Source organism: Carassius auratus, unplaced genomic scaffold, assembly GCF_003368295.1.
Source record: "Carassius auratus strain Wakin unplaced genomic scaffold, ASM336829v1 scaf_tig00038657, whole genome shotgun sequence".
Classification (NCBI taxonomy): domain Eukaryota; kingdom Metazoa; phylum Chordata; class Actinopteri; order Cypriniformes; family Cyprinidae; genus Carassius; species Carassius auratus.
Window position 1 is genome coordinate 1 of NW_020526456.1, and position 234,474 is coordinate 234,474.

At 35.1% G+C, this 234,474-nt stretch overlaps 4 protein-coding genes across 7 annotated transcripts; 3 read left to right on the plus strand and 1 right to left on the minus strand.

Moving 5' to 3' along the window:
- Nucleotides 1–4,937: 4,937 nt before the first annotated feature.
- On the minus strand, nucleotides 4,938–184,350 carry LOC113083532 (dedicator of cytokinesis protein 1). Of its 2 annotated transcripts, none has more exons than XM_026254573.1 (46): nucleotides 184,144–184,350; nucleotides 162,595–162,678; nucleotides 161,108–161,148; nucleotides 160,939–160,994; nucleotides 159,555–159,651; nucleotides 158,045–158,193; nucleotides 153,264–153,399; nucleotides 151,303–151,460; nucleotides 150,869–150,950; nucleotides 149,332–149,467; nucleotides 147,036–147,108; nucleotides 145,171–145,250; nucleotides 143,354–143,479; nucleotides 142,779–142,903; nucleotides 141,261–141,359; nucleotides 140,398–140,470; nucleotides 135,987–136,090; nucleotides 135,356–135,536; nucleotides 125,264–125,361; nucleotides 120,738–120,827; nucleotides 118,911–119,011; nucleotides 118,699–118,827; nucleotides 116,310–116,418; nucleotides 114,754–114,824; nucleotides 110,576–110,682; nucleotides 106,080–106,207; nucleotides 103,464–103,559; nucleotides 55,264–55,365; nucleotides 54,400–54,494; nucleotides 34,582–34,660; nucleotides 33,458–33,558; nucleotides 30,567–30,625; nucleotides 29,068–29,216; nucleotides 26,685–26,770; nucleotides 25,425–25,581; nucleotides 24,783–24,823; nucleotides 23,714–23,804; nucleotides 19,146–19,265; nucleotides 15,184–15,273; nucleotides 14,141–14,245; nucleotides 9,912–10,053; nucleotides 9,716–9,797; nucleotides 7,443–7,527; nucleotides 6,928–7,014; nucleotides 5,697–5,873; nucleotides 4,938–5,048 (listed from the first exon to the last, which is right to left on the minus strand). In XM_026254573.1, the coding sequence occupies exons 1-46, from the start codon at nucleotides 184,184–184,186 to the stop codon at nucleotides 4,953–4,955; spliced, it is 4,716 nt and encodes a 1,571-aa protein (XP_026110358.1). In that variant the 5' UTR covers nucleotides 184,187–184,350; the 3' UTR covers nucleotides 4,938–4,952. The 2 variants fall into 2 exon arrangements, with proteins under 2 accessions (XP_026110358.1, XP_026110357.1); XM_026254572.1 differs by having other exon boundaries at nucleotides 145,171–145,310.
- On the plus strand, nucleotides 64,107–97,559 carry LOC113083533 (protein FAM196A-like). 3 transcript variants are annotated; one of them, XM_026254574.1, is made up of 4 exons: nucleotides 64,112–64,702; nucleotides 75,877–77,098; nucleotides 85,564–85,635; nucleotides 96,455–97,559. In XM_026254574.1, the coding sequence occupies exons 2-4, from the start codon at nucleotides 75,882–75,884 to the stop codon at nucleotides 96,636–96,638; spliced, it is 1,473 nt and encodes a 490-aa protein (XP_026110359.1). In that variant the 5' UTR covers nucleotides 64,112–64,702; nucleotides 75,877–75,881; the 3' UTR covers nucleotides 96,639–97,559. The 3 variants fall into 3 exon arrangements, with proteins under 3 accessions (XP_026110361.1, XP_026110360.1, XP_026110359.1); XM_026254576.1 differs by lacking the exons at nucleotides 85,564–85,635; nucleotides 96,455–97,559 and adding an exon at nucleotides 82,919–83,194 and having other exon boundaries at nucleotides 64,107–64,702; XM_026254575.1 differs by lacking the exons at nucleotides 85,564–85,635; nucleotides 96,455–97,559 and adding an exon at nucleotides 77,192–79,525 and having other exon boundaries at nucleotides 64,107–64,702.
- A 7,840-nt stretch (nucleotides 184,351–192,190) lies between the features above and the next one.
- LOC113083531 (uncharacterized) lies at nucleotides 192,191–203,832 on the plus strand. The gene is made up of 5 exons (XM_026254570.1): nucleotides 192,191–192,372; nucleotides 193,743–194,308; nucleotides 197,275–197,344; nucleotides 200,807–200,886; nucleotides 203,731–203,832. Exons 2-5 carry the CDS (start codon nucleotides 193,751–193,753, stop codon nucleotides 203,830–203,832), a joined length of 810 nt encoding a protein of 269 aa, XP_026110355.1. The 5' UTR covers nucleotides 192,191–192,372; nucleotides 193,743–193,750.
- A 571-nt stretch (nucleotides 203,833–204,403) lies between these two features.
- LOC113083534 (uncharacterized) lies at nucleotides 204,404–214,199 on the plus strand. Its single transcript, XM_026254577.1, has 7 exons — nucleotides 204,404–204,605; nucleotides 206,024–206,140; nucleotides 206,321–206,490; nucleotides 207,111–207,234; nucleotides 208,193–208,256; nucleotides 208,773–208,893; nucleotides 212,442–214,199. The coding sequence occupies exons 1-7, from the start codon at nucleotides 204,404–204,406 to the stop codon at nucleotides 212,481–212,483; spliced, it is 840 nt and encodes a 279-aa protein (XP_026110362.1). The 3' UTR covers nucleotides 212,484–214,199.
- The last annotated feature ends 20,275 nt before the right edge of the window (nucleotides 214,200–234,474 follow it).

Sequence of the window (234,474 nt, forward strand, 5' to 3'; positions counted from 1 at the left end):
TAGCTCACTTATTAAATACGCAATGTACTGTAGCACAATTTTCCCGAATCGAGCACTGAATTCTATATAATACAGAAGCGATGCAGAGTTTGTTCAGATCCTTCAGCCCTTCAGTTCAACAGTCGTGAGAGGATTCCCGCTTTAATAAGGATTGTTAGCACCGCGGGGAATTTGTGAAGGAGACAGAGATACAGACGGATAGAGCAGCGCTGCTCGTGTCTCCAGGCAAACCCAGGCCTTTATAACATGAAAAACCGCTATAAAAAGCAGGCTGCCAAATCACACAACACAACTACACATCCGTCTCCTCAGCGAACTCTGACTGAAAATATAACTGATGAGCACATGTGGACACGGAATGAAGAATTCAGTGCTCAAACGCAGAGATAATCAATGCTTTCCTTCAGTTTGAATATCTTCTTGTTATTAATAATAGAAGATGTGGTGCAGACACCCACGATCATGAGTATGATGAAGTTTCTAGTAATCCTGCAGAGCTTGATTAGGATTGGAGCTCAACTCAACAACACACTGGTCCTCCACAAACGTACATGAATCTTATTCTAAACCTGAGGCTCTTCTCTGCTAATGCATTGCTAAGTGTCATCCAAAAATTTACTTTAAAGCATCATTTACTCAAACTTATGTGTCTTCAAAATGGTATGACTTTCTTTGTTCTTCATACTCTAAGTATGCATAAGATATTTGAGAAATATCTATGTATTGTTGTGTTCACACTAGGGTTGTCCAACTGATGCTTTTCTGATGTCATTTGTCACGGCAGCATATAACGGCGGAGGGAGGCGAGACACAAGCGAGAAATTAAAAATGCTCCAAATACTTTGACACATTCAAGAAGCATGTTTTCTTTGAGCAGGTAAAATTAAAGGTTCAGTTCATATATCTGGCTGCTTGTGTTTATTGACTCACTGTAGGTATATACATGTGAAGTACAACAGATAAATGAGGACGCAGTACATCGAGATATCGGATTGAACTGAATCATGACATGATAATCATAATCGAATTGAACCGTGAGACCAGTTTAGGTTCACACCCCAGTACACACTATGGAAGTCAACTCCAATGATGTTTGCAGTGTTATTTCAATATTATGGATACATTTTTATAGTTTCAATCATTTGAATAATAATAATAATAATAATAATAATAATAATAATAATAATAATAATAATAATAATAATATACTACTATTATTTTAAATAATTAACTTTTTTTTTTTTGAATCAGTTATTTTTATATTTTGTGTTTTATTTTAATTTTAGTTACGTTTAGTAATTTAGTTTTTTCTGTAATTTTCATTTATTTTAATTTCTGATTTTTGTGCAAGTTAAACTCAATTAAATTGAAAAATGTGGCAATAATAACTTTTTATTTTAAGTCACAAAAATGTACAATTTCATGTACAAGTCGAAATTCTTGTGATCTGCTCTAAAACTAATCTAGTATCACATAGAGGCTCTGAAAGTGAGTGTGCCGTCACGTTTTTGTGTCATTTTATGAAAATGCAAGCTGGCAGAGAGACATGCATTATTTTTTATTTTCTCACAGTCCATGAACAACAGCGCTGGATGAATTTCTTCTCGTTAACACACAATAAACTCCCAGATCCTCATGCACATTACCAGCTGAAGCTCCTGCTCTTTCCTGAGTGAAAGTGCTTTTCTCAGTGTGAAAGATGAAGCTAACATGAATGAAGCGGTGCCAACAAAAGCACCTGAGAGAGCAGCACATTCACACAGATCACCGAGACCGGCTGCGCTCTGAGACCAAACAGGGAAAGCAAACTTAATCCAAAAGCTGAATCTGCAGGGGGATTGTCCTGCCTTTCCACCGCTGTTTGAGCCCTTCTGACAGAGCTTCGATAGCAGGTCATTAATGTTCATCATCTGCTCGTATAAATGAGCTGAACACTGTCAAATCTATAACAATTGAAGTTAAAAGTGTAAATAATGTGGTGAGATGGCAACAACGCATGCATGTTTGAGGAAATGTCTAGCCTACATATAAAGACGGAGCTTTTCTGATGCGCGTTTCATGCATTCTCCACAATTGATGTGTGCGACTGAGCTCGTCTTCGTTGCTGAGGAACACGTCTTTAAAACACATCCGAGGTAAGACAAAGCATGAGACGTATTTCATTCTGTGACAGGATGACAGCTGCTGTAACTCATCTCATGCTAATGTCCTGACCTGATATCAAACCTGAGGAAAAATAAAAAGCTCCAGTCAAAACAAGATGACTGATTCATTCAACAAATGGCAAATCAAACAGCCTTTATCACGTCAGAAATACATTCAGGTTGTTTTACAAAACGCTCTCTCTTTAATGTGTAAATATAAATGACTTTTACTTTGTCATCGCAAGCATTTTTCTAAACAGACATATCAAAAATGCTTTTTGCTTTTAAACAGATTTCTCCAAATGAAATTTAAAAATGAAAATTAGTATCACTGAAATAGTACTGTAGTTTATTATTCATATTTTCAATCAGTTTTAATTTGTTTGTTTTTTTTCTCATTATAATTTGAGTTACAATCTTAGGAATTTTCCTGTGCATGCATATTTATTTTCTATTTCAGTTTTAATTAAAGTACATCAAGTTTAAACTAAATTAAAAATAAGAAATGTTGCAACCAGCTGAAATACATTTCAGTTAATGCTTGTTTTATTTCAAGGAACAAAAAATGTTTTTTTATTTGGTTTTCATTTTAGTTTCAGTTATTTTATTTTTTTATAAATAGATATCGAAAACAGGAATTATCTATATTTGAGAAAGACTAAATCCAGAAGAAATTTGTGGCAATGCTGAGAATGCTGTCAAAAATAATGTCATTAGTAGATTTTCTTTAACAAACTGCTCCTAATATATTACCTAATCTTTATTAATTTAGCTTGACATGGCAAACTCAATGTGCCTGGCCTCATACAATATTTCAAATGCTTCAGGTTGATCTTTTTGAATGTGAAACGGTCCATTTGTAATTCGAAGATGACAACTAATCGAAAGCATCTTAACTTGTTGCCTCAAGATGATACAACCATGAATCTCCACACATTCCTGACATGTTTATCCAGCAAACACACACCAGCAGATGTGTTGAATCTACAGCAGCTTTTCTGTAGCGGAGAGAGTTGGACAGGCTTGTTTTCCATCCTTTGTACAAATTATGAAGAGTAACATCAAAACCTCACATCTGTTCTGCTCATGGAAAAGCTCATCAGCGGCCTTCTATCCTTGCCTGAAAACACATCGACACACCAGCCTCTCTCCGTCATTACATTTCTGTCCACGTCCCTGAAGAGAACGAGTCCTTCAATAACCATTACGCAACAGAAGCGTTTATGTGCCGAGAGTAACTATATACGACGTGTGGCTGGATCAGACAAACAGGCTGAACACTCGGACAGCTGCTCAGACTCATGACTATTCATCACACACACACACACACACACACACACACACACACACACACACACACACACACACACACACACACACAACTACAGAGAACAAGTCAAAGTCAAACAGGAGACGCATAAAACTATGGTGAAATCTGTTCCAACATGTTTTAACCAATGAATTTCCATGACTGCCTTATGTGATTACTAGAAATGTTCATAGCCATTTTAGGCTTTTCCAGCCTTTTGGAGCACGCACAAAAAGGTCAAAACATGATACAATTCATTAGATTTTTTTTTTTTGGATAATTGTTGTTTTTAGGATTTTGGACCTTGTTAGGGGTGGTTAAGGAAGGGTTGTTGTTTTTTAAGCACAAAACTGAACACAAGGGTTTTGAGACGCGCTGTGATGATAATATCAAATAAAACAGTTGCTACTTGATGCTGCCAATGGTCATTAGCGATCTAGTGCATTTACACAAAAAACTACAGAAAAGTATCATGCTGGAATGGAAAAACGTGTCCTGTGTGAACGACACTTTACACTTGTAGTGTCCGGGTCAAATATGACCCAATTACAAAAAACATTGCTTGCAAATCTCTGATTATATTTCAAAATATTGGGTTCATTTTTTTTTTTTTTCAACTTGACTTCTTTCAGTTAGCACACGTTTTGTATTTATTTTGAAAAAAGCTGATTGTAGGCCTCACTGATCTCAGTTAATTGCTTAAAAGTGAGGTTCATAATCTCAAATCAATGAGAACTACAACCAATCACTGAGCTGGATGATGACATCACTAAATTCAATAATGAACTGCCTTCTTGAATCTGTATTGTTAAAAGAGCTATAAATAAAGGTGGTTTTAAGATTATGTGATAATACAGTATATTGAGAGATTTACAAGCAAGTAAAAAAAAAGAATTTACAACATAGCACAAGAAGAAAAAAGAAAAAAACATCAAAAAGAGCCATCAGCTAGCGACGTGTTATTGTGTACAGCAACAGAGAGGGAAGATGTTCTTTTCAGAGAGATAAAAACTTATTCGTCTTTGGCATGGGATACATTTCCCACTAACAGCTATAAATTAAGCTTCATCAGTGCTAAGTAGATCTCTATCTTTAGTAGATCTCTATCTCACACACATACACAGCAGGAGCATCTGATGTGTTGCTCTGCCCTGTAACCATCATCAGTTTTTGACTGAGCGATAAAAGCCTTTAGATTTGATGATAAAGTCAGTTTACAGCACCAAACACGTGCTGCTTCAACCAACATCTACAACCCGGGAGACCTTCCTTTACATAAAACCTCACGCTGGATATTTATACTGCGTGACAGATGCTTTAAGATCTTCTGAAGAACTGTGATCTCACATTGTGCATGAGAGAAATTATGCACAGAGTTTTATTTTTGAATCAATTGTTTGAAAAAGGACTGATTAATGTAATATAACCTGCAAAATCATGGCGAACACCACAGGAATATTCAGCATATGACCCAGTACTGCTGTTAAGACATGCATTGATTATATCATTACCTGCCAAGCAATCAGATCCTTTAGTTTTTCAATCTTCTCCTGGTCATTTGGATGTTCCTGGGTGTATTTCTCAGTGAAAAATGCCTATAGATGACAAATCAACAAATGTAAGTTATAAACACCTACAACCCTCTAAATATACACTATCATTCAAAGATTTGGGGGCTGTACAATTTAAAAGAAAATAAATAAAATTACTTTTATTAAGCAATGATGCATTAACTTCTAATGTTAGAAAAGCTTTTTATTTTGTTCTGTGTTGTTCTTTTGAATTTTTTGGTTAAATGATGTTGAGGTCTTCATTGGTTATGATGGACGAACAGTAAATTACAGAATCCCGAAAGAAATGTTTCCACTAAATATGAAGCAGCAAAACTATTTCCAGAATTGATGATGATGATAACACGTTTTTGAGCAGCATCTCAATACATTAAAATGATTTATGAAGAATCATGTGATAGTGAAGACTGGAGTAATGATGCTGAAAATTCAGTGTTGATCACAAGAATAAATTACATTTTAAAATATATTCACATAGAAAACAGTTGTTTTGAGTTGCAAAAATATTTCACAATTTTGCTGTATTTAATCGCATAAATGCAGCCTTGATGAGAAGACTTTCATGATATAAAATGGCTAAAATTGTTTATGCCTTCAACTTCTCTTGGTTCACTGTGTTTAATCTTTATGCCGTGACACAATTTGGAACTAATTACCAGAATAATCTCATACCTTTTCATAATTAGTGAAGCCGCCCATGACAGCTGGGTCCACGATGCCGTTGAGGAGCATAGAGAGGGGGTTGATGGGAAGGCTGGAGTCGTTTAAGTGGCTCTGGACCATGTTGCTGATTTTCTCATTGGTTAGCTGCATTGTCTCCATAGCATTTTCCAGTGGACTGATTTCCTCCTGCATAAAGAAGCAAAAAAATAATTTATGAATAAAATAAACAAGCAGGAAATATTTACAATGCAAAGCAGCTGTCTAACACGTTACTGTTAAGAAACAACCAAAGTTGCAATCCAACAAATAAACTCCTCTAATGAGCAGCGAAACAACAAGAGCAGGTTTTCAAGTCAAACTATGTGTTATATTCAAGACCATATTACTGATCTGACTGCACTGCCCTTTAACTTATCTTAAAGGTAAATGTTTTATAAATGTTTTGGTTTGTTTTAAATATTAAGAATTAAAGTATACAACTACATATTACTAGGAATGCAGACCAACGCCATAACAATGATCACCATCAAGGTGACTTAGCAGAATCAGAAAATCAGTAACAACTCCACATTTTAATTGTATAATTACGTATTTCATGTGAACCCTGCAGTAAGTTGTGTTCACTCTAAAGGGAGCGCAAAAAGACTAACATATCACTCTATATTGAGACAAGCTCTTTAAAAATATCTGTAGAAAGTAGAAAATGCATTAAAATGCAACTGAGTACTAAACTCCTGTGGCGTCAAAAATAGTGCACACTTAATATTCATGCAGTCCAAAAGAATGGCTTTTTTATGTACTGCCATATCATTACAGATACAATCTAATAAAAACAAACATTTTATTAAATTTTATCTTGGATGAAAAGACAAGCTATTTTGTACAAACAATTCTGTTAAAGATTGTTAAAGATGTTTTTTGAGGTCCATCTTACAAATTCGTCCTTGCATAAAAAATTGGGCAGACCATTTTTATTAATGGACAAGTTAGTGCTACAGTGCAGAGATTTTGGAGCTTTTTCATCCTTCAATAAATGCCCCTGGGTCATCAGAATATGGTGCGAGTAAGACGGGTTAAATATACAGTATATATTGCAGACGAGGGTGAGATGGCTCAAATCAGCTGTATCAGAGCTCATTGGAGGTCAAGTGAAATAGGTGAAGGCTGCTCGTTTTCCTTCAAAACATTGAGAATATGAAATATAATGAACCACAGAGGATGCTAAAGCTGTCATACTCACCGCTGAAGCAGAGACGACTTCAAACCAGCGCAGGATGCCGGGTAGTTTATAGGCGGTTACGTAAGTTGTCCTTTCAATCCACATGTTCTTTTGGAAGAATGGGAAAATATTTAGCAAAACATTTTAAGTGAACAGTTAGCAGAATTAAAGCTTTTAGCAAAGGGCCACATTTCAAGTAAAGAGTGGCCACAATTTATTCCTGCATGCTTTTTTTCTTCAATTTAAGCCTCCATTTACTGGCTTTTAATGGATGTTTACCAATAGCAGATGTAAGTGGAGGCCGTGGAGGTGGGACAGACTTTATATTTTAGTATAATGGTGCCGTGTTCTCAGGTTTGACATCCCACTGTAATAACTCAACGTGAAGCCATCTTAAAAGGTTTTTACAAACGGGCATTAAAAAACAGTTCTGAGTACTTCTAAAAATGAGGAGCTGTAGAGCACTTTACACAAGCACTGAGTGAAATAACAAAAAGAGGAATGCTATAGTCATTGAAAAGCAAAAGGAAACTCACAGCGAACTCATTGTCTGGATCTTTCTCTCCTTTCCGGACCGGCCGTGAATACTGGAATTTTTGGACTTCATTCACGGTGTAAAAGCTGAAACATAAAGTGCGAATGATTCATTCTCAGAGCGTTTAGTGGTTTTAAGAGGGTTGCATTGGGTCAAGAGGCAGGAGATGCATGTGCTTCTAAAAGCTGTCTGGACGATGATTAAAAACAATGAAACTGCAGAAAAGAAACAACAATCCCACTTTATCAAAGATGTTCTTTGAAAAGAGGAAATATAAACACTGGACAAGTTCTCTTGAATGAAGTTAACTACCATGACTCTTCAGCATCTTGATAATTCACAGTTTACTGATATTTTGGGCTAATTAGATTTTTCTTTTAAATGCAGATTTTACCCAAAAACTTAAAATGAGACAATGCAAAGTCTTTATAATTTGTTTGTGTCTGTAAGTCTACTCTTTGTAAAGCATCTGACAGCTTTGCAGATTTTTGGGCATTCAAAAACTGACTGTAGGCTGACTACACAGCTTTTTAGTGCTGGCTGTGAACGAGCCTATCATTGAGTGGACAAACTTCCTGAACAAATCCGCCTGTCACTAAATGAGAGTCTGAACAAGATGCTGAGTGAGGGATGAACGAGTGTGTATGACTGATGGCTACACATAGATAACATGACACCAATTGTGAGTAGCCTGTTTGCTTTTGTGCAAGTTGAACAAAACAGATAAGTAATCCTTCCAGCAGTGAAAGTGAAAAGTCAATTAATTTATTTTTGCCAATTGCTGAGGTCAAAAAAAAAAAGCATGTTCCACAGCCCTTCTAGAATTTTTGGTGTCAAGCATTTTAGATAAACCCGCTCTTATATGTGACCTTGAACCACAAAACCATATAGGGTCCTAAGGGTCCATTTTTTGAAATTGAGATTTATACATCTTCTGAAAGCAGAATAAATAAGCTTTACATTGATTTATGGTTTGTTAAGATAGAACAATTAAAAAAAATCTGGAATCTGATGGTGCAAAAAATAAATACATAAACAAAAAAAATTATATTAAGAAAATCACCTTTAAAGTTATACAAATGTTCGTGCACTTTTTTATCCAAAGTTCTTAACACTATTACTAATCAGAAATTAAATTTTGATATATTTATGGTAGGAAATTTACTAAATATCTTCATGGAACATGAACTTTACTTAATATCCTAATGATATTTGGCATAAAATAAAAATCAATAATTTTCACCCATACAATGTATTGTGGGAAATTGATACAAATATACCGGTGCAACATATGTTTTTGTGCTCCAGGGTCACATATGGAACGTAAACTCTATTTGGCCGCTTTTCATATCAATCAATTTAGTCTCTTGGTAAGAACATGCTAAAAAACCCATTCAGAACTAGAGCGAAGATGCCATTATGCCTGAACGAGAAAATAACTGTTTGCTATTAAAAACAAAAGAAAGAGATTGGATTAAGGTGAACATTTACACCAGTTGATCTTCCCAGTTCACAAATCCACTAAAATCCAAATCTGAATAGTCCAGTTGCAGTCAGGTTTGTCACCTAAATTAGCATGATGGCACTAACATGCCTAGAGTCGTGCCTCTGGACTGGGCTCTGAATGGATTCAAATCGGATTGAAAAAGACACAGATAACCAATTACAATATTTACAAATGTATTAGCTGCAGGGGAGAGAGATGCAGCCCGGGGCATGAGAGGAGAGACGCACAAATAAACCTCAACTGTGACATGAAGGATCAGGCCAGCGTTCAGTCACTGAAGTTATCCACCCTTTAAGCTTTTTTACACGTTCACGCTCAAGTAAGCTCATAGAAATCACATCTTGTCATGTGACCTTAGGCTCTGATGCTTATTTACTCAGAATTGTGGGTAAATAGTGAGTTTTAATTGCTTTTTATGCTCACTGGTGGCTCTGATTGGCTGCGGTAAGCCGCCTCTAATGCTTTATCAAGATCGGTGATAATGGTGCGGTTTACCCTGTGGCACAGAATTTAGCCTGAAACTGAATTATGCTTCCTCTTCAGGTGTGTGTGTGTGATTTATTAAAGCACAGAGGAGTGTAGTAAGGTCAAACACTGTTTGCTCACTGCACTTTTCTATTTTAATCAGGCGGGTGAGTCGCTTGGAAACACACAAACCCCTGAGATCTGCCCTCTGGTTTACGGACCCATCACACACACACACACACACACACACACACACGATCGACAGACGGATAATTAGAAAGATAGATCGATGAGTGTCTCACCTGACGATCTGCTCTGACACAGGTTTGTTCTGGAACTTTGGTGGCAGCTCTAGGATGGGCTTCACTGTGAAACACTGAATGTCTGGTGGAACCAAACTAAGAAACAATAACAGAAACAATCTGGAGATCTGAAGTAGCCTAAACACTGAACTAAACACAGTTTTATGCATGTGCTGTGAGTGCGTCTGGAGGATACACTGTCCAGAGGAGCTCCTGATGTCCTCGCTGGGAGGCGTCGTGGTCTTCATCTTCTCAGCGTTGGGAAGCTGAGTCAGGAGTCTGGCCTCAAAGTCCTCCCGCCGCTCATACTCTTTCCCCCGAAAGATGAACATCTTATTCTGAAAAAACACGCAATAGACAATCTCATCTCCAGATCAACCTTTCCTTTCTGATTTGTTTTGACAACTTTTCTGTGCTCACCACCAAAAACGTTGAATAATATTTGCATTTTATGAATTTCAAAGCATCACTTTTTCTAAAAAAAGCACAATTTAATTAACACATCAGATTGAATGAACACACAGAAATATAACAAAGCAATAATCAAATGCACAAAGGCCAGAGAAGACTACTAACACATCCAGATATGATTTAAAACAGCAGCATCTACGTGGAAAAACAAGACAAAAATAAAAACATTTAAATAAGTTTTCATCAGTGAAGCATATCTAACAAGAGCTCAACAATCAAAAAACATTTGAATATTATTAAAACGCATTAAACAGCCAACAGAACTCTTATCAGTTAACTTAAAAAAAAAAAAAAAACTGATTAGTATTTAGACTCGTTTTTTTCTTGGCCAAAAAAATAAAATAAATAAAAATTGGATTACAATATATAAATCTCGTAATTCTGGGTTTTTAGCTTGCAATTCAAAGTTTTTTTTTTTTTTTTTTGCAAGATATAAATGCAAAACTGTGATTTTGAGAAGAAAAGTAAAAAAAAAAAAAATCCAGTTAAGTTTTTATATAAACTCACAATTCAGGGTTGCAAGATGGAAACTTGCACTTTTTTCTTAGAATTGCAAGTTTATATCTATGAAATGCATGTATATTAATATAATGATAAATATAAATGTTTTTATTAAAACAGTAAACCTGCAAAAAAGAAATAAGTAATTAAAGGAAGAAATACATAAGTGCAGCTGAAAACCTAAAATCTAGACCATTCAGTCATCATCATCTATGAATCCAAAGTTTTTTTTTTTTTTTGAGTTTGAACGTTGAATCTCAAGATAGCCACAGCAGCTGTAATTCCGAGGTGTTTGGCAGTGTGGAAATGCTCAATTATTGCACATTCCCATAAAGACAGCGTCAATCATCTGCGCCCACCTATAACACAGTCAATATGTTTCCATTCACAGCATCTGTGCGAACAACTACACACAGACTGCTGTGTGCACACAAACACCCACACACACGCTGAGAAATATGACAGTGACGGAACGAGATACTAAATTACCGATATGCATGGAATTGAAGTGTGAACAATGCATGATCGCATTTAATATTTTGAAATAGGACAAAGCAGCATGATAGGATTCAATATGAGAACGGAGATACACACACGTGCACACTCCCCGCATGCACGAACATATTTCAGCTGCTCAATTAGTGAAATGTGAACCGGAGGTGAAATATGCCCAGGGCTGGTATATTTTCAAATCTGCTTTGAGCGATAAGGTGACAAATTGCACTGTGCTCTCGATGGGTGTTTTCACAGCGCTGGTGATTCCAAGCACGGCGGAACAAACCGGCTGCGTTAGCGCGACTCCACACGCATACAAAAGTGCCACTTTAAGGAGAGAGGGGAGATAGTGAGACGTTTTGTGTTTTAACAGGCAAAGCTTCTCTCCATGGAGCAACATGTCAACACTAGTAGGAGGCGACTGGCCTTTAGATGCCCATTTCTTTTTTGTTTTCAAGACGTGTGACTGCATGCGGCTGAAGAGTATTAACAGAATTACAAATGTATCTGAGGCGGTTCAGAGCCACAACCACAGGCTTAAACACACACTGTGATCTGTGGAGGGTGAATGATTCTGTTTCATCAGGAATGACAGAGATTCAGGCAGGGGATATATAGAAATATACAGAGAATAAAACCATGCACTTGAGTCAACATTCTGACCTTCATACTGTATCAAAGTCTTATCATCTGTACTGTATGTAGCTTTGAAAGAATTTGATTTGCTGTATAATACCGTGTTTTGGTTTCACATATGAGACAGTTTAGATGAGTCTGTCAAGAGCACATTTAACCCTTAGGGGACTAAGCCCTTTTTGGTCCGTTTTCTCTATTTTTACATTTCGGCTTATAAATCATATGTAAAGGAGATGGAACACCCTGTGTTTGGTATCTATGGATTCAGAAGACCCTAAGCTACCATAAGCATGCATGCAATATGTTTATATAAAGGAAGTATGAGTGAAAAATTTTACAATAAACTAGAGAATTTCAAAAAGGAAAATTAGATTTTTGTCATTTATTACTGAAAAACACACAATATAGAACAGTTTTTGAACAAAGAAAATATATTTTTTTCAAACTCTTTGCTTGACAGAAATGTGTTATTGTTTAATCAAATGTGTAAAGAACAATTAAATAATTAACTTTTTTAAAAAACAGTCCTAGGCATGCCAGTGAGCAAAGCAAGGCCTCTCCAGGCCTTTCCAGTGATTGTTCCAGAGCTTGTTCTGCCGTAAATCTTTTACTGCTTGCCATTTTGATAAAACAATTCTGTAATAATGCTGTATCTCTCTCGAATTTATCTCTTTGTGCTCGCTAACACTCCGATAGCTTTCTGCTTTCTCCACGTGATGCTGATTCTCCGATCGCTCGAATTTAGCTCTTTGTGCTCGCTAATACTCCGATCGCGTTCTGCTTTCTCCACCCTGATGCTGATTCTCTGAACGCTTATTGATTACATGTCTTTTACTTTAGTCCAGCCAGCTTTTACAAGGCTACAGCAGAGCTACAGAGTCCTCTGAATCGCTAGAAGACATAACCTTCCTCTGATTGGGTTAGAAAAAGACTCCTCCCAGCGGCAATTTTTCCATTGGCTGTTGCGTGTTGAATCTGCCTAGCACAATCGTTTTCATTGGCCTGTTTACGCAGTGGTATTGCGCAATAAGGGAAGTGTTTAATATACAAACTGGACACCGCTGTTTTCAGCGGAGTCTGAGGAAGACGGCAAAAAAACCCGCATCTCTCTAGCATTAATAGTTGTTGAGATAACTACACATTTGTAAAAGTATGCCATTTTGGGCGGTACCGCCTAATCCGTCCCCAGAGGGTTAAAAAGTCACGTCATCAACTACAGAAACACGGGATTTGAGCTGCAAAGTGGAACTGAAACTGATTTGGTGATAAAAGAAAATAGAAACACAAAAACATTAGTTTGCAAACCAAATGTTATAATTACACTTGTTCATATAGCAGTACTTTTAAATGAAAAAAGTGAACAAATCACTACTTTTGAATGCATTTTTGGTTTTGTTCATTATGCGATTAATTGCGATTAAAAAATGTAAGCGTTGCCCAACACTAAATAATCCCAATAATAATAATTTAAACAAATAATTGTATCAATTTAATAAATATTTAATAAATAAATAAAAATGGGATTTCAGTGACAGAAAAATAATTGAGATAGATTTAGTAATAAACTAAGCTAAAAATAAAAATAACAACAATAATTGAATAATTTAACTGAATAATATAATTGAATGCCTTAAATAAAAAATAATAATTAAACAAATAATATTTACAAAAAAAAAATATTTTTTATTTTTTGTCATTTTATATTTTTTTTTGACAACTTAATAACAATGGATTTGAGCAGCAAAGTGGAAGTGAAATATTTGGGAAGAAGCTAATGAGGATGATAATGATAATAACAATACAAATTACTTTTTTTGATTAATAGAAATATTACATTTGAAGTAGAAACATGAACTTAATAATTTAATAAATATTGAGATGTTTTTATTTATTTTATAATGTTTTTATATTTAATGATAATAGTCATTATAATAGTTTAAGATAGATTAAAAATCAAATTTTATATTGTAAGATTAAATTTATATGTTTTCGACAAAGAGGAGAGAAAGAATCAATACAAAAAAAAAATGTGAACGGTAAAACGGAAAGGTATGGTAAAAATTGACCTTCATATATCCAAAGGAAAGGAAAATGATATCTGTCAGTTTTGATACAAATCAACCCCTGGAACATGAACTTGTCTGTGTCTGAATGAAGGTTCCTGCAGGAGTGAGTTTGACACAAAGACACCAGTAACTGATTTCCAGGCCTTTGGAAATATATCAGACGAATTCACTAAGGAATGCATTTACACAAAGAAGCAGAGATATCTATGGTGACGGTGACATATGAAAGATTCAGGATTATAAGAGAAATTCTCACCCGCATGAACGAGGGGAAGCCCAGTCCATAATACCCCACAGCGAAGTAGTCCGGCTTTGGTCTGATCACTTTCACGATGTTCTCATAAAACTGAGCCTGCTTCCTCTGAGACACAGAGACGATCAGATCATGAGCGAAAAACACTCTTTAATGAACACAAACACAATCCCTTTTCAACAGCTGCTGATATGGGCCTTGCTGGGTTGCATAATTAATATAATTATCTCAATTAATTTGACAATTTACTTATATTACTATATAAAATTAAAAAAATAATAAATAGGTTAAACAATAAAATAAGATAAAAATACAAACATAAAATATCATGTTTTATTTCATAGTAAATTACACACACACACACACACACACACACACACATTTAATGTAATATATATATATTACATTAAATAAAAATGATAACCTAATGAATAAGAATATAAATTAATTTCGTACCTGTTTTAAGATATATACATAATATATATATATATATATATATATATATATATATATATATATACATAATATATATATATATATATATATATATATATATATATATATATATATATATATATATATATATATATATATATATATATATAAAATATTTTATATATAAAACAATAAAATGACATACACATACTGGTTTTTACATAACTACATAAGACAGTTTAAACAATTTAAATAATAATAATAAAATAATAATAAAAGTTAAAAAGTAATAAAAAATGGTTGAGATCAACACGTGAAGGGTAACAATAAAGTTACTCACAAACTTTTGTTCAGGACCTTGCAAAATGTGGCAACAGTTAATTTGTAATGAAATCAGACCACAATCGTTGTTTGTGTCTGAATGGATCAATTTGTCATTTGTTTCCCAATCAGACAAAACCCCACTAATGAACAAAATGCAGAAACTCATTAAAGCCCTCTGATCATTTATATTTGACCAATTTAGCTACTTTGGTGCACTTTAACAGTCTGAATGACTCATCAATTGTTTGTTTCATTGTTAAACCTTGAGAGAGAAAGCTTGTACGTACCAGTAAAGCGCTCAGCTGCTCAAAGTCAAACATCTCGTTCTCGTACTGTTCGGCTAACTCCTTCCCCAGAATAATGGCCTCCTCCCACATCTGAACACAACACACATCACACGTCATCTTTGAAGCTCATTATGTCAAAACATGCTGCTGTGATATCCTTCTAACCATCTGTGAACAATGAGCTTTGAGTTGACTGTCAAACAAAAAGTGCTTTCTCAGATTTATGTTGAAGCGGAAGCAAAAATTACCCAGCTGCACCACCCGATCATATCAAATATTTAAGAGATCATTAGAGGAATGTTCTGGGATCACCAGGCATAGAATATTTTTCTGACCCGTTCTTCCGTAAAATCAAACAGAAAAATAGCACGCACAGTAATGCACGTCCAATGGGAGGCTGAAAACGAAGGCTGTAAAATGCATCGTTTTGTACAAAAAAAAGTGCATTATTATATCAGGCATGGTGCATGTTTCATGAAGGTGAATTGAAGACTTTAAGACATTAAAGATCAGAAATTAAAGTCAATACAATACATCTATGTTTTCTTAATGTAGAGGTCTAAGGAGAACACAATGAGTTGAATAAGCAACATGTATGGAAATACAACTTCCAACTGATCTCAATATCTTTTTAATTTATGTACAAATAAGTAGCTTAACTAGAGAGAGAGAAAAAAAAAACTTTTACTGTACATTTTTATACCTGACATATATATGTTCTAAGATTAAAAAAAAGTAAAAAAAATTTAACTTGCATCTGAATGTATCTTTTTTTTTTTTTTTCTCAGTGCATGCAATATTTAATACCATCACTTCATGACTTTTTAAGACTATTTAAGACACACACACACACATTCTATACATATTTTTTCTTTGGGTGGAGCAGGTGGCGTTAAATGAGTCAATATCCATGACCTGATCTAAACAGTAATACGGATATCCCTCAGCTCTGACATTCTCTCATATCAGACTTATAACTTCAAATGTCAAGTATAAATAAAACCTAGCATTACACTTCTGCTGCCCAGGATCTGATATATAACTGATTCTTAATTGAAACTTTGATAGCATCCTGGTGGCACAGAGAGGGAGAAACTGTGATTATAAATCAATATCTGTGGTGCATCATTTTTAAGAAAGCTGCCAGTAATAGCATCTGCAGTCTGCAGGAGATGATGTGGATTAGTTATTCAGACTGGAGGAAGAATAAAACAAGTACAGTTCATAAAGCCAAACTTGCACTGTAATATTAGAGCACATGTTCAACATAAAAATTACTTTCCTTTTACAATTACATGTTCCTGTTGAGACGGCAATGCACTAAAAGATTTTACCTCAGAATGAAACGTACACTGTTGTGGAAAACCAAAGGAGAATATTTTCAAGCATCTCTTTCCATAAAAAGGCTTTCAAAAACACCAAATGGGACTATAAAACTATAAACCTAGCACACATGACTTCATGTGCTTGAATTCCCAGTCTTCTGAAGCAATACCCTTTTTATTTTTTGTGAGAAACAGTCTTAAATTTTAAGATATGAACTGAGAATATTCCATGCTTGCAAAAATCAACAGCATCTAAGTTTGGTTATTACAATCATCACAACCAAAGTCATGTTTGTGCATCAAATATGGCACTGACTGTGCACAGGAATAGTCTGATATTATTATTTAAATTGCAGTCATACTATACAGGGAACAACATTAAATATTAAAAGAGATGCCATAGCCTACATTTACAGTTTAAAACCTAGTTTTGCAAACAATCAGTCTTTTACTACAACCCAGGGCAATGAAGGAGAAGTTTCAGCATCTTAAGCATTTTCCAGAGGAGTAGTAGTAATTTGCATGCATTATTAATAATTTCCTGAAAATGAATACTTACAGATATATACATACATAAACACACACGCACACACACAAACACACGGTTTTAATTAATGTTTTTATTTAATTAGTATTTATTAATTTACATCAAGTTAAACAGCTAGCTGAAATTAAAAGCCATTCATATTTTAAGTAACCAAAACATTTTGTTAATGAGATTTATTTTAATTTTAACCTCAATGTAGCATTTGTAGCAATGTAGCTACAAAACAAGCTTTGTTGGAACCGAAGATTATCAGAAATATTTCAATGCTTTAAGAGAAAATACAGGGAAAACCGGGAAGAAAAAGAGTAGGAGCAGTTTATGTGACTGTGTCTTCCTGTCTCGGCTCTCAGGAGACGTTCAGCTGTGACATGTGGGTCTGTCCCAGCAGTCTGAGCCATGTTTAAAATAGACTCTCTGAAAAGCTGGAATAATTCCCATAAAATGTGTCGAACAGAAGAACTACGGCCCAGAGCTGCTCGTCAGCTCGATTTCTAAGACTGACTGACTGCACACACTTTCCAGCTCAATTCTCTTGCGTGCTTTCTATTTGACACACTCAGTCAAGATTTTGAGCCGCTGAGCCCAGTAATGGGGTCCAGTCCAGGGCAGCAGATTTGATAAGAGTCCCCCACTGAGAGACCTCTACGCTGGGAGCAGATCTCCGCCTGGCCCCTGTAACCCTCGAATCCCCCCAGCTCCCCTCTCCAGCCTGTCAGACTAATAGAGATGTAGCCAGCCAATAATCTCCCTTCTGTGTGTCACCTGTCCTGATACACAGACTGCTGCAGGACACCTTTTAAGACATGCAGGCCATTTCTGACATGCAATCACATGCACAGAGACACAGAAAACCTGACAGTATATATTGGTTAATCTTGTCATGTTAATTCTTAAAGAAGTAAAAAAAAAAAAAAAAAAAAAAAAAAAAAAAAAATATATATATATATATATATATATATATATATATATATATATATATATATATATATATATATATATATATATATATATATATATATATATGTAAATATTTAAATTCGATGGTATCTAAATTGCGGTTTTACAACATGTACAAAATAATATGCAATGCATAATGCATTATATATTTTTGTTTCAATAAGTAATAATATAAAGATCCCACTAATTTTAAAATGTATACAAAATATTACATAATGTAAGTTTATATATAAATTTTTCTGTGTATTTATATTGTATTAGATATTTAAAAATATGTAAATCATACATAAATATTTACAAATATTTTGTAAATTTTTTTTAAATATATATTATTTAAATGTAATGCTGCCATGTTAATAATGATTCTCACAGTTTTTTTTTTTTTTTTTAAGAAACTGCTTATACATACAAAATGCATTGGAATATTTAATAAATTTGATGCTGCCATCCTTGCCATTGCTTTTTATATAAAATAATTATATAGTTTTTGTATATAAATTTGAACAAAATATATATTTCTATATTATGATTTGAAGCTGCCACCATAAAAGTGATTCTCACACACACACACACACACACACACACACACACTTATTTAATATGCTATACTACATTTAATAAATAATTAAATGGTGCTGATCACAATTAGGAGGTTGGCAGCATCAAATGTATATGCACATAAATTAAAAACAATAATAAGAAACATCCTATTTAATATGACTGCATCAGCAGCAATGATGCACTGCATTTAATTAGATTATTATTTACTGGCCAAAAAAAAAAAAAAAAACTTCGACACAATGACACACAGGGACTTCAGGGAACAAAAATGAGTGATGACTCAAATGAGCCTCTAAATTGTTTTTGTTTTTAATCAATTGATAGAAATGAACCATCAGATCATTTTAGCTTTCCAAAATGAAAAACTTCCCAAAGGAAGACAGTGTCGAGGGGACAATTAAGTAGAATAAGTTTTAATCACTGCAGCTCAGAAGGTCACTGTTAGGTGAAACATACAGTAAAACAGCTAAAAAGTAGCACTGTTTTGAACAGATGCATTACTTCTAGTAAGTCCCAGGTCAATGTGAGTAAAGCAGAGGTTGTGATAGTAACTTCTTGTTAGTGGTCTTTACCTTGCCCTTGTCGAAGTAATTGATGATCTCCTGGTACAGCTGGTCTTTGAGTTGACACTGAGTGCTCGCCTGGTAACCGTCTCTCTGCGTCAGGTGGGCGGCACAGGCCTCTTCAGACCACTGACAAAACAACAGCACAATTACACTCTTCAAATACACCACATTAACCCGCCAGTGACCCCACGAGAGTCCCGCTGAGTTCACCATTAGATCTAATCAATATCTAGACTCAGAAAAATACAAACAGAACAATAAAGTTCATTTTATGAAAACCTAATGTAACTTCCCACACAAGCGAGATGCAAAGCAGCGAAAACATCCATCGAAGTTACAATATGTTCATTCGTTAATACAACCGCCCACATTAATGACCCTGTTTTGCATTCAGAAACCTGGATTGCCCAGTCAAGGTGAGGTGATAAAGATATTATTACTTCAAAATGAGATCCCTGCTGATTTCAGTCTGATCGGAAGCATTTGAGCGACACGTTTCAGGCAATGCAGTATAAAAAGCCCATGTTCAAAGCAACAGAGAAAGTGGTCATGACAAAACTGACTATTTTAGTGGAAATAAAACTTTATTAGAAGCATTGTAAGTGAACCAAAAAAAAAAACTAGATCAACCCAACTGAAAAATAAAGGAAAATCTGCAATATACAGGTGCACAAACACACACACTCAGAACAGTGTGGTCGCTTTCAGATCGCAGCTGCTGGAGATATTAATTTTGCTGTGCTGAGAATCTGAAAGGTTTTGGCTGTATTTCTGTGCCGGCGTGGAGAGCCCATCTGATAACGCTGATTTATGTGGCCACACTGTAATATTCATTACAGATGCTGCCTGATGCTGTAAACAAGTGATTACAGGGAGAAACTGTGCAGATTGAGGACTCTTGGCTTTTTGCTGACCGCTCAGTTCAAAGCCTCTGTGGAATAAAACGAGCACACACAGGAAAACAAGCGATCTGATTGGCTGGAGTGGGTCAGCTGACTCCCCTGCGGGCTGCAGCTATTGGCTGTCACGTTGAGATATTGTATTGTGCTAAAGGCTCTGTCAGGAATGATTCACTGTAGTGTAAACTTAATTGACATTTCATGGAGCTTTGTGCAACAGCGGGGGTCAAACACCGCAGGAAAGAGCATCAGCGTTGTGAGGAGAAATGGAAAAAACATTCTACGGGTGCCATCTATATGCACATATAAATATAATAAAATCATTCTAATTGACGTTTTTCTGCTCAAGAAACATTTCCGTGTATTATCAATGTTGGAAATGTTGTGCTTTTTAATATTTTTGTTGAAGCGGTTCCAAAGAACATGAAAAAAAAGCATAAAAAATAAAAATGACTCAGAACCTTTGAACATACATGCTGATTCTTTTTAAATAAAATATATAATACATAACCTGTAAACTTATAATTCCGAAACAAAATGTGCAAAAATACTAGTGGCTCTATTATATAAAACTAATAAACTGTTGTAATATTCTTGTTTTATTACATTTATCATCTTTAAATGTCTACACTTTCACCATGATGTTTAACAGCTCTCTCTCTCTCTAATAAACACCTTGGAGTCTTACGGTCATTAGCGCAAGCCTTGTAATGCATAATTAAGCCAAACATATCAACCTTTTAACATATTTTACAGTTTATTAACTTAGCTCTTGATAGCACGAAGCAGTTTACCTACACAGACTCATTATTTGTCTGAATGCATGTTTGAAGACTGAGAACAGGGTTCATGTTTTGGTGTTATCCCTGAACAAGCGTGTGCTTTTGTATGCAGGAGCACAAAGAACGAAGGCAGTTATTTATGAAGAGAAGCTGCGTGGGTTCGAGAGAACGTGGTGTTCCCTCGCTCACTGTGACAGCCGATTCCCTCATCGAATTACTCCTGTAAAGCCCTAAACGAATCGGAGATTCACTACAGAACACACGTTGAGCCCAAACGCAGATGTGATTAAACAGCAAGCCAATCTACATATTAATCCATTTGCTCAACTAACAGTTAATGTCACTTATTAAGACTAACTCCCAAGATTCTCCAGAACAAATTAGCATTTCCTGAAGGACAGACTAGCACATAATATAATGCTAATGTTTTAGGTGAGATTAGGTTTTAGGTCAGGTAAATCTGCAAATTAAATGGTGCATCAGAGCTTTGCGTTTGTCATGAGATGTTTATTGTTTTCTATTTGCTGTGCATAAGAATCAATATAATGCAGCTTTGACAGCGCGTATTCTTAAAATAATAGTTGATCTAAAAATGAACATTTGATTAAAATCTACTCAACCTTACGCTATCCAAGAGTTTGTTTCCTCATCAGAAAAGATTTGGAGAAATATAGCTTTGCTCACCAAAGGATCCTCTGCAGTGAATGGGTGCCGTCAGAATGAGAATGTTTATAGTCCAAAAAATATGTTGGTGGATTTAGATGTGAGAGGAAAACAGGGGATGGACATCATCACTGGAGGATGTGTTAATATAGATTATGGATTCATATTTTACCTGGAAGCAATGGTTTAATGTTGTTTTGTTTCTTCAGCTTTTTACTTCTTGAGATGTTAACTGATGGACTGGAGTGATGTGTGGATTACCGTGATGTTTTTATCAGCTGTTTGGACCCTCATTCTGACGGCACCCATTCACTGCAGAGGATCGACCGATGAACAAGTGATGTAAGGCTATACATTCTTCCAAAACTTATGAAGAAACAAACTCATCTAGATCTTGGATGACCTGAGAGTGAATGCATTTTCAGCAGATTTTCATTTTTGGGGAACTTCTCTCTTAAACAGATATATATATAAAAAAAAAAAGATCAGCAACAAATCACTATGCAAATAAATGCGAGGAAATGAATCCAGTCGCAATTCAGTATGCAAATGTGACTGTCAGTTAAGTATACGAAAACCAAAAAGGGTCCATGTACGTTAAGTAATTCTGGATGAATTAAAGATGTCTTAATGCTTGGGTATTCAATTTAATACTTTAAGTTTGATCAGATTTATACTAAATGCTAATTAATTGTAATACTTAAATCCATGTAAGACCTGCAATCATGTCTTTGGCAAAGTTTAAGTGTCTTTATACAAGATATATTTGTTCTCAAATCTGCTCTTGAGGTGACTTTCTAAATGTCAGATGAGAATGGCAAATGCTCGTTCACGTTGCGCTCACTTGCTCTTAAAATACTCCTCGTTTTTATTCATACAGATAAAAGTAACATACCTTTCGAATCTGTAATGGATAGAGAGTCGTCTTGTAACCGAAGCTTGCATGTTTGAGTCTCAGTGAATAACCAGCGCTCTGTTCCACCCTCAATACCACGACTGAGGTGAGACCCTTGAGCAAGGGATTGAACCCCCAACTGATGCATTGGCTGCCCACTGCTCTGGGTGTGTGTGCACTTGGATGGGTTAAATGCAGAGCATACATTTTAAGTATGGAACACCATACTAGGCCAGATGTCACCTTAAAAACATTGCGCTTTTGTAAAATAATGAAAGCAAACAGGATGCGCTTTCTGCCTTTCTGTCTTTTAAACTCCTTGTATAGGCTATATTTGCCTTACTGACATAAAAAAACATATATATATATATATATCTACAGGGAGTGAAAAGTCTACTTTCAAATAAACAAATTCAAGCGGAAAATGAATAATCTCAAATTATGCAATCTGCATGAAACCTGCATACAGGTGCATCCACTACTGCGGAGATGTCGAGTCAGTGTCGCCGAGTTCATAGCTTAAAGCGCAAATAAAAATGCACTAGTTTATCAATGAATTATTCAAATGTTAATGCAGCCTCTATACCATTTTCCCTGAAACATTCATAATCATTACCTCTGCCGATGTGCCGTGGGTCGCAAGTTTTATGCATGCACTTGCGCAAAATTTAGGCAATTAAAGGTGCTGTAGGGAACTTTTGTAAAAAAAAATATTTTTTACATATTTATTAAACCTGTCATTATGTCCTGACAGTAGAATATGAGACAGATAATCTGTGAAAAAATCAAGCTCCTCTGGCTCCTCCCAGTGTCCTATTGCCATTTGCAGAAAGTCATCCGCTCCCGGTAAAAAACAACCAATCAGAGCTGCGGTCCGTAACTTTGTTTGTGTTCAAAATGTAGAAAAATTTATATAATAAGTGAGTACACCATGAATCCATTTTCCAAACCGTGTTTTTAGCTTGTCCTGAATCACTAGGGTGCACCTATAATAAGTGTTTATATTCGGACTATTTTAGATTGCTTCGGGGATACCGCTGCGGAGTAACCCAGTACCTTTGTGATTCTTCATAGACATAAACAGAGAGAAGTAGATCCGGCTACGATGTTCTTCCACAAGACACAAGCAGTTCTGTTTATTAACCGCTAGAGTGTCAAAAGTTCCCTACTGCAGCTTTAAATGTGCATTAATATGATTTAAATGATTTTTTAATAAACGTGTATTTAGTCGACTAAAACTTCAAATAAGTGACTACTAGTCAACCAGACAAATCTTTAGTCGAGGGCAGCCCTAGTAAAGAGCATATCTACTCAGAAAATCATGTGTGGAGTTACCTTGAGGAGTTTAGCGTGCAGCAGTAAGGTGTATCCAGCCTCGGTGTAGTTATCACACTCCTTATGCAGGTCACACAGCTTATACAGGTACCTACACACACACACACACACACACACACACGCAGGCACGCACACAAAATGACATCAAAACTTTGACATAAAAAAACTTTAACAACAAACTCACAAAGCCCACAACTTGACATTCACACATTGTACAAGTCCATACACAAGGAATGATAGAGAAACCTTTGTTTTCTATTCTTAAGATTCTTCAAGACAATGATTCCAAATAGAAAACAGATCATTATTGATTTCTATCTTGATTTGTCAAGACATCAGCTGTGTCCCAAATGATACACTATGCACTTATTCTATGCAGTAAATACTTAACTGTTACTGCAGTAATTAGATCAGTATATTGTGACATCCAACAAACTAATCACACTACTTATAATACATAAATAAAAACAGCATAGAATAATGCATGAGTGTTTCAGTGGCGGTAAAATACACACTATAGTAAATATGATGTGAAATACCTATTCACCTAGTTACTTAGTGGAACAATGCACTAAATGCATTTGCTGAATAGAATAATGTTTTTTTATCTAAATATAAAAAAAAAACTAAATATGAAACTAAAATAACAATATACAAAATTTAAAATATATATGCATCATATGTCTATACACCAGTGTAACTTCAGTATCTTTGTGATTCTAAGTAAAAAACAATACTCTTTTTTTGTTTGTATTTATATTTTCTGTTTATTTTAGTTGAAATAAATGAAGAAAATGCTAAAGAGCAGCACTTACTATATCTGACTTACTATATATATATATATTATATTATAAACATCTTTTCTGTTACTTTGGCTCAATGTATTTGTCCTTGCCAAACAAAAGCATAGTTTTATTTCAAAAAAATATTTTGAATAGTCGCGATAGTCTTTATCTTTCGTCCCTTCCATAAGCACAACTTGTCCTGCATCTGGAATTCTGATTGGTTAGTTTTTTCCCTCTCATATTTCCATGTTATTCCACACACACACACACACAAAGGCGCTCACCTGATGTACATCTCTTCCCTCTCTATCTCCTTATAGAAATTCTGCAAGGGAAACAGACATATACAAGGTCACTTATTCATACTAAACACATCCTGACCTCAGTTCACAAAGACCTACAAATCTGTGTTTCAGAGATAATGGGCTCTAGAAGAATCCATCATCATCCCGGTGACGTCTTCTGTCCTTCTGTTGATTTCTCCACCGACCAGTGAGACGATGTGAGAGTCATGTTTAACACAAGGACTCTAATGGCACATTCAGATTTAATGTGCATCTGTGTCTAAGTACAGTTCTGTTCACTTGTAAAACTGATTAAATGTGTGAGTGTGCAGTCCATCACACAAACCAAGCTTCCGGATGTGGAGTTAATAGCATTGTTTCAGTGAGAGATCATTCTTTATTTGTAGTACTGTCAGCTTCAAGTTCTTCATTGATGCTACGTTTGAAGAAAGCTGTAACATTAATGCTCGTGGGCATGTACATTGAGTTTAAGCCAATTATAAAGTTACAAAGGAGCCGACGCAATTACTCCACGCCATCAGGACGCCTACACACTCCAGTTACAGCGCACTCCGTCAGGAAATAGATGCATTTATATGAGTGAAGAAGCATTTCCGTTGAGAAATGACGTGTTCTCCTCACCAGCACGTTAACTGTGCAGCTCATGCGGTTCTCCTTGTTCTCGTCGTGCATGATGGTCCTGTAGTCCAGAAGTCTCTCCAACAGACGGACCACCAGAGTAACGAAGGTTTCGCCTGACTTAGCCAGATACTTGTGCTTCCTGCAGTGCTCCAACAGACTGTAACACACACACACACACACACACACATTAAATTGGAATACACACCAAAATGTCATGCTGTAACTGTAGACATGCAAAAGCATATGCAATGTATGTAGAGTCAAAATGAAAGCAATTTTGATGCTCAATTTATATGTCCCTAAACTCTCATGAATGTCAAAATTAATTATCATACAGTGATGAGTTAGGCATTATGATATTGATTCACAGTTGTGCATGTGCCATTGATACATACATAGATATTATATTTCACTGAAAAATCTACGTTCAATGAAATTAAACAAATTTTCTAAGGACCAAAAGTTGTAAGAACATTTTATATATATATATATATATATATATATATATATTTTTTTTTTTTTTTTTTTTTTAACACTATTGTGGTTTGCATATAAATGCCATTTTTATATTTTCTGTTTTCACTTTTCAAAACTAAGTTTTTGTAACTTGTTTTTATTAGTTTGTATGTATGTATGTTATATATATATATATATATATATATATATATATATATATATATATACCTTATATATAAATCAAAATTACATAAATTAGCTTGAATATAAATATTTAATATATAAATATCCTAATTACTTAGGGTTACCAGTAGTTTAGTTTTTTTGGCGCTCTACAGAGTAGACCCTTTACAGATTCGCTTGATGCATTTCTCTTATCTGTACGATCAAAACTGAAAGTGTAATTTAAGCTCTTTTGTGGGTTATTAGGAGAAAATGACTTGCTTATACATGTTAATCGACTCCAGAGGGTTAAAACACAAACCTGTTCTGCTCATGTGGCATCATGTAGAAATGATATCGGTAACACTTTATTTTAGGGTCTCTTAACTAAATGCGTATTAGAATGCATAATACTATAATATTAGCCATTTATTATTACTAATTAAGCACATATTAATGCCTTAATACCTTAACTTAACACCTACCTTGCTAACTATTAATAATCAGCAAATTAGGAATTTATTAGGGAAAAGTCATAGTTAATAGTGAATAAGTGTTCCCTATTCTAAAGTGTTACCATTATATCACTATCAGTGTGTGTGTGTGTGTGTGTGTGTGTGTGTGTGTGCGATCTTCACTCACATCTTCTGGAAGAGGATTTTGTACTGTTCATCTCCTCGGCCGCCTTCCACCTCGTGATCCAGCTTGGTGATGATCTCGTTCTCAAACTGCAATTAAACACAGCTGCCGTAAATAACGAGTGTGGCTAATTTTTCATTTCATTAGCGTCGTTCCTTCCAGCCCTCCTCTCTCTCCTCCTCCTGTGTTTTCTCGCTCTCTAGTGCTGTGTCAGAGAGCAATCAGCCGTTATCAGTCACAGCAACTGTGAGCTCAACTTTATCTGCTCATTACCATCACTGCGCTTCATCACACACACACACACACGCACACACACGCACACACACACACAGACAGACAGACACACACGCACACTCACACACACACACACACACGCACACTCACACACACTCACACACACACACACACGCACACTCACAAACAAAGACAGACAGACGTCTGAGGGACTTTCTTTCAGATTCTGCTCTTCCTGCTGTTATAGAATAAATCAAGATGACTATACAGTATAGATAAAAACACAACGCAAACATACATTATGATTTCTCAAACCATCCTCATATGTTAGACAACTCACAGACCTACGAATTAAAATTCCCTAACTTCATAAAGTTTGATGCAATTGTTGCCTGGTGGACAATAAAACTGCTATATACTGTACCCCACAAACTGTAGACATCATGAATAGTGCTTCACTTCCACGTTAAGACTGGATTGTATTTGTTACAATCTCAAAACAGTGGAATTAGCATTACAATTTATTTTATTTGTGATACACACACAAACATGAAAAGCAAATGTCTATAGTAAATGTGCAAAAAAAAAAAAAAAAAATATTATTATTATATAATTTTTTTTGCCATTTATTAGTACTAATTAAGCACATATTAATGCCTTATTGTACATCCCTAATCCCACCCAATACCTAAACTCAACAACTACCTTACTAACTATTAATAAGCAGAAAAATATGAATTTATTGAGGGAAAGGTCATAGATAATAGTGAATAAGTGTTCCCTATTCTAAAGTGTTAGCTTTTTATTGGTGCTAGACTAGACTAAATTTCATTGCATTGCACATAATATGAAATGTCTGATGTTTATCAAATATTTGCTCAAACTACAAGAATAGGTCAACACGCAATGAACAAAACCAAAGCACAAGAGAGAAATGGACTGTTTTATACACACGGGACGCCTGTCTGACAGTTTTCCCGCTTAACCAGTCAGAACATACAGACTCAAGGACTCTGATGACAGACTCAAGTCCACAACAAAATCTCTAAACACATGTGACTGATATTCTGTGTCATCACTTGTAATAATGTTCAATACACTCTCATATCAATAGTGCGTACCATGGGACACGCAGGGCGACAAATACTCGCTGAACCTGTGAGAGATTTCAGATCAAACTGAAGCTGCAGCATCATCAGTCCAAAGACACTCTCGCATATGTAGATTATCATAAAAGCAAAGCATATCAGAGGAGGCAGGGAATCCATAACCTTCCAGCAGTGAACTTTGAGGTAGATGCAGATCTCTGTGGGATGTGGAACGCGGGCTGCATCCTAATTTGAACACTAGATAGTATGCAACAACAGAACTAGCAGATCTTGAACTACAGTATGTTAGAAGAATGCAAATGAACTGTTTTTCGAATTAAAACATGTTTGAATGCTCACATGTGCATCTGCACATGCTCTATGAAGAGCACTGCGATTAAAAATTGTATATGCTTCTATTATTTAAAAAGAACATTTAATATGTTCTGTAGCATATTATTTTTGCTGTGCTAATAAAATCTTTTTTTTTTTTGACGAGCTTTTCTACTGAAATGACACTAAAAATGACTTTAAATGCACTACCAATAAACCCTGTATCAATTATTGTGGTCAGTAATTTTTTTTCTCTTTTTTTTCAATAAATGTATATTTTTACTCAGCAATGATGCATTAAACTTAAAACAAATAAATAAAAGTAAAGCCATTCATAATGGTCCAAAAGATTTCTACTTCAAATGTAATATTTCTATTCATCAAAAAAAAAAAAAAAAAAAAAAAAAAAAAAACACAAAAAAAATAACGAGCTAAACTGTGCTTAACTATAATTAAGTTTCTTAAACAGAAAATCAAAATGATTTCTAAAGAATTATGTGACACTGAAGACTGGAGTAATGATGCTAAAAATTCAGCTTTACATCACAAGAAATAAATTGCATTTTCATTTATGTTGACATAGAAACAAGGCATTTTAAATTAGAATAATATTTCACAGTTTTTACTGTATTTTTGATCAAATAAATGCGGATTTTGTTAGCACAAAATTGAAAAAAACAAACTTTTGAACGGCATTTATCACCGCAATCCCACCGTCTGTGAGAACTGACCGTCTGGAAGCAGCGTCTGAAGTGAAACTCGCACTGCATCATGTCAAAGAAGATGGGAATGGTGGCTTTACGCAGCTCGATCTCAGGAACCAGCGTCATCTCCAGAATCGGACCCACCATCTCTGGGATAAACTTGATTTTGTGTGGACCTGCAGGATGTTGAAAAAAGAAACCAGTTAGCATGCCTGAATCCTTCAGTTTATAAGTGTTAAAGATCTTTTCGGTGTGTGTTTTATTTCGTACACACAGGATCTGTTTCTGATACAGCAGCACAAGAATATCAACTCCCTGCTTCTTCCTCGCAGCGCCTATGTGTGTCTAACAACAACGTCTATGTATTTTGGTGAGCTGTGTACAACTTCTATTTCGGAGGCACGATTTCCAAAGCTTTCATCTGAGCTCTGTGTCTGTGACTAAACCCGCTCTCAAACACTGCCAGGTAATGAACAACCAAAGGCTCCTTAAGAGAGGAACGTGGGAGCTGAAAATACTTAAACAGAGGTACTTCCTCAACTGTCCTGCCCCTAATTAGCACCTTCTCTTTCAGAGCTTTTCCGTTTGCATGCCTCTAAATAACCGTGAGGTGTTTCTCGGTGGAAAAAAATAACCCGCCTGAATCAGTGCTAAAACTGGAAGCAATGCAAATGTGCCAGATGCAAGCCTTCCAAAAATAATCCATACAGAAGATGGTATGTCGAAGCTGGGAAACCTTTTAAAGACGCCCTGATTTTTCGGGACACATGGGGGTTGAGCCTTTCACCAAGCATCTCATAGAAAAAGTAATAAATTTTACGTGTTTTGATTTATTACTATTATTATTTTTTATTATTTATTCAAAATATATTGAAACTAAAGTATCACTGTATTATTGTTAATAAAAACATGAGAATAAATACTTCTTAAGCAGCCAATCAGAATATTAGAATGATTTCTGAAGATCATGTGACACTGAAGACTGGAGGAATGATGCTGAAAATACAGATTTGATCACAGGAATCAATTATATTTAACAATATATTCACCTAGAAATCTGTTGATTTAATTAGTAATATTATTTTATCATTTTACTGTTTTTACTGTATTTTTGACAAGATGATGTCTTGGTGAGCAGAAGAGATTTCAAAAATGTTCAAAAACCTTGAACAGTGATTTAATTGCACAAAAAGTTGACTTCTATATATAGATGAGCTGAAAGCTGTCAAACATGGTCTAAAAAAAGACAATCTTTTATTTTGGCTGCATCTTTAATTTGTACTAAAAAACAGCTCTTTGTTAAACACATGAAATTGTGATTTTGAGTTGAAAATCATGTGAGAATAATGAACGATATGCAAAAACTATACAAAAATAATACATTATAGAACATTACACAAAAACAAGCAGATTGTAAAGTATTTAAGAAATGCAATAATGAATGAACACTTATGCATAAATAACTTGCAGACAGACATAATCTTTTTTTGTCTGATTTAATAATGTTCCCTTAAAGGTGGGCTCACCCAGGTTGTACCACATGTCTCGGATCTCGAAGCCAATCTGTCGCCTCATGTCTTGATACCTGTAAAAGAGAAATATAAAGCTATAAGAAAAAGGCTTTAGCAAGATGTCTTCATAAAGTCAGCCAGAACATTTCAATTTATTCTCCTGGAATTGGAAACAATTACGGTTTGTTAACATCCCTCACGATACTTCCCTATCAGATTCAGAAAGAGGAGCAGAAGCTGTTCAGAATCAATGTCAAACCAGTTTAGGAAGTGGACAGAAGATGAGAGCGCAGACGCGTTCCGAAGCGGTGCTCTCGTTCAAAGAAAGTGTGAAGTAAACGACAGATCCCTTATGCTTTACCTCCGCAGGCCTGGCATCCATTCATTAGTGCTGTCATCACACGCTGACATTTTGGGACGCCTGTGGCCCTCGGCTGAATTCTGAGCCACCATTGATTGCTTTGTCAGTACGCTCTCTTCCAGTGGTAATTTATGAAGACAAGGACGAGACGTGTTAGAGCTCAGGTGAAGCACACAGTACATGTTTATAAACCTGTAATAACCCTGGTAATAGCATGCATCTCAGATGCAGACAGTGCATGTTTCTGCTCACACTCCTCTCGGACACTTCATTTTCTCTGTCTGATCTTTCCCTTCACATGCTGACTCCACTGACCCGCTCTCTTAATTACTTCACCTCCTCCTTCACCTCCCTGTCTCTCTCCATGGCTCTGTCTGTTTCCTGCTAAGCACTGCTTTATAATTTATGTCTCCAGTGTCCGCGGTGACAGAGCGAGCGAGGCAGACAGACAGCGTGTCCTTGCACTCGTACAGAAGAGGAAGCTGAGTCTGTTAACACTCACACCTGTCAGCACACGGGACGCTCGCTGAATGAGATGCGACAGATGAAGGAGTGCGAGGGATTCTAGAAGTGCTGTGTGAGAATGGTCTGGCAAACCCGCAGCATCAAGCATCTGCTGCCGAGTTTCATAAAGCCACCGCTCAAAGGCTCTCCAGTAAGAGATCAGTGTATTTCTGAGCGGGTGAAAGCTTTGGCCTGTGATGGGAGACAGATGAGAGACAGAATGAGGAGAAAAACAACAGCAGAAGCAGCATCTCTCAGGTCAGCACGACACCTCCAGCAGAACACAGAGAGAACGTACTGATGAAAGATGAGGCCCGACGGGGGGCAAACAGCACCGAGAACAAAGACGGAACAGAGACGAGGTGTCCTCAAGACATCAGCACTTTTTCCTGATGAAAGCACTCAAAATGCCAGCCATGTGCTGCTTTATTTGGGGTTTTTCTTGTAGAATTCCAGGACATGAAGTGTAATCAGGTTGAAATGCTGTCAGCAAGTAAACAAATTAAACTCCATTACAGCTGACAGTGTGTTGAGCTCTGCATGTTTGGTTTTAAAATTAAACCGTTCACCCAAAAACATCACCTGCTCATCCACAGAACATTTTTCCTTTCAGGAAGTGCAGAATATTAGAATATTCAGATTTGACATTTCCATGCCACAAAACATATTTTTCAGTGAACTATTTTTTAAGGAATGTGACATTAAAATCTAGTCGAATTATTTTCATGTTATGGACTATTATTGATAAATGACTTATAAATTATTACTTATTACGCCCAATTAAAATTACTGGCAGAATTAAGTAATTGTTTAAATTCTGATGCTGTTTTATTAAATATAAATACATAAATCTAATCCATCACTACGTTCTTAGCAAATCACAATTAAGGGGCAAGGATGTGTAAATTAACCCTCATTAAGGGTTAAATATTTCAATTTCCCTTCAAGTTTGTGCTAGATGATGGGGAAATAAGCAAATAATGATAATTCAACAATATTAAATATGCAATAATTAGATAAATGAAAAAGATTGCTGATATCATCCCATCTACTACTGCACAAGTCAAATCTATCTGAAAAATACTGTATATGTAATTATTATATTTTTCTACTGAGAAAAAGAAAGCCTGGTGCTGAGATCACTGGTTATTCAATTCCTGTGAATTCAACCAAAACCTGCAAGAACGCCTTCAAGAAAGAGGTTTTGTTACTGACACCAGCACTGCATGTCCTGAGAAACTGGGTGGTTTAGGAAACATGTGTTCATGTTCCTGAGAAGAAGGCTGAGGAGTCCTGACAGACAGTGAGAGCGAGCTCATGCCACGGGCGAACACCGACAGCAGACAGACAGAAGCTCCTGGAGCAGATAACAGGCTCTTCACTGCTCTCTCTCTTGAACAGCAATGCAGGTTTTCATGAAAACACACTTCCTTCACCTTTCTCTGCCCCTCCAGATGAAACTCACATGCATGCATTATTCCTTACAACTTTAAATTGCTGACTCTTCTCGTGTTAGTGCTTCCTTAAAGGTACAATTCACCCCAAAAATTTGTTTGCCGAAAATGTCCATTTAAGATGCACATGAGTTTGTTTCTTCATCTGAACAGATTTGGAGAAATGTAGCTTTGAGAATTGTGTTTAAATCTGTTTTGGCTTGTAAACAGTGCTCTGTGCAGATTTCTCTCCTGATTCAGATTAGACTGCATTTCCAATAGGAGGAAGCAATATTATGGATGGACGACGATATTTCATCCAGACACAATGGCTTAAAACATAATGTTTCGATTTGTTTCTTAAGATGGACTGGAGTGGTGTGGATTATCGTCATGTTTTTATCAGCTGTTTGGACTCTCGTTCTGACGGCACCCATCCACTGCAGAGGATCCGCTGCTGAGCAAATGATGGTATACTACATTTCTCCAAAATCTGATCTGATGACAAAAAAAAACTAATCCTCATCATGAATGGCCTGAGGCTGAATGAATGATCCGTATTATGCCGCAGTGCATTGTGGGTAGGTGTCTGTGATACAAAAGCTTACTTTTGGAAGATCTTGGCCCGTTTATCACTCGAAAAGTTCTCCAGCTGCAAAGACTCCTGGGTAAGGTATGCCACAGCGAGGTGGAAGTAGTTATTCCACAGCTGACAGAAAAGGGAGAGATCAGATATTAAAGTAATTGTCATCAAGGCAACAACAGATAATGATGAATGGGTTATGAAGAATAGTTTAACACTTAGTGTGAAAGATTTGATCAAGGTATGAGCAATAAGATCGAACAATAATTATGAGCAACAACAGTCTGTGGTCACGCTGCTATTTAAAGCACTGATGCCACACAACAATTATTTCAAAATAATAATTCATTTTTAAAAAATAAAAAGGGTACACACAAAGACAGGGATAAGAATAACCATCAAATAGCAACAACTAACATGAGCACAAAGCTCAGAGAAGAGCTGAAGTTATTCTGAAGAGAAATATAATAATCCATGCTGGAACTTCCTCTAACTCAACCATGCCAAAAGTGCTTTTCATAAATAAGACTAGATGCTGTTTGTTGTTGTTTTCGGGACAAACAGTTCACCTGTATTTTCTTAAAAACACAAACCTTGACTCGGTTTAGGTGGCATAACTCCCACATCTACAAATAATGTAATTAAATGACAATGCAGACATCACAGATGAAGTAAACACTCATTATTTACATTACATATTTTTAAAACATTATTGTTCACCCAAGATGAAAGTGTAAACAAAACAAACTTTGAAGGCGGATTTCTTCTTTAGATTAAAGGTTATATGCAATGCAAAACACAAAAGTAAATTATTAGAATATTATTAATATTAAGAAACTGAATTGTACAGCATAAGTACATTTAATAAATGTTGCAATGTACTACAATATAAAACCTTATATTAACAGATTATGTACATTACAGCCAATTAACATTATTGTCTAAAAGTATGTCTAAAGAAAAGTCTTTGTAAATGATAAATAAAACCAAATGGCAAATCAAATAAATGTAAAATAAATAAATATAAAAAATGAAAATAAATGAATAACATGTGTTTATAAAACAAATACATCTACATCAACATCTCCTCATTTGTCGTTTGTTTCAAGAAATATATTAAAAGAAGCTCTACTGAAGTTGAAGTCTCACCTGAAGCTCAAAGTTGGTTTGATCGAGGAACTTCTTGCTGAGTACAGCGGCGTACTGATTGATGGCTCGCAGGAAGACTCTGGAATCAGAGACAAAAAAATCAATTCAATGAGAACTAGCACAGCCATACTTCATCCACTTATTTTCACATTTAAATGAGCGCATTTGTTCTTAACAATGAACCATAAACACAGCCAGTTAAACACAGAATAATGTCATTCCTGACACAGAACTATAGAGAGAGAGCACATAAACTACAGATGATAAATTTAATCACGGGTCTTTAACTCCGCCACACTGAGACCACATTAGGAGGATATCACAGAGACTAAAAACATTATATCCACTTAGTTCAATAAAGCCTGTCTCTAATGAACTGAGAGAGAACAAGAAATCTTTATATACTTCTCTAACTGCGTCACCGTTGTAGAAAAGGAGAAAGAGACAATGGAGAGAAATCAAACCTGGGACGACCAGATCATTGCGAATCTGTAACGTGACATCATTTGAGTAGCAGTCGTGTAAATGAATATAATGTAGGCCTTTCCTATCATTTCCCAACAGAGAGCAAGAGTCTCAAGACACATAAGCTGGAAATACAGCAAGCGAAACATGTTAACTTAAAAAAAAAAAAAAAAAAACAAGGCTTGTTTCGTATTAAAATAAATAAAGACACTCCTTTAAAATATAACATAAAACCAAGAACACGATTTCACTAATAGACAAGCTACGTTATATATATATAAATGATGAAAAGCTGCATGTTAAATAAATAAATGCACTAATTAATCAGTTTTAATGAACACCCACATGACAATGAGCATGCATTAGGAAATTAAATAGTTACATTTTTATTTCATGTTCAGCTGTTCTTAGTCCAACTTGAGGACACTTGAGAAACAACAGCCGATGCTTCAATATCAAGTGTCAAAAGTCACCAGCTGAAGTAGATCAGACAAGTTTCTTATTATTAATTTCCACCATGAAAGTGTGAGCGCTGATGTTAACGTCTGACCCCTCGTGTGTGAGCGTCCGTCAGATGTTTGACATCTCATTAGCGCCACTGGATATCAGCGACTGAATGGTGACTTGTCTTAAAAGGCTCTGGCTGTGTAAACGCATCTGAAGCCTTATTAATCATCCTTTAATCTTGAGCAAGGCGGCGCGATACAAGCCAAATACATTTCTGATTGACTAAGATAAAGACGTTTGACTCCTGCATTGTAACGGAGAGACGGAGAGTTTCTCATCAGGGCCAACAGATACTATCTGTTTATAATGAGCTGCTGAAAAATGAGTGCTTAATGTGACTGCAGACATTAATAATGCAAGTGAGCTTTACTGAATCAACAGATGGACAGACAGACTGATGACAGACTACAGACTTTAGTCACAGCGGACCGAAGATTTAATCTGAAAATGAGGATGTGGATGAAAGCAGCAGTCGCTTCAATATGTTGCCTTAGGAAATTATACTCCATTGTTGATACTGTGATAAATGCATCAGTGCACAGCTATCAAAGAGTACGACTGCTTTTTATTATTTCAATGAGAGATTGAGCAGCATGAAGCGGGATGGATTGAACGACAAAAGGTGTTTTATTTAAGTAGTTAACTGGTATATATATATATATATATAAGTATGTGTGTGTGTGTGTGTGTGTGTGTGTGTGTGTGTATACATTAATACTTTTATTTAGAAATTATGCAAAACTGACATTTATAATGTTACCAAAGATGCATTTTTTTTTTTATAAATTCAGTTTATTTTTTACTTTCTATTCATCAAAGAATCTGAAAAAAACAACATATTCAAATAGAAACCAGTTATTTAAAACGGTAATAGTATTTCACAATACTAGTGTTTTTACTGTATTTTTTAACAAATAAATTCAGCCTTGAGCATTAAGCATCTTCAAAAACATAAAAAAACAATACCCAAATTTGGTGCAAATTTTGGTGCAATTAATGCATGTTTTATTTATACACAATAAGTTTTCTATACATATAACATATGTATATAACATAAACCACTAGTGTGATATAAATACATTTCTGTGTTGTTGTGTGGAAATGTGAGGCACAATAACTTCCATTAAAAACGGCTTCATTTGTGTGAACCCAGTCATGCCATCTGATCATGATACTGAAATAAAGTGACATTTTAAATCATTTTTAGCATCGGAAATGAGTGTTTTAGAGCTTCCAAACATGCAGTACCAAACTCTCTGTAAAGAACAGGAAAGAAAACCAAAATGCAGCAGAAGCTCATAACCTACACTGCATTTTATTGATTGAATATTCTATTCTTCAGTCAAAAATACATTTTGTGTAAAAATGATAGATTGCCGCGTCTGACATTATAACACAAATCACTGGTGAACATCATCTTCTGGAAGGCAGATAGGTTATAGTTTCCTGAGATGAACTGTGCGTTTTTTAAATATCATTCCCATCTCAGTTAAACATGCAGAAACTGCTGAAGGTTCAAAGGTTTGGGGTTGGTAAGGTTTGTTTTTAAAGAAGACTCTTCTTCTCACCAAGGATGCATTTACTTGATTAAAAATAAAGGAGAAACTGTAGAATTATGAAATATTATTACAATTTAAAATAATTGTTTTCAATGTGAATACATAGTAAAATGTATTTAATTCCTGTGATCAAAGCTGTATTTTCAGCATCATTCCTCCAGTCTTCAGTGTCACATGATCTTCAGAAATCATGAAGATATGATGATATGCTGCTACTGTCAATGTTGAAAACAGACGTTCTGTGGATATTTTTGTCTGTGATGAATAGAAAGTCCAAAAGAACAGCATTTGTTTGAAAAAGAAATATTTTGTCTTTATTGTCACTTTTGATGAATTCAAGGCATCCATGCTGAATAAAAGCATCGATTTCTTTCAAAACAAACTGCACGAAAATCTCCAGACGTCATGTTTTAAAGCTGCTGTTTCGCTTTCATGAAAATACAATTCTGCTATATCTTCACTAGAACAATCACTTTGGACAAAAAAAAGTAACTAAAGGGACAGAACTGAGAAGGAGTGGAGGACATGCCATTCACATCTGAGAAAAAAAAAACACCTGGAGAAATGTCATGAGGGTCACTAAATGATGACCCGGTTTAGTCTTGGCTGAACTATTCCTTTAACTCACAGGACTAATTTACATATATTTAAAGCAGTTCATGCATTTGCATGTTTTACCATTTTGGTTACTTCGCAGACACCTGGTGGTTTTTGAGCATGCAGAAATAATCATCCTAATGATAGACTGCAAAATGTTCTACATAAATTTATTAAAATATATCACTGAAATATTTTGTGGAAAACATTTTAAAACAAGTAACAAGCAAACAAACAAACATACATTACACATAAAAAAAAAAAAAAAAAAAAAAAAAATTATAATATCTTAAAATGACAAAATAAATATAAATTACTTAATTAAAACAAAACAAAATTAAATCCAATAATAAATAAAAACAAATAAACAAACCATCACAACAATCAAGTAAAAGAGATTAATACAATAATAAATAAACCGACAAAATAAATTGAAACTAAATAAAACAAAACATTATAAAACAGGATCAGATAAATTAATTGAAACTTTCATTATATTGTAGATGTCAGTGATTGATGAAGGAACACTTTCAATAAAACAAACAAACAAACAAACAAACATAAAACTTAAAGAAAATAACAAATATACAAAAGACAAAACAAAACAAACTAAAACAAAACAGAATGTAAAACATCACAATAAAACAAAATACAACAAATAGCATAAAATAAAAATAAAACAAAAACAAATTAAATTGAAGAAACTAAAATAAAATCATAAAATAAAAATATATTTAAAAAATCTAATAAATTCAGGCACCTCCATCACAGGTGTCTGTAAATGATACATGATTAAGAAACACTTTCTTGATGACAAATGTAGGCTATTTTTAAATCAAATTCACATGGGAATTTAAAGAGAGGTTTAAAAATGGCTTCAAACGTGGCTCATCCAATCAATTTCAGTCAAACTTGATCTGTTTCATCAATTCCTTTCGCCTCTATAAATAAACCAGATCAACAAGCCGAGAAAAACACATTCTGTGACTGATGCCCTGCTCTCAGAAACACAGTTTATCCGTTCATCAGAGCATCAGAAGATCAACAACCGTGTAAGACGGTTAAAGACGATTCCTCTAAAGCTGCAGCTGCTCAATATAAGGCTGCGAGGTCAAACAAATCCCACTTTAATGATTCCTCAGTACATCCCTCGAACTCTTCCCTTTAATGTCACTGACGAGAGCAAATCAATGGATGCAGACGCAGACGTGTGAGCCAAACGCAAACAGCAGCCGGGCTCGGATCTCCACAAAGCTGTCTGGGATGCAAACGGAGCAAGACAAGCCTCATTTTCACCAAGAGCCTGACATCCCCTCACAATTAAAACCAATCAGCCTGCACGCTGGAGCACGACAGGGCAAACACCAGACACGCCAACAGATTTCACCGCTGCTGATGGAGATTCAGTGACAGATGTGTGTGTTTGTGTTGCAGTCAGATCTAATGACTCGGACTGGTCTGCTGATCCATGAAACTCAAAAGCAATTCTGCTGCATTAGAGGATTGCAAAAACATCCATTTACAAGCTCTTTCTAGAAGAGAGTGCTAGCAAGCTGAGCTCATGATACAGCAACATTAACAGCAAACTGAACTTTCAAACATATAAACACAGATACATGTATGAATAATTCTAGACATAGACATCATATATATATAAGACACTGCATTTATATATACAGTACAGACCAAAAGTTTGGAAAGATGACTATTTTTAATGTTTTTGAAAGAAGTTTCTTCTGCTCATCAAGCCTGCATTTATTTGATCAAAAATACAGAAAAAACAGTAATATTGTGAAATATTATTACAACTTAAAATAATAGTTTTCTATTTTTGAATATACTTTAAAAATAATAATTTATTCCTGTGATGCGCAGCTGAATTTTCAGCATCATTCCTCCAGCCTTCAGTGTCACATGTAACATCAGTCGATCACATGATCCTTTAGAAATCATTCTAATATTCTGATTTATTATGAGTGTTGGAAACAGTTCTGCTGTCTAATAGATTTGATCAATAAAAGGCTAAAAAGAACTGCATTTATTTCAAATAAAATAAAAAAATAATAATAATATATTTTTATCAATTTAACACATCCTTGCTGAATAAAAGTATTGATTTTATTTAAAAAGAAGAAAGAAAAAAAATTACTGACCCCAAATTACTGACCAGTAGTGTATATTGTTATTACAAAACATTTATATTTTAAAAACATAGCTTCTTTTTTTTTTTTTTTATCAAAGTATCCTACAAGTATCACATGTTCTGAAAAAATATTAAGCAGCAGAACTGTTTCCAACTTTGATAATGAATCATCATATTAGAATGATTTCTAAAAGGATCATGTGATAATGATCCTAAAAATGCAGCTTTGCATCAGAGAAATAGATGATAATTTAAACTATAATACATTTAAAAACAATTATTTTAAATTGTAATAGAATTTCACAATATTACTATATATATATATATATATATATATATATATATATATATATATATATATATATATATATATATATATATATATATATATATATATATATATATATATATATATATATATGAGTGTGTGTGTGTCTGTGAATGGTTTATATAAATATAATAAATATAATACACTTATAGTGCTGGGAAGTAACTGATTACATGCAATTTGAATAATGTAATCAGCTTCCAAATATCAAGTACCAGTGTGTAGATTATTACAGTATGTCTAAATTATATTACACATACAAGAATGTTTTAAAATGTTTATAATATGACTAAAGTTGTTTTATAGGCTACATAATTATAAATAATTGTATATAATAATATAATTCATATTATATTGAGTTAGGTCAAAAGTAATCTGAAAGTAATCAAAAATTAGTCATTATATAAAATAGCTACAATTTCTATAATGAAATTTGTAACAAATCGGTAACAAAGTGCTTCGTCAGTAATCTATTCAGCACTGTTTATATATTATACATATGTATTATTATTATTATTATTATAAAAATAAACCTTTCAAACTTTATGAAAAATAGACCATCAAAGATATATGTCCATACGATGTTTTAAACTAACAAACAAATAAAATGATTAAAATATATAATAATAAAAAAATAGGTATTATACCATTATCTGTCTAATAAATTATTATGATACAGTACAGACATTTCTCTGCCTTCTGCAACTGAAAAAAAAGTTTGTACATAAAATAAGTTTGCATAAAGATAGAAAAATAATTATTCTTGGCCCCCGCAGGCCTCCGTATGTGCGATCATGAAGTGCAATCTCAGTTCTCTTCTAGGATACGGCCCTCATCTTGTGAATTAATCAGCGCTGCATATTTATGCACATGATTTCTCACAGCTTCAGTCCAAACTGGAAATCAGTGCACACGCAGCAGCCGAAACACCGTCCGTTCAATAAGAGGGATCTGATTAACTTTACAAAGCTCTACACTTGCTTCTGAACAATCAAAACTCACACTGCTTCACAAGTGAATATGGAGAAAGACTATGAAATGTAAATTATATAGGCAATGTGCACTTGAGAAACAGTTAAATAGTTGCAGTTGGCAGACAAAATAAATGAATAAATCCTGAACAGTCAAAGCAGTCGCTCCAAAACTGCTGCTTTGTGCAGTACAGATTCATACATTATTAATTCAATTCCATCTAAATGTATTTGTGTAGCACAAATCACTCCTAAACAACTCTACAGAGAATAAAGCTTTACAAACTCACCGAACAAGCCAAAGGTCATTTGACTGAGGAGAAATAGGGTGAAAATAAACGAACACACAAAGATACTATTAAATATATCAATACACTTTCCAGTTTTCACACTTTAAGTCTTTTGTGAATCAAGGCTACATTTAAAAGACAGTATGAATGAAGGAATCATCAGATGGATAAATGAATTAATCAATAGATAAATAAATTCATAAATCAAAGCATTCATTTTTCACTTTTGTTTGTTCCACAGGAATGGTTCCCTTTTGTGAATGGAGATAAAGAGAAAGATAAGAATAAAAATAAATAAAATTAATGATAACAATATATACAAATGAATCGATAAATACGTAAAAATGCAAAAATAAACAAACATACATAAATTAGTGGATAAATAAACATGAATGAATTCCAAAATTTTTGACCAATAATTATTTTTTCCACGTTTCCAGACTTTTGTGAACAGAAAATACATACTGTAAATAAATAAATAAACAAATCACTGTTTGTTAAAAATTTCTGTATTTTCCAGACTTTTTTCGTGAATCCAGGATAGATACATACATAAATCATTTTTAAGTGATCTAATAAATAAATTTATACATAAATAGATATGAATGAAAAATAAATAAGCATGTAAACAAAACCATAAACAAATAAATTAAACACATATAAAAGCATAAAAAAATTAATCATTAAAATGCATAAACATCTTTCTTTCTCTTTATTTTTTTTAATTTTTTTTAATTCACTGGGTAAGTGTGAAAAATAAATTGGTCAAAAAGTATATATATATACACTTTTTGACCAATTTATTTTTCACACTTACTCATTGAATTAAAAATAAAAAAAATAAAGAAAGAAAAAGAAAGATGTTTAGCTGTGTCTAATCCTGTCTCCTGCAAACGGTGTGTCATTGAACAGAACTGATGAGAGAACGAGAGAGACGGAGAAGATGAGGTAGTCCTGTCTGAACAGGAAATGAATATTAATAATTAAGAGCGGTGGGAGGCTTTTAGCGAGCAGCTTGATTGCCACTTACAGAGATTTGGCCTGCGCTGATGCTGCATTTGCAGACGACACAAAGGACAGAGAGTCACCGTCGTCTTCCCACAGTGACTCTCTACATCACTGCTTCACATTTCTGCTCGGATTTACATCACGTTTACAACATCCCTGAGTCAAGCTTTCCGTCAGAAGAGCCGCGTAAAGAAGCTCGCAGCACAGCTATGAATATGCAAACTGATTACTAATGTTAACGGCATTCAAACATCCGCAGGGAAAACACAACAGACAAAACATCACGGCCGCCAAAATGGAACCGACTCAAATATGTGGTAATGAGTAATAATGATGCTAAACTAGATTTTTGCATATTCTAGAAGGAGGCGCGAGTGTTGCTTGGCCATATAAAAAAAAAAAAAAAATGGTTTTGTTAAGGTGTTATGATTTCAGGGATTCCATGCTTTTAAAGCGCATTACAGATTTTGCCTGTAAAAAAGTACTAAAAATTTAATTACATTAAAAAAATAATCCTTTGTCTGGGTAATTAAATAAATAAATATGCATCCATTTATAAATAAATAAAAAATAATAAAAAAATGAATGCTGAATAAGCATACACTAAGTTACATGCTTAAGTTAAATAAATAAATAACTTAAAAAAAATAAATAAACAGAAAATAAAATATTCATATTTCTAAAGAAAACAATATAAAATAAAAAAATAAAATAAATATCCAGATAAACCAAAACAAAATAAAGCCTAATAAAAATAATAATAAATAAATAAAAAACATAGCAAATAAAATAAAATAAAATAAAATAAATAAAATAAAATAAAATAAAATAAAATAAAATAAAAACATTAGCAAACATCACTAACTGGAAATGGTGAATTCAGACAGAATGGGGAGTGTTTCTTTACGTTTAACATCAGCGTTTCACCTGCTGCTCCTCATCCCTCCCGGGAGAGCAAATTCTCAGTTTCTTAAATTCCCGGTTTTCACTCTCCTCATCTCAGGCAATTTTCTGCTGCAGTGCACACGTGTCACGATGATCCACTGAAGAGCTGCTGATGCTGAAGACTGTCCTCAGAGACACACCAGGTCTACCTGATGGCCTGCAGGAAACAGAGCACCGGCTTCTCTGGGCTTTTAGACCATTCGCTCGCTGCTGAGGAAAGACGTTCTCCAGAAGGAATATTACAGACAAATACAGTGTTTACTGTAACACTAACACTACACTATGTACTATGCAACTGCATCATTAATAAATAATATTCACTAGTGAAGACGGATAAGTTTAATACAGTGTCGCACTAGGTCCTACACTGCTGGTTTCTAGCCAGCTCTCTAAAGCTTAAAAAAAAAAGTGTAAAAAAAAAAAAAAAACACTTGCTAAATGGTCCCTAATCAGTGTTAATTGAGCGTGTGGTGTGGTGTCAGCGGTGGAGTGGGTGTGTGGGATGGATGGGTCAGAACGACACATGGGATAAAACCCGTCCTAAAGTGATTACAGTAAACCCATTATAGAGCCAGAGCACAGTGCTGTTCCCCGCACACATCCACACTAATCCACAGCACCTTGCACACTACATAGGGAGCCATTTTCTCTCGTTCTCAGTCCTGAAGTGAAATCAGCACACAAAGACTTTAAAATTTGAGCGATGGAAGAATGTCAATAATCCGAGCTGCCTGTGCGATTGAATCCTAAATAGCGCTAACAGATCGTTCTGAACTTCTGCTTAATTTAAGCTTTTGGAAACCTCATCACACCACAGTATTCTAAGTCAATCATGACGAATTTATCATCATCATACGAATAAGCTCGTTCTGTCTGATTAACGACTAAAATTATGCATTTCTCAGCCTTCATTTATGCGTAACATGACGCTATCTGGAAATCTTCACACTCATGCCGGATGATCTGCACGCTCATCTAGCTTTAATGCTAATGAGAGTTTATCACACTGCTAATTGAGTTCAGAAAGCAGTCCCGATAGCCATCAGCATTCATTAGCATGCTAGCAGAAATAGACTCCGGCTCATTTTTGTGTTTAAAGATAAAGCAAAGTCAAACATCCACTATGCATCAAATAATACCACTGCAATTGAGCTTTTGGGATACTTGCATGTAGTATAGTATATAGTGACTGAATTTCATTTTCATTTTCAAGGGTCTATTTCTTTAAGCTCAAAATAGAGAAAACTCAACTTTGATATAAATCCAAAAAAATAAAAAAATGTATAATAATAAATAAAAAAAATCAGAGAAAGTCACGCGCAGAAAGTCAAATGCCATCTAGAAATGCAGCCCTGGGAAATAATTAAACTGGAATCTGCACTACTTCAGAGAAGCGTTAAATAAGTAAGAGCAAACATGAAATAATCAGCATCCCACACTCATCTGATATAGTGCCAGCTCTTCATATCAAACCAGATGCTATAATTAAACTGACCGCTGAGAATCACACAGCAGCACAGAGTATTTCCAGCTTTCTTTAAGCTTGACTTCCTTCTTTAACCTTTAGTGACTCAGCTGAAAAAGCTCTCTAAATGAATTCCCAAAGTCTGGTTTCAAGGCCCGAGACCCGACGTGCTCCCTCTCACTCTCAAATACCACATAAAATAAAGCACTAAATGACAACAGAGACGGCACGGCGCAGATGGAAATAACTCGACCTTTACCTGAACGACAGAGCCATCATATGCATTTCTGAGGTCACCAAGCCCAGATAGAGGTCCAACACTCATAAAACTGCTACAAACTTGAACTTTGATAGCATCACTGGATGTATCTGAAAGCAGCTGAGCAAATACAGCAGAACAGAAGGGCAAAATGTGACTAGCGGTGAAAGTGAGTAAAACCACCAGACATTAACTATTAACTCAGTGTTAAACTATTATCATTCAGATCAGAAAACAATCAATGCACTGGATAATAAGCAAATAGTGTGTGATTTTTGACAATATTTATATGTATCTATTAAAATGTAATACTAATATTATGTATTATTATATGCATTGTAAATTATGCAAAATTACAGCATTTAAATGGTAGAGTTTGGTCTCTTTATTTTGTTATATAGTGACTTTTTCAGTGAATGGGACACAGATTTTACTAATACTAGTAAAATACATATTGAATATATGTCAAATAATGTATTTTCTTCCTACAGGCAAGAATCACAGCCAGAAACTACAATAGTTTACTATAAATGAAAGGGAAATTAAATTAAATACAATTAATTGTGTATCCAAAATACACATAATTATAAAAATAATAAAAGCAAAAAAATAAACACTGGTATTTTTTTTATTATTTTTTTTTTCTTATCAGAAGTAAGAAGAGCTTTGTGATTATTGGATAGGAAATGCACTACAAATGATGCTAGCTGGAGGGAAAACCAGAGATCTGGCAACCCTGGCTTGAACTATAGGTGGTTCTTAGGGTCAAAAATATAATCTGCTTAAAATGCGTAATTATAGCTTTTTTTTCTGCAAACATGACTGCATGTGTTTGATTCTGTGCTGAACTTCTCTGACTGAGACCTTACACAATGTCTCTGGAGAATTATGGGTAATTGGGCTCAAAGGAATGAGCACGGAGACTGCATCACACATCCCAACTTGTCATCAAGACAGCGTCGCCATGTAATTATTCTGAAAATTGAAGTACAGCTCATAATTAAATATGCAGCACCTTTTAATTTACCCAGGAGTTCCAGCTAAATCTGCACATACGTGGAGTCAAACCCAACAAACCCAACACATGACACCGTAAAAAAATATTTGCATGCGGCTAAGCAAACAAAGCAATATTCTAATAAGAATATTGACCAGCAAATCAGTTTTCTGAAGGATCATGTGACACTGAAGTATTTTTGATTAAATAAATGCAGCAGAAAAGACTTTGAAAACTATCTAGATTGAAAATGTAGAGAACACAGAAAAAAAAAACTGAGCTAATGTTTACTGTTGCATTTGAGCTTCAGGATAATATGAAATGCATTACTCTCAAGTGCTTGTATGCAGTCATTATGGGTGCATTATTGGAGGGGGGGGGGTTCTAACACAGTTCGAGTTGTTAAACTAGAGAGAAAAGCTTTTAAAATTAATTTCATATATTGCTCTTTAATGCATATGACATTTGATATTATATCCATGTTAATTAAAAATTATGGTGTTGTGTTCTGGTTGGGAAAATTAGAAAAGTACTCAAGCACATAATTGTGTGTTTGGAGTGAACTGCAGCTATTTGGAACAGTTTTCCCAGAACTAAAAAAATGAGAATAAGGGCAAATAAAATGAATGAATTATCTGCTTTTTCAATTCACGAGTGCATTATAGGATTACAGGCCGACTAATGTTAACATGCTCATTCATATACCCTACATAATTATCAGAGCTCAATAAATTCTAAATTGATCAATTAAACTGATCAGTTCCATGTGACTCCATGCGTTCATAAATGCAATTAATTACATCCATTCCAGTCATTACTAGGCATCTAAAGCTGAAGAAAATGTCATTTCTTCATTCTTCATTTAGCCTTTCCTTAAAAAAAAAAAACAAAAAAAAACACACCTGCTGAGAATATTTATGTATAAATGTAGCTTATTCATGCATATGTCTAGTGATCTCTTATAGCACTGCAAAGTAGATCAGCAATCCATTGGTTGAGAGAAAAGAGCATACTGTAAGTGATGTTGTAGCTCAGATGCTGCATTGCAGAGAGAGACTGAGCACTGCTGTGAGAGGAACTGATCTGTCCAGCTGTTGGTTTACTATCGCTGGCATACTACAGTCTACACACACTACTGTCCACAGATTCACAGACTCCACTTCAACATACTGAGCTGCCCTGATGTCAAATACCTACATAGGGAGCATGCTTACAGACTCAGAAGAGACATACAGCAACTGACTTCAACAGAGTTTGACGCTAGCGTGTGTGCGATGTTAACATTTTGAGACCCCAACAAGTGAACAGATTGAAAAAGTGCAGCGGAACACAACATAAGGCTTGAGGCCTGAAGCATATTTTTAAAACTACACACCCTAGCAACACTTTAGAAACTCTATAGCAACTGTAAAAACACTCAAAACCCTGTTAACTGCATAGCAACACTCTTAAAACACCTTAGCAAATGCACAGAAACTCGGAAACAAAACCCAATAACTGGATAGCATTCACAAAGACAATGTGTACTAGTAAGTGACATAATAAGCCGGTCGACAGCCATGTCTTCAACAATGTTAACAACAGGAGGATGGAGGACGCAAGACATTTTTACAGTACGTTACACTAATCTGATTCTCAAAAAAGGCAGTCCAGTGCTAAAACCGCACCTAATTCTGGATGTGCGAAAACACCCAAAAGTGAGTAGTTCCGCAAAAAGAGCTGATGGAGGTGTTTCAGGGAAAGATTAAGAATCACACAGAGGAGGAACAAAGATTGTGGCTGATAACCATCAGAGCTTTGAAAATAAAACACCGACCGCTGAGATTAGAGGGCCTTTTTGATACGCCAGTGTTAGGTTAAGTGAGCCTGGAGACAATCTGAGAGACCTGAAGGGTTAATGTGATCCACAGCTGGAGATGTCAAAGGTGTAAGCTGGTTTGGAGGTGTTTGGCCCGGCTGATGGAGAAGCACTTCACACTGCCAGAGCTCTCCGTCTCATAATAAGATGGTATCTCAAACATTGCACCTCAATCACTACAAGTGAATAACACCGGACCACACAGAAGATAAACGCCACAACAAAATAAAAGCAACACTTACTCAAGCATGAGAGAGAGCGCTGTAAACACATGCTGTGTATGTGAATGCAGACGCTTCTAGCTACACAAGATCGATTTCATGCATCAATGCACTCAGAAATGCATCAGCTTTGCCTGTTCATCTGACTCTGTTGTAATTGGGTGTGAAAATGAAATAATTCTACATTTGTCTGTTTGGGATTTGTGCAGGGTTTTCACCGCTCGTTCAGGGACAGAGAGAGAGAAAGAGCAAAACAATGACACTGGGATCATGCAGTTTCAGTGATGTGCCTGTAAACATTAATGGGACTGGAGAAACTGATTATCAGGATCACAAGGTCAAAGAAATACTCCTCTTATGCTTTTTAGCTCATTAATAAACACTTCTCATTTTAGAGCAACTACCACTGTGTGTACTGCATGCTTATATATATATATATATATATATAGTGTGTGCGTGTGTGTGTATGTGTATATATATATATATATATATATATATATATATATATATATATATATATATATACACACATACACATACATATACATACATTTATACATACATACATATATACATACATATATATATATAATAAAAATAAATAAATAAAGAGAAAATAAATAAAATATGTTATAAAAAAAATGCATTGTTTTTCTGTTTGTGATTCAGAGATGTTCTAGATTAAAAACGAAAAGAAAAGATCAAAAGCAATTATGAAAAAAAACAAAGTACCAGAGTCTGGAAAACATTGACCAAACAAACCTCTACTGTATTGCAAAAAAAAAACTGGGACAAAAACAACTGGGGCATTTCAAGGAACATCTCGCTCAAACCACGTGATTCACTCATTCAAACAGTTCAACCCTGAATCACCCCGAGACCGGAGCATCTCAAGGGACCTTTTGCATTCCTTCTTTGTTTCTTTTGTGCTTTATTTATATAAAGTTCATTCTGAATCACAAGAGGCCTTCAACAACAGCAAGCGGCGAGCGAACAACAAATGTCATCATGTGCAAATTGAGTCACACTGGCTGAATGAAGAGCAGCTCTCAGCCTGAGAAAGGTCACGCTCACCAAACCACACAGAGAGACTGAGAAACAAGAGCGAGAATCAGCTCCTATCAGAGAGACACCATGTCCTCGGGCAGCACGAGGAGAAGCAGCCCAACCGTATTATAAGCAGATGAAATGCTGACATCACAGAAGCCAATCTCTGGAGGCAGAAATCACTAACTTTATGCAGGGCAGAGACGTGCTCTTAATAATGCATTGCTAACTTTTAAACCGAAACCACACTCATAAAAACTGCAGTTTACAACGAAAGCACCTCCAGCTCTCCGGAGAACGAGATTTCATCTAGCGAGTTTCTTGAAATACAAAACTATACTGAGCTACAATGTTCCTTTCTATCACCACGAGGGAAAAACATATAGAGTGAATTACACACACACACACACACACACACACACACACACCCTTTAACACACTTGACTACATAAAACTCTGCATCTTATAACATAATGTTGTCCAAATTCAAACAAAATAAATACATTCATAAAATATACAGTATAAGCAAAGGGGAATTTATATATATTTTCATTTATGCGTGTGCTTTAATATATACAAATGTTGTAATCTTCCTTTTATACAGCTATTTTAGCTTTGCTATTACAGGAATAAAATACATTACAAAAGAAAAAATAAATGCAATAATATTCCAAATTATTACTGTATTTTTAAATCAAATAAATGCATGGTGAGCATTAGGGACTTTTAGAAACAAATCTTACAGACTTAACATTTTTGAAAAATGTTGTATTCTAAATAAATAATAAAATAAATAAATAATTAAACACACACACGTTTCTATGAATATCATGTGAATTGTAAGGGTGTGACTGTGGCTTTCCCTAATCTGCATAATGACTATAATTAACTGCATGCTAAAACAACTAAATCAGCAGGTGCAGTCCATTCCTAACGAGAGATGATTTTGGGATAAAAATGTGTTCAAAACTTGCAGGGTCACATTTTAGAGTAACCTGAAATATTTTTCTGAAACAAAGCTCAAATACATATCAAATACATTGCAGCTCAAACGTCATCTGATTTTAAAATTAATTCAGAATTGGCATAGTTAATACAGATGGGAAAAGAGAGAGCTTTTGATGTGTGAAGACAGCACAAAAAAAAATTAAAATCTATGGAAAACTGATTATACACTAAATGAACATGAACAAAGCAATGTGCACAAATGCTCAAAAACTGCATCCATTTTTGCACCAGAAATCTGAAATCCTTTAATGATATGACTGGTAGATTTTGTCATTTGACACAGTTGTCAGTCCTACACCTGTAATAATGCGACTCTTCTCTAACATATCCAGACACTTTATTAACAAAAGTGTTAATTCTCCTGGATAAACACAAACACATGCACACCCTGAGAAATCTAATCTAGCATTGTCCATTATCTTTGAGCGCAGGTGTCTTCTTTCCACATCACCTGCATTCTGTGATGAATGTGACTGAAGGTGTTAATCACCTTTGGGAAGAAATAGAAAGACTATTTCTGGTACATTACACTGATTCCCAGCAGTTCACAGCACAGGCCTCTACATTACCAGCATGTACAGAATGTACACCACGAAAAGATGCTACAACAAAACTAAAAGCATCCCATGAACCCGCTCATATAGTCTCACTGTATGACAGAGCAATATTTTTAAGTCAATTTTTATTTATTTTTTATTTTTGTTCATGCCATTTAATATCCAAACACCCAGAATAAATCAGTTATATTATAAATATAAGATTTTGTAGACAAATATTGCTCAGGGTATGATGAAAAATAATATTCTAAATTGTAAAATATTAGTTGATTATATTTAAAATGTATTTATAATATAAACGTACTTATACAATTTATTGGAATTTAATCTAATATAATTTATTATAATCATTTAATAAAATGAATTTAAAACTTGCATGGTTTAAATTAAATTAAATTAAATTAAATTAAATTAAATTAAATTAAATTAAATTAAATTAAATTAAATTAAATTAAATTAAATTAAATTAAATTAAATTAAATTAAATTAAATTAAATTAAATTTAAAGTCAGGCAATTTAAGGCTTTGAATGCAAATACTGCTGAGGGTATAACACAAATAATTATATTTAAATTGTAAAAATATTAGTTAATTGAAGTTAATTTTAAATCAAAACAGTACTTAATACAATTTTAATTAAAACTTAATCTCTGTAACAAATGCATTATGTTTTGAAAAATGAAAAATAAATATAATATTTTAAAAGAAAATACTGCTTAGCTTTTCTGCTTAACCAATCTAATCTAAATTTTAAAATATTAGTTAAGTTAAATCATTAATAATATTGAAATGAGATGATTTTCACCTGTGAATGGAGTCCCCGTGTCACATGGAGCTAGGGAGCAGTAGGGCACACCAAACAAACACTTATCCGCCTCCATCAGTGACGCCCACAGAGTGTGTTACAGAGAGGGTGACTACACATTGTTTTCCCGTGGTCTCATGCACCTGTTGACTCCACTTTCCCACACCTGTGGGTGGAGGGTCTTCCATCATCGCTCCTGTCGCAGGTGGATGCTGCCAGACTCTATGATTTCCAATATGGAAACCTGACCCCCAACTTCTGCGCCAATCAAATCCGAAACCCACATCCAACACAATCCCAGCAGAGTTGCTCCACAGCAGAGGAATACATCAGGAATGTGTCAGTCACACGGAGAAGCCAGTATCATACAGTATGTCTACAACACTGGAGCAGATAGATGGGCAAATATCTCCGAAGACGGGGGTTAAAGCAAAAAAAAATAAAAATCCAGGGTCAGGGCAATGACTGCGGCAACTTAAACATTTGAAACGATACTATGACAAAGTTATTGCTTGCCTTATTTAAACTGATTTTGTTTTTTGTGAATATATGTTTGACCTGAAAAAAGAAAGCTGTATCATACACTCTGTAAATTAAGAGCTATATCACTGATTATCGACACCAGGGGTGTGACAATACACTTAGCACACGAAACAAAATACAGATACATGGTTCACTAGAACATGACAATATTTTAATACTATTTTTAAGAATTTTTCAATGATACAACGTGTCTTTTAATTACCATAAGTTAAACAATGCAGTTGTATTTAAAAATATTTGAACTAATCTAGGGCTGTAACTAATAATTATTTTGTAATCAGGTAAACCACGGATTATTTTGACAACTGAATAATCTGAAATTTTTAGTAACACAAACAGACCTAAGTGAAAACCAATAGTATGGCTATTTATATATAAAATAATGATGAGGTAATAAAAGTTGGCTCAAATAAAATATCAAAGCAAGAAATTACATGATTGCATTGACCAACACTGTTAAAATACATAATGTAATATGCCTATAAATACAAGCACATTATGTATTAAAACAAATACCTGCAGAGGGCATCAACGGCCTGGTGACATGTCGCTTTACAGCATGATTAAATAATGTTTAAATCAATTACATTTTTATATTCGGCATCATGGACAAACTTTTATTTTGAAATCGTGTAGTAACACACATGGCATATTTAGACATAGGTTGAAGTATTCTCCTGTGGTGGTAAAAGGTTAATATATTATTTATGTTACAAATCTAGTGAGATAATGAAACGTTTTTCCAAATTCACAGAATATACAGTGGAAGAGTTTAGCCTCTTTCACACGTACAGTCTTCACTGGTAAATTAAACCAGTAAGTTCCCATTAATAGATCATGTGTGAATAGGACCTTTTTCAAAAATCCGGGTAAATAGATTCCGGCAATCATTTCGTCTGGAGATGACAAGTTACTCTGAGCTTTTTACAAAGCTCTGTGGCTTTATAATGAGTTTTTCTAGACATTCTGGACATCTTTGACCATCGGACCTCAGCTTTTTTATCGCACTTCTCCATTCATCATGTAGACCTCGTGTTTGTAAGAGCAAAGCATTCTGATTGGCTAGTAATGCTAGTTTGGTTGAGAGTGAAAGCTGCTGCTCTCTTACCATTGGTAGATGAACTCATGGACTCCAAAGTGATATCAAATCAACAATATTTTTTTTTATGTACTGTAGGATTATTATTTTTCGCAGCCAAACGCTGCATATAGGAATTCTGGAAAAACTTAAGCCCTGAGAAGATCTTATTTGTCTGAACATCTGAACTTCTCTTCACCTTCTCATCTGAAGATCAGCACTTTATTTCCAACAGCAGATCACAGATTCATTGCTATGTCCTCAGCAAGACATCATTCACGTAAGTTAGGTGGCAAAAAAGATGGTTAAGAATTAACTAAATTAAAAGAAAAAACTCCTTCCTGCTTAGTGCTGGGTATGAAATTACATGACAAAATTGTAGTTAATAACGTAACAATCAATTACAGAACACGTACTTAATATTTGGAATCTGATAACGTAATCCAGATGACATGTAATCATTGACTACCCTGTACTGTTCACGCATCATCATAAAAACTCGGTGAAACAGGTAAACTGTTGCTTCAGGAAACTCAGGTCTGACTTCCTGCTGGCTGTGAAAGAGCGCTAAACCTTCATCTTCACAGCCACGCTGGACGCGGTTTGGCAGAGGAGTTGAGAAGAGAGGCATGAATAAAACACAACACAACACGAGACACACACACACACACACAGAGAGAGATTCATAATTCATGGCTTTCATTTCAGCAGCCGCCACACTTCTGATAGAGCGAGAACAGAGCGAATTCACGCAGGTGCACACAGAAACGCTACATGCCCGACACACACACTAACTGATGTTGCACTGATGGGGAAAAAAAAAGATTCGCAAACACATTCTTGGCCATTTCTGACTGCTGTTTCTAAGCAACAGCAGCATGTGTTGAAGGGAGAGAGAGTTAATGTAAGCGATGCTCCCTCTACACGATGCACATTTCTGATGTTGCTCCAGCGCTAAACCAAAAACAGAAAATCAACTCAACTAAGTGAGGAAAAGACTTGCTATATGAATGAACAGCATCTCAACTAGTTCATTTAGATCAACCCATTTTACTGGCAGAAAACAGCGCTGAAAAACAACACACACCTGAGGGTCTGACCAATAGAAACACAGCACACAGGGAACACTAGTTAGCCAACAGTACTGAGCACATCTTCTGTACTTACTTATTCTGCATCATGTTCATTATGACCCAGTCGGCAGGATACACGTTCTTCCCAATGAGATCCTTAAACATGATAAACGTCTCCATGAGGAAATCCTAAAGAAGAGTCACAGAGTTTGGGATGAACCGGACATCAATTTGAATTGATTTTCTAATTATAAAAATTATTAAACGTTATTAATATAGCATTGCATGTTGCTTTTTTTATTATAATGTGTTCTGTACAATTATATTTTCTTCTGAGAGAAAAAAAAATACTTCTTTACCATGATTTACACCCACCGAAAATTTCATTCAGTGTAACAGTGGTTCATAAACCAAAAAATCGTATAAAGCATATTTAAAACAAGAATCATTAGATGACATTATTTATGGATCACAGTGCAGCACCAAAATACTAATTAATTGTCATTTGAATATTTAACCTTAAACTACATTTTTCCCATTTGTCAGCAGGAAAATTTAAATAGTTTTAAACATATTTAACATATGATATATTTTCATTAATATTTTTGATAAGTGCATGTCAGTATAAATAAACGGTTTCATTTTTACATAAATGTGTTACGCTAAATGATGTCGACACGTTAATTCATCCATATTTCGACATTGTGTTTATACAAAAGATAATTGAAACATTAAATTAGACTAATCAGTTGCATGTAATATTTGATTCAGTGTACATAAAAAAAAAAAAAAAAAAAACATTTGTAAGTTAATTTGATTTGGACACCAAAATGTCTCTTTGTCCAGCTATAAAACTGGTTCACAGGTTAATGGCACATTAATGTCTGTCTGATAATGTTTGCATGTGGGTGTAAACAGTTCCTTGGGATTTTTTTCTTGGCATTAAATGGAAACTCACCACCACATCTGTGCGCATCTTCCCAAAGGTGCTGATGAGGTGAGTGTAGTGATAGTCGTCCATCTGCCGCAGAGTGCCGGTCATACACGCCACAAAACTGCCCTACAGAGACAGACAGACAGACAGCTGATCAGTGACAGCAGAACACATCGAGCACCAGTCAATCAAACACTGACAGGAGCAAAGAGCTGCTGTTAAAGGGGAATAAACTCTTCAAAATGAACCACACACACACACACACATACATTACAGCCACTCTGAGGAACTTCACAGAGAGAAGACATCCAGCAATTCCAAAACGTATCTCTCATTAACAGCACTTCTGATAGAAAGTAATGTGGTGAGCACTGAGTGTTTGACATCAATATTTCTCCAATCTGATTACAGCAGTCAGAGACACGCTAAAGGAATCGAATGATACTTGCACTTTCACACATGCGGGAATTGGGACCAATATAACATGCAATTAACCAGAAATCAATTGCTAAGAAATGAAACGGAGGGGAAAAACTCATTTAATATTCAAAACACAACGAAAAGGCAGTAAAACACCTGGAACAGGCAGTGGGGATCAAATCTGTGCAGTGTATTAGAAAATGTGACATTACCTGCTGAGGAAACTATTCAAATGTCATTTATGTAACGTTAAAGATTGGCAAGTAAGAGAGAAAGTTCATAACTTATGCATAACTTTTAGTTATGCATTAGTTTAAAACCTCTTTTAATACAAATAATGAAAATAAGCAATAAGCAAAGGCATAAATACATCATGCTTTAAATAATTTAATAATTGCTGAGGACATTTTTTATGTTCTTGGTCATATTTATAAAAAATAAAAAAAATTCCATTCAAGTGTCATTCACATGCAACTTAAATATTTAAAACCTTAAAACTTACAATAAATGTCAAAAGTTTGCAAACATTCAGATTTTTACGTGTTTAATGGTGTCTCGTCACAAATCAAAAAAATATTGTGAAATATTACAATTTTGAATCACTAATTTCTATTTAAATATATATTTTAAAAAAGATATCAATTAAGCATATTATCATAAATTGCAATTAAAACAATAAATAAATTGTCAATAATATTTTTAAAGTACAATTTCATGTACGCAGACGTTTTTACATAAAAATGTTAATTAATATTGCAGCAAGACATCTTAAATTTCTTCATGCATTTTCCTTTTTCTCTCTCTATCTTGTAAAAAACTGTACAATTAAAAGGGTCAGAAAGAGGGTGGAATATTAAAAATGGAATTTTGATGGAACAAACCTTGAATAACATTGTGAGTGGACTTGAAGGAGAGAAAAAATAAATACGACAATGCGTAGGAGTCTTATTAGTTTAAAAGCCACTTCATTCATCTTTGCTAATTTGCAGCCATCTGAAAGGAGGAAGAACATTTCCAGCACATTCCACTTGAGCAAACACTGCGAACCGTAACCAGACGCATGCGAAGCCTTCGCACTTTGAAAGTGTGACAGGGGCTATTCCGCGTTTCATTTGCAAGTCTTTCCTGCAGCGGTAATTAGGTCTGGCCTACATAACTCAGCAGAAACACAACACACAGCTCATGTTCATGACAAGCTCCCCTCTTTCTCTCTCTCCGTCTCACCTTATGAAGAAAAGACCGGAGAAAGTTAGACTGGAGAGGTAAAGCTGGGGTCTTCTGTGAAATATTCATGCTTCAACACATTTGTCAGCTGAAGTTACAGTATTTCAGAAGCACAAAGTTTATTTTCCCAGCTGTGTAAAGACACAGCAAACACTGCTAGCCTGGAGAGAGAGATTAGCGCCTCGCCGTTCTGCTAATGTGGTTCGATAGCTAATATTTATGTTTACTGAACATCCTATCTGAGCCTTTGTGTTTGAACAGTACAACACTGGCATCACACACACACACAAAACATCAATGTTGTGAGGTCATTTACTCACCTAACTATTAACTTCATGACTAAAAATAATGGTATAACGTGCTGAAGAAAGACGAGTGAAATATTGAAAAGATAATGTTATCTTCTTCAGCAAAGGAGCACTGACAGCTTAGACTTATACATAAAATCAGAGAAGATTAAAATGACAAGGACAAATGATAGGTCAGTTCTTATTATATTAATATTTAAGGAAGGATTACACAAGTGATTTGGGTGATGGACAGATGAGATTCAGTAATTCAGAGCCAGAAAGTTTCTTCTACACGCAGCCGAAACTGAATGACAGTGCCAGTAAAGGCTGGCTTCAGATGAGTCCAAACCAGCAGCGGTTCACGTCTGAAGTGAGTGATGCACAGATACGGTGTCCTGCTGAGAGATCTGAAGGGAGGAATAATAACGCTCTCATTCAGCATGTGTAAGCATGCCATTACTCCTGATGAAGCATCCTGTTTTTTACTAGAAGATAACAGATTCCTGCTGTGTATTACTCATGCAGGAATTACACATGATTGAGTTTCTCTGCAGCAGAGTCCTTCAATCATCCGATCACAAGGAGACTCGATCTGCTCTTAGAAACAAGTCAAAGAGCCTGGATGTGCTGATCAAGAGCCGACGCCAGACAAAATGTATTTATGTAATTATCTACTTAATGATTCAAAGATCTATTCTTGTTGTTTTTGTTCTTTGCTCATGCAATGGTCAATGCTTTGGCAATACTGTGCAAGTCATGCCAATAAAGCTCACTTGAACTGAATTGAAAAAAAAATAAATAGAGAAAAATTTTTTTATATGGAAGCAAAAAAGAGAAATGGATTGATAGACAAAAGATGGATGAAAATAAAATAAAAATGAGAAAAGAACCAAAAAAGGAAAAAAGAAAAATGGATTGATCGATGGTGAGAAAAGAATACGGACTGGTAAATGGATAAAAAGAAAAAAAATGGATGGATGACAGATGGAAAGAAAAAAAAATAAGAGGATGGGTGAATGGAAAGAACAACAGTAAATGAATGGATGGAAAGAAAAACAAATGGATAGATGATGGATGAAGGTAAGAAAACAACAGATGGATGGATGGATTGATAAATGGATGGGTGATGGATGAAGGTAAGAAAACAACAGATGGATGGATGGATGAAGGTAAGAAAACAACAGATGGATGGATTATGGATGGATGGATGAAGGTAAGAAAACAACAGATGGATGGATGGATGGATGGATTGATAAATGGATGGGTGATGGATGAAGGTAAGAAAACAACAGATGGATGGATGAATGGATGGATGGATGGATGAAGGTAAGAAAACAACAGATGGATGGATGGATGGATGGATGGGTGATATAAAAATAATAATGGATGAATGGATGTTGGAAAGAAAAACAATATATGGGTGGATGGATGGTAAGAAAAACAATAAATTGACAGATGGAAGGATGAAGGAAAGAAAATAAGATCAATGGAAAAAAACAAAACAAAACAACAAAGAAAAAAAAGAACAAAATGGAAGGACTAGAAGAAAAAGATGGATGGAAAGATAAACAGTAGGAGGGTGGATGGATGAAACAAAGTATGCAGATGTGCAGCTCTCAGATTGAGACATGAACATCATCAAATAATGGTGATTGATGGAAAAGGCTTTTCTCTTAGATCACGTGTTGGTTTGAGTTCTGATGACAGGCCTCTCTCTCTCTCTCTCTCTCTCTCTCTCTCTCTCTCTCTCTCTCTCGATGGGAATCCTGCAGCCGATTCGCTCTCATCTCAGCAGACAGAGACAAAGGCTGCATCCTCCAAGGTACATCTCTCCCGTCATCTGCGTTGTGCTCCTCAGCCTGTTGCCATGGAAACTGTTTTCTTAAGGAGGTCGATCAAATAAAAGTCAGAGAGAAAGAATGAGATCTTGCTCAAGAGTTTCCCTGACTTCAGCTCCAGAGATTCCTCAAGGTCAGTCTGTGCAACCCCAGTGAATAATCAAGCACACATAACATATCCACACCTCTAAAACTCTGAAATCAAGAGTTAATGGGAGGGGCCAACATCTTGCACAGCCAATCAGAAAGCCAATTAAACCAACTTTGATCAAGACTGCATGCAAATTTGCATACTATTGGAGCACACTTCACCAGTGATAGAACAGTTTTCAAAAGTTTTAACATTTTTTTTAATCTATTTACATTTATATTCACATCTCTTTGATAAACAAAAACATTAAAATAGTAAAACATTGTGAAATATTATTACAATTTAAAATAACTGGTTTCTTTTTGAATGTAATTTAAAATGTAATTTATTTAATCAAAGCTGAATTTTCTGCATTATTACTCCTATCCTTCAGAAATGATTTTAATATGCTGATCTGCTGCTTAAGAAACATTTCTGATTATAAGCAATGTTGAAAACATTGTGCTGCTTCATAGTTTTGTGGAAACCATGAGATATTTTGTTTTTTAGAATTCCTTGATGAACAGAAACTTTAAAAGTATTTATCTAAAATAGAAATCTTTTGTAACATTATAAATGTCTTTACTGTCACTTCTGATTTACTGCATCCTTGCTGAATAACACTCCACTGTGCAACATTTAAATGGAGAAAATGTTTTCAAACCTTTGCTTTAAGTTTCAATCTTTTATTCCTTGACACCTTAAAACTGAAACAAGGATAGTCACAAAACTATCAAACACTCAATTCAAATATTGCATCGCAAACAGCAAACATCTGCAGAAACAAATAAATGTCCTCGGCTAGTGATAATCTCACACCTGCGCAGCAAAAACTGCCATTGTATGCATCAGACACAGCCACAATTTGGCCGCAGCACTTTTATGCTGTTACTCGAACACCTGCAGATTGAACAGTGCATGCCAATTAATGCTGCGGCTTTTATGGTCAGAAGTTGAATATCAAGTAGGAAAATCCCAAACCGTTCCTTTGAATGGAATTCAACATCAGCTCAAAAAGTGTATAATACTGCAAGCACACTTCAAAAGCAATGCAATGCAAATTTAAATGCAAAAACAGTATGCAGTCTGGGTAGTTTCAGAATACTGTTTTCAAGATGCAATAGCATGAACATTTCGTATTCTTGCTTCAGGTCGAGTCAGTTTTATTACAGCGCTGGAGCGTGTTCATTTACAGCTAAATCACACTAATGAAATAATGGCTCTGTCAGTTACAAATGGAGCTGCTAAGACAGAATCCCTGTCCGCTTAATCGAAGACATGCTGCTCCTGTAGAGACACCAGCAGGAGCCTGGAAACATCTGGAGCAGCAGCATCTGTGTGACGCACAGCAGGAAAAAACCCCGCGCAGGAGAAATGCAGCGATGCAAAAACAGCAGCAAACTTAAAGGGACAGTTCACCCAAAAATGACAATTTGCTGTTAACTTAATCCCCCTGCAGGCCAGCCAAGATGTGGGTGGCTTTATTTTTCTTCAGTAAATCAGTAAAGAAGATTTTTGGCTGAGAGAACCATGGTGGACCTTGGTGGTTAAAAAAAGCAAGCCAAAGTTTCTGAGAGCCAAAAAGCACATATCAGGCAATGCAAAATTAATACTTGTGGCTCCTGACAATATGTTGAGGTCTTATGAAGTGAAACGATCGGTTTGTGCAGGAAACTGAGCACTATTACCTGAAATCCAGAACCTCAGGCAAATGGTCCAAAGTGATGTCTATTTCACAAATGAATCGTTCTTTTGAACCAGTTGTTTTTATTGAACTGAATGAACCAGTTCACCAAACAGGACTGAACCATCTGAAAAGTTTGCAGCTTGAACAGCACAAATCTATTTATGTTAGTCGATCAAAAATCTCCAAATTAGCCAAAATACTGTTGTATCTGACCCTATAATGAATTAACTCTTTCTGCTGGCTATAATGTTGTAAATAATGTCCAGTTCCCTGCACAGCCCAATCGTTTCACTTCATAAGACCACAATGTATCATCAGGACCCACGGGTATTCATTTTGTGTCCCTTGATGCGTTTTTTTTCTTGCATTTCTTGAATCACCAAGGAACACAGTTTCAGCTAAAAACGTTTTCACTGTTCTAACTGAAGAAAAAAAAAAGTCATCTACTTCTTTTCATTTTTGGGTGAACTGTCCCTTTAAAAATCTGCAAAAAATGGCTCGGAAATCATAATGGTATCATGTCATAACAATGAGCACATTAACACATGACTGGCACATTTACACATTAGCACTGTTGGAGATTAATGGTGTGCTACTAAAAATCTAATTCTCATTGGATAAATATAAGAAATTGAAAAAAGATGGAAAATGGTCATGAACAATTAAATGATGCCTGTTTTGGTGCACAAAACCATTACTATTAATAAAACTGGACTTCAGGGAAAAAATTAAATGCTAATGTAGAATATGAGCTGTTGAATTTATAATGGCCGTCTGGTGTTTATACAGCAGCATCTTCTGTCTGTATCAACCAAACATCTCTTAATCTTAAACAGTGACACATATACAGACACTTCAGACTGACTCCTTTGTGACTTTGTGTCTCTGTGTGACTGCATCTGAGAGTGCTTGTGTGTCTTGTTAGAGTTGATCAAGTCCAGCCAGAACCGGTCCAAAGTCCTTCAGACATTTCTATGTGTGTGAGTTGGTGTTCGGCTTAATTAAGTTTATTACCGCACACACACACACAAAGCAGTTCAACACACTGTCAGCTATAATTGAGTGTAATGTGTTTACTTACTGGCAGCATTTCAACTTGATTACAGCTAAAGCTCAGAGAAAGTTAGTGCTTTTAATAGAAAAGCTGTGGAACTCTCTGTTCTTATGTACTGTTGTTTAAAAGGAAAGAAAAGAAAATGTAAAAAGGTGTTTTTTAGTACTGTACAGACACAGGCTGAATGAAAGATGTCTGGCATGAGAACAGATCTCAGCAGCTCTTGTTTTAAGGTCCTAATTAAAGCAGCAGGGATGCAGGTTGTGAACGACAGGCGAGCTGAGAGAGATTCTCACGTAGCCGGCCGATTCTGCAGTGCTGACGGTCATAACTCATCCACTGTTAGCTCACTATTGACTGATCTATAAAACTCAGTTCATTAGCACATGCTTTTATCTAAAGTAACTTACAGAACACTTACTATAAGCACAAGAAATTGCAGGGGTTAAATATCTTAATTGGGTGATTAACTGACCACTTCATCACCACACCCAGATGGAATCTGCTGACGTGAATTTAAAGACAGTCAAAAGTGCTGAAAGCTCAATGAAATTGCACTAACTATTTAATGCACCAACAAAGAGCAGATGCAGGTACAGAAAACCTGACCGTCTCAACATCTGCACGGATAATACTGAGCGCTGCTGAGAGATACAAGCGCTGAGAGCACGAAACACTGAGCGTTTCTGGAGTGCGTTTCTGGAGATGGAAGTTCAAACGCCGTTTGTTCGGGGAACTGAATTTAGACGCTTTGATTTCAGTCATGACAGCTGGACAAAACCCGTGGAATAACGGCTGACCGACCAATCCTGCGGGTTACAAAAAGTCTCTCTCTACATGCATGTGCACGTAGATATATCAGAGCAAGAGAACCACAAGACCTGATGAAAACATGCTGATTCAACAAAACCCAGGCAAAGGAGACAGATGTCACCCTGGAGGAGGCCGTGTGGTGGTGTGGCCTTACTAGCGGCTAGGACAACGAAATCAATGCGTGCCGCGTCAGCAGAAAGCACTTTGCTCCTAGTGGCCCTTATGAGGGCAGATCAGAAAAAAATAGACACACAGAGAATGAAGAAGTGAGATGAAGAAAGAAAAAGTGCGTAGATGAACCGAACTATGACTGGCCAAGGTGAAATTCTCCCCACAACTCATAATTCACTCGTTTACTCATGTCATTTTTAACCTGTATGACAGACTTTCTTCTGTGGAAGGCAAAATATGCATGTCTCAATGAGGTGCAAAGTTGTTCTGACCCCTACATTCTTCAAAATCTCTTGAGTTGAAGAATGTGACACAGGAAAATATGTGAGGGTGAGCAGATGTTCTCAAGGAGATCTCCCTTAAATGTCTCAAACAAAACTCTAGCTTTGAATCTATTTCATAAACTTTCTCAAATCCCAGCTTGTCCTCGGAAGCAACTTTGTTTCCCAGCAGACTGATAAAACCTTTTCTTTTGTAGCGATGGGCTGCAAGTCTATCTGAAATAATGTGGTGACGTGATGTGGAATTATAATGCAAGCTTGGAACGACTTTACAGTCATTCAGTCGCTAAAACATTATCATCTTAGAATGTCTGACAGCCAATCAGAATAAGCATAATGCCATGCCAAAACTGACCAATCAGAGTATCACAAAGTGACAAATGAGAAATAAATGCATGAATAGCTGTTTTAAACCAAGATAAATAAGCTTTGATATATATTAAAGTCTAACCTCATGCATTTATGTACTGTGTGTACTGTATGTGTGTGTGTGTATATATGGATGAAAGTACACTAAATGAAAGTTCGAAATTTTGCCTTTGCAATTAAATTACATTTTTTAATAAACAATAATAATAAATATTATTATTATTATTATTATTATTGACAGTATTAAATGACACTTTTTCTTGCTTTTGTTTAGCATTTAATCAAGCAAATAAAAAATACAATAAATGAAACTAAACAACAACCATAAAATTACATACACAAATATGTGTAGCAAATTACATAAATACCCATAATTCTTTAAATAAATGTATATATACAAACATATATACACACACCCTTGCTTTCATTTAGCATTTTATCAAACAAATAAATAAATTACATTAACATTTTTATATTTAATTACATATGAATTTAATATATTTAATAATAATGCATTTTATAAGTATAATAAACAAACTTTTAACATTTATAATTTAAATAATGAAAAATAAAAAATAATGTAAAAAAGGAATTAAAAAAGGAATTGAAGGAACTGACATCTATGTAAATCAGCAGGTCATCACATGACCTAAAGCTGGATTTTCCTGGCACTTTCCCTCCTCTCTTTCTCTTTCTCTCTGCTTTGCCTGCCTCCCTCTCTCCCTCCCTCCCTCTCTCCCTCTCTCAGTGCGTGTATGTGTCGCTTGCTCTCGGGTCTCTCAGTTCTTAGAGCGGCTGGTTCAGGATGGATGTCTCATGCGCACACATACCATTGCTGAGCGCCGGACCCCGCTGCATCCCGTTGGCAGTGTGCGCATGAGTGTGTGTGTGTGTGTGTGTGCATGCATGTGTGCATGTGTGTGTGCGTGCGTGCGTGAGAGCGAGAGTTGTGGGGGAGCGCCGGTCTGGTAAAGACGAGTGTTTTGGGGCAGATCTCAGTGGAATCTCTCACTCTGGATGTGTAAGGATCACAGGAGCAGCGTCTGACCATACGTGTGTTACACGGAGAAACTTGCAGCATGGCAGACCCTGACGGACCCCAGCTACGCTGAGAGGGAAGACATGTGCTGGTCATCTCTCCCTCCCCTTCATCATCATCATCATCACCACTGAGCCGTGTCTGGAGGTGAGTCTCTGCCTTTACGTTAGAGCTCATATTTGTAATCACATTTAACCTTCTGGAAATGCACCTTCAGTCATTTCAGCTTGTGTATTCTCGATCATAATGCTTAGAAAACATACAAATACACAAGAAACTTGAACTGCAAAGTTGATCTGAGACAAGACGGTGAGTGCTGCATTGAAGAACATCATCAGAACAAACACGCCGAGATCCTCTGTTCCTGCGGGGTCTCAACCGACCATCGCAATGCTTCGTTTGGCATTATTATAATCTTTTTTATTTCAACCCACGCAGAGAGAGAGAGAGAGAGAGAGAGAGCTTATGGTGGTCTGAACTGTTAAACATTTAGAAACTGTGTTTTCGGGCTGTAGGTTAAATCAGGACTATTTCAGTGAAAAACGATCATTTGGGCATCATTTTCACTGCCTCACATTGAGTATGACGTGTATGACGTTCCATTTTTCTGTGAAACACAAAAGGAGGTGTTTAGCTGAATGTTCATGCTGCTCTTTTCCACACAATTAAAATGAACAAGCACAGAAGATATTAAACTGCTAAAAAGGATAAAAAGCACAAAAAAATTAGTTGTGCATTATGTTATACTATATAAATATTTATTTCCTCTATACGTCAAAAGTTTGGAATCTTTTAACTTTTTTGAAGAAAGTGTCTTAAGCTCACTAAAGCTGCATTTATTTAATTAAAAATACATAAAAAATAGGAGATTTTTTTTTTTTTTTATTCCTTTGATGCAAAGCTAAATTCTCAGCATCATTACTCCAGTCTTCGGTTACACAAGATCCTTCAGAAATTGCTGCTTATTTTTTACTGTTACTTATAATTTTAATTTAATTAGATTTTTTTATTATTAAGTAACTGCAGCACTGGTGAGCATTTGAGACTTCTTCAGTGGCGCCAGCCTGCATGGGTTCTTGCGCGTTTCACAATGCAGATGAGTTCAGAGAGTGGTCACTACATGAATTGTAAAAAAAAAAAAATACACATTGAATACACATTCCGAATTATGTTTCAGAAACAAAAAGTAATACAGGTTTTCAAAACCGTGAGGGTAAGTAAACAATGACAGGATTTAGATTTTTAGTTAAACTAGGTCTTTAAAAGTCAATGGCTCAACTGAGCTGATGAAAGGCCCATATCAAGAGCATAATAAAGATAAATACTGCCTGTTAGCACTAGAGACCAATCCAACACTCAGAGCACAAACCCATCGGCCACAAGTCAGGAAAAACCTCGCCAACACACACTCTAGTCTGTGTGTGTGTGTGTGTGTGTGTGTGTGTGTGTGTGTGTGTGTGTGTGTGTGTGTGTGTGTGTGTGTGTGTGTGTGTGTGTGTGTGTGTGAGAGAGAGAGAGAGAGAGAGAGAGAGAGAGAGAGAGAGAGAGAATGAGCATGAGAAGGATAAAGTGAGACTTTTTCTGGGTTCTACTTTAAGGATCACAACTGTCATTTCTGTCTGAAACACTCCCATACTCAGTTTACTGTACATCCTCAATCAGATACCAGAGGAAACACACAGAGAGAACGATGCATACTGAATTATGATGGTCAGTCACCTACTGTACAGTAAGCTGGGTGATTCACACAGAGACGGACAGACAGATAATTATTTTTTGCATTGATGTATGCCCAATTTACATTACTGAACTGCACTGTGAAAATAATAAAAACAATAAATAAACAACCAGTAATGAGCATAAGATTGACATATAACTCAACAGTACATAGAAAACAGGCCTTAATAAGCTTTTCAACATCCAACCAACATGCATGACCTCTATGTTTTAAGAAACGCTGCAAGACAATACTAACACACATTCAATAGCTGATCGTTCAGAAGTCAAGAACAAGTTCAAGTTTAAGCCGAACACTAAAGCGTGCCGCAGTAAATGCCGTTCTCCATCAATATACGCTGCTTGACAAAGACAAAAGTTGGAGGTCATAGATCTTGGCAGAGTTAGCAAACCCCACGCCACAGTCGAACACTTGAGACGCATTAAGAAACCTTTTGGAATCGGATCGTGACTCTGAGTCGTGAGGAGCCTAAAGACTCGCCGTGTCGCTCTTCACCTGCCTCACACTCAGAAACAGCAGCCACGGACACGAGGAAGCCAGATGCGGTCTTTAATGTGGTCATGGCTTTATTACCAGTCTGTTTGCTCACTGTACGACCGCAGACGAGGAGAGGTCACAACAGTCCTGGAATCTAAAGAGATTCAGACTTTGATATGGCCATCTCGGCCTTATCAAGAGATCAACAGTCGCCAGCTTGGGAAGAAACATCTGACCAATGGAAAAGTGATCAACTAAGAGTCTCTTTCCTGTGGCGTTCTCCGAAAACTGAGTATAAAACTGAACATCCAGCTCTGATGTTATACTGTACATCTGAACTTTAATCCAAACTGGATTCATCCTCAAACCCTCACTGAACCTGGGAAGAGAAGACTGAGAAACACAAAGCCACTCAATCAGATTAGACACTGACATTTCATCACGAAATGAGGAAATTAATATATTTTTTTCTTCCATCCATCCTACTCTCCTTTTTTCTTTACCCATTGATCTTTATTTCCCCCTTTCACCATCCGTTAATCTTTCTCTTTGCTTTCTTTCTTTCTTCCTTCCATTGTCCACCTTTCTTTCATTCCTTTTATCCCATCCATTTTTCAGTTTCTTTCCATCCATCATTTTCCTTTTGTTGCTTCTTTCATTTGTTACTTCTTTCTTTTTCTCTCTCCATCCATTTTTCTTTATTTTTCTCTCATTCATCTTTCTTTTCATCCATCCATCTGTTTCTTAACTGCCTGTCATTCATCTTTATATCTTGCCATGCATCCATCAATTGATCCATCCTTTCCTCCATCCATCCATCCATCATCTTTTTCCTTGACATCAATCTATCTTTATTTCTATAGCAATCGATCGATCCATCCATTAATTTTCTTCTTCTGACATCCATCCATCCACCAGTTTTTCTTTCTTCCATCCATTCATCTTCCTTTCTTTCCATCCATCAATCCACCCATCCATCCATCTTTTTCTTTTTCCATCCATCCATTTTTCTCTTTCCTGCCATCAATCCATCCATCCCTTTTTATTCCTTGCCGATCCATATATCCATCCATCCATTCATAACATAATCTAACAATATTTATGGTAAACTGCTTATTACTTTTGAAATTTACTATTAATTGCTGAGTGAAAATAACTTCAAAGTAAACCCTACACCACATTTTATTCTCAGTGCAAACATGGAGCGCACAAACACCTGAAAAACAATGCATTTACCCAGGGCTCCTTGTGTACATCTAACAACAATCTCACACAAACACACATGTATTGAGTGCAGTGTGTGTGTGTGTGTGTGTGTGTGTGTGTTCTGGTTACCTGGTCTCCAGCAGCAACCAATTTACAGATGCTACATCTGCACACCTTCATAAACCACACTGCACATTAAGCATCAGTGCTAATGTTTGCTGGCTGAATTAGTCTTGTTTCGATGTATAGCTGGAGGACAATCACACAATGCATCTCTGCTCTCATTCTCCATCCCGAATCTCACATTGTGGGTAATGGAAGCTGCACCCCGCTGTCTGAAACTCCACAGAGAGCCTCTCCATGACATTAACTGACAGACAGAGAGATAATACACTGCAGACAGTGCTAATCTGACCCCTCTCCTGAGCAGCAAAGTCTCGGTTAAACATCCACAAGAACCTTAATCAAAAATGTTTAAGAGCTTAGGCTCCGCATGTGTGTGTGTGTTTGTGTAAAGCTCTGGGGTGAGATGTTTTACTACTCAGCGTTGAGTCAGATACAGTTCCCTGTACACCAGCGACTTCCTCAAAATACTGCAGGTCTATCAGAGCTGAATACTAAATAGAGTAAAAGCTCTCAGCAAAGCCGGAGAAGAAATCCGTTCAGGGTCAGCGGGGCAGATCAGGCTCTGACTCCACTAAACGCTTTGATTCATTTCCACTTTCATTTGAAACACACATTACTCATATTATTAGATCATATAGTGCATCAAATCTTTACACTTTAGTTCAGAAATCAGATTTGGATGTATAGTGATCTGTTTTCTATAGATCTTTACTGTTGTCGTGGGCTTGTGTTCTGAACCAAATGTGAGGAGATATAAAAGACCATGTAGCGCTGATAATCCTTCCACATCTCTCTATCGATTGGTCCTCATGGTCTGCACACACAAAAACAAACCGTGTAGTCCAGCTGACAAACACATGACTCTAGAGAGCTGCTTCCTTTCAGGGAATCAGAAACATACCATGCAACTGGTCTAGTACAATTCAGAAACAAACGACTATTATGAGCAGAATAAAGATTCATTTGTCTTTCGAATCGACACACACAGCACAATCAGCTCATTCTAATTCACAAACAAATGACTCGCATGTACCAATCATTTTTTAGCTCATCCAAAAACATATGCCACACTCAGCCTTATCAAATACTCAGACAAATGACTTTTTTGAACTGAAGTTAGAAGGAATATATCAAAGAGTCAAACTCAAAACATCAAAAAATCATCTCAGAGACGATTATACAGGAGATAGATAATCTACTGATTCTGAGAATATTTGTTTTTAGCACATTAATAATATACAGAACATTTAGAACAGTCCATTTCAAAAACAAATGACTCCTATAAATCATTCATCTCTATCTATCCATCCATCCATCCATCCATCACATATGGCACCATCCACATAATCCAAATCACAAATGACTCATATGAACTGATTCTTTTAACAAATCAAAAAGATTCAAACTCAATTACCATATTGAATCAATCAGTCAAACGAATCCTTCACAGCAACTAATTACATTTCAGCTCATAAATCTTCATATCTGAATGCACATGATCTACTGTTTGTCAATGACTGAATGAAAGTGAGCCGTCCATCTCTCCATCCGTCTATGCTATCATTAGTAAATGTGCACAGCAATAGTCCGAAATGTCATAATGCTTCATCTTCAGAGCTTCAGTGAGGTGGCGGGGCATTATGCTTGATGAATGCGTATTTAAAGGACTAACAAGCAGGGCAGATGTGATGATCTCTGAGCTTTCGCTGCAGTAAAGTCAGCGTTTAAAGAGTCTTCTCTCCACCTGAGCGTAACGCTTTACAGACCGGCTAAAGAGATGCATCTAATGGAAGGACAGCAAGCGCACTAACTCTAGTCTGACAGCGCCGCATCATTAAAGTGTTCTAGCATCAGAGAGCCACAATTATTAGAAGCACAATCCTCTAATAGCAGCCGTTCAGATGGACGGCCTCATCTTATGGCATTAGAGAAACGATTAACGGACAAAGGATTTGACTCCATACTCTGGCTTTAATGCAGAAGGGATCATACTCACAATATCCGCCATACCATCACAAACACAATGTTATACTTTGCATATCTGTAGTCCATCGTGCACACAAATACATTCTAACACACAAAAATTATTTCATTTTCTTCAAACGTAGAACTATCGTTCTATCCTTTTTACTGAATCAAAAACATAGATCAATTAAAAAAAATATTTTATACTTTGTACTTCATAAAATTCAAATAATGCAAACTATTTAAAAATGTTCAAATAATGTTTTCCTTTCCTTTTTTTCTCTTTTTTTTTTTTACTAAATTAATGTTTATTTTCATTCAATGCAGCACCGTATCGACTGTAGAGAATACAAATACTTAGAAATAATTAACACAAATATATTTTGTAATAATAAAAATGCCGCATGAAGGCTTCTGAGTAATGAATAGATTAATCTGCTATTAAAACATCTCTGTATTAGCATGATACAGCACAAGAGTTACAAGAGAAGAAACTGATGGTTTGGTTGAAATGATTGACATAAAAAACCATCATCTGATGAAAAGTGCTGAAAACAGAGACTGTTTTAACTACATCCTGGTCATATTACACATGCATATGAACTCTTTTTCTGTGTCGAATGTGAACGGGCCTCATTCTGAGAAAGCACACTAATAATATCCTGCAGGGGGAATCACCAGGAGAAAACCCAGCAGACAAACCAAATAAATAAATAACAGAAAGGCAGCAGCTAAAGCTGGATTAGGGTGAGCTCTCGGCCCCACACGCTTTCATTTGTTCCTGCAGTGTTTTAGGACACCCTGTGCTCAACAACACATGCTCCTGTCAGCAAGAAAAGAAAGAAATCGAGCAGGGAAGGGATTTCCTGTTTTATTAACGCTCACAGATGTAGGAGGATGAATATGAGATATGACCTGAGGTTCCTGTAAAATGCTACGAGTCCAATTTAATTAACCAATTTAATTTGATCTGTTATCAAACCAGAAAGCACATTCTTAACATGCACATTACTAGATGGCCAAATTAAACCCCTCATCCTGACTGCGCTTGAGGAAACGAGCCAGAACACATTAAACACCTCGATCAGAAAACACACACAAGCTGCAGGTCAACACTGGAGAAGCACATGAAGGTCCTGAAAACTCAAAAAATACAAAGCTCTTTTCCATCAATTTCTGACAAAGCATCACAAAAGTAATCCACAAGTCAAAACTCAAGACAGCCAGCATTGTGTGAAGAAAAGACAAATAAAGGTTGTTTTTCACTGAAAATATTAATCTTCAAACGAATGGTCAAAGACAATGAATGTGATGCACCACATTACTTTCAAGTGCAAAAGTAATAATAATAATAATTTTAATCATTGCAAAAAATCTGAAGGTCAGTGTTTCGCTAAATTTGTAATAACAAAATAAAAATAACATTTTAATATTGCTTTGGTAAAGAAATTACCTAAATGTAAAAGTTCAATTAAAATAAAAATAGATTATATTAATTCAACTAAAATATTCCCCTTTGAATTTTGGTGCAACCACCATTTTATTTTTCTAAATATAGTAATAATATATATATATTTTTTTTTTTATTAAATAGAAAAAAGAAGATCAAGGATTATTTAAATTTCAATACTACCACAACTAATGTGGTGCAAATCACACTTCTCTTTAAGTAATACTGTTAATAAAAAAAAAAAAAAAAAAAAAAAAAAAAAACAGACATCCTTCTGAAAACACTTTTTTAAAAGACTAGTACATCTTGGAGAGTAGGAAGATAAATCAATAAGGAATGGGGAGAGACACTAAGGTCTCAGATGAAAGTTTACAGGTCAGTTCACTTGATTTTTGGGGGAAACTGAAGAGGAAGGAGGACAAGTTGTCCATTCATCCATCCATAAGAGTGTGTTTGAACTCCTCTAGTTAGAGTTGGCATGAGAAAGCAGCAGTGTTAGGCAGATGAACATGTCACCAGGAAAAATGAAGAGCTTGCTGTAGAACACAGAACTAAAGGTTCAGGCGACGTCGATGAATTACGATTCACCGTCTTACAACCAAAGCCTGCAGAGACTCACGTGTGACTGAACAGATGTGGCTCTTTAATTGAAGACACACAAACAGTAGCGACTCTCGTGCTTATATACATGTCTGCTGGTCTGTACGCTTCACACAACACATCATGATCTACAGTGATTACCATTCACAGCCAGCTGTGACTTCATTACATATCAACTTGAGACGAACCGTTCACACATCTCACGTGTGGCTGTTTGTATTATAAATGACACATAGATGCAAGATTTACTGAACAATGAGCCTTTTCCAGAAGAATGGCTGTGCTCTTTGCGGAGACATTGCTACTTACGTAGTTGCTAGATGCCAAGTTCTCTAGATCAGGGTCAAATTAGCAATAGAGTCATCAGTGTGAATTTAAATTTCATTAGCCACAACCACCAGCAAGTTGAATTGCAATTTAATTTGTAGACTAATTAAAAGGTAATGCATTCTGGGAATTGAAGTTTGCTTTCACCATGATATTAATTAAATATGATAATATATATTACAAAATACAAATTAGGTAGTATTTCTGTCCATCCATCCCTCCACAAAATATCCAAACCTTCAAAATATAAAAGGCTAACATTTTAAGTTAATCGTTTAGCTTTTCAAGTACAAATAAAACTAATTAATTAAAATACCAATATATATATATATATATATATATATATATATATATATATATATATATATATATATATATATATATATATATATATATATATATATATATATATATATAATAATTAAGGCTGTATAAATTTAAATTCAGTTTAATTTTACCTTTCAAATTAATGTTTGTTTTAACTTCAGAATTAGGTATAATATTGATAATATATTAATAAAATATTGTTATTTTTATTTTTCTTGTTGTTATTATCAAAAGATATTTAATAATTAGAATTAAATTATGATTTCCTTACTGTACATTCATATTTAAACTGCAATCATGGTTGCTACCTCAAATTTAAAATTCTAAACTGAATTAGAATTTAATTTATTTTGATAAAGCATTCTCAATTCAATTAAGGATGCATAATAATAATAATAATAATAATAATATTAATAATAATAATAATACATAATTAACTATTACAGTAATTTATTTCCATACATTTAAATTGCCTTTCTGTTTGCTACCAAATTCAAATTCATTTACTTGAAAAATCGTTCTCAATTCAATACAGAATGGTGCATAAAATAAAATCCAATAATATAAAACTCGGAATGAAACACAACCCTGGAAGCTTTGCAGTTGCTTTGTCGCTATACAGTTTTTCGTCCAAATCTTATGTTCAGTCGCTCTAGCCGCGTGATTCGAGGGTACGCTCATATCTCGAACGCAAACAGTCAACTCAAAGCATGACTAACAGCAATAGTTATTCTCGCCATATCAAGCAGCACTAATGAAAGCAGTGTGCAAATAAAATCACTTTTTTTAAGTTTACCGTCTTCCACCTTTCATTTCAGGGTCTTCAAAGATAAAGCTGATTTTCAAGAGCTCAGGTTGACAAAGTCCAGGAAGAGAAAACCACTCGACTGTTGCTAAGATACCACAATATCAAACACCAGGCAACTGTGAAAATATAATTTGATGAATTAATTCTTTAGAGTCTTATGTAAATAAAGTCATGCTTTGTTGTTTACATAATCCCAGGGCTGCTAATGCTTCTTTGGGGGGACTCGAGCCATCAGCAGTACCCTTTCTGATTAACTGAGTTGGAAATGCATTTGGGATGGGCTTTCCCTGACAACCGGGTTACACTAGTAATACATCACACTCAGAAGAGAGCGGGAACGAGGAGGAAGAGAGATGCCTACGATGTTTAGACAACTGCGGATTCGATTTAAAGTATTAATACAATCCCATGACTCCTAGCAGCCGTATCGATCTCGTTTGCGTGTTGTTCGGCCAGCACATGTTTGGCTGTTGTATTGAAGGTTTGTAATGATATCTGCAGCTCACATCGATCCCGAATGGGTCAGGAAGACGGCTAGTTGCCGAGGGTCTGTCACCACCAGTTTATCTCACCTTCCTCGAGGCCCTTAACAAATGATTTACAGTAATAGACATAATCCAATAGCGCAGAAAGCATTAGAGACGCTCAACATGACACTCCTGTAGAAAGTGCAGCTAAGTAATCTGAGATCAACCTGCTGCTAAAGCCGCAGAGGAATCCACACTCCATTAGATTACATACTGTTGAATTTTGATAACATATGCTGTTCCTGTATGGATTGTTATTCTGCTGTCTACACATGTGCATGAGAAACCTATTCCAGACTATTCCAGGAGTAACGTGAGCTTTTTTTTGGCTTATTGAAGACAACACAAACACACACCAGCTTGTTCTCAAATCTAATTGGCTGAGAGTATTTTCACGTTATGTTATATTCTAGTAATAACAGCACTCCAAACGTTTCACCATTTGGATCACTCAACTCACAGCATTTTTCAAAGCGAGTGTCATGGCACACCCAAATCAAATATAATTTGACAAATAGTACTGTTTTTGTTCCACAGAATGTAATTTTAAGAGTTTTTAGGCAGAATGTACTTGTTTAGGCTTCAAATATGCGGTCGATTAATAAAGATGCCATTGATTTGAAAATTTGCTTTGATGTTTTTCGGAGATGTGAGCTTCCGCTGAGAGCACCCTCATCTCGATCAGATCTTCTGGAATTTGCCACTGAAGTCTCTATCGTGGTTAAACATGGGACATAAGTAGTTTGGGGTAAATTGGCTAACAGGCAGTTTTTGGATCTCACTGAGTAAATTAGAAAAATAAAGTATGTTTTCTAATATAGATAGATGGATACAGATGTAGGTAGCTAGGTAGGACATAGAGACAGACAGAGACATAAAGAAAAAGAGAGAGATAGAGAGATAGATAGACAGATAGACAGACAGACAGATAGATAGATGCATACCTACATACAGCATCGACACACTCCCATATTTCCAGAAAAGAATGCACAAATCAAGGCACTAAAAAAGGCAGTTTGACACACAGGCCTCGTAGGGAAGCTGGGAGTGTTTGTCAGGGCGATGATGCTGAATCACAGGGCAAGCAGTGTCTCTCTTTCTATTAGTTAGCTGAGGGATGGTGAACTCCAGGGAGGTAGACAGATGACATGCTTTCACTCCTATCATTCTCCTTGTGCGCGGTCGCTCCAGAACACACAAGATTAAGAGATGCAATTAACTGTCAGAGACAAACAAGTCATGGGCTAAGACAACACTCATGAGATTGCTCCATAAATTTCATCACAAACAAACCGAGCAGGTTAGTGAACGAAAGGACGTTAATTTGCTGTATGAAATGTTCATAGAGTCTGGGGATGAAGGATGTTGCAGCTGTGCCCTTTTCTGGTTCCATGACTGATTATTTTCACATTTGTGTCAGATCATTTAAGCACAGAAATCTAAACTACTAATACAACTGCATGCAATATACAGCTACTAAAGGCAAGTGGGAAGTGGTTAGAGAGTTTGACTCCTAAGCTCTAAGGTTGTGGGTTCGCGTCTCGGACCGGCAATACCACGACTGAGGTGCCCATGAGCAAGACATCGAACCCCCAACTGCTCCCCGTGCACTGCAGCATAAATGGCTGTCCACTGCTCCGGATGTGTGTTCACGGTTTGTGTGTTCACTGCTGTGTGTCTGCACTTTGGATGGGTTAAATGCAGAGCATGAATTCTAAGTATGGGTCACCAAAAAAATTACTTTCCCAACTAATAATATTGTGTTTGCAGGAACCATGGTGAGCAAGGACGCTGGTAAATGCATGCTCACCAACTCTGAATCTGACTCCGAGGCAACGGCAACCTCCATGGCCCTGGAGGTCAAAGGATCATCGGACGACAGCCGACATGTGCGCAAACGCAACAAAGCCCTTCAGGTGCGCTTCAAGGACATCTGCGAGGCACAGAATGAACAGGCTGCTGCGGCCCGAGGGGGAAAGCCGGTCTACAAGGTGGCTTACCGCAAGTACATGACTGTCCCAGCTCGCAGATCAATCCCCAATGTCACTAAAAGCACCGGAGTCCAAACATCACCGGACCTTAGGAAGCGTTACCAGACTTTTCCATTTGACCGGAAGAAAGGACATACGGTCAAGCATTCCGCTGTTGTGGAGAGCTATAAGGATCAGGACGATGGGTTTGTTATTGATGTAAAGAGGGCGAAAGCTACCGAGGCAGGTAGGGAGTGTGTACCCACTCAAAATGTGAGGAAAACAAGAGCATTAATGCACACCAGCAAATGTGTCGCAACTATAGAGCAACACCCACAAGCCAGGGACTGTGTGGAGAGAACAGACGGACCGTGTCCGGATGCTTTGGTTCTTCCTTGTGCGACAGATGGGTCCGCAGTGGGAACAGACAACTCGGACTATCAGATTTGTAGCGTCAGAAGTAAACCCAGTAAGGGCTTCCAGAGAGACTCTGGAACTCTTGATCGCTCAGGCAAGCTGCAGTTGCTGAACTCTGGGGAGAGCGGTGGGAATATTCTAGAGGATTCCTCTTCCAAAGTGATGGGTCCTATTGCATGGAACTCTCTCACGCAGGTGGAATGCCTGGAGAGTCCGTCCGAGCGGAGCAAACGCAAGAAGACTCTGCAGCTCAATGGCCTGCAGTCGCAGACGCTGCCGCGGAGCAGTTGCACGACGCAGGTCCAGTGCCACATGGGCACGCTGTCTGCTCGACCACTGCGGGCCATGGAGGCGGCGGTACCACTGACTCCAGTCTCCACGAAAGCCGTTCCTATGCCCGCGCCTCCATGTAGGGGCAGCACAGGAGCAGAAACTATACAGACGGAGAATGAGGCGTGCAAGCAGGTAGTGCCTGTCAATCAGGATGGGGATGTTAAAGCGCAGCTCCAGGCCATGGAAAACATGATCAGCTCCAGCCAGGAAACCATCAAAGTGCTGCTGGGTGTCATTCAGGAGCTGGAAAAAGGAGAAGCTCATAGAGAAGGGTAAGATGATGTATTTTAACCAGCATGCAAAGAGAAAAAATAAAAATAATATGCCAAAAGAACCGCATCAAACAGAATTGCAATTTCCCACAGGTTTCCCAAAACAGGTCAAATGCAATGTGTTGAAGCACAATGGATTACTTTGGTTGTTTCGATATGCATGGCATACAAAGAAACTAATCCAAGAAAGAAAATATCACGTCAGTCCCATGTATTGTTTGGTTTTCAAACTGCAATAGCAGGTCTAACTAGGAAGGATGAGTACAGCTCTGTTTGGTTAGCAAGACTCCAAGGGAAGCACTCTATTTCATAAAAATAAAATTCTGTGCCAACAGAACTACACCAAGCAGAAGTGCATTTCTTCATAGGTTTCCCCAAGGTGTTGAAAGTGTCATTGAGCCACAATGCACATTGTTCAGAAAGTTGACCTAAAGGAGGATTACACTGGATAGCTCGATGCATAGAATAGAATAGAATAGAATATATTACTTCATTTTCATGTATTGATTGGTTCTCAAACAGCTAAAGTAGGTCAAATTTGGATGGATGAGTGCATCTTTGGTTGGTTAGCAAGACTACTGTATATGGGAAGGCAGAAGCAGAATTGCATTTCCAAACAGGTTTCTCCAAACATTCACAACAAATGCCACCTGCAATGTGTTAAATGTGCAAGTGAACCACAATACATATTTTTTTTTGTAAAGATGACCTAAAGCTGGTTCATTTTGGTTTTGTCTGTGCGTTCATGCATTGGACACAAGAAATGTTTTCAACACAGAAAACAATACATCAGGTAGCCCTAATGTGGATAGATGAGTATAGCTTTAATTGGTTAGTAACTTTAAGTGTAGCACATTGTTTAGAAATTCTGTGACGTAGTAATTGAAAAATCCACAATGCACGCCAATATACAAACTACAATGTGAACCACAATGCACAAAAATAAAATTGTGCCAACAGAACTGCACTAAGCAGAATTGCATTTCCTTACAGGTTACACTAAACATCTTCAACACATGCCAACTACAATGTGTTGAATGCTCCAACGAACGATTGTACACTGTTTGGAAAGTTGACCTAAAATTGATGACTTTGGTTGTCTCTATGGTTTTCTAAACATTAAATAACCTCCAAGAATTGTTAAACTGACTGCTATAGCAGGTCTAATTAGGATGTATAAGTGAATCTTTGGTCGGTTAGCAAGACTTCAGGGGCAACGCTCTTTTTCATATTGACTTTTATCACCTTGCATTCAACATGGGAAATTTGCTAGAGGCCTTCTAAATACTACTTACTTAATGATGCCAAGAGCCTTCTACTTTCGAGAGTGCCTATTTAATCTAACAATTGAATCCGCTCCAAATCGGGGCAGAGGCATTAAGCAATGACAAACCTTTTTTAAGAGAGTAGAAAAAGACAATAAAATGTACTGTACCTCACAAAGAAAAGGATTATGCAGTATATTTAGATGAAATGAACAAGTCCGAATGGGAAATATAACAGACACTAACTAGTAAGCTACACAAGCAGGATATTTACATGCATAACAGCTGAATATCTACAGTCAGAGCCAATCAATGATAAACCAGCTCATTCCCACAGCAGGATATCATGCAAATCAGCCTAAACTATCGCTTTAAAATATTCCAATGCCACATTTGGCTTTATCCCACCCAGCTAAGCATAACATACTGATTAGTTCAGCATTTACACACAAAAAAACTGTACTACATTGAGTAAGCCCCTTATGAGATCAGTTTGCATGCAATTTAGAGAGAAACAGAAATTCACTGATCAAGTAGATGATCAGGAGACTAGACAAAATCATCATGAGGATGATTAGAGATCTGCTCAAGCACAAACTCTGAGATTCACTGGACAATGGGCCGTTGACTGATCAAAACAACATTTAGCATAATAAACACATTATCCGATGCATTATTAATTGAAGACTTATATAAAGTCTAATAGCATGCATTACACACAAAAAAGCATTGACACAAGAACAAATGAAACTCAGCTTTGGTTTCAGAGAGAATATTTTCTAACATTACCCGAGCAAATATAAGAGATTTCTTACAGATAATGTTTTTCCAGATATTACACTTTAAATAATATTTTAATGTATTCTCCAGGCAATGCAACAAGTTTTCAATTCCCCAGCTCAGGTCAGTGCATTTTCCTGCATCCAATGCAGAAATAGTTACTGCTTGTGTGGTTATGCAACATTAGTCTCATTCCACACACTCAGAAATGTCATTCGTGTGACAAAAGACATGACTGGAGGACGTAGGTGAATGTGCTCATAATTATATCTGTTACATTACCACAGGCTTGATGTAGTAGTCTTCAACATGTTCAAAAGCGCGCTGCAGACAAAGAAGTATGCAAAGAGGTGTTTGACTAAAAACATGATACAGGATCAAAGGGAATTATAGCGGTTGTGTAGCTAAACTATGAATCACAGTAAAAAGCACACACACACACACACACATATATATATATATATATATATATATATATATATACACACACACACATATAGTACTGTGCAAAAGTCTTAGGCCGCTAGTATTTTCACCAACCAAAAATGGTTTTATGTCAATTATTTCTATCTTTTGCTGTAGTATGTCTATGGTAAATATTATTTTACAATTATAACCAATTATTTTTTCCATTGTAATAATCCAGTCAGATTTTTGTCAGACAACAGCCAGTGTTCCAGACAGAGATCTGATCTCACCATCATCAGTCTGTCTGGAATAACATGAAGAAACAGAACAAACTGAGACAGACTCAATCCAGAAGAACTGTGCCAATGTCTCCAAGATGCTTCAAGAAACCTGCAAAGCTTCCTGAAAATCAATGTTCAAGTGCACCTAGGACAAAAACTATTTTTTTTTTTACGTATAGTGTGGTCACACCAAATGTTGATTTAATTTAGTTAAGTTAATAGAAGTTAATTAATAAAATCTACATGACATTATTTTTGATGGCATCCTAACTTCACAGCATTTTTAAACAAGTGCCTAAAACTTTGCACTGTACTTTAGCTTTGCAGGTTTCTTGAAGTGTCTTGAAGTATCTATCTATCTATCTACACACACAAACACACACACACACACAAGGCTTACAAAAATGCATAAAATATCTCCTGTTTTGCAACAATATCTCTGCTGCTTGACATTTCTATATACCCTCATAACCAGCCCTTGCTAAAACGTAAGGCAAAAATACTTTATTTTATAATAAATTAATAATTACCATAACTCATCCGTAATGAAAATTAGGAAGATACTATATATATATATATATATGTGTGTGTGTGTGTGTGTGTGTGTGTGTCACCCAAAGCTTTGAAAATAAATACTTCTGACAGTAACTGTTTCTCTGTACAGTTACTGTAAATTAATAATCGATGCAATCTGCACAAATAATATGCTGCCCAATAACAGAGGGTCCTTTGTGGGAGAATTCAACTTGCGTCCCAAAGGTCTTCTTTCTCTCGCTCTCTTGGAATACAACATAATTGACTTTCCTTTTTACATTCCAACACATTACGTCCTGCGCTGTGCCAGCTGCTCCGGAGGGTTCGGCCTGATCACTGCTGGCAGCCAGAGCCTTGTGACAAACATTATTCTGCCTTCCTCCTGCCCTCCTGTCTAACCTCCGGCTCCCAGCAACAGTGCTATACATCACTGTCCCCATTAGGCATGGAAACTAGCCTCAGATAAACCCCACGCATCAGCAAACAGCACTTCACATGCTCTCATTAGAGCCAAAATGGCCATCGGTGTCCCACTCTTTAACACGATGAGCCCCACAGTTTGACCTGTGAAGGAGCCGGTGCAGGTAATGGTCGTATGGTCTGCTCTCTGGCAATGACTGCTAAAAAAATCAGCTCTGGACTGTAGTTTCAGTCTCACTGAGTCACAGAGAAGCAGGGGTTTCACACTGAACCATTTGCTGTTCAGTCCGGCTGAGGTCACGATGCATTTTCTACCATTCAACCACATCGGAGTCTGACTGGAAGAAGGGGATCGGTGTAGAAATGCATACTTCAGTATGGATCACAATGGACATGATATAAATCTGGCCTAAAACTGAGTTTATTTTTATTTTTTGTCTAATAACTAATATACAGAATTTTCTTATGCCCATTGCATTTTTACATATAAACCACTAAATACATTATTTTTATTTTATGATAAATAACATGCAGGACCAGTTTATTTTTTGTCCCGTTTTTTTTTTTTTTTTTGCATTTTGACAATAATATATCTTGATTTGATCATTAACCTGAAGATGAACAACCAGCTAGATTAGACTACAGTAGTATTGTGCTAAATAATAATGAAAGTCAAATTATATACAGTACAGACCAAAGTTTGGAAACATTACTATTTTTAATGTTTTTGAAAGAAGTTTCTTCTGCTCATCAAGCCTGCATTTATTTGATCAAAAATACAGAAATACAGTCATATTCTGAAACATTATTACAACTTAAAATAATAGTTTTCTATTTGAATATACTTTTAAAAAATAATTTATTCCTGTGATGCGCAGCTGAATTTTCAGCATCATTCCTCCAGCCTTCAGTGTCACATGTAACATCAGTCGATCACATGATCATTTAGAAATCATCCTAATATTCTGATTTATTATGAGTGTTGGAAACAGTTCTGCTGTCTAATATATTTGATCAATAAAAGGTTCAAAAGAACTGCATTTATTCAAAAAAAAAATATATATAATAATATATTTTCTTTACTATCACTTTTTATCAATTTAACACATCCTTGCTGAATAAAATTATTGATTTTGATTATTGATTGAAAAAAAAAGAAAAAAAATTACTGACACCAAATTAGTGACCAGTAGTGTATGTTGTTATTACAAAATATTTATATTTTAAAAACATAGCTTTTTATTTTTTTATTTTTTTATTATTCATCAAAGTATCCTAAAAAAGTATCACATGTTCTGAAAAAATATTAAGCAGCAGAACTGTTTCCAACTTTGATAATGAATCATCATATTAAAATGATTTCTAAAAGATCATGTGATAATGATCCTAAAAATGCAGCTTTGCATCAGAGAAATAGATGATAATAAATGTAAAATATATCACAATATTACTGTTTTTTCTGTATTTTTGATCAAATAAATGCAGGCTTGATGAGCAGAAGAAACTTCTTTCAAAAACATTAAAAATAGTAATGTTTCCAAACTTTTGGTCTGTACTGTATGCAAGCACATTTAAATAACAAAAAACACAAGTTAAAAGGTGAGACAAACACCTGCAAGTTCAAACTAAATTATAAAAAACAAACTTTCAAGACTCGATAGTTGCAGGAAAAACTCTTTCTATATTATTTCTTCAAGCTAATTTCATCACAACTAAAGTAGTTAATTTTAAATTAATTTCCCATTTTATTTAAATCATATTTTCAACATTTAAACATACTTATCAATTTCAAGAATTAATTGAAATTCTTCCATTTTGTAATTATTACTCAATGGATTATCAAAATATAAGCATTATCGCACCATCTTTAAAGAAATCAATAAAGTGGTAAACATCAGTTTACTGACTTTAATAATAAATCAATGAATACTCAGTGCACATAAAAAATAAAAATAAATTACTTTAAAAAATAAACAAATATATAGATTTTCTTTTCTTTTTTTTGGGGGGGGGGGGGGGGGTTAAACATCCATAAGCAAAATAGTGGTTTAACTACCAAAATTACCTATAACTTAAAACAACAACACACATTGACATTATAAATGTAAGTTATTTTCTGTGCCAATCGACAGGAGGCCAGAGATGCTGTCAATGCAGCTTAACTTGTGTTCATCCTGTAATACTCCAGCAATGAGAGACGGACCGAGTCGAGCTGGAGATACATGCCTCATCAGAGCTACTGATCACTCCGTCGAGTTCCCGTCAGTCTGACACTGGCCCTCCATCGCTGGACCGTCAGACGGGTCGCCGGGTCGCCTTCTTCCTGCCCGCAAAGCAATCGCTGCGACGACAGGCAGTAATTACTAATGTCAGCCAACAGTGAAAGGAAAGCTTCTCCAATTTTCAGACCCCACACATCACCACCGGCAGAGAAAACCTTGTTGACAAAAGGAGATTTATGCTATTGACTTTAGCATTCATAGATGTAAGAAATATTCAGCTCCGAGTCTACAGCACAATCCTAAACACGGACTACTGTACACTGAGAGCTTGAGTCGCTTCAGAGAGAAAGATCACCATTATACATCAAAAACTGCTAACATTATAGAGCTCTAGCAACATTTATGTCTGACAAACCTGCAAAACGCAAAACTTTTTCAAAGAGAGAAAACAATGAGATTAATAATAACTAGCAATTTAGTAAATGAATGAGATGTTAAGTAAATGCTGAGTCTTAAGGAATTCATTAGTGAATTCAGCAAGTATGCATTCAATTAACCGAGACACTTTTTATATTACGAAAGGTTTCCATTTCAAATAGATGCTATTATAAGTTTTCACAAAAATACTGAGCTGCACAACTGTTTTCAACATTGATAATAATAATAAAAAGAATCATATTTGAGCAGCATATCAGCATATTATATTTCTGAAGGATCATGTGACTCTGAAGACTGGAGTAATGATGTTGAAAATTCAGCTTTGCATCACAGAAATCAATTATATTTTAATTTGAATGTTTTTGATCCTATAAATGCAGCATTGGTGCTCAAAACAGACTTCTTTCTAAAACGTTTTCTAATGGTACAGAACATGCATTCATTTTGCAGATGATTTTATCCAAATGAGGAATACAACACAATTCATCCTAAGCAGGCAATAATTGATTTAAAAAAGTGTGTTGTATGTGTTTTTGCATGCAATCATTTAATGATATCACTTTTAAATGACACTGCAAACTCACATGTACTGTACATCCTAGAGCTGAATATACATGATATTCCCATAATGCTGGAGATTCAGGAAAACACCACTGGTCAATGAGCTTGCGCTGATCTGCAAGTCTCAAACCGTCACTGTGCAAACCTCCAGTGAGTGACAGTTAAGTGACTATAATGAGATGCATTCTAGTATTGTGTATAATTTATTCAGCGTTTGAATAACAGTTTTGTTTTTCACGCTGTTGAGAGCGTCGACGTGGAGCTGATTGCTGATGTACAAAACAGCAATGAAGTAATTCAGGAACACAACTCAGCGCTCCAACAAACATTACACACACATCCGGCCTGATTATAATTCACTTCGAAGCAAATATTTACACACAAAGTTCTACAGCTGAAAAAAACTCTGATAAAAGTGAAAGGCAAAAACCCGAGAAGATCTGACAAATTAACTTCCTGTTTCCCCCTGTCTAGTGTCCACTGGTCTATCAGTGTCCACTGGTCTAAACTCAGATCATATTTCACATTTACTGCAGGCTGGAGGCTCGTGTGAACATACTACCTACATGCACAGTGAACAGTTGCATGCTTCTGTCAAATTATGCTCCTGTGGCCTCTATACAGGGTTAAAGGTCACAAGGAGACAGCATTTCAAAAGCATGCCTGAAATGAAGGCTATTAATAGGTGACCAAATTCTACACCTTAAACATATGCATAAAAATAAGACACAATGTACTTTATTAATATGAAGGAATTTACTGGTGCTTTACCTGCGTACTGAAACATTCCCAGCATTGAGTTAAAAGAAATTAATTAATAATGTCCTGGCTGGAAATTAGCAGTAAATGTCTCTATGGTAAAATGTCTGTATGGTAAAAATAAAAGAATAAGCAAACAAATAAAACAGAAAAAAATGAGATAAATGTATTACTTAAAAATACTAATACATTTGGATTAACAGGAAATAGGGGAAAAAACATTTTAGTAACTAAGTAAATTACAATAAACAAATAAAAACAGCAGATAAATTATTATATACTAAAAGAAAGCTCAATAGGAAGACTTGTCTTAAAAGAGCTGAAATAGTCCTTTTTTTAATTTCATGATGATAATAATAATAATAATAATAATAATAATAATAATAAATCAAAATCTGTGATCAGTTTGATCTGATTTAAATTGATTTGAAAAGCCAAATGCATTCAACATTTGTGTCTGCTGTGCATTTGAATAAAGTATTCCATAATTAGTTGGCATGACTGCTAAATTCAGTCTCGTGTGGTTTCATTTCAGCCAGGATGCTACCTTAAAAGACAGCTGCCTATGTAGACAGCACACCGCACAGAAAGAGACATGTGCCACATGCATCAGCACAGTTTAGCTCCTGTTAGCAAACACAAACCCAGTCAATATCAGCTTGATTTGATATCCAGCATTGCAGTGACAGTCTGTGAGCTGTGTCCCGCGTGTCCTCTGCAGAACGCCGCTGTGAGGAATGCTAACACAGCCGATAATGAGGAATGACTCGTCTCTCTCTCTCTTTATCTCCTCACAGGCTCTCGTATCGGACCGGACAGGACACGGCCAACTGCGACACGTGTCGGAACAGCGCATGCATTATTTACAGGTTGGTTGCTCTATTTTGTTTAAGACACAAGCGTGCTGCGCTAATAAACATCAACTGCTGCCTGATCACAGATTGTGTGAGTAATGAACGAGATAAAGACAGGAAATACTCCTGCTGACAGGAAGGTGTAGGCTACTCGATAAAGGACCTAAGTGGGACACCCTCTTCACCGAGTCTAGCACAACATCATCTGGATGTGGAGTAGGAAAAGTGCATCCGCATAATAAAACGTAGTTACTATTTAGTCACACTCCACGTTTGCATGATTTCTGTGGAATATTTATTCAGCTCTTTAGTTTTTAAGCAATGAAGTCCATATCCGTTGTGCGTTAAAGACTTCAGAAGTCATATGATTGCTTTCTGCTGTGAAAACTAAACTTTATACATACATAAATGCACTTGAGAAGCAGCACTGCAAGATTTTAAATATTTGTAGGATACACAAAATTTAAAATGAATTAATGAATTAACAAATCTGCTTTGAACACCAAAGATAAAACTTATGAAAACAGGATTTAATATCATTATTATATATTAAGTTTTCAACCTCAAATAAATTAAGATAGTTAATAATAATAATAATAATAATAATAATAATAATAATAAATATCAGAAAATCCTTAAAATAAAATAAATATATTAATTATATGTATTGTTTTAAAGATTTAAATAAAATATTAAAATAACATATGAACTAAACGTAAACCAAAAATAAATAAATAAATAACAAAATGAATATAATAAATAATAATAAATCATTTCAATCATAATAATCATAAATCATCTTAATAAATCACTCAATTAAACACCAACAATAATCAGCGATCACATTCTTTTTCTTCTCGAAGCATTGGAGTGAACTTAAGAGAGACGTACTCATTTTCCTGAAAAAATAAAATAAAAAAAATGCAGCAGAAAAGTGTGTCTGAGTGTGTGAAGGTCGGGCTGTTAAGCGCTTCTCACACTGTGTTTTTGTCTCTTAAAGCACAATGATAGCTGAAGTACGTGCATGAGGGATTCTGGGTAATTGACAGACAGGAGTCGTCATGAGAGATTGTCGTGTGGAAAGCAAGCTGTGTTTTGCACAAGGCTAGAAAGCACATGAGTCATACGAACGACTTCCATGACGCCTGTTGTGCTTTTTTGGTGGAACTAGCTATTTAACATGCATGCAAAACCCAAAAAAGTGCTGGACAAAGGGAAGAGCATCAGCGTGAGGAGCGTCTCAGAGGACAGCGAAGCAGTGCTGTAGATAGAAAGAGTCGCTGCGAGGAGACGATATATGAGTTGTTAAGTTGTTTAGATCATTTCCATTCCATATTGCCTTACTGTACCTGCAATTGTTTTTGAAGGACTGCAAATGATTTCTATCAAACCCTGACCATTCCTTTAATGTTATTCATATGAAAAATACACACAATTTCAATGAATATTTTTTTCCTCCCTGGGGTGATCACTGAACTCATGAGAGGGAAGAGATCACAGCCATAAAAGAGGATTTAGCAGCATTCAATTTACTTGAAGTGGAGCTGCTTGGAGCTAGAATTGGTCATCTGCTCTTTGTTCTGTCGGTAACCATGTCATCACGTTTCATCACACTAGACTGAGATCCTAATGTGACTGAAACGAATCTCCGAGGCTCTATTTGGTGAGAGATAACTGCTGAAAAGTGAGAGCTTGAAGGGATCGTAAAATACAAACCCTGATCTGACAGGATGTGATTACACACACACACACACACACACACACACAATGCTATCCCTAGCTCCCTACCCTAACCCTTACTCATTAGAAGTGCCGTGCCTTGCCCAAACCCAAACCCTTACCCTAAACCTACCCTTTGCCTAATTATAACCTGATCACTAAAACCCAGTCTTGGCCCTCAAACAGGCCTCAGAAAGTGAGGGCTGGCCAAAATGTCCTCACTTTACAAGACTGTCCTCAATCCGATGGTCTAAAACTCAAAACGGCCCACGCAAAGACATCTGTACAAGCGTGCGCACACACGCACACACACACACACACACACACAGTACAGTGGAAGTGTGGTAATTCTATTGGAGTAGAGCTGAAGGGAGAGGAGCTAATGACATTACAGAGATGTTTAAGCGCTCAGCGGAGAGACACTCTCTCTCACTCTCTCTCTCCTGGAGTAATGATGTTCTCCATGCTAACACTCAAACTCTGGCTTTATACAGAGCCGCTGGTTGCTATAGATACTACAGTGATACCATGGTGAAGCTGGCAGGCATTGAGAGTGTATTGTGAGTGTGTGTGTGTGTGTGTGTGTGTGTACACTTTCGAGAGATACGGTTTAATCTGTAGATAGAGCGAAGCAAAGTATGATGGACAGCTGTATTAATATCTTACAAACAGAGAGAGAGAGAGAGAGAGAATACTAAATAAGAACGCAAGATATATTCATACAATACATCACTATCATCAATATTAGCATTTTGTGATCCTCATTTTTTACTGACAATATACATAAATATAAATATTATAATATATATATGTGAATATTATTATTTTCTATGCCTGAGTGCAAAACACAAAGAGGCTCGAGCTATGGTGCATGTAATGAAAAAAGTACAGTTTAATAATGCTTTCTGCTATCTTGAAGGTTTTGAAATGTGCTAAACACAGCACTCTGATGAAAAACTGCAGTTCAGGTCTTTAGAAGTTAAAATACTAAAACAATGAACAAAACCAATAATAATAATCATTTTATTTAATTATTTCATTAACATTCAAATAAATAAATTCATATTTATATTAATAAATAAGTAAATAACATTAAATATTTACATAAACAACATAATATAAATATTTAAACATGTAAAAACGTAAATAATGCACATTCAGTAAGAAAATGCATGAAAGTAAATGTACACACATTTAAATAAAACAAATTTAAATAACTTTGTTTGTGTGTTGGTCAGATATTTGCACTCTTAAGTTCTCGTAATTGTCTGGTGTAAGTGCGAGGAACTGTGTCAAACACTAGTTAACAGCTGGACTACCATCAAATATTTCTCAGTATTTCCTCCGTGAGTGTCTCTAAACGAGCGACTCGACTCCTGATCAAAGTCACAAAACCCATGCTAAAAAGGAAACGAGAGCGTCTTCATTTTCAGGTCTTGCTTTGTGGCAACAAGAAAAGAAAGGAGCATGTTTAGGTGCATGAGAGAAAGAGAAGGAAGAGATAATGAATGTTTGATTAAAGCTCTTCCGAGTGTAATGAGGCTGAGATACGATCGGGCCGCTGACCTGCGCTCTTCATCTCAGCGTGTGTTTGCGTGTTCCTCTCCGTTCTAACGAGTGTCAGTGACGCACAGCGGCCTGCAGGATCCGGTCGGATGAGCGCTGACAAACATGACAGACGGCAGAGCGTCCACATCTAACACTGCTGTGAGTGATGAGAGGACATCTGCTGCTAATGAGACACACCGTGTCAGTCTGTTGTCTCTGGCACCGACGCGTTTCCTCTCTGAAGCCAGAGACAACACCACAAACACGTTAACAAATCCTTCCAAATCACAGCCACACCAGCCAACCAATGAAACGAACGCTGAGCATAAAAGATACTGAAATCCACAAGAGGCACCAAGGCTGGGAAATGAAATAAATGACAAAAAATAAACACAAATCTATCAATCAGTCAATAAATAATAACATTTAATTAAAAATCAAATATAGATTTTTAAATGTATTCCTGCATGCATCAATATGCAGTGTTTATATATTGAACATACTTACAGAAATCCATTGCTATAAAACTAAAACATGTTAGCATGCAGAGCGCTCCGAAATTCAAGCCACCAAATGCTGTCAGTGTAAAAAGTTTCAGGTTTGTATGTATAAAATAAATAAATAAATAAAAAAATACATTCATCATATTTATTTACAGAAAACATTTAGATACAAAAATATTTACAGACTTCAGCAAAATTATCACTTACAAAAAAAGGCAAAACATTTCAATCATTTAGAATATATTAAATACATAAATGTTACTATAATTAAAAATATACAATATTAAACAATCAATATACAGCCATAAAAACCTATAAAAGAAAAATGTAGAGATTTTAAAGAAATTATGACTTAAAAACATTTTTTATTGAATTAAAATGTATTAAATGTATACATTTTATGTAAATATTCAAAAAAATATTTAATATTAAACAAATAGTATATAATTTATGCAAGCACAAATATGTAGACATATTTACCAAATAAATAAATTGCATCATAGAGACTTTATGATAAAGCAAATGAATTGTTGCATCTTTTGATTCTTTAAAACAGACAGTTTGAAACTTTTGCAACTAAACTTTAACCATTAAAACATCTGAAAATGCTCATATAACATTCATATTAACACAAGTCATATAACATGCAAGTCACTAGGAAGAATTGTGGGTGACCTAAATGAACAAATAGAAATAAATGATAAATTCCACAGAGAGAAAAAAAAAGTTGCTGGTTCGGAAAGAAACAGATGCATTGTGGGAAGGTTCATGCACTCAAACGGACCCTTTTTAAACTCGGTGCATAATGTGATGATAAGTGGAAGATATTTAAACAAGGCTACACTTCTTGTAGATCTTTAGATGTTTTTTAAACATAAAACCAAAAAAAAAGTTTAAAGTGGGTCATAAACAAAAACCATTGAGACTTTTTAAATGATCCAGAGATTGGCATAAAAACAGATGAGACACTGGAAACTGACACCAATGAGCTGGAGGTGTGGTGATTTCATTACCGCTCAGACAAACACGCACACAAAACATCAGGTCACTGCGAACACTTAACCGCCGCAGTGATGCGTTTCCTGTGTAAACGCTGGGATGAGAAGACCTCCGACGTTAATGAGCTTAAACAGGAGGAGCAGAGCCAGATCAAACCACTCCTCATCCTCAGAGAGGAAGGGAAGGAAAGCCTTCGCCACGCGGGGCAATGAGCGGGGATATACGGCCCTTATCAACGGCTTTCAGCTTCTAATTAACAGCTCAGAGACAGAAAAGCATCAGGACTCTCGCGCTTGACAACAGTCGTGGGTGGAGAGGAGACATGGTGAACGATCAATGAAATAAACCATGCAAACGGAAGAGAGAGAGAGAGAGAGAGAGAGAGAGAGAGAGAGAGAGAGAGAGAGAGAAATCTAGGCCTGTCAGAAGACAACCACGTCAGGTTTGGCTCGCGCTGTGCTTGCATCGCTCGGCTCGCTAATGCAAATGAAATATTGATGCTTTCTGGACGGCCACTTCACCGCATTCCTCTCTAATGATGCTCTGGTTTATATTGTGGAGAACCGTATTGATCCAGAGAGAAATATTAAACATTGATTTGTGATTCGAAAGCTAGAAATTGTGAGCATTGACACGTATGTCATGCCTCGGCAGAAAGAGAGCCGCACATCAATTCAGAGAACAGAATCATTGCTTCCATTAAATGGAAATATATAGAGCTTATGAAGTCGAAAATGAGTTGAATTCCTCAGATCTAAGAATGATCTTTTTCACAATACACAATACAGAGTGTCAGTTCTAAAAAAACAGTTATATCACAGAGAAGCAGTGCGAGTAAATGTGTAAACATGGATTAGAAACAAAAACTTGTGCTGACTTTGCTGATTTGAATTGGAAGATTTTTTTTTCGTTAAATAATATTTTTATTATATAATAATACATTGTGGACATGCAGGTTAAATTATGAAAATAAAATAAGAATTTTTTTTATAAAGAATAACAGTTAATTATAAAAATTATACCAATGTTACCAAAAATATATAATTTGTCATTTGCATACAGTCATTCTTATATTTGTTGATTTATTAGTTTAAATAAATTTTAATTTAAAAAAATCTATCATTTATTGATGTGGAAAATAAATACATATATATATATATAAATAAATATATATATATATATATAAATATATATATATATATATATTAGGGGTGTAACGATACGCGTATTCGTATTGAACCGTTCGGTACGACGCTTTCGGTTCGGTACGCGGTACGCATTATGCATACCGAACGGTTCGTTGGACTAATTAATTATATTTGAAAAAAAAAAGAGAAATATAATGATATGCGTTCAACAAGGTAGCCCAATAACCCAAACGACGTAACAGGCAACGCCCCTGACACTCCCGAAGAAGAAAAAAACACCAACTTATGTTTATGTTATGTTATGACTCAGTCAGGCGCTCGCTCACTCAGTACACGCTGAAGGCTCGTTGCAAAATGGCCAATGCGTTTAACAGACTAGAAAAAGAAGATGACTCTCAAACATATTGTTTGAGATGCATGATTCCATCTATGAGCTGCTCGATCAGAGTGACATGAGAGCCCCTCCTTAGAACATTATTTGTAAATCCATGTTATGGTAAGTGTGCACGTGAAGTCTTTGCACACTTTCTGAAATCCACACTGTGGTAAGTTTGCACACTACACGAGTGCTCTGCATTCTTTCTAAAATCCTATATAGTGAGGGCTTCGCGCGGTTGCTTCATTGCTTTAAAAAAAAAAAAAACACCAGCGTGAATACTTGAAACATGTCAACTCATTTACGCCGACATCACCTTATTGTGTCAGTATCTGGGAAAAGACGAAAAAAAGGAGAAACATGCACGCAACAAACTATGCCTGCAGCATTTAGACACCAGTATTATAGCTTACAGGGAATCCAAAGTGCACCCAAACACCAGACCTGTTGGTTATTTTAGGATCTTATATTTCTGGTCTGTTAAATGCATTAGACATTTTGCAATGAGCCTTCAGCGCGTGCTGAGTGAGCGAGCGCCTTAGGGGCCGTTCACATATCGCGCCTAAAAACGCTAAGCACGTCTTTCTCCTCCTTTCCAAAGCGCTCGGGCAGAAGCGCTCATGAGGCGTCTGTCTTTGCTAAGCAACAATGACGTGCTCTCTCCATGAGACGCGGAAATTTCAGCGAAGGATAAATGGATTTGCAGCTCTAAAAATCGCTTGCAGTAGCTCTGCTACTAAATTTATTTCAAAATTGCAATCCATATACAACTATGATCAGCTGTTCCTTCATCTTGGCTCAGTTTTCAACGTTGTTATGGGAAAGGATGAAGCTGATTGGTTAGTTCTTGTCACATGACCCGCGGTGCGCTTGCGGCATTCTGAAAAGTTGAGATGTTTTTGCATTTTGCTGTATCTAAAACGTACCGAACCGAACCGAACCGAACCGTGACATCAGTGTATCGTATCGAACCGAACCGTGAATTTTGTGAACCGTTACACCCCTAATATATATATATATATATATATATATATATATATATATATATATATATATACACACACACACATGTAGTATTTTCTGTTATATTTGAATAATATATTTTGTTAAGATGCATATTTAATTGTTAAATGCATTTATTTACTGAAAAGTATTTAAATATTTTTATTTTTATTAATTACATTTATTTAAAATATCAATTTATCAATTAATTTACAGAGAGAGAAATTTAATTCGTCACATTTACACACACACACACACACATATATATACACATATACATATATGTATATATATATATATACACACACACTTTTGTTGGTTTACATAATCCACAAACATTCACAAACATAAGATAAATTGAATAAATGAAAACAGTATTTGTTGTGAGACGGTGACAATCACAACAAAGAGCATCTCTCCTTCAACATTAAACTACAGAGCACAATAAACTAGCACCAGATGATCAAGCGGCTTGATCAAAGAGCTTCTTGAGACTCATTGAGATAATGAGTGATTTGTACATGTCTGTCTGAAGCAGGAACATGGTGATATTGATAAGGGCATAATTAGCAGGTTGTGCTGTGTGATTAATTTGCTAATTGCTGCATTGCGCTGCGCCTGAATGCAAAGGGCAGACACACACCGAACAAACGCGCTGAGTCTTCAATAACACACACACACACACACACCTTACATAACCTTCGGCTCTCGAGCCTGTTCAACAGATTCAACACAAACACAGGTTTAAATATAGCCTGGCTGACAATATGCATTTCAGTGCATTTATAATCTGAATTCAACATGTTTCAGAAACGTTTTGCACAATCTGGTGCATGAAATCATCAAGAAAGCAATGCAATTCAAAGACAGACTTTATTTCTCATGTTGAACGGCAGCTCTCTGGGTGGTGTCTGCTAAATAAACTCGTCACTGAGGATGCGTCACATCCCTGAGATGAACAGAGTTTGTGGTGAAGAGATCTGTTCATCTGAACGCTCTGACAGCAAGAGATGAAGGAGTCTTTCATTTCATTACCACTCAGAAACATATGGCTTTTGATTCTCTGGACACCACAAGCAACTATTGAAAACTGAAGATGAAAGAATTTCCCACTGGATGTTTTTTTTTTATTATTATCATTATTATATTTTTCTTTAAAAATGACTTGATGGAAAAAGTTATGTAAATGAAATCCTTCACTCAAAGATATCACCCATTAACCACAGTTCACACATGAAGCACAGATCATCTAGCAAAATAAAAATGTCAATTTTAACCATTTAAAAAAAAAAAAAATTATATATTTTTTATACAAACAAGCATTTAATAATATAATATATATTATAAATAATAATAATAATAAATATAAAAATATATAAAAAACATACATCTTTATATATTTTGCTACATCTCGATATACAATATCGTTACAGGAAAAATAACCCCCCAAAAACCACTGCAAAAAAAAAATATGCCAAATATAAATATGTTTTATTTTTCTCTTCACCATATGTTTTATTGTTACCTAATTCTGTGTTTTAGCATGTGTAGTTATTTAAATACATAAAAACTACTTAATTAGTTAAAAAATATTTAAATAGCCTTATGTGAAAAGTTGTTTCCCTTCAGAAATTCTAATCAAATGAAGGCATAAAACATTTAATTTATCTTTTAATTATTTAAAATTAAGCAAACTACATTTTTATTTTTTTGGTAAACAAAGGGGATTTACTATTAAAAATAAAATACGGAAGAAATGTTGTGTGATTATTCCTTAAAAAATTATGTTCTTTTCATTTTAATAGTAGTAGGATGAACAATAGTAATAGATTTCTGGCAAATACTTTTATTTTGACGAACCGTTACAGTTCTGTGTATATGATACTATATTCTATGATGTGATATATGACATTAGTTTTACTCAAATCAAACTGTCAAAAGCTCATGAAGTGACTCTCAGAGCAGTCCTGGAGATATTCCTAATGTGTTTACATCCTTATTTAGTGAGACGACAGATGCTGAAATCACCACGAGCGCGCCGCGCGCTTCTGTGTGTGTGTGGTGTGTGTGTGTGTGTGTGTGATAAACGTAAGATGCGCTTCTGCGCCATTCATTAACACAGACACGCAGGATTCATATTTAAATAGACTTTTCCGGCTTAATATTGCAATTTGATGTAAGTGCAATGACCTACTTTTGATTAATTAATTCAAAATTTGACAAATTCCGTGACATTCCACGTTAAACTGTAAATTCCGTTTTTATGACTGGATTCCGCGATTCCGTATATTTTTTAAATATCGAGATATGGCCCACCCCTAACATGTAGTTATAATAAACTCTGCATCATGTCACAGGTGTATCAACATTACATCAACCATGAGCCAGCATCAGCTCCAGGTAGACTGGTCAAGTTTTGGAAAACTCATGATAGTTGACAACTATTTTCCAAGTCCTTTGAAACTGGCTTATTCAATCATGTTTCATAACTACAAACATAAAGAGCAGATCAGATCCAGCGTACAGTTCTGTAAGGTCCTTCGAGAGATGGAAGTTTGTTCAGGAAATAATCCCTCTCTCTTTCACCCTCATCTCTCCATCTCTCGCTCTAACCGTGGAGTGTAATGTGACTGATCTGTGTGGAGCTGCTGGATTATCATAAGACGGACGCTCCAGAGGATAAATCCCACAATGCAACACCCGCAGAGATCGAACACATACAGTACACACTCAGCCAGCAACATCTACTCTATAAACCAGACTCTGAAGGAGAGAGAAGCGTTGTGAAATACATCACAGATCATGAGCTTCTCATCTGTTGAACCTGAAGATCTTAATTCACTGCTTTACATCAAACAGCAGGTTAAAAACTTCCTTCAACCTGTTAAATGAGAAGATTAGAACGAAAAACGCTACTTTTAAAGCACAAAGCCTTTGGTACAAGATAGAAGAGTGTAATATGGCTCAGAGCTTTTTCTTACATTAGTAATTTTTTATTTTATTTCATATTTAAAAATCGAAAGCAAATTATAAAATATATTTTTGTGACAATTTAAGAAAAATTTCATAAAAAGGTATAACAGTAATAAAAAAATGATTCTTATATTAAATAAGAATAATAACAACAACAATAATAAACATTGTGGTCTAAAATAGGCGTCATTTTCTTTATGCACTATACACATTTATGTTAAATTCTAGAGATTATTTTTTTGTTTTTTAAATAAATAATAATAGTAATAAAACAAATAATTATGATAATAAATAAATAACAATAGCATGTCTTTACGGTCTAAAATCAGCTTAATTTTCTTGATGAAATATATACATATTCATACTTTTGAAATGAGAATGCATTTTATTTATTAAGTCAGCATAACCTATTCTAATAAGCATTATCTCTATTTACTTGTTAATACACATTCTTGCTCTTACAGTCACATCTGATTGAAAAAGTATTTAGTCAAACATCAGTTTGGATGTGTGCATGTAGAGTGCTAGCGTTCTGAACCTGTCTTTGTTTTGTGTCTGTGCTGCAGCGTGGAGCTGGACTTTAAACTGCAGGAAGATAAGCTCCAGCCTCTGATGAGGAGACTGTGTCCCGCCGAGGAGTCCCCGTTCCCCCCTCTGACGTATCCTCAGGAGACCATCGGCTCCACGCCCAAACGCAAGTCCAAAGCGGAGGCCAAGAAACACGCGCGCTGGAAACTCTGGTTTCTGTGACACAGGAGCATCTGTTCACTGGATCTGTTGTTTGATCGGGACGAATCAGGAAAATACTAATCAGATTGCTTTTTTTTTGCCCCTTTTGGTACTTTATGGATGCGAGTACTGAACTACTGAAGTTTTGGAAATATCGCAGCTAATATAAATAAAAAAAATCTATATATATTTAACAGAATATTGGAATTTTCTCTTGGAAAAAAAGGAAGTGCAGAGTGTGAAGTTATTTTAAACGGATCAATAACAAATCTTGTTTTACAATAACTATTTATTTAATTTTTTGTGAAGTTTTTGGATTTAAAACACGGACAGGATGCAAGCTTTTCCTTTCAGTCTTCTCTTCTTCATGGAAATCACAGCATTAAACAGAAGCACAACTCTTCAGACGCACTGGATGATGTTCCTCACTTCACGGATCTTACCGGATATCGAGAAAGGAGATTTTACCAGAGGATGTAATTAATCGCTGAAGTCACAACAAACACGTTACATGGGATTTATACGGAAATAATCTTACAAGCCTCTGTGAATTCATATAAACTTTCATATACTATTATTACCAGGAAAAAAAAAGAAGGAAAAAGGTATTACTTATTTTTCTAGATTCGTAATAATCACATTTAAAGATTTTCTAGATGCACTATATATGTATAAACTTCTCTCACTTATTGGATTATTGAAACTATAAGAAGCATTTTCAACTCTTCAACTTTCAACTTTTTCAGCAGCGTTGGTTCTGGAAGTATTTCTTCTAATCATTTTTCCCATAAGGAACCTTTTCTTTCTTTTTTTCTTTTTTTTTTTAGGTATTTGTTAAAGTGTTGTAAGCCATGAACCAAGTATTTGAAAATGAGACAAAAAGACAAAGGTACAAGACTGTGTACTTAACAGCTTTAGTGAGAGAGAGAGAAAAAAAAAAAACTACAATCCCATGAACCACTGCAAATGATATAATCAAAGTAAAAACGTCGGAGAAATATAAAACTATCCATTTAAAGTTGATGGAATAAACCAAAACAATATATTTTAAGTTCAGTGATCGTTTGATGCTATATGCTCACTGCAAGTTTCTGATAAGTGGAATTTTCTATACAGTTCATGGGAAATGTAGTTTTTCAACATGGATTTAATTCCGTAAATTGAAATAATGCGACCTGAAGATTTCAACAAAAGCATCAACAAAGCTTGTCCCTCACAGTAGGTCTGTCTTTAATAATTAACTGTTAAAAGTCTATTTCCCTATGGTGAAAATGAACTGCATTTTTACTTCTGGAACCTGACTGTTGCACTCTATTACAACTACAGGAATAATCATGGGAACAACAGTGAACGTTCACCTTTCTGTGACAGGAAGTCATGTGATGCAGTCATCATTAATCTGCGCTCACACAAGACTATGAAGAACTCTGATCTGCAATATAGAAAAAAAAAAAAAAAATGTTTGGCCAATACAGGATTTCAATGTCTCAGATTGAGCTGTTGGTGCAATATACAGGAAAGTAGATTGCATTTATATTTTATTGTTTTCAATTTATTTTGATTGTATTTTTACAGAATCCCTAGTGTGTGACATCACATCCTGTCTGTGACCGCGCTCTCCACACCTGCACTGAACACTAAACACTGTTCCTGTTGTGAAAATGGCGAGGAACAGAGCAAATTAGATAACCTGAAGCGTATTTGTGCTCCACAGGTCTGAGAGAGCAATGAGAGCAGCTCAGTGTGTCCTCATTGTCCAGAACACAGAGAAATTAGTCACAGGTGAAGAAAAACACGCTCAGGAGAAATAGAGATGATCGATCGTATGAAGAAAATGAAGTGAAAAATAGAAATGAAATGGCTTTTAGAACCTTTTTTTTAATGACATTATTATTTTTATAACAATTAAACAGATCTTCTCCCAGAATTCTCATTACCTTAATACACTCATGTTGAACAAATTAATATAATTACATCAAATAATAGACTGACATATAAATGTTTAGTTTCTATATATATTGATTAATTAGATGCACATTTAATTATTATTAATAATTATATATAATAATAATAATAATAATAATAATAATAAATAAATAAATAAATAAATAAATAAATAAATATATATATATAGTAATTTATATGCATTATCGTAATGAGTATTGCAGGGGAAAATGTGCTTAATTGTAAAATAAATGTCAGTAGAAAAATTCTTGAACATTAAAAAAAAATCCTTTAACTTAATAAAAGTGATTTCTTTTTTAACCTTGATTTTAGGGAAAACAATACATGTCTTAGTCATTCAAATTTACTCATATGGCCAAATACGGAGAGAAAGAAGAAAAAAATCCCACGTCAAGGACTGCTATGCTTCAACATCTCTCTACAGGAAGAAAAACGCCTCGTTCTTTCCTGACAACATACAGGACACAAACACACTGCAATCTGACAAACACGTTTCTACATCAAAAGAGTGGAGTCGCTGTGATTTTACCACTGCACCTGAAGAAGCTAAACGCACATCTCAGATACATTAACGAGTTGTTCGGTCTGGTTCTGAAAGCACGACCTGGATCAAATGAATAATCAGTTTCCACTACCAGCGAGTGAAATGCAGTGTGTACAGAACCAGAGCGAAAACCATACTGAAAAAAGGACATTTAGTGATCAAAATATCTAGCAAAACAGGGTTAAAGTCATCTCCAACGATACTGAATGGCATCACAAGAGCATAGCATTCTGGGAATGTGACAGCAGAGGCCAAAACAGCATGCCATCTGCAGATATGTGCCAAAATCTTTTAAAAAGGGCAAAACAATCCACTTGAATGACACTGAATTCACTCTCCATTTTGGCAACTTCAGAAACCCAATTCAAGCTCCTCTCGAAACACAGCAGCTGTGATTCAACAGCTCTACTGTAGCCTATGATTCGATGTTTTCTGTTCGTTAAAAAAAGTGCAATTGATTTATTATGTGCAATATTGTGTATTTTATACAGTTTTTAAAACTATTTACTATACAAAATAAAACGTGAAAAAACACAGAGTGGCTCTGCGTCAGCGCATCATTGTGTAATGTTGCATTTCACTGGAAATGTGGTTTTTGATCTCAGGGACCCCACTGTTGCATTGTAGATGCTAATTGCTGGAATGTAATTATGTGAGAAAAGTAGCTTTAGATTCTAAAAGGAGTGAGATCTGTTCCCCGTCAAGTTCACTATTCATTCAGCCAGATTACACTGAATAATAAACCCACTGCAGCGATCCAGCAGCAGGGAGAAAAGACAGAAAGAGGCAGAAAAATACAGACCCCATGACTACGATTCTCTCCAGATGGCAACAGTAGGTTCATGGGATTGATTCGGTGGAAATACTTCATATTTGTACAAAGCCTGGTGTGAGAATCAAGATAATAGTGATGAGAAAAGAAAATACCTCAGGCAAAAAAAAATAAAAAATACATATATATATATAAGCAATAAAAATTTAAATGGAATGGAGAAAAAAAAGTGCATGTAGACATAGAATTTATTAGATAAAATACAATAAAAAATAAAATAAAAATTATATATATATATATATATATATATATATATATATATATATATATATATATATATATATATATATATATATATATATATATATATATATATATATATATATATATATATATATATATATATATATATATATATATGAGACCAGGTGATTAATAGTTAACTAAAGTTCAATACATTTATTTACTACACTGTGAACAGAAAAAAAGGAGGCAATAAGGACAATGGTCTAACTGAGTATCCTCAAGTTAAAATCTGATCAAATCAGAAAAAAAAGAAATCCATGTTGGAGCAAATATATTATACTTACTAAAACACAGCCCTACCACACGTTAAAGCAGATGAAAAGCTGCATTAAGCTTGTTTATTTTATTTTTTTTCATTAGATAATGTTCCTTTTCGTAAGGATCCTTAATGTGTTTCTCTCCCTCACTTTCATTCCCAGCAGCAAAGCAAAGGAGACAGAGTTATTCAAATTCTCCAGGTCCCAATGAAGGAGTGTGTGCACGTTTCCATGTTTATTAAGCAGGGAATTCCCATGCATGCTTGCAGCGGAAACCGTTTGGTATTTCCCATGCGAGAGAGTTTGGAAAAACTAATCTGAAAAGCACTTAGAGGAGGACAGTCAGCAAAAACCTACAGATAGAATAAATCAATCTGAAGAGCCTCTCTATCATCACAAATGTATATTTAATGCAGAGAGAATGTGGTGAGAATGTAAATCTAGGAGGGTTTTGCTGCACTGATGCTGCAGACCGCACCTGCCGTCAGTCCTGCAGTGTCAATCAAACTGAGCAGCCAATCAAAAGCCGACATGCTTTGCATGAACCCTCCTACTGCAGAGGAATGGGAGGAGCTAAAATACTCAAGCACAGATCCAGACAATGAGTGGAAAACCCTCCTGAACGCCATAGATGAGATTTATAAAGCTCTTGAATACAACACAAGCAGAGAAAAGACAAACACTAACATCAGATAATAAAACTGGATATCATCTGAGCATGCAATACTCACTATATATACAAAATGTGATGCTATAGAGGTTGTTCTGAGTGGTTTTTAGCATATTGTTATGCACATAAAGTGTCTTAGATGGTTAAATAAGGCATTGCTAAGTAGATGCTAATGTATACTAGTTGAAAAATATCAAAATAGCTCCCTTAGGTCTCAAAGACACTCAAAGACACAGTTATTGGGTTCCTCCTTTATCCATGGGATCTTTAGACTCTTTTTTCACTGTCAAAGAGTAAATACAAGTCTCTCCTCAACTACTGTGCCATTCACAGTCCACAATCAAGAGACATCTGTAGGATTCAGACTTTTTGAAGTTTAAGAATACTCTACTTTCATTACTGTAAGTGCACATCTGCATGCAAGACGCATGTGTGTGTGTGTGCTGATCAGTCTCATTTAAATTCTACACTCACATCCAGCAAAACCACAAAGAAAAGTTGATGTATAAATCTGAATCCAAGCAACAGAGCCCTGACGAACAAGGTCAGCGTGAGAGAGCTGCCCACAGAGAGCAAACACACACATGCACACGCACACACACACACACACTCTCTCTCTCTCTCTCTAAATGTATTATCAATCTACACAATTCAACCAAATCTGCAGAACATGCATTCTTAAACATGCTAATACATAAGACACATAGCTTCAGTCACAAGCATTTAATAATTATGAGACCTTCAAAAATTGACTTTGGCGATGCTGTAAAATGGCATAAACTGAAGGGCTGAAGGTCACGCAACATTTTAAGCCATTTATATTCAATTAGATCCAAAATGTTGAAGTTAAACTATTTTAATCAAAAATTAATCTATTAAATATGCAAGAATATTTAACTGCCATTATGCATCAATTTAACAAATGCATACTTTTTAAAAATGTTTATTAAAAACAATAGAGGAGCTAGCAATGCCAAGATCATGAGTTTGATTCTCAGGGAATCCATAAGCTGAAAATGTGTAGCCAGTTAGATTCAAAATGATTGATTTTAATTTAATCAAGAGTTTTTAGCACTGCTTTTCAGAAAAAAAACAAAAAAAAACAAGTATAGTTATTTATCATTGTTATGCATTAAATGCACACCAAATATAACAAATACTAAATAAGCTTAAATAGTATTGCAGGGGCCCAGCAACACCAAGTCACAGGTTTAATGAAATGAAATCAAAATTAAAATGGATAACATTTTTGGATAAAAGCATCTAACAAAATGCATAATGTGACAATAATAAACACACATACATACGAATGACAAAAATCATGTACAGACTGCAATGTACATGCAAACATTTACTGATGATGATGATTCTCATACTCACAAGAATGAAACTAGTTTAATTGCAGTCTAATATGCAGTGTCACAAATGTTGGATATTTCTCCCAGCAGATGTGCTCGGCTTGGCACCCGACAGCACCACATAAGACAGAGGGATTTACTGCAAAAGGTCAGCAAAGAGTATATGTACCCTGAGAGCGATGGATGGCCATTATATGACTCCACCATTAGACCTGAGCATCTGGAGTTTAGAGAACTTTCAACATAAGCTCAGTCGAAAGAAGAGGCATAAATCAGAGGTTAGTTCTATAGTAACAGCACAGTGCAGAGCGTCCACAGACCTACCTTACTAGAGGAGAGAGAATGATGGCGGGGTAATAACAGGGAGAGGAAGGAAAGTACTTCAGCGGGACGCCTGTGATCAAGCGTCAATCACTTGAGACATTCACACATATGGATGTAAACGTGCTGGTGAAATGCTGCCAATTCTGCTCCAGCAATCTGATGATTTACAGACTGTAACATCAGTGAAAAAGTGCAGCTCGGACAGAGTGAAGATGTATATGCTGCACATGCCCACCACCTGCTCACAATCAAACCAGCAGTGACCAAAACACTGAGAAATATTTACACCACACACAAATGCACTGGCTGAATCAATGATGTTTGGAGTGCTTGGGAAACCTGTTTGAAAACAGACATTATTTGCAGAAACTACACACTTTAATGAGTTATTTTTCTGTCCAGACCACAAAAACTACAAGGATTTGAGTTGGATATGCCAAAAAAATGTATTTTTACTGCCTGACTGAACATAGTCTGACTGTGTGTGTGTGTTTGTGTGTGTGTGTGTTTGTGAAGCCATGTGAGGATTGCAGACAGCAGTCTGATCGCACTGCTGTGGTAGAACACACTGTTACTAACCACAGACACAAGAAACCTGAAAACTCAGCACATCCCAGAGGAACAGCCCTGTGACAGAGAGAAACGCTTACTATGAGAGGAGAGTCTCGGCCCATGGAGATCACCGTCCTGTTTACCGTCCTGAGCAGCTTCTCCATGATGATCTGAACGTGCCACTGCGTCGGGCCCTAAAACCACCACAGACAAATCATTTATCCACACAAAACAAACAGTGACGGTTAAGTAGTTATTCACCATTTCTCTGGAATTAAAACATAATATATGATATCAAATCAAGGTGCATGAATGACAATCTAAACCTCGCTGATATAGATATGAGCGACTAAAATCAGTCTATTTAACAAAACAACCATCACAACTACATGCCAGTGGAAAATGTCAATCAAAAGTTTATCTTGGATTATCTAGGATAGAAATAATGCCTAATCCACATTATTAGGGATAAAAATACATATTCGTAAAAATTAGGGCTGTCAATTTAGGCCACGCTCATGCAGGATACGACCATGTGTTTAGAAAGTAACTAATTAACTTTTAAAAGCATTTCATCTATTCAATGACTTCCTCATTTGACAAAGTCTACACTTAATTAATTAATTAATTTAGAAAATTCACAAATGCATTAGAATGAGTACGTTTTCTCATCAGGAGAAAATATATTATTTTAATAAGTAGATAATTACTGGGGTTAATATAAGACATGTTCATGCAGGACATGATCTTGTGTTTATAAAATAAATAATAAATTAAATTAATGCACTTTAAAATGCAATAATTTTCTCATTTGACAAACTCTTTGAGAAGATTTTCTCACCAAATAATGATACATGCAATTATTTAGGATTAGTTTGATTGGATTGGATTTATTAATTTATTAATACTTTATAAATACATTTATAAATGAATGAAAAGAATCAATCAAATCAATCAATCAAAACATCAATGAATAATCAATCACAGAAACAAGCGAATGAACGAAAGAAACTACATGGTCAGTATGAAATATTTATGACCAATAAATCGTGTTTTCTATTCAAAATGTATTAATGCTGATCATAAAATATACTTTTTCATATTTTAAATATCTTTTGAATACTGATGCTAGTAACGGTGTTGAAGTTAGCGCTGCGGGGAATCAGTGTGATCATGGAGTTATGTTTACTAGTCAAGGACAGACATACTGAATTAGTTAGCACAGTAAACAGATTTCTTCACATTTCGCTGGTGTAAAAGCAAACTGCAACAGATCCATCGCTGCGAGCTGTCTGTGTGTGTGTGTGTGTGTGTGTGTGTGATAGAGGGAATCCTGATACACTCACAGCAGATCGTCAATTATTAAACAAGCTTTTCCAAGGTCCTCCTCAAAGGATGCTGCTGATCTCCAACCAGAGATGAGAGCGAGAGAAAGAGAGCTCTGCGCTCGACTGTGACGTGTGTGTCAGGCAACACACACACACACACACACACACTCAATTATCAAACACACACAAATAATGGTTGAAAGGATGCTTCATCCACAGCACCAGGGAGTGCGTCAGTGACGTCCATTCATGCATGTGTAAAGCAGCATTATTTCAGTGTCCTTTAGACACTATTATAGTTTGTATTAATATGTTGAATTACTTCTAATTTTATTTAAATTCTCATTAAATTCTGTGATTTTCAATTACATTCTAGTGAGTTTAAGTAATTTTGCCGTTGTAATTAAATTCTTAATTTTAGTACATTTCATTTTTAATATTTTCTGCTTTTAGATTAATTTTAGTTTATTAAACTTGTGTTTTTGTCATTTCATTATTTAAGTATTTTAATATACAGTTTATATACATATTTCAGTTTCAGTTATTTTAGTACATTTCATTTTTATATCTTCTGCTTTCATTTTATTTTAAAGTTTTAATAATATATTTTGCCATATATATGTGTATATGTGTGTGTGTGTGTGTGTGTGTGTGTGTGTGTGTGTGTGTGTGTGTGTGTATATATATATTTATTTTTTTATAAGCCTAGTTTTTATTTTTTATCAGTTTGTGTTTTTTGTTATTATAGTACATCAAGATAAACAGAATGAAAATGTGAAATGCTGGCTTGGATACTAGCTTAAAATACATTTAGGTTTATAATATTTTTTTTTTTATGTTAACGATAATAAACGTGGTGTAAAGATGGGAACAAAGGATCAAAGTGAAGGTGAGAGAGTTTAATGCACTGTTTACTGTGCAGCATTTCATTGATCTTTTATTCAAAACCACTCAATAAACTAAATGCACCTGGTTAAAATACCATATGCAAATAAGGCTGTTTAAAAATGCACTTATTCTAAAAGCAGTGCTAAAGGACATTTTGTTTTACAGAGATGGTATGGAAGTTTTCTATTGATCCTGACGCAGTAATTGCTCATATGACGGAGAAGAGAACAGCGCGTCTGGATATCTGCCCGGTTGAAACACAGTCGAGTGCCGCAGAAGCCAATTAACAGTCAGAACACGAGCCAAAAATTAATTAATCATAATTAAATAAGCTCACATCTCTGAGTAGGTCACATACAGGTCACAAAAGTTGAAGGATGTGACACTGGATTTGCCTTTCAGTGAATACTGCACTTTAGGAGACTTTGCTTTTCCATTTTGGGGTGAACTACTGTGTGTGTGTGTGTGTGTGTGTGTGTGTGTGTGTGTGTTTCTCACCACGTCCTTCCTGTAAAGCACCTCCAGGATGTTGCTGAGCAGCTGGCAGCAGGAGTCCAGCTCCTCATGATTCTCCAGGTGAAGTTTGAGCTGCTCCGTCATCAAAGGCAACAGGATCTCTCTGCAGTCTACACACACACACACACACACACACACACAGCAGGTGAAATCATCTCTTTTAACCCTATAGTGAGCAAACATATACATTAACACATACATACATTTTTGTTTGTACTATAAATTGTCTTGGGAACACATGATTTCAAAATAGCCAAATATTTTCTGATTAAAAGGCTTCAACTAAACATCTCAAACCTTGCAAAGACAGCAAACAGATCTAAACACACACACACTTCAAAGTGAATATTGACATCTGCTCCATAAATACAGGGGAAGAAATAAAATAAATGCCATACGATCAATAAAATAGGAGATGGGCGTGGCATATAATCTGTCAATCAGCGTGGGAGGCGGAGCTTTGTGTGTGTGTGTGAGCTGAATCAATGTAAATCTGTTTTTCTTCAATGAGGAGTCATTACTGGAGCAAACACACACAGCTGGCCTTCCTGAAAGCTCATTTATCATGTTGTTCAGGCCAGTTTAAACTCTCACAAATAAATCCACACTATCCTTTTACTATACGCTTATGCATTAAATAACTGACCTGCCCGTGAACTTTGAGACAGCACTTTAGCACGCAGAATTAAAATCAGGGTCACAGCAGAATAAATCACAGCGTCTGACATCAGCAGCGATATACGGCTCTCCTCAAATGAGGCCTGACTTCTGCTTTCCTTCATTTGACTCAACAAAAGACAAACTTTCACTTTTCCAGGTCAGAAGTCTGAGATTCCCAGGACACGTCAACAAACACACACAGCTACAAATGACGCCAACAAACAGCCATGTATTTAATAGATTTCTTGTAATCTACATGGTATTCAATGCATCGACTAGTAAAGCAAAGCACTGGCAATCTCAAGGTAATCACTCTAACTCCCAGAAAACACAAACTCTTATATAAAAAAAATAATAATAATTATGCAAAAATACATTAATAATTAATGCATATTATATGACTTGATTAAATATTTAAATTCTGATTATGGTAATCTGTGGTCAAATATTTACCACATTCTCTCTTCTCTTGCATAATAAAATAATTTAAACAGAAACTTCAACTGTTGATTATTATTATATTTTAAAGTGGAAATATGTGGTAATAAGCTGCATCATTTTTTTTTTGGTGAGTTATCACTCTGAATTGTGGCCTGTTATTGATGCATGAATGATTTTCCATTTACTTTTCTAAATATATAAGTATTTAGAAAAAATTAAAAGCTAAATAAATGCATAAACATTCAAATATAAATCAATGACTTAATCAGTGCTAAAGTAGTTTTCACTGTTTTCACTTTCCATATATGTTAACATCTCAAAAAATGTGTTTTAGGGTTTTATGACACTTTAAAGCAATGCATTTACAACCTTTCAGATGAACACTGATGCTACTCACAGTCACATTACACAGCTAAAAACATTTATCTAGCATCTGTGCGTTTAGAGATGGAAAAACAGAGACACAGAGAGACTGACCCAAACCTCAGTGAAACATGACTACACAACCAGTGGCTCCTGTAATTAAAGAGTCAGCAGACGAATCACTTCTTTACATTAAGCTAAAGAAGCATTTGATAAAGAAGCACAGTCATCCTTGCTCACAGTCATTTTTGTGCCTGGCTTTTGAGGATATTGCAGTTGATGTAAATGCATATGGAAAATGCGTCAAATTCTGAAAATATTCTGTATCATAAGAAAGCCGGATTAAGGGCTCTAATGCTTTCACACAAGCACAACCGTGCTTTAAAATACCATCTAGGTATGCAGCACACTAGGTATCAGAACAGATTGAGGCTAGAAAGTGAAAGAGAGACCAAAGAAGAGAGAGAAGCACTGAATCTTCATCTTCAGGGGACCAACTTAAAACTGTAAAGCAAGGGGCAAAGTTTAAATACATGCTTCACCAGGGTTATTACTGTAACAATAGTAAACTAAATATTACATAAAAATAATTTAACAATAAAATAATGCATGCATAAATGTTCAAATACATAAATGCATGTAGAAATAATTTATGCATTAAAATGCATGAATAAATGCATATAGAAATGCATTAATAAGTGGTGCATAAATATATAAACAAATAAATAAAGACTGTATGCTCCAAGTCAAAAGGCACAGTCTTTGTGAACTGGATGAAGAGGATGATGAAGCCAATCATCAGTCTATGTTTACTGGAGTGAAACGCACATAATCACAGGCTTTATGTTGTCCACGATTTCACACTGATGTGTCACACCAATTCAAAATCTACCTTTTCTGAAGAAAAATATGAGTGGTGCTTGACTTTCGTTCAGATCGGAAACCTCAAAGAATGATTGTTAGTAATAGTCATGCTCGTCTTGCAAAACAACTATTAAAACTGCATATTAACATGCTGTCAAACTGAACTGAGAAATTCATTTCAAAATAAAGAAATCCTCTAAAATTATATCATTTGCACGAGTCAATAATCATGTGAAGTTTACATTAGATAAATCAGTTTAGAATAAATGGAAGTTGACAAATCTGTGCTGAAGTGCAATGAACACCACACACACAATACTAAGTAAAACTACAAGAAGTGACACCAGCCAACTTACTACAACTAAATAATATTACTGTTATTTAACCACCGTACTAAAATATGTTCGCTGGTAAAATCTTGATATTATATTCTATTATATTACAACTAATTGTACATGAGAACTCTTCCATACAAAATTATCATTTAAAATTGAAACAAATTAATATAAAATAAAAATTCATCTAAGTCATTTCAAGTTAATTAAATTATTATTATTCAGTAAGGTCTGAACTGGAAAAATGAGCTTAAAATTTGTAAAATTATTATAATTTATTAAAACAAATACATTATTATTTTATATAAATTTATATTTATAAATTTATAATATATATATATATATATATATATATATATATATATATATATATATATATATATATATATATATATATATATATATATATATATATATATTATAATTATAATAATAATTAATAATAAATACATGTCTAATATACCAGGTTTGTGTATTTTTTTTTAATCAAATTGGTCTAAATCATTAAATCCTGATTTCATACGAGAACGAGAGACTGAATCGCATGAGACAGCGCATGAACACGTGATGAGTGATTTAACTAAGTCAGAACAGATAATTACTGCTGAATGACGTGCATCTACTGGAGAGCTGTCATATATCACTGCTTTAACACACACACACACACACACACACACACTCCATCATTCACAAACATTCAGGAGAATTACCTGGATATCTGCAAGAAATGTCCCAATACAGAACTTTCTACAGACAACTGCATCATAATAACAGTAGATAAAGCAAATATATGTGCTTCTTAAATCAATGTGATACAGTAAAGTGATTCTTAACTAGAATATTGCAAGACAAAAAAAGAGTGCAAGGTCAGTTTAAGGGGTTGCAATCAGCAGAAGAAAAAAAAATTCCCACCCATTTCAACTTAAAAAAAAAAAAAAAGTTCAGTTGCCTTAAACTTTATAATGATCAAAATGGTCGTACAAGTAATTTCACTGTATTAAACTTACTCTAAAAATCTAGTTGAATCTCAAGTAACTTATAAACGCTTTGAAATTGCTCAACTTATTTTGATGAGTTAAAGTAATGTAAAAACATCAAATGTCCCTGTCGTCTCACTATGTGTCAAGCTCACGGTGCATCGAGCCTCTTCCCCAAACACATCTCTGATGATCACTTCAATATTTAGTAGATCGTCGTTATTATACTGTTAGCTTTGTTTCATGATTAGATTATTCTGTACTTTGTTAGATTCGGTTTGTGAGTGTTAAGCCACCCTTGTATTTCTGTTGTTAGTTTAGAAGAGTTCAGTTAGTTGTCAATTATTCATACCCTTTCACACAGCACATCCAGTAAACGTACTGCTCTTTAGTGCCATCTTTGACCCAGTAACAAATGTCCCACTTACAGGTTACAGTACCATACCTCTTTAACATCAAGCACCAAACATTTTATTTATTTATTTTTGATATAGGCATAACAGTATGGTCAGCATGATTTTTTTTTTCTCTTATGCTTTCCGGGGTTGCATTTAATTGATTCAAATTTACAAAAATACTATAAAAAATAAATAATTAAATGTAACATGCTAATAATTTTTATAAAATACCAATTTCTATTGGGCAGGTCCAGTTAAAAAGCTTCCATCACTGCACTGTAAATATATAAGGCCTTATATTATCACATCAATAACCTCAGAAGAGATTGCACCAATCACAGCGTCTCATGCGGCTCACAGCATGCAGCCGGTGTCAGACAGTGACCTTTAGAGAGAACGTGTGTGTGTGTGTGTGTGTGTGTGTGTGTGTGTGTACGTACCATGCTGAATAAACAGGTCGCTGTGGACGATGTCAATCATGCAGTTCAACTTCTGCTTCACCAGACGCCCCAGAGGAACTTTGAGAATAAACTCACTGAACAGCTTACTGGAGAGAAAGAGAGAGAGACACAGACAGAGTCCATGCTGCTGTTAACTGCACCGCCAGAACTTAGTGAACACTAACAGGTGTGTGTGAGTGTGTGTGTAACACTCCTCTCGTCTTCATTTGCTGTTGAAGTGACAGTTCATTTCTAAAACATGCTAAATGTCATGGGCTATACCTCTCTGTCCTCAACACACACACACACACAGAAGCCCAGGGCACAACAGAAGAGCAGTGGCTCTTTTTGTGGAAAGAACTGGCTCTTGAAGAAAGCAGGATGAGAGCAGTCTGGCAGATGATGACAGTATTCAGAGATGGCCTGGTCTGTGTCTGTGTGTGTGGGGGGGGGGGGGGGGGGGGAGACCCACAACCTCTCTGCTGAGCAAACACACTTCTGTGACAATGAACTCTGAGCAAACAGTGCAGTGCTAACACGGTGTGTGCTAACCAGACCTCCAGTCATTTTTTCTGTCCTCAGTGATAGTGAAAAGTGTGAAACACATCAACAGGCTCTTCCATCACTGGTCAATCAAACAAAAGTCCCGTCCCAGACTCATGCTATTCCTCTGCATGCTCAAACATCAGATTCATGTTCTGATAAAGTCACAGAATCGGAGTGAATCAATTACTTCCTTTTGTCTCTGCATTTTAGACTTAAAGAAAAACTTTGTCTATGCATTTTATGAAGAGGATGAATAAAAATAGATTATTTGCTGCATGCTGTGCCCAATCACAGGAATATGAATAGGAAGGAAAGCAAATGAAAGAAAAAGGTGAAGACAAATGTAAATGGAACGAAAAAGCAAAGGAGAAAAAAAAAACAGAAAGAAGGGAAAGACAAGGTGAGGAAAAAGGAAAGGAAAATGGGAAAAGTGAGTCAAGGGGAGGGAAAGGAAAGGAAAGGAAAGGAAAGGAAAGGAAAGGAAAGGAAAGGAAAGGAAAGGAAAGGAAAGGAAAGGAAAGGAAAGGAAAGGAAAATGGGGAAAACTATAGTGGAAAAGAAAATTAAATGGTAAAAGGAAAAGTGAAGGGAAATTAAATAAATAATGTAGATATTTACAGAAAGGAAAAGGAAGTGGAAAATAGGAAAAAGAAATGAAATCAGAAAGAAGAAAGAGCAAAGGAAAAAGTGAGTCAGGAATAAGCAAAATAAAGACAACAAAAGAGAAAAAGGAAAGTAAAAAAAAATCAAAAGGAAAAGAAAATGGACAGGGAAAAGTATAAAGTATTAAGCCAGAAATAAGCTAAATAAATTAAAAGGGAAAGTAAAAACAAAAAAAGAAAAGAACAAGGGAAGGAAGGGAAAAAAGCAATCAAGAAACTGAAAAAAAAAAGAATTTAGGAAAATGAAAAAAAGAAAACAGAAAGGGAAAGAAAAAAATGACAAAAATAAAAAAGGCAAAAGTGAGTGAAGAAATAAATAGAATCAAAAAGTTGAGTCATGACAAAAGTGAAGTAAACAAAATAAGGAAAAGGGAAAGAGAAGAGAAAGTAAAGGGCAGGTTTTCTCTCTGGTAGAGAAGAGGAGTGCAGGAGACTGAAGATGAAGATGATGAAGAACAAGAGATGATGAGAAGAGAAGAACAGAACAGAATTAGAGCGAGAGGTCACTTTAGATCTCAACGCTCCAGAGTTTCTCCAGAACATCATCAGCAGATCTGCTTTATATTCCTGCTCAATCCCTCTGTCACAAAACACCTTGTGAAAACGCCATGTCAAGGAAAACTGGTTTGGTGAGGAAAGGCCGTCATCAGCTAAACTCCTGAGACACAGCAGGATTCATGTGCGTGTGTGTGTGTGTGTGTGGTAAATTCAGCCATCACCAGAGCGACGTAACTCCATTAAAATGCCACTCAGGTAAGAACGCATTATCCAGAACAGCAGACGGGATGGGCGAGTGACCACCACTTTGCACTGATTGGGTTTCGAATCTAAAGCGTGTGAGAAATACTTGAGCAGTAGAAGCGATGTGGCAACTCTAGTGACATACGAGCAAAACTCCACTGGACAGACGGATGATAATGACAATCCCATCTAGTGTTTGAGAAGCACCAGACTGAACAACTCCACCATTCACACCTGATTTCATTAGCAGCCTCCCAGAGTCACTTAAAGAGAGAGAGACACGAGAGCAGATGAAAGCCATGAGGAGAGACTGATGGGGGACAGAGAGAGAGAGAGAGAGAGAGAGAGACAGAGAGAGAGAGAGAGAGAGAGAGAGACACACGAGAGCAGATGAAAGCCATGAGGAGAGACTGATGGGGGAGAGAGAGAGAGAGAGACAGAGAGAGAGAGAGAGAGAGAGAGAGAGAGAGAGAGAGAGAGACAAGAGCAGATGAAAGCCATGAGGAGAGACTGATGGGGGAGAGAGAGAGAGAGAGAGAGAGACAGAGAGAGAGAGAGAGAGAGAGAGAGACACACAAGAGTAGATGAAAGCCATGAGGAGAGACTGATGGGGGACAGAGAGAGAGAGAGAGAGAGAGACAGAGAGAGAGAGAGAGAGAGAGAGACACACGAGAGCAGATGAAAGCCATGAGGAGAGACTGATGGGGGAGAGAGAGAGAGAGAGACAGAGAGAGAGAGAGAGAGAGAGAGAGAGAGAGAGAGAGACAAGAGCAGATGAAAGCCATGAGGAGAGACTGATGGGAAGAGAGAGTGAAAGTGAGAGAGAGAGAGAGAGACATGAGGAGAGGAAGACAAGATGAAAGACAAGATTGTTGTATGAAGAAGGATTTCTGTGTTTTAAAACAAAGGAAAACAATAATTGTCATAAAATAAGAAAATAAATAAATAATTAAAAAAGAAGAAAATAAGGGTAATTCAGTCCCTCCAGAAAAACGTGGATTATTTTTGTGATTGTTGCGGGCAAAAATCCTTGATTTTGTGGCAGGTTTTCTTAAAAAATGCGATGGAATATGCGGGATATTTTTGCAATCTTATGCGATGAAATTGCGGGAACTTGCAAAAACTGCGTTTTGATGAAAAAGAGAAAAAAAGGTATTATTTTACATACTACTAATATACTTACAACTGTAAGGTTTTTGTACTATTCTGTAACAAAAAAGTACAATCTTACAACTGTAGAGGTGCATCAACTTCTGAATGAAACTACAACAGTCCACTGTGAAAATGAAAGCTAACTGCTTAGCCTTTAGCACTGACCTATCATTCGCCATCCTCATCCTCATCCCTCTCTCAAAATAATTTGACCCCACTGTCATGTAACACACCGGGTAACCGTTTTGCACGGTCTTTTGCGCTTATTTTTGTTGGCAGATGAGAATGATTTGCGTCCTTCACCCTGGTTTCACCGCGGGCTTCACAGATGATGTTCACATCGCGCAATTACGTCACTTCATAAGGTTCCCATTGGGAAATAATGGCGATTTACTTGTGTAAAGTAAACGCAAAATTTTCAACTTTCTGCTAAGATATATGTGACTTCATGCTACCTCCACATATTTTGCTTCCTGAAATTGGGATTTTATGCGGCGAAAGTGCGGCGTATTTGAAAAAATGCAACCCCCGCATAAATATGCGTCCCTTGGCTGATTTTGCATAAAATCATGCGATCGCATAATCACGTTTTTTCTGGAGGGACTGGTAATTCTAAGTCTATAGAGTTACTGACCAGATGACAATCACATTTCATCTTAAAAATATAAAAGGTAGGATGAGTAACAATATAGTTTGTACTTTATTAATCTCAGAAAAATATGAGGCAGGATGAGCAACTCTATCATTTGTTGGTTGTGTTTATTAATTTATTTATTTCAGAAGGGAATTTTTTGTGTTTCATACAGTATATCAAATATCCTAGACATGCACTCATATGCTTCTAAAAAAAAAAAATAATGGAATGATAACTAAACTAAATTAAAAATAAAATAAGTTGTTTTAATTTGTTGCTCACAACACTCTTCTGCAAAACACTTTCTTAAACTCATTATATGCGTTTGGCTGTGTGCAAACATGCAGTATTAAAACATGCTACTCACAACAACAGTTAATAAAAGTCTTCATTCAAAATATATATATATAAGGACATCAACTAAATATGTCTGATAAACTCACCTGAGCTCCTTTGGATCAAAGACCAGTTTCAGATCATTGACGATAGTTGGGACGTATTTCAGTGCAGCACCCTAGAATTCACAAAAAAAAAAAAAAAAAAAAAAAAAAAAAAAAAAAAAAAAAAAATTATATATATATATATATATATATATATATATATATATATATATATATATATATATATATATATATATATATATATATATATATATATATAAGCATGATCAATGCTCTTAAAATCCTATAAAACATGCTAAACGGAAAAGGGGAAAATCAGGGTTAGTTGGCATAAAAATAAATCATTTTAGAGCAATGTGTTAATTTGATGTATTGTGCTGTCCAAACAGGATAAAAGGTGAGGAAGAGGAGTGACTTCACATTGTTCAAGGAACTGCATGAAGGTGTCAAGAGCCTCATTCAATGATTATCAGAGACATCTGTGCTCAAAGCAAATCCAGCTGTGCTGAACCTCACCCAGAGAAGACACTTATGAAACACAAATACTGAAATAATCTCCAACTGTGTGTGTGTGTGTGTTAGAACAAAGGTGTGTTAATGCAAAAAAGAAGCGACAGGAAAGGTCAGTGACAAACAACACTGCACAGAAATGGAGGAGGAGGAGCAGAGAAACAGATGGAGGAGAGGAGGACAGATAGAGTACCTTGAGGAGAAGCTAAAGATTGTGAAGCCAGAGTCACAGTGGACAGAAGAGGAGATCAGGGGACGAGAGAGAGACACAAACACACTTCAACACAGGAAAGACAGAAACATACATATTCATGTCTGACAGAGGAAACAGAGCAGCATTCTGGGAAGACGTCCTGAGATACAGAGCCTCCAGTTACACTTTCTGCTCATGTTGTTCCAAACCTCTAAGACTTTCCTTCTTTTATACAACGAAAGTGAACATGGATGCTTTAATATTTGGTGTGGGTTTTTCTTTTATTATTATTTTTATTTAAAAGATATCTCTTCTGCTCATCAAAGCTGCATTTAATTACTCAATAATATAATAGAATCAGTAAAATTCTGAAATATTATTACAATTTTAAAGAACTCTTTTCAATTTGAATTTATTTTAAAATATAATTTATTTATGTGATGCACAGCTGTATTTTCAGCATCATTCCTCCAGTCTTCAGTGTCACATGATCTTCAGAGATTCATTATAATACGCTGATTTGATGCTCAAGAAACATCTACAGTATTATTATTATCAATGTCGAAACCTTTTTTTATATCTCATAACTGATTTAGAAGCAACAACTTTGAATATATGGGTGTGCAACTGCATTTAGGGAGGTTTTTTTCTGATTTTTCCTCTCATAAAGCATCATATGAATACAGAGGAACTGGAATACATCATATGGATGTCATTTGTAGGCGTTCAGTGTTTGTAAAAGAGCAGCGGGAACATTCTGAGAAACATCTCCTTGTGTGTTGCATGTGTGAAATGAAGTCACACCAGGAACAGAAGTGTAAATGTTTTGTTTCTCTTATCTTAACGCTCTATTAACATCCAGCTCATCAGAATCGGGCTCCTAGAGCGTTCTCACCTTCACCCCGCCGGTCCCTTCAGCACTGCTGTTCATCATGGCATTAAACGAGGCGAAGAGATTCCTCAGGGACTCCATGAAATCACTCTCGCCTTTGTTCTCGTAGAGCCTGAAGGAAAACACACAAACAGCAGATGATCAGGGGCTCGAGCGGCGAGAATCATTTCATCTGAATCATCCGAGAAGCAGCAGACTGCTCTACATGTGTTTGGAATGCAAATCCATGACATCAAACTAGCCAGAGCAATACAAACCCACATCAAAAACAATGTGTCAACCTCCACACACACACACACACACACACCTGTTCACACCTCTAAACTAGCCCCTGATTACAGGCTGATCAGATTGATGAATTGCTTCGTAATCTAGTTTGAAGGGCAGAGAGCTGATGGGCCGTTTCGGGCGCTGCTCCAAAGAGCCACAAAAACACCGGGAGGATTCCCGCGCTCTCGCTTTCATTAAACGCTCGCCGATGGCCTTTGCTGATGAGATTAGTGCCAGCTGGTTTTCTGTGCTCTGGTTACGGTGAGAGACAGATATTCTCACTCTCATCCAGAAGGTTTACATTAGACCGGCCCTCCGTGCATCCACACACACACACACACACACACACACTTAGTTAATGGCCTGTCAAATATATCGAAATATTCTTCACACTCCAGTTAATTAATTATTTTGAAGTGCTTTATCCTCGTTAAATACTAAATAAAGGGGAGATATGGTAGAATTTTATTATTTTTAATCAAATGCAGAAGTCATATTTAACCTCAAAATCAAATAAAAACATTTAATAATACTTTGCAAAAATCAAATCAATTTGAATAAAAAATTCAAGAAATGCTGAGGTCATATTTAATCCCAAAATCAAATGGAAAAATAAGGAATTATAATTAGCAAAAAAAAAATTAAAACAAAATCTATTAATAAAAAATTGAAAAATGCAAAATGCAAAAGTCATATTTAATCACAAAATAAAATAGAATAATAAGAAATTATATTTCGCAAAAATAAATAAATAAAAGTGACAAACTGTCAAGAAATGCTGAGGTAATGTTTAACACTAAAATCAAATAATAATAAAATATATATATATATATATATATACACATTTTACAAAAATCATCCAATCAAAAAATGAATAAATAAATGTGAAGAAATGCTGAGGTCATATTTAAACCCAAAAATCACACAGAAAAAAATAAGAAATTACATTTTGCATAAATAAACAAATAAATAAAACAAACAATCTGTTATTATGAAATGCTAAGGTCATATTTAACAATAAAATATAAACGAAAACTAAATAATTTGTATATTGCATTTTATAATTGTATTTTGCAAGAAATAAATAAAATAAACACTGAGAAATATTTAATAAATAAGTAATTGCTTTTTGCATAAATTTCCACTGTAGTCTGAAGTCCTGACTGGGAGGAATGTGTGGTCGGATCAGGCATGTGTTGGGGAGTCTGTGAGCGAGGAGAGAAGTCATCAGATCAGACTCTGCTCATTAGTGTCTCTCTCAGCGTTCAGGCTGTTAAAGAGACACCATCATATACTTCACCTGCAGACAACATGCTAATCACCAGCGCTGAACTTCATTACTCAACACTTCCTCCGTCTCCCGTTCCACTTCCTGTCTGCCTCAAACACATCCTCCATCCGTCAGGAAACCAGGGCACTTCAGTTTGATAAAGGTGTGCCATTTCAGATCTGCACATTAAATCTGTCTCTTAGCCTTAACTGCAGCTCATTGGCTGGAAACCCATAGTACGAAGGAGGAAAAGAAAGAAGTGTTGGAGTATATGTTGGATACGCCAACATTTATTATCTGTTAGCTTTGTGCAACTTGTTAAAACTGCACACTTTAAAAATAGTAAAGCTGCACAGTTCTGATAAAAGATTATGTGAAATAAGATAAAATAAAATAAAATAAATAAAATAATAAAAAAACAAAAAAATAAAAATAAAATAAAATATATAAAAAATAAATTAAAAATAAAAAATATAAAAAAATAAATTAAAAATAAAACAAAATCAAATCGAATTAAATCAAAACACAAAAAGGAAAATTCAGGTGTGCTGTTTTTGTTTGAAGGGCTGCACAATTTGGCCATTATGCTGTGATTATATATCAAAATAGCTATAAAATTGCTGCTAATATTATTGGCTATATGATATTTAAATGTGAAAAAAACTCAATATTAGTAGTAATAATAACAACAACAACAACAAGCAGTTATAATAACAGCAATTATTATCGCTGTTAATAACAATAATAATTCCCTGGTTCAGACTACGAGCACAGCTCTGTGGATTTGAGTGATGTGATATCCCTAAAGCTCAGATGTGCAGAGAATAAAACAGAAGATGAATCTGAACGCACTGGTTGAAGAGAACGCGGGATCTCACGATGAACTTGAAGATGTTCTCCAAAGCCTTCAGAGCTTTCAGCAGCTGCTCCGTCAGCTTCTCGGCGTTATCCACGTAGTTCTTCAGGACTTTGGTCAGCTTTCTGAAGACATCAGCACACAGTGTGTCACACATGAAGACAGAGCACACACTGGCACAGAGAGGGCAGGATGATGTCACACTCACGTGTAGGCCAGGGTGGCACTGAAGTGCTTGCGGATGTAGGTCTCCAGAACCGGATTGAAATGATGGAACTTCCTGTCTGCGATCAGGCCGATTATGAAGACCTGTCAAACACAGAACAGACACTTATTACACGTAATAAAAAATAAATATATACAGTACAGACCAAAAGTTTGGAAACATTACTATTTTTTATGTTTTTGAAAGAAGTTTCTTCTGCTCATCAAACCTGCATTTATTTGATAAAAAATACAGAAAAAACAGTAATATTGTGAAATATTATTACAACTTAAAATAACAGTTTTCTATTTGAATATAATTTAAAAAATAATTTATTCCTGTGATGCGCAGCTGAATTTTCAGCATCATTCCTCCAGACTTCAGTGTCACATGTAACATCAGTCGATCACATGATCATTTAGAAATCATTCTAATATTCTGATTTATTATGAGTGTTGGAAACAGTTCTGCTGTCTCATACATTTGATCAATAAAAGGTTCAAAAGAACTGCATTTATTCAAAATAAAAATAAAAAATTATAATAATATATTTCCTTTACTATCACTTTTTATCAATTTAACACATCCTTGCTGAATAAAAGTATTGACTTTATAAAAAAAAGAAAGAAAAAAATTACTGACACCAAATTAGTGACCAGTAGTGTATATTGTTATTACAAAAATATTTATATTTTAAAAACATAGCTTCTTTTTTTTTTTCATCAAAGTATCCTGAAAAAGCATCACATGTTCTGAAAAATATTAAGCAGCAGAACTGTTTCCAACTTTGATAATGAATCATCATATTAGAATGATTTCTAAAGGATCATGTGATAATGATCCTAAAAATTCAGGTTTGCATCACAGAAATAAATAATGATTTAAAGTATAATAAATTTAAAAACAATTATTTTAAATTGTAATAATATATCACAATATTACTGTTTTTTTCTGTATTTTTGATCAAATAAATGCAGGCTTGATGAGCAGAAGAAACTTCTTTCAAAAACATTAAAAATAGTAATGTTTCCAAACTTTTGGTCTGTACTGTATATATATATATATATATATATATATATATATATATATATATATATATATATATATATATATATATATAATTTTTTTAGTTATTACTACTACTATAACCTACTATAATTCAGCACAATACACACACAATACTCAGACTGAGCTGGTCAGATTATGCCTAAATCCTATTATTTAAAAACGAACACATTAAATACTGGGTCAAATTAAACCATTTGTATAAGCATTATTATTAGATTTTTAAAAAAAAATGAGAAAGAAAAACTGTTCAAAATTAAATCTAATTAATGCTACGCAGAAGAGCTGATAACATCTCGTAGTTGCTTATAACAGACAGGAAAATAATAAAAAATGACATGAGAGCTGTTAAAATATGTAAATACGTCTTTGCCTGATTTAATCCTACTCTTTCAAAACTGAAGTCTAATATAAAGTAAGCCAATTAACGTTTAGTAGAAGTGCTGACAACATTTTATTGTAATTTGTAAAAGATATGAAACCATTAAGTGGACATCACACAACAGACTCAGAGTAAGCAGTTATACATGTAAATATATATCTGAATAAAATGAATAAAACTACTTTAAGATTAAAATATTAAAAGCAGGGGAAACTGGAAAGAAACATAACATCTTGATATCACTAATAGAATAATAGCATTTTGTTCTCATTAATTATAAGGGTTGGGTAGGAACACTAATCAAATATGATATTTAGTATGAAAACCTCATATATAAATATAATGCAAAAACATTTCCAAAAATTTTGCCATGAGATTCTTACCAGAGCATCGAACACAAGCGTATCAAAGGTTTCACTGTCTGAGTTCTCCATCATAATGTTGAAAAGGGCGTCCAAAGTGTCCTGCAGAAACTAAACACACACACACACACACACACAGATTATAAGATGAAACAGAAACACACACACACCATAGTTTAACAGGATGATTTTAAGAACTCTGTGCTTTGCTCTGAATCATTACTGAGAAAGCATAAATCAAATTAATCAATTAGATTTTGTCCCGACTGGCAAGTAAATGTATTTAATTAAAGATACTTAGGTGACAAAGACAAGACATAAATAAATAAACAACTAAAGACAAACAAATAATTCAAAACAATTCAGAACGAATAAACTAAATTAAAAAAAAAAAAAAAAAATTATACAAATGAAGGAAACTAAAACAAATTAAATAAATAAATGAACAAACAATAAGTTGAATCTAAGAAACATAAATAAAAACAAACAAATAAGACAAAAACAAATAATTAAAAACCATTAAAAACAAATAAAACTAATTATACAAATAAATAAAACATAAAAAAGACACAAATGAAGCAAACAAACAATAAAACAATGATAAAAAGTAATACCTAAAATGAAATAAATAAATGAACAAATTAAATTGAAAGAAAGAAAGATTTTATTCATTTATACACTGAAAACATTAAAGCACGTGTAACCACGAAATGGCAAATATAACAAAAATTTCCCTGAGAACTACGGATGTAACCAAGAGCTAACTGCATTATACAACATTATAAAAACAAGTGCATGATACCGGTTTCTAGAAAGAGTTGACAAGGATCTTTTGTTAAAACACTTCACTGCAAACAGATTCTCTCTCACACACACACACAGATGTTTATAAATAAGATTGTTCGCACATTTGCTCTATTTCTGCACTTACAAATTCAGTGTGAAAACTCATTTAAAAGCTGAAATGCTCCACCTGAGGACGAGCGAGTGTTTGTGATTGGCACATCTGCTGCGTGGCCTCTACTTACAGTCCCTGCGACGAGAGGAAGAGTGTGTCCTCCAGGGGAAATAAATAAACACCAGAGTCAAGTAAACAAGTCCCAACACATACAAGAGTCCAAGTCTATAACGGCCACCAATCTGAGATCAGATCCTCACCTCAGGTGCACACACACAACTCAGACAGCACTCATAAAATAAAAAAAGAGCAGGAGATGGAGAAAGAGAGAGGGCATTATTCTAATGAAAGGACAGAGATGAATCACGCTGGAGATGATTCTTTCTGTTAAAAGAAAGTTTGCTTCGGTCGTGCAAAGATAACATTCACTAGGATATTTGTTCATTGAGCTGGAACCAATAGAAATAGGAGATATTTGAGGATGAGAGTCGATATTTGACACTAGGAAATGACAAATCTCAATTTAGCAATTCAGGTTCTGAATGTATGTAATGATTTTGTTTTTATTTACAATAACGATTTTATAAAGAATATAAAATATATAAAGCAGATATATTTTAAGCAACTATATATTTTATCAATTAAAATATAAATCTTTTCAATATTTAATAATGCACTTTTATATATTTTTATACAATTTTATATATTTTAGCATGCCCTTGCATATTTTTTTTTCAAGCAGATCGATATATATTGTATATTTAAAATATAAATAATGCAATGAATATTTAAATACACTAAAACCAATACTGCGTTCGTTTTGATATAATTGTATTATTCTTGCTTGAACATTGAGGACACTGGAATATAAAGATACTGTATGTTATCGATTATTTCTTTATCAATTAATTGCTTTCCTTCTCGCATTCAATAAAAAAAATCTCAACTAAATTAAAAGCAAATGATTTAGTGGCGAAACAATTAAAGTTGTATAATTTTTAGTGCATAAATGCATTACAGATTTTACATTCTTGTGATTCAAAAGTATTGGAGTGAATCAGTTGAAGCAGTTCTAGAAAATAATATAATTATATTTTTTTAAAAATCAGTATTGGTTTTAGTGTATTTAAATATCCATTGCATTATTTATGTTAAATATAAAGTATATATATATATATATATATATATATATATATATATATATATATATATATATATAAATCTACTTGAAGAAAATATACAAGTGGACTCTAAAATATATACAATTATATAAAATATGCAAAAGTGCATTATTAAATTAAAAGTAATATTATATATTTAAATTAAGTAAACCATGTAAACTGTAAATTATTAAATATCGAAAGAAATTTGAAATAGTATAATACTTTTATTTATTTACTGATTTAACCAATTGAAAAAAATACAGTTATAGAATTTAAATACAGTACAGAATTTAATTATTCACTCAATTTATTAATTAAACCTAGTTTTAGTTTATTTAAACATTGTATTGTTAAATAATGTCAACTTCCTCCTCAGATGTCCTAGAAGAACGTCTCATCCTTCAAATGTCAGATAATAAATAAACGGGGCGTAAATGTAGCGGTGCCCTTGAATCACTGCAGATGTTTCCTCCAGTGCGTTTACAGTGAAGTGAGCGATCCGTGCCATAGGAACACAATAGCCATCCTGCAGCATTATTAGATCGTCCTCACAGCTTTCATGCGGCCGCAGAAATCCAATTCCAAACTTGGCAGTGGTGGGAAGGTGTTTTAGTACACAGCGTGAGGAAAGTACATAATCATGTTGAGTGGGACGCCTGCAGGAAACATTCAGGGAAGTCTGTGTGTCTGTCGCTCTGGGTGGTGAGCGCTGAATTATTCACTCGGTGTCGGGCCAATAAACGCACTGCTGGGTGATAGGGGTGTGTGTGTGTGTGTGTGTGTGTGTGTGTGTGTGTGTGAGAGAGAGAGAGAAGCACAAATACTGTAATTGTAGTTAACCCGTTAGTGTGTGTTCTGCATAGTAACAGCTGTTTGAATTAGCAGCTTCCTACAGGCCACCCAAAGACAACTTTAAAGTGTAAACACCTCCGATTTGAATAGTTTTAGTGCAGTTTGAAAATACTGCAATGTATCTGTGGTTGGGCCTTATCCCAATTACTACTAGTTACACTATAAATAGATCATCATGGTTCATAATCCTCTTAGTGGTTATGTATTTATTACAACAAATGCCCTATTCTGAATGTGTAGTTTTAATTATATGAACATTTGGGTTTGATTTAGGTTGATTTGAATCTCACAAACTGTGTATCAGGGCTCCGCCAATTAATTACTTTAAAGTTTTATTTTATATTTCATATAAAAACTGATTTTTTTATTTTCTTTAATATTTTGTCATTTCTTTTTATTTTATCTTTTATTTTAATTTACATAAACATTTACTTTATTTAAATTTTATTCTATTTTATATTTTATAATTCATTTTTATTTGACATTTATTTTTTACATACAAAATACTTTATATTCTCTCTTTTATTTTATATTTTACATTTCATTTTATTAAATATTTTATTCTACCTTTACTTATTTAAATATTGCCATTTTTATTTTTTATTCTACATTTATTTATTTATTTTTAATTAGAAATAATTTATTTTATTTCATTTTAAATGAATATTTTTCTTTTTTATATATACATTTTATGCACAATATGATAGACAGACAGACAGACGGATAGATAGAACAATAACAAATGCAATAGCTGATGTTAACCAACCAACCAGTCTTGTACTGAGGTGAATCTTGAAATGGTGTTTGCTAGACCTTTGCTACATGCATTCAGGAGTAACGTGGTGATTGTCTACAGTTCTGGTCGGCAGTTTTATATTTATGTGGCAGAGACATGGCAGAAAGAGTCTGTTAGAGAGAGACTGAGGAGATATTTACAGCACACAGAGTCTCTGCCTCCATCTTTCTCAGCGCTGACAGCTCGAGCGTGTTTCCCTTCAAACACAGCCGGAGAAATCAGTCCATGAGACACATCACCTTCAGGAGCAAACTGGCATTCAAACACATGATCCGTGAGGGGAAAAGTCACGAAATCAACAGAGCTGGGCCTCATCTCAGAGGGGTTTTTAAATCATATGCTGCATACGAGCATAACACTCTACAATAGACTGAAATTATGATTACAAGAATCACTCCATTCTGAATCTGTAGGTTTAATTACATGATCTCATACAGTTTGTATCAGGGTTACTTCAATGCATTGAATTATTTATTTTTTTCTTCATGGATGGGCATTTTCTGAATGTTTAAATTCCAAAGCTTATTTTGCGTTAGATATGATGAAACTTATTTCAAGCATTTCTATAATTTCACAGGGCCAACCACACACCCTACTGGAAACACTTCCAGAAATGACATTTCTAAATATATCTCAGCATGTGTTGCTGTTGCCTTCCCAAAAAATAAAAACGAATAAGCAAAAAGCTTTGAAGTGCGTTCATCAGAGAGTTCATAGCATAAATCAAAGAGGAAGTCTCCACTCCAACTTCAAACGTTTACATTAGCAGCACGGACGTCTGCATGAATCCAAACGGACGTGAGTTTGTGTGTCTGTCCGTCAGATGATGCACACGTACCTTGACCACCTCGCCTCCCTCCACCTTCATCAGCTGACGGAGGTTCTGCTGGAGCAAACTGATGTTGGATCTCCACTTCAGCAGCCCCAGGAGATCAACTACAGGAGAGCAGAGAGAAACCGCATTAGTGCATTCACCTCGCCACCCTGCACATGAAACATTCATCATAGAGAGACATATGAAGAACATGAGCTCTGGTCAAACCTTAAGCCCTGAGAGGAACCGATTTCACTGCGGTTGTCAAGAAAATCTAAATCTTGACGAATACGAAGCAGTTTATCAATCAGTGTAAATAGATTAGGGAATCACCCGTAATGATTCACGGTCACAAATGTTCTTTAAATGATTCTTACTGGGTGAATCAGACTCAACACACTCATGAGAGTTTACAGTTCAGCCGGTTCACTTGAGGACTCCCATAGACACACATTAGAACTTGTTTATATTGTAGGTATATAAATGTAAAATAATTAATATTTTATTTCTTTATGTAACATTAATAGCAACAACAAGACTTTTTATACATCTTCACACACACACACACACACACAATATATGTAGATATACATAAATAGATAGACAGACACACACAGACAACAAAAAGAAAACAAGTCAATAGAAAAAGAATAGAGAAAGGATAAGTAAAATAAAGTGTGTGTGTGTGTGTGTGTGTGTGTGTGTGTGTGTGTGACAGAGAGATAAAGAGAGATGCATTGTATCATAATTACAATATAAAATGTAGATATATAGATACAACATTATTTCTCAAATGTATCAATTTAAAAAAAGTAAGTCTCACTGTCACTTAATTAAGAATCTATTTCTCTTTATAATATTAATAATAACAACAATAATAATAATAATAATAATAATAATAATAATAATAATAATAATATACAAACACACACACAATATTTATATTTAACATTATAATTATAATACCATTCAATTTTCACTTTTTTTACAAAAAAGTATACATTATGAATATATTAGTCTCGTATAATTTAATATTTAACTATTTAATAAAATGAGCTTTTACAGGGTATATACAGCAATCCTTAAGTTAAATTTACTACTTTTTAATACCTTTTTCACTACCTTCAGAATATTTTTTAAAACCATCACGACACTGAATTGCAAGTGTTAATCAGCGACCTTTCTATTATTTACACAGATTTTGACATATATAACATACAAAAAATAATAGATTTAGAGACTGATGTTGACAGCATATTGCACATTTATTTCACTTAGTAAATAAAAATAAAACAAATACCATAAAATGCGCAATGGAGAAAATGGATAGACCGAACAATAAGCCTGCCTGTTAGTGTTGTCACGGTACCAATATTTCAGTATTCGGTACCGATACCAGTGAAAATCCACGGTTCTCGGTACCAATTTTGGTTCCAAAGCAAAACACAAAAATTTGCTAATAAAAAAAAATAACTTTTTAGCACTAAAAATAAAACCAATGCCATTCTTTATACTTATTTAGAATTGTGTTTAAAGTTTTTCTACAAGTTATATAATTATGAAAAACAGTAAACAAGTTTCACCCAAATTTAATTTGTCTTTTAATTTATCAAATTTAAACACATTTTATGTTTGGTAAATAAAGGGGATTTGCTATTAAAATTAAAACATGGGAGAAATATATAGATTTTTTTTTTTTTTTAAATAAAGTTTTTTATTTTTTTGCAACAGTGGTAGCAGTATCACATACGTTTTACTAAATAATAGTAATATTTCTAGCACAATGCCCTTATGTAAAAATTTTCTTTTAGGCCTAATGAATGCATATTTGTCATTTTGAAATTTCTATTTGCCCATTAGCTCCGCCCACTACCGGAGAAACCGGTATGTCTTCTGCTTTTTCGAAAATGAATATGAATAATTCTAAATTAACTCGATTATTTTGACAGGAGAAGACAACAGATGCTGAAATTAATGCAAGCGACATGCGCTTCAGTCTATGTAGTAAATAAACCTGCACGTCTCTGCCATTCATTAATTCACACAGAGACGCGCAGAACACGGATTCATATTTCAAACAACTTTTGCGGCTTAACATTTACAGATACTGGTCCATATGGAGATTTGATTTCATTAATTTATGCTTTCACAAATTCCATGATTGTCCATATTAAAATGTAAGTTTCATTTACATGACTGGATTTTGAGATTCCGTACTCGTTTTCTGCTTCGCGGAAATCATAGCGCTGTATGCGTCAAGAACCGGGTTTGAACGGGACCTCGGTACTACCGGTCGTTAACCCAGCTATTAGAAAACTTGCATTTGTCCATGAAGACGACGATGGTTGTCCAATCGTTGAAGATATGCCTTGAAGCAAGTCTAAAATAAAACGTAAGCCAGCCACTTCTGTTGAGCGCGCAGTGTTCTGAGATGATGCCGAACGACCACTGAATATGACGTCAGCATCAAACATACAGTGAGACGGAGACGGAAGATCTTTGATTATGTGCCCAGATATGCTAAAGCCCATATAAACGAACTAACACGAACGCAGATAGAATTTCAATCAGAATAAGACACCTGATAGTCTGGAAAAAATAATACCTAATTTGGAACAAAATAATACCTCTGAGACCACATTTAACACTTTTAATGGCCTTAAATTTGACCATTTTGATTTATCACTTTTTAATACTTTTTAAAACCCCGCGGACACCCTGTTTTAAATATAATTATAAAAAATGGTAGATTTAAACAATTGATAGATTTACATATCTACGATGCAAATCTTTTTATTATTGTTATTATTATTATTATTTTTTTTTTAGCTGAATCAAAAAGAAAACCTACATTGAACTGTAAAAATGTAAAGTACTCGCAAAATAAACCCCAACAGCTGATCGGGGCGGTGACAGCAACTGTTGCCTGGTCAATTATACGGTTAAATATTAACTAAACAAAAACACAATGCCCAGACTGACCAATCAGAATCAAGCATTCCAAAACACTGCATACTAACTAAGGCCCCGTTTACACTAGTGCATTTTCGTTTTAAAACAGCATTTTAGAATGAAAACGATCCCTTGTCTACACTGATGTTTCAGAAACTATCTCCGTTTACACTACACAACCTTAAGACACATCATGTGACCATTCATGCAGGTACAGGCACAGATATGAATAGGTAGATTCCCTATTATTTAGTTTGCAGATGTGTCTACGTGCTTGGAGGAATTGAATGGGGAATCTACCTTTTCATCTATGGCTACAACAATGCGCATGATGTTATTGTTTGCATGGTCATCATAGAGCGAATGTGGGCAGCCATGCCATCATTTTGGTCCGTTCACACTTAAACGCAACCCCAGAGTTTTCCAACTAAAATGGGGTCTACAGCGTTTTCAAAAGTCTCCATTTGTGAGGGTCAAAAAAGGCCGGAGCAGTCTAAACGATAGACGTTAAAGAATGTTGTCACGGTACCAAAATTTCAGTATTCGGTACCGATAAAAGTGAAAATCCACGGTTCTCGGTACAAATTTCGGTACCAAAGCAAAACACACAAATATGCTAATAAAAAAAAAAATTTAAAATAATATTTATCACTAAAAATAAAACCGATGCCATTCTTTATCGTTATTTACATTTGTGTTTAAAGTTTTTCTACAAGTAATATAAAATTCATTTTATTTTTTGGTAAATAGAGAGGATTTGCTATTCAATTAAAACATAGAAGAAACATTGTGTGATTTATTTCTTTAAAAAATATAGTTGTATACATTTTTTCAACAGTAGTAGCAGTATCACATACATTCTAGTAAATAATAGTAATATTTCTGGAACAATGCCTTTATGTAAAAATGAACTTTTATTTTGACTGGTAATACACTGACACTTATTTTACTCAAATGAAAGGGTAAAGTGCGTGTGAAGTGACTCAGAACAGTCCTGGTGATGTTGTTTATGTATTTAGACGGCAGATGCTGAAATTACTGCAAGCATAACGCACTTTAGTCTATGTAGTAAACAAACCCGAACGTCTCTGCCATTCATTCATTCATTCATTCATTCATTCACACACAGAGACGCGCAAAACATGCAGGATTCATATTTCAACCAACTTTTGCGGCTTAACACGTACAGATACTTGTCCATATGGAAATTTGATGTAATTAATGTATGCTAACTTTGACAAATTCCGTGACTGATTAAAATGTAAGTTTCATTTTCACGACTGGATTTAGAGATTCCGTCCACATTTTCTTGCTTCGCAAAAATCACAGCGCTGTATGCGTCAAGAACCAGGTTGACCGGGTCCTCGGTACCACCAATACTTAAAGAAACCTGCCGTGACATTTTCTTTTTTTAGTACTGACTTGGTACCGAGGGACCGGGTCTTTTGACAACACCAGACGTAACCGTAGCAAAAGTTATGCGTTTTAAAAGGAAAACGCACTAGTGTAAACGGGGCCTAATGTGAGCAGAAGAAGAGCAGAGGCTGTGATTCATATCATCATATCACATCAGCAGGAACGATAACTGTGTGGGAGAGACGATTCAGAGAGTTAAAGATCCCAACATTTACAAGCCCAGCCTGTGGGTTTAATAAAACCACATCAGAGAGACAGAAAGAGCTGTCAGGCAACGAGAGAAGAGAGTGGCGCTGTCATTTTTTATTTATTAAAAACACCTCATCGCCTGATCATCCGGGAAATGTGCTTCACAAAACTAAAATATCGAAACAAACCTGAATCACAAACAACACTCCTGCAGACCGCATTGATTTCAACCTGCGTTTCTGACACGGAAACCAGAAATAGAGGAACAGCGGGGATCCACGGCTCAATATGCTAATGTTTGTTCCATAAAGAGCCTCTATTTTACTTTAGCGACAGAAAACACTGTGAAATTGACGGACAAGGCCTCGCAGGGGGGGAAATGGATTACACAACAGTAAAAACCTGTGTTTATATGCTAATGTCTCGGCCTGAGGAATCCTCAGCGACCTCATTATCGCGTCTGCTACATGCCAAACGCTGATTTTGGGGGGATTTCTGACAACGGTCTTCATTAACGCGGCATCTGAATTGCCCCCGTGGCTCAAGGGTCGCGCAAAACCGTCGTTAGCACCTCTGTAATCAATTCGCAAGCACGGCCGGCCTCATAACACGCTATGTGAGAGGAATTATGCCTGCGTCCGGCGGGGATAAGGATGGCCTTTAAAGAGCACAGATCGCAGACACTCGTGGCGAGGACTATCGATGCTTGTGTCCGCGTCTGGCAGGGGAGCTTTGAAATTACAGCAGAAAACGTCTTGGCATTCTGACGGCCGTGAAGTGTTTGCGAGCTCCGGTTTGGAGTGTCTCGAAGAGTCTCTGAAGCACAAGCTGATTTACATCAAAGATCAGCAACTGTTGAGAAGTTTATTTCTTATTTCTCGTCACTTATTAGAGAGAGGAAAGAAGAGGTGGTCACAAACCAGCTTGGAGCGTGAGAATGTGACCAGATTTCTGAAATGGAAACCAGGCACATTTAAATGTTGAAATATCATTGAAATCTCACTTGTAAATATCTATGGAAGAAAAAAGGGACAATAATTGTTCTTCCATATATTCTTAGTATAATTACAAAATATGATGTTTGTGTCAAACAGACCCTTACTGGTTTTAAAACAAGTCACCAAAAATCACACTATGAGAAAAAAGTAAATATTAACCATTCAAAAACCAAAATATGAATAAAATAACAACATAAATATTCATATTTAAAATTTATATTAAGCAAATATTAAACAGACCAAATATAGTTCATTTAATAAAACAAATATGTTTTTGTATCACTGAGATGCAATTATATTATATATATATATCAAAATTTTGATTATTAATATTTTGAAGTTTTAGTATTTTTGTTGTGTTTTAGATAAATGTATTTTTTTCTCCCCAAGTTGTGGTTTTATTTTATTTCTTTTTTTAAGTACATAAATAAAATAAAATAAGATGAAAAGTGTTTCTATATTTCAGTTGTTTATTTTAAGTAACTTTTATTTATATATATATATATATATATATATATATATATATATATATATATATATATATATATATATATATATATATATATATATTTTTTTTTTTTTTTTTTTTTTTTTTTTTTTTTTTTTTTTTTTGATAAATAAACTAAACAATTATTTTTAGTAATTTATATTTTTATGTAATATTTTTATATTCACAAACTGTAAATATATTGTAATACAATAAGTACAACTTTTTAAATATTTAAATAAAAAAGGCATATTATTTAGTACATTTCAGGCTAGTCTTTGTCATCTTTGTTTCATTTATGATTATGATTGAGTTTGCATCCCGGTGTGTATTTCAGGGTTATTATAAATAACTAAAAGTTATTAAAAGTTACTTGAAATAAAATTAATTTGAATTATTTACATTTTATTTCAGCATATAATGATTTCATTTAGTTTAATCTGTACTAAAATAACAGCAAATATAATCAAACTAAACTATAACAACATTAAAACTAAAATAATTACAAACTACATGGACATGAAAACACAATTAAACCTTTCACTAAAATGAGTATGAACAATTTAAATCTAAAAACCAATAAATCCAAACATTAATAAACTAGAATAAGTATTTCAGTGATAATAACGCTGGTTTATTTACTGGATGTGTTGAAGGTGCTGTAAAATGGGGACAGTTCCAGTCAAAAATGAGGATGCCTGGTTATTAAATACTGACTGTCCTGGATTTTTAATTTTACTCAAGCTTTTATTCTTAAAGTCAGGTCTTCCATTCGTAATGCATCCTGGTCGTTCTCTCATTCATTTTTCAGCCAGTGGTCCGTCTCCTCCTCATGCCTGCTCTGGTCTAAAGCACAAAGGCTAAAACTAATCAAGGCTACTCCGTCTTCATCGCTGCGGTGGCAGGAGCTCTCTGATGTGACTTCATGCATCGATGACATCACGAACGCTCAGCTGGTCATGTGACCCGGACTGACTCACACAGACAGACACATGAATCTCACTGTCAGCAGACTGTCACACTTTTGTTTATACAAACAAGCTCCAAAAATGAAACGGATAACTAAAACCTATGACAGCCCCTCCATAAACAATGAAAAAGGATTCAGTATATTTAAGGAAACTAATACTTTAATTAAACAATGATGCATAAAATTGATCAAAAGTGATTATTATTTCAAGACGTTCATATTTCAAGACGTTAATGATTTCCATAAACTTACGAAGTGGCGCAACGCCACTGTTTTCAACACTGATAATAATTAGAAATGTTTCTCTAATCAGCATATAATAATGATTTCTGAAGATCATGTGACACTGAAGACTGGAGGAAGCATCACAGCTTTGAATATATATATAAATATATAATATATATATAATATATATAATTTGAATATATTCAAATAGAAAATAGTTATTTTAAACTGTTATAACATTTCACAATATAACTGTTTTAGTGTTTTTTGATGAAATACAAGCTTCAACCTTTTGAACAATAGGGTATAAATTAAATTAAAATCTTGTTTTAAATAATAATTAATCACTTGAGATGTTAACTGAAGAATTTATTCAAATACAATTTAACTTTTTTTTTTTTTTTAGCAAATTGCCAGTTAACTTGATGAATTTAAATAACATTTTATTTTAAAAATTTATAAAAATAACAAAAATTCAAGTGAATAAAAACTATACCTTCCTAGACATTCCTGGTCAAACAATCCTGATGCTTTTTTCAAATGAATATATATATATATATATATATATATATATATATATATATATATATATATATATATATATATATATATATATATATATATATATATATATATATATATATATATATATATACAGTATTGTTCAAAATAATAGCAGTACAATGTGACTAACCAGAATAATCAAGGTTTTTAGTATATTTTTTATTGCTACGTGGCAAACAAGTTACCAGTAGGTTCAGTAGATCGTCAGAAAACAAACAAGACCCAGCATTCATGATTATTCACGCTCTTAAGGCTGTGCAATTGGGCAATTAGTTGAAAGGGGTGTGTTCAAAAAAATAGCAGTGTCTACCTTTGACTGTACAAACTCAAAACTATTTTGTACAAACATTTTTTTTTTTTCTGGGATTTAGCAATCCTGTGAATCACTAAACTAATATTTAGTTGTATGACCACAGTTTTTTAAAACTGCTTGACATCTGTGTGGCATGGAGTCAACCAACTTGTGGCACCTCTCAGCTGTTATTCCACTCCATGATTCTTTAACAACATTCCACAATTCATTCACATTTCTTGGTTTTGCTTCAGAAACAGCATTTTTGATATCACCCCACAAGTTCTCAATTGGATTAAGGTCTGGAGATTGGGCTGGCCACTCCATAACATTAATTTTGTTGGTTTGGAATCAAGACTTTGACCGTTTACTAGTGTGTTTTGGGTCATCGTCTTGTTGAAACAACCATTTCAAGGGCATGTCCTCTTCAGCATAGGGCAACATGACCTCTTCAAGTATTTTAACATATGCAAACTGATCCATGATCCCTGGTATGCGATAAATAGGCCCAACACCAGTTGGAGAAACATGCCCATATCATGATGCTTGCACCTCCATGCTTCACTGTCTTCACTGTGTACTGTGGCTTGAATTCAGAGTTTGGGGGTCGTCTCACAAACTGCCTGTGGCCCTTGGACCCAAAAAGAACAATTTTACTCTCATCAGTCCACAAAATGTTCCTCCATTTCTCTTTAGGCCAGTTGATGTGTTCTTTGGCAAATTGTAACCTCTTCTGCACATGCCTTTTTTTTAACAGAGAGACTTTGCGGGGGATTCTTGAAAATAGATTAGCTTCACACAGACGTCTTCTAACTGTCACAGTACTTACAGGTAACTCCAGACTGTCTTTGATCATCCTGGAGGTGATCATTGGCTGAGCCTTTGCCATTCTGGTTATTCTTCTATCCATTTTGATGGTTGTCTTCCGTTTTCTTCCACGTCTCTCTGGTTTTGCTCTCCATTTTAAGGCATTGGAGATCATTTTAGCTGAACAGCCTATCATTTTTTGCACCTCTTTATAGGTTTTCCCCTCTCTAATCAACTTTTTAATCAAAGTACGCTGTTCTTCTGAACAATGTCTTGAACGACCCATTTTCCTCAGCTTTCAAATGCATGTTCAACAAGTGTTGGCTTCATCCTTAAATAGGGGCCACCTGATTCACACCGGTTTCTTCACAAAATTGATGACCTCAGTGATTGAATGCCACACTGCTATTTTTTTGAACACACCCCTTTCAACTAATTCAACTAATTGCCCAATTGCACAGCCTTAAGAGCGTGCATATCATGAATGCTGGGTCTCATTTGTTTTCTGAGAATCTACTGAACCTACTGGTAACTTGTTTGCCACGTAGCAATAAAAAAATATACGAAAAACCTTGATTATTCTGGTTAGTCACATTGTACTGCTATTATTTTGAACAATACTGTATATATATATATATATATATATATATATATATATATATATATAATCTTACTAAATGTTAAGAAAAAGAAATACTAGTTTAAATAATAAAATAAAATAATTATGAACTCAAATAACATTTCAATAATGAAATAATAATAATAATCAGCATCATCATTTTATTGTTAGGTTAACTTGAATTATATATTTTTTTATAATTAATAAAATGTATTCAAACTGAAATTAAAAATGAATAAAAACTACACACATATTAAAATTAATAAAAACGTGACTAAGCAAAACAAATGCAAACGGAAGTATAAAAAAATAAACTGATTCAAAATGTAAAAAAATCCAAAGATACTAAAATAACATTCCTTTTTTTTCAGCAACTTGATCTAGAAACCACTTTTTATCACAAATGTAATCCATTTTTGGATAAAGTCCACTTTCAAAACACAGTTTCAGTCTGAAAGGTGTCAGAATATTGCAGTAAACCGGTTGCAAACACTGATTTGTCAGCTCTGTTTCTCCTGTTTGTGGTCTTTTTGAAAGCGGAATAGAGAAAGGAGAGAAAATGATGGGGAGAATTGGGTAATATGTGCCCTTGCTCACCGTTCTGCGTGAGTTTGGTGGAGCAAACAAGCGTGGAGATCTGAAACGAGTCCTTGCTGATGGAGAAGCTGCCGAGATTCTGCGTGTTCTTCCCGGACGATGGGTTTCGTTCCTCCATCTCTGGTTTGGTGGAGGCCAAGCTCAGGTACATGCTGGAGTCCTCCAATTTCTTGGCTTCGGCCTTCAAATATAAAAACACAGTCATGGAGCTCAACACTGGTTTGCACCAGAGTCTGACGCATGCATTCATTGATTGATTGACAGCTGTCAGTCAGTCAACAAACTCTTCAGGCTTGTTTAAATGAAATATAAATGTACAGTTTCTTTAATGTAGCCAGTTTTACACAAGCAGTAAAAGCAATATCAGATCCGTTTGTATGAGGGTTAATTTGCATAGCTCAAAAAGGTTTTGACCAGGCGACGTTCCACATTAATGAAGCTCTTTAATATGCAGATATGAAGAGACTGAATACACGAACAAAGCCTAATTGCATAATGATTAAACTGTGATGTGGGGTCAAAGGTTAACTGAGACAAACGAGGACAAGCAGCATCAGTATACAGTTCACGTGTGCGTGTGTGTGTGTGTGTGTGTGTGTGTCTTTGAGATGACTAGCGATGGTGTTTTCACCTTATAGACGATGAGATCGTGTTCCCCGTCCCTCAGCGTCGTGCCGTCGTATCTCATCAGCTTCACAAACGACAGAGCAAAGTTCTTCTCTGATTTATCCTTGCCTGTAGAGAAAATACATATGCATTATAATTTATTAAAAGTCGACCTCTAAACATTTGTTCTTTACATGCACAAAAAAAAAACAATGCATACACATATATACATTTATATTATATATTTAAATTCTGATTGTCATTTAATTATACATAATACAATTATATATACACACACATTTATTTATTCACACGAATGATTGACACTTGTAGTATTATAGAACACGTGTTTATAATCCAAGTATAAAATATGAACTGGATTTCAATCTGCATACTTCAAAGAGGATTACTTTTCCTCTTCTCATAACCTTGACAGTTGTGTCAAAACCAATCATATTTCAGTCAGACTATGTGCTTCTTCAAGAGCTACAGCGAATGTGTGACTCTGACATTAAAAATCATCCCAGCAGACTGACTCAATCAGGAGGAGATGATGATTACTGCTCTGTTTTTTTCTTATATTCAGAATTCAATCCATAAGAGAGAGACAGACAGGCAGACATGTGCGGTACGACGGGGAAGAAGACCCTACGACTGATTCTTCCTGACATTTGACTGCCTGTCAACATCGATCAGTACAAGAAAACAGACTTTAATACAAGTGTTTTCAAGCTCAGAAGCTCACAGAAATCCCTACAAACTGAACACAACTCAAATAAATGAACTTTTCAAAACACAAGACCATCGAAACCCATTTGAACTGGAGTAATTATGAACAAAAATGTACTGAATATGAACTTAAACAAATGGCAACAACATTTGTAATTGTATTTTAGTTATTTTTATTTTATTATATTAATTATATTATTATTTTGAATAGTAATTGTTTTAGGTATCAAAAAACAATAGAATATTCATTCTATTTTTAATTCTATTTCGATTTTATTTTATATATAACATATACTAATTAAAGTATCTAAAAACCATGCTTATTTATTTATTTGTTTGTTTTGAGTTCAAAGTTTGAACGCACTCTGAATTTAAATTTCAGCATTTTAAAGGTCAGATTACCTTTAGATCTCTACATCTTTTATGTATTTTATTATCTTATACGCATTTATTTGCAAAACCACAATAAAGAGAAAAATAGCTTCACATACGTGCTAAAAGTTTGGGGTCAGTAAGATATTTTGATGTTTTTGAAAGAAGTCTATTATGCTGCTTTTATTTAATAAAAAAAATACAATAAAAACAGAAATATAGTGAAATATTTTAACAATTTAAAATTGCAGTTTTCTATTTAAATACATTTTAAAATGTAATTTATTCCTGTGATGCAAAGCTACATTTTCAGCATCATTACTCCAGTCTTCAGTGTCACATGACCCTTCAGAAAATATTCTAAAATGCTGATTTGCTGCTAAAGAAATATTCTTTAATGAATAGAAAGAGTAAAAGAACAACATTTATTAGAAAAATTTATAATTTGTAATATCACAAAATACCTTCCTGTCATTTGTTTATAAACGGAATTAGTTCTTGCTGAATAAATGTATTAATGTCTTTAAAAAATAATAATAATAATCCCAAACTTAGTTGCACTAGCTGAGTCCAGATCTGACAAATAAATAAACTTCAGAATGACCACCTCTTTATAAAAAAAAGTGACATTTTAGCGCTTCCAGACAACAACTGTGCTGAGATCAGCAGCCACCGTGTGAATCTTTGACACTGTCTTAGTGTTTACTCTCAGAGACGTTTATTTGGTCCAGATTGTTTGCTCAAGCTAAATGATTTGTTTTACGTCCTCTACCCAGCGACTGGTGACCAGAGACCCCTCCCCTCTAATCCTGGCGCTGTGAGGCAGCATGTGGTGGGCAGATGGAGCATGGATAAGTGTGATGACCGCAGCCCAATGCCAGACGCCGCTTGGCCCGTAAACAAGCTCTCAGACTTCACACACACACCCGTGTTCACTGCCAGTATGATTCACAAACTCCCTCTCAGCAACACACACAAACACACAGCCAGAAAACGACTTCAGACCTGCGGAAAAACTTGTTTTTTTTTTTTTTTTATTATGAGTGGCGTTTCCTCGTGCTGCAATGCTAGGGTGTCCTGGGTGTTAGCGATGGCATTCATGTGGGTGCTAAGGTTTTCAAAATATTACAGTGTGCTGATGTGTGGTTGCTAGGGAGTTCTGGGTGGTCGCTAGGGCACTGGAATGTTGCACAGTAAATGAGCTTTGGATGAGTGTATACTGCCAGTATAACGGGTTTAATAAAGGACTGGATAGAGGATTGTGTGTAATACTAGTCTTATAAAAGCAGGATATTCACCAATTAAAATCCTAAGGTGTCTAAAATAATTAGTATTGGTAATTAAATAAATAAATAGTGAAATAAATTAATAAAATAATGATATAAAAAAATCATAATGAAAAATAAAATAATGTTATGCATATTGGTATTCAGATATAAAAAAATATAAATATTGTTTATAAAATAAAAAAAAAATACAATTAAATATAAACTAAAATAAAATAAAATAAAACAACTTGTGTGGATTTTTCCCAGATACTTAAAATAATTAGTATTGATATTAATTATAAAATTATAAATTACATTACATATATATAAAATAGTAATTAATGTTAATTTAAGGAATTTTTTGTGTCAAAAATACACTGAAATTGTAGTCAGAGTGTTGATATTCAGTTGTTAATGTGTTCACAGTGTCTTCATGTGTTGCCTGAAGTCCGAGTCGTTACTAGGATGATTCAGGGTAAAATCCCATGTCTGTCAAAGTTTAAAACACAGCAGTTTGTTCAGATTGCTAACTCTACATATAAGCAACAGTAAAGCCAAGCAACACTAATGCACACTTAACCCTTGTGGATTGTTCAAATTCACTACCCTTTCGTTATGTTCGGGATGAAAACATCCACTCAATTAAACTGCTGTAAAAGTGTGTCCGATTCATATTTTTTGCATAAATCTGTTAACTTCAGTCCTGATCAAAACTACCAAATGTTTTTAAAAAATCCAAGATTTTAACTCTTAAATTGCCAAGTTCATAAATGATGTCACTGATTTGGGGGAAAACACACACAAAATGACTTATTTTCAATATAACAGTAATTGTGGCTGGATTTTTTTTTTTTACTTTTTATAACAGTCTTGGACATGTCAAAGATTAGTAGCAACATTGGCTTTGATGCATTTTTAGTTTTTGTGCAGCATTAGATTAAATTTTTTTCTCCCTAATTAGTTGTTGGTGGCTGTTTTTGACCCATTGACTTCCATTATAACGACATTTTTGATTGCAAAGCCATGACACTATGTAATCATGCATTCTTGATTGTTTGTGGTTTTCCCTATTGGGAAGAGGTAAAATGTGTTATTTTTACAGTTGATCACTAGGTGGGACCATTAACCCTTTAGATAGGCCTGTGCAAAAAAAGCTTAGTTTCTGACTTGTATAGGAAGCTATATGGAGTATAACAGCAAATTATATTGTGTGTGTGTGTGTGTGTGTGTGTGTGTGTGTGTGTGTGTGTGTGTGTGTGTGTGTGTGTGTGTGTGTGTGTGTGTGTGTGAGAAAGAGAGAGACAGAGAGTGTATTAGAGAGACCTTTGCGCACTTACCTTGCTGTATTTGAGAAAATCAAAATGTACACCCCTCAGCTCTCAGATCTACATTTACCCAGAGTGTACCATTGAGGTTTTGAACAATTCCAAAGCATTTTCCCAAAATATGGGTCAAAATAAGGTTTGTCACCCAAAATCATTCCATTAACTCAAACACAGAGAAAGTTGTGGCCAAACTAAGACTCAACTTTACCCCCTAGTAGATGAAAATGTCCCCAACAACGCATAAGGGTTAACAGTCTATTCAATAACCGCACACTCATTCAGATGCAAATGACTAGAGCTGCACTCAACAATGATTGAGCGGCCATGTAAAGTTGCTAATACTTAAGCCATAAGCCATTTTTGAAGTCGATTAATGATGTCCTGCCCAGTGTACTGTATTACCAAAGACTAGACTTTAACGATCTGTCCGTCACAAACTGCGTGACTTCGAATGTGGAAATGTTTTTCTGCGACTAAGCTACTAATAACATTTTGGTCAACCAAGCTTCTTCTGCTAGACTAATGATTAGTCAACTATTACGAGGCAGCCCTACAAATGACTCTGTCATAGTCTAAAGTTATTATAATAGCCCACTGAGATACAAAGATAAAGAAGGCTTGATATTATTTAAAGTGAAAAGTGCTGTGACCTCAACCACACGTAAAAGAGTGAGTTTCCAGACCACCGCTGGGTTAAACAGCTCTGAAAGTGCTCTCCTGTGTGAACGTGTGCTCAACTCACAGTCCTGAGACGAGCGGTGCTTGAAGGTGAACCGCAGGTGACTCCTGTTGACATCTTCAATTGGGATCGCAACCTGCATCACAGAATATCAGACTAAAGATGAGACCACCTTAGAAAGAAACTAGGACTGGAAAACACCTTAAAGGTCTTGAATATTAATAAAAGACAGAAATATGGATGCAAATAGACACTTAAGCAAAGTGCAGTCCTTGTGACCTTTACGCTCAACTTTATTCTTCATTTAAACTGTTTCAACCGTGTAATGCTCTTTTAGTTTATTAAATATTTAAAAGGGTGAAATCATGCATTTTTCCACCTTTGAGGTTCGATTATTTTTTTAATGTTAATATGTGATATGTTTAGTGCATTAAATAATACCCCACAATAGCTAATAAAAATTCCCATATAAGCATAAAATTCAATAAAATATTAAAACAAAAATTACAAAATAAAATAAAATACAAAGATGTTATGCAAGTTGGTTTACACCTAGCTCAAAATAAGTATCATCGATCATAAAATAAAGCAATAAAAATAATTTGCAATTAAAAAAATTAAAATGGAAACAAAATAAAACATTGAAAATTTTAATAAAATTATAAAAATAAAATGCATATTGGTTTTCAGCTCAAATTAAGTAGTATCGGTCATAAAATAAAATAGGATTACATTATGCAAAATAAAACATGGCCTGCATCCCAATGTGCATACTATCCATCCTAAATTCTATGTGAAATTTGTATTTTTTTTATATTATTTAGGGCAGACGGGATGGATAGTCTGCACACTGGGACACAGAGATAAACTCACAGCACATCTAAACCTTCCCAGACGTAGGATGTGATAGTATAAGTGACACTCACCTTGAAGGTTTCAAACCAGCGAGGCTGTTTGACCTGGTAGTAAATGACCGATTTGTATTCCAGAATGCCTTCATCTCCAGCTCCAGGAAAGATCACGGTCTAGATGGGAAAGATTAGAATAAAAACAACTATTAAAAACATTAGCATTTAAACCTTCTGGAGAGGAACCTGCGGCCATTATATCGATCATTCTGGCACTGCACATTCATGCTGACCGGTAAAACAATTCGTTGCACAGAATCATTTAATCTGAGTCCCTGCCAAGTTCAGAAGCTAATTAGAGATCAGAAATGACAGATACGAGTTCTTAAATATTAAACAACAAAATCTATTCTACCTGCTGGAAAGCATAAGGCACCCATATGCTGTGAGGAGAAAAAGCACTGCATGCTTTACTGCATTTTTTTTTTTCTTCTTACCATTGCACACAGCGAGGGTCATGCATTCAACACACAGTCACACAGCTGGCCTGTCAAAGCCTGAGAAACACACACACATGCTACAGCTGACAGCCACCAATTATGAGCAATAAGCGACCGGCCGCCCTACAGCTGTGAGACCGAGTGCATGTGAGGAAGATGCATTATGTGGGCAGTAAAAATAAGCACAAAGCAAGGGTGGACGGCAGGGAATAAACCAAAAATGCAAAAAAAAGAGTAACAAAAGACACAAAATGTAGCAGTAAGTATGAGGCATATGTGATGTCAGCAAGCAGAAATACAAACCTTTTAACAGACTATAAGAGAGCAAGCGTTTAAAGGAAAAGTTACAGGTTTAACACCAGCAAAGCTCTACAGACAGCATTTATCTCAATCTGCTACTAATATAATGACTGATTTGATGAACATTAGTATTTATTATTTGTTACTTAAAAAGGCTACATCAAGGTAGTTTCATTGCAAACATTTTTTACATTTATATATTCATTTAGAGCCGTTTCTAAATCTTCATTTTGATGGACAAGTCCTTGTGTATTTATTATTTTTGCTTTTTATATAATGATTATTTATAGTGTGAATGTGTGTGTATATATTTATATACAGTATATTCATATTTATAATGTGTGTATGTTGTGGCAAATTACACATTAACTGCCAAAGTAACAAATAAATTAAGAGTTTATAATCATAATAATTAAATGTGCTGCATGACATTTACTTCATTAAATTGGAGCCTATTTTATATGCATACACACATTTATTTAATTGTTTTTTTTTTTTCATTGCAACAGTACAAAAAAGAAAACTGATTCTGGCCAAAAAGCTGAAAAAGCAGCATTATACATAGAAAGCATAGCATAGGTTTATTTGCATCTCAGGTCCCTAGAATATGGAGGACGAGAAATAAATTAAACATCCCTAATATTACCAATATAATAGTCTAACATACACATAACTAAAAAAGAAAACTTGCAGAAATACAGCAGATATCAATTTTAACATGCTTAGTCATGTACTACTTTAACTGAATCTGGATTATTCATTATAATGTGTGTCTTACACACTGACTGTAGATTACCTCCAGTTTCTTTCCATCTTCATCATGTACAGACATGGTGACCTCCACGTTTTTAGGTGTCGTCTTACTGCCTTTATCAAAATCCCCCTGAACCAGCGTCACATAAATGTCATTGCGGACATCACCTACAAAAACACGCACAAGTTCTCAGCGTGGCTTATTAACACGATCGATGTGTGATCTACAGCTTAAAATACAGACCTTTAATTAAGAAAATGCACAAAAGTAGCTGAAAAATGCATGCTTGCACATCTATAAATCATCATCAGCATGTCAGTATTGGTTATACTTAAGTCTTAAGTAGCTCCTGTACCTTTAAGATTACTTAATGTAAATGTTATGCATGTGAAATAAATATTAGCAACAGCATGAATGCATGCATGAAACTCAGAGAGTTGTTTTGTTGATATGTAAATGTGGATAGTCATGTGATAATGTCCATCATGACGAGTTCCTCATTACTGCAGAGTAGTTTTCATGAATGTTCTGGGTGCGCTTTTCATTGTCACTTTGTTTCAAAGAGGAGCAACTCAATAATGTTTTATTGTAAATGCATTCAGTTTGATGATGGACACCTGGCATGATGATTTCTGGGAAGCCCATTTTGCGAGCGACGGCGGTGGAGCGGTCCACCAGGTGAGGGAAATCTTTACGGATCTGATTAATATCTCCTGGAAGCAACTTCAGCGTAACCCACAGACCTGAGGAATAGACTGCAGTTAAACACACACACACACTTCCTATTTGTGCTCAACAGCCCACGGAAACTTAACACACTTTAATATCTCATTATTAGTGATCTACAAAAAAATAATTAAGAGCACCGGATTAGTTTAATTGCTGAGAAAATACCCGCAGGAAGCAGAGCGACTGAATTACTTAAAGTGTAGGGATGAATTGTGCTGTGAATATTTGATTCGAAAACATTAAGATACAATTGAGCAAATAACCTGAGCTGTTCAAAACAAATGAAGAAAAACCACTCTGCAGATGAACTAACAAAACACTCAAAAAACTCAAATCCATAGAAGAAAACAAAAATACTTTATTTTCACATTTGTATTTTGAAAGGAGTAAAAAAAAATGCTAAATTTAAAATGTAGTGCTGAATTTAAATTGTGCTTATTTTAATGGCATAAAAATATATTTTGTGTGTATATTTTGTGTGTAAAGTATTTGCATAACAACACCATGCATATTGGGAAAAATGTTAAATAAAAATAACAGTGTTAAAATTTTTCAACAGGCCAATGCTTATTAAAATCTGCTAATATTTAAAAGGTCTGCACAGGTCAATTTTTTTAAAGTCCTTCACTTAAGATCCTTTCTACCCATAATGCCTTGCATGTCACCTGAGTGCCTCCATCATAAATTGTAAGTTAATTGGTCTTAATGGCTCCAGCTCTATTAACCTCACTGCTGTTCCTGATTAACCTCGATCATAAATGAGAAGAACCTCTCCAGATCTCTCTGATCTTAGATTATACTGGAAGTTCATGCACATTTATCTCAAAGAACTGCTTGTGATAGCAGGTTTTATCATGCTAGGAAGATCTGCATCCAGACATATTCAGTTCCCATTCTCTTCAGCATGAACAGATTCTCATGCTTATTAAACCCAATTCAACTTTAACTAATTTTGCTGAATAACTTTGCCATTTGTAAGATTTAGCCCCTTTAGATTGTGATCGTATCTGGGACGGTGTCGCTTTCCATCTCCACAAATCAGTCTTATCTTCAACTTATTTTAACTTTCCAAACTAAGCTACAAAAATGAAGCTAAATATCGTTAACAGCAGCCAAATAACCATCTCAGCTTTCTTTTGAATCAGGAATATTTACTTATACAGATATAATTCTGAACCTGTACGTTCATTTTTACTGTACGCTAAAACACGACATAAGAGAAACTTTCCGGTAATGTAGGGTCCTTTAAAATTTGTATTTATTCCTTTCATTTTCCTAAATTCCATGTTTTTTTTTTTTCTTCTGCCGTTATGTGAATGCATGGCATATTAATAATTTATCTTTTTAATTAATCTTTTTTCAATTTAAGGAAATAAAAATGTTACTTTTATTTTTGAAAAGTGCACAACCGAGGTTTACTGTATAAAAAAAAAAATATATTAAATTGCATTACATTCAAAAAGTGCTTTAGTGATTTTATTATTACTTTGAGAAGTGCATTCTGCTGTATAGTAATATATTTCTGTCACAATTTCTTCAAGTTGAACCAAACCTTTATTTTGACGGGTTGCCATGAAGTCCTTTGAGTTCCTGCATTTTTAATGTTTATGATAATAGTTTTTTCCCCAAATTGAGCGTTGAAATGCTGCTAAAATTATTCCGAACAGCTCTGGAGATGAAAGATGTTCACCCCAGTGACCTTTACCTTGACCTTTGTGATTGACCTCTTTGGCGGCGATGACCTTGTTGATGACGGTCTGGAGGAAGTCGTTCTCGCCCGCCACCCTGGGTGAAAAACGGGAGATGTTCAGCTGCCTGTGGCGAATGGCGTCATCCAACGCTAGCCTGGAGTTCACACGCGACACGCAACACGCCAATGGAGAGGAGAGAGAGAGAGAGAGAGGAAGAAAAAGAGAGAAGAAGAGTAGTAGCCACGGAGAGACAGATAAGAGTGGACATGAGCAGAAGAGGAAAAAAAAGAGATGGATGAAGAAAGCGAGAGGGAGAGAGAGGGAAGACACCAAACAGTGATACAGATACCATGACAGGGACAAAAGCCATTTAGTTAGCAAACAGTGATGCGGGATGGGTGACAGGAGAGACACGGAGAGATGCTGTAATTTCAGAAATGACCCTCATCTCACCCAAACACAGATGAAGCCACTGCCTCTATAAGAGACTAAAAACCTACTGAGCTGCCTTCATAATAATAATAATAATAATAATAATAATAATAAAAGATCACAGTCGCACTACAGACACATGATACCGAATTACAACAGTAATCATAGCACTTACAAAGCCAAGTAATTACAGGACATAATTCATCCAAGATGAAGGACAAGGTAACATTTATATTGATTAGAAATAAAATGTACTTTAAAATGCATTTGTACTTATATCTAATATAATACAATGAATAATATGAAAAAATATTGTATTATATGATAACATTTATTTTTTAATATAATGTAAAAAAAAAATATTTTCTTAGAAATATTAATTTATTATAATTATCTGGCACATTTATTATTATTTGTATTATTATTATTATTATTATTATTATTATTATTATTAACTACACATATAACATTTTATACTATATATAATATCAGCTAAGAAATGTTCAATAATAATAATAAAAGTTTTTTATACATGGTATTATATATAACATTTTATGCATGTAATATATTTTAATAATAATGATGATAATATAAAATTTTAATTAAGTGTAATATCTAACATGTATGTATAATATATAATTAAAAATCATTATTATTAATTGTTTATCATTTAAATGTTATTATAATATAATTACATATTATTATTTTAAAATTCTATATAGTTGATAACAAAATTTAATTTAATTCAAAATAATGTATTCTTAAAATATTTATATTATATATAATGTAAAATATATAATGTCTAAATTGTAATTCAATATAATATTATATAATTTTGTGTTGGTGAAAATACTAGTGGCCTAAGACTTTTGCATAGTACTGTTTATTAGATTAAATAGTAATATATATTACTATTTATTATTGTTGTTATTATTATTGACTTGCAATTTGTTGCTGTCTATGAGAAGCATTTATATCAGTCACAAGTTTCAGTTTCTGCTGCCTTAAAAGGTAGCTGCCTATGTAGGCTGCAAGACCGTTCACAGGGTTTTGGACCAGAGCAACACTGATCGAGGTCACAAATAAGCAGCTACAAAGCAAAAACAATCTCCCTAAGGTAAGAACATGCATCTTAAACACCGCCAGCAAACCAATGGACCCCTCTCTGAGTGAGCAAAGACTGAAGAAGAGTCTCTCTGAATGACAGAATTAATTTGTGAGGCGCGTATGACTCCTCTACAGAATAAAAGGGAGTTTGTGTACTTATGTGTTCAATGAATAAATTCACAGAGTATTGAGATGATACAACAGAAATCAGAAAAACAGACAAACACTAACAAACTTACATGCAAATGAGCATGTCTATGCACGACCACCCAATAAAACGGTTTCATGGCAGTCATTTTCATGATGTTACATTATCATAAAAGCATGAAGTCATACTCACGGCTGGAAGGGAATGAAGTGTTGCTTGTCCTCATCGTCCATCTTTCCCGTGATGATGTCTGTGACGTCCATTACTACAGAGAGAAGAATGAGACAAGAATAACGACCAAATGTCATGTCTCAACAACTATGGATGCATCTCATGAAAATGAGAAATACCAGCTCATATTTCATCACGTTAAGACTACAAAGATTTTTTTATATGTTGACAGTTTTTGCCATTTACTTCGGCAGTCTCAGCAAACTCACTATTTTGAAGGCACTATACCTTTTCAAATAACTCAAACTACAACACTTACACTTATTATAAAAACACAGTAAAATAAAAATAAAAATGATAGCACATAATTCACCAAAGAGGATGAACACAAAAAAAATTTTATATTGAGTCTAAATAAAATAAACTTGGATAAAATGTGTTTCTATTTGGTATAACAGAATAAAATAATTACGTAAAATTAATTAAATATTATATAAATATTGTTAGTATATTGATGTTATTTATTTATATTTATAACACAAAAATCTAAAATTGTAAATGCAATTAAAAGTTTTAAATCAAAATTAATAATATTTAGCCCAATTCTCATTAAATTCCAGTTACTATATTAGTGATATTCTACTTGTACTGTGCTATGTTTACAGTATAATTAAAAATATATAAATAAAATATTAAAGTTTACATCAAGCTAGTAATTGCTGTACCGAAATTAATTAATTTAATAAATATAATAATTTATTATTTTATGACTTGTCCACATAATGTAAAATTGTCATTAAAATAATACCTCAAATCTTGATGTCTTTTTTAAAAAAACTTTGTAAATAAACTATTCATTCATTCATTCATTCATTTGTTTGTTTGGTTTTTTGGGACTCATCACATCACTGTAAAACTAGTAACACCATAGTAAAAAGCACAAGAGAAAACCCCATGGAAGATAGTTTCTAAGGTGAGAGTAGGCAAAACTCTGTAGATAAGCTGTCAAGCGGTGGCTATTACTGACTGAACACATAAACATCTTCTCTAATGGCCGTTTAGTCAGGTGTGCAGCAGTGGCCGTGCTGAGATCGGGTTTACAGCAGACAACAGGAAACTGATGAGCCGTAATGGAAGCGTTGGCTTGTCTTTGAAAGTGACACATTAAAGGTGACATCGCACATACAGGTTCTGCCTCTACCTGCCTGACCCACATACAGACATACTGCTAACGTCTGTACGGAGAGAGAGAGAGAGAGAGAGAACGAGAGAGAGAGAGAGAGAGAGATGCTTTCCCACTTCAAAACCCGTTTGATGTTCGCTGCTCCTGTTCAGCCTTATTTATTTATTTATTTACAACAGAGGAACAGTTTTTTCCTTTTTCCATCAAACAGAAGAATGAGCAACACTCTGTGCTCAACACACTGCACAATAATCAACCGAAGCATCTGGGATCGGCAACAGTAACAGTGACAATAGGAGACACAACTGTTAGGGTCACTTCACTCCACCCAGATCAAGGCTTCTATAACACATAACTGTGATTGTAGATGTAATATAACAATATTTCACTCCAGGCACACAAAATCAGTGCAAAAAAGGCCAGGTTTGTTTTAAATGCATTATAAATTTATGAATGCAGAGAGATTGTTGTGTCAACTTCTGTACTGTACATAGCACAGCTTATATGCACGATATTATTTAAGTTGATTTCATACAAGGCTTGAACAATTGATTGTATTTGAAGGTGTATGCAATCGCTCAAATAGATCTGAAAAAAAAAAAATACAAATACGGATCAAGACAAAACACCTGCTACACGAAATTTAATACCATAAATCAGTAATTAAATCACAACTAATATATATATGTATATATGTATATATATGTATATGTATATATATGTATATGTATATATATGTATATATATATATATATATATATATATATATATATATATATATATATATATATATAATTACATTTAACCTATTTACTAAATTCAGGCATTCAGTTTGTTTTTGTTGAATTATTTAATTATGTTTTATTTACAATGAAAGCTAACACTAAGTGTCAAATTTAAGGGTCTTTTTCTTATTTTAATAATGAAATGAAATAAAATGTAACAATGCAATAATATATATATAAATAAAAGTATTCAAAATGAAGAAAAACAAGCTTACTGAGAATGTTTTTTAATCTAATAAAAACATCTCGTTCTAATAGGTTCATAGTAGTAACAAATAATATTGGTATTTTGATGGACACTATGGTTTCCATGCTAAGTGTGCATCAAGTGTTATGTGCGAGGCTCTACCTGCCACACCGAAGGGTCTGCGGAGGCCAGATGTTAACTTCTTAGTGTTGTTATCTCTGAGATCCATGCGGCCCACTCGAACAATCTGACAAACAAAGCTGATTTTCTCCCTCTTCAGGTCTTCACTCCCCAGATCCTGGAGACAAACACACAAACAAACAAACAAGTGAGAGAGTAAAAAAAGCATGCACAATCATGTACTCAAATAGCCCATATTATGTTGAGACCCAAAGTGCTATTGGCCGTGCACCAGGTGTTTCTGCCTGTTAAACTCAAACTCGTTTGTTGAGCAACTAACCGGGAAGGGGACTGATGCATGGAATGGTTCGGTGTGCACAGACTGTTAGTATGCAGTCCAGGTGAAGGGCAAATTGCTTGGACGGTGTTTGATTGGGGGCAGCAACTCATTCCCCGCTGGGCGTTTGTGCATAGAGCAGAGGATTCTGGGAAAACAAACTGACCCTCATAGCCCAGCATCTATTAAAAAAATGACCTCTAACAAATGAGAACGTGTGGGTGCAAACAAGCACTTACACACAAACAAACCCATGCATATGCTCTATAATTATAGATTATGCACATGCAAATACACTAAATGCATGCAATTAAAAGCAACTGTGAAACACGAGCACTTCAATATGATTTCATGTTTGTTAAACGTCTTTCCCTGCACAGATAACCGTTTATTCTGTTTAATTACATGCAGACGCCGAGGCACGTACATGGATGCACACAATACATGCAACAATGCAAACCAGAAGGTGTCTCTGAAGAGCTTCCTCCTCTAACAACTGTTAGCTCGTTACCCTTTACAGCTTTAATGATGATACTGCTTTCTCCAACACTTTAATTACCAATTCTGCAAAACGACTGATGAACACAAATTAAAGTGTCACCCAATAATACCGTGATTACTCATTAAGGAACAATGCAAAAGACGGGAACAGACTAACGGAATTGAGCGGTAAACGAGTCATTTGCATTTCCAGGAACAAGCGAAAAAATTTGAGTGTTCAAATCAAACAATTAGGTTGTGCTTGTGAAGGGTCTCAAATGGCCGAGCGGTTTGTTAGCTGACCACCTTAAATCATCTCATTATCAGGAAACCAAGTTTCAGCCAAGTTTTAACAGCATCCAATGCATCTTTAGCAGAGAACAGGGCTGTTATCGCTAACTAAAACTTTTAAAAACAATGGTGTTCATTAAAATAAAGCTGAAAAAAAATCGTATAACTATTAGAAATGTTGCCTGTGAAACTGACTGAAATAAGAGAAAGCACTAAAACAACTAACATGGAATAACAAGAACTAAAACAGAGCCAAAACTAAAACTGAAATAAAAATAAATGTTAACTTTAGCAGAAAAATAAAAAAATAAACAAAAATAATCAAATCAATGATGTAGTTGGATTTCGGTTTCAGATTATAAAGTAGTTGTCAGTGAGCTGTGCTGCTCTTAAAGATTTCAGCATTTCTCAATCTCTTCATGAATATCCAGAAAAAATAGTGTCAAAAGTAAGGCCCAAAATAATACGTACAGTGAATACGGCACGCAGGTTATGGAGCTGATCGATGTCTTTCACCAAACCTGAGCTGGACCAGCGCACAAGATAGTTTTCACTGCAAGAATATCAAAAATATAAAGATTTTAAGATTATTTTCGCAGCATAGTAGCAATTTCACTCCTGATTCCTGATGAACACATTTACTGATAAATGTACAGCTTTAATGCACTAGAAAGCCACTTTAGATAGAAAAGCATTTGATAAATGCATAAATGCTAATGAAAATATATATGACACACTTATAACAACATGATCATTTACTGCTGAACAAACCATTGAGATTTGTGTGCAAGGTACAAATGCTGTGGTTGATTTACTACTGAGGATGTGAAACATAATGGGTCAAACTATTGCCAAATTATAAAAAAAAATAATAATTACAAAAATAAAAATGTTTGTGCACTGACCTGATGAACTTGGACTCGATCGGGTCATATAGTGACATCAGCACTTCTGCATCTTCTCCGATTTTGCACACGACATTTTTGAGCGTGACAAACAGGGCGAACGAGGGTGTGGAGGCAAACTTGGCCTGCCTGCTCAAATCCAAGTTCTGCTTCTGAGACTGAAAACCAAAAACATAAAAATGATGGCATCTGTGCACATAGTTTGTCTTTCAAATGCAAGTCTTAAAGTCAGCAAGACTAATCACACGAGACGATCTGTATCTGCTGAAAGAGACTCAAGGACAGTGAACATCTGGGCAGGGTCACCTGGGAAACACAGGACAGCAGGCTTTCACTTTGTTTGCAACAACATGAGACAGATCTTTCATCTTTCTGTGAAGAGCTTCTTTGACCTGTTAGGATGTTAAATGAAAACTTCTGTCTCGTAGCATCAAGGGAATCACCTGACTCATCTAAAAGCCCTACAGGTTCAGAGAGACACTGAGGACAGAGATATTCACCTCCTAGATAAGCATGTTCGAGGGTTTATACGAACACAGTTCAGTTTAAAGAAGCCCTGACCATCAGAAAACTTTATCGTACATTCACAATATCTCTGAAATACTTTTGCTGATGATATTAAATTAAGGAACGTTAATATTCTGTAGGATTTGTCTGGGAGATTTTGAGCATTATATATAAATATAAAAAAAATATGTATATATAGAAAAATTTAAATATACAGTACAGACCAAAAGTTTGGAAACATTACTATTTTCAATGTTTTTGAAAGACGTTTCTTCTGCTCATCAAGCCTGCATTTATTTGATCAAAAATACAGAAAAAAACTGTAATATTGTGATATATTATTACAATTAAAAATAATTGTTTTTAAATGTATTATACTTTAAATTATAATTTATTTCTGTGATGCAAAGCTGAATTTTTAGGATAATTATCACACAATCATTTAGAAATCATTCTAATATAATGATTCATTATCAAAGTTGGAAACAGTTCTGATGCTTAATATTTTTTCAGAACGTGATACTTGTAGGATACTTTGATAAAAAAAAAGAAGCTATTTTTTTTTTTTATATAAAATCAATACTTTTATTCAGCAAGGATGTGTTAAATTGTTAAAAAAGAAAATATATTAATATAATATAAATTATTGGAATTGTTTTTTTTTTATTAATAAATGCAGTTCTTTTGAACCTTTTCTTCATCAAATATATTAGACAGCAGAACTGTTTCCAACACTCATAATAAATCAGAATATTAGAATGATTTCTAAATGATCATGTGATCGACTGATGTTACATGTGACACTGAAGGCTGGAGGAATGATGCTGAAAATTCAGCTTTGCCTCACAGGAATAAAGTATTTTTTTAAATATATTCAAATAGAAAACTATTATTTTAAGTTTTAATAATATATCACAATATTACTGTTTTTTTCTGTATTTTTGATCAAATAAATGCAGGCTTGATGAGCAGAAGAAACTTCTTTCAAAAACATTAAAAATAGTAAAGGGGACGAATACACATTGATGCTTGTAATATAAATGTTTTTTTTTTACGCTATATCACCATCCTTTTGTCACACTGAGCCTCACAGCAAAGATGGGAAGTGAGATGGTTGGCTTCCACACTCTCTGTTCCGTGCAGCCTCTCACACGACAGCGATGGTGTTTCAGAGCTGCGGTCAGGGACTTTTTCATGTGGTTTAGTGGTTGTACTTCACAAAATAGTCACGTCCAAATATAAATATGAAGTAACAGTTCACATTCAAGGTGTTTATTAAACAACAAAGCAGGTGATGATGAGAAAAAACACAGCAAAGCGAAAGCCGATGTGAGTGTGCCGTCGCCTCTCAGGCCTTGCACATTCACCAAACACATCCAAGTATCACAATCCAAATGAAGCTCATGCATCCGAAAAAAAAAAGTGGTGCAATGGATGAAAACAGTATTATTTACCTTCTCCTCCTGGATGCGAGCTTCAATCTGCTTGGACGCGGTTTCATGCGCTCGGAACAGACTGATAGTGCTGGTCAGGTCAGGATCCAGAATATTCCCATCTTTATCTCTCACCACCAGATCCAAGTCTAAATACCTGGCAAACACACACACAAACAGTATAGGAAACGCTTTAAAACACAGATGGCTGAAAAAGATGAAGATCTGTGTTCTACTAATCCAAATGAATACATTTATTTGGACATTCTCTACTAGATGAAAGAGAAAATTAGTATAACAGAAAAAGACGGAAATTAACTGATTTTCAATAAATGTGAGTAGCGCTTAGTGTAAAAGGCACAACCATGATGAAGAAGTGTTATCAGTGGTTTCAGCATGTTGCTATGTGGTTACCAAGGGCATTCTGGATTTGTATCCAAACAAAATAAAAACCTTTCACTTAAAGTTGACAAAGACAGAGATGTGAACGGAGAACTGAGAGTTGTACATGTGAATCACTAGTAACTTTTTCACCTAAGCTGTTCTATCGTCTCATCTGTATACTCACTTCCTCCCATAGCTAACGTTAACAGGAACACTGAAACACTCCAGATATTAGTGTTTAGAAGAAACTTGCTGCTACTGGATGGTCTTGAATGTGTTTAAAGAGTGGAAAAGAAGTCTGTAAGCCTGTAACGAGAGGAACTAAATGGAACTGCAGTAAGCCCCGCCCCCAAACTCACACCATTGGTTGAGCCGATGCAACTCTACACTGGTGGAGGGAGAGCTATAGTCGAGTTGCAGAAACAAAAACTCATGTGTATATACAGTATATATATATGTGTATGTGTTTGAGTGAGTGAGTGAGTATATATATATATATATTTTAGGGGTGTAACGGTACGTGTATTCGTACTAGAACGTTTCGGTACAGGGCTTTCGGTACGGTTCACGTGTGTACCGAATGACCGAATGCAATATTTTGTGAACATCACTACAACCAGGAAAAAAATGATTGTTATTCAAATGCAGTTATATATTTTTTTTTATATATGAGCAGACCTACAAGCTGGGATTGGTAATGCAGCAAAGTAATCAGTTATTTATTTATATTTTTCATTATATTTTATTATATGATATTGGTTTGAGACTGAGAGTATTTTATTAAGTGGAGAACTTTGCAGCAGTATTTTATTTCTTATTATTTTTTTATTTTATATATATTTTATTAAAAAGTATTAAAAACAAAATGTAAACAAATTGTTAAAAAATATATTATAGTAATAAACAACCTGCAGTTTAATGTTTGCATTTCTTTCCCTTACTGTACCGAAAATGAACCGAACCGTGACTTTAAAACCGAGGTATGTATCGAAACGTGATTTTTGCGTACCATTACACCCCTAATATATTATATTATGTACACTATGTTCTAAATAATGTTCAGTTTCTAGTACATTCCAATTGTTTCGCTTCATACTTAAAAAAAAAAATAAAAAAAGAAATATAAATATATATATACTTATTGTCAGGTGACTTATTTATCAAAATTAATTTGACATGAACCAAGAGAAAACATTACCGTCTCCAGCCGCAAGAGGGCGCTGTAGTCTACACTGAGCAGCATAGAGCGTTCTCTCGTGGCTGGAGACGGTAATGTTTTCTTTTGGTTCTTGGGTCTAAATAAATGTGACTTATAGTGCAGTGCGACTTATATATGTTTTTTTCCTCATCATGATGTAGTTTTGGACTGATGCGACTTATACTCAGGTGCGTCTTATAGTCCGAAAAATGTGGTAGTTATCTGAAGATTGTCTATAATGCGTGTTGTGGAGTGTTCTGGGCATATAGTTAGAGCTGTAGTCAAGTCCAGCTTTGTCGAGTCCAAGTCAAGTCCAAGTCCAGGACTAGTCGAGACCGAGTCAAGACCGAGTCCAAAGAGGTTCGAGTCCAAGTCAAGTCCAAGTCCAAAAGTATCGAGTCCAAGACCAAGACCGAGTCCAAATTAAAGAAAAAAGGGTCCTCTTCAAGACAACATACTTAACTACTGATAATGTTTTTTGATGCGAGAGAAAGCATATCTCCTATTCTAAGAAAATAATTTTACATTATTATTTGTTATGATCAAAAAGCATGTGCAAAGTAACAACTCTGTAGGACAGGGGTCTCCAAACTACATCCTGGATGGCTAATGTCCTGAAAAGTTTAGCTCCAACTGGCCTTAAAACACCTGGAAGATTAGTGTGTCTAGTAAGAGCTTGAGTGTGTATAATTAGGGTTAAAGCTAACAGGGGCGTTAAACAAGATCCTGGGCCCTATGCATAGGCAGTCCTGATGGGCCCCCATGCCCCCCACCCATGAAAATATCTAGGTAAAAAATATATATTTCAGATTCATACTTTTCAAGGGCCCTCTCTTCCTTTGGGGCCCTGGTAATGAGTACTGGTTTTACCCCCAGTCCGACCCTGGGAGCTAAACTTGGATAAACAAACAAAGTTTGGAACTGTAAGGTCAAATAATTTTCATGTACTTTATTTTTTGTTGACATTATATCTGTGGTCAAAAATGTATATGACTATGCCTAATTGGCACAGTGCGCAGACACACGCAAAGCTCGGGATATGACAAATGCGCGCAGCAAGGCTAGAATGGATACGTTTGGCTCTAATGGACATGCGCACATAAATACAACAAAATTTTTGTCATACTGTACGAGTGCTTGCATAGACTAGTCGAGCTCTGTCGGAAAACAATCGACTACTCCAGCATGCATTAACCATAATGAATACAAAGTGTTTGCAAGTACGACGTGAATTTTAGAATTACAATATTGCGTGGAGCTGATACTATATTACCTTATCTATGTTGCATGTAAAAATAAAATATATAATGTAATAATTAGGGTTGTGCCTGAAGCCGAATACCTTATTCGGAATGGCACGGAATGGATAATGGCTTAAAAACGAATAACGCACAAGAAATAATTATGCCTGAATACTCGGCTGAAGCTGACACAGTATGGTGACACAGCCAGGGCATCAGCGCCAGAAGTGAATGAATGTAAACTTTATGAGTGAAAAGAGCGCAAATCAAACACCGCATTGTTGTCGCCTCTCTGTGCATCTCTCAAAAATCAGAGCGTTGCAAGAGTAATTTTACCTATAATAATACATCATAGCTACACGTTATATTATTTGTATATATTTAAAAGGCAAATATTGAAAGGCTACCATATGATACGAATGAATGGAATAAGCACAGCGCGCTCACCAATCAAACAGCCGCGCTGCGCGTCTCAGTCTCTCAAAAACCAAATCAGTTCTCTCTCAAGAGTAGGCTAATAATCATCTTCGATACGGATACATTGTCTACTTGTCCTACATGTTTGCATATTTACCTTTTGCTGGTTTGCGCGGAACACACACATCTGTTTAGTGAAGTTCATTAACATTAAGACTTGCTCAAAATGTTCTGCGTAATGAAAATGTGTGCATTGAATGGATTCAGTCGTGTTCAAATGATCACTAAACGTTTGTCATGACATCTCTCTGCTTGCATGATAAATATTATTTAATAAATTAATAATTATTTCAGTTTAACATGACATACTTGTTCAGTGATAACTACGAAAAAATATATAAAAAGTCATAACAGTCTTATCAAGTAACTGTACGATGTTGTATCCGAATGCAGATAGGATTGTTTGTGATTGTTACAGATACAAATACTGGCTGTTACATGAAAATGTAAATATGTAATGTCATAATTATAAAGTTTTTAAAATTTACATATGTAATTGTTGCATAAGGCTATACATTAATACGCGTTTATTGATAAAAAAAAAAGGCTATCTAGGTGTAGACGTAAATAAAACACAATCTAACAGGTAGAAAATTAAATTAGAAACATCTAAACTTTTCAGGTCGCAGTAAGTGCACCACTGGTCATGCACATCCTTTTCAATACTGAAAGCTAAGGCAAGATGGAGAAACATGATCATAGTTGTACAATAGCCATTTTTTAAATGAATCTATTAGCAGAGCTACTGAAAGGGATGTTTAGTGCTGGAATTCCATTTATTCTTTGCTGAAACTTCTGCGTCATCATGGAGAGCGGGTCATGGTTGCCCAGCAACAGCAGACGCCACTGGAGCGCAAGCGCAGGCTACAGAGTGCTTTGGAAATAAGGAGAGCGGCGCTCCTAGCGTTTTCCACACGTTTTCAGTCGCGACATCATGCAAATGTGGTTTTGTTTTGAAGGAGAAATTTTTTATTTTATTTTTTTGCTGGACTCGGTCGAGACCAACTAGAAGACTTGGCGAGTCCAATGGCCAAGTCCGAGACAAGTCCGAGTGCAAATTCAACGAGTCCGAGACAAGTCCGAGACGACAGAAAAATGTCTCGAGTCCGGACTCGAGTCCAAGACCGGACTCGAGTACTACAGCCCTACATATAGTTCTTACTAGTCCTTCAATGCAAGTCTACTTGTTTATAATAATAGTATCACAATTTAATACCGAGGGTTAAGAAATGTAACTTTTAACTCCACAGCACATACCACTGATTAAACACAAGTCTTTTCTTCCCCAAATGAAAGCAGATAAGGTGCTGAAAATCTTTCACAATGACCCATCACAGCAAAAACAGACCCTGAATAAAAATGAAGAGTAATAAATGCTCTCATTAAAAGTCAGATTTTATGTAACGGACTGCAGTCGTGACTTCCAGCTCACGCTCTCCCTGTTCCAACACGACCCGATCAGCACGAGTCAGCAGCTTGTGTGTGTGTGTGTGTGTTCATACTTGTTCCCGTAGTCCATCTTAGAGGTGACTTTCTGTTTGAGCTCAGACATCTCATCCTGCGGGAGCGTGCCGGACAGGATCTGGGAACGCCATTCGATCAAGTCGTAGATCATGTCTCGGACCGTGTTGAACATCTCACGCTTGTCGCCCTGTTGGAAACAAGGTCTGGTTAAAACCCTGCAATGTGTGTTGATTAATTCGTCAAAGTGCATGCTGCTGCATAAAGGCACGATGCTCTTAATCACTGCAGACAAACACCCCCAGAGTGTCATATTGCTTGCTAAGGCAATTAAAAGAGTTTATAAACTGTCAATGAGACGCTTTTCAAAAAGGTTTGAAAACTAACTTTAATTTTTAATTTGTATATCACGTCAGAAGCTTTTCAACATCTTGCCCGCAGGTGAAAAGGATGAGATTTATTAGAGAAAATTACAATGTGTCTCAGCAGATGAGTGTCACTGCAATGTGTTGTCATCAAAACACTGTTGTTAAGCCTGGGATGTCTATTTCCTATTATATTACTATGCAAAAATCAGTGTCAATTAAATGGGATGTCCATATTAGTTGTGTTCATAAAAAGTGGCAAAAAAAAAAACAAGATTTTGAAGTGTGCATCTTTTAGTATCAGTGATGGGAAAAGATTTATAAATAGTGGAGATGTGATGCAACTGACAGGTCACATGACAAAACCAGCAGGGCTGGATTGCATTCATACTACACATGCACATTTTATAGAACAAACTTTTTTAATTGTGTGTGTGTGTGTGTGTGTGTGTGTGTGTGTGTATACCATGTCAGCATTCAAGAATATTTTTATGGTGAAAAACAGATTGATGTTCATTTTAGTTGATTTATGATTTGTTCAAGGAATAAACATTAAGTAAAATATATATATATATATATATATATATATATATATATATATATATATATATATATATATATATATAAAATAATTAAGTAAAAATAAATAAATAAAAAGACAATTTACATTTAAAAAATTTTAAAAGAAAAAAAGATAAGATAAATTAAAAAATAAAGTTACAGAATATAAAATAAGATTAGATAAAATAAAATAAAGATAAAATGAAAAACGATAAAACAAAATAAGACAAAAATTGGATAATATAATATAATATAAAATATTTTTAATAAATATATATCAGAATGGGTTATTGGGCCTTAGAATTTTGTCTTGGTTAAAACATAAAAACTGGGCTTAAAACGTTTAACATCCAATTTTTATAAATGTATTTATTCTCTTTTTATTTATTTTTTTCATGTAAATATACTTGAACAAAATCACAAAATAAATTATCAATTAAAAACTGAAGATTTGGGATTTTAAAAATCTCTTGATGATCTCATGCTGACAGTGATAATGTCGGTGATATCTTCTGCGTCCTAGTGCATGCTTTTTCATCTACTTTTGCATATTTTTAAGTGTGCACAGGAAGAATATGCAACTTTTGAGAGACTATACTAAAATTTGGAATAAACGCAAGCTTACCACATACAGGTCCCTCCATATTGCCGCCCATTCTCGCAGCGTAGTCGTGACCTCATGAACCAGCGGAAGCTCGGTAGGAATGACCGTCTCCTTTTGTCTAAAAGAACAGTGATCGAGCGCAAAACAGTGAAGGAGTGTTCCAAAAATATCGCTTGTGTGGGAAACAATCGGCTGTTTAACTGCATCCGTGTCAGTAATTCCTGAGGACCCAGAGTCATGCCAATGAAAACTAATTACCAGCATCAGTCATCAAAACAGTGCTTATCATATCTGAGCTGGTCTTTGCTCACGATTACTCTCACACACTCACACCAAACCAGCACTCACTCATGCGTATTATATTCCTGATCCACGCTTGAAAACCCATTTTAGGCTCTAAAATCTCCCATTAGGCCAGCAATGGGGTGCTGGAGCGCTAACTGGTTTTAGTAGGATGTCTATGGGAAGTATACTGTGGCTGGACCAAAGCTGATATAATCAGACCAATAACAGATGTAACAGGATCTTCTGATGCAGCAAAGGAGTGTAAAGTTTAATGTGGGTGTTCAAAAACATAGTGAGCTGCCTACATAGGGAACTGCCATCAGTAACAGCATCCTAACCATCGTGAAGACAGATAAGGAAATACCAGTGTCTGAAAATTGTGAGATGTGACAGAAATGGAGGGGGAACAGGGAGTCTGTGGGCCTTTACATGATTAGGGTGCTAAATAGAGTGCCAAACTCTTAAAAATAATGAAATCTTTTCTCAGCAGATGATAACTAAGAGGTGGTACTTAACATTTTCAGAAAATGTCAAGGATACATTTAATATTATATAAATATTAAATATGCAAAACATGGCAAACCTCTTGTAAAATGAACATTAACTGCATTAGTTGCTAAAAAAAATTAAATTGTGCCATTTTCGCAACATTAAACAAACAAAAATAGACAGTTATAAATAAAATTAAAAAAATTTAATCTAGAAATGAAAATCTAAAATAAATTATATAAATAAAATATAAAATAAAAAAATAATATTATATAAAAATAAAATAAAATTAATTTAATAATTAATTTAATTAACTATATAAAATAAAAAAATATTATAAGCTAATGTCACAATACTCTAAATCTGCACTGGTAATTAATCAATTTTTAATTAGAGAAAATAACTAAACTATATCTAGTTTTGATGCTTTTGAGTACAGAATGAAACTGAAGCAGATTTAGTCAACATTTTTCCCACCGAGTTCGTCACAAAACTTCTCCGTGAAGGATTTGCAATCTGGCCGAAACAAGTTGGTTTCATTAAAGAGCTTAATATCTGCTAACATGTTGCTAATGCTTTCTTTCCCATTCAGCAAATTTAATTTTTTAGGAACATGAATGGATATACTGACCCGCTGCCTTCAACCGTGGCCTCTTTCAGATGTACGTAGCAAGCCGGAAACACTCCCTGGACATACAGGAAAACACCAGAATAACGAAACAATGCAAACATCCCAGCTGAGGCCTGCTGAATGATTGTATTAAACAAGAAAGCCGTAGTGTAGTCATACAGTAACTCACCTTCTTCGATTTCCTCCTCAGCCGATACCCTCGATACCATCCTGAGGAGAGAAAGAAACATCACAGCAGTCAGACGGAAATACCAACAATTAGATCACAAAGAGACGCCACTGTGTCCCTATAGCACAACCAGAAAACAATATTCTGAGATTATAAAAGACATGTTTCATAAATCTCCTGGAGGTGTGAAGCATGTCTGCAGGGTACGAACACATCATTCAACACTGAAGTGTGTGTTATTGAGATCGGCAGAGACTGAGGATGACATATCTGTGTCCTCAAAAGGTGAGAGGTCACATGAGGTCAAATGAATGAGCAACACGGAGGACTTGACATAAATGGGTTACTAAATAGAGTGTGGAAATAATAAAATAAAGAGTAGATGGGTTTTTTTCCTTCCTCAGCACATAATTGCTAAGATACTTAACCTTTGGAAAATGTAAAGGACAATTAAATATTATACGTGCTGGTTTAAGCTCTATTTATTTTTGCAACTCTCAAACAATATACAATTTACTTAAGACTGACAACCCACAGGAAATTAAATTGAATGAAATGAAACGAAACAAAAAATTAAAATAAAATAAAATAAAATAAAATGGTAACTAAATAGAGTGTGTAAATAATAAAATAAAGTAAAATACAATTTACTTTTAATTTTCAAGGACTAAATGAAGTAAACATCCAACAATAAAGACTGACAACCCACAGGAAATGAAACCAAAAACAAAAAACAAAATAAAATAAAATAAAAAATGAAGGTGATGCTGCCTAAAACAAGGTATAATGTAGAATATTTTCACTGTCAGTTGTGTGTTACAACTTTCATTGCATATTACGGATAAAACCTTGGTCAATTGTGGATCATTAATCTGCTAAACAAAATCTGGAAACTGTTTACCAATCATTCATCAATCCTGGAGCAAATTTTGGTTTGTAGTTATTGATATGCTGTTTTTTTAATAATGTAATGTAATGTAATTTTTAAATGATAGAAGTGTAAATATTATAAGAGCTGATTTAATATGACTTAAGTGATTTTTGCAACTCTCATACCAAAATGTGTGCGATTTTGTAATGTTCAAGGTATAAACATGATGTAAACAACAAAAAAATAAGGAGGGACATCCCACATTAAATACAATAAAATAATTCAAAATAAAGTAAAAGTAAAATAATAAAATAAAATAAATATAAATTAAGATAAAAAAGTAAAACTAAAGGAGACCAAAAGAAAACATTTTTTACATTTACATTACATTTTACATACACAAATACAAAATGTTGATATTTTCCCCATATTTTTTCTCAAAATAGCCTTGGTGAAGTTTAAATGGTTGAGCTTATTATAAATAATCATCATTTCATATTAATGCTTTGCTGTGAAACATTTAGTTGCAACATAAGGATCAGTATGTGTGTGTGTGTGTGTGTGTGTGTGTGTGTGTGTGTGTGTGTGTGTGTGTGTGTGTGTGTGTGCGTTTCACCTTCGTAAGTCTCCAGAATGTGTACAGTGTCTCCGATCTGTAAGGACAGCTCTTCATCACTGCGTGTGTCATAGTTATAGATTGCTGCAGACAGAAAACATAAAACACTGTAGTGAGACACATGGCATCAATTTCTACTTGGTGTGTGTGTGTGTGTGTGTGTGTGTGTGTGTGTGTGTGTGTGTGAGGGAGAGAGAGAGAGAGTTATAGATGATGCAGGAATGCATTAACTAACCACACAACAAACAGTAACAGCTCAGCAATAAACTCCGCCTCCAGTACGACACGTACAAACACCCAAAAGATCATGACAATGCATAGTGTTTGAATGTGTTAGATCACGATTTCCAGTGAATAACTACTTGAATTATTTTAAATGTTATCTTGTCTTATATTTTAGGGGCTTGGCTGTAAAAATCGCCATCCATATTCATCTTAACAGTCATCGCAGCCCTGCAAACACTGGTATTTCCTTCAGGAAGTGTGTGATGCCTTTAGTAAACAGTTGAGCGACCTGAACGGTCAGATGACCCCGTGACAGAGAGACAGCAGAGGACGAGCAGAGAGCGAGACCTGTGAGGGTTAATTACGGTCTCTATTTCTGTCTCTGTCACACTCTCACCTTCATTCTCTCTCTCACACACACACACACACACACACACACACACACACACGCTGTTTCTCTCAGCTGACTCACAGTCTCTCAGAGAGAGAGAGAGAGAGTGAGTGTGTAATTACACAACAGTCTCACCGTGGGCCTTTTCTAACCATTCTCTCACACACACACACACACACACACACACACACACACACACACACACACACACACACAGAGAGAAACACAAAGCAGCCGTTTCTCTCTGTAATCTCTCTCTCTGATCCTGAACTGAACAGCTCTGCAGAACATCGTGACAAAAACATTTCAGTGCACGTCCTTTCAGACGGTGAGTCTGAGAAACGTGTTGTGTAGCTGCAATTACACACATACGAACAAATCATTAGAAGTTACTAAACTATACAAAAGAAGAAAAAGATAAACACAAGCACATGACATTTCAGATCTGAATGTTAATCAACAATTATTGAGCTCCTAAGACAAATATTACTATAGTATTTATATTTTGAATTAGCCTATATTTAAAGAATTGCATTTTCATTTAAGCCATTTTTTATTTTTGTGGTTTTATTAGTTTTTATTTATTTTACAAATTTCTGATTTAAATTCATTTTTCAGTTTTAAAGCTTTTAGTATTAATTATTACTGTTGTCATTTCTAAATGTCAAATTTTGTTATATTTCCAGATATTATTTCTAATATTATATATAATTTCCATTACACAACACACTACGTTTTTATTGTTGTGTGTGAGTGAGAGAGAGTGTGAGTGAGTGTGTGTGTGTGTGTGTGTGTGAGTGTGTATTTATTTAAGAAATTAATGTTTTGTACAGCAAAGATACATCTCTTTTTTTTCAAATAAATGTTTTTTTTTTACTTTTCTATTCATCAAAAGAATCCTGAAAAAATATACATCTACAAAATATGAAGCAGCACAACCATTTTCAACATTGATAATAATCAGAAATGTTTCTTGAGCAGTAAATCAGTATATTAGAATGATTTCTGAAGATCATGTGACTCTGAAGACTGGAAATTCAGCCTTGATCACATGAATAATTACTTTACAAATAGAAAACAGCTGTTTTTAATAGAAATTAAATTTCACAATATTACTGATTTGTGTAAAACTCTCATAGAAGTTGTGGTAATGAACATCATGACTTTTAATAATGTATTTACTGAACGCATACATTTCTCTCCATCTAACAGTGCATTAATTCCTGTATACATGTTGAACATTTCTACAGACTATAGCTTCATAAGGTGGCATGGCATCCCAACTAAAGTCAGACAAACTTGAAAAAGCCATGAGCCAGCAAAGCTTCGTCTCATCTGCACACGCTCCAAACAACCAGATCCTCACATCAAATCCCTTCTGCTGCCTAGTCCCACAAGAAGCCAATCCAATTACACAACAAACAATACATGGAGAGTCAGACACTTCCTCTGCAGGAGAGCAGAGCAATGCCTAGAGAAAGGAGGAAAAGGAAATGGTTGAGAATATGTCCCTAGTGTGCACACGAGTCACAAACCACCACAGCGATGCTCTTATCTTAGTAGGAAGAACACTGCACCAGATGACATCTCTCGGAGTCTTTTCTCACACAGACGCACACACACTCGAGGAAACGCACACATAAACACACAAATGTTAATTTGAGCTCAGCTCAGACTGCTGTGAATGCAACCACAAAGCTTGGCTAAACACAACAGTAATGCACAACCACTATAGGTTATTTATTACATAAGAGAACTTTGCAGCGAGAAATAGAGGAACTGAGGGAAAAAGTGAGCCGCCTCGGTGTCTGTCTGCATAGACAACAACCTACTCATGCAGGATCTTTATTTTACAGAGCTCGAAAACAATCAATAACAAAATACAATTCATTATCTTTAAATGATATTTACATCCTGATGCTATGAAATGAAAATGACATTAGAATAGTAATAATATTCTAAATAAAATAAATAAAAAAGGTGTAAGGTAAAATTATTCCACTGCCAATTGTTTGTAGCTTTCATGTGCATGTTATGCATAAAACATTGTTCAGTTGTGCAGCTCGCTGGGCTTCGGATCAGAAGACTAAACAGAGAGAGGAAGAGAGGAAGAGAGGAAGAGAGACACACAAAGAGGATCAGAGCAGCATGAGAAGACCTGTGTGTATGAGACTCTGACAGGAAGTTCAGGCCCCTAGAGATGCCCGTGTCCCCCGAGAGAGAGAGAGAGAGAGAGAGAGAGAGAGAGCAGACGCTTCAGACGTGAATGGAGCCCATTGAGACCAGCTGCAGTCCCTCGTCTGAACTCCAAACCTGGATCTACACCACCGGGGTAGCTGGAGAAGAAACACTAGAAACATTTCATATCATGATTCTAGAAACCAAAATGATCAGCTTTAACCACTGTGACCACATCTAGAATACAGAATTATATATATATGACCTTGGACCAAAGTATACCGTATGGGTCAAAATGATCGTTTTTTTCTTTTATGCCAAAAATCATTAGTATTTTGTGCGTTCTGTTAGAGCATTCATGCTGAAAACCAATGATGCAGAACCACAGTCACTCCAGCTGATGATGACGTCACGTGCATACCCCTTATTTACAGCCAGTTTTCTAATTGTGATAATCCAATACAGTTTAAATGATAGTTAAATATGAAACAGTAAAACTAACCACTGGACACTTATCGTGGTTTACATCAGACCTGGAGAGACTCTGCAGAAAACTGCCCTTGAGGGCTTACACATGAGCGTTATCTGTAAAGCACTCCATAACGGCAGGGAATGAGATGTGAGCGGCACTATTGAAGTCACCGAGTCGAAAGCACACAAAAGGAATGATAAAATAATGTCAGATATCTGACTGCAGGTGATGAGGAAATAACTGGCCATTACAGCAGGGTTGCATGAGCCGCCCAAAGCATAGAGGAGAACAAGAGACGCTTGGAGTCAAAAGACACTGGGAATAAGACCGGTTGAACAATTTCTAACAGCATGGATGACACAATGAAGGTGCTCAAGCAAAACTTGATCAATTTCAGAGAGCCGGGAAGGTTTAATAATAAAAGAACGGGTCGAGAGCTTCTCTTTGAGGTCTGGAAGTGTAATAAAGGATTTTATTGTCTCACTTAGCCAGACATTTCAGTGTCGCTATAGAAGTCTGATCCGTCCTGCAGTTTATTAGCGGTGTTTGGACAAACTTCATGGTGTATGTCGCCCTGAGGCGTTTGTGCTACAGACACACTATTACTTCTAAACAACTGAACTTAAAGTTTTCACCAGATTGAATCAGCCATAAACCTACAAGTGGCTCATGGGCTGTATTGAGGGTCTAGCATGCTACAGACATGGGATCGGGGTCCTAGTTAACCAAGTGAGCCAATAAAACAAAAAAACTAATATTTAAATATTGATTAAAGCATCCAGATTCTACTAAGTTAACCAAGTGAGCCAATAAAATAACACACATACACAAAAAAAATAACATTAAAATAAATTCTCATAAGACCATCTGAACAACAGGACAAAAAGCAACTAGTTTGGAAAGGCTCTTGCTGTATTTTCGTGCAATTTGTATTCGAAAATGAGTCATGTAAATCTGAGAGCGTGTTTCTGGTTTGCACAAACTTCTGCACGTAAATAATGACATGCAAGACAACAACAACACTGTCAGTGTGACCACAGTCAACTAAATATATCCTCCTCGATGTCACTGTCTAGAGCTGGAAAACAACACTGAAACTAAACATCCGCACCGGTGTTTCACACACACACACACACACTTGTGCATACTGGTAACTGAAGCACAAGTCATGCCCTGCTTTCAATGGAATGAGGAAAAACATCATGAGCTTCATTCCCTGGTGTTTAATTGGGGTTTGCAGCACAGAGAAAGCGCTCATCACATTCATTTAGACTTGGATGAAACAAAATTGGATTGAAGAGAGATTCAGAAATCACAGATTCCTGCTCAAATTCATCACACAGAGTCATGTTTGTCCACGCTGACCCCCTAATTCATCTCAAATTTAACACATATGCTAAACAGGCCTATTTCTGTATTTTATTTAGGGTGGACAGAGAATGAAAGATGCTTATTCACTATAATGATACTAAATATTAAATATTATTTCAATAATAGTATGCAAGACAGTATGCAATAATAAACAAAATAAAATAGCAAGATGCAGAACTATTATATGGCTTTATTATGTGCATAGAGTTATTTTAGTTAACCAAAACCATAAAAAAATAGATAATAAAATAAAACAAATAATATGAATTTTAAAATATCCCATTTTCATTCTTTTTAATGTGGAGTAAAATTAAATCAAATAAAAATAATTTGCATGCCAACGTAAAGTGAATTGTATTGTATTACAGTATGTGTGGGATACAGTATTTCATGCAGTGTTCTGGTTGTATACGGCAATCTAAGCAAAAGTAGTATGCTATCTGAATACAGCACGCATGCAGAAATTTTAGGTATATTGCAGAACTAGTATTAACAGTATGTAAGTTTTATATGAAAAAACAGAGAGAGAGAAAGAGAGAAATGCTTGAGATGCCATAGAAATTGGGAAATCTCTTTGATTGTGTGATTCCGAGAGCTCGCAGAATGCATTGAAAATATCTCCAATTTGTATTTCCAAGATGGACAAAGTGTTATGGGTTTGGAAAAACATGAGGGTGTCATATCTGGGTGAACTATCCCTTAAAATCAACAAGTTTATTTTTATTTATATTAAAAACCCCTGTGGGTTCAAAGAAAAAAATGTTTATTTATATGCACATGAAAACATTAATTTCACAAACAAATGAGATTTCTTGCATGGTATTAAATCAATCAAAACTGACGAGATCACACATTTGAATGGATTCCCATGTTTGGATGTTTTGTGTATTTTGATATGAATACACATTTCAAAAACACATTTTTATGCTAACATGTCTGTCACAACCCCTGCTCTCCAAGTAAATAAATCGGCCTGTATGATGCCTCTATTTTCAGAGCCTTGTAAGCTAAAATCCTGTATTTCCTCTGTATTTGTTCTTTTATAAAAGTTCAAAATATTTCAGACATCTTCTGATCAACAAAACAACCCCGTCAGCGTTTTTCCCCAACAGCAGCATTAACATTTATTAACAAATCAACTTTCTGCATTGCTAACACTTTTTTTCTGTTACCGGTCCATGATTATTTATAAACGCCTTCATATCACACTCATTATAACCTAGACACATTTCAGCACAGTCCGGCAGTTTTTCCAAAGATCTTCATTAGACTTGCCACATTATTCCTGACAGGAGGTCAATCTTGCACTAATTATCTTGATTTCATCGAGCACAGATCCAGCAGCAGCACAGAGCGCCCTCACTGAAACCTGACCCGGAAACTGTTTGTGTCATGTACAATCTGAAGCAGGTCAGATGCACGCCGTTCATCATCATCATCATCATCATCGGTGTCCGTGATGCCAACACACCTACAGTCCTGCGAGATAATTGCTTCGGTTTAATTGGCCGAGTACACTTGAACTCCTACAGGTCCCAAATTTACTAATGAAAAATAACTGCTCAAGACTGTTTGGAGAATTTGCATAAGTCTAGAAGACATGTAGGAAATGAAGCGAGCTTACGTGTGTGAAGACTCACATAATCATTATTCTATATTACAGTAAAACCATCAAATCACAATTTTACACAATGTAAACAATGCAGTACACTCATATTTTCTGGAAAAATAAACTAAAATGTTTTATGAAAAACATAACCATGCAGTATTTTTATTCAATCCAATGAAATTTTATTAACTGAATTAATGAATGAATTTAAAAAGCTGTATTAAAATTAAATAAAATTATTAGAATAAAATAATAATACATTAAATTATATGTAACTATTTCTAAATTAAATTATCAAAAAATACTACTTTAAGTTAAATTACTTTGTGAATTCGAAATTAATCAAATTAAATTTAAAATTAAATAAAATATAAAATATAATACAATTTAAACAGGTACATTTAAATTAATACAATTTAATTCAGATTCAATCAAAGAAATACAAAATTTACACAAACTGAAAAATATATTTAAAAACTAAAACAAATTGAAATGGATGGATTTAAATATGCACTTAAATAGAATTCAATGTAAATTAAACATAAAAAAAACTGATAATAATAAACTTTTATTTATTTTTTATTTTTTTTATTTTAATAATAGAACAGAAATAGAAATAACACAATTGTCAATTGCATTTTAAAATATAAATTTAAATGAAATACATTAACATGGATGCATTTACCGTATTTTCCGGACTATACGTCACACTTTTTTTCATAGTTTGGCTGGTCCTGCGACTTATAGTCAGGTGCGACTTATTTATCAAAATTAATTTGACATGAACAGAGAGAAATGAACCAAGAGAAAACATTAACGTCTCCAGCCACGAGAGGGCGCTGTAGTCTACACTGAGCAGCATAGAGCGCCCTCTCGTGGAGGCTGGAGACGTTAACGTTTTCTCTTGTTTCTTTGTTCTAAATAAATGTGACTTATAGTCCGGTGCGACTTATATATGTTTTTTGCCTCGTCATGATTTTTGGACTGATGCGACTTATACTCAGGTGCGACTTATAGTCCGAAAAATACGGTAAGCAAGTGTGAAAACAGCCTCAAATCATAGTCAACAAGGAGAAACCATCTATTATCTCAAAATACCATAAGCTGTTCTGATCGATTCCTTCCAGAGTATAGATGCCCAATTAGCCACATAATCATACTACTGTTAATGCTAATAGTAAGGGTTAATGGTATGAAACAAACAGATAAGCAAAAGGAGTAGAAAATTAAATTCAGAGACTGATTTTATTTTTTTTATTTTTTTACATTCATAAAAAACTGAAGTCATAGAACACAAACAATCGCAAACAACAGGACAAAAGCAGCAGTGGCAACAAAGGCTCTGGAGGCCAAACACTTCTTAAAAGCCCTCAGACATCTTCAACAGCCTCTTTAAAAGTGAAAATCCTGACCCAAATGCTCACAAACAGAACCCCTGATCGATATTTCACATATACGAGAGCGTTATTCCTCCTGGTCTTTTCTAACTAGATGAATATCAGTCTCAACAGCACATTTGTGCAAGCGCTGAAGTAAAGCTCACATTTTGATGATTCGCTCTAAAGCCCTGAGTCATCAGCTGTTGTTGTTCAGTGCACAACAATGTGTTCATTTCAGGCCAGCACACAATAAAACCACGACCGACTCAATCTCATAATAGATCCAGCCGCTCATTTTAAAAGGCTACAATCATTCTGTAATTTGCTCACCCTTGTTCCAAACCAGTAGTGAAGACAACTATCAACTAACATCCAGCACTGGAAAAACACACCATAGAAGTAACATGAAGTAGTTTTGTTCTCTCTCCATGTTCGTCACTAATCACACAACTGCTTCAGTGTATGACATATGGTGGAAGTGGCAGAAAAGTGGTTATTACATTTGAAAGATGGATATTTTTCTGACAAAAATGCATGGATTCGCTACAGCAGGCCATTACTCACCTCACAGAGCCATGTGAAGCATGTTTTATTATGGATGCATGCACTTTATTTAACGTGTTTTGGACTGTTGAACAGAAACAGCCGCTGACAGCAATGACAGAGCTTAGAAGTGCCAGGACAATTTTGTATATATATCTCCAACTGGATTTGTCTGAAAGAAGAAAGTCATATACACATAGGATGGCTTGAGGGGGAGTAAATAACAGGGTAATTTTCATTTTTGGATAAACTAACCCTTTAAGACTTGTATGGCTTAATATAATGCAATGTAGTGCACAATATTACTGCAATTTGTTATTCACTGTAAAAAAAAATAAAAAGAAATTTTTTTGACTCAAACTATGACATGACAGAAGACTTCAGATAACTTTTTTTGGCAGCTTTAAATAGTAATTTTGTAATGCGTTTATTTTTGAAATTTTAAGGGAAGGATGAAAAGTTACTACTAGTTTCGAAATAATAATGAAAAAAACTTCCTAAGATTTATTGAATTTAATTAAATTGATAAAATATTATAAATAAACCTTTTATAACTTAATAAATACATTAAGCAATATGAGTGACTAATTAAAAATATATTCATAAAAATAAAATAAACACTGCATAAACAAGTTTAAAAAACTAATATAAAATTTTTAAAAAAAGTTCAGAAAAATTAAGATTTCTTTAAGACTAATGAAAATTAAACTTTATAAGACACCATGAAATAGATTACCGAAAATGTAATTACATTTAATTGAATATTGATTAAAAATAAAGTAGCTATTAAAATATAATTTAAAATGTATATTATATAAATAAATATTTATATAATGACTAATATTTGTAAATATTTAGTAAACAAAGAAAGAAAGAAAATGCACTGTGTGTACAATAATTAAGCAAACAATTCATATAAAGTTTAATACATTACAAAATAATATCTACACAAATTAGTAAATACATGATACATTAAATACATTTTCTCAAGAAAAGACCTCCTTAATTAAAGCTGCCGCTGGTGAGACAGCTAATCAGAATGAGGTGTAGAAGGAACAATTGCTCTGTTGGGCAGCTAAAAGAGTTGCACACAGGTCTGCTGCATCTACACACACAACAGACCAATGAAACACCACGAGTCTTAAATCAACCACACATTCGCTCAGCACACCTCTCTAAAACAGCACTATTAGAGCTCATCCCTGTTTGCTGGGTCTCTCACAGGTCCAGTGGAGCTGTAAGCAGAGGACGGGACGAGTCATTAATCTCTGTCCCTCGTGAAGACGCGACTGGACACACGCACACTGGATTCTTAAAGCCATGTCATCTCTGACATTTACTAGCGTGTCGCTCTCTGACGAGCCCAAAGCTGGAGTTTGTTTGATAGAGGACGCTATCAGGGGTCTCACCGGGCCTCACTCTGAAACATTAGTTCAAAATAACAAAAGCACAGAGATTATTAGATTTTCAAAATGACTGATCAAGTCCTGCGTCCAAAAAATAAAAATGGCATTTGTTCATCCTTGTGTCATTCCAAACCCACTTGACTTATATTCTTCACAAAAGGAGATGTTAAGTAAAATGCTCATGCTGCTCTTTTCCCATACAATGAAACCAAAGAGGGCGCTGTTGAGCACCAAAACTTACAAAAAAAAGCACATCATAAAGGCCCCGAAATACTTTAAATGAAATCGAAGGACAAACTGATATGACATCATTTTGAACTAAATAAGGCCGTAAAAACTCACCAAAGCGAACTTTCTGGGGGAGTACGTTTTGGCTCATAAACATCTTTGAGCTTCTACTGGACTTCCCTTACAAGTCTTCTGGCACAATCGTGGCCTAATGCATAGTGTCGGACTCGACCGAAGGTCACAGGTTTGAGTCTCAGGTCCGACAGGCATTTCTTTGCACTCCATTGTTTAGCAAGAATGCATTAAATTGCTCAAAAGTGACAATTTTCTATTTCAAAAAAAATTTGTTCTTTTGTACTTTCTATTCATCAAAGTATCATGAAAACATAAATGTATCATTATTTCTACAAAAATATCAAACAGCACAACTGTTTTTACACATTACAATTTCTTTATAAAAGCTATAATTGACAGCATACACAAACAAAAATCTATACTTTCTTTAAATGCAAAAAAAAGAAAAAAAAAAGAAAAGCTGCATCTGAAGTGGAAACGGATGTATTCACACAGACTTTTGGATGAAGCTATAAATGCATTTACACTACAAAATTTTAAATACAAATAATTTGTACATATCTTTTAAAAAATACAAATAAAAAGTGTTGGGAAAAATGCAATGATAGTTTTCAATATGAAACCAAATTATTCGGTGGCAGCAAATGGCCGTTGATCGGTGCATCTCTATCAGAAATGGGTTTTTTTAAGCAGCAAATCATCATATTAGAATGATTTCTGAATACAATACAGTTGTGCATCACAGAAATAGATGACATTTTATTATATATTCAAATAGAAAACAGTTATTAAAAAAAAAAAAAAAAATTAGCAATACTGTTTTTATAGTATTTTTGATCAAATTAATGCAGTCTTGAGGAGCGTAAAAACAAGCATTCAGACTCTCTGTAAGTGAGACTCATGAAATATTAAGCACAACTGGCTATTCAGAGCAGTAGAAACAAAGTTCATTTTCTCCAAAAACACAATGTTCATTTCAGCTGTAAAAAACAAATGTGTTTGACCTAAAGGCATCTTTCCTGACTGCTAATGTGCCGATTTATGGATTCAGAGGTTGTTTCACATAAAAAAAAAAAATAATAATCTAATTCAGAGTCACTGCTGAAAGCCTCCAAGACATTTGCACTTTTACGCTTGACCTAATGGTCAGACGAGGTTTTCTCTTTAATTCTGCACTGGATCCAAACAAAGACCACAGACTTGTTTCAGTCTCAAATATGCCAGAGAGATGATGTTCATATCTGCCCATCTGTCACAATGGTTGGGCTGGAGTAAGACCGGCCAGTCTGTGTGTGTGTGTGTGTGTGTGTGTGTGTCCTGTAGGGTAATGGCCCTTTATTTCACAGTCAATAGCACATCATCCATCTGTCCAAAGGAGAGATTTAGATCAGACGACATCAGGACAACGGAGGTATAATCAATACACACACACACACACACACACACACACACACACACACAACTTCTGCTGAATCTGATGAACAGATCAACATTAAAACTCTGTCAATGCCACAAGTCAATGGGTGCTTTCCCACCAAAAGTGTATTTATGAAATGACAAGTGTTACACAAAAGCGGTTTACCTGATATAAAATAAAAAAAAATATATATATAAAAGTGTTATTTCAGCTAGTTTAAGACAACATTTCATTTAATTAATCTTGATGTTCTTGAAATAAAAACTAAAACTGAAATAAAAATGAATAAAAACTAGCCCATACAGAAATTTAAAAACCAACAGAAAGTAATAAAAAAATGACAAAAACGCAAAGTTATTAAAACTTCTGAACTCTGAAAATATAAAACGTAATTTAAAATATGAATTCAATGCTAAAATAACACTTGTGTAAACTACAGCAATTATTGCAAATTGTTTTCAATAATTATTGCTAATATGTCATTTGTTGTAATGTGTATTCTGTAAAGAAAACCCAAAGAACCACTAAATTAATGTTTGCTGACAAAACAATATATAGCTGGCAGAAAGTAAATATATTACTTTCTGACTTATACACATCTTAATTAAAAAGTATCATTTTGATAAACTTTACAACACGGTTTCATTTGTTAACACCAGTTAACATTATTTTATAAACTAGCAATAAACAAACCAATTTAAAAATGATGAGAGCAGCAATAACTCAATTTTAATTATGTTTGTTCATTTTGTTCTTGTGCCACCCAAACCGCTGTCATTTCCCCCGTGTGACTGAGAAGAACCACACAAAAAAAGACATGCATTACGCATTTTATTGGATCACCACACATGTATTCAAAAGAGTTTTAATGGGAAGGATTTTATATTAGAGCAACATCCCTGCACCCTAAACCCAGAGCGTTTCCCCTCCGAGAAATCCAGTTATCGCATCTTCTCAGACCAAAGCTCATAATATCACATAACTCGACTCCATAATCCCCAGACTACTCAAAATTCATGTAGAAAATCTATTAAGAATTCCTCAGACGTCTCTAAGGGAGACTAATCTACAGGCCGGCATCACACACGGCCTTACTTCAGACTGAGAAATACACCACTGAAGAGACATTACACCACAAACAGCATTCAGAAAGGCATGCTTGTATATGATAACACTCATCATCATATCATATCATATCCCAGAGACCTGGATTTAGGACACTCACACTGGTTTAGGTTGAAATCTGTCAGCAGCTGGCAGGTATGCTTGGTGACTTCAGACTATTTCTAATAAAAATATACAAGATACTGAAGAAGAGAGAGGGAGGAAAAGACACGCTCTAAAAGGAGTACCACTGATAGAACAGACGTCAGTGTTTAATATTGTACTTATAAACACAAAAATCATGATCAAGTTATTAAAGCACACATTTTTCAATGGCAAAGCACTTTTAGAATTAGACCTATTTTTGGCATCAAGAGCCACTGATATGCACTTGAATTAAGTCAAATTAAAGTTGTTGTTTTTTTTCGTTGTTTATGCAACTTGGCATACTGTTGGACATTTATTCACATTACATGCTTTAGATTATATACATTATGCAAAGGTTATGGTGAATCTGTTTTTTGAACCAAATGCTCGAAAAGATCCAGTTTGTGGAAAAGAATCAGATTTCTCAGGTTTGCCAGAGGCTCTGGATTCCAGGTAATAATAATAATAATGTTGTAAATAATATTCAGTTTCTTAAAGAGAGCGATTGTTTCACTTCATAAGACCTCAATATATCATCAGGCACCACCGGGATCTATTTTGTGTTCCTTGATTTGCGTTTTCTGACTCTCAAAGTGCCAGTAGACAATGATTTGAATTTCATGAAACGATAGCTGCTTTACTTTTAATACTGAAGAAAAAAAAAAAAGTCACCTACACCTGGGATGGCCAGGCATTAGCACCAAATTTTCAGTTTTGGGTGAATCATTCTGCACCGCTTATAAAAATAGAGCATGCAATGCATATGAGGTGTTCATCTACGTATGAGTGGGTATGATTGTGGAAATTTCCTTCAAGGACGTGTGACACCACAGGATATTTCCTGCCGAACACAATGCTAACCATCAGTGCTGTGGAAGAAGATAAACTACAGTTAAACAAGTCACTAACAAATGCTGCTTTCAACACTGAAGTTATTAAAGGAGGAAGCATCTTTTTAAAGAATTGCCAATCGACACAAACATATTCTATGAATAATTGGCTAAAACAGGAAGATTGGTAATCTCCTATTTCAAAGGTGTTCAGTGGGCTTTCCTCTGGAAGGAGTCCTGAGAGCGGCTCACTATCAGTCCTGCTCGGAGACGTTTATTAGCTAATGTCCTCTGCTCAAAAAAAGACAATGTGATGCTGAATTAATCAGGCTGTAAGGAGAGAGAGACTCCAAGATTCATAAGAGCAACACATTCAACAGGAAATGAGCTTTAAACAAAGACACATCTTTGATTAGCATTTGGATGCCTGGAGTTCAGAAATGGGCTGGCATTCGAGAACTAGTTAATTAAGGCAATTCAAAAGAAGAACAAGGGTAAAAAAATAAATACAATTATTTGTTTCTCAAATTGCACACAAAAGGCAACAAACCAAGTATTAAAAATCTCATTTGCAATAGAAAATAATAAAATTAAAATATATTAAACTAGGTTAAAAACCTATTTACTTTAAGCATAGTCTGATTTAAAGTATAATTACAAAATGAAATGTTATAAATGTAAAATTTGATATGAAAACAGTTAACTATTCAATACACTAAATTTTTTTTTTTTTTTTACTTTTTGACAAAGTTTGTGTTGCTTTATGCTAATGGTCTTCACAACAATGCTCACCAACATTCAATACTCAATAGGTTTCAATCAAAATTTTATTCAATAATTCATGTTGATTTATAGATAAATGAAATGACAAAATGACACATTTCAGTGTTAAAAACTTAATTATTCAATTCAAAATGTAAAGGAACAATATCACACTGACGTGATGATATAAAACATAAAAAAATAAAATAATAATAATATTATATATATATATATAAAAATGTTTGTTTTTTAGTAACTTTCTGCAATTTTTTTCCCCTGGATTAAACAAAGTTTGTGTTGCGGTTAGCTAACAGACTGTACACCAAAATATGATATTTTATACTCACAGAGTTGCGATCAAAATTAAATTCTAATCATTCTACGATTAATCGATGAATTACTAAATGAAATGTTACATTGAGTATCAATTACAGTGCTGAAAATGACACTGCATCCAATCTGGCTGGCACGTCTTGTAAACTCTGATTGGTGTGAAATGTTTTAAAGTTAAAAAAGCAGTCAAGTCACGAAACTGTGCTGTCATGATTGATCATCGCCGTCTCTGTATTTGAGCACCCGCACTCATCTCTCGCCCCGTCGTTCTGCCACTTCTCATCCGACAGGGTCCAAACACAGACCAGACTGTGGCTGAGGTTAATCAGGAGCACACTGCAGATAATGAGAGATTATACGCTTGTGTGAGAGAGTACAAACAGAACTGTTGTCTTCAGTCAAGCTGCACTTCTCACTGAAGCCAAAGGAAGTGGCATTTCCTTATATGAGGAGCCAAAGTGTTGGGTAGAGCGATCCTGTCCACCGCTGCAGAAACAACACTGTCTACAGTCACAGAGAGAAAGAGTGATGACAACACCCAGATAAGAGCCAGGTTGTAAGGATTCACAATGCTCATGCTCTTCTCAGTACAGTTTCAGTGGAGTTTGCAAAGACATCCAGGTTATTCTGACAGACATCCAAGTGTAATGGATTTATTCAAGAAGAAGAAATGTGAGCCTGCAGTGGGCGGAGTTTAAGCAGAGCAACTGATCATCACTGGAGACATCGATGAGACCATCATCACCGTAAACATAAAAAAAGAAAACACGATAAGATCAAAAGCCTTCACTTAAAAAAAAAAGAAACAAATAGAATGCCCTTAAAATTCATGCCAACTTTGGATCGACATTTAAATTAAGAAATTAAAATATCAGTATTGTAATTTTACAGTTATCATCATCATCATCAATGACTAAATAATACTCACTACATTTTGGCAAAATTATAAAATAATAATAATCAGAAGAAAATACCCTAGCATATCAGTTTAGTAAAGCAAAACCACAAAAACATGAATGAAATCACTAAAAATACATCAGTGGCTGCACAGCAATGTTCCAGAAACCACCAAGCAACAACTGTATTAACACACTTTAAATCACTAGACATGGCTTTGTGAAGCATAGCATCAAAGCTAGGGCTGGGACAACGCGTCGAGGTCATCGATGACGTCGACGCAAAAAATAAAAAACGTCGACGCAAAATATGCGCATCGATTCGTCGTCCTGTTTTTATTTCTCTAAAAAACGTTTGCAAAACATTTACCTTATGTGCATATTAATCAAAATCATTAAACACGATAGAAAAAGGGCGAAACACCAAAGTTTCACGCGCGCTCAAAAGTCTTCAAACTACACGAGCGATGTCTTGCTCTCTCTCGCTCTCTCTCTTTCTCTCTCCCTCGTGCATATTAACCAAAATCATTAGACACGATAGAAAAAGGGCGGAACTCCACAGTTTCACGTGGAGAATTCGGATATTTTTTTTTTCTCCATGACAGGCTGCTGGCTCCCACTGTTAATTTATTTATTTTTTATTTTTTTGGAAAAGCACTCTCTGTATTAGCTTAAAGCCCTCAAGTTTACATTGGTTACTGTATTCTTTCTATTTCTTGCTAGACATCAAGTTGTTGTTATTTTCACCTGAAAGAAGAACTTTTTTCAGTAAGCTGGGCCCTGTGTGTTCAGTGAGCTTGTTTCAGTAAGCTATGTGTTTTCAAGGTATTATTGAATGCTATCTCTATACAAGTGCAAAGTAATGCATTCTTAGTCAGTCTTTTATTTTGTAATTTTAAGAGCAATAAACACATGCATCGAAAAAATAATGGCTAGATTAATCGTTTAAAAAAAAAATAGTAGTTTATCCCAGCCCTAATCAAAGCCCTAGAAACTACTACACAGGTCAGTGCCTTAACAACCCACCACAACACCCTAGCAACCACAAAAACAGTGACTGTATAGCAAGCAAAGCACAGGCTACAGCTGTTCAGAAAATCTACTTCTTGGACTAATCTCTTGTTTCTCTGAGCTGGATTGATTTAGGCTTGTCAATATGAAAAAGCACATGCCGGCTCTACAGTGGCACACTGAAATAAATCATTCATACAGCAAGAAAAATCTTTCAGCTGTTATTTAGCTAAAGTCTCGACGAGGAACGAGAGAAGAGAAGTCTTTCATCCTCCTTTCCAAACTCAAGGAATCGCTCTCATCCATGTGTTATGGCATATTAATGCTTCAGCTTTAATCAGAAGGGATTCGAGTGATGGTAACGTGACAGAAATGAAGGACAGGAGAACAACGATGGTGTCTCCCTGCAGCTCGGCACGTTTCACATGCACACAATGAGCAGTGTCAAACTCCAAACACCCGTTTGATCGCGACTGCAAATATGGGGAAACTGATATGACATTTGCATGCTTCTGTCTTCAACATTGTTATGAGAAGACAAGCAGCATGAAGAATAAATCTACAAATCTGAGAATGTCACCAGTCAGACAATGTGTTATTATGCTGGGTGACAGATCTATAGTGATTATAGAAAGAATGAAAGAGAAAGAACAAAACAACGAACAAAAAGAATAGCTGGGTAAAAATTAGTCAATTTTTAAATGTTGGAAAAGACTGTGCTTGTTACAATGCAGAGCTTTTAAATGCTAAAGTTCGCCCCAAAATTTACATTTGCTCAAAATGTATTTACCATCAGGCAATAAATTCATCACTTGCTCACCAATGGATTATCTGCAGTGAATGGGTGCCGTCAGAACGAGAGTCCAAACAGCTGATAAAAACATCACAATAATCCACAAATAATGTGGATGTAGATGTAACTACTGAAGAGTCAAGTTTTAAATAGGAAAAATATAGAAACTCTTTGGCCATTTTTGAGCGAGATGCTAACGGTCTAATCAGAGTCAATGATCTAAGCTAAGCTAAGCTAAGATAAAAGTGCTACCGCCAGACCCGGAGATCGGTTGAATGGTTTAGAAAACGGTAAAAGTGATCCTCTCACATCAAAATCCACCCTCATATTTGTTCATACCTATTTTGGCTTGTAAACGCTGCTTGATCTGTGCAGATTTCTATCCTGATTCAGACAAGACAGCTTTTTCACTGGCAAAAGCACTATTATGGATAGATGACTTGTATTTTAGGACTGGTTTGAAGTTGATAAATGTCTTAATGATGGATTTATTTGTAATAAACACAGCTTTTTGCTTTATAAGACGATACTTGTGGATTACAGTTTTTATCAGATGTTTGGACTCTCATGCTTGCGGCACCCATTCACTACAGAGCACCCATTGGTGAGCAAGTGAAAACAACATTTCTCCAAATCTGATGAGGAAACAAACTCCTTGGATGTCTTGTATGACCTATAATGATCAACTAATTTTCATTATGGTAAACTATCTATCGTTTAACTATTGCTAAAGAAAGGACACCATCCCATTACGTGCCCGTCACTGTTTATATGGCCTCTGGGTGACTGAGGCAGCTCATTTTTTGGTGCGCCATGCAAATATTCCAAGCATGTCTGTGAAATGCCAGAATATTTACAGGATGCAGGAAGTTCAGCTGAGCCTCTCGCCTGATGGAAACCAGCTCCAGATCAGAGACAACTCACAAACACAAAAACACTGAAAAACTGAATTTCAGCATGTGCCAGACTTCTTATGGAAGTGCAGAGCTTGCACCTTTAATAAGAGGAACTGGATGCAAAACCAAATGGCTGGTTCTCGTTAAATCTCTCAACAAATATGTACTTCCACGCCTTTAATCAGAAAGGTAAGTGATCATCCAAATTAACACAAGCATTAATTCCTTAGCAAGCACATCATAAAATGATGCTTCAGTTATGCAAAAAGATGCCAGGTATAACATAAACCTGAGGAAACAAGTTACTGCTTAACTGGTTTTAAATTACCATCATATGGTAAAAAAAAAAAAAAAAAAAAAAGTTTTTTGTCTGAAATTATGGTTCCTCTAATAAAAAAAGACATTGCTATAAATGACTTGACAGATTGCAGATCATAAATAAGCGGATTATGAACATGAGTGAATATTTAAGTATGAATGCATGCACATCTAAGAAGTTTTATGTGGTAAATAGTCATTTTATTGTTCACGCATCACCACAATGCCTCTCAGCCAGCCTTTGCAGAGCTCTCAATGCAAACTTCACTGCATTTCTGCTCCAGGCCTGAATGAATGGAACACACTACACACACAAAGCCTAATAAAGCTACTTTGAAAACTCTTATGGGACGGCAGCACATAAGCAGCGCACCTCTTTCAGAGAACACTTCCTCAAATACCACTAGACTTACTCATGCAGAGAGACAGAGGTGTGCGGAGGATCCAAAAAAAAGAGGATGTGAAAATTAACCCATTACTGACGAAAACATAAACTGACAGATCCAACTCTAAACTTTCACAAGGTTTGTGTTTGAGCATGATGAATGCAGAACTAAGAACATATGAACAATTAACATTAACTGCAGCTAGTTTGATTTGAACTATAAACCCAACACTAGGTTTAATCAACTCAGAGTCACCGTCTCCATTCCAGTTCAAGTTATTTGATTCAGCATCAATGAAATGTCTTTGAGTGAGAGTTAGGACTGATATTAGGGGTCTTGCTGAAGACATTGCTAGACATTCACGTCAGACCAAAGTCCCCTCATCACATGCCTCTTAGGACCCGTTTTAACATGCATGAATTTCAGGTGACCTGCTCAGAAGATGCAGGTGGAAATGATTCAGTGTTCACACAGTATTAACATGCATCTTAAATGGGTCACCTCGGAGCACTTGAGCTCAGATACATGCATCACTCACCAAAAATTAGAGTAGAAACTATTTTCACTCAAGAAATTGCTAGTAAATTTCACAATTAATTACAAAGACATTGCATGAAAAACATCAAATTAAACATTTTCTTATAAAACGTATTACAACAACCTTTTATTAACAATTTTAAACGAAAATACAGTACATTTGATCACTGTATAATCAATTTACATATAAACAGCAAAAAAAGTGTAAAAATCTTTCACCTGAATTTAGGTTGTTTATGGCATATTTAATCTGGAAACAGTCAAAAAATAATTCCACTTTCAACAGCTAGACTATCAAGGAAGCAGCACACAAAAATGTGCTTCAACATGTTCCTCTTTTACCTGCCATAGTCAGAAAAGGCTTCACCTCAGTCTAGTGCACTTGAGAATTTAGATTACACCAACACTCAGGCAAAACTAGTTCAATATTACAGAGAAAAATTCAACCGCCCTCTAGGTAAAAATACACACACACACACACACACACACACACACACGCACACATCAAAGACTAGACATTTTGACTAGCTTTGAGCTCAGAGTGGAAGTACTGAGCAACACAAACAGATAGACAGCATTCAGAGAGCAACCTTTCACTCACAAACACAATGTGTTAACCACAATATTTCAAAGAGCTTCTCTCCTCCTGCAAGCACAACACGTTATCCAACATGAATGCTGGAGATATTTTGAGTTCATCAAGGAGAGCAGATAAAACCAGAATTATGTGACAGAGAAAGAGTTTGCTGCCAATAAAAGGTCCTACTGATCCTCTATTTAATCCAACCCATAAAGTTCTTCTCCAGTTGAGGTGGAACTAAGATTCTTTTATATCCTTAAATCATCCATAAACCTTAAAAAAGACAAACCTTCCCAAAGACTTTCCAAGTTAACTTTAGATATATACATATCTACATAAACATACTACAATAGTTGTTCAAGGAAACATTAAAAAAAATGCATCAGCCTGTGAAAGCCCATTTCTGGCAGGAAATTAATTTTAAAGAAAATTCTTGCATTTTGCAGAATCTTGCAAATTCTGAGTTGATTCAGAATTGTGAGATAAAAATTTGTAATTACCTTTTTTAGTTTTTTTTTTTTTTTTTTTTTATCCCATGGAAAACAAGGACAAGCCTCCACCCCATCCAGCACAATATTTCATGCCTAATCATGCCATGTCAACTCGGAGATGTCAATCACAGCCTGAGGAATGAGGCAGCACACAATGAATAGCATGAAAACATTCCAGTCTATCATTACATACGAGGAGGAGGAAATGCCTGGAAAATACTGTCCAACTTTCCTTTACAGCTGATGTCTCTGAGTAACATCTAGTTCTATACCTACTTGGCCACATTGTATAAGAACACGGTAGTTTTGCTACTTTCTGATTTTTACAGTAAGTCATAAGGAACATGAGAAAAAAAATGTAAGACATGACTGAAATAATGCCGACCAATGATGCCAACCAATCAGAATTAAGTATTTCAGAGAGTTGGATGTGAAATACAAATTATTTTACACATACAATTGTGACAAATTTGCGCAAAAAATAAAAACCTCTCTAAACCTCCCCAGATAGGAATAGATAGTATATAGTAGCCCAATAAAACGAGTTTGTTTACCCCAGGCTTCCGACGCCTTTTGACCAATAACTTTGCATGAGTTTTCCAGTCATTCGGGTGAAATACGGATTTTTTAAAGCACTTCAGTTCACTATGTATCCTATTTAAGGCCATGTATATTCACTACAGAAATCGTGTGAATGAAAGTCGGTGTTTAAATATCCTAACATCATGTTATCCGTGACAGTGGGAACGCTGTGATATAAACTAAACAATCTGGCGACTGAAAGCAGCAGCGGAGACTGTTAGAATGAAGCGCGTTCACAATATTCCGCGCCAAACACAACAAAAGCGAAACTTTAGAACGTATCAGCGTGAAAAGTTGTTACAAAGTATCAGCGCGCGATTAACAATGAGCAACAATGTATCCATGAGCTTCATTCAGGCCGCCGGGCAGGAAACACTGGAGCTAGGCGCGTCTGTGACAATCTCCACCAAAAAATAAATAAATAAAAAAAACTCAGAAGATTACACTGACACGCAATCATAAAAAAACACTTCAGCACAGTCCTCCTTCAATAACCCAAACCAGCCGGGAACACAGAGAAACTCCAATCCCAATTTCTCCCAAAACTTTTGTAATGGGACATGAAGAAGTTTGGTTGTTCTGTACTCACCGACTCCATACTTCTCCTTCTTCGTGGGCACCCAGCGTGACATCCTCACTGATGAAGGTGATGCGAGACGCCCGGGAGTGTTGCTGTCGATATTCCAAAGATATATCCAGAGTTTTCTCAAACACTTTTTCTTCTCTCTGTAGGAGTGGAGAGACTCATCTAGCCGCCATTTTTTTCACCACCATCACTGAACTCATGAACCGCGAGGGGGAGATATATGAGAAACTTTTTTCATGTGGGACACCAGCGTCACCGGACGACCAGTCAGTCCCTCACAAATATACCACGGTAACTGCAATTTCAGCCAAAATACCAGTGGAAAGTAAAAGCACTACAAGTGGGGTGACTTGGTATAATTTTCTTCAAAACCAGACTCCTCTTTGTTCCAGGAGTAGATTTTTATTTTATTTTATTTTTTAAAACGTATTATTATTTATTCTAGCCTATTAGTTATATGAATGTCACATTAAAAATGTCTAATGTATTTTCAACTTTATTTATTCACGTGTTCCCAACAGATTCCCAATCTGTAAAAATGAAAATATTAATCATCATGTGTTTCAATGGTAAGTTTGAATTGGTAAGCTTTTCTTTAAGTCTCTTCTGCTCACCAAGGGCTGCATTTATTTGTTCAAAAATACAGGAAAAACTGTAATATTAAGAAACATACATGTTTTCTATCTTAATATACGTGTTCCCAACATATTTCCAATCTGTAAAAATCTATGAAAATACTAATCATCACAATGTGTGTTTCAAAGTAAACACTTTAAGTATGTTCACCCAAAATACGACTGTCCTTTTACTGTGCCTCTTTCCCGCAATTTTTAATTAAATAAATTGTAAAAGGAATATTTAGTGCATCATTTCTATCTCAAGCTCTAATATTGTCAAACTATGCAAACAAAAATAAAATAAATGAAAAAAAGACACAAATATACTGTTCAAAATATTGGGGTTGGAATTTGGTAAGCTTTTTTCTTTAAGTCTCTTCTGCTCATCAAAGTCTACATTTATTTGTTCAAAAATACAGGAAAAACTGTAATATTAAGAGAAATATATACCTGTTTTCTATCAGAATATATTGTAAAATGTAATTAACTAAATTTTTGGCATCATTACTCCAGGCTTCAGTGTCACATTTTCTGTCAGAAATCATTCTGTGCTGATTTGCTGCTCATGAAAATGTCTGGTTATTATAATTGTTGAAAACATGCTGTTTCCATATTTTTTTTTATTGGAACCATGATACATTTTCACATTAAACATATCACGTGTGTGTATGTCTATAGCCTATACACGCATGTATAAAAGCTGAATCTAAACAGAGATCCTTAAGTCACTTTATGATGGCCTGCTGTGATGGAGCGGTCCAGGTTTCTTGCATTTTGATTGAACCATAATGGAACTAATGTTAAAGTTATTTTCGGTCGATTTCTTATAACATCTATTTTAACCAGGGTCTAACAGACAAACTAACCTGTTTTACACTGCGTCGTTCCATTTCTAATGATAAAAAAGATTTTTAATCAAAATATGGAAAACAAAATTAACAGCACAGCATAATACATTATGAATCCTCTAATGCTCTTAACGAGACAATTTTCACTGTCATAAATAGCTGCAGACTGTGGCAAATGCTGAAAATTTGATTATAGGGACCAATTAGAAAAAATTGCCCTGGGATACTCTCTCATAGCCACCGACATCACTTAATTCCTGCTTTTCCAGAGAAATTATCACTCTGTTTGAGGTTAATTGTTGTTTCTGTGAAAGTATGATGCTTTGCACACAAACCATCCCCAGATGCTTGCAATTAAAGCTGCTCTGTGGGACAAAGACTGTCTTTTGAATCATTACACTATGCAAAACATTTCCAGAATGAGCCTTTTAGATGCCATCTATGCATGCAATGCTTCCACTACTTTGTTCATTTCCCGTTGTGTTTTGTAGCCTGCAGTTAATGTTTTAAGAATTTGACTAAAACAACATTAAAAGAAGCTCCTGCATCCTTTGTGTTCATCTGAAGCTTCGGTATAAATGTTTCAGAAATGTGCTTTCATTGTTAGCCCACAGATACAGTACAGTATATGCCTTTATGAGAAATGAATGATTTATTCTCCTAGTGTAAGCGCTTTCTTGCCCCGCAGCCGGGTGAAGAGGCTGTTTACCATTCATCAGTGTATATATCAGAGGCCTGTTGGTTTAGTGCGGACCCTGTCACATTAAACACCTCTCTCTCTCGCTCTCTTAGCCTGAAGAATAGAACTCAAGCACTTCATCATCATTACCCAGAAACACATCCAGCAGAAAGACAGAGTTTGCAGCTTTTTATTGGTGTTTGCTAAGCCAAGCACTATTATTATTATTGCTAAAACTAGCAGAATTATTTTTGTTTTGTGAAAGTCGCATTAAAAATATATCTTCATTTAATTTTGGCATTCTAAATGTATTTATGCATTATTATCTTGTGCAACACCCAATCAACTATGAAACTCCATCATAAATAATTATAACAATATCAAATGTTAGTCAAAGTTATTTTATTAAATTCAGCTGTCCTTTAGTTGTGGAGCCACTTCCATCACTAATAAAGTTTGTTGTTGTTTTAAGTCTACTTAACACTTAACTTGAAAAAGATATACTTTTAAACTATTTTCATACTGAAATTGCTTGTAAATACTACAAATAATTAGGAAGAAACAGCAAGTTACACACTGAGTTAGATGTAAAAAAAATGGAAGTAGAAAGATTTAAATAGTATTTTTGGTAACACTTAAAGCCTTTATGTGTAATGCATTATAAAGGCTTATTAAATGGTGTAATGCATTATAATTATTCATAATGTGTGTTGTAATACATTATAATTATCTTGTTGTAAATAATTACAACCAATATATAAAATGCATACTGTAACAATGAATCAAAAAGTGTTATGTATTGTATTAATGTATTAACTGTGGTTACAATTATTCACGAGATGTAATGCAATTTATGTTGCATTATAAGGCATAATTAATGCATTAAACTACTTTTATATTGCATTATATAAAGGGTTTAAGTAAAGTGTTATTTAGAGAACTTATAAAGTGTTTCTTATAGAAACATACTCCAATAATCCTATTTACAACTTTGAAAATAATTTTTTACTGTGTAAGAGGACAACAGCATCAACAAAGTGTTTGGGATGCAATATGTGCCGTAAATAAAGCTGAATATCAGTTTTATGCATATATTCCAATCAGGCTTGTACATATGCAAAGAAATGAGAAAAAATACAAACACACACATATATTATATGCAGAAATTTTACATATACAGATACACATATTTTATATATACATCCCTGTAATATATCTTTATTCCAAGATTTGAGAGTTGTAAAAGTGATAATATGATACTTTTGTTGACTTTTGATGTTCAAAGAGCATCATGAACATACAGCTTAACATCTCCAAGAGAAGAAATAGCATCAGAAGGGTTTGAAATGACATGCGGGAAGTAAATGCTGACAGAAGTCTTGTTTCAGGGTGAATTATTCCTTTAATTGTTCTCCTGTGCCTTTCTTATTTGTTTGCTCTAAGCATCTGAAACATTTGACAGCTTTAATTAGGAAATCCCTCCGTAAATACAGAGAGTAAGCCATGCTGAGGCATGAGTCACGGCCCAAAGCACCGAGAACAAAACAGCAAATTACGCACTTAAAATTAGAAACAAATACAAAATTGATCACAGGAAAATAATGGCTGGGAAGAAACATGAAATAGACGTACAGAGCAGGATAGGGCTGTTTTGATTGTGTGAGTCATACAAGCTTTCATTTCTCTTTTCCTTCTCTCTCTCTCCTCTAACGATGAAGATATTCGTTATTATCAGCAGAAAAATGTTGACGTGTCCCAACATCAGAGGATGAACCCAACAGACACCAGTCTGCCTTTACATGTTTATTTATACTTCATATCAGTCTTCCTCCTAACGAGAACACCGCAGACTTTTCCTCAGATTCATCATCCGTCTGCAGGGGGCACAGCTTGTTCTGCTCGTTGAGTTCAGAATGACATACTACTATATTTCTGCAGTATGCACACTAGTATAGTATGCATAAATTGCTTACACAGTATGCTTTTTAAGACGTATGGTGAACCAAACTTGGAATTTGTGCTCTGCATTTAATCAAACCAAACCAACCAAAACCAAATGCTGGACATTCATTCCCCCCTCCAACAATCCCTGCTGGTACCGAGACTCAAACCTGTGACCTTTGGGATACAAGTTAGATTATCTAACCATTAGGCCACAACTGCCCAAGTTTAGTAGTATACTACCCTGAACATATATACAGCGTTTTGTTTCAATACATTCTTTCGCCATTAATATTGATATCTTTAAGACATTTTCTAATAAAAAAAATAAAAAATAGGTACCAAAGGTACCATAAGATGAACAGAAATTTATAGAAATTTTTTAGTTTAAATTATTTTACACAGATAGTATGCTTAAATAATATGCATGTGGTATGCATATATTTTCTTTATGCATGCAATATTTATATTTTAGTAGTAAAGTTTTACTAAAAATGATACCTAAATATTTTTGATTTTTGTGCCAAGTTAAGAAAATTACACACTTTGCACAGTGTGCATTCTGCAAAAAAAGTAAGAGTAGTAGTATCGAAAAACATACAGTGTGTAGTATAGGGCTGCACGATAAATCGTATGTGAGTGCAGCCCTTATATAGTAGCATTAAGATTGTTCTTAATTCTGTTTACTAAATTTTCTACAAGATCCCATGTGATAACATTTATAGAAACGTTTTAGTTAAAAATACACATATGGACAGTATGCATACTGCAAAAATTGTAAGAGCAGTATGTACTGTATATAGTATGCATGATCTTTTTAAGACATTTTTTACTGAAAATGCAACATCTTTATTTCCAAGGTGAAATGTGATGAGCAGATTTATATGAACATTTTAGAAAAAAATAACACACTATGCATTGTATGCACATAGCAAAAAAAGAAAATAGTAAGATCAGTATAAATGTGCCTGTTCTTAATGCATGTGCAATGTTGATCTTTTAAAGACATTTTGAAACCAAAATTTACAAATGAACAATTTTATTTCAAAAGTGGCGAGATTTATTTCAACTATATTTTCAACAATTTCGACATGATGCATTCTACATAAATGTAAGAGCAGTAGCACTTGTATACTATTCCGTACATAGTTTTCTTTCTGAGTCTATAGGGGCTGACAGGAAACACAAGAGCCAGCATAATTATAATAATGATGTAGGTTAGACGCAGTAACCTCTGGGAAAAGCTGCATTTCTGTGTCTAACATTAAAAAAAATTCTATATTCTGACTGAGAAGAAAACGGTGAGCCATTTAAGAAAGCTTAATGTCTTTAATGGAGCAGTTTGTCCCAATTCACACAGCAAAGATGAATCCTCAGTGTGTGTATGGCTTTAAATGTCTCAGATTTGCTAGATGAATGTAAACATTATGAGCTGATCTGAATATCTTAAATAGTGTAGAGGTTTGTCGGCCCAGAATGCATTGTTTACTGATTGGTATTTGAATATAATGTCATAGAGTTATAGAATAGTATATATTATTATAGATATTAATAAGACATTATTTTTCTGGGTATTTTATTTGGAGATACATCTGAAGTAAAAGTCAAAATTTGTACTAAACAAAATACATTTAATGCTATTGATGTTTAGGAGAAACAGTTGAGATATTAAAGGTGCAGTATGTAAAATGGACAGCTAGAGTATGGAATGGAAACCGCAGTCCAAATTCAAAATATTGGAAAGAGTTGTTTCTCCTGCCCTGCTTATGCGGGTTGCCAGATTGAGGACAATGATAGATTACAAAGAGGAGCTTTTTTAGATAGATGCCAAGGCTTATTAGTTCAGGTAGAATCTGCCATCTCTGACCTACTTCATTTGCTATCTTCCATGGCTGCAATACACTGTGTTTTCCGCCAGTTTTTTAAAAGTAAAATAACTGGCTGTAGCATTGGTTTTCTTAGAAACAATTATGTGAATTTAGCAATGTTTCCTAAATATTTGCAAACATGTACGGTATTTTTATGCTTTAGTACAGCAGTAAATAAATAAATACAGACAGCAGCACCTTCCAAGAGATCTCACTTGTGATTTCTCTTACAGGTTAAAGGGCTGTTGATCCTGATCCTGAAGCAGCAGAACGGATGGGTTGTGTCCAGAAATTCTGGAACAGAGCTTATTCACCCTGAAGATGTGTTTTTGTGGTCTTGAGAGATCATGTGGGTATCCCAACACAAACATGAACAATCTCATCATCTGATTCATCTCCCTGAAGCACTTATCGCCTGAAGGCCATCACATGTCCTGCTCCAAAACCACGGGATAGCAGAAGCACTGTGTGTATTACATGGTGTGCTTCTTACCACATGTCAGTACAGTATGACTTCGAAAAATAGATTTTGGTGTTTGCATGTGAAAAACTCTCTGATTTAAAGATAGAACAATGTGGTCCATTGCCAGGGTGTTGCGATGTGGTTGCATCCTGATATGCAATTTGTTTTTTTTTATCTAATAATCTGATACCTTCACTGACCATGGTAGTGTCATAGTACTTTTTTAAAGATTTGTTTGCAGTAAACATGAAGCAAGTTTTTTTTTAATCAGTAGTGTAAATCTGTAAATTTTATGGTAAAAAAATTGGTAGCTGTAGTTGCCAGAATTGTGCCGTAAAAAAATATGGCAGCAACATTTGGGACAACAAAACCAGTCACAAGAGTAAATTGGCTTCCATTGATGTAATGTTTGTTTGGATAGGACAATATTTGGCTGAGATACAACTATTTGAATATCTGGAATCTGAGGGTGCAAAAAAAATGTAAATATTGAGAAAATAGCCTTTAAACTTGTACAGAAAAGTTCTTAGCAATGCACATTACTAATCAAAAATTAGATTTTGATATATTTACGGTAGGAAATTTACAACATATCTAAATGGAAACATGACCTATATTTAATAACCTAATGATTTTTGGTATAAAAGAAATATCCATAAACTTGACCTATACAGTGTATTGTTGGCTATTGCTACAAATATGCCTGTGCTACTTATGACTGCTTTTGTGCTCCAGGGTCACATTTTAATGTTTAAATTAAATTTACATTTAAATACCGTAATTTCATTAACCGATATAATGTCAACAAACCAACCAATTGAAGGACTGAAATCAGTTTTGTTCATTTGTAATTCATTGATAATCACCAAAAGTGGATGATGATAAGTAAGTCACATGATAAACCAAAGCCCATCACAAGCAGCTTTTAAATACTAAAATACAGAGAAGGTGCACAGTGTAATTCATACACATCTGACATAATGCAATAAACATTCATTTTAACAACATTAGCTGTAACATACAGCTCTGTTGTACAAAACTGATAAGAAAAAAAATAATAGGAGGAAACATAGTCATTTCCAACAACAAAAAACATCCAATTTGAAATGTAACACAGGGAATTCTGGGAATGTCAATCTACGGTTATTTACTGCGAACGATATTTCTTTTTCGGTGTACTACCGTAAAATTAAAACGTAATGTCCAATACAGTTTTTCACCGTATATAGTAGGGGAAAAGTTGGAGCTTTTTGACTAGCAAGCAACTAGCTAGCAACCACCCACTCATTAGCTTGTCAAACCACCCACAAAATCCATTGTGGCAGTGAGTTTTGCACTCTCCAAATATGTTCTAGTTTCCTTTTCCTTTATAAAAACACTGAAAGAGAATAAAATGCGAGTAGTACAAAGTATACAGTTTACCCAGATAATGTTTTTCCACTTTAGGTTATCTGTGTTAAACTGTAGACTACTTTGTGACTACAAGGCGTCTCTAAGAGTAAACAAAACAATTCCAAGACAACATGTCCAGGTTGAAAAAGGGGGTATTTACTGGCTGCAAGCAAATACACACTCACACACACACTCACACTGACACACACATCTCTCTTCCAGTGAAAAATAAAAGTCGCTCTGTAAGTCTTTTGTTCCTTCAGACCAGCACAAACATTTCTAGTCATGGCTGAGAGGAGACGGCACCAGTGGCCCCTCTTCAGACTGTGAGAGAAGGAGACATGGAAGGAATGCTGGGATTGTCACAGTGATATCGCCTCTTGAAGTCAAATTGTGTCGTCCTCTTCAGAGCCGTGTGACGCAGGTAAACTGCTCTGCTTACCGTGCACACTGTCATGTCAGCTTGTTGAGTATTGGCTTTTTAAGTGTGTTTATGTAGGACTGTATTGACTAAGCAGTCTGAGCTCAATTAGGAAGTCACTGTAAAAAAATCTATCAAACTATTTACCAAAAGCAATAGAAAAATCTGAAAGCAGCTCAGAGAATTGATATTTTTAAAGTGTTTTGGTGTATTTGTTTACTAAAGAAAACGTGGATGTGCATTTGTGTTGACAAAACATAGTGTTCTGAAACACTCAATTAAGGTGTGCTTTCTTGTTCTTAAAGAGACATTTCACAAAAAATGAAAATTTGATGTTAATTTACTCACCTTCGGGCCATCCAAGATGTAGGTGCCTTTTTATCTTTAGTGAAATAGGAAAGAAGATTTTAGCTGAATCCATGGTCCTATTAAACGCAAGTCAAAGGCTGCTCAATCATGCATTTATGTCTTATGAAGCAAAACGATCGGTCTGTGCAAGAAACAAAACATTATTTACAACATTATTTCCTATAATCCATAGTTTAGGTAGACAGAGTTATGTCCATTTTGCAAACAAATAATTATTTTGAACCCATTCTTCTTACTGAACTGAATGAATCAGTTCACCAAATTGGACTGAATCATCTGAAACAGCACAGATCTACAAGTTACTCAATCAAAACTCACTTTTAGACATCTGACAGTCACTCTGACTCAAAATGAGCCAAATAGTGGTGTGTCTGATCCTATGATGTGTGCTTTAGTTCCTCCAACAGTCACTGAACTGAGGAGACCCGAGCACTTGAATGAAGGGACCAAATGAAAGTGTTGATGGTTTTTCATGGTTTATGTAAACAGATGAGCTGATGAAGACTAGTTTCTTCATTTTATATGCTTTGGAAAGTATTAGGTGCTTCAATAATAATATAACTGTGTATATGTTTCATCATTGCATGATTACAAGCCAGTGAACCAATTCATTGAAATGAACTGTCCAAAAGAATCAGTTTGTGGAAAATAATCATATTTCCCGCTTTGCCTAAGGCTGTGAATTACAGGTTATAATGTTGTAAATAATGATCTATTTCTTGCTCAGACTATCATTTTGCTTCCTAAAACCTCAATATATCGTCAGGAGTAATGAATAATAATTTTGTGTTTCTTGATATTCTTTTTTTTTATTTTCAAAATGTGCAGCCGCTGACTATTTAATGTATTTAATGAATTGCCAAGGACCACGGTTTCAGATGAAAATCTTCTTAACTGTTCTATTATTCACCTACATCTTGGCCTGAAGGGCCAGTAAATGAATGGCAAAATTAAATTTTTGGGTGAACTATCCCTTCATGATCCATTTTCAATGTCTTTCTCAGAGTTTATTATGGAGGACGTGAAGCCCGAGGGCTGGCTGCAGCTACTTCAGCCCCATGGTGCTGCTGGAAAAAACAGCACGAGTTTCCTTCGCAGGTCCTCATCATGGAGGAGGCCTGGGGAGCGAGGTTATTATGAGGGCCCCGCGGCGCAGGCCAATGAGCCCCCTCGCGGAGCTCGTCCACTGAGCTGCATAGAGGGTGTCAGGATGGACAAATGGCTTCAGACACTAGAGAGACTTCAATCACGTCGGCTTCAGAATCAAATACCTCAGTTTGTGGACAGGACGGTATCAATCCCAGTTCTCCCGAAAGATACAGCGGGAGGTAACCCACTGTGTCCTGATGTTTCCCCTCTGCGCAGGAGGAATCAGACCCCTAGCGTCTGTCCCAGAGTGTGTGAAAGCTCTTCGAGCAGCCTGGAGTCTGTTCACATTAAAGCTGCTCGCGCTGCAGAAAGAGCTCAGTTCTGTGCTCTCGCTCCGGTTCGCTTCGGCTGGCTGCCCACACAGAGACATGTGATACTCACAGACATCTCTGACAACCGCCTTGACAACAGCAAGTGCCAGGTGAGAAAGAATAACAGGAAAGGGAAGTGATGTCACAGCAGGAAGTTTATTTTCAGAGAACATGTAGGATAATAAATTACTTTAACATTAATGTAGAATAATAAATTACTTGTTACATTTATCATAATTATTATTTATATCATAGGACTTCAGGGGTGGAGCTAGAGATTTGTTTTTTTTTTTCATGGAGGGGGTTCATGGACATTATTCATAATTTTAAAATCGTACGGTTTTCATTGAATGTGTTTTGTTCTCTACACTACATTACACAGAGTGGGAGTCAAATCAGAGATGTAGCTGGGTTTTTGGATGGTGTGGGTCTCAATTTGTGAATTTTCTGTGAACCCTTTCTCTGTGTAATCACTAGAAAGTAGTGGGCTACTTTTACTTGTTGTGATTGAGTAGAATTTCAGTCATGTAGGGCTAACTGCAAAATGCATGGTCAGCCAGAGAGGAAACGGTCATGTTGTTGATAAATGGTGTCCATGTGAGTCAAACGTGCAGTGCTTGTGCATCACCAGCTTATGACACCACTTAGATATCTCAGTTTAATTTGGCATGTCGACCATTTTTCAAAATTGCATAGTCATAGATGCTGGGAAAGTGGATGCATGCCAATTTTGTGACAGCAGTAGTTTAAACACACACATAGAGCTAGACTAACGTTAGACCTGACCTGAAGATCATATAAAAATTCAATGAGACAACAAAGTATTGTGGATGTAAATAAGGTAACAATGTGGTTGTTGCAGGGTTAACTGTCTGCTTATTTCGACTTGGTGACAAACTTACCTCTAAACTCACTGCTAACTGCTTATCAACCTCTTTTCTCTGAGAAACTGCAGACAGATGCACTGATATATTTCCTGCACACCCTTTGCAACCCCGTAGATCTGCCTCTGTATGCCTTGTTTTCAGATTTTTTATTTTATTTAATTTTAAATTTTTGTATATTTTCATTTTAATTTGTATGACATCTTTGCACAAAATTAAATTGACTGCATGCCACTTTTGCCGAATTAGCCATGCAAAATAATGAGGTCATGTGAGAACAATGTGCTACTGTACTAACATATTTAACATTAATGGTTCTAAGGCAATCATCACTGTTGCTCATATTTAAGGTTATTCCTTAAATCATGTGTCTTGTTGGGAGAGATCTGCTGTTACTTCTCTAAATCAATAACGGTTGCAGAAAATGAAACAGGTCAGATACATACTGCATTCTGTTTCCCATACTTTAAAAGGCAATATACACTGTCCAGTATGATGTATTCTAATATTCAGTTCCGACAAAGAGAGTTGGAGTTATAAATTACTTTCTGAATGGTTTTAAAATGTCCCTTGATAATGGCTTATATGCTCTTTGGAGAAGAAAATTGTTCTTGCGTATTATCCGACTTATCAGATATCCACTAAATCATTTAGATTCATCTTTCATATTTTACATTTCAGAAGGCTGCAGTTTTTTAATGAAAATAAGATTCTAAATATAATGAAAAATTATCTGTGAGAGTTTCGTGAGAATCACGAACACAAATTGTACAGTGGAAAACTTTTTTTTGGCCAGAATTTTAAAGCGATTGAGTCATCCAGACTGGAGATAAAAGCCTTCAGAGTCCCAGACTTTCTGCCACCGCTGTACACCACACAACAATCACTCTCAGCTCTGGGAACAAACCCCGGAAATGAAGAGCCGAGCTCTCAGACCTGATTTACCTTGCCAGAAAGAAAGAGAGCAATAGAAAACTAAAAGAAGGGAAAGAGAGAAATCTCTGGATGACTGTCAAGTACGTGAACTTCAGTGGCTGTCTGGATGCTGCGTGAAGTCGAGATAAAACCGCTCTGTCAGCAGGTCCTTGGATCCATTCGGGACAGATTTAGGAACGAATAGATCCAACCGCATCTGAGCCAACAACAGGATCACAACAGTGCTGCGGCGCCCAGAGGAGAGAAACAAATCCAATAGCATTTGTGAATCGCTCAAATCTTTCCACTTCAGTCATTTTATGTTTAAGCTTAGCATTTGGACACTTAAAGAAATAGTTCATTCAAAAATGATAATTTTCTGACTATGTACTCACCATTTGGCCATCCAAAATAAAATGAGTTTGTTTCCTCATCAGAACTGCATTTTATATATATATAGCATTACATCACTTGCTCACCAATGGATGCTCTGCAGTGAATGGGTGCCGTCAGAATGAGAGTCAAACAGCTGATAAAAACATCACAATAATACACAAGTAATCCACACCACTCCAGTCCATCAGTTAACATCATTTGAAGTTTGGAAGAAATGTATACATCAAGACGTTCTAACTTCAGACCATTGCTTTTGGCCAAAAATATGGGTCTATGATGCTTCGTCCAGTGAAAAAGTCCATGTCCTGTTGTCTCTCACATTAAAATCCACACACATAACTGTTTTTTGCTTGTAAATGGTGCTTGATCTGGGCATATTTCTCTCCTAATTCAGACTAGATGACTTTTTCACTGCAGAAAGAATTATTATGGCTAAAGAACTCAAATATTTGGAAAATAAAAATTATGATTTTTTTTTTTCTTACAAACATATCACTTTTTTAATTTATGGACTGGAGTGGTGTGGATTATTGTTTTATCAATATGATTTATCAGCTGCTTGGACTCTCGTTCTGACGGCACCCATTCACTGCCATTGACGAGTGAAAGTTTTCCCAATCTGTTTCCATGAAGAAACAACCTAATCTACTTCTTGGATGTCTTTGAGAGTGAATACATTTTCAGTAATTTTTTATTTTTGGGGGTGGACTACTTTAAGTCAGACTTTAACTTTAGTAGACTACTTTAGTCATTGCATTCGATCAGTAGATATCAAACCAAGCAGCACATGCTTTCAAACATTGCAGGATCTGTTATCTAATGAAATCACATTCATGTTATCTGTTTTTTCTACATCTGAAGTCTGTGTGTTCTTTGAGCAGAAACTGAAGTCTCCCATCACTCCAGTGTTGCTCAGCTCTCCTGCCAAACTTAATGGACCAAGACCCAATGGTGGGTATTGACTAAGATGACATATTACATTTCTGAATGAACAACTTGGCCAAGGACACTGGTGAATTTAGTTTACTTTACACACTGGTGTTATAAGGTAAATACAGTGAATTACTTCATGCAGAAATCTAAGTTGTGCATATCATCAATGTTTCTAAAGTTGCACTATGAAAGATTTTGGGAGTAAAAAGTAAACAAAATGGCAATACTGAACAAGTGCATGAAATAATCAGTGTTCTGTGATATTCTGTGGAAAGATACAATAATGATTCATATTAAGGAGCGGTTTGGGTTAGCCGGGAAATTTCAGGGATATCCTATTCATTATTGCATGACTACATCATGTCCATAAGTGTAAAAAGTAAGTGATGCAATTTTGAGAGGCCTGAAAAAAAAAAAAAAAATGTTCTTAGGAAAAAAATCCCTTTAAATTCCTAAGGTAAGCACTTAAATTCTCAAAAAAGAAGAATATATACAAACACACATGCACAAGTCATTTTCTAATGAGTAAATACTTGAAGTTATTTTCACTGATTTTTAAGAACATTCTTTTAAAGATCTGGGTTCTTCTAAAGTTTTATCTCAGGAATATATTATTTGGGTATACAAATATTCTTAGTTCGAAAATAAGAAGAAAACTACAGCTAAGAAGAATTTGTTGTGACTCTGTTGTGAAAAAAAAAAGATGCAGAGAAAGTGAGTTTCTTAATTAGTTGAATTTTTTATTGTGCTTCAGTATAAAACAACAATAAAAACATACATCAGTTCCTGATCTCTTTGTATTTTGATGAAATGAAGTTATTTTACCTTACATAAAGGCTTTTTGGAGTCAGAGCAGAGTGTTTACTGGAAAGTGTTTGGAGTCAAAGTTAAGTGTTTGGAGTCAGAGGAGTCTGGGATGAGTTTTGGTAGCCGTGCATATTGTTAGAGCCAGAGACAGATGTGTTTGGAAGTCAAGGGAAGACTGTTTGGACAATGAGTAAATACTTGAAGTTATTTTCACTGATTTTAAAGAACATTCTTTTTAAAGATCTGGGTTCTTCTAAAGTTTTATCTCAGGAATATATTATTTGGGTATACAAATATTCTTAGTTCGAAAACGAAGAAAACTACAGTTAAGAAGAATTTGTTCTGACTCTGTTGTGAAAAAAAAAGATGCAGAGAAAGTGAGTTTCTTAATTAGTTGAATTTTTTATTGTGCTTCAGCATAAAACAAACAATAAAAACATACATCAGTTCCTGATCTCTTTGTATTTTGATGAAATGAAGTTATTTTAACTTACATAAAAGGCTTTTTGGAGTCAGAGCAGAGTGTTTACTGGAAAGTGTTTGGAGTCAAAGTTAAGTGTTTGGAGTCAGAGGAGTCTGGGATGAGTTTTGGTAGCCGTGCATATTGTTTAGAGCCAGAGACAGATTGTTTGGAGTCAAGGGAAGACTGTTTGGACACAGAAATGGATGGTTTTGGTTCAGAAGCAGATTGGTTGGAGTCAGGGACAGAGCAGTATTAGGTTTTCAGTCTCATGCGGTGGTTCCCTCAATGCTGTCATCCTCTCAGCACTCCAGGAATCTGTTCTCTGGGATCTGTCAAGGTGACGAGTGTATAATGATGCTGCCGCAGCATCACTGTAATTACAGCGTGAGAGCAGGACTCGAGTCGAGGGGAGAGAGGAGGAGGAGGAGGCAGAGAGACAGAACCATGAGCACTTGCTCCCCGCACGAGTGTTTACAACAGAAATGTTTGGGAATTTCTCTCGCTCTTGTTTTTTTTTGTTTTTTTTTTTCAACCAGTTCCAGATGGTGTGTTACTCTGAGAGGACATATCATTGCTGTGTCAATGCTGATCCGTGTGTGTGTGTGTGTGTGTGTGTGAGAGAGAGAGAGAGAGAGAGAGAGAGAGAGAGAGAGAAAGACTGTTCTTCAGCTGTAAACAGTGACTAAGGGTCAATGACAGACACTTAACAAAGTGTTGCCAGATCACATGTCTGTTGGAATCTCAAAACAATGGTGGATATGAGATGATATTCTGCTTCGATTCTGGAGCAAACTGCATGATTTTTAAAGGTAATTAAAGAAACTTGTTTGGGAAAATCCCTTTTTTAGCCCCTGTTTTTTCTTTTCTTTTTTAAAACAAACAAACAAAGAAACAGGGATTTTATTTGGAAATTTAGGTGAATAACTTTCTGTTGCTCAACTTTGCAATTTTTCTGAAAAACACAATATATGTTTTTTAGGGCTGCACAAGCTAACGAACAAATATGCGATAATATATCAATATAAAAATAATAATAATAATAATAAATAATAATAATAATAAAGAAGAAGAAGAGAAGAAGAAGAAGAAGAAATTATTATTACTATTATTATTATAAATTATAGAAATCATTAAATTATTATTGCAATATTTTCACTGTACAAATATCAATAAAAATTATAATTATTGTATTGTGAAATAAAAAAAATTCTGCTAAAAATGTTAAGAAAAAATAAGGAAAAATTAGATACTATAATGCTTTACTGTAAAATTAAGAGTTTTAAAAGAGTTTTTAATGAAAAAAAAAAAGTATTTCAGATTATATAATAGTAATAATCAATCAATTTTTAATCATCAATCATAGTAAGCAGTATCAACTATTTCTGTTCATTTTAATGAACCGTGCAGCCCTTGTGTATTCATGCTGTATTTATTGTATAATTCATATATACGGCTACAAATTATTCAAACTACCTCAACCAATGGATTTGTTCGGGGGCGGGGCTATCTGCTGGCTGACCAATAGCAGATGGAGACTGTTCAGTATTGTTTGAAAACAGTCATTATGTTTGCAGTTTTATATGATAAAGCTCACGAGACAGAATTACACACTTCAGCTTCATTTGAATCCAAAATCAATTTGTTTCTACCACGACTTTTAAATGACACGCCCTCAACCCAGATTTTCCCACTGGTAATTACGACAGTGTGAATGCATAAATACAGTACTACGCAGAAGCTGACACACAACACCTGAGCAGCTGACAAGAGTGTGTGCCCGCGGACCGGGAGCATGCTGGAAATAGGAGCCTGTCAGGTGTCAGCTGCCAGTGTGAAGAGCGATTACTTGCCTAAAAAACCGACGGCAAGAAATAGTTAGCTTGCCACCTTCGCTGTCAGAAGATGCTGAGAACTGTGTCTCCATGGTAACACTGACGGAGGAACGATCCATCACAGCCGGGTCTGTCAGATGGAGATCTCTCCCGCTCGCTCTCTGTCTTCATGACACCTGTAAGTGATGAGGTTAAGTCGCTCTAAGCAGACCTCTGTTGACAGTGTAAACACACACAGCAAGGAGACCGGCCTTATTGTGACACAGGAGTGCAGGAAACATATCATACACAAAAAGAAACTCTCTAGTGGCTTTATATTCATTTCTCAATGCAAAACGCGGAAAATGCACCTCAAAGTGGCCTTTTGTGTTTATTCAGACAGGAAAACTTCAAGGCCTGAACCTGTTGGCTTTAGATCCTGGAGCACACCTGAAAAAACACCATCCGTCCTTCATCAGGTGAGAAACTAACACTAACACTGTCCTGAAAACACTGCTTTACACAAGAATAATGAACTGCTCTGAGTTTGTTAGTGTTTGTTCTCAGTGTCTTAATTATATTATAAAATCCTATGTTCGTCTGGCAATACTCAAAACCCAGTAGGCAGATATTATTGAAGTTGCAACCCTCTCATGTACAGTATTTCAGGAGTTTAGAATATGACACAAGCTTATTCGATTACTGTACTTCCTGTTAGCGTTTATGCATATGCTTTTTATTTAATATTAACAGTTATTTTTTCCAGTTGTTAAATGCCGGTGTTTCCTGTCATAGCTATGCAAGGATTTGATTTCAAAAACAGAGTCACTGAAATAGTTACACTACTTGTTACATTTTAAATAAATAACTTGAAATCTGTAACTTATTACTTTTCCAGAGTAATCTTCCCATCACTGCTCATGTATTATAAAGTATGCATGCACCTTTCAGAAAAGTGATTATTGTACAGTACAGTTTTGTGTAAATCATGTTATTCTTTAATTTTGCTTAAAATCACATATTGTCCCAGTGCTTCAGTGTGAAATATTTTCTCCACTATTCAAATGGATTTTGAGTCTCTCGGCCACCAAACAGAGAGATGCCTGTTTGTTGTCCTACATGCTATAAATACAGAATTTACCCAAAAGACACGATAACATAGATTTGTATGATTATATAGTTAATAAAGCCTTGCTGCTCTTGATATAAATTTGTGATTCAAAAGAACATGGTCTGAATAATGCAAATAGTGCAAATAGTCAACCTTGTTGGCAAAAGCTATTTTCACTAACTCCACCGTTCATTATTTTTTCCTTTTTTAACAAATGGAATTTAGTATTATTGTTTAAAAAATGTAAATATTTTTTGTTAAACATTCAAAAAAAAAATATTTTTTTAAAGACATCCCTTAAGCTCATCAAGACTGCATTTATCTTTAAACTGTATTAATAACTGTATATTAGTGAAATATTATTACAGTTTAAAAGAACTGTTTTCTATGTGAATACATGTCAAGATGTTATTTATTCCTATGCTGCAAGGTTAAATTTGCAGCATTATTCCCCCAGTCTTCAGTGATCTTCAGAATCATTCTAATATGATGATTTGCTTCTCTAAAAACATTTCTTATTATTAATAATGTTGTAAACGGATGTGCTGATTCATACTGTGGGTGATATATTGTGGATGTGCTGATTCAAATAAGTGTGTAAGAACAGCATTTATTTCAAAAATGTAGAAATGGAATGCATTTTTGCTGAAATACAAGTATAGTGTTGTAGAAACATATTTAACACGGTTTGCTACCATGTTTAAACCCATTGGATTTTCTGCAGACCCGGTCTGGGCCCAAGTTGATTTTTTATGTAAGCATTTGCCAAGAACATAAGTGTAGTGTAAGTCGTGCGGATCTGAAGTGGAAATGTAGATGTTCATGAAGCACTAAACAAAATATTTCAAATCTTTGATTAGGTTTGTCTGCGCTGTGCTTCTGTTCCTCAGCAGTCTTTCATTTAGAAACACTGTAAATGCTCTTTAAAAGCATCCTGTAATCAGTTACGTACATAATAACATACCTACACACAAACCGACCTCAGGAGCACAAGCTGTACGGGCTGTTTCTATCAAGACAAAAAAAAAATCTCTTTCTGTGTCTGTTTATTGTGCTGTTTATGGAGAGTTTGCTCCAGGCAGCTTTTCTGCATCTCTTTCTGATTAACTTTGTACCATTTGACTCCTCCAATGGGACATTTGTGGGGCCAAAGAAAGAGTAAACTGTTTTAGTATCTACAGAACGGCTCCTTCTTTATCTAAAAATAATATGTAGCCAAAACTGACATGTTCCTGGTCTTGTATCAATCGGATTTAAATGTATAAAATCAAGTTCTCTCCTCTAGTTTAAACATTCAGTTTTACACTCAAATATGAAATATTGCATAAGTAACATAGGTACAGCAGCAAAGTGAAAGTACTTTTATAGTTTATACAGATAAGAAGAAACATTTTCTATAAAAATACTTCTTAAAGAAGTTCTTAAGTAAAAAAAATATGACGTTGAGAAGAATTTTCAGATTTCAGAATTAGGATTTAGTCTCTCAATTTATTTATGAATTAATTGAAAATGTTATTTTAACATTTATTTTAACTTTATTATTGTGTTTCAGTATAAAATACAAAAAAAAATACACCAAATTGCTGATCTCTTTGTAGTTTGATTAAATTAAGTTTTTTGATAAACAGAGGTTTTAGTGAATCAGAGGAAAATTCCAGATTTATAATACCAGTCTTTTTACTATTTCCTCCTCCAGTAGGATGTTGTGGGGCTGAAGAATGAATACATATCTATTTCCATATCTATAGAAATGGCTAATGCTTATTTTAAAAGACGCCATGAACTCAAATTGTACTGTACAAAATATTCTTTCTTAATGCATACTTCTGGTTTTATAACCGTTGGATTTAACCAGATATATAGAAGCATCATTCTTCATTCTTCATTCTAGTTTTACACTCAAATATTTAATTTAATATTTGACGGTTATGAATGCCATTCCATGAAAGGCACCATGGTACTTTGAAATATACTGGGTTACTGTTTTCATATGCACAAGCAACTATATTTGTGAGTTCGGGCTCCATGAAAGATTAAAACTCTCCTGTGATTCTCATAATTTAATACAAAAGTGCCTTGAGTTCCAACTTAACTGAATTGCCCTGATACAGTTGCTATGGATATGGCAGGATACACCGCACACAGGAGGCAGAGAGCACTTCTTTCATCCACACAAAGCCCAATTCAAGGGATTTCATCTGTTTGCTTCCAGGCTTCGGGATCCGTGAGCTCTGAGGGAGGACGAAATGGACCGCAAGCTGGAAATCCGAAAGCCGAGAGGACACATGCCACGCTGGACCTCATCCCGTGTTGAGAGATCCCACACGCAGGCGTGGAAGCGCGCCGGACTCCTTCAGCTCCTCGATATCGTCCATCACTATCACTTCCAGGAAGGTCACGCACACAAACTCCAGGCCTCCGAGTCCAGCGATGAACAGCCTCGCCGATGGACACAGAAAAGCTTTAGCGGTCAAAAGTCACTGAACAGAAGGATGAAAAGCACTTCTAGCCAGACCATCGCCTCGACCTCTGGCTCTGATCGTGAAAGAAGGACCACGGCGTAGTACTGAGAAGAAAGGCAACCATTGTGAACACTGACTGAACAGAGAGAGCGTTTCAGTCCAGCGATATACAGACACAGCTTACACTGAAGGACTCCGTAATGAATCCAAAGTCAATCCCTCACCATCAAACCAACCGTTAACTATATCTCTAGAGCCAGGAGGAAACCAATGGAGGTGCCAGCACAGATCTAGCCTGTCTCTCTTCCTCACACCCAAACGAAAGCAGCGCGGCAGGGGAGAGCGACACCAAAGCGTCCAAGCCACCTCGAAGGCCTCTCAGCTGCGACGCAAGTCTGTTTAACTGCACACAACTTGGCAGTAATGCAGTTACACATCCAGTGTTTCATAACCAGAGCTTCTCCTGTTCCCCAGAAGACAAATATTGACCTTGTTAGATCCAGCAGCGGTGAAGCAAGAAGGCGCTGGGCCTCCGGTGGCGAGGGTGGGCATTGTGAAAGAAAGAGTGGGGTCGTGAGGGAACCTGTTTCAGGAATCAATCCTCTCACACTACTAAAAGCAGCAGGTACCAGCAGAACCCGTGTGGATATATTCGGGCGGTAGACGCACACGAGCACACTGTAGACTTGAGGTTGCACTGCGCCGCTTTGATGTATAATGGATGAGTATTTATCGTGCGAGAGAGCAGGGGTTTTTTAATTGAGGCTTTTCACGGCAGATACGCACGGTAGCCGCTGGACGGCCCTGAAACGGGAGATTTTCGCCTCTTTCTGTCTTGCGTTTTCTCATCTTTTCATTTTCCCACGCATCTTGCATGCATATCTATTTCTGCCCTGCTTTCAATACTGGTTTTTGAGCTTCTGTGGGAATTTAGAGCTGCTGCACACAGAGAGAGATCTTGACAGCCGCGCCGAAATACATGCATACACTCATTTACTATCTGAGGACATGCATAGATGACTACTGTTTGAAATAAAGTCACTTAGAAAAACATTTAGAATTTTTTGCATTTAAAAAAAATGCCATTTACTTTTTAGACTTGTTTTTTTGTTTTTAAGACATTTTAAAGTTATTTTCCCTTTGAAATACAATATTTCAGGATGATTTTTTTTTTTTTTTTTTTTTCAGAATTCTAAAGATTGAAAATCATGACTATTTATTTAGTTAGTTAGTTATTATTTTTTTTATTTTGCATGATCTATCTATCATCCATACTTCCTTGCAATGTTCAAAAATCTTTGTATTTAAAAAATAATTTAATAAATATTTTTTTTTATAAATAAATATATATTAAATAGCATAATATATATAATAGTATAATGCTTTCCAGATACTTTTTAAAATATTTATATTTTATAAAAGAAAATTTATATAAAAATAATCCAACCATCCATCCATCCATCTGTCTATCTGTTATCTAGAAAACATTTTATTATCATTAATGTATTATTCTACATTTATTTATGACCTTAAAAAACCTTAAATGATTAACCCTTCATACAACTATATGTGTTTTGTTTTCATTTTTATTCTAAAATAGAATAGAATAGAAAATAAAGTAAGTTTGTTGGAACTCCTTACTAGCTGTCCATAGACCAAAAATATATTGTATGCAAATATGTTGATGCAGACCTAGTTTGGCCAAGCAGAACTATACAAAAAATAATAAAATAAATAAATAAAACCTTAAATGATTAACCCTTCATACAACTATATGTGAACTATATGTCAAATATGTTGATCCAGACCTAAATGCGTTTCAAATGCACTCGCTTCATTCTCTAGCTTAACATTGCGAGTATGTCAGTAATTTTGGCCAAGCAGAACTATACATCATTCTGACACAGAACGTAGCATGCATTACTTACATTTCTGAATGCAACAACAAAAATCCCGCTTGCCATAGCTGGAAGCGATTGTTTTTTGCTGCTCGTGTGCAGTGTGTTTGAGGCTCTGGATGATGCACAGTCTCTTTGTTTTCAGATACCTCGGCTGATCTGAGCGCAGACGCCGTCCTGGCCCTGAACGCTGCTGCGGTTATCGCCAACATAAAGCTGCAGGCCCAGCAGAGACGAACTACATCCCACACAGCAACAGCAGGTACACCAGATCTCTCCTGACCTTTGGCTTCCACAAACACAAACTTCACTTTTTAGCAGGATGAGGGCACACTCTGGTCATGTTAGTATTAGAGCATCTCACACAGTTTGAGCTTTTCTCCATTCCTCTGATACAAAGTGAGCTGTTGTTTTATGACTGAATACTGTTCCTCTTTATCAGTGTGTTTAACAGAAGATATACGGCAAAGTGAACACAGAGAGCTCAAAGAAGAGAGTGCTGGTGCTGATGGAAAGAAAAAAACATGTCCAGCAGATCAATGTGTGGATTTTGTCCCATTCGAGTCCCAAAATGACCTTTCTGAAACTGCTTTGGCTCCACTGTCACTTAGTGTGAGTTACTCTTCTCTCTTCTGTTGTTTGCAGGTACTTCTGCACCAAAATAATGAGGTTCATTGACTGGCGATCTAAAGGAGGACATACAATAAAACCATTTGTAATTACTGTAGACCAACTAAAAACCCTACCTCTAAAAGAAAATGTTTTTAGAATAAAAAGGGCCATTTCAGAAGGCATTCATTGTATATATATATATATATATCTATCTATATATATATATATATATATATATAGATATATATATATATATATATATATATATATATTATATATATATATATATCTATATATATATATATATATATATATATATATATATATATATATATATATATAGATATAGATATATATATATAGATAGATATATATTATTATTATTATTTTTTTTTATTTTTTTTTTTGCAGAATTCTAAAGGGAAAAAATCTCTTTCTCCTTGCAACACACAATCTTTATATGTACTATTTAAAAAGTATATTTAATTATAGAAAATCCATATAGTTTCCCATGAGAAAGCTTTTGCTCATCCATCTTAAACCGAGAGCTTTGTTTTGGATTAGACTTTGAACATTGAATTGAACGGTTCTTTTGGAGAGTGTGTGTTCTGTGTGTGCAGGAGGCTTTAGCGACCAGACGGCCTGATTTCATCCAGCGCTCACAGGCCAGGGTTCGAGCCCTGGAGAGAAGGTCACAGGAGAGGCAGAACTCCCTCAGCTCACCACAGACACTCCAGAGCGGAGGTGTGCGGCACACACTATCAGCATCAACACATTCACACACGTTCAGACGCAGTCAAAATGAACAACACTTTCATGCCCTCAATATTCAGACACACTGTGCTTATCAAATCAGCATCTGAAATGAGAGCAGGGATTGTTCAGAGCACCTGAGAGAATATCAGCAGCTGTTAAAAGAGGAAATACCGCCCCCATCTGATCACTGTTAAAACTGCATCACCAACATTGCTTGCTTTAGGAGTTTTAGCAATATTATAAAACGCATTACTGACTCTCATTTGATGAATCATGTTTAAAGATGTTGTAAAAATATTATTATTATCATTATTATTATTGCAAACAAATGTTATATATAAGCCAACTCAAGCTGCTGTAGTTTCTCCTCCTGTGCTCTAAATATCTAAAACCATCAAACCTGACCAGCAGAAATCAGTTTGAGAAAAGCATACCACATTAGGCTGGTTAAAGGGTTCTTCTGTGATGAAATCACTGTATAACACATGGCCTTTCATTGTTTTATTCGGTGCACGTACAGAACCTGAATGGCTGTAAACATGGACAGCTGAATGCATTATCAAATTAGACAAATATTACAGAAACATGCAAAGATATGTGTAAAGCTTAAATAACAGCTGTTGGACTTCTTTTGCATGCATACATATAATGTTGGCTTGATTATTCCTGTATTTCACTGCAGAGGATATATTGTGAACAGAAGGCTTGCTTCTTGTGTATTTTTCAAGATGAGACTTGATTTTAGATTAATAATAAATGGGTGCACCAATTTATTTCCAGATCTTTGGGGATCCATAACAAGTTGATGTTTGACCAATATATTTAATCACAGATTCTACTGTTTCACCAGTATAATTGTGTCATTAAATTAGAGTTTGTCTATGCAGAAACCCCATTTATTGTGTGTGTGTGTGTGTGTGTGTGTGTGTGTGTGTGTGTTCTGCAGAAAGCCTTGTAAAATCCAAAGACAGAAGCATCATGGGAAAGAGTCTACAGCTGTGGTCCAGGAGGTAAAGAACATGCCAGTTCCTGTTTTGAGAAACACCTTTCCTGCTTTATTTGTCTTTCAGACACACACACACACAGGTGTATCAGTTCTATCTGTATTGAAGGTGTTGTGTGTGTGTGGCCGTCCTGATTGTGCTTTTCACAGTTTATTTGTTTTGTTGCTGCTGAATGAAACCTCATCCGATTAGATCTGCTCTCACTGTGCTTCTGATGCACGGCTGGGTGGATTCTGCACGAATGAGTGCCTGTGTTCAGAAGTTTGATTTAAGCCGCCGATGTGGTGTATGACTGAATAACACGGCCGGTTATGTCAGATAACAGTGTAAATATACAAAGTTTGCTTCTTAATTCTGACTCTGATGTGTTCTGATCTCACAAAAGATCAACAGAAATATGATACATTCTTTTTCTTTGGATGAAATCTTTGTTATTGTTTCTTTTCTTTTTTTTTATTAAAGTGCTCATTTATAAACTGCAGCCACAATGTCACGCATGCTAACTATGCGTTTGGTTGACAGGAGTTATAACCAGCTGCCTCATGTGAAGAAGAGGAGAGAGGAAGAAAAGAGGAAAATAGAAGAGGAGAAAAGAAAACTGGCATCTCGGATCAACAGGCTGCGGGCAGAGCTCTTTAAAAAGGTAGATGTAGTGTTTGCAGACGTGTAGGACTGATCTGAGAGCAGTTTAGAGGAGTTAGAAGTGAAGACTGCTCATCACAGCACAGGCGTTACCTGTTCAACGAATCAGATTCTCAGCATTAATCCTGAAAGTGAAGCTTTTCCAATACAGCTTCGCAAGGTGTGCGTTTATCTTAAGAAAATTCCCCTAATTCAATCGGACCGGAGGAGGATGCCTTCTCTAAGCCCGTTCCGCCCCTTAAACAGTGCGGATTGATTTTGGCTGATGCATTTTGTTCCTAAACAGCTCTTACCCGCTCTAAATATAGACTAGTCCCTGACGCAGAGAGCAGAGAGGGATATTCAACACATTTCTAGGCCTGTCTTCACATTCACACACATCACACTGACTGGTAACGATCAGCTCTGCGCAGGATGAAGCTTTTGATACGCAGCTTATGACCAGCATTTGTGTATGTTATTATTTGCGTGTCAAGCATCACTGTTATTGCTGTTCACACTTAGTGAGATGAATAAATCCTTACAAGGTCTCCAAAACTGGTGCACACAGTCAGTAACAGTAGATAGATAGATAGATAGATAGATAGATAGATAGATAGATAGATAGATAGATAGATAGATAGATAGATAGATAGATAGATAGATAGATAGATAGATAGATAGATAGATTTTATGATTTTTTTTATGATTATGATTTTATGTTTTTTATCTGTTTTCAAATAATAGAAATATGTAATCTATTTTAATGTTTTTATTTTAAAAAATAGGTTAAAATTATTTTTATTTCAGTTTTAGTTTTAGTTTTAGTTTTGATTCATTTGTAGTAAAAAATGTGGGTCTGTTAAGTGCTATCTGAAAAAAAACATAAATAGGTATATATATATATATATATATATATATATATATATATATATATATACATATATATCAGCTCTCATCTTTATTTCCATTGATAAAAAGGAAAAGATAATAATAATAATAATAATAATTACATTCAGGAAAACAAATAAACATTATTTATCTAATATTATAATATTATATACAAATTAATATAATATTTATAATAAAATGTTTTATTTAGATTTATTTTTATTTAAAATGTTATTTAAATTTTATTATTCACTTAATTATAAATAAATTATTTTTGTGATTCAGTTGTTAGCTTTTCATAAGTTGATGCTGTTGTTTGGTTCTTTGTTTGGTTCACACACGATGGCATCACACTTTTCTGAAGGCTCAAGAGCAGACCTGAAGCCCAAATCCATCAGGGTCAGAGTTCAGTGTTGTTAGCGTTAATGGGAGACTGACCTGTGTCTGGGGGTGAGCTGTGTCAGACTTCTACTGACACCGCATGAAAGCGGGATTTCTCTGATCACATCCTGAGGTTAATTAAAACCTGTGAGCATTAGATTAAGGTAAATTTTACTACAGATGAAACAGAGCCAGATGTCTGTGTGTGTGTGTGTGTGTGTGTGTGTGTATAATGACATGGGTATGACACAGGTATTACAAGGAGAGGGTGACTTATGAGGACATAACCCATGTCCCCATTTTTCAAAACACTTATAAATCAGACAGAATGAGTTTTTTTGAGAAAGTAAAAATGCTCAAAGTTTCCTGTGAGGGTTAGGGTTAGGTGTAGGGTTGGTGTAGGGACATAGAATATACAGTTTGTACAGAATAAAAACCATTACACCTATGGGATGAACACACTTTACACAAAAACAAACATGTGTGTGTGTGTGTGTGTGTGTGTGTGTGTGTGTGTGTGTGTGTGTGTGTGTGTGTGTGTTATATTACAGCTCATAGATGATTCCCAATACTTGAATCTGATTGTTTAATATTTAATAAATACCATAGTTTTAGTCATGGTACTGTAACACCAATATATTATTTGAAGTAAATAAAAAGACAACAATTAATAAAATCTGATAAATAATGATGGACCCCATTGTTAACATTATATATTTTATTAAATATTTTATATTTTATTATATATAATTTACATTTATATAAATATATATATATATATATATATATATATATATATATAAAAATATTTCTTCTATGGTGACCTCATCGGTATACGTGTAATACAGTCTGGCCACCAGGTGTCGCTATGGACCAGAATATTATTTTAGGATAATCACCAGAGATCTGGACTTACTCAACCTCGGTCATATATACACAGAAATGTACATGTATTCTGCTCAGGTATTTTTGTCATATGGCAACTCTTCCAACAGTTTCATCATAAACTCCTTCATTAGTTTCATCATAAGAGAGGTTTTGATAGTATGCTGTTCTGAACATGGCTGAAGTTTCATGCTTTATTTATTTATATGGTACATGTTCTAACAGCATTATGTAGTGATAACATTCAGTTATTGATGATAATGATGGTGGTGTGAAGGTCTGTATGTTAGAGACGAATAACGGAAATATTCTGTGTGTGTGTGTGTGTGTGTGTGTGTGTGTGTGTGTGTGTTTTGAATGCTATCTGGTTGGCAGTGCTGTAAAGAGCTTCATTGTGCTGTGTGTGTATAGAGCCACTGTTCATAGGAATGAACACCCATCCACTGCCAATGAAATCACTGCACATGCACATGATGATAACACACACACACACACACACACACACACACACACACACACACACACACGTAGACAGTAAAATCATTGCCAGCCAGTAAATGTGTGTGTCTGTCATGAGGCTAGACATTTTCCCAATATTCCCTCTCTTTTTATGGGCAATTCCTCAACATACGTCTGTTGAGATGAACATTCATCTCTCATCCTGGAAAATCTGATCCTGTCCTTGATCAAGCACATTTGGAAAATATACTCACCATATACTCAGGCCATGAGTTCATTTATTCATGTGAACAGATTTGGAGAAATGTAGCATTGCATCTCTTGCTCACCAATGGATGCTCTGTAGTGAATGGGTGCCGTCAGAATGAGAGTACAAACATCTGATAAAAACATCACAATAATCCACAGCACTCCAGTCCAGCAGTGAACATCTTGTGAAGTGAAAAGCTACATGTTTGTAAGAAACAAATCAAGATCTATAGCTTTCATTCTGACGGCACCCATTCACTGCAGAGCATCCATTGGTGAGCAAGAGATGCAATGCTACATTTCTCCAAATCTGATGAAGAAACAAACTCATCTACATCTTGGATGGCCTGAGCGTGTGGATATTTTCAGCTAATTTTAATTTTTGAGTAAACTATTCCTTACAGAAGGGAAAGTCTTGGTGGGGAACATTTTTGCAAACTGAACCTTTCAACACTCACATGAGAAACAGTAGATGCTACAATTCCTTAAAACTACAATGATTGTTTGTTTTATGCAGCATTTGCTCTTTGCTTGCCTGTGGGATAAAAGAATCACCCAGACATCTAGTATTAATTATGATGTGTTTCAACAAAAACATTTGGTGTGTCCAACTCTTGCTGACCACAAATGATGGACGTTTGGAATAAAACTGACCAACGGCTTTTTATTTATTTTGTATTATTATTATTATTTATTTTTTTGCAGAAACTTCTGGAGCAGATTTTGCAGAGGAGAGGAAATCACTGACACCGTCTTGGACTCGTGTTTCTTCTCTCTCCACAGTTCTCATGCCGGCCCTTGAAAGATATGACACGACATTAGTTATAAATGTTCTGGAATAGTTCTTTCCAGAACGAATGTGCCTCAAACATGCAGCCTCATGTGGCTCTGGATTACATCTTCTCTCTCTATACATACATTACTGGTTAAAAATGTGGAATAATTATGGTTTTAATGTTACAGCGTAGGCTTATATTCAGTTAGACTGCATTCATTTGCTCAAAAATACAGTAACAACTGTAACAAATTTGAAACATTATCACAATTTTCTGAAATTTATTCCTGTGATACAAAGCTGAGTTTACTTCTCAGTCTTCAGTGTCACATGATCCTTCAGAAATCATTCTAATGCGCTGATTTGCTGCTCAAGAAACATTGAAATCCGTGTTTGCTGCTTCATATTTTACAGAAACGTTGCATTTTTCAGTCGTACAGATTCCCGACAGCATCACATGGCAAACACAAGACATCAGAAGAGTCTTTTTGGCTTCTCGGAGATGCTACACTTGCCATATAGACAGATTGTTTGCTCTTTCTGTGCCTCTATCTCTGTCATATTATATTATGCAAGAGACACAACATAAAAGAGCACATTACAGCTCCAGTCCTCATCGCTAAAAGCCTAAAATCCAACATTTGGAGACATTCTTATAAGATGAAGGGCCTAGTCCCGCTCTCATGCAGTCGTAGGGTCTGCGGGCTCATTATGACATCAGTCGCCTTCCTCTGTCCGTGTCTCTCCGAGCCATTAGCCAGGAGCAAAAGGAATTTGACCTCGTCTGAATAGGAATGCATCACTAATGGAGCCGAGTGCTTGCGCGGGTGAAAGAGGCTTTTGTCCTCTCTCCGAATGAGCCAAGACTGTCCCATATGTGCCTGCTTAGACGGGACACGACTGTGTAATAGCCTTGCAGTAAAACTTGATTTGATAGACTTCATATCATGTCCTGTTATTGTGTTTGGTGTTTTAACTATCACATTTTTAAAATCAAAAGATTGGGAAAGTGAAGTGGAGTAATGTAGCTTTGTTTGTGTAAGATGATGCATTTCAGGCCAGACTTTACACAAGTACAGACATGTAAGTGCAAATACTCAGCCTTTGGACAAATTATCCCTGTAAGTCCCTTGTAATTTCACTCAGGTGTCATCTTTTAAACACTATTTCTGGCATGCAAGTAACAGCTTTTATTTCTTTGGATGAGGAAACATCAAATTCGTCACAGCAATGCAGCAAACCTTCTATTAAATTTAATATTTGAAATCGCCAATGAAATCTGACAACTGTCTGTCTAAATTTTGCTTAAATAACATTAAAAAGCGTATCTTTCAGGTTAGACCAGCCAATGAGCATTTGCAGTTAAACACACATTCCCCAATCAAAGCTTCTAACTGCAGCTGCAGTGACACGATGACTTTACTGATTAGTGATTGGCTCTTTTATTCAGAAGGCGGGACTATTCCACCATACAATGCATTGCTTTTTTTTCGTAAGTCATGTAAATGTGTACAGTCTTTGTATGTCTTTAAAGCCTTCACTGAAGTCTTTGGTACAATAACATTGTCTGTTTACAGGTTACTCAAGGGTGCGCTATCATTTTAAAAGATGTAATTCAGGTAAATAGCCATAAATATGACACATATTGGCTTCACAGACTGGTTTTAATGTTTTATGCCTGACTGAGATTCACAAACTGTTTTTTTTCTAATTTTAATCAGATCTAAAACATTATAAATTAATTATAAACATTATTAAATAGTAAATCTAAAATTGCTTGTAGTCCCCTGATATTTTAATAATTTAACCACAGTAACTAAAACTGGAACTAAACAAATAGCCTAAAATATTTAATATTTTATTGTATCTGTATTTTCATTATTTGTTATGTTCTATTAATTTACATTTGAATTATCAATAACTATTAACTTTTCAAAAACTCAAAAATCCCTGCATTTTGGATAACCCTTTTTTAATTAAAAAGCACACATTCATGCCAGTGTTATTTGACAGTTTTTATTATAATGTTCCGAATTAGTTTTTATTATGAAATTTTTTTTTACATTTAAATTTTAAGTAAAGTTTTAGTAATTTTACTGTGTTTTTGATGTTTTTTTTTTTTTTTTTTTTTTTTTTTTATTATTATTAATTTAAATGTCAGTTTTAGTTATTTTAGTACAACAAGTTAAACCAAGCAAGTTAAAATAAAAAAGTTTATTTCATTAAAACGTCACAGATTATTAAATATGCATTCCAAAGTTCATAAGATGCAATGCAGTGGCCAAAGAAATGTATAGGTAGAAAAACAAAATGCAGGAACGTTTCCTGCTCGAACAGCTCCCAAGAGTTTTCATTTATACACCAGTGTTGACATTTTAGCTTTGTGCTTAAAAAACATGTTTTATGTCTTCTTATTTTCCTGTTAAACCTTTAGCACAAATCTCAGAGCAGATTTTGTCTTCGAGGCCAACTACATTTTGAGTCTTCTCCTAATGTTTTGCCGAATATTTATGTGTTTTTGCAAGAGGGCTTTTCTCAGTATTCTGGGCTCTGAGTTTGATGCTAATAAAAATGACAGAACCCTAAAAGCACAGTCCTAAATAACAGGAAATCGAATACATTTCGGCTGGATGGATGGATGAATACTGCTCTTGAGAAACTTCTTCTGGCCTCGGATGAAGAGCAGTGATGAATCATAGCGGGATGTTGATTACTACAGCAAAAATACTGACCTAGAATCAGAGCGAACCGCGTAAACCCATAAATCGCCTTTTCTCTGAGAATTATTGTGGTTCCTTAGATACAAGAGGGTTTTACAAACTTTTAAAAATGACATGCTGAATGAGCAATAGGATCTTTCAAAAGCGTTCATGAAACTAGAAACCCTGTTGTCTGGGAGTGTAAAGTCTGTTCTGATGGACCCGATCACCTCTGTACCTGGAGATATGTGAACCAGACCCCTTCTTCGATAGCAGAACTGAAGGATCAGGTGAAATGGAGACAGGTAATTGATCATAAAGCACTTTTCTCGCTGCAGTGGATGGACGGCACAGGTGAAAGCGTGCAGTGAAGTTTATTAGACATGTATATGGTGAACACTGACCCTGCTTCATCACAGGAGCTCGTCTGGAGTCTGTTTCACACCTGAAGACAGCTGGTGCATCGACCCCGGGACAGGACGGGACAATCCCAGGGCTCTGAATTACATCAACAAAGACCTCAGGGCCCATGTGTTCCTCATTAACATGTGAATAAGTAATGATTTGGAGGATTTTTACTATGGGCTGTTACATGCATTTCCCTAGATACCCCAAATTCTATGTTGATTTATATTATTAATTTCATGCTTTGGTTGGGCTATCATAAATATATTTTAACCCTGTTATCATTGGATTACTTAAAACAATGTTGTATATATATAATTATTATTATTTTTTGCTGTTGTTGTTATTAAAGTTAAATATTATATTTATTACCATTAACTAAAGCCATAGACATAAAATGAATAATTAAATAACTTAAACAAATTATTTTATTTAATCTAGTTTCCAGTGCAACATTTCTCGTTTTCATTTAGTTTAACTTAATAACTAAAACTAAAACGGAAGAAAAATGTAAAAACCATTTGGACATATTAAAAAAAAAAAACTAATAAAAATGACAAAAACACAAGCAAAATAATAATAATTAATAAAAATTGTTTAAAAAATGCTAAAACTAAAAATAATATAAAATAAAGAAATAAAAACTAATATTATTTAAATTTTAATAAAATAACACTGGTATATGTATGTGTGAAATATTTGTTTATATTTTTGATAATTATGTATTCATTTAATTTTTGATAATTATTTATTCATTTAATTTTTGATAATAATTTTTTCATTTAATTTTTGATAATTATTGCCATTTATGAACATTATATTGATAATTATAGCAATTTAATTTGTCTTACAGTAAGTTTGTTCACACTTTATTTTAGGGTCCAATTCTCACTACTATGACTTTTGCCTCAATTAACTCATTATTTGCTGTTTATTAATAGTTTATAAGATAGTTGTTAAGTTTAGGGTATTGGGTAGGATTATGGATGTCATGCATTATATGCACTTTATAAGCACTAATAAACAGCCAATATGTTAATAATAGACATGCTAATAAGCAACTTGTTTTTTTTTTTAATCCTTAAAAATCAACATTTTTGAAATGTGAAATGCTCCTGTTTCAGAGTTACACATGAACACTTCATGAAAATAATCCTGGTGGACGGTGAAATACATGAAGTAATATCATTATTCTGTCTTCTTCTTTCACTCTGACGCTCATTCATGCATAAATACTTGATTAAATCATTCTTTAATGCAAATCACTGTCTATATAGAGGTTGGATGTTAAAGTCTGTTTCTTTTCTCCAGCTATGTGACAATCTTTAAGGAGGTGTTTCAAATGGTTTTCTGCCGTCTCTTGAAGTTGGATCCATTCCTGTCTGCTCTTTTGAAATCGGGGCAATGCAAGAACAGAATGATGAAATCACAGTATTCTGCTCTTTCGAAATGAGGCTTCATTCATGTAGTTACAAACCGAACGCTGCTGATGTTGTTATTGTGCTCGGATCTCTCCTGCGTGTGCAGTCTGAGCTTCCTTTAGTGTTCTCTATTTGTTTCGGCTTTTAAATAATTCCCAGGTTCATCACTGATGTGTGGTGATTTCACACCTGCATTATTGCTCTTGTGCTGCAGTCAATCTCAGTGCAGTAATATTGTCCCAGCATGCACTGGACATGAAGACTCTAACTGTGGTTTAAACAGAGTAGACCGTTTGCATTATTAATTCATTTCTTTACTGATATCATTAGAGGTCACAAGAGGTCAACCACAAGACTTAAATTAAGTAACCACAAAACACTCACTGGGATCATTTGGTTCAATGAAATTCTGAAATCTAACAGCTGATATATTTGTATGATATCCTATTCATGTGTTTAGACGGCATAATGACCATTTCAATTATTTATCAGCTTTTAATTAAAATGATTGCCACTGGATCGAACTTTGTTGGCCTTTCAACTCAATCTTTAAATGTCTTTTCCATAGAAGATATAATGTTTATCAGAGTCATAAATCTCACCACATACTTTTATTATCTTCAGGTAATTAGTAAAACATGACACAATGACTATATAACATCTATAACATTTTATATAATGCTTAAAAGTCAATAAATGCACATTATAATAGAAATGTTATGGAACACAAATTCATATCCTGTCTAAATGTGCTACTTAATAATAAATAATATGTAATAAAATATGTAAATAAGTAAGGAATTCATGATTACATTTATAAAATTTAAATACAATATATTTTAGATTTATTTATTTATTTACTTAAACATTCCATATCTAAAAATGTGTGGTAATAAAGAGCAGGTTTCAAAATGTGACAACTTACCCCCATATACAGTATTGTGACTGCGCCGTTACAAGTCATTGCATGTTAAATGAACTGATTTTTTTTTCTTCCCATGCACAACAAATTTTTTTTTTTTTTATCAAGATAACCTTGTGGGCAAGGGTCGTCTGCTGAGCCTTCCTATTACTGTTTGTTAGCGAATGTTAATGAACGTTGTTGTAATCTGTTTCCGCCGTGTCTGGTCTTTTCACATCCAAAATCAGAGGCGTAAAAGACAGCGGCTCGCTCGCGTGCGCGCGCGCTTGGGTTCATATGGCTCGTGCGCTCATGGAAAGCTGATGTGTGGCGCGCTCTGAGAGTCTCACATTTCAGGAAGTGTCGGAAGTCCTCAGCTGCTGTCCGTCTGTCCTGCTCTATATTATGGTCGTGCAGTCGTGATCCGCGTGGATTGTCGGTGTGGATCTCCGGTGGGGCACCATGTCCACCCGGTACAGCCCGAAGCGTGCGCTCCTGGCCGCGGTCTGCGCGCATCTTGTGTCCGTGCTGACTGTCTGCTGCGCCGGGAGCATGTTTACAGTCGGTAAGAGCACATTTACTACAACGGCTTTGTGCATTTACAACTTTCACATGACGGTGTGGCTGCTGCTCGAAAACTAGTACTGCCTACTTAGTCAAACAGCATTTTTGGGCATCACGAGCGCGCATAAGTCAAACTGCACAGTTGTCTATTTAAAACACGGGCTTTACCTGATATGACCCTTCAATTAGCATTGAACACAAATCTTTTGATTTTGACAGGTCATTTAGATAAAGCAGCTTGCATTTAAGTAACTTGGCATAAAACATTACAATTAGTGTTTTAAGGAAAAGACTGAGTCTCTTGTTCTCAGAGCAGCACAACTAATGCTGTGTGAAGAACATGCTCAGAACAGCTTCTGTGAAAGAGGCAGTAACAGAACATAAGTGGTTTGCTGGTGATTTTTATTGTCTTAAAGTGTGCCCTTGTCAGTACACTATGCATGATGATGATCATTGTGATTTGATTTATTATATTTATTTAACCAATGACACTTTTGATTGTTTGTTTGATTGACTGATTGATTACTGCAGGAAAATGAAGCTGTTTTGGAATAATATGATTTGATTCATTGATTTTGAAATCCAAGCGAATTAAGATTATTTTAGGACGTTTATTGACTTTTTATGTACATTTCCTCTCTACATTCTCATTACAATGATGTAATAATAGTATATGCATTTTTTAATTGTAGAGAATTAATACATAGTTTCTATTTTTGTACTACATTTTATGCTATTTTTAAACAAATTAAAATCATTGCAGCATACTTCATGTAATATTGTATAAATGACAGTAATGATGATCTAATGATAATAACCATTAAAATAATGCAATTAATATCCAGATGCAATACAGTAATGAGAATTGTTGGGGTAAATATGTGTAATTGTTATAGAAATTAATGCCATAATGCAAAATTCCTTGTGCAAATGTTGTTTTTCTCAAAATTTGTGAATAAGATATGACCTTGGTTTGGTTTTGTGGTATCCACCCATGAGTTTTGGAAGTCTAAGGAGACAAAACCTGAACAATTGATGCTTTCCTTTCTTTCTTTTCTTTCTTTCTTTCTTTCTTTCTTTCTTTCTTTCTTTCTTTCTTTCTTTCTTTCTTTCTTTCTTTCTTTCTTTCTTTCTTCCATCCATCCATCCATCCATCCATTGGTAAAGTGCTCTTAATTAACACAGAAAACGATCAGTCTCTCTTCGCCTCCTGATGCTAAATGTATTTGTGTGCGAGTGATGATTATGTTATTGTGTGCTTTGCTGAGTTAATTGCATGTTGACGATCATTAATAGTTTAAAGCTCGTTCATCAGGGACCTGGTAAGCGATATAAAATGAAACTCCATGCGGTTTTGGTGGACGCAGTCGCAGTGATTATATGATGCGAGCGCTAATGAAACAAACGCGCTGCATGCAACTCTGACATGTTTGATAAATGACACAGCGTTACAGCGACATGGTGCTTGATCAGCCACAGACACTCTCATTAAACCAGGGCGCTTATACGAAACAGGTGTGATGGAGGAAGGAGGAGATGTGGCACGGAAAATCAGAGTTTAGTATAATTTGTTAACACTGGAGAAATGTGGCATTTCATCACTTGCTCTCTAGTGAATGGGTGCCGTCACAATGAGAGTCCAAACAGCTGATAAAAACATCACAATCATCCACAAATATTCCACAACACTCCAGTCCATCAGTTAAGATCTCGTAGAGTGAAAAGTTGTGTGTTTTTAACTTTAAACTATTCATCATGAAGTACAATTCCATAATCCCATGATTACATTTTCTCCAGTGAAAAAGTCGCCTCATCTGAATCAGGAGAGAAATATGCCCAGATCAACACTGTTCACAAGCCCAAACAGCTCTAAACTAGTACGTGGGTGGATTTTGATGTAAGTGGACTACAGGAGATGGACTTTTTCACCGGAAGAATGGACTCATATTGTAGTCAGAAGTGATGGTCAAAATTTTAAAGGTGCAAATGATGGATTTGTTTATTACAAACACAGCTTTTTACTTCACAAGATGTTAACTGATACAAAATACTAGATATTATTTCACAGATTAATATTATAAAATATTGCAATTTAAAATAAGAGATTTCTATTTTAATAAACTTCAAAATATAATTTATTCCTGTAAAGCAAAGCTGTATTTTCAGCATCATTTTCCAGTCTTCAGCGTCACACAATCCTTCAGAACTCATTAAAATATGCTGATTTATAATTAATGTTGGAAACAGTTATGCTGCTTAATATATTATGGGACCAGTGATATTTTTTTGGAATTCTTTGATAGATAAAAAATGCTAATTATAAAAAAATAGACATATTGTGTTATAAAAGGCCTAAACACTACAATTCAATTTATTATTTATTAATTATTTATTTATTTATTTATTTTATTTTTTTAAAATAAATTAATAGTTTTATTCAGCAAGGGTGTGTTAAATGGATAGAAAGTGATAGTAATGACTTATATTGTTAGAATAGACTGTTCTCTTTAACTTTTTATTAATAAAAGAATCAAAGAAAAATGAATCACAGGTTCCAAAGAAATATTAAGCAGCACAACAGTTTCAACACTGATAATAAATATTAAATCAGAATATTTGAATGATTTCTGAAGGATCATGTGACACTGAAGACTGGAGGAATGATGCTGAAAATGTAACTTTGATCACAGGAATAAATATTTTAAAGTATATTAAAATATGATAGCAGCAATATTAGAAATTGCAATAATATTTCACAATATTACAGTTTCTTTCTGTATTATAAAAAAAGAGCCTTAATGAGCATAAGAGATGCCATTAAAAACAAGTTCATTGATTTATATGGTTTAAATAATATAGGCCTAACATAATAGAATATAATATCAAAACACAATGAAGCATTTAAACAGATCAACTCTAGAGCTGTTTACTAGAGCATTGCAGTAATTTAGTTTTTATATTTTATCTAATTCTTTTATATTAAACAAAACTATTATTGGTTGCATATTTTTGTTGTTTACATTATACTGTAAAAAAAAAAAATGCTTACACCAATTGTTTCTACACCACATTTGTAATATTGTTTAAAAAGTACGCTTTTGGTTCTCAAGAATCGCTCCAATCAATTTAGATCCATAAATCTTGATTTCAAGAATGATTCTATTTTTGTTTGATTCATTGCAGTCATTTGTGAGTCATTAAAGAGAGACATAGACAAGGAAGGGCAGAGGAACCCATAAGATGAGTGTGGAAGTCGAAAGTAAGAACAGAGAGGAAGACACGAGGAAGAGAGACTACCCGTCACAGTGGGATATAAAACTAGAAACCGTTGATGTGACAACAAGGTTACAGAGACACGCGATCAAAGCCGTGCCGATCCCCAACATGTGTTAGAGAGAGGATGTCGACTACTGCGAGTGAACACTGTCCCCGAGTCTGCCACAAACGCTCCCGTTCCCTCCACACGCAGCGTTTGGGAAAACCAGAGTTCATTGCCACTTCTGTGAGCGTGGGGCATGTTTGAAGTTCGTTCGGCAGCAGATGAAAACTCTCAGCATTTGTTCACCCTCACGTCTTTACAAACGTGCCTGGTTTTCTTTCTTCTGTGGAACACAGAAGCAGATGTTTTGCCAAATGTACAGAGTTCTCTTTTATTTAAAAAAATGGGTTGTCAAGCTCAAAATATGAGTGGAATATTATAGAAATAGCACAATATTTTGTTCACTACCTTTAAAAGTTAGTTATCCGTATGATTTTTCAAAATGAAATTAACATTTTTATTCAGTGAGGATGCATTAAATTGACAGTAAAGATGTTACAATAGATTTCAAACAAATACTGTTCATTCAACGAATGCTGTAAATATTTAAATATTTGGCAGTTTCAACACTAATAATAATAATAAATGTTTCTTGAGCAGGAAATCAGATTATGATGCTGAAAATAAATCACATTTGAATATGTATTCAAATAGAAAACAGTGATTTAAAATTGTAATAATATTTCAGATTTTTGCCCTTTTTAATGTATTTTGTTCAAATCCGTGCAGCCTTGGTAATCATAACTTCCAAAAACACTGAAAAATCTTAAAACTTCTTATGATAGTGTGTATAAGAGAACCCATCCTTTTAAAGATAGTTTTTGAGAAGGAAAAGACCAAAATATGAGTTATTATTCACTGAATATATTTCTTGTCGCTCTAAAATCGCATTCACAGCTACCGTTTCAAATGCGTCATGTTTCAAATAGTCACATGACGGGTAAAAACTGATAGCGCACATCAGTCAGAAGTCTGTAAACATTGTTGTATAAACTATTCTTTATGTTTTGTTTTTTTTGACATGCACATTTATGGCAAAAGAAAAAAAATCTATTTTTGGGTGAACTGTACCTTTAAGATTTTCATGCACTCACTTCCTCTAGAGAAGAAACACAGCAACTCATTTTCCCACAATTCCCCCCTGGTGTGAAACATCGTGTCGATGACAGGAAGTGGTTACCTTTCTGCCGTCATTAAAGGCTAATGAGTGAGTTTATCAGAACAGGTGCCTCCCCGCGGTCTCACGACGGCCGAATGCATCCGTACGGCTGTTTTTCAGAGTCCAGCATGTGGTCCTGCATAAAGCCCGCTGGAGGCGGAAAATGACTGGAAATCTTTAACGGCATGGTTTAAGAGCTGGCGTCTGCAGAGATTGTACGATCAGTTGTTAAATGCGCGAGGGGCACAGCGATGCATCTGTTATTATGCATTATTAAAGTTAACAGGAAATCTAAACTGACCCTATTTGCTTCCGTAATGCACATTTCTAGTCTAGTTGTGCATAATTCATCAGTGCATATTATTCATCGTAAACCAATATGTTGTTTATTGTAATAGCCAGTGTAGATGCTGATATCTGGAGAGCAGAGAGGCCAGCGGTTGCATGTCAGTTAGTGATTGAGAAACAGATTAGATTTACCAATTTTCAGTTTTTCTGCACTAGCAGATGGAGGTAAAATGATGTAAAACTGCATTTTTGTGTTGATTTTATAATGTTATAGGTCCTTCAGATCAGTTTGTGTCTTTAATTATCATCTGGATCTTTATTTTGGGGTGTACTGTTCCTTTAAGAGTGTATGGCATGACTCTTCCATTCAAGAAAACATCTGATTTGATATATAGTCAACACTTTCCTTATGTATAATCATATTTTCATTCTCAATACAGTGGCAAAATGCATTCTGAATCATTTCATTTAGAGTTAAGCATTCGTTCTGTCCCCTAAGGACACTATCAGGCGTACAGTACGTTAACGGTCCGAGAGAGCAAGCACTCATCCGCTCTGCCAGAAATGGATCGTGCAGAGCTGAAAACAGCTGAATGGGATTGAGTATCTGCTGGTGAGCGCGTGACGGCCAGAGAGAGTTTCAGGCAAACCGGCAGCTGTTCATACGCCACTGGACCGTTGAAAGAGAGAAAGCAAGAGACACCCTGGAAAAACAGAGCGTTGAGGGCGTGGGGGGTTAATGAAAGACAGACGGAGAGGAGAAGAGAGAGAGAGACAGATCTGCACACATGTAGGTTAAACACTGCAGAAGACGTCTGCATGCATGAGAGAGAAAGAGAGCGCTTTGCTCTGATGTTTAAACTCAGCTGACCCCAGCCAGAACCTTTCACCCTCTCAATATGAAGGGCAGAGGCGATTATGTTCTCAATAAAACTCAACAGTGACTGCAAACCTCTTCAACAGCCCTGCTTTTTCTGAATAAGTGTACATGCTCATACTTTCATTTGAAGTTGAAAGTATTTGGGGGAAAAAATGGCAAAAAAGACATGTTTCCAAATAGACTTTCATTGCATTGAAGGTTTGCATTTAAACAGTTGCATGCATTATCTGGGAATCGAACCCATGACCTTGTTGTTGCTAGTACCATGACTGAGATACAGAAATGGCATAAAAATAGATTTATATTGTTCTCAAAGCATTTATTATAGCTATGAACATAAATAAATATTGTAATATATTCAAATGTATAAGAAACCTGGGATTATGGAATTTGGTAATTAAGCAATTTTGTAGAAATGAAGATTCTACAGAAGCATATCATAACTGAAGTAGGTCTGTGCTGAATGGTTTATATATTGTTGATAAAAAAATACTTTATTTGTGGAGAAATGGATGAGAATTTGACTTTTTGCTTTTGTCCTAAAAGTCTGTTTGAGGCTCGGTGACGCTTCTGTGGGATCTCTCATGAAGTAATTATGAATATTTTTTGAACTGGCTCTTAGTTTTAATTATAAATGTCCAAGGTGGTGGGTTTCAAAGAAGTATTATAAATTCACATTTCTGAGAAGTAAAAGTCATTTTTTTAGAGGGTCAACATGAAATCATAACAGAGTTTAATTAATTCTTAATGCATTTTTATTTGTTGATTTATTCCATGAATCTTCAAAGCAAATTATTTTAAATATAAAAATAGTATTTTATCTCTTCTGAGATCTTTCCATATAGAACAGTCAGTCATATTCTATAAAAAATTTTTTTTTGGTATTTTTATATAAATACAAAAGCTCATATAAAATAAAAGCTCACTTATTTATAAAAAATGTACGTAGTATAAATAAAAATAATTATATATATATTTTTAATAATAATAATAATTATTATTATTATTGCAGATTTAAAACAGATTGTAAAACATAAAAACAATGGAACACACCGTGTCAAAATTGGAAAAATCAGTCAACTTTTGCTTTTTTTTTTATTTAAATTTTTCATGAGTCTCTGAACACACTACTTTGAGTTTTACAGCACCATTAACACATCTTTAAATGACTTCCTTAGAGATGTGAAGACTCTTCAGATCACACTGACCTTTAGTAGCCGATAGATGTCCATTTGTTTCCATTACATGCTCCACTGCGATTTAAACTCAACAACCGTCAGTGGTGGAATAAACATTTCCTCGCATCTAACTCAGTCAAACTGGATGGAAATAATTGCGTTTCATTCCAAATTTTTCCCAGAATTTGAGTTTCAAGATGTAGCTGTGGTGTCCTCGATGTGGGGGATGGAGGCTGTGATGTGATGAATCATGTAGTTTGTGCTTGTTCACCTTTCATTAGAGACCGGGTGAATTTGTGGCATTAAACTCCCTCATACGACGTCTGCCGCATTTTGAAGGAGGATCGGTCTCATCTGCCACATCACACCTGAGCTGGGCCTTCGGCCTTCTGCATGGCTCATTTCCCCGGCTTCCTCGAGCCATCCGTGATGCTGTGTCTGGAATCATGGATCATCGGGCCCCGGGATGCCGTGGTTTAGGAGATCTCAGGGGGTCTTCATGCACGAGTGCAGCTCACGGCTTTCACAGGTGTGACCGTGGAGCCGGTGCTCCATCATGGACTGTGAGAGTGAGCTTTATCCAGTGCATGACCAATCCATCTTGTATGGCCTTCAACATCTTTAATGGAGCAGTTGCAGAAGCAGGGACAAAGTAATGCACGACAGACTCCTGGAAGCACATGTTCTTACTTTTAGTCCATGTGTTTTAGGCTAAAATATAGTGCACTCCTAAAAAAAAACATCCTTTTAAACCTGTTACGATATAACCATACGTAAAAAACAATATGACTATACAATAATATTAAAAACTGTAATATCAACACAACTAAAATTCCAATATTTATGCCTTAATTACTTCTTAATTTTGGTATATCGTGATCTTGTTTTAAGGCAAATCTCCATTTTTTTGTCCAGTAAAATGCCCTTTAGAAGAGAATTATGAATGCATTGCAACATGCGTCCATCTAGCAAGTGGCAAATAATAATTTGTGTTATGCATGATGTATACTTGATCTTTCAATAGATTGCTTATATAATGCTATATATGGAAATAATTACTCATCCTGAGAAACAATGGTTTGATTTTTCTTAATCTTACTATTGAAGAGCAGAGAACAGCAACAGACATCAGTGCTTGGCATATGGGTTGGGTTGATTTGGTAGAGATGATGTCATGATGTGTTGACCATGTGACCTGGCCTGGACTAAAGGTCACGTGAGGTTCTCTGTGTGGTTCTGGCTCCTCTCAAGGGGCATATGTTCCTGGATCCGTGTCCAATAAACCCACTGGACCTCCAGCCAAACCCCCTGATAACTTCTGCTGTGTGTAGATAGTCTGCAGTCAGTAGGTTTCCGAAGGTATGAAGTACAGTGATCGACTAATACATATTCCCAAGGCTGATATAGCAGCTAACATTTTATATCGTCTATTTTTTTTTTTTTTAGCTTAGGCCAATAAAGGTTTTTGGATATTTGGCCAACCATTAGTTCACTGTCTCTGATTAAATAATAGATTAGAAAGAACTGTCAAACAAGGAAAGTAAACATTATACAAATGCACGTTTCCTTGATTTATCTAAACAGTGCTGCTTTAAATCCAATTGGCCACTACGTAATAATCACTCTGTATTGTATGTAAAATTAGCTCTACCTTCTTTTTATTTGATAAAATATGATTCAGATTGTGCACAGATTTATCTGATTGTTTCATTTTTATCCATTTTTATTATATTTCTTTTTAACAATATTGTTTTTTATTTGTGAAAGAAACTGTTCTAGGTTACAGAAATTAAAAGTTGCTAAATTTCATAGTTGATTTATTGTTTTTATTTTTTATAGATTTTCTTTTTATAATTTTTGAACTATTTCTAATTTTGTTAATATTATTTCAAATAAATGTACAGTTAATTTTAGCATTTTTTGTACATGTGTTTATCATTGGCTTTATATCAGCCATTAGCCATGCTACTCTCTAAGAAAAGGCATTGGTCATAAGAAAAAAAATCTAAATCGGTTGACCTCTAGTAAGTGTGCTGCATTAAGATTTTGCGTTTAATTTTAATATTAACATTCTCATGTTCCATTTGCTTGTTGAATATTCTGTTTCACACCATATTTTAAAAGTAAAATGTGTTGTTAATGCTGTTCTATGTTGACTTTAAAGCCACAATTCGCCTAAAAATGAAAATTCTGTCATTATTATATCATTATTTATACAAAGTAGATCATTTAAATAATGCTGGTAACCAAACAGTTAGTGGTAGCCATTGACTTCCACAGTATTATGGAAGTCAATGGCTACCGTCAACTGTCTGGTTACCAACATTCTTCAAAATATATATTTTTTGTGTTAAACAGAAGAAAGAAGCTACAGGTTTGGAACCACTTGTCGGTAAGTAAATGAAGACAGAATTTTTATTTTGGGTGAACTGTCTCTTTAAGTGCCCAGGAAACTCTCAGCTGTGGATCCATCATGGTGACTTTAAATGGGGCTGCGGAGGACTACTCCTCCTCTGCCTCTAGTCTGAGCATGTGGCACACATGTGAAACAGCTGGCATATGCTAAAATGACATGCATATGCACTGTATAACATGATTGACTAGTACAAGTCACTCTCTCTCACACACGAAACAGTTTTTGATAAGAAATGCTCAGAATCAGCAGGGACAGAGGTCACACTGACCGGCCAGCAGGGGGCGTCTCATTCACTGCGTCCCGCCCAGGGACATGTCCTGCTCAAAGGGAACATGTATCAAAGACCTCAGCTCTCTCTGCTCTGTTCTTTCTGATCTACTTTTGAGTTGTATTTCGCACGGTGTAGCACTTTTACTAAAGCTCTGAAGAGCATGCATGAGTTTTAAAGTTTTGACATGATACAAGTTGGAACAGAAAAAGTATTTTTTCCTGTCTTGATGCCATAGGAGACACTTACTCTTACTGAATTTATATTCTGGTTCTTCAAAGATCTTATAGATTTTTTTTTTTTTTTTTTTTTGCATTAACAGACGATGCCAATAGCAAATGCACTGATCTGAAGAACCTCTAATGTTACATCAAGAGCATTTTAAGATCAACATGAAACATTTTCAAGCCTTTTTACTTCTGCGTTCTGATGCATTTCTGAGCAAAACAAGATATTCAATAAGAAAAAATAGGACAGAGCTTGATTTGGTTCATCAGGATTGCTGGGACTGTGAAAAGTACTGGTATTGAGCCTCGAGGGAACTTGAAAGTTACGTTGATGAACGATTTTTCTTTTTGAAATGATGTGAACTAGTTGTGTGCAATAAGACCAATAGTATATATTAAGCCTAAAAATATCCTAAAATGTGTGTTCCTGGTCAAAAACAACCAACTTAAAAAAAAATTATTGCTGAGCTTATGCACCTCAGTTTTGGAGTGAAAAAAAGCATTCATTGTGTGGATAATTCTGTCATTGTTCACCCGAAAACTGCACTCAACAAGGCCTACATCAACTCTTCTGCTTCTGATTCTCTCTCAGTAGAAGTAGGCTGTTGTAAGAGTAACTTTTAAACAGAAATCCCAGGTCTCGTATAGGCCGTGTTTGTTTAGTTTGTTCAGTGTCATCTTGCAGGCCGAGCTGTTTGAACTGGAGTTCGGCCAAAATAAACACAAGTGGAACATTAATGAGATAAGAATGATGTTCAGAGATGACGTCAGCATCACTCTTACTGTCTCTCATACTGAAGACTGAGATTTGAACCATCCAATTTGATTTGTTTGAAACTCTAATTCAGTTTCTGAATTTGAAAAGAGGTGGCAAACAGTATCAATAATTGCTTTTTGAAGTAGAAGCATTGGTGTATGAAAGTTTTCAAGTTTGAGCATTTATAAGTCCGATGTATGTGATGAAGTGATTTCTTAGTCTGGTTTCTGAATCAGTTCCTTAGAGTCATTTGTTTTTGATTCAGACTCTATATGTTTTTGATTCACTAAAAAGAATTGGCTCATAGTAGATATATAGACAGATTAAATAATGTATTTCCTTCACACTATTAGGAATTCATTAGATTCTTTCAATCTGGTACCAGAGTTTGTGAAAGAGTCCTTTAAAGAATCAGTTCATAGGAGTCATTTGTTTTTGATTCAGACTCTATATGTTTTTGATTCACTAAAAAGAATTGGCTCATAGTAGATATATAGACAGATAAAATAATGTATTTTCTTCACACTATTAGAAATTCATTAGACTCTTTCAATCTGGTACCAGAGTTTGAGAAATAGTCCTTTAAAGAATCAGTTCATAGGAGTCATTTGTTTTTGAATCAGCCAATGCTGCTTGCTCTGTATTTTTTGATTCAGTAAAAAGACTAAGAGTCTTTTGTTTGCGAATCAGATATTACTGAATGTACCGTATGGTTTTGTTTCACTAAAAAGAATCGACTCATGTTTGTTATGTCACCGTATACAAATTTGTATTAAGTTTGTGTTTTTTGTGGAGCCAGGATAGACGAACACTTAATTTGCCAGATTGCATTACATGGGTTTGTTTCTTTTGAAAGTTGTATTTTTGAAGGGTGTCTATATTTAACATTTTTGCGTTTACCAAGGTCTCTTGGCTTGAAACACCTGTAATCCGACACGTTGTCGCACGTTTGTTTCAAAGTAAGGACAGTTTGTTGTGCTGGGATCTTCATGCTCTCATTGAGTGTGTTCTCCAAAACCACTGGAGGCACAAATGGTGTTTTTCTCGCTCTCTATCTGGACCGTGTTTTCTTCACAGCGTCTGTTTGAGCGTCCTTCTATTTTTCTGTTTTTTTTTTCATGTGGAGAGTCATCAGCGTGTCGCCAGCGGCCGTGTTTTTCCTTATTTAATCAAATGTTGCACGCTGCAGGATATGAACACGCTGAGTGGCTTTCTCACAAAGAGATGCTGTCACTGAGCCGCAGGTGTTTTTAAAGACAAACATTAGAGCTTCCCTGGGAGTGAGGTGCATGCTGGAAAACAACTTACTGTAGTAGAGGACAGCGGAGCCTTCCTGGAAAGACCAGCTAAAGCCATCATTGTGTTTGTCATGGCTTAAATGCACATTTATGAGCGGGACCGCTTCCTTCAGGCCTGAGAGAGGGATATCTCTGCTGGTCAGTGTTAGTTCAGTGCTGTTCTGACCGCTGGACAAGTTTATGCATGCTGTTACAGTAACAAGCGAAACACAGCTTCTCAAATTGGTTGACCACTAAGCGTGGATGGTATAATCAAAATGTTTTTTGCTTTGTATGAGTAATTCTAAGCAACTGTGTATATCACGTATATAGTTATATTTGATGGAGGTTCTATGAAAATAATAATTTTGATCCCATAAGCATTTTTGCATAACCCTGTGGATAAAATGCTTCACAAATGAAAAGGACATTATTAAGTATTTTGTGTGTTTGATATCTTTCTTAATATTGTAAAATAATTGATCATGTTAAATAGCAATGGACATTGCCATTTCGGATAATACTTTATGATTAATAAAACTTCAGATGGAAGCTACTTCACCATTATTTGTTTGTTTGTGTATTATTATAATTCATTATTATTTATATAAAAAATAATGTATATCTTTAAAAGCAATGCAGTATTGCCAAGTTTAAAAATAATTATTTTGAATGGATAAAACCTCCAATTGCTTGTTTACTTATATTATTAAAGAAAGAAAATATCTAATTGTTTATTTTTTATAATATTAAACTTTTTTATAAATATTTATTATTATTCGAATTTTAAATAATTGTCTAATAAAAAAAAAATCCACATTTGAATGCAAAAACGATTTTGTTTTTTGTTAGACGAATATTCAAAATTCGAATAATAATAATAATATTTATAAAAAAAGTTTAAGAGAGCGGCATTTTTAGATAGCCATGTAAAGAATTGTCTCAAGACTCTATGGCGGTTTTCCCCATGCCACTGTATCTCATGTTTTAAACGAGGATTGGTTTTGGTCCTTTGTATTAAACTATGCATACATGCATGATGCTGTTTTATTTCTTTCTAATTGTTTAAGCAACTTAATTAATTATATATGGTTTATACATTTTATTTCAAACATTATGCACTTTTTTTCGAAGATTGTTGGTATTTTATCACGCTTTGAATAAACGTGCATAATATTTTGCTCAATTCGCCGTCTTGTGGCCTCAGGAGAGAAGGCAAAGCTTTTTTCCCCCTAACTGAAATTATGCCTTTTAATTTAGAATATAATTCGAATTATTATAATATTAAGTAGAACATTCTAATTTAGTTTTGACAGCCCTAACATACAGATGGTTAAGCTAGGTCAAACTAGCACAACATAAGCTTGATTTTTCAGCAGGAGGAGAGACAAAAGATGAATCCATCTGCTGTAGTTGAGGGAAAGGCTCAGCTCTGAGTAAAATGAGACTTTTATCAGCGGTGGATGAAAGATTTGGTGCTCTATTAGCAAAGAGAGAAAAAGACTGGGAGGAAACAGTTCATATTGCACAGGCTGTCATATGGAGGGCTTGTGTAAGACAGAAAACAGCCCGCTGGGTGTTCAGGAGGAGTGTAGGGGCGTTTGCTCGTGCTGTTCTGCCGAGGCTTTGGAAGGGGTTTGGGGTTGTTGTATTGAAGTGGTTATGCGCCAAAAACGCATGATTAATTTTTGGAGATGTTTTCCCTCACATCCCCTCAGGTCCAGATGTCAGACAAAGATGCTGTATGTGAACTTTACTTCAGACTCCCTCTGGAGATTAGACGCTGTTTGTTGCATCTTGGCGTCGTTAAGTTCTCAGACCTACAGAACGCTCAGAAAACTTGAGATTGAAACACCAGACCTGATGAATGCTGACTTGACACAACTAAGGCATTCTGGGAAATCTTCATTGAGATGGTTTAAGCAAGTTAAAACTGGTCTCCTAGCCTGGCTTTTCACTTAATAAATGTTTTATGACCAATTTAATGCATTCTTGCAAATAAAAGTATTAATTCCCCACTCCCAAATATGTTATTTTAATTTATCATGAAATAAATTCATAATAAAAAACAATATTTATAAATAGAAATGATTCGTGTTTTATTTATTTATTTGTGTGTATGTATGTATTTAGTTATTTAAAGAATAGCTGATCTTCCAGCCTGAAAATTGTTGAAAATCTTTCTAAAACCACCAATATTTCAGTCTGACCAGATTGGAAGTCCAGCTTTAAGCTTTTTTGTCAGTCAGGGTTATGAAGACCAAAATAAATTGTACTGTGCAAAGATCATTCTGAAGTCAGAAGTTTCCTGATGTCAGTGTCATCCAGTTAAGTCACAGCAGACTTCAAGAGCATCTATATAGAGATATTTTACAGTTTCTGATGGTGTTTCCCAGATCAAAGCAGAAACTGTCACTTATTCACACAAACCCAGTGTGTATGTTTACCGCAGCACTTCACGTATTGAAAATAAGGATTGATTTGATTTGCATGTGGCGACGACACACAATTTCTGGGCCAACGCTTCAACATTTTATACCTTTATTATTCAGTCATTTGCTCTCATAAATCCAGTACAAAAGATCAGCCAATAAAGAACAAACACATATAACATCGACGCCCCAACCACACGCTCGCTTTATTGACTCGACTGCAGAGGGATAAATAACAGTGTAATAGCTGAAGTTTCTCGCTCTGCTTTATTGAGAAAGTAAATAAGCTCCGGAGCCGCGCTCCCTCACCGCATCTCCAGTAAATTTACTGACTTTCTTAAATGGATCCACCACACTAGCAGGAGTTTCTGAAATGAACAAATACTGCTTGTTTTTTGGCGCACGGGATCTCCAGTTACACCGTTTACAAGTGAACATTAAAGCCCTGCTAACAATATCGTCCATTCAGCCTTAAATGTCATTTGTCGAGGTGTACGGCGTCTTTAAAGTCCTCGAACGTGGTGGTGAGTCCATGTGTGTGTCTCGCTCTGCGAGTGTTGGTGTTGGGTTCAGATCTGTCAGGCTCTGGGCTTGATTATTTAGGATCAGTTTTACTGCCATGGAAATGATGGCTAATTCTAGGCCTACATCAGCCGTTAGATATACAGCCTAAGCTGTGCATTGGTGGTTTGGTGTAGTGGTTAAAGCTGAAGTCACACTGATGATAACATTATTATTTTATTATTTTTTTTATTTTTTTGAGCAATGTTGCCTGGGCACAGAATACAAACGGAAAGTGACTATTCACTCCTAAATGTTGAGCCTTATATACATATAGGCTACACACATACACTTAAACCTAAACCGTAATAAAACCGTTTAATTTTATAAATTGATATAAAATATTATATTAAATGTTTTAATGTATTGTTTAAATATTAAACATGTATTTAAAAATATTATGTTTATGATTATTATATAAATATATTATAAAAGACAGTTATTTTAACTTTTTGTCCTTTTTGAAAGTAATTCAAACTTCTATTTGGATAAATTAATTGAAAGTCGAAATAAATAAATGTAAAACTTTCTGTTGTTCACTAAAGAATCCTGAAAGAGTATCACAGTTTCCATAAAAATATTAAGCAGCACTGTTTTTAACATTAATGATATAAAAATGATTTTTAAAGGATCATGTGACACTGAAGACTAGAGAAAATTCAGCTTTATATCAAAGGAAATAAATTCGATTTTAAAATATATTCAAATAGAAAAAACATTTTACATTTAAATTTTTACGTCCCATTTTTTTGTGTTTTTCAGTTTATTTAATGAATGATTTCAGTCTTGGTGAGCATAAGAGATTTTTTTTTTTATGATTATCAAAAATCTTTTAAAAATTACAATTTTAATAGTGTTTAATATATACCCACCTAATCAGTATTGTCAGTTTTGGATAAAATGTCAGTTGAAAACCAAATTTGATTGATGTGTAGTGTGAAAACTGTCGTGTGTGTGAGTCTGAGACTAAAACAAAATTAGAGCGAAAATGAAGGACGGCAGTCGGCTGCTTGTTTGAGTGTGTCAGAGAGTCAGTAAAATGTGCTGACCAAGAGATTTCACAATGTTATCTGTCCACAGTCTCTGTTTTTTTCACAGTGGTGATCAGTGAGAGGGAAACCCTAGTATCAGACATAACGCAGACATAAAGTTGAGCTGACTAATCTCCAGCCTCGGTCTGCGAGAAGACCTGCGAAGGGAGACAGGAGACA

What these genes read in the sequence shown, in the direction of transcription:
- LOC113083533 (XM_026254574.1), top strand. Translation starts at nt 75,882, where the DNA reads ATGGTGAGCAAGGACGCTGGTAAATGCATGCTCACCAACTCTGAATCT. An exon ending in GGAGAAGCTCATAGAGAAGG is followed by an intron (nt 77,099 to 85,563) that starts GTAAGATGATGT and finishes ATCTCCTCACAG; the next exon opens with GCTCTCGTATCGGACCGGAC. An exon ending in AGCGCATGCATTATTTACAG is followed by an intron (nt 85,636 to 96,454) that starts GTTGGTTGCTCT and finishes TCTGTGCTGCAG; the next exon opens with CGTGGAGCTGGACTTTAAAC.
- LOC113083532 (XM_026254572.1), bottom strand. Translation starts at nt 184,186, where the DNA reads ATGTCACGCTGGGTGCCCACGAAGAAGGAGAAGTATGGAGTCG. An exon ending in TGCTTTACAGGAAGGACGTG is followed by an intron (nt 103,560 to 106,079) that starts GTGAGAAACACA and finishes TGGTGGTTTTAG; the next exon opens with GGCCCGACGCAGTGGCACGT. An exon ending in CGGGCCAAGATCTTCCAAAA is followed by an intron (nt 30,626 to 33,457) that starts GTAAGCTTTTGT and finishes TCTCTTTTACAG; the next exon opens with GTATCAAGACATGAGGCGAC.
- LOC113083531 (XM_026254570.1), top strand. Translation starts at nt 193,751, where the DNA reads ATGGAGGACGTGAAGCCCGAGGGCTGGCTGCAGCTACTTCAGCCCCAT. An exon ending in TAATGGACCAAGACCCAATG is followed by an intron (nt 197,345 to 200,806) that starts GTGGGTATTGAC and finishes GTGTTTATTCAG; the next exon opens with ACAGGAAAACTTCAAGGCCT. An exon ending in CACCATCCGTCCTTCATCAG is followed by an intron (nt 200,887 to 203,730) that starts GTGAGAAACTAA and finishes GTTTGCTTCCAG; the next exon opens with GCTTCGGGATCCGTGAGCTC.
- LOC113083534 (XM_026254577.1), top strand. Translation starts at nt 204,404, where the DNA reads ATGCAGTTACACATCCAGTGTTTCATAACCAGAGCTTCTCCTGTTCCC. An exon ending in CACACTACTAAAAGCAGCAG is followed by an intron (nt 204,606 to 206,023) that starts GTACCAGCAGAA and finishes CTTTGTTTTCAG; the next exon opens with ATACCTCGGCTGATCTGAGC. An exon ending in CTACAGCTGTGGTCCAGGAG is followed by an intron (nt 208,257 to 208,772) that starts GTAAAGAACATG and finishes TTTGGTTGACAG; the next exon opens with GAGTTATAACCAGCTGCCTC.